Source organism: Spermophilus citellus, assembly GCF_964194105.1.
Source record: "Spermophilus citellus genome assembly, chromosome: 19".
NCBI lineage: Eukaryota > Metazoa > Chordata > Mammalia > Rodentia > Sciuridae > Spermophilus > Spermophilus citellus.
The window spans coordinates 18,571,392-18,834,332 of record NC_138201.1 but is presented as its reverse complement, the minus strand read 5'-3'; the positions used below and the strand labels follow the sequence as shown (position 1 = coordinate 18,834,332).

The 262,941-nt window shown below is 46.3% G+C and overlaps 5 protein-coding genes and 2 long non-coding RNA genes across 9 annotated transcripts; 2 read left to right on the top strand and 5 right to left on the bottom strand.

Moving 5' to 3' along the window:
- Nucleotides 1-28,296: 28,296 nt before the first annotated feature.
- On the bottom strand, nt 28,297-157,716 carry LOC308638615 (zinc finger protein 519-like; the record flags this gene model as incomplete). The annotated part of the gene is made up of 8 exons (XM_081276235.1): nt 157,596-157,716; nt 157,346-157,546; nt 155,354-155,503; nt 152,802-152,837; nt 81,935-82,061; nt 78,350-78,469; nt 77,082-77,342; nt 28,297-28,490 (listed from the first exon to the last, which is right to left on the bottom strand). Exons 2-8 carry the CDS (start codon nt 157,346-157,348, stop codon nt 28,297-28,299), a joined length of 891 nt encoding a protein of 296 aa, XP_081132361.1. The 5' UTR covers nt 157,349-157,546; nt 157,596-157,716.
- A 9,504-nt stretch (nt 157,717-167,220) lies between these two features.
- CHCHD4 (coiled-coil-helix-coiled-coil-helix domain containing 4) lies at nt 167,221-177,829 on the bottom strand. Of its 2 annotated transcripts, none has more exons than XM_081275953.1 (4): nt 177,685-177,829; nt 177,624-177,653; nt 170,892-170,990; nt 167,221-168,284 (listed from the first exon to the last, which is right to left on the bottom strand). In XM_081275953.1, the coding sequence occupies exons 2-4, from the start codon at nt 177,643-177,645 to the stop codon at nt 167,986-167,988; spliced, it is 420 nt and encodes a 139-aa protein (XP_081132079.1). In that variant the 5' UTR covers nt 177,646-177,653; nt 177,685-177,829; the 3' UTR covers nt 167,221-167,985. The 2 variants fall into 2 exon arrangements, with proteins under 2 accessions (XP_081132079.1, XP_081132080.1); XM_081275954.1 differs by having other exon boundaries at nt 177,691-177,817.
- A 200-nt stretch (nt 177,830-178,029) lies between these two features.
- On the top strand, nt 178,030-192,360 carry TMEM43 (transmembrane protein 43). The gene is made up of 13 exons (XM_081275952.1): nt 178,030-178,193; nt 180,942-181,091; nt 181,814-181,948; nt 182,811-182,905; nt 183,777-183,826; nt 184,067-184,136; nt 184,746-184,816; nt 185,712-185,833; nt 186,049-186,123; nt 187,055-187,156; nt 189,502-189,619; nt 190,656-190,866; nt 190,908-192,360. The coding sequence occupies exons 1-12, from the start codon at nt 178,182-178,184 to the stop codon at nt 190,856-190,858; spliced, it is 1,203 nt and encodes a 400-aa protein (XP_081132078.1). The 5' UTR covers nt 178,030-178,181; the 3' UTR covers nt 190,859-190,866; nt 190,908-192,360.
- LOC308638471 lies at nt 181,099-183,769 on the bottom strand. The gene is made up of 3 exons (XR_014019845.1): nt 183,076-183,769; nt 182,775-182,936; nt 181,099-181,444 (listed from the first exon to the last, which is right to left on the bottom strand). It is a non-coding gene; the product is annotated as an uncharacterized lncRNA (long non-coding RNA).
- Nucleotides 192,361-193,246: 886 nt separating the features above from the next.
- Nucleotides 193,247-218,884, bottom strand: XPC (XPC complex subunit, DNA damage recognition and repair factor). 2 transcript variants are annotated; one of them, XM_081275950.1, is made up of 16 exons: nt 218,688-218,884; nt 214,802-215,000; nt 212,479-212,594; nt 210,425-210,560; nt 208,960-209,044; nt 207,787-207,944; nt 207,127-207,247; nt 206,577-206,666; nt 204,122-204,985; nt 201,458-201,618; nt 199,306-199,387; nt 197,267-197,401; nt 197,020-197,189; nt 196,484-196,577; nt 195,501-195,590; nt 193,249-194,689 (listed from the first exon to the last, which is right to left on the bottom strand). In XM_081275950.1, the coding sequence occupies exons 1-16, from the start codon at nt 218,785-218,787 to the stop codon at nt 194,474-194,476; spliced, it is 2,817 nt and encodes a 938-aa protein (XP_081132076.1). In that variant the 5' UTR covers nt 218,788-218,884; the 3' UTR covers nt 193,249-194,473. The 2 variants fall into 2 exon arrangements, with proteins under 2 accessions (XP_081132077.1, XP_081132076.1); XM_081275951.1 differs by lacking the exons at nt 214,802-215,000; nt 218,688-218,884 and adding an exon at nt 213,781-213,917 and having other exon boundaries at nt 193,247-194,689.
- A 128-nt stretch (nt 218,885-219,012) lies between these two features.
- LSM3 (LSM3 homolog, U6 small nuclear RNA and mRNA degradation associated) lies at nt 219,013-226,686 on the top strand. Its single transcript, XM_081276326.1, has 4 exons — nt 219,013-219,089; nt 221,341-221,451; nt 223,341-223,436; nt 226,311-226,686. Exons 1-4 carry the CDS (start codon nt 219,069-219,071, stop codon nt 226,389-226,391), a joined length of 309 nt encoding a protein of 102 aa, XP_081132452.1. The 5' UTR covers nt 219,013-219,068; the 3' UTR covers nt 226,392-226,686.
- A 1,237-nt stretch (nt 226,687-227,923) lies between these two features.
- LOC308638671 lies at nt 227,924-239,341 on the bottom strand. The gene is made up of 3 exons (XR_014019899.1): nt 239,204-239,341; nt 230,198-230,240; nt 227,924-228,740 (listed from the first exon to the last, which is right to left on the bottom strand). It is a non-coding gene; the product is annotated as an uncharacterized lncRNA (long non-coding RNA).
- Nucleotides 239,342-262,941: the final 23,600 nt, after the last annotated feature.

Below are 262,941 nucleotides of genomic sequence, written 5' to 3'. Positions count from 1 at the left end.
CCTTTCACTTTTGAGGTCTGGGCATTGGGTCAGGGTTGGGGTTTGAGTCTGCAGAGTTTAGCTCCCTCAGGCCTGACTTTTTGCAAGAACTGTGGCTGTGATTTAGGTCAGCTGAGGCAGACCTCAGTTAGGAGGAGGAAAAGTTCTCTTCCCCTTATCGCGAGTCACAGTTCTGCAAGGTTTGGCCAAGAGGAAGAAGCTTCCTGCATACTGGACCTGGGAACAGTACATCCGGGGATTAGATAATGTCTACAAAGAACTTTGGGAGGGTACTTATCAAATGAACAGGAACAATCTGAATTTAGCTCTGTGTACCCGCTGAGGCATGACTTTTGGGCAATGCGGGTAAAGTGTTACTGAAGAATTGCTTGCTTTGTTAGAAGAAGAATATAAAAGGAACTTGCAAATAAACCTCAGCATGCAGTTGCAATTGCTGCCTTGGCTCTGCATCCCCTGTGTCCCGGTTATTTCGCGACCCTTACCCAGGGACCCGAACGCTCTAGACGTTCACATGTCAGGGTGAGGGTGACCAGAATTCTGAATTCTGTTGGGTTTTGATGTTAGGAAATGGAAGTCATTTCTTGACAGTTTCACCACCTGGGCCTCCTCCTATAATAAGACCACCCAGAGCGTGGTAGGGAGGCTGACTTGTCCTCCGTTCATCTGTGCAAAATTCTCCAAGCAGAACTGGCCTTTCCCCCTTGGGAACTGCCCAGTGCATCAAGGCCAGCGCTGGGGGAGGCTCACGGGGGCCTGGCAGGCGCCTTGGAGGAGGCTCCCATCCGGTTGGCAGCCTGAGAGTTGATGTTCCTCCAGCTGAGTTGAATCTGTGTCTGGAGCCCTAGTTGAGGCTGGAGGCAGAATAAGGAGATCAGCACAGAAGAGACGCAAGACAGCACAGACCTGGGTAAACTCCAGCTGCACCCAGGTCCCTCACTCTCTGGCCACTGGGAGTTGAATTCAGAAGACCTCTGAGCCCCTTCCCCAGCCCTAGTGTGAATATTGTTTAGAGACAGGGTCTCACTGAGTTGCTTAGCACCTTGATTTTGCTAAAGCTGCCTTTGAATTCGCCATCCTCCTGCCTCAGCCTCCCCAGCCACTGGAATGACAGGCATGTGCCCCTCCCTCCCTTCCTTCCTTCCTTCCGAAATACCTGCGGTGGCCACAGGATGACAGCCTTGCACAGATCAAGGCCACCCTGGGTGCTCTCCCTGGTTCCCGCCAGTCCCCCTGGATCCCAGGCAATGGGATCCTGCCTCCTCCTAAAACCAGAGACCCCCTGCCCAGGTGTGCATCCTTAGTATCAGCTGAATACTCTGCACTTGACAAGAAAAAAGAAAAAGAAAAAAGACAGACCCTACCTGCTTGTCTTGATGCAAACAAAGCCCATGTGTCTCCAAAGAGAGCTCTGGTCTTGTCCCCCCAATTCAGTGGTGCAAAAAGGCACATAATATAGAGAAGACTTCTCCTTAAGAGGGGCTCAAGGGTCTCTCTCTTTAAGGAAAAACAATTTGGGTTTGATTGGGAATCCAGGAAAGCCAATTCCAGGTTTTCCTAATTTGGTAAATAACTCCATAGACTCAATGCACCCTGCTCCTCTCTGCCTTAGTTAACCACGAGGCCTCGAGATTACCTGCCCCCTGGGAGCCCTGCACCTGCAGATGAATGCGGGGGGGGGGGCGGGGGGGAGTCCTTTCTTCTCCATGCAGCGCCCAGAACCTCCACCATCCCACAGGCTCCAACACATTTGACAGCATCCAATGGAGGAGCGGTTTAGAAAATTCTGGAATGTACCTAAAGACATTTCCTCCTCCGGCTAGGATGCTATCAATTTGGTCCCATGGTCATTTTCAGTACTTTTTTTTTTCTGTTTTATTTCCCTAATTGCTAGATACATTGCCTTTTCGTATTTATTTTTTAAAATATTTTTTCTATTGGAGTCGGACCCAATACCTTTATTCTATCCATTGATTTTTCTGTGGTGCTGAGGATGGAACCCAGGGCCTCGCACGTGCTAGGCGAGTGCTCTACGGCTGAGCCCCAGCCCCAGTCCCCATCTTCAGTATTTTTTTACTTTTGCTTCTCAGTAACAGCAGCCCAGGTATTTGGGGGACCAGTTTTGCTGCATTTGTGAAATGGGAACATTTCTCTTGAAGGAAGACTGAGAAGGTCAGGCACATGCCCAGGTTTCCAGGGATGAGCAGTACACAGTTGTCTTGCCCAGGATGAGGAGATTATGTGGCTGAGAAGAGGGAAAGAGCCAGGGACCCCCTGGGGCCAAAATCCCCATCCCCCATGAGGGAAATGAACGTGAGCACACATATTCTTACATATTTGATGGTTAGGTGCAATCATCCTATCTCCTTGAATTCTGGAATCCAGTCTGTGAAAGTGTCCCAGAACTTGTCCCTTCCAGGTTAACTTGTGTGCTCACTGGCAGAGAAGACCCATATTGCTCAAAGAAACCACAGGTTGTTGGCTGAGGGATGGAATTTAGCCCATTGATGTGGCCCAGGCAGGGCTCTAGGTAAATTCCTTTTCTAAGAAAACACATGTGGATGTCTCTGCACAGTGGGCCAGGTTCATGGAATGACTCCCTGACCTGCATGATCCCATCATCCACGTCTGCATGCTACCCATCACTATCAATATATAGTGATGGATCCACCACGAGCACTGAAGATAGACAGACAGACAGACAGACTAAGGCAGGGAGGAGCTGCATCTTTGAGAACCGATTATGTACCACCCCATAGAGTTCCCTTATAATTTTGCACTTTAAAAATACAATCATTAGCTTATAAAGGTTAGTATCCACTGTTAGGCCAGGTGTTAGATACTCATGGGAAATGGAAAAGAGTAGAGACCAATACTGTGTGACCAGAGGCTCTAGAAAACCTTATTCATGGGCCATAAATCATCTTTCAAAACTAGTGAACACTTTTACCAGTTTTCTAAAACAAACCACAAACACAAAAACAAACAAACAAAAACCCCACTGTGTGTTCTGCTCATAAAGGGGAATGGAATCTTCTGGCATGGAGGAGGAGTTTGAAGGTCAGACTTCCTGAGCTTCTAAATCTATTCTGTCCCCATTTTTTATTTTATTAACGGTGATGTCTTTTTTCTCCATCTGCCTCCCCAAGCATTCAGTGTTTCCCCATCTCAACATCTGTCCATGCCCCTGTGTCCCCAGAGGTTCTGCCTCTCCTCTTTGCCACCCACCACTCACGGCTCTGCCTGTCACCCCCTGCTTTCCCAGGTGTCATCTCTGACCCTCTACTTGCCTCTCTCTCTGGTCCAGATGTTACTGGAATTCCTACAACATATTTCTAAGCCTTTTCCAGACAACCTGCCCTGGGTGTTCTCCAGGGATTGGAAATACCTGTGGCCACATGCCTGGATTCTGCACCCAAGGTCTCAAACCCTGGTGGATGGGAAGGATCTGAACATGATTTGCTCGTGTACCAAGTAAATGCACAGCCTTTCTCCCAAGTAACGACAATGGCATAATGGCTACTTACATAGCGGTTACTTTGTACCAGTTTTTTTAAAAAATATTTTTAGTTGTAGATGGATAGAATAACTTTTTTCTATTTATTTATTTCCAGATGCTGCTGAGGATCAAACATAGTGCCTCACAAGTGGTAGGTGAGTGCTCTGCCACTGAGCCCCAGCCCCAGCCCTGTAGCAAATTGTACTAGTAACCCAGAGATCATTTAAATTATAGGAGGAGGTGAGCAGGCTGTCTGCAAACTGTATACATAAATTGATGCACTTGGCAATGCTTTGGGGATTGCTGGCCTGGAACCAGCCACCCACCTATGATTAATGAAAACTGCAAAACATCTCCACTGCTGAAATCAGTCTTCACTTTTCTCCTCCCATAAACTTTTTTTTTAAATCTGGGTTCTCACATTTTGTCACCAAGAACTTTGAAGTGGCCTTTGACTCCTTGTCCTTGGTCAGCTATCTATTCTATTACTTGCAATCATTCACATGGAAGTTTTTCTCCAAGTCTCTCTCATCCAGCACTGGCACGGACCCTTACTGGCTCTGGCTTAAACTGGTGGGGACCAAAAAACAAATCAAAAACAACTTCTCTCTGACTTCTTGACATCAACCATTATCATCGAAACAATCATTATTTTTATCATTAAGGAAAATTAACTGAGCCAGGCAGAACATTGCATGCCCATGATCCCAGCAACTTGGGAGGCGGAGGCAGGAGGATTATGAGTTCAAAGTCAGCCTCAGAACTTAATCAGGACTAAGCAACCCAGTGAGACCCTGTCTCTAAATAAAGTATATATTTTTTAAAAAGGGGGGGAGGCTGGGGATGGGGCTCAGTGGTTAAGCAGCCCTGGGTTCAATCCCTGGTGCCAAAAACAAATAAATAAATAATGAGCAGAATTGACCACTGAAATTCCTTCTAAGAAGCTTTCAAACTCTCACAGCCTGGTATTCAGTAGAGGTTGCGAAATGTTAGCCCAGGATCACGAAAAATATGTGCTTCTGCATACATTACATTGTATGAGGATGAGGCTTAAATTCTTCCATGGATGACAACTATAGCATTTTTTTAAGAGATCAAGGGCCTCCACTGGCTCCTCATTGTGCCCAGGGACTGATACCTCATCTCTCAGATCATGGCAGCATTGTGGGGGGTGGGGGTGGAGGGTTGCCTTGCGTTGTCAGATGAAATCAGGTTCAACCCTGGGAGTTAGGCATGCACCAGACTGCCTTGGTTACACATGAGCCATTGTTAAAGGACACTTTGGCATACAACCATATACTATGGAAACAAGGTTCAACTTCCTTCCTGGTGGACATTTTAGCATTACAACAAAGTAGAACTGACTTCCTAGTCACTGGCACTTTCTCTTGAGGTTATTTGTGAAAGAGGTTCGTCCTAAACTTATTAAACACATCTCAACTTCTTGGGTCAGAGTCTCATGGGAAATCATGTTTTCCATTAGGAGAGGGTCAAGGTGTGTCTTCTATTCTTAGGCTCCAAGTGCTAACATACAACATGGGCACAAACAGAATGTGGTGCTTGAGTAATTGGAGAGATGTTCTCTTCTACACACGTGGAGCACTATCATGACAGTCAGTCTCTCAACAAAGATGGCAACTGGACACTACAGGAGGTATTCCAAAAACAGTATATCAACTGGGAAACTGCTGGAGAACGCAGAGGCCCATGCCCTTGGAGGGTCGGGGTGGGTGGGGTGAGATTGCATCATGCTCCTCAGAACACTTTGCAATTTAAAACTCATGAGTTGCTCATTCTGGAATTGTCTATAGCTTACAGAAAGGAAACCATGGGTAAGAGGAGCTATGAGAGTCAAATTGCTGTAAAACAAATACCAAGAGGCAATCTCGTGAGTGGTCAGAGAGAAACAGTTGTTCAGGTACAAGACAGTATTAGTGGGTTTCCCTAGAGAATCCAAGAAGCTGGAAGGCAGTGGGAGGACATGATGGAACTTGTTTTATAACCATCAATAATTTTATACGTTGCTAAACTGTTCTTCAAAACATAAACGGAGGTTTGTGCAATTAAATGTTTGGGGTGAGTAAACAACTCTTCCAGAAATGCCAATAGAGCCATCAAGGTTAAAGGAAATGATAAAAGACAGAAACTTGAGTCCACATAAAATAATGAGAAATAATGGTAGATGTAGCTCAGTAGCTCAGTATGATAGCTAAGTACAGCCAGTGCCATGGAGTATTCAGTTTCTAACTCTTTTCTATTGGTTTTAAATATATAAGTGTAAAAAAAATGTACTCTATATGTGTAATAAGAATTGCAATGCATTCCGCTGTTGTGTATTTAAAAAAATAAAATTTAAAAAAAAATTAAAAAAAATAAATGAGTGTTAACACTTAGAACACAAAAATAACACTTAGAACCAAACAAACATTGATATTGAATGACTACAAGACTCCATTCTTTTATTGCTATCAGGAAATACCTAAGGCAGAGTAGTTTGTGATTAAAAAGTCATTTAGGTCAGAATTTTAGGGTCTGAGAGTCCAAGATAAAGGCATCCCATCCCCTTGGCTTCTGGGGAGTACCCACTTTGCTCTATTCCAGCATGGTGGCTGTCATCAGAGTGGGGACAAGTGGAAGAGGGAAAATCATATGGACCAACACAAGCCACAGAGCAGAGAGGGTCAGTCTTGAGTTTTCATAACAACTCATTTTCTCAAAAACTCATTCCAAGAGACTAGCGTCCATTCTTCCTGAGGGTGGTGTCCCCAGTGACTGAATTAACACCCAGTAGACAGCACATTTGTAAGGTTCCCCTGCCTCAGTGCTACCATAATGAGGACCAAGTGTCCAAAACCTACGCTTGTTTGGGGACAAATGATATCCAAGCCACAGAAGACACATGATGCATGAAGTTATAGTCCATGACAAAGATAAAAACCAGGACTGAGGGACAAATCTGTAAGATCAGCAAAAATTTTCTATATTGAAATTAATTTGGCATGAATAAAAACTGATTGCCATCAATTTAAGATGTTAGAGCTCCCAAAACAATCACTAAGGAAAAACTAAAACATGTGCCAAAAGAAGAAAATAAAATAAAAATGGTCCACAAGAAAAATGAATCATTAATAGGCAATAATGGAAAAATTGATGAACCAAAAACATATAGGAAGAAAACAAGTAGCAACAGAGAAGAAACATTTTGTTCATTAATATTACTTTTTCATGACTATTGCTGCATATAGATCCAATTTGTTCCAACTTTGGAAAACATATTGATCAAGTTGGGCATGCGGCATACATCTGTGACTCTAGAAACTCAGGAGGCTGAAGTAAGAGGACTCCAAGTTTAAGTCCAAACTCGGTGCCTTATGGAGAGCCAAAGTCATCATCTGGGCACAGTGGCGAAATGCTGTCACTAAGCTCCTTGTGAGACTGAGGCTAGGGGATCACAAGTTTGATGCTGGCATCAGCAACTCAGTGTAACAGTGTCTGAAAATAAAATATAATAATATTGAAAAGTGGCTGAGGATGTAGCCCAGTGTTAAGGCACCCTTGGGTAAAAGACCTAGAATCCAACAAAATTATTCTGCTGTCTACATCAGATTCACTTTAGATTCCAAAACAAAGATGGGATGAGAATAAAAGTGAATATAAAAAATATAAAAATAGCAATCACGAGCCCACCACAGCGGTTCAGTGACTCGGGAGGCTGAGGCAAGAGGATCATGAGTTCAAAACTGCAGGTTCCTCTTGGTGGAATGGTCTGGCTGCAAAATAAAAGCAAAGAAGGGTAAAGCAGGGGACAAAAAACCCACAGGATACAGAAAGAAATTTTAAAAGCAGAGTTGGGATGGGCTAGCCAATCGTAGGGATGAAGCTTCCACACTCAAAAGAGCAAAATGGAGCCCATGTTTGCTTTATTTATATCACGGAATATCAAAGGTTTTTGATGGAATGTTCTTTGCTAAATAAAGTAGAAAGTGGGCTTTGCAGTTCCCATTGGGTTATGCCCAACTTCAGAGAAACAATCTAAAAAATTGACAAAACTAAAAGTTGGTTCTTTGAAAAAATAAATAAGATTGATAGACCACTAGCAACGCTAACAAAGAGAAGAAGAGAGAGAACCCAAATTACTAACATACGGGATGAAAAAGGCAATATCACAACAGATGCTACAGAAATACAGAAGACAATTAGAAATTATTTTGAAACCCTATACTCTAATAAAATAGAAGATAGTGATGGCATCGATAAATTCCTTGAGACATATGAACTACCCAGATTGAGACAGGAAGATATAAACAACCTAAACAGTCCAATATCAAGTGAGGAAATAGAAGAAGCCATCAAAAGACTACCATCCAAGAAAATCCAAGGACCGGATGGATATACAGCAGAGTTTTACAAGAACTTTAAAGAAGAACTAATACCAATACTCCACAATCTATTTCAGGAGATAGAAAAAGAGGGAGAACTTCCAAATTCATTCTATGAGGCCAATATCACCCTGATTCCTAAACCAGATAAGGACACCTCAAAGAAAGAAAACTACAGACCAATATCTCTAATGAATTTAGATGCAAAAATCCTCAATAAAATTCTGGCAAATCGTATACAAAAACATATCAAAAAGATCGTGCACCATGGTCAAGTAGGATTCATCCCTGGGATGCAAGGCTGGTTCAATATACGGAAATCAATAAACGTTATTCACCACATCAATAGACTTAAAGATAAGAACCATATGATCATCTTGATAGACGCAGAAAAAGCGTTCGACAAAGTACAGCATCCCTTTATGTTCAAAACGTTAGAAAAACTAGGGATAACAGGAACTTACCTCAAAATTGTAAAAGCTATATATGCAAAGCCTCAGGCTAGCATCATCCTAAATGGAGAAAAACTGAAGGCATTCCCTCTAAAATCTGGAACAAGGCAGGGATGCCCTCTATCACCACTTCTATTCAATTTAGTTCTCGAAATACTGGCCAGAGCAATTAGACAGATGAAAGAAATTAAAGGCATTAAGATAGGAAAAGAAGAACTTAAATTATCACTATTTGTGGATGATATGATCCTATACCTAGAAGACACAAAAGGGTCTACAAAGAAACTACTAGAGCTAATAAATGAATTCAGCAAAGTGGCAGGATATAAAATCAACACGCATAAATCTAAGGTATTCCTGTATATCAGCGACAAATCTTCTGAACTGGAAATGAGGAAAACCACCCCATTCACAATATCCTCAAAAAAAATAAAATACTTGGGAATCAACCTAACAAAAGAGGTGAAAGATTTATACAATGAAAACTACAGAACCCTAAAGAGAGAAATAGAAGATCTTAGAAGATGGAAAAATATACCCTGTTCATGGATAGGCAGAACTAACATCATCAAAATGGCGATATTACCAAAAGTTCTCTATAGGTTCAATGCAATGCCAATCAAAATCCCAATGGCATTTCTTGTAGAAATAGATAAAGCAATCATGAAATTCATATGGAAAAATAAAAGACCCAGAATAGCAAAAGCAATGCTAAGCAGGAAGTGTGAATCAGGAGGTGTAGCGATACCAGATTTCAAACTGTACTACAAAGCAATAGTAACAAAAACAGCATGGTACTGGTACCAAAACAGGCAGGTGACCAATGGTATAGAATAGAGGACACAGAAACCAATCCAAAAAATTACAACTATCTTATATTCGATAAAGGGGCTAAAAGCATGCAATGGAGGAAGGATAGCATCTTCAACAAATGGTGCTGGGAAAACTGGAAATCCATATGCAACAAAATGAAACTGAATCCCTTTCTCTCGCCATGCACAAAAGTCAACTCAAAATGGATCAAGGACCTTGATATCAAATCAGAGACTATGTGTCTGATAGAAGAAAAGGTTGGCTCCGATCTACATATTGTGGGGTCGGGCTCCCAAATTCCTTAATAGGACACCCATAGCCCAAGAGTTAATAACAAGAATCAACAAATGGGACTTACTTAAACTAAAAAGTTTTTTCTCGGCAAGAGAAACAATAAGAGAGGTAAACAGGGAGCCTACATCATGGGAACAAATTTTTACTCTTCACACTTCAGATAGAGCCCTAATATCCAGAGTATACAAAGAACTCAAAAAATTAAACAATAAGAAAACAAATAACCCAATCAACAAATGGGCCAAGGACCTGAACAGACACTTCTCAGAGGAGGACATACAATCAATCAACAAGTACATGAAAAATGCTCACCATCTCTAGCAGTTAGAGAAATGCAAATCAAAACCACCCTAAGATACCATCTCACTCCAGTAAGATTGCAGCCACTATGAAGTCAAACAACAACAAGTGCTGGCGAGGATGTGGAGAAAAGGGTACACTTGTACATTGCTGGTGGGACTGCAAATTGGTGCGGCCAATTTGGAAAGCAGTTTGGAGATTCCTGGGAAAGCTGGGAATGGAATCACCATTTGACCCTGCTATTGCCCTTCTCGGACTATTCCCTGAAGACCTTAAAAGAGCATGCTACAGGGATACTGCCACATCGATGTTCATAGCAGCACAATTCACAATAGCTAGACTGTGGAACCAACCCCGATGCCCCTCAATAGATGAATGGATAAAAAAAACGTGGCATTCATACACAATGGAGTACTACGCAGCACTTAAGAAATGACAAAATCATGGAATTTGCAGGGAAATGGATGGCATTAGAGCAGATTATGCTAAGTGAAGCTAGCCAATCCCTAAAAAACAAATGCCAAATGTTTTCTCTGATATTATAATGAGAGCAACTAAGAACAGAGCAGGGAGGAAGAGCAGGAGGAAAAGATTAACATTAAACAGAGTCATGAGGTGGGAGGGAAAGGGAGAGAAAAGGGAAATTGCAAGGAAATGGAAGGAGACCCTCATTGCTATACAAAATTACATATAAGAGGTTGTGAGGGGAATGGGAAAAAATAAGGAGAGAAATGAATTACAGTAGATGGGGTAGAGAGAGAAGATGGGAGGGGAGGGGAGGGGGGATAGTAGAGGATAGGAAAGGTAGCAGAATACAACAGTTACTATTATGGCATTATGTAAAAATGTGGATGTGTAACTGATGTGATTCTGCAATCTTTGTAATGTTTTGAATAACCAATAAATTTAAAAAAAGAAGAAAATTTAGAAAACACAGAAAAATAAATAAATAAATAAAAGGTCTAATTTGATAAATGGGAAAAAAACATCCATATCAGAGCTGAGCATGATTGGCACATGCCTGTATCCCAGTGACTTGGGAGGCTGAGACAGGAGGATCCTGAGTTCAAAGCCAGCCTCAGCAAAAGCAAGGCACTGAGCAACTCAGCGAGACCCGGTCTCTAAACAAAATACAAAATAGGGCTGGGGATGTGGCTCTGTGGTCAAGGGACCCTGAGTTCAATATCTGGTACCAAACAACAACAACAATAATCCTATTAGAAATGTGAAGTGAAACTATCAAACTATATCTAACTCTAAAAGCAGATAGATGGCTTTATGTGAATTAAATCCTAAGGTCTCTACCAAAGAACTATTTGAAAAAAAAATTCAGCATTTATGCAGGATATAGCACCGATATATCAATACAATTTTTGTAGCAGAACAATAAATATTCAAAGCAAAATTATTTAAAAATTCCACTTATGGTAGCATCAAACATTAAATACATAGCAAAAAAATTCACAAAAAAATATGTCTTGAAAGCAGAAAATACTACAGAAAATGTTTAAAAGACTAAGTAGGCATCCACTATCTTTTATAAGATTCAATGTTGCTAAAATGGTAAAATGCAAGTTGATTTACCTACCAATGAAAACCTTACCAAAATTCCCACATGCCATTTTTGAAAAAGATGTAATAGTAAGCCTAAGGAGAATATGGAAGTTCAGTCAACCTCAAATACAAAATACAGTGGTTTTTTTTTTCAAGAAAAATATAAAGAACAAAATAGGAAGACTCACACATCCCAATTTTAAAACTCAGTATAGTTTCAGTACTCCGAGAAACTGGATCCCTATTCCTCACCCTGTTCAAAATCATTCAAAAGGAGTAAAAGACCTGACTGTGAAACTACAAAATAAACAAGGGAAAGAAATTTAAGACTCTGGTAAGGACAACAAATATTTTGGACAGAATTTCAAAATCACACACACACACAAAAATAAAAAAATAAAAATGGCATTAAACTAAAATTCTGATGTAGAGCAAAGGAAAAAAAAGTGGAATCCCTATAAAATGGGAGAAAATCTTTGCCCAGTATGCATTTGATACAAACTTTATATTTAGAATATGTAAAGAACAAAAAACTCATAACACCAAACAATCAAAAACTATGTAATGCCATTCAAGTGGGCAAACAAAGTAGACAGTTTTCAAAAGAAGAAACAAAAAGTTCCAGTAAACATAGAGAAAAATGTTCCATATAATTAGCTTCAGAAAAATGCAAATCAAAAACACAATGAGGAAGGCTGGGGAAACAGCTCAGTTAGTAGAGTGCTTGCCTTGCATGCACAAGGCCCTGGGTTCAGTCCCCAGCACCACAAGAAAAAAAAACATGAGGTAGCACCTCACCCAGTCAGAATGGATAACTTAGAAAAGTGACAAACACCGATGTGGATGTGGAGAAAAATCAACACTTAGGCACGGGTATGTGCAAGTAAATTGGGTAGCTGATATGAAAAACTGTGCATATTACTCAAAAAACTAACAATAGCTGGGATCATGGCACACAACCAATCCCATATATTTCAGAAGCTAAAGGAGGAGGATTACAAGTTTAAGGGAAGCTTGTGCAAGTTCAAGGTCAAACAGCACAAAACCCTGTCTCCAATAAAAAAGAAATATGCTGGAGGCCAGGAATGCTGATAAATGCCTGTAAAGTAGGCAACTTGGGAGACCACAGGAGGAGGATCCTGAATTTTCTGTGAGGATGGAAACTTAATGTAATGCTCTCTCAAAATAAATTTATAATAATAATAATAATAATAATAATAATAATAATAATAATAAGGCACTGTGATGTAGTCTAACGGTCAAATGTTTGCCAAGCACATGAAGCTTTGGTTAAGTCTTCAGTATCTCAACTAAATAATACTAAAATAGAATTACCTTGTTATTCAGGTATCCCACTTGGGGGTATGTAATAAAAAAGTATGAAACCCTCATCTGATACCTGGACGTCCATGATTATTGAGGCACATCCCAATTGAAAAGATATGGAATCGCCTAGGAATTCTGGGACAGATGGATAAAGAAAATATGGCATATATGTAGGCATACATCCATAAAAATCAAATCCTGCCCCCTGCAACCAATTGGGTGAAATTGGAGGGTAGCGTGGTGAAATGAAATAAAACCAGACACAGGCATACAAACACTGCATGCTATCCCTCATGTGGGGAAGCTAAACCTGAATTTAGGTTGATGATTTTTAAAGGTTAAAGAGTGGAGGTGGGAAATGAGAAAGGGATTTCATCAGTGGATATGGGGTACGTGTTAAAATACCATGCAGAGACTCTTTATTGTGTATATATAGTACACCTTCATAAAGCTATTTTGAAAATGTTACTGTAATCAGTACTGAGTCACGATTACAAAATGATTAAGTGGAATAATATTCCAGGCATGGTTGTGGATGCCTACAGTACCTGCAACTCAGGGGACTGAGGAAGGAGAATTGACAATTTGAGGTCACCCTCGGGAAAGTAGCAAGACCTTGTCTCAAAACCAAAAAGAAAAAAAAAAAAAAGAACTGGGGATAAATCTCAGTGGTAGAGTGTTCCTAGATTCAAACTCATTACTGCAAAAAGAAATAAGTAAATGGAATAGAATTTAGAAATAAATCCTTATATTTATGGTCAATTATTTTTCAAAGAGAATGCCACGATGTTATAGGAAAAAATGTTTTCAAATCATCTGGAACAACTATCCGTATAAGGCTTGGAACATGATCTCAAACACTATCTCACACTTTACACAATTAATTTTAAATGGAAGAAAGGTGTAAATATGAGAATTGGAGCTACAAAATTCTTAGCAGAAAACATGTAAATCTCATGACCCTGCATTGTACAATAGATTCTTAGAAAAGACAATTTTTATTTTTTTCATTTTGGTACCAGGGATTGAACCCAGCAGAGCTTAACCACTGAGAAACATTCCCAGCCCTTCTAACAATTATATTTAGAGAGCAATTACTAAGGCTGGCTTTGAATATGTGCTCCTCCTGCCTCAGCCTCCCAAACTGCTGGGATTATAAGCATGCGCCAAAAGATACTTCTTATAATACCATATATTTGGAAAATATCTACAGGATTTTAGATATGAGGCTTATAATGTGGCATAATAAATTTTTGAATGTTATAATAAACTTATTTACAATTTAGTCACTATGTTTTCAAGCTATAGACTTCATCTAGGCTTCCGTATATACTTTTGAAATTTCACTGTCCCCAATGGGGACTTCTATCTGGAAAACTCCAACCACATTTATCTTGTATAAGTCAAACCTGGACATCCATTTTTCTTAATCTATAGACTTAAATAAAATTGAAATTTCTCAAGAGTAAAGATTATTCCCCTGGAGCCAAATGATCCCTAGCCTTGTGTGGAGTCATATTAGCGGAAGGGCTATCATACAAATAATATTAACTAATAAACTTCTGACCCCAAACTAACATCTGTATGCTTGTGGCTTCTTCATGTAGTCATGAATGTATTGTTAAGAGTCACAAAAAAGAAAAATCTTATAATTTTGTGGGTACATATTTTAACAAATTATGAATTATCATGAAAATGGTTCTCATTTTCACCAAACCCACAGAAGTGCCAACAGAGTCAAGATTAAGCCTATTACATTCAGAAATGTCTTTGTTACTTTAATAATTATTTGTGGGTACTGAAAATTAAATTCAGGGCTGCTACATCCCTGAGCTACATCTCCAGTGCCTTTGTTCATTTTTAAATCTGATTTTTTAATAGTGAATTTCAACTACACATCACATTAGGGTTTATTTTGACATGAAATCATACCACTTCTAGAAGGCGGTTATTCTAAATGAGAAGAGTGGCATGATTCAAATAGATACAAATATTAAATAGCCATCACCACCTCCAAAGCAATGAAAACTTCCTCAACTGTTTTTTATGAGTTTTTTTCTTCCAGTTGTTAGACAAAGTCCTTTGATTTATTTTTTTTTAATTTTATTTTTGCATATGATGTGAGGCATGTATCCAAATACATTTTTCTTCCTGTGGATATCTAGTCATTGCAGGGCCATTTTTGCCTTTGCTTTTACTCTTGAGAAATATAAGGTGTGTGTGTGTGTGTGTGTGATCCCTCTGAACACCAGTTACAAATTGCCAGCCCCGACCTGCACAGTCAGCTGAACTTAAGGGCACTCCTGTGAATTTCCAGGGACACCAAATAAAACAGACACACTTTACCTTTACCCAAGCTTCAGGATGGCTTCTCCACTCTTCACCTCAGGAAGGGAGGGCAAGAGAAAGTCACGAGGCTGGGGAGAAAGTGACCACATTCAGAAGAGAGCTTTTATTTGGGGACTCTTGTTCTTAGAAAGTTCTATTCAAAAAAGGCCAGAGGGGGCAGGGTTACAAGGGACACATGAGGATAACTCAACCCTCGTGGGTAACACCTACATCTGAAGGCCTCCCTCTCTATCTGAGCTGGGACAATGCCCAAGTCATCAGAAATGTAGTGACTGGTCAGAGCCTCCTGCTTCAGGACTGGAAGGCATGGGTCATTCAGAGGGGCTTCCAACATATCCGTCCTTCTTTCTTGGAAAAACCAGGTGATGGGTCATTATTTTGAGTCCCTAAATTCTTGTTCTGGGGGCATGACATCCTACAATTACAACACAAGAGAGAATTAGTAGCAACGAGAACAATACAAGGATATACCATGCAGAGGGATTAAGAATGTTTCCAGGGTTAAAGCTGGAAAGTATTTGATCAGGTAAAGTGTGGGATCTGAAAAATCAACCTTACTTTTTTGGATATCTTGAATCTGATGATGCAGCTGCAAAAGATCCAAGCTGTTATCTTTCTTCTGCCAAATATCCAACAAATGGTTTTGAACCTTCTCCCAATACCACTAAGAAGCATTGCATTTGGCAGCAGTGACACACACATACTTATAGCTAGCATGACATTTAGGTCTTTCCTTGAATTTCAAAGTGGAAAGTTCATTATCTATATTCATGACAGCAGTCTCTAAGGCATTTAGCTTGGTCTCAATCCTTTCATCAACATTTATTTGATTGTGAAGAGCCTTGGAAGTATTCTGAGCCAAACTATTAAGACAATTTGCATGTTGAATATTTGAGATATGGCCACCAAAGCTGTCACCATGGAAGCAATAAAAGAAACCAAGGGAACAACTCCCACTATTATGAGCCCAAGAGCACACTTAGGTCTCCCTAGCTGGGCATGTATTTGTTGTAAGACTTAAAGCATCAGCCTACCATGGCTCTGAAATATTTCCTGGTAATAAGACAAAGGAGGGCTGATGAAGTATCATCGTTGTTTTTTCTCTATTATTTCTGGTGATACAATTAGTTAAATTACATTTACTACATGTTACAAGATATCTATCATCTTCCCTTTTAACTTTTACATTTCCAGTAATTAAAACATAAGGAGATTGAACACAGGCCCATAAGCCATAGCTAGAACCTTCCTTGTAGTTCTTGCTTACAAAGTCTGGTAAAGGTTTCTCAGTAAGATGTAAGACTTCTGAGGCAGCAATTAAGCGCCAAACATGTTTCTGAATGCCACCCTCGCTGAAGGTCAGGATGTCAATAAGTATGGACACTCCTTGCAAAACCAGCATGGAACCACCATTGGATTCAGCTGTCCCTCTCCTCGGACTATACCCAGAGGACTTAAGAACAGCATACTACAGGGACACAGCCACACCAAGGTTTATAGCAGCACAATTCACAACAGCTAAACCATAGAACCAACCTAGGTGTCCTTCAACAGATGAATGGATCAATAAAATGTGATTTTATATATATATATCCCCCACCAATTGAATATTACTTAGATTTAAAGATGAATGAAACTATGGCATGTGGTGGTAAATGGACGGAGTTGGAGAATATCATGCTAAGTGAAATAAGCCAACACACACACACACACACACACACACACACACACACACAGGGAAACAGAGGCCAAATGTTCTCTCTGGTAAGTGGACGCTAATTCACAAAGGGGGGGGGGAGAATAGTGACTTTAGATTAAGTAGAGAGGAGTGCAGGGAGGGGAGGGGAGGGGATATGGTGATAGGAAGGATAGTAGAATGAAACAGACATTACGTATAACATAATAAATATTATATATATATTATATTATAAATATTATATATTTAATATATATAAATATTATATGTAATGCTAAACCACTCAACAAGGGAGGGGGAGAGAATAGAAATTCAGTGGATTAGACAAAGTTGGAACAAAGGGAAGAAAAGGGAAATAGGAATACAGATGACAGTACGATGAATGAGACACACCTTTTCAGTGTTCATATATAAACACACCACCAGGGAAGGTCCACACCATGTACACCTCAAGAATGGAATGCTAACTAAAATGAGTTTTACTCCATGTATGTGTAATATGTCAAATTTTGCTCTAATGTCATGTATACCTAAAGAGAGTAAGAAATTTTAAAAATGATAAGGGCAAATTTGTATACAGAGAAGGTTTGTGAGTGAAAAACTCTTCAATAAATGCTAATGTCATTAAGGTTAAATAAAAGTACCTTGAGCCCATACAAAATAACAAACAATGGTAAATAGAGTTGCCCAAGTCAGTCTGTGCAACTATCAATTATCACAATATATTGGTTTGCAACTCTTTTCTATTTGATTTACAAAGCAGCACAATATAAATACTTACACGTTGAGGAGAGAGGAAACATTACATAGCAGTGTTATACTATGAATAGTGCTGTGTGCACTCAAAGCATTCTCAATTTCCTCCCCCATGCAATAAAAAATCATGCAGTTGAAAGACACACTAGTTACTGATTAGATAACACATACATGTGTTTGTGACATTAAGTATGTGGGCAGCTGCTCAACTTGGCAGGTCAGATCCAATAGATAAGGAAGACACTCTCTTCACACAAGACTTTTCCTTGAGTAATACTATGAAAACAAGGGAGAAAGCAAAAGTAACAGACACAGGCAACTGTATTGCCAGACTAGGAAAACCCAACCACTGAACCTATGTACTGGGGAGTCCCAAAGAGCTTTTCAGGGTCCTGACTGGGAAGTGCTGGGCAGAGCATCCCCTCCACAGGTGAGAGTCTGAAGTCTTCTTCTAACTTGTATTTAAAGTGGGGCTCAATCAATACAAGTTAGAATAAAGCTTTCTTTGTTCTAACAGCTTGCATGAACTAGTGATCCCATGAAGAACACTATGTCCTCCTTCAACAGGTCAGATCCCAGAGGAGGGAGTGATAGCCTTGAGATGAGTAATTAAATTGGGGTTCCAATGACTGAGCCACGGAGCCAGATGCATTGAGATATTGGCGTTATTTAGCTGTATCATCAAGGATATGCAGACATCATGCAGTCACATGGAAAGGGAAGATCTTTAGTATTTTCCTTAGACCTCTAGTACTGAATCTTCCCTCCGGGCCTTATAAATAGCTAAAACTCATAAGTAAAATGAGGCCACTTTTCTGTGTAAAATAACATGGAGTGGAGATAAGCATGAAACCTAGAGATTTACCCTTTGGAATAAAAAAATGCTGTGAATATTATTCTCCTAGAACTTATCATTATATTTCAATATTTATTTTCCCAAATAAAGTTAAATGAAATGTTTGTGGGTGGTGTTTTGTTGACCCTAAGGGCTCATATATGAAGAGAACATTGTGTTTTTACTTTTTGAACAGGACTTGTAGATGAGAGTCTAGGGGTTTATTATTGTGTTTCTCTCTGTGTGGTGTCATGGGCTCCTGGAGCTGTAAGATCTGAAGACGGACAGGGATAGTTTATAGTATCTTATAATTACTGGTTGCAGAGGGGTCTATGACACATGCTATCTATCGTATAATCCAATAAGTATAACAAACGTTATATTGTAAGTTATTAAGTAGAACGAAAAAGGTCTATAAAATCAAAATATATAATGAAATAAAAATGCGGGGGCATAAATGCTCCTATAGTAAGTCTTTTTCTTTTTACAGTCATCATTTTACATGTATCTGGTTACACTTTTCTACTGGGTATCCAAGACTAAAGAGGTGGTCCTATATTGGGATGTTTTTCCTACACTAGAGGTGAGTCTAGTCTCCTCAGTGATGAACGTCATGGAATTTATGAGGAACTGCATGGTTTCTTCAGTCCAAGAGTCAGGATGGGCCTGTGGACCATGTGGTTTCCCCGGACAATTGCAAGGGCGCTCCTTATAATCCTGAAAACCGCAAAAGGGATGTTCTGGGGTCCAGCCACTGCAAGCAAGAAGCGGGAGAGTGCAGTCAAGTGGAGGGAGGCCTAAGCAGTCAGTTAGCCCAGTCACCCCAGTGACAGAAACGGAGCCCCGTTACCCTGGTTACAGAAACAATGCCCCATTAGGTAGTTCCGGGTTCTTAAAGGTTTCTGTAGCAAAAGGAAAAGAACATGTTGCCCCAGTCATGACCCTTGTACTTGGCCTGGTCGTTTTACAGAATGGAGTCACTTTTGCTCTTACTATCACATGGATTTAGTAGGTTTGATGTCAAGGTAGGTTGCACATCATTAGGCCTCAGTTTCTTTCCCATCCTTCTGTGTCTAAGGGACCACACTGGGCTCACACGCCCGTAAGTCGGACCTCACCTACATTCTTGTGTATATGGTTTAGGAGGGTTTTTAAGAGGCAGGATCCTACAGGAATCCCAATCAGGAGAAGGACTAGGGCCCAACTACGGCTGAAATGATGGTAGTCAGCCAAGGGGACCATGAGAATAGGTTTTGGAACCAATTGCCTGAAGTGTTTTGTGTTTTCTTTCCTTTAACCTGTTTCTCATTAGCACCAAACTGTCCTTGATTATCCCAGAGTGGTTTGTATAGAAACAAGTTTCTCCTAGGGCCATACAAAGTCCTCCTTGTTTTAGAAAGAGACCATCTAGACCTCATCTGTTTTGTAAGACTATTTCTGTCAGAGTCTAGTGAAGTCTCTAGTTTGGAGATTGACCTTTCTAGTTTTCCTAAATCTAAATCTATCTTATGGCTGAGGGACTTAACATTCTTAGAGCCTGTGGTCAGAGCTGCCTTCCTGAAGCAGTAGATCCAGCTATTCCCAAACCAGCCAAGAGGGGAACTCCAATGGGGGCAGCCCATCTGGGTGGATAAATCAGTGGATCCTGGCCTTCTAGTAAGTCCAGGGTTCCTTTCCCTTTACTCCATCAACATAGTAGGTTACATAGTTATTGACAGTTTGGAGATTTAGGCAAGGAGTATGAAGTGGGACCCAGGAAGCACAATTTTTGGCAAACGGGGAGTTGTCTCCTTTATAAGTTGGGCTGTGGAAGCAAGTGTCTCTTCCTGGGAGGTCACCCAGGGTGGTCTGGGGAGTAGTTTCCAAGTCCATCTTCCTGAGCCAGACATATTGGTGAACATCTATACTGACCGCAATTTTTCCTCTAATGTTAGGGACCTCCTACTGGTTAGGAAAAGGGTGATAACTGTTCTTGCTTCGATCTGAGAGGGGAGCAATGTGCAGTGGGCAACAGTTTGGAGTCCCTTTTTAGAAAGTGAGTGGGTCAAGGAGTCCATGGTAAAAATCTAATTCAGGAAGACCAGGATGTAAATTCACCTGGGTGGGCACCTCCATGATGGAAACAAAGACATGAGGGCTGAAACAAGATTAACACAAAATAGCAGTTGTAGCATCTGGAACCTGTCCATGAATATCATGAAAATGACAGAAATTAATAATTGCTTACCAGGAGGCGGAAGACCTGGGAAATTGTCCTCATAGCAAGGCCTATCAAAGCCTATCACCTTAAAGACTTTTATACCTGAAAGATATGAGCACATTTAATCTGTAGAGAAGAGTAACGTGCCACACTTTTATTGATGTTTTTATATTAACCACGGTTAGCTCTTAAACAAATCTAGACTCTGTAATGTAGGACAATACTTTAAAATAACAGTTGCTGTCTAACCACAGATGTACCAACCTTAATTTTTCCAAGATTACTTGCTCTAGGGGATAAAACTTAACACACAATGTAACTTATATTTTTAAAAGTTTTTGTCATTTGAACAAATAAATATATCAGAACATTAATATTTGCCCTTAGTTAAAATTATTCAAGGTTGTTCCCTATTTGTGTTACATATATAACCAGCTTAGTTACATATAAACCTTTTAATATTTATCTCTTATTTGTAGATCTTTATATTATTAGACCCCTTGTTGTTTACTTGGACGTATTCTAATTATACTTTACCACATAGATTTTTTTTAACCTGGAAACGTTTTTTTTTTTTTTTTTTACTAAATATATTCTTATATTTAGGACTTTTTAATCATTTTAAATCCACTGATCCTTCTTCTTGTTGTACCTTGAAATAACCCTTATGTCTAAATTTAGATAAATATTTTATCTTATTAAAATGGATTAATTTTTGTTATTTACAGTACTTTAATTGAACTGCAGTTGAAACCTCTTGACTCCTTGTATGTAGAATTATACCTATTGGGACTTTTAATTTATAGTAATCTTGTTTTTATGATAACACAATAATTTTTTTTAGTTAAACAATGTTGGTGTTTTCACAAATTGTGTGTGTGTGTGTGTGTGTGTGTGTACCTTATGGAATTTAAGGAGTTAAGAGTTCTTGATATTACATTTAACAGTTAGCATTTTAACTTTGTAAACCAATTAGATGTCTCTAACAAACACATTCGTGATTAATTTCATATACATTTAAGTGTAATTTACGTATCTTTTTTTTAAAAACGAGGTATCGGACAAGTGCATTAAATAGTATTAGTAATCTTTTTTCCTGTTAAAGAAAAATCCTAGAGACCATGGATGTCAGACACTTTATAGACATTAACATTTTAACAGCTGTTTAACCATCTAGAAACAAAACTGTGCATTAGTAACCTTAAAGACATTTGTACTTTTATTTTTCCAATTTAAATTGAACTTTTAAAATCATATTAACCAAAGGCATTTGTATCCATTTTTTAAAATTTTTAATTTATGAGCTCATATGCCAATTTTTTTGTACCAAATATATACATCAGTGCACCCACACAAATCAAACAAACCAAAGCCTAGTAGTTTATTTTTTAAAACTTGTTAGATTGAGAGTTAACCCTTGTAAGTTGGCCTTAGAATAAACCAGAGTGTAATCAGAAAAAAACACATTAACCTAGGCGTATTGGATCAAAATGATGAATTTAACAAATATAGAATTTTAAGTTTTTCTGACCTTTTCTACTAGGGATTGAACCCAGGGCACTTAACACTGAGCCACACCCCCGGGTCTTCTTATTTATTATTTTATTTAGAGACAGGGCCTCACTGAGTTGCTTAGGGCCTTGCTAACTTGCTGAGGCTGGCCTCCACCTTGCGATCCTCCTCACGTAGCCTCCTGAATCGCAGGGATTCTAGGTGTGTGCCGCTGTGCCCAGCTCTTTTAGGGGTTTTTACCTGGGTTTTGTTAGAGTTCCAGGGTTGACCTCTGTGAGACACGGTGCTCTTCTCAGGTGATGTGCAGGTAACTTCTCTCATTGTCAGCTGGATCCTTTTCTCTGTTCTTGCTTTCCTGGCTGTGCAGAAGCTGTTGGTTTGATGAAGTTTCACTTGCCTGTTTAGGCTTCTGTTCCTTGTCGTCGTGTCAGAGCTAAGGGACCATTTCCTAAAGCAATGTTGTCAAACTTTTCTCTTGTGTTTTCTTTTTATATTTTACTCACCAAGTTATTCTTTTCTTTCATTTTAGACAGAAACATAATAACTTGACCTGCTAATCGGTACAGCATGGTATTTGGATCCACGTCACACTCTGTAGGGATCCAACTAGAATCAAGATGATATGCCTCACTTTAGAAGGGTGGGGAGAGATGGGGCCCCAGGATTTTCCTCTAGGAATGTTACAGATTCAAGTCTCACCATTCACATTTTTCCCTTTTGAGTTGATCTGTGGTATGGGATGGTGTGAGATAAGGCTTTGATTTCTATCTTCTGCATGTGGATATCAAGTGTCCTCGGCACCATTTGTCAAAGAGACTGTCCTTTATCTATTATGGGCTCACTGGTCAAAGCTGAGCCTGCAGCAAGCCCTTGGGGCTCACCCTGGCACTGGTCTGTACATTGCCTACTGTTTTAGCACCACAGTGTTTTAATTCCTATAGGTTTGTGATTCTTGGATTCTTTGGTTTGTTTGTGTTTTTTTGCATTTGTTATAGTGAGTTACAGTTGACAGTAAAACGCATTGACACATCATATATAAATGGAGTATAACTTCACATCCTTCTTGCTATGCAGGATGTGAAACTACACCAGTCACGTGATCATATGTGCATGTGGGGTAAGAATGTCTGACTGGTGCCACTGTCCTTTCCCCTCCCAGCCCCTCCCTCCACTCCCCTCTCTACTCCAAACAACCTCCGTCCCCCCCCCCAGTGCCTCCCTTGTGATTAGCATCTGCATATCAGAAGACATTTGCTCATATATTGGTTGATGGGTTGTGTTTCTTCCTTTGTGAAGTGTCTGTTCAGTTCCTTTGCCCATTTACTGATTGGCTGTGTGTGTGTATGTGTGTGTGTGTGTGTGTGTGTGAGAGAAAGATTTCTGAGTTCTTTATAGATTCTTGAGATCAACGCTCTCAGGTGCAGGTGGTAAACACTTCTCTCATTCTGTAGGCTCTCTCCATGTGACTGATTGCTTCATTTGCCGAGAGGAAGCTTTTTACTTTGAATTCATCTCATTTATTGATTCTTGATTTTATTTATTTTTTTTTTTGTGCTTTAGGGGTCTTGTTAAGGAAGTCCGCTCCTAAGCCGGCATGGTGGAGATTTGGGGCTCATTTCTTCTTCCATTGGGTTCAGGGTCTCTGCTCTAGTGCCAGAGTCCTTGATTCACTTTGAGTTGAGTTTGGTGCAGGGTGAGAGGGAGGGTTTCGTTTCATCTTGCTGCAGATGGATTTCCTGGTTTCCCAGCACCATGTGTTGAAGAGGCTCTTTGCTCCAATGTGTGTTTCTGGTGCCTTTGTCTAGTGTGAGAACTGTGTTACGTGGGTTCCTCTGTGTCTTCTATCCTGTTTTGTTGGTCTGTCTATCTTCATGCCACAACCATGCCATTTTTGTTACTGTCGGGCTGTGCTGTGATTCAGGGACTGGTATTGTGATGCGTCCCTTGACCCTGTTCTTGCTAAGGGTTGCTTTTGCTGTTCAGGGCCTCTTATGTTGCTGAATGAATTTCATGACATCTTTTTCTATTTCTATGCAGAACACCATTGGTGTTTTAATGGAATTGCATTCAATCTGTACAGAGCTTTTGGCAGGAGGGCCATTGTGACGAGATTAATCCTGCCCACCCAAGAACGTGGGAGATGGCTCCATCTGCAAAGGCCTTCCTCCGTTTCTCTCCTTACTGTTCTGATGTTTGACTGTGGAGGGGTCTCACCTCTTTGGTTGGATTAATTTGCCAATATTGTACTTTTCTTTCTGAGGCTATTGTGATTAGGCTAGTTTTCCCAATTTCTCTTTCAGAGGATTCATCAGAGATACATGGGAACATATTGGATTTATGGGTCTTGATTTTATGTCATGCCATTTTGCTGAATTCACTTATGAGTTCTCCAAGATTTCTGGTGGAATTCTTTTGGTATTCCAGGTATAGAATCATGTTGTCAGCAAACAGTGATTGTTTGAGTTGTTCTTTTCCTCTTTGTATCCCTTTCATTTCCTTCTTCTGTCTAACTGCTCTGGCTAGTGTCTTAAGGATGATGTGGAATTGGTGAAAGAGAACATCCCTGTCTGGCTCTAGGTTTTAGAGGGAATGCTTTCAATTTTTCTCCATTTGGAATGATGCTGGCCAGGGGTTTGGCATAGACGGCTCTAACAGAGTCGAGGTATGTTCCTACTATCCCTAGTTTTCCAAATGTTTTGAGCATGAATTTTGTTAAATGCTTTTTCTGCATCTATCAAGATAATCGTACAACTCTTATCTTCAGGTTCATTTATATGATAAATTATGTCTATTGATTTCCATGTGTTAAACCAACCTTGCATTCCTGGGAGAAACCCCACTTGATCATGGTGCACTATCTTTTAAACATGTTTCTGTATGCTATATGCCAGAATTTTTTTAAAAAAATATTTTTCTTTAGTTGTACATAGACACAATAACTTTAAATTTATTTATTCTGTGGTGCTGAGGATCAAACTCGGTGCCTCACACATGGCAGGCGAGTGAGTGCTCTGCCACTGGACCCCAGCTCCAGCCCCTATTTGCCAGAATTTTATTGAGAATTTTTGCATCTGTGTTCATCAGCGATACTGGTGGGAAATTTTCTTTCCTTGTATCTTTGTCTGGTTTTGGTATCGGGGTGATACTAGCCTCATAGAATGAGTTTGGAAGGTTTCCTCCTTTTCTGTTTCATAAAATGATTTGAGAAATTCGGTGTGTGTTCTGCTTTGAAGGTCTCGTAGACCATGGCTGACAGTCTCTCTAGACCTGGGCTTTTCTTAGTTGCAGGCTTTTGATGGCATCTTGCATTTCATTACTTTAACCTGATGGGTGTAATCCATGTATGTCCTCCGGGTTCAGTTTGGGGAGTTCACTTGTCTCTAGTAATTGGTCAGTGTCTTCGTGATTTTGCATATTACTGGAGTATAAACTTTCAAAACAGTTTCTGATTACCTTCTGCATTTCAATAGTGTCCATCATGGTATTTCCTCTTGCATCATGAATTTTAGTCATTTGAATTTTCTCCCTCATTCTCTTTGTGGGTAATGGTTTCTCAATTTCATTTATTTTTTTCAAAGAACCAAATTTTTGTCTTGTCAATTTTTTTTTGGTTTCTTTTCAAATTAACCGATTTCTTACAATTCCATAATGAGGTGTGGTGTTTGCCATATTTCCTGAGGGATAGTTGGCATCTGCCTTTTGTTGAATTGTCTTTTAATATCTTTCATTCATTTAAAATGATTTTATTCAGGTGAAACTGATAAGAATAAACGAGACATATTTAATGATCCGTTTGTTAGGTCTGCCACATACATACACCCACGGAACCATCACCACAATGAGGACCGTGAAGACTAATTCAGTCTCGAAGGTTCCTGAGCCCCTTGATAATTCCTCCCTTTCCCTCCTCCTCCGTCAGGAAATGACCCTGGACTGGAGTTTATTTTCAAAGACTGATCAGTCCATCAGAGCCCTGGTCTGCATGGTGGGTGACCCTGGGACAATCAGTTTGGTTTCCAGCCCTTGTTTGTTCTCCATAAAGTCAGGATTCCTCCTGTAGGACCCAAGACCACTGGGAAAATTAGGATCAAGGTTTAGGAAGAAGCTAGAGCCACACCTGACTCGGCAGAGTAGGTTCTCAGTTCCTGGCAGCCGGTTTTCCTAACAACTCTGAGTCTGTGGTCCACAGTACGGTTGGGGGTCTGCAGCGCCACAGTGCCTTCCTGTCGCCAGAGTTTATACCCGCCGTCATTGAGCAGAATCCCAGCATTTTCAGGTTTTTTGGGGGGTTTTCTTTTCAAATGAGATTCATTTCTCCTAATAGTGTCCATTTGAAAATCGGATCTAGTGATGTTTGAAATGGTGCGATGTTATTACAACCTTTCCTTGTTGCACAGCTTTTAATAACCACCAAAGGAAACCGGTGTCCCTCAGGAAGACGGTCACTCTCCTGCCCTCCCAGGCCCTGGTCACTAATTTCTGCTCTGTAACTCTTCAGTTTCCATATTATGCATACTTCATAAGAGTGGAGTATACAATCTGTGGTTTAAAAAAATTTATTGATTTTTGTTTAAATACATGACAGTGGAATGCATTACAATTCTCATTACACACATACAGCACAATTTTTCATATCTCTGGTTGTATGTAAAGTATGTTGACACCAATTTGTGTCTTCATACGTGGACTTTGGATGGTGATGTCCATCACATTCCACCATCCTTGCTAAGCCCCGTCCCCTCCCCTCCCACCCCTCTGCCCTATCTAGAGTCAGTCTCTTCCTCCCATGCTCCCCCTCCGTTCCCCACTATGAGTCAGCCTCGTTATATCAGAGAAAACATTCGGCATCTGTTCTTTTGCAATTCACTGACTTCACTTGGCATTATTTTCTATAAACACAATGGAATTTTACTCAGCAATCTGTGATGTTTTTGTCTGATATTTTTTTTAGCTGAATACTTTTGGGATTTATCCATATTGTTGCATGTATCATTTCTCTTTATGGCAGAGTGATATTCTATCTCTGTAAGTTATACACACACACACACACACACACACACACACACACACATATACACATACATACATATGCTTGCATGTTTGTGTCTATGGATATATAATGTGCCTGTTCATACACACATCCCCAGCTCCACTGCATTTGTCTATCCATTTTTTTCCTTTTTCCTGTAGTTGCTGTGGGTTGAACCCACGGCCTGGACCACGCTAGACAATATCTGTTCTATTCTTGATGTGCGTTTGGGGTTATGGCACTGCCTGGTTGCTAGCCATGTTGTAGTCTTCTTTTTAAAAGAGTCTATTTTCAGACACAATAGGGAACAATGTGGCTCTAATAGAACTTCTTTAAAAGTTTTCATAAAACAAGAAGAAAGAAAATAAAGGGAGACTGTAAAGGTCCGTGGATGTACCTGAAGACACCGATGCAGATATCAAGTAAAATCATACACACGTCCTTGTAGTCACATAGGTGACCTTACCAGACAGGAAATCTGGTGCCCTGGCTGAAATCATTTCAGAAAGAAGTCTGTGTGGATAGAGGGGTTTGTAAGCGAGAGTGGAGGAGCTGCATTAGATGCGTCTTGTCGCATCTGAGCTTTGTTCCTCCATTGGGCTTGCACGATGTTCAGGATCTGCGTGTCTGCCCTGAGCAGCACCAGGGGACTGAGCGCCCGTAGCCGCTGGCCACCGCGTTGTGGATGCTCCTGAGCCTGGGGTCGTTTCTCCTCATCCCGCTGATGAGCAGGGAGAGCGCAGAGTCTGCACAGTCCAGGGCGGCGAAGCAGCCAAGCAGCTGCAGGACGCTGTGAGTGGCCCTGTGCTTGGGGGAGGTCTGGGGAACAGCCCGGAGCCGTGGAGGGACAGGCAGCACGGCTGATGTCTGTGCAGGAGGGTGGTGGCCATGTACCCACTGGACACAGCCACGAGGCCCACAAAGAAGACGTCTCTGAGTGTTACCAGGAGCAGAAAAATGCCCCTGTACCTTGGCAGGAAGGAGCAGTGGCTGTTGACAAAGAGAAGACCAGGCTGCGTGGCACGGGGGGTGGCCACCGTGCAGAGCAGCTAGTCGCTGGTAATGGCCATGGTGAGGACCCACAGGAACAGACATGCCCCCAGGATGGGGTCTGCAGACTTGACTTTGAAGTTGGCCAGCGAGGAGCCACTGGGGCTGATGGTGAGGGCCTGGAGCACACTCGGGACACAGGTGACCTTGTGCAGGAAGACCAGCACTTTGCATCTGACCTCACCCGGAATGTCCTGCACTTCCCAGATGTCTGTGGATACCAAAGGGCCACAGTGAGGAGCAGGACGGTGTGTGTCAGAGCCAGGTGGGCCATGGGGAGGTCCATGAGCCTGGGCTTGTGCCACCCAGGAGGGCGGCCAGGTGCAGGCAGAGCAGACAGGTGTTGGCCGAGATCCCGGCCCCGGCCTGCATTAGAAGGCCCTTCTTGTGGCCCTGAGTCTGGAATCTCAGTCCATCTTCATGGGGATGTTGAAGCAAATCACGAGTTTCTGCAGAGAGAACCAGAATTGTTTGACAGCAGCAGAATTTTGTCACTATGTCACATTTTACAGTCACTAGAATCATCATGTACTAAAAAACATTCTTTGGAAGGATAGCCTCTTATTTCCATTATCAACTTAAATTCAAGGGATGGTGTGTGGCTCGGGGGCAGAATGCTGGTCCAGCCTGCAGGAAAGCTGGTCCCCCCCAACACAGACCAAGGAGAAATGTCAATTAAAAAATAATTAACTAATTTTCGCTTGTGCATCACTCCTTCTTCAGATCAATGATTTTGTAGAAGCCCCTCACCTCAGGGAGGTGGTGATGCCTTCCCCTCTGTCTGGCGGACCTACTGCGTTTTCCTTTAGATTATAAATTCCACCACCTTCTTTTAATCCCTTCCTTCCTGGTTCCTAAGATGTGGTCCTGTTTGTCCTGGGAACAGCGTCCCTGAAACACGGCTGCTACGGAGACATTGCCCAGGGAAAGCTGTAGGCCCCCCGTTGGGGTTGGAGACGGATCCTCTCCTCCTGCTCATCCCACTGTCCCTTTATAGAGTGCAGAATCGGGAGGAATCGTGTACTTATGTGTCCTGCCCTTCCATGGCTTCCTCTAACCCAGTCACCATCACTTACCCTCGGGGCCAGCCATGTCGCCCCATGTGAGTGATTTCAACTCCGTTTGCATCCTGAGTCAAAGAGGGGAAAGGTGGCATTTGTGCCCTGGCCCTTTTGGTGTGAGCCAGATTGGGGAGAGTCCATCCCGTGGCGGGTGAAGCCAGCATCCTTGTGTTGGCGTTGGGATGACTCCTACCCAAGGTGTGTGTGTGTTTGGTAAAGTAGGATCAGGAGATGTGGAAACAGGAGTAGTCTGTCACTCACCCCTTGCTGACATTGGCTGGAGATCCAGCCCAGGTCATTTGTAGAAAGCAACAAAGGGGACATTTTTTCAGGAAGGGAACTGGTGCTGGACCCAGGGGTGCCTTACCCCTGAGCTACATTCCCAACTCCCAGCCCTTTTTATTTATTTTTTAATATGGGGACAGTTTCTCACTGAGGATCTTGGGACCTCACTAATTTCTTGAGGCTGGCCTTGAACTTGGCATCCTCCTGCCTGAGACTCCCAAGTTCCTGGATCTCTGGTCACATGTATGCCTGGCACAAGGAGAGTTTAGCCAACAGTTTACCTGTTTGCTTGCCTCTCCTCGGATGAAAGAAGAGGTCTCGCACGCACTCTTTGTAAATGCAATAAAACTTTCAATTTCCAGGGAAATCAAGTATTTCAAAACTAAGCTCCAGGCACTGGTAACAGGGCCAATAAAATTCACCCATCACATTCTAGTTGGCCTGTCCCTCTCCAAGGAGGAAAAGGGAGTGTCTGCAATCAGCAAGGTGAAGTCCAGCTGCACGTCTTCCATTTGAATTGTTCCTGTTTGGAAGGTGCTGGAACATTCCTGAGCTCAGAAACCTCTAGATGCATATTCACTCAGACCCCAAAGGACACCTGAGTGCTGGGAGCAGGCCCCCGAGCCATTGAGTGTCCTTCAGGGAATCTGCCCTCCTTTCCCAAGCTTTTGCCATCCTGCTTCCAATGCCTGTGTCCAGACGTTTGAGAACAAGATGGGAAAGATCTCCACTATTATTGTCTAATTTCCACTCATCTTCCTTTAAAATCGCATGAATTCCTGGAGGTTATACTCAATTTACCTTGATGAATGTGAAAATGTAAATTCTGTGATCTTTCAGTGACTGGATAGAAACTTTACTTGGACTATATTTTTATGAAGATCATTTTCATTTCCAAACATCATTAATCAAGACTAGCATGAAAAGAACACCAAGAAAAAAAGCTTTAGAAAATGAAATACGTCTCATGGAAGACAAAATAAGTTTCCTATAGATCATTGTAAGCTCCTCTTCTTTGCTACAGAAACCTCAGTGAGATTACAGCAAAGGTCTGATTTATTTCCAGAGGCACCAGTAAATGTAATAGAAGCAGAATATGTTTTACTCTTTCAGAAATCACTACGTATGCAAAAATTCTTGTCTGAAATTCTCTGTGCTGACTCACGGATCGGGCATTAGTAAAGAATAAAGCTGACAGATCAGCTGCGAGAGGGCAAGGACTCTAGAAAGTTTTAGGAACCGAGGAACCATGTGTGTCAACATAGAAGGACATGAACTATAGCCAGATCAGGGGCCTGAGGTTCTCTATAATAATATTACTTTGCCTAGTTATATAATTTCTAATTTTACCACACATTCGTACTTATTCTAGTATTTTGAATGTATTTTTTTAGTTATAGATGGCATTTTTATGTGGTGCTGGGACTGAACCTAGTACCTCACATGTGCCAGGCGAGTGCCCTGCCCCTGAACTCCTATCCCTGAGCCCCAGCCCCTTCTAGAATTTTAAAATCTCCTTTCATCGCTGGTATATATTTTTTAAATTCAATGAATCTACATGAAAGAATTACTGTTTCTGGAAAACTCTGGGTTTAAATCCTGCCCTTTCTCCATGGTGTGCCTTAGTAAAGACTCTAAAGCTAAACGTCAGCTGGTGAACCTGACAACAGGTGTCAAGGGACAGCGTTTCCAACATGAGCAGGTCCTAACTGACACCAGATGAATGTCCCTGGCTCTGTGTACTAACGCCACTACAGAGAGATCAGCTGTGAAAACATTGTATATTTTATTTGGTAACAAATTAAAATTTATTCTACTACTTGTCTATCTCTGTGCACCCTTAGGGATTTCCCTTTTTAATTTTGTGAAGTATTTTAATTGGTAACAGACTGCTGAATCGCCCCTCTTTTTACTTTTTTGGGTATTATTTTTTACTGACTGTTTTTAGTTATTTATAACATTAGGATACAGTTTGGCAGAATCTCCAGAGCATGAAACACAGTTTGTTCTAATTCAGTCCCTGCACTCCCCTCTCACCTCCCTTCCCTTAACTCTACAGATCCCTCTGCAATTTATTTATAGTTTTTAAAAATATGTACTGTTTTTAGTTATAGAGGGAAATGTTCTTTTATTTTTATGTGGTGCTGAGGATGGGACCCGTGCCTCACCTGTGCTAGGCGAGTGCTCTGCCCCTGAGCTCCAGCCCCAACCCTCTTCTTTTTTTTCTTTGAGGACATTTTCAAAAGGCATTAACATTGTCTGTTTAAAATGACAACTATGTGATAGTGAAGAAGAAATAATCATTCACCTGTAGTGAAATTGGGTACATTTTAAAAAATTAAATTTCATCAATTCTTGGTAAGTTTCCATTCTGACTAGTATTAGATAGGATTTTTAGATCGTGTGTGTCTGATCTTATGAGTCGAAATGATAGGTTTCAAAACATTTTACGTCCTAGAGATGACTGTAGAGCTAGATCTGTTGATCTCAATTACAATTCCTCCTGCACACTTATAATATTACCAGTATTATTGTTCATGAGTAAATGAGTATAAGTCATACTAATGCTATGAAATGAAGCTTATGCCATAACATTTCAAGTAAATGGCAATTCTGTGAGTGCCTGGGTTGCAGTTATCATGTGGCAAGAGTCGGACTCCAAAATGCCTTCCTGCGGCACCTCCCTGCCTCCCGTGCCTCTTGACCATTCAGGCTTGGAGCTGAGCCTGCAGGAGGAGGTTATATGGGACCCAGGGCCTGAGCTCGCCCCCCAGTGGATGGGTGACCTTGGTGTTCGGGTGAAGCCTGACAGGACCTGTCCTGCAGTAGGCAGGGACGGTGTCCCCAAAGGCAAGGCCAATTCCTCTCCTGTCCTCAGACGATGGTGAACAAGAAGGGTCTGCAGGGAAACTCCTTGAGTGGATCTGTCATCGTCCAAAGTCAGAGGAGCCTGTGTTGCTTTCTCGGTTCCATTCATAAGGAGCCAACCTAGGGCCCCTCACAGTGAGGCACAGAGTTAGTGTGGCTTGGGATCAGATACCAACCTATGTGATGTGACCTGTGGATGGCAACACACGGAGGAAGTGTGTCTCGGGACTGTGACAGCAGCTCAGAGCAGTGACGCCCACTCCCAATGTGTGTGCTTCCCAACACCTGGATCTCCACGTTGGTCCCGAGAGGAAACTGTGGAGAGTAAACTGGCCCACGCCAAGAAGAGCCCGCTGACTTCCGAATGCCCCTGGGCACCAACCCATCAGTCTCTGAGCCCTTGGATCCTTCTTCCTTTTCTTGCCTCCCTCCCTCCCTTCTGTCTCTATCTATCTATCTATCTATGTATCTATCTCACGTTTTCTTTATTTATTCCTCTGTTGAAGGCTACCTAGGTTGGTTTCATACTTAGCTTTTGTGACTTGAGTTTCTATAAACATGGATGTGGCTGTGTCACTAAAGTATGGTGACTTGAAGTCCTGTAGGTGTATACCAAAGCATGGTGTAAGTGGCTCAAATGGGGCTTCTGTTCTCCTTTTTCTAAAGGATCTCCATACTGCTTTCCATACTGGCTGCACCAGTTTGCAGTCCCACCAGCAGTGTGTGAATGAATCTCTTTCTGCAATCCTCCTCAATCTTTATTGTCACTTAGATTCTTTTTTTTATTGGTTGTTCACAACATTACAAAGCTCTTGACATATCATATTTCATACATTAGATTGAAGTGGGTTATGAACTCCCAATTTTACCCCAAATGCAGATTGCAGAATCACATCGGTTACACATCCACAATTTTACATAAAGCCCTATTAGTAATTGTTGTATTCTGCTACCTTTCCTATCCCCTACTATCCCCCCTCCCCTCCCCTCCCATATTCTCTCTCTACCCCATCTACTGTAATTCATTTCTCTCCTTGTTTATTTTCCCATTCTCCTCACAACCTCTTATATGTAATTTTGTATAGCAATGAGGGTCTCCCTTCATTTCCATGCAATTTCCCTTTTCTCTCCCTTTCCCTCCCATCTCATGTCTCTGTTTAATGTTACTCTTTTCTTCCTACTCTTCCTCCCTGCTCTGTTCATAGTTGCTCTCATTATATCAAAGAAGACATTTGGTATTTGTTTTTTAGGGATTGGCTAGCTTCACTAAGCATAATCTGCTCTAGTGCCATCCATTTCCCTGCAAATTCTATGATTTTGTCATTTTTTATTGCTGCATAGTACTCCATTGTGTATAGATGCCACATTTTTTTTATCCATTCATCTATTGAAGGGCATCTGGATTGGTTCCACAGTCTAGCTATTGTAAATTGTGCTGCTATGAACATCGATGTGGCAGTATCCCTGTAGCATGCTCTTTTAAGGTCTTCAGGGAATAGTCTGAGAAGGGCAATAGCAGGGTCAAATGGTGGTTCCATTCCCATCTTTCCCAGGAATCTCCAAACTGCTTTCCAAATTGGCCGCAACAATTTGTAGTCCCACCAGCAATGTACAAGTGTACCCTTTTCTCCACATCCTCGCCAGCACTTGTTGTTGTTTGACTTCATAGTGGCTGCCAATCTTACTGGAGTGAGATGGTATCTTAGGGTGGTTTTGATTTACATTTCTCTGACTGCTAGAGATGGTGAGCATTTTTTCATGTACTTGTTGATTGATTGTATGTCCTCCTCTGAGAAGTGTCTGTTCAGGTCCTTGGCCTATTTGTTGATTGGGTTATTTGTTATCTTGTTGTCTAATTTTTTGAGTTCTTTGTATACTCTGGATATTAGGGCTCTATCTGAAGTGTGAGGAGTAAAAATTTGTTCCCAGGATATAGGCTCCCTATTTACCTCTCTTATTGTTTCTCTTGCTGAGAAAAAACTTTTTAGTTTAAGTAAGTCCCATTTGTTGATTCTTGTTATTAACTCTTGTGCTATGGGTGTCCTATTAAGGAATTTGGAGCCCGACCCCACAATATGTAGATCGTAGCCAACTTTTTCTTCTATCAGACGCAGAGTCTCTGATTTGATATCAAGCTCCTTGATCCATTTTGAGTTAACTTTTGTGCATGGCGAGAGAAAGGGATTCAGTTTCATTTTGTTGCATATGGATTTCCAGTTTTCCCAATACCATTTGTTGAAGATGCTATCCTTCCTCCATTGCATGCTTTTAGCCCCTTTATCAAATATAAGATAGTTGTAACTTTGTGGATTAGTCTCTGTGTCCTCTATTCTGTACCATTGGTCCACCCGCCTGTTTTGGTACCAGTACCATGCTGTTTTTGTTACTATTGCTCTGTAATATAGTTTGAAATCTGGTATCGCTATACCGCCTGATTCACACTTCCTGCTTAGAATTGCTTTTGCTATTCTGGGTCTTTTATTTTTCCATATGAATTTCATGATTGCTTTATCTATTTCTACAAGAAATGCCGTTGGGGTTTTGATTGGCATTGCATTAAACCTATAGAGAACTTTTGGTAATATCGCCATTTTGATGATGTTAGTTCTGCCTATTCATGAACAGGGTATATTTTTCCATCTTCTAAGATCTTCTTCTACTTCTCTCTTTAGGGTTCTATAGTTTTCATTGTATAAATCTTTCACCTCTTTTGTTAGGTTGATTCCCAAGTATTTTATTTTTTTTGAGGATATTGTGAATGGAGTGTTTTTCCTCATTTCCGTTTCAGAAGTTTTGTCGCTGATATACAGAAATGCCTTTGATTTATGCGTGTTGATTTTATATCCTGCCACTTTGCTGAATTCATTTATTAGTTCTAGTAGTTTCTTTGTAGACCCTTTTGGGTCTTCTAGGTATAGAATCATGTCATCTGCAAATAGTGATAATTTAAGTTCTTCTTTTCCAATTTTTATGCCTTTAATTTCTTTCATCTAATTGCTCTGGCCAGTGTTTCGAGAACTATATTGAATAGAAGTGGTGATAGAGGGCATCCCTGTCTTGTTCCGGATTTTAGAGGGAATGCCTTCAACTTTTGTCCATTCAGAATGATGCTAGCCTGAGGTTTAGCATAGATAGCTTTTACAATGTCAAGGTAAGTTCCTGTTATCCCTAGTTTTTCTAATGTTTTGAACATAAAGGGATGCTGTACTTTGTCGAATGCTTTTTCTGCATCTATCGAGATGATCATATGGTTCTTATCTTTAAGTCTATTGATGTGGTGAATAACATTTATTGATTTCCGTATGTTGAACCATCCTTGCATCCCAGGGATGAATCCTACTTGATCATTGTGCACAATTTTTTTGATGTGTTTTTGTATTCGATTCGCCAGAATTTTATTGAGGATTTTTGCATCTAGGTTCATTAGAGATATTGGTCTGTAGTTTTCTTTCTTTGAGGTGTCTTTGTCTGGTTTCAGAATCAGGGTGATGTTGGCCTCATAGAATGAATTTGGAAGATCTCCCTCTTTTTCTATTTCCTGAAATAACTTGAAAAGTATTGGTATTAATTCTTCTTTAAAGGTTTTGTAAAACTCCGCTGTATACCCATCCGGTCCTGGGCTTTTCTTAGTTGGTAGTCTTTTGATGGCTTCTTCAATTTCATCCATTGATATTGGTCTGTTCAAATTGTGTGTATCCTCCTGACTCAGTCTGGGCAAATCATATGACTTAAGAAATTTATCGATGTCTTCACTATCTTCTATTTTATTGGAATATAGGTTTTCAAAATAATTTCTAATTGTCTTCTGTATTTCTGTAGCATCTGTTGTGATATTGCCTTTTTCATCCCGTATGTTAGTAATTTGAGTTCTCTCTCTTCTTCTCTTTGTTAGCATGGCTAAAGGTCTGTCGATCTTATTTATTTTTTCGAAGAACCAACTTTTAGTTTTGTTAATTTTTTCAGTAGTTTCTTTTGTTTCAATTTCATTGATTTCTGCTCTGATTTTAATTATTTCTTGCCTTCTGCTACATTTGCTGTTGTTTTTGCTCTTCCTTTTCTAGGGCTTTGAGATGAAGTGTGAGCTCATTTATTTGTTGGTTTTTTTCTTTTTTTGAGGAATGACCACCAGGCGATGAATTTTCCTCTTAAAACTGCTTTCATTGTGTCCCATAGATTCCGATATGTTGTGTGTGTATTTTCATTTATCTCTAAGAATTTTTTGATTTCCTCCTTTATGTCTTCTGTAACCCATTGATCATTCAGTAACATATTGTTCATTTTTCATGTGATGTAGGATTTTTCCTTCCTTCTTTTATCATTGATTTCCAGTTTCATTCCATTATGATCAGATAAAATGCAAGGTATTATCTCCACCCCTTTATATTTACTGAGGGTTTCCCTATGGCATAATATGTGGTCTATTTTTGAGAAGGATCCATGTGCTGCTGAGAAAAAAGTATATCCATTTGATGATGGTTGATATATTTTATATATGTCAGTTAAGTCTAGGTTATTGATTGTGGTATTGAGTTCTATAGTTTCTTTATTCAACTTTTGTTTGGAGGATCTGTCCAATGGTGAGAGAGGTGTGTTGAAGTCACCCATAATTATTGTGTTGTGGTCTCTTTGATTCTTGAACTTGAGGAGAATTTGTTTTATGAATGTCGCAGCACCATTATTTGCATAAATATTGATAATTGTTATGTCTTGTTGGTGAATGGTTCCTTTTAACAGTATATAATGACCTTCTTTATCCCTTTTGATTAACTGAGTCTTGAAGTCGATTTTATTCGATATGAGGATGGCCACCCCTGCTTGCTTATGAGGACCATGTGCGTGGTATATTTTTTCCCATCCTTTCACCTTCAGCCTGTGTATGTCTTTTCCTATCAGATGTGTCTCCTGGAGGCAGCATATTGTTGGATTTGTTTTTTTTAATCCATGATACCAGCCTATGTCGCTTTATTGGAGAGTTTAAGCTGTTAACATTCAGAGTTACTATTGATATATGGTTTGTACTTCCATCCATGTTTGATTGTTTATCCTTTTTTTAAAAAATTTACTTGTTTCTCCATGATTATCTTTCCCCTCGCCCTCTGTCTTTACTGAGGCACTTCCCACTGATGGTTTTTGTTATTGTTTTTCATTTCTTCCTCGTGTAGTGTTTTGCTCAAAATGCTTTGCAATGCTGGTTTTCTGGCTGCAAATTCTTTTAACTTTTGTTTATCATGAAAGATTTTTATTTCGTTGTCATACCTGAAGCTTAATTTTGCTGGATACAGAATTCTTGGTTGGCATCCATTGTCTTTCAATGTTTGAAATACATTGTTCCATGACCTTCTTGCTTTCAGTGTCTGTGATGAAAAATCCGTTGTTAACCTTATTGGTTTACCCCTGAATGTAATCTGCCTCCTTTCTCTTGTAGCTTTTAATATTTTCTCTTTGTTCTGTATATTGGATATCTTCATAACAATGTGTCTTGGCATTGGTCTACTGTGATTTTGTGTGCTCGGTGTCCTGTATGCATCTTGAATTTGTATATCTGTTTCCTTTTTTATTTCTGGAAAGTTTTCTGTAATTATTTCATTCAGCAGGTTACTCATTCCCTTGGTTTGAATCTCTGTACCTTCTTCTATCCTGATGACTCGTAAGTTTGTTTTTTTATGTTATCCCATAACTCTTGGATGTTTTTCTCGTGATTTTTTTACCAGCCTTTCTGAGTTGGCTAGACTCTTTTCAAGGTGATATATTTTGTCTTCATTATCTGACGTTCTGGCTTCTACTTGCTCCACTCTGTTAGTGATACTCTCAATTGAGTTTTTAATTTGGTTTATCATTTCCATCATTTCTAGAATTATTGTTTGATTATTTTTTATAATCTCTATCGCCTGATAAAGATGCTTAACTTCTTCTTTTATCTGTTTATGTAATTCATTCTCAATGTGTTCTTTCGCTGCCTGAATTTGCTGTCTTTTATCCTCTTTATGGTTCCATTCCATCTGTCTAAGGTGTTCCTTGAGTTCTTTATATGACCATTTTTCTGATGACTCTAGGTCCTCCTGAATATTTAGGCTGTCCTGCATTGTTTGTACTCCTTTTCTTCCTTGCTTTTTGAAGCTGCTCATGTTACTTCTTGTTCTGTTTGACTGCTGAGTTACTGTTTACTCCTATAAATTTATTTGATGCTGTAGCCACAGGTTTCAATGAAGTTATCTCCTCCGCCGCAGTCTGATGACGTCAGTTCTCTGCCATAGTGGTGTCTCTTGCAAATGGCGACAGTTCGTTTCCCTTTGCCGGGCGACCAATGCGACGGGTGGGTCCTTACTGTCTCTCCCAAGCTCCGTTTCAAACCTGTGGCCACTAATTATAAAGGCTCGGTAGGCATTTACCTCCGTAGGATGGGAAGGGCTGACCAGTTGTTTCAGCCAGATGGATTAATGCTGAGTCCTAATCCATCACTTTCAAAGTTCTCTGGGGTTCTTTGTTGGCTCTTTGCTGTCTGAGACCAACCATGTTTCAGTATCTTGAGATGGGCACAGGACCTATACTCCCTGAGCACATTATCACCTTCCAGGCACCCATTCCTTCTAAGGAATATTCCTTTTAAGGAAGCCCAGGCAGCCTAATTTTTCCACTGCCAGTACTGGAAGACCATTTGTGTGCTTGTCTTTTCTTCAGTCTTTGCTTCTGTAAGATCTTAGGCTGAGTTCTGAAGAACTGATGATTAGTGTGCAGGTGATAGTTAAGGAAGAGCTTCTCTTCAGATGTTCCCCACATGGGCCGCCAAATGCCAATGTCTTGGCTCGTCACTTAGATTCTTGATAATTGCCACACTGAATGGAGTGACATGAAATCTCAGTGTGGTTTCAGGTTTTTTTTTTTGATGGGGGCGGGTATCGGGGATTTAACTGGGAGGCACTTGAGCACTGAGCCACATCCCCAGCCCTATTTTATGTTTTATTTATAGACAGGGTCTCACTGAGCTGCTTAGATCCTCACTGTTGCTGAGGCTGGCTTTGAACTCGCATCCTCCTGACTTGGCCTCCCGAACCACTTGGATTACAGGCATGCACACTGCACGCAGCCTCAGTGTGGTCTTATTTTGCATTTCTCTGATTGCTAGATGTTGAACCTTTTCTCATATTTTTTGACTGTTCCTTTTATTTTTCTGGGAAGTGCATGTTCAGTTCCTTTGCCCATTTATTGATTTGTGTGTGTGTGTGTGTGTGTGTGTGTGTGTGTGTGTGTGTGTGTTTTAAGTTTTTGAGTTCTTGGTATATCCTGGAAATTGATGCTCTATCTAAAGATCAGGTGCCAAGATTTTCTCCCATCTGTAGGCTCTCTCTTCATGTTCGTGATTGTTTCTTTTGCTTTGAAGCTTTTTAGTTTTATTTCATCCCATTTATAGATTCTGGATTGTATCCTTGAACTTTAGGAGTCTTGTTGAGGAAGATGGTTTCTAAGCTGAGATGATGGAGAGCTGGGCCTACATTTCCTTCTAGAAGGAGCAGGGTCTCTGGTCTGTTGCCCACATTCTTGATCCACGTTGAGTTTGGTTTCTGTGCCAGGTGAGAGTTAGGGTTTCAGTTTCATTTGCTACATATAACTTTCTATTTTTCCTAAAACCATTTCCTGAAGAGGCTATATTTTCTCCAATGTATGTTTCTGGCGTCTCTGTCTAGTATAACTGCGCTTCCATGGGTTTGTTTCTGTGCCTTCTAACCTGTTCCTTGGTCTGCATGTCTGCTTTTGTGCCAATACCATGCTCTCTTGGTTACCATAGCTCTGTAATATGATTTAAGGACCAAATCGTGACACCTCTTGTGTCCTTGCTAATGATTGCTTCTTGATGTTCTATGTTTCCAAAGGAGTTTCACGATAGCTTTTTATTTCTATTAAGAGTGGGAATTGTAAGGAAATTTCAAGGAATTGTAAGAAATCGGTAGAGTGCTTTTGGTAGGTATGACATTATTAATTCTGTCCATGGAAGAACTTGGTGTTTCTCTCCAGCTTCTGAGGTCTTCCATTTCTTTCCTTAGTATTCTCTAGTATTTATTGTAGAGATCTTTCACCTCTTTTGTCCGACTGATTCCCAAGTATTTTAGTTTTGAGGAGATTATATATATGTATATGTATATATATGGGTGTGTGTATATATATGTGTATATAAATAAAATTTGGACACAATACCTTTATTTTTTATTTATGTTTTTTTATGTGGTCTGAGGACCAAACCCAGCATCTTGTCCTTGCAAGGGAAGTGCTCTACCCTGAGCCCCAGGCCCAGCCCTTCTGAGGCTGTTGTGAATGGGGTAGTTTTCTGTCTCCTTCAGCTGATTCCTCATTGGTGCAAAGGCGCACAGTCGATTCATGGTGTTGATTTTATATCCTGCTACTTTGCTGAATTTATCAATGAGTTCTAGAAGTGAAGTTTTTGGGGTCTTCGAAAGATAGAATATGTCGACAGCAAATAGGGATATTTGTTATTTGTATTCTTTAACTTCTTTTTATCTGAATTCTCTGGCTAGGATTTTAAAAGGACTATGTGGGGTTTTTTTCCACAAAATAATATTCTTTATTCTATTTCATCTTTTTCGAAAATTCTGGTTGTAACCCACTAAATAGTTCAAGCCATAGGGAGCTCACTGTGTGTAGTTTGGAAAATGATAAGTGACAAATGTGTGACTATTTTACAGATACAGGCAAATAAGTGAACTGCTGTAGGCATGGTTCCAGTTATTAGTTTTGCTTTTGGTTGCATCATTGTTTTTAAAATTTTACAAAGTTCTTCAGCTATTCTTTTTTTTTTTCTTTTTTCTTTTTTTATTGGTTGTTCAAAACATTACAAAGCTCATGATATATCATCTTTCATACATTTGACTCAATTGGGTTATGAACTCCCATTTTTACCCCAAATACAAATTGCAGAATCACATCGGTTACACACTCACATTTTTACATAATGCCATATTAGTGACTGTTGTATTCTGCTACCTTTCCTATCCCCTACTATCCCCCCTCCCCTCCCATCTTCCCTCTCTACCTCATCTGCTATTGTTCAATTCTCTCCCTTGTTTCCCACCCCTTTCCCCTCACAACCTCTTATATGTAATTTTGTGTAACATTGAGGGACTCCTACCATTTCCATATGCTTTCCCTTCTCTCTCCCTTTCTCTCCCCCCACTCGTCTTTGTTTAATATTAGTCTTTTCCTCATGCTCTTCCTTCCTGTTCTGTTTTTAGTTGCTCTCTTTATATCAAAGAAGACATTTGGCATTTGTTTTTTAAGGATTGGCTAGCTTCGCTTAGCTTAATCTGCTCTAATGCCATCCATTTCCCTGCAAATTCTATGATTTTGACATTTTTTAGTGCTGCGTAATACTCCATTTTGTATAGATGCCACATTTTTTTTATCCATTCATCTATTGAGGGGCATCTAGGTTGGTTCCACAGTCTAGCTATTGTGAATTGTGCCGCTATAATCATTGATGCAGCCGTATCCCTACAGTATGCTCTTTTAAAATCCTCAGGGAATAGTCCGAGAAGGGCGATAGCTGGGTCAAATGGTGGATCCATTCCCAGCTTTCCCAGGAATCTCCATACTGCTTTCCAAATTGGCCTCACCAATTTGCAGCCCCACCAGCAGTGTACAAGTGTACACTTTTCCCCACATCCCCGCCAACACTTATTGTTGTTTGACTTCATAGTGGCTGCCAATCTTACTGGAGTGAGATGGTATCTTAGGGTGGTTTTGATTTGCATTTCTCTGACTGCTAAAGATGGTGAGCATTTTTTCATGTACTTGTTGATTGATTGTATGTCCTCCTCTGAGAAGTGTCTGTTCAGGTCCTTGGCCCATTTGTTGATTGGGTTATTTGTTATCTTGTCTAATTTTTTGAGTTCTTTGTATATTCTGGATATTAGGGCTCTATCTGAAGTGTGAGGGGTAAAAATTTGTTCCCAGGATGTAGGCTCTCTATTTACCTCTCTTATTGTTTCTCTTGTTGAGAAAAAAACTTTTTAGTTTAAGTAAGTCCCATTTGTTGATTCTTGTTATTAACTCTTGGGCTATGAGCGTCCTATTAAGGAATTTGGAGCCCAACCCCACAGTATGTAGGACGTAACCAACTTTTTCTTCTATCAGACGCTGTGTCTCTGATTTGATATCAAGCTCCTTGATCCATTTTGAGTTAACTTTTGTGCATGGTGAGAGAAAGGGATTCAGTTTCATTTTGTTGCATATGGATTTCCAATTTTCCCAGCACCATTTGTTGAAGATGCTATCCTTCCTCCATTGCATGTTTTTAGCCCCTTTATCAAATATAAGAAAGTTGTAATTTTGTGGATTGGTCTCTGTGTCCTCTATTCTGTACCATTGGTCCACCTGCCTGTTTTGGTACCAGTACTACACTGTTTTTGTTACTATTGCTTTGTAGTACAGTTTGACCTCTGGTATTGCTATACCTCCAGATTCACACTTCCTGCTTAGAATTGCTTTTGCTATTCTGGGTCTTTTGTTTTTCCATATGAATTTCACGATTGCTTTGTCTATTTCTACAAGAAATGCCGTTGGGATTTTGATTGGCATCGCATTAAACCTGTAGAGAACTTTGGGTAATATCGCCATTTTGATGATGTTGGCTCTGCCTATCCATGAACAGGGTACATTTTTCCATCTTCTGAGATCATCTTCTCTCTCTCTCTTTAGGGTTCTGTAGTTTTCATTATATAAATCTTTTACCTCTTTTGTTAGGTTGATTCCCAAGTATCTTATTTTCTTTGAGGATATTGTAAATGGAGTGGTTTTCCTCATTTCCATTTCATAAGTTTTGTTGCTGATATACAGGAATGCCTTTGATTTATGCGTGTTGACTTTATATCCTGCCACTTTGCTGAATTCATTAATTAACTCTAGCAGTTTCTTTGTAGACCCTTTTGGGTCTGTTAAATATATTATCGTGTCATCCGCAAATAGTGATAATTTAAGTTCTTCTTTTCCTATTTTTATGCCTTTAATTTCTTTTGTCTGTCTAATTGCTCTGGCTAGTATTTCAAAAACTAAATTGAATAGAAGTGGTGATAGAGGGCATCCCTGTCTTGTTCCAGATTTTAGAGGGAATGCCTTCAGTTTTTCTCCATTTAGGATGATGCTAGCCTGAGGTTTAGCATAGATAGCTTTTACAATGTTGAGGTATGTTCCTGTTATCCCTAGTTTTTCTAGTGTTTTGAAAATAAAGGGATGCTGTACTTTGTCGAACACTTTTTCTGCATCTATCGAGATGATCATATGGTTCTTTAAGTCTATTGATGTGGTGAATAACATTTATTGATTTCCGTATATTGAACCAGCCTTGCATCCCAGGGATGAATCCTACTTGATCATGGTGCACAATTTTTTTGATATGCTTTTGTATTCGATTCACCAGGATTTTATTGAGAATTTTTGCATCCAAGTTCATTAGAGATATTGGTCTGTAGTTTTCTTTCTTTGAAGTGTCTTTGTCTGGTTTCGGGATCAGGGTGATGTTGGCCTCATAGAATGAATTTGGAAGAGCTCCTTCTTTTTCTATTTCTTGAAATAGCTTGAAAAGTATTGGTATTAATTCTTCTTTGAAGGTTTTGTAGAACTCCGCTGTATACCCATCCGGTCCAGGTCTTTTTTTGGTTGGTAGTCTTTTGATGGCTTCTTCAATTTCATCCATTGATATTGGTCTGTTCAAATTGTGTGGGTAAAATCATATGACTTGAGAAATTTATCGATGTCTTCACTATCTTCTATTTTATTGGAATATAGGGTTTCAAAATACTTTCTAATTACCTTCTGTATTTCTGTTGTGTCTGTTGTGATATTGCCTTTTTCATCCCATATGTTAGTAATTTGAGTTCTCTCTCTTCTTCTCTTTGTTAGCATGGCTAAGGGCCTGTTGATCTTATTTATTTTTTCAAAGAACCAACTTTTAGTTTTATCAAATTTTTCAATGTTTTTTTTCTTTCAATTTCGTTGATTTCTGCTCTGATTTTAATTATTTCTTCTACTACATTTGCTGTTTTGCTCTTCCTTTTCTAGGTTTTTGAGGTGTAGTGTGAGTTCATTTATTTGTTGTTTTTTTTTCTTTTTTTGAGGAAAGAACTCAAAGAAATGAATTTCCCTCTTAAAACTGCTTTCATTGTGTCCCATAGATTCCGGTATGTTGTGTCTGTATTGTCATTTGTCTCTAAGAATTTTTTTTATCTCCTCCTTTATGTCTTCTGTAACCCATTGATCATTTAGTAGCATATCGTTCATTTTCCATGTGATGTAGGATTTTTCCTTCCTTCTTTTATCATTGATTTCCAGTTTCATTCCATTATGATCAGATAAAATGCAAGGTATTATCTCCACCCCTTTATATTTACTGAGGGTTGCCCTATGGCATAATATATGGTCTATCTTTGAGTAGGATCCATGTGCTGCTGAGAAGAACGTGTATCCACTTGATGATGGTTGATACATTCTATATATGTTGGTTAAGTCTAGGTTATTGATTGTGCTGTTGAGTTCTATAGTTTCTTTATTCAGCTTTTGTCTAGAGGATCTGTCTAATGGTGAGAGCGGTGTGTTGAAGTCACCCATAATTATTGTGTTGTGGTCTATTTGACTCTTGAACTTGAGGAGAGTTTGTTTTATGAACCTTGCAGCTCCATTGTTTGGTGCATACAAATTGATAATTGTTATGTCTTGATGGTGGATGGTTCCTTTTAACAGGATATAGTGTCCTTCTTTATCCCTTTTGATTAACCTGGGTTTGAAGTTGATTTTATTCGGTACAAGTATGGCCACTCCTGCTTGCTTCCGAGAGCCACGTGAGTGGTATGATTTTTCCCAACCTTTTACCTTCAGCCTGTGTATGTCTTTTCCTATCATATGAGTCTCCTGAAGGCAGCATATTGTTGGATTTGTTTTTTTGATCCAGGTTACTAGCCTATGTCTCTTGATTGGTGAATTTAGGCCATTAACATTTAAGGTTACGATTGAGATATGATTTGTACTTCCAGTCATGCTTCTTTATTTATTTATTTTAGTTTGGCTAGTTTTACTTTTTGGTTATTTTCCTCCCCCTTTACTGAGATACCTCCCGCTGTTAGTTTTGGGCACTATTTTTCACTTCCTCTTCTTGTAGTATTTTGCTCAAAATGCTTTGCAGTGCTGGTTTTCTGGCTGCGAATTCTTTTAGCTTTTGTTTATCATGAAAGATTTTAATTTCATTGTCAAATCTGAAGCTTAATTTGCTGGATACAGTATTCTTGGTTGGAATCCATTATTTTTCAGCATTTGAAATACATTGTTCCAGGATCTTCTCGCTTTCAAAGTCTGTGATAAAAAATAAGTCGTTAACCTAATTGGTTTACCCCTGAATGTAATCTGCCTCTTTTCTCTCGTAGCTTTTAATATTCTCTCCTTGTTCTATACGTTGGCTATCTTCATAATTATATGTCTTGGAGTTGGTCTATTATGGTTTTGAATGTTTGGGGTCCTGTAGGCTTCCAGGATTTGGCAATCCATTCCATCTTTCATCTCTGGGAAGTTTTCACAAATTATTTCATTTAATAGGTTGTCCATTCCTTTGGTTTGAATCTCTGTGCCTTCTTCTATCCCAATGACTCTCAAATTTGTTTTTTTATGACATCCCATATCTCTTGAATAGATTGCTCGTGGGATTTAAGCATCTTTTCTGTGTTGACTATATTCTTTTCAAGTTGATAAACTTTGTCTTCATTATCTGATGTTATGACTTCTACTTGATCAACTCTATTTGTAATATTCTTGTTTGAGTTTTTAATTTGGTTTATAGTTTCCTGCATTTCTAGGATTATTGTTTGATACATTTTTTTAAAGATCTCTATCTCCTGGTAAAGCTCGTTCTTTGCCATTTGAATTTGTTTGTTTAATTCATTTTCAAAATATACTTTTATTGCTTGGACTTGCTGTCTCATGTCTTCTCTGATATTCCTTTCCATCTGAGTTAGGTATGCCTTGAGTTCTTTCCCTATCCCTGTTTCTGATGCTTCTAGGTCCTCCTGTAGAGTTAAGTTGTCCTGCATTGTTTGTACTCCTTTTTTCCCTTGTTTTTTCATGATGTTCACGTTACTTTCAAGCTCTATTTGATTGCTGTGTTTCTGCTGTCTTCTGATTTGTTTTGGTTTTGTATATCTCTGTTGTCTCTCCTTTGTGTTGGTAGACTATGCTTGCTAAAGTGGATTCCGCTGGGAAGGAATTCCGACGGCCGAGCTCCAGTGACGTCACCTCTCTGCTATGGCTGGCCCCAGGCTCCTTGCCGGGGTGTCCGAATGGGGGGTGGGACTGGACTCTCTCTGTTTGGTTTCAGCTCCCGGTCGCTGGCGGGCAGGCGGTCTCCAGCCGCCCAGTCGCGCGGGCAGCAGATGGGCTTTCGCCGGTGGGCAGGCGGTCTCCAGCCACCCAGTCGTGAGGGCCTGGCCTCTAGTCCCCTGGTTTCTCCTGTTAGTCCTGGTTTCTCCTGTTAGTCCTGGTTTCTCCTGTTAGTCCTGGTTTCTCCTGCTAGACCAGATTTCCCCTGAGTTATGCCTCTCGGCAGTTCAGACTGTACTCTGGGCCTGCCGTTTGTTTGGTGTGGAGGGTAGCTATTGAGAACCCCCCGGCACTCTATTGTTTTGATTTTTCCTGCTTGCCCCTCCCCCCGCGCTGCCAATACAGGTTTCGTTTCCCCTGCTAATGGGAGGGGGAGTTGAAGGTCAGGTGTCTCTAGTTTTCCCCGTGTCTTTAGGCAGGCTCGATCTGATAATCCCTCCCCCAGAAAGCCTAGGAGAGATTTTATGCGAATTCCCCCGCTGTATGGGAGATGAGCTGGGTAACACACCTGTTTTATTGTTGCAATCCGTTGGAGACTGGCAGTGGTTACTTCAGCTCTCCAAGATGGTGGCCGCTGGTTTCCTTGGTGGAGTTTCCGTTGTGGGGGATAGAACTGTCCTGCTTCCTTCCCCGTCTGAAATCCCGAACTCGGCCCAGGGCTCAGTGGGGGCTCAGCCGGCAGGATTCCACAGAATCCGCAGCTACGTTTCTCCCTGCTTGCTGGTCGCTTCCCGGTGGTGCCCTGCCGTCTGTAGCCGCGGGGCGGGCTGCGCGGATCAGTCAGCCTGGATCTCCGGAGGGACCTAAAAGGACTATGTTGACTAGAGGTGGTGAAAGAGGGCTTCCCTGTCTTATTCCTACTGGGGAGGGACTGATTTCAGTTTTATCCATGGAGAATGATGTTGGCTTGGGGTGTAGCATATATACCTTTTCTCATGTTGAGTTTTATTCCTGCTATCCCTGATTTTTCTAGTGATTGGGGCAGGAATGGATGCTGTGTCTTGTCAAATGCTTTTTCTGCACATATTGAAATAACGATGGGTTTTGTCTTTGAGTCTGTCCATGGGATGAATCATATTCATTCATTTCCAGATGCTGAACTAACCTGCCACCCCTGGGATGAACCCCACTTGATCGTGGTCCATTATCATTGTAATGTTTTTGTATGCGACAGGCCAGTCGTTTTAACTTTGTTTTAGTTAATGGTACAGGCACTTTGACACATTGTACACAGACGGAGCACAACTTCTTCCTCTGACTGAACATGGTTCAGAGTCACACCAGTGGTGTGGTCATCCATGTATATAAGGTGACAATGTCCATCTCATTCCACTGTCCTTCCCATCCCCAGGCCCCCTCCTTCAGTCCCTTCTGTGTAATCCACAGTCCCTCCATTCTCCGCCTTCCCTTACGGATCAGCATCTGCTTATCAGAGAAGACATTTGGATGTGCCAGTATTGTATTAAAACTTTTGGAATCGACTGCCGTTTCATTTGCTCATGGATGCTGCCCTTTCTGGCCTCCTGGGGTCAGTTGCTGAGTGAGCCTACTGGGCTGAGCGCCCAGCCACAGGCCTAGTTGAGTGTCGAGCCTCAAGCTGAGTGGAGGCTGAGCAGCAGTGGGCCGAGTCAGGAGCACCCTTGCACCCACCTCTTAAATTCCTGTCTGTTGTTGCTGGGCCCTGGAGCCCCTGCAAGCCACCGGACTGCATGGTGGGACAGAGGCGGGTCTGACTTTCTCTGGGCTTGCTGGGCTCAGTGGAGTCCTCCCTAGTCTCAGATAAAATCACGTGATTCCTTACAGACCCCAGGATCTGACTCCCCAGCTGCCTTCAGGCAGGTGCGCATTAATCCCTGATGGCACCTGTCTCGGCTCCTGGCTGGTGCTTGGTAAGCTCAGGGCATCTTCCCTGGGCCCGTTTACTGAGTCCCACGGCCCCCCATTGGCCAGGCTAGGCGGCCTTCAGTCTCGGGGTCTCCTGCACTAAGCCTGTTTCTAGAGGTTCTCAGCTTTTCCTGGGCTGTGTGGTATTCCTACGCCTCCTGCAAACAACTTTCTCTGTTTTTTTCCCCCTTTCTCCTCAATTAATGCACTCAAACTATCATCTATTTTTCTTGGGCTCTTTGTCCTCTATTGAGTACTAGTTCAATCCCTTTTTCATCCACCTTGGGGAGAAGCAGGATTTTCACTGCTGGAGTCCCAGGCAGGTGAGCTCCGAGAAACCCTGCTTCACAGAACCTGCCACCTTGCATCTCGCTGTGTACATTGTTGGGACTGGGGCTGAACGTTGAGGTGCCTAACTACTGAGGCCGCTCCCCAGTGATTTTTATTTACTTTTTATTTTGAGCCAGGGCCTCTCTAATGTGCTTAGGGTCTCACTAAGTTGCTGAGGATGGCCTCAAACTCGGAATCCTCCTGCCTCAGCCTCTTGAGCTGCTGGCATTAAAGGTGCCACCCTGCAGCCCCTCAGCTGGGCCATTCTTCTAGAGCCACCCCACATCATCTTCTCCTCAAGCCTGGAACACATTCTCCTCCATAGTTAAGGAATTACTAGGTACATTACTGGAAAATTAGTAATCACTCTTGGGTGACAGAAGCGTGTGTAAAAATTTTGAGGTACCTAAGGAACTGGTGTCCTTCCTAGGGACTTTTCTTCAGGTTTCTCTTTAATTTTTATATTTTCATTCTTTTTTAATTTGTAGGACCTACTGGTATAAAAGGACCAGCAAAACCTCAAAGGCAAATTCAGTAAACATGAGGCTGGGTGCTGTGCATAATTAACTCGGGTACAAAGGCGTCTCTGTGCCCTGGGTGAGGCTCGTTCTGCAGATGGGATGCTGAGTCCACAGAAGTCCCTGAGCATATTCTGTATGTTGCACTTAATCGACTTTATTTTTTTTTAATGAGATACTGGACAGAAAAACGCAGACATACTCTAGAGTCCCCATACGCCTATCCACCTTATTACTTACATCTTGCACTTCTGTGACATTTGTCACAATTACTGGGCCAATATACTAATATTGATGTGGATAGATCATCATTAATTAAGCTCTTTGTTTTGTATTTCTATAAATAGTGACAAAAGCACAGCATTGAGTAGCCGCCATGAGTAGCTTAGGGAGTAGGTCCACCAGGCCAGGCGTCCCCCTCTATAGATGTCCCTCTCCCCCTTTCCCAGAATCCTCAGCAACCTTAATGTTTCCATGGTCGACTGTTTACCCATTTTATTGGAGTCATACAGTTGGAGCCAAAGCAATGTGACATTTTACACCAGCTGTTTCCCTTGCAGTGCGTTTATGTGCCCACGTGTTTATCAGCTCATCTCTTTTTTTTATTGATTGTTCAAAACATTACAGAGCTCATGATATATCATCTTTCATACATTTGACTCAAATTGGGTTTTGAACTCCCATTTTCACCCCAAATACAGATTGCAGAATCACATCTGTTACATATTCACATTTTTACATAATGGCATATTAGTGACTGTTGTATTCTGCTACCTTTCCTATCCCCTACTATCCCCCCTCCCCTCCCCTCCCCTCCCCTCCCATCTTCCCTCTCTACCTCCTCTGCTGTTGTTCAATTCTCTCCCTTTTTTCCCTCCCCCTTGCCCCTCATAACCTCTTATAATTTTATGTATCATTGAAGGTCTCCTACCATTTCCATATGCTTTCCCTTCTCTCTCCCTTTCTCTCCCCCCATTTGTCTTTGTTTACTGTACTCTTTTCCTCATGCTCTTCCTTCCTGTTCTGTTCTTAGTTGCTCTCTTTATATCAAAGCAGACATTTGGCATTTGTTTTTTAGGGCTTGGCTAGCTTCACTTAGCATAATCTGCTCTAATGCCATCCATTTCCCTGCAAATTCTATGATTTTGTCATTTCTTATGGCTGCATAATACTCCATTGTGTATAGATGCCACATTTTTTTATCCATTCATCTATTGAGGAGCATCTAGGTTGGTTCCACAGTCTAGCTATTGTGAATTGTGCCACTATAATCATTGATGCAGCCGTATCCCTATAGTGCGCTCTTTTAAGGTCCTCAGGGAATAGTCCGAGAAGTGCGATAGCTGGGTTGAATGGTGGATCCATTCCCAGCTTTCCCAGGAATCTCCATACTGCTTTCCAAATTGGCCTCACCAATTTGTAGCCCCACCAGCAGTGTACAAGTGTACCCTTTTCCCCACATCACCGCCAACACTTATTGTTGTTTGACTTCATAATGGCTGCCAGTCTTACTGGAGTGAGATGGTATCTTAGGGTGGTTTTGATTTGCATTTCTCTGACTGCTAGAGATGGAGAGCATTTTTTCACGTACTTGTTGATTGATTGTATGTCCTCCTCTGAGAAGTGTCTGTTCAGGTCCTTGGCCCATTTGTTGATTGGGTTATTTGTTATCTTATTGTTTAATTTTTTGAGTTCTTTGTACATTCTGGATATTAGGGCTCTATCTGAGGTGTGGGGGGTAAAAATTTGTTCCCAGGATGTAGGCTCTCTATTTACCTCTTTTATTGTTTCTCTTGCTGAGAAAAAACTTTTTAGTTTAAGTAAGTCCCATTTGTTTATTCTTGTTATTAACTCTTGGGCTATGGGTGTCCTATTAAGGAATTTGGAGCCCGACCCCACAATATGTAGATCGTAGCCAACTTTTTCTTCTATCAGACGCAGTGTCTCTGATTTGATATCTAGCTCCTTGATACATTTTGAGTTAATTTTTGTGGATGGCGAGAGAAAGGGATTCAGTTTCATTTTGTTGCATATGGATTTCCAATTTTCCCAACACCATTTGTTGAAGATGCTATCCTTCCTCCATTGCATGTTTTTAGCCCCTTTATCAAATATAAGATAGTTGTAACTTTGTGGATTAGTCTCTGTGTCCTCTATTCTGTACCATTGGTCCACCTGCCTGTTTTGGTACCAGTACTACACTGTTTTTGTTACTATTGCTTTGTAGTACAGTTTGACCTCTGGTATCGCTATACCTCCAGATTCACACTTCCTGCTTAGAATTGCTTTTGCTATTCTGGGTCTTTTGTTTTTCCATATGAATTTCACGATTGCTTTGTCTATTTCTACAAGAAATGCCGTTGGGATTTTGATTGGCATCGCATTAAACCTGTAGAGAACTTTGGGTAATATCGCCATTTTGATGATGTTGGTTCTGCCTATCCATGAACAGGGTACATTTTTCCATCTTCTGAGATCATCTTCTCTCTCTCTCTTTAGGGTTCTGTAGTTTTCATTATATAAATCTTTCACCTCTTTTGTTAGGTTGATTCCCAAGTATCTTATTTTCTTTGAGGATATTGTAAATGGAGTGGTTTTCCTCATTTCCATTTCAGAGGTTTTGTTGCTGATATACAGGAATGCCTTTGATTTATGCATGTTGATTTTATAACCTGCCACTTTGCTGAATTCATTTATTAACTCTAGCAGCTTCTTTGTAGACCCTTTTGGGTCTGTTAAGTATATTATCATGTCATCCGCAAATAGCGATAATTTAATTTCTTCTTTTCCTATTTTTATGCCTTTAATTTCTTTTGTCTAATTGCTCTGGCTAGTACTTCGAGAACTAAATTGAATAGAAGTGGTGATAGAGGGCATCCCTGTCTTGTTCCAGATTTTAGAGGGAATGCCTTCAGTTTTTCTCCATTTAGGATGATGCTAGCCTGAGGTTTAGCATATATAGCTTTTACAATGTTGAGGTAAGTTCCTGTTATCCCTAGTTTTTCTAGTGTTTTGAACATAAAGGGATGCTGTACTTTGTTGAACGCTTTTTCTGCATCTATCGAGATGATCATATGGTTCTTGTCTTTAAGTCTATTGATGTGGTGAGTAGCATTTATTGACTTCCGTATATTGAACCAGCCTTACATCCCAGGGATGAATTCTACTTGATTGTGGTGTATAATTTTTTTGATATGTTTTTGAATCCGATTCGCCAGAATTTTATTGAGAATTTTTGCATCCAAGTTCATTAGAGATATTGGTCTGTAGTTTTCTTTCTTTGAAGTGTCTTTGTCTGGTTTCGGGATCAGGGTGATGTTGGCCTCATAGAATGAATTTGGAAGAGCTCCTTCTTTTTCTATTTCTTGAAATAGCTTGAAAAGTATTGGTATTAATTCTTCTTTGAAGGTTTTGTAGAACTCCGCTGTATACCTATCCGGTCCAGGGCTTTTCTTGGTTGGTAGTCTTTTGATGGCTTCTTCTATTTCTTCCTTTGTTATTGGTCTGTTTAAATTGTGTGTGTCTTCCTGTCTCAATCTGGGCAAATCATATGCCTTAAGAAATTTATCGATATCTTCACTATCTTCTATTTTATTGGAATATAGGGTTTCAAAATACTTTCTAATTATCTTCTGTATATCTGTAGTGTCTGTTGTGATATTGCCTTTTTCATCCCGTATGTTAGTAATTTGAGTTCTCTCTCTTCTTCTTTTCGTTAGCATGGCTAAGTCTTGTCTATCTTATTTATTTTTTCAAAGAACCAACTTTTAGTTTTATCAATTTTTTCAATGGTTTCTTTTGTTTCAATTTTGTTGATTTCTGCTCTAATTTTAATTATTTCTTGTCTTCTACTACATTTCCTGTTGTTTTGCTCTTCCTTTTCTAGGTTTTTGAGGTGTTGTGTGAGTTCATTTATTTGTTGGAGTTCTTACCTCAAAAAAAGAAAAAAACCAAGAAATGAATTTCCCTCTTAAAACTGCTTTCATTGTGTCCCGTAGACTCCGGTATGTTGTGTCTGTATTGTCATTTGACTCTAAGAATTTTTTCATCTCCTCCTTTATGTCTTCTATAACCCATTGATCATTCAATAACATATTGTTCATTTTCCATGTGATGTAGGATTTTTCCTTCCTTCTTTTATCATTGACTTCCAATTTCATTCCATTATGATCAGATATGGTGCATGGTATTATCTCCACGCCTTTATATTTACTGAGGGTTGCCCTATGGCATAATATATGGTCTATCTTTGAGTAGGATCCATGTGCTGCTGAGAAGAACGTGTATCCACTTGATGATGGTTGATATATTCTATATGTCGGTTAAGTCTAGGTTATTGATTGTGCTGTTGAGTTCTATAGTTTCTTTATTCAGCTTTTGTCTAGAGGATCTGTCTAATGGTGAGAGCGGTGTGTTGAAGTCACCCATAATTATTGTGTTGTGGTCTATTTGACTCTTGAACTTGAGGAGAGTTTGTTTTATGAACGTTGCAGCTCCATTGTTTGGTGCATACAAATTGATGATTGTTATGTCTTGTTGGTGGATGGTTCCTTTTAACAGTATATAGTGCCCTTCTTTATCCTTCTCGATTAACTTAGGTTTGAAGTTGATTTTATTCGATATGAGTATGGCCACTCCTGCTTGCTTCCGAGGGCCATGTGAGTGGTATGATTTTTCCCAACCTTTCACCTTCAGCCTGTGTATGTCTTTTCCTATCATATGAGTCTCCTGAAGGCAGCATATTGTTGGATTTGTTTTTTTGATCCAGGTTAGTAGCCTATGTCTCTTGATTGGTGAGTTTAGGCCATTAACATTTAAGGTTACAATTGGGGTTCTTGCTGGTGACTTGCAACCTCAACAAGCCAGGACATGTGTCTCCTTGTAGCACAAAGTGACCCATGCCCCCCCCAAGCCAAAGAGATCAGGGAGCTTAAGACCGAGGGGGTCCCCCAGGACTCATGGGGCCTTGCAGGCCAACAAGGACCCCAAGGGGAGGGGTAGCGCCTTCCTGCGTTCCTCTGGGGCTTCCAAGGGTTGCTAGAAGCTTCCCTCAGTCTCTTCCTGTGGCGGGCACAACTCTGGTGGTCCTCTTAGTCATGTCCAGGGCTCGAGGGGGAATCCCCCATCATCCTCAGCAAGTGGAGTCACCAAGAAAGGAAGCAGACAGGGACCAGGGGTCAGTGTGGCGTAACTTAAGTTAATGAGATTTTTTTTCTATTAAATACAAATCACGTCATGGTGTGAGAGGGCAGGGAGCAAAACCCAGAGAATGACAGAGAGCAGGGGGCAGGGTCCCCGAATCCCACCAGGGTTTGCTCCCAGTGACCTGCTGGGCCCATCATTCCTTCCCTCTGTGACACTCGGGATGGAGTAGCAGGCCCTTGCATGAGCTCAGCAAGTGCTCAACCCTGAGCCATGTCCTCAGCTCCCAGGTCCCCCCCTTACTGGTCCCCCACCTCCCAGCAGCTCCATCCTCACCACACAGACATTTGGGGCTGATGGAGTTTAAATTCAGAGCTTCCTTATGGCTTTAGCCAAGGACACCAAAGAGGGAACCGAGCACCCAACCCCAGGCCATCCCCACAGGATGCCTGAGGGGCTCTGCCGCCCGTTGGGGGGTGACAGGAAATGAGCAGAGTGGTCCCCGAGGGCCTGGGGGTGCATTGGGTAGCTCCCAGGGGAACCTCTGTGGACGGGACTGTGGGAGAAGGGAGGCGCAGGCTGTTTGCAGATGTGACATACCATGAAATGTGTCATTGACGGAGCCACAGGGAAAACTGAAAGAAACTCCACAGGAACTTTCTCCAACAGGAAGACGAGGTGTCACCAACGCTCTCTTCAGCTTCCTGTGAGTTCATGGACCTACTTGGCTGTAGCACAGAGTTGGCTTCCCGGCAGCAGAGCCCCCAGCACCTGCGGCCACAGGTGGTGTCACCCCGTGGGACCAGGTGTCTGGGGGTTGACATGTGGCTCATCTTTGCTGCTCGTGTTGGTAATAACGTGCTGGAATCCACCTGGGCTAGTCCTCTCCTCCATGCCAGTGGGGCAGCCGCAGGGGTGATCACTTTGCAACTTGGGGACCGCTTGACAGTGGCTCATCGACAATGGCAGATGATTGTGACTATAATGAGGAGGTGATGCAATCGGTAGCAATGGTTTCGTGCCCCTGCATGCGACTTACCGACCTCTCCAGTACTGTTCCATTCCCACTGGGAACCAGACTAGAAACGAGTTTGCATTATATGATGGGTGGTGACGACGTTGACCGTCTGGCCTTGGTGCTCTACCCATTCTCCTCCTTTTTTAAAAAAGTTTATTTCATACATGACAACAGTGGAATGCATTACATTCATAATCATCCATTCACAGCACAATCTTTCATAATTCTCTATATAAACTATGTTCACACCAAATTATGCCATTATACATGAGCTCTTTTATTTTGCATTACAATTCTTAATACACCATAATACCCCAATTTATCATATCTTTGTTGACACCAAATTCGCATCTTCATACATGTATTTTGTATGATGATGAACATCACCTTCCACCATCCTTTCTATTCATCTTCTCCTTCCCTTTCCCTCCTACCCCTCTTCTCTATCTAGAGGTAATCTTCCTCCCATGCTCTCCCTCCCTACCCCACTTTGAGTCACCCCCCCTTATATCAGAGAAAATATTCGGCATTTGATTTTTTGGGGGATTGCCTAACTTCACTTAGCATAATCTTTAATGTCATCCATTTCCCCGCAAATGCCCTGATCTTATTCTTTTTTAGTGCTGAGTAATATTCCATTTTGTATAAATGCCAGCTTTTTAATCCATTCGTTCACTGAAGGGCATCTAGATTGTCTCTACAGTTTAGCTATTGTGAATTGTGCTTCTATAAACATTGATGTGGCTGTGTCCCTGTAGTATGCTCTTTTGAGGTTCTTTGGGTATAGTCTGAGAAGAGGAATAGCTGGGTCCAATGTTGGTTCCATTCCCAGCTTTCCAAGGAATCTCCATACTGCTTTCCAAATTGGCTGCACTAATTTACAGTCCCAGTGTATGAGTGTTCCTTTTTCCCCACATCCTTGCCAGCACTTGTTGTTTGTCTTCATAATAGCTGCCACTGGAGTGAGGTAGTGTCTTACAGTAGTTTTGACTTGCATTTCTCTGATTGCTAGAGATGATGAGCATTATTCATATATTTGTTGGTTGTATATCCTTTTCTGAGAAGTGTCTGTTTAGATCTTAGACCATTTGTTGATTCGGTTATTTGTTTTTTTTGGTGCTTGGCTTTTTGAGTCTTTATATACCCTAGAGATTAGAGCTCTATCTGAAGTGTGAGGGGTAAAAATTTGCTCCCAGAGTGTGGGCTCTCTGTTCACCTCACACATTGATTTCTTTGCTGAGAAAAAACTTTTTAGTTTGAATCCATCCCTTTTGTTGATTCTTGGTCTTAATTCTTGTGCTATAGGCATCTTATTAAGGAAGCTGGGGGCTAGCCTCACGTGATGAAGATTAGGGCCTACTTTTCCTTCTATTTGCTGCAGAGTCTCTGGTTTAATCCCTAGGTTCTTGATCCATTTTGAGTTAACTTTTTTTGCAGGATGAGAGAAAGGGATTCAATTATTTTGTTGCATATCGATTTCCAGTTCTCCCAGCACCATTTGTTGAAGATGCTATCCTTTCTCCAGTGCATGCTTTTGGCATCTTTGTTTAATATAAGGTAGTTGTAATTTTGTGGGTTAGTCTCTGTGTTCTCTATTCTCTACCTTTGGTCTACCAGCCTGTTTTGGTGCCAGTACCATGCTATTGCTCTGTGGTATAGATTAAGGTCTGGTATAGTGATGCCACCTGTTTCATTCTTCCTGCTGAGGATTGCTTTAGCAATTCTGGGTCTCTTATTTTTCCAGATGAATTTCATGACTGACTTTTCTATTTCTATGAGGAATGCCATTGGGATTTTGATCAGAATTGCATTAAATCTGTGTAGTGCTTCTGGTAGTGTGGTCATTTTTAATAATATTAGTTCTGCCTATCCATGAGCAAGGGAGACCTTCCCATCTTCTTTGATTTCTCTTGAGGGTTTTGTAGTTTTCATTGTATAGATCTTTCACTGCTTTTGTTGATTCCCAAGTATCTTATTTTTTTTTTTTGAGGATATTGTGAATGGTGTAGTTTACCTCATATCCTTCTCAGAGGCTTTGTCACTGATATACAGAAATTCCTTTGATTTATTGGTGTTGATTTTATATCCTGCTACTTTGCTGAATTCACTTACTAGTTCTAGAAATTTTCGGGTGTAGTTTCTTGGGTCTCCTAGGTATAGAATCATATCATCAGCAAATAGTGCTAGTTTAAGTTCTTCTTTTCCTATGGTTATTCCTTTAATTTCTTTCATCTAATTTCCCTGGCCAGTGTTTCAAGAACTATGTTGAATAGAAGTGTGAGAGAGGGCATGCCTCTCTTGTTCAGATTTCAGAGGGAATGCCTTCAGTTTTTCTCCATTTAGAATGATGTTGGCCTGGGGCTTAGCGTAGATAGCCTTTATGATGTTGATATGTCCTGTTATCCCGAGTTTTTCTAGTGTTTTGAACATGAAGGGTGCTGTATTTTGTCAAATGCTTTTCCTGCATCTGTTGAGATGATCATGTGATTCTTATCTTTAAGTGTATTGATGTGATGAATTACACTTATTGATTTCTGTATGTTCAACCAACCTTGCATCCTGGGGATGAATCCCACTTGATCATGGTGCACAATGGTTTTGATACGTTTTTGTATTTGATTTGCCAGAATTTTATTGAGGATTTTTGCATCTACGTTCATTAGGGATATTGGTCTGTAGTTTCCTTCTTTGAGGTGTCTTTGTCTGGTTTTGGATTCAGGGTGATATGGACTCATAGAATGAGTTTGGAAGTACTCCCTCTTTTTCTGTTTCCTGAATTAAATTGAAGAGCATTAGTATTAGTTCCTCTTTATAGGTCTTGTAAAATTCAGGTGTATATCCCTCTGGTCCTGGGCTTTTCTTGGTTAGTAATCTGATGGCTTCTTCTATTTCCTCACTTGCTATTGGTCTGTTGAAGTTGTGTGTGTCTTCCTGACTCAATCTGGGCAGGCCATATGACTTTAGGAATTTATTGATGCCTTCACTGTCCTCTATTTTATTAGAGTACAAGGTTTCAAGATGATTTCTAATTATCCTCTGTATTTCTCTAGTGTCTGTGTGATATTGCCTTTTTCATTATGATGCTGGTAATTTGAGTTCTCTCCTTTTCTTCGTTTGCATGGGAAAGGGTCTGTCAATTTTATTTATTTTTTCAAACAAACCAACTTCTAGTTTTGTCAATTTTTCAATTGTTTCTTTTGTTTGTTTCATTTTCATTGATCTCGACTCTGATTTTAATAATTTCTTGCCTTCTACTGCTTTTTCTGCTGATTTGCTCTTTGTTTTCTAGGGTTTTGAGATGTAGTGTGAGGTAATTTATTTGTTGGGTTTTTCTTAAGGAATGAACTCCATGCAATAAATTTTCCTCTTAGTACTGCTCTCATAGTGTCCCCGGGATTTTGATATGTTGTGTCTGTGTTCTCACGTCTAAGGATTTTTAAATCTTCTCCTTGATGTCTTCTACAATCCATTGTTCATTCAGTAGAATATTATTTAGTCTCCATCTTTTGGAATAACTTCTATTCTTATCATTGATTTCTATTTTCATTCCATTATGATCTGATAGAATGCAGGGTAGTATCTCTACTCCTTTTTATTTGCTAAGAGTTGCCCTATGGCATAGTATATGGTCTATTTTAGAGAAGGATCCATGTGCTGCTGAGAAGAATGTGCATTCGCTTGTTGAAGGATGAAATATTCTATGTATGTTAAATCTAAGATATTAATTGTCTTATTGAGTTCTATAGTTTCTCTGTAAGTTTTAGTTTGGAAGATCTATGCAGGGGTAAAAGAGATGTTTAAAGTCACCTAGAATTATTGTATTGTGATCTATTTGACTATTGAAATTGTGAAGAGTTTGTATGATGAACATAGATGCTCCATTGTTTAGGGGATGATATTTATAATTGTTATCTCTTGTTGGTGTATGGTTCCCTTGAGGAGTATGAAATATTATTGTTTGTCCCTTCTGATTAATTTTCACTTGAAGTCTACATTACTTGATAAGGATGGAAACCTCTGCTTGCTTCCACAGTCTGAGTAATATGTTTTTTAATATTTATTTTTTAGTTGTAGATGGACACAATACATTTATTTATTTTTATGTGGTGCTGAGGATCAAACCCAGGGCCTGACATGTGCTAGGTGAGCACTCTACCCCTCAGCCCCAGACCAATTAATGTTTTTTTTTTACTGTTTATTTTTTAGTTGGACACAATACCTTTATTTTATTATTTTTATGTGGTGCTGAGAATCGAACCCAGGGCCTTGCACATGCTCGGCTAGTGTACTCCCACTGAGCCACAACCCCAGCTCCCAAGTGATATGTTTTTTTCCCAACCTGTCACCTTCACTCTGTGGATGTCTTTTCCTATGACACGAATCTCTGGAAGGCAGCATATTGTTGGGTCTTTTTTTTAATCCAGTCTGCCAGTCTGTCTTTTGATTGCTGAGTTTTGGAAATTAACATTCAGGGTTACTATTGAGACATGATTGGTATTCCCAGTTATTTTTGTCTATTTTTTGCATTTATCTTGACTTGGTTTCTCTTTGTAGGTTTTTCCTTTAGTGTAATACCTCCCTCTTCTGACTTTCATTGTTGTTTTTCATTTTCTCCTCATGGAATATTTTGCCAAGGATGTTCTGTAGTGCAGGCTTTCTAGTTGTAATTTTTTTATATATATCATGTAAGGTTTTTATTTTGTCTTAAAGATAACATATCAAAATCAAAATATAATTTGTAATCAAAATTTAATTTTGCTGGATGATTCTTGGATGCCATCCATTTCTTTCAGAGCTTGGTATATCTTGTTGCAGGATCTTGTAGGTTTCAAGGTCTCCATTGAGAAACCAGAGATCCTAATTGGTTTCCCCCTATATGTAATCTGGTTCCTTTCTCTTGTAGCTTTTAAAATTCTCTTATTCTCTATGTTGGGCATTTTCATTATGACGTGCCTTGGTGTGGATCTGTTGCGATTTTGTACATTCGGCATCCTGTAGGCTTCTCTTATTTGATTTTCCAATTCATTCTTCATGTTGGGAATTTTTCTGATATTATTTCAGTGAATAGATTGTTCATTCCTTTGGTTTGGACCTCTATGCCTTCCTCTATCCCAATAATTTTTAAATTTGGACTTTTCATATTATCCCATAATTCATGAATCCTCTGCTCATGGTTTCTTACCATCTTCACTATGGTCAACTTTTTTTTTTCAAGGTTATATATTTTGCCTTCAATGTCTGAGGTCCTGTCTTCCAAAGTGATCTATTCAGTTGGAGATGCTTCCTATTGAGTTTTTAAATTGTTTTTATTTATTTTTCATTTTTCGGTTGACACAACATCTTTATTTTTATGTTGTGCTGAGGATCGAACCCAGTGCTTTGCGCATGCCAGGCAAGCGCGTTACCACTTGAGCCACATCCCCAGCCCTCCTATTGAGTTTTTAAATTGGTTTACTGTTTCCTTCATTTCAAGGATTTGTGTTTGTTCTTTTTAGAATCTCTATCTCCTTATTAAAGGAATCTTTTGCTTTCTGTATTTGCTTATCTCTTTATCAAAATTATCTTTGCTGCCTATATTTGCTCTCTTATATCATCCTTTAATTCACAGAAAATTATGTACCTCCTCACAGAAAATTATGACACTCCTTCTGTCATTTCTCCTGCTGTTCTGACCATGGGTTATGACACTCCTTCTGTCATTTCTCCTGCTGTTCTGACCATGGGTTCTAATAATGTAGCATCTTTGTTTGGGGCACATTCTTGCTTGGTTTTTCATGTTGTTCATGCATCTTCCCTTCCAGCTCTGTGTTTTCAAGGTGTTACAGTTTTTACCCTGTAGGCTTATAGTGTCCCCAAGGAGTTCCAATACCTTTCTTTTTTGTAAATTTATTTATTTTTTTAATACGTGGCAACAGTGGAATGCATTACAATCCTTATTATACATATAGAGCACAATTTCTCATATCTCTGTATATAAATTATGTTCACGCTAATTAATGCCATTAAACAAGTACTCTTTTTTGCATTACAATTCTTAATACACATATACCAATTTTTCATATCTCTATGAAAGGTATGTTGTCACCAAATTCAAATCTTCATACATGTATTTTGTATAATGATGTCTAGCATATTCCACCATCCTTGCTAATCGCCTTCCCCCTCCCTTTCCCTCCCCACCCCTCTTCCCTATCTAGAATTAATCTAATCCTCCCATGCTCTCCCTTTCTACCCCAATGTGAGTCACCCCCTTATATCAGAGAAAATATTCAGCATTTGTTTTTTTGGGATTGGCTAATGTCACTTAGCATTATCTTTTCCAAGGCCATCCATTTACCTGCAAATGCCATGATTTTATTCTTTTTTATTCTGAGTAATATTCTATTATATATAAATGCCAGTTTTTTTTATCTATCCACTGAAGGATAGCAAGGTTGGCCCAGTTTAACTATTGTGAATTGTGCTGCTATAAACATTGATGTGGCTGTGTCCCTGTAATATGCTGTTTTTAAGTCCTTTGGGTATAGTCCAAGAAAAGAAATAGGTGGGTCAAGTGGTGGTTCCATTCCCAGCTTTCCAGAGAATCTCCACACTGCTTTCCAAATTAGCTGCACCAATTTGCAGTCCCACCAGCAGTGTATGAGTGTTCCGTTTTCCCCACATTCTTGCCAACACTTGTTGTTGTGTGTCTCCATAATATCTGCCATTCTGACTGGAGTGAGATGAATCTTAGAGTAGTTTTGATTTGCATTTCTCTAATTGCTAGAATGATGGGAATTTTTTCATATTTGTTGATTGATTGCATGTTCTCTTCTGAGAAGTGTCTGTTCATGTCCTTGGCCCATTTGTTGACTGGGTTATTATTTTTTTTCTCTGGTGCTTAGCTTGGTGAGTTCTTTTTATACCCTCAAGATTAGTGTTTGATCTGAAGTGTGAGGGGTAAAGATTCACTCCTAGGATGTAGGCTTTCTGTTCACCTCACAAATTATTATTATTATTATTATTATTATTATTATTATTATTATGCTGAGAAAAAAACTTTAGTTTGAATCCATCCCATTTGTTGATTCTTGTGCTATAGGTTTCTTATTAAGGAAGTTGGGGCCTAACCCCACATGATGAAGACTAGAGCCTACTTTTTATTCTGTTAGCTGCAGAGTCTCTGCTTTAATTCCTAGGTCCTTGATCCACTTTGAGTTTTGTGCATCTGAGTTTTATCTTATATTGTCTAATATAAGATAATTGTAGTTTTGTGGGTCAGTCTGTTTCCTCTATTCTGTACCATTGATCTACCCTCCTTTTTTGGTTCCAGTACCATGCCTTTTTTTTTTTTTTACTATTGCTCTGTGGTATAGTTTAAGGTCTGGTATAGTGATGCCACTTGTTCTGCTCTTCCTGCTTAGAATTACTTTAGCTATTCTGGGTCTCTTATTTTTCCAGATGAATTTCATGATGGCTTTTTCTATTTCTATGAGCAATGTCATTGGGGGTTTTATGGGAATTACACTGAACCTGTATACTTATTTTGTTAGTATGGTAATTTTGATAATTTTAATTCTGCTTATCCAGGAGCAAGGTACATCTTTTCATCTTCTAGGGTCTTCTTTGATTTCTGGCTTTAGGGTTCTGTAGTTCTCATTGTATAGGTCTTTCACCTCTTTTGGTTAGTTGATTCCCAAGAACTTTATTTTTTTGAGGATATTGTGAATGGGTAGTTTTCCTCATTTCCTTCTCAGAGGACTTGTCAGTGATATACAGAAATGCCTTTGATTTATGTGTGCTTATTTTATATCCTGCCACTTTGCTGAATTCATTTACTAGTTCTAGAAGTTTTCTGGTGGAGTTTTTTGGGTGTTCTAGGGATAGAATCCAATTGTCAACAAATAGTGCTAGTTTAAGTTCTTCTTTTCCTATACTTTTCCTTTAATTTCTTTCATCTAATTGCTTTGGCCAGTGTCTCAAGAACTATATTGAATAGAAGTGGTGAGAGAGGGCATCCCTGTCTTGTTCAATTTTTAGAGGGAATGCCTTCAGTTTTTCTCGATTGAGAATGATGTTGGCCTGAGGCTTAGTGTAGTGTAGACAGCCTTTAGAATGTTGAGATATGTCCTGTTATCCCTATTTTTTCTAGTGTTTTGAACATGAAGGGGTGCTGTATTTTGTCAAATGCTTTTCTGCATCTATTGGGATGATCATATGGTTCTTTAAGTCTATTGGTGTGATGAATTACATTTATTGATTTCTGTATTTTGAACCAACCTTGCATCCTGGGGATGAATCCCACTTGATCATGGTGCACGATATTTTTGATATGTTTTTGTATTCAATTTGCCAGAATTTTATTGAGGATTTTTGCATTTATATTCATTAGAGATATTGGTCTGAAGTTTTCTTTCTTTGAAGTGTCTTTGCCTGGTTTTGGGATCAGGGTGATATTGGTTCCTAGAATGAATTTGGAAGTACTCCATCTTTTTCTATTGCCAGAAATAGGTTGAAGAGTATTGGTATTACTTCTTTAAAGGTCTAGTAAAACTTGGCTGCATATCCATCCGGTACTTGGCTTTTCTTGGTTGGGAAACTTCTGATGGCTTCTTCTATTTCCTCACTTGATATTGGTCTGTTTAAGTTGTGTTATATCTTCCCGACTCAATCTGGGCAGATCACATAACTTAAGGAATTGATGCCTTCACTGTCTTCTATTCTATTAGAGTATAAGCTATTAGAGTATACGGTTTCAAAATAATTTCTAATTACCCTTTGTATTTCTGTAGTGTCTGCTGCGATATTGCCTCTTTTATGACTTCTGGTAATCTGATTTCTCTCTCTCTGTTAGCATGGCTAAGGGTCTGTCAATTTTATTTTTTTTCAAAGAACCACCTTTTAGTTTTGTTAATTTTTTCAATTGTTTCTTTTGTTTCAATTTCATTGGTTTCAGCTGATTTTTTTTCTTGTTTTCTACTGTTTTACTGCTGATTTTTTTCCCCCCTAGGGCTTTGAGATGTAATGTGAGGTCATTTATTTGTTGGCTCTTTCTATTAAGTTCTTTCTATTAAGGAATGAACTCCATGCAATGGATTTTCCTCTTAGTGCTGCTGTCATAGTGTCTCAGAGATTTCGATATGTTGTGTCTGTATTTGCATTTATAAGAATTTTTTAATCTCCTCCTTGATGTCTTCTGTAACCCATTGTTCATTCCGTAGCATTTTTCATCCTTATTGATTTCCAATTTCATTCCATTATATGATAAAATGCATGGTAGTATCTCTACTTCTTTGTATTTGCTAAGAGTTTCCCTGTGACATAATATATGATCTATTTTTGAGAAGAATCCATGTGCTGCTGAGAAGAAAGTGTATCCACTTGATGTTGGTTGATAGACCTTAATTGACATATATAGACTCTAAGTTATTGATTGTGTTATTGAGTTCTATAGTTTCTTTATTCAACTTTTGTTTGGAAGATCTGTCCAGTGGTGAGAGGTGTGTGAAAGTCACCCAAGATCATGTTGTGGTCAATTTGACTCTTGAACTTGAGAAGAGTTTGTTTGAACATAGGTGCACCATTGTTTGGGGCATATATATTTGATATGTCTTGTTGGTGATGGTTCCCTTGAGCAGTATGTAATGTTCTTCTTTATCTCTTTTGATTAACTTTGACTTGAGTCTACTTTATTTGATATTAGTATGGAGACCTGCTTGCTTTCAAGATTCATGTAAGTGGAATGTTTTTCCCAACCTTTCACCTTTAGTCTGTCTTTTCCTATCAAATGAGTCTCCTGGAGGCAGCATATTGTTGGATTTTTTTTAATCCAGGCTACTAGCCTATGTCTTTTGATTGGTGTGTTTAAGCCACTAACATTTAGGGTTGCTATTGAGACAGTTTGTATTTACAGCCATCTTTGTTTATTTTTGCTAGTTGAAGTGTTCATTATTTAATTTTTAATTTGTATCTACATATAGGATCCAGCATTTTAATTGAACATGTGTAGTGATCAAATCAGTGCAATTTCTACTTTTTAAAATATCATTTGGATGTTTGAAACCTGCAAAATCTTGTTAGAATGTCCACAGTCTAATAATTACTTATACAATTCAAACTATGGGCTATAAAACCCTCTTAACTGCTTTTCGGCACTCCTTGCCAACTGTCTCTTTTAACAGATATAAAAAGCTTTTCTCTTTTGTGGTTCTTTGTGATCAACTTTTTCAGCTTCAACATATGAGTGCAAACATACAGGATTTGTAAAATATGAAAAATCACTAGAAAAAGACAATCTCCCATGGTAAGTCCAGAAAAAAACAATATAAATTTAAAAATTGTAAAATAGCCTCCCAAGGCACTGGGATTATAAGACAGGAGGATGGTGAGTTCAAATCCAGCAACAGCAAGGCCCTGAGCAACTTGGTGAGATGCTGTCTCTAAATAAAATATAAAATAGGAGTGGGGATGTGGCTCACTGGTTGAGTACACCTGAGTTTAATCCTTGGTACCCCCAAAATATTTTAGGGTTCACATTTAATCACTAGGCCCTAGGTCTTTTTTGGTGAGATCTATATATAAATGGCATATGCCAATTCTTATTTTACATAAGTCAAATATTATATAAATATAGCTCTATTTAAGCTTATACTATAAAAAATATCAGCATGTAAAAATAACTTAAAATTGTTTTAGGTAAGGCTGAATGCCTGCAATCCCATTGGCTCAGGCGTCAGAGGATTGCAATGCCAAAGCTCAGTAACTTAGCAAGATTTTCCTCCAATATAAAAAGTGGCCGGTGAGATAGTTTAATGACTAAGTGCCCTGGGTTCAATCTGTGGTATACAAAGGAAAGAAACAGGGTTTTAAAATTGCCTTGTCTCAACACCCACAAAATGAAAAACTGTATTTAAAATGAAAAACTGCATTCTATCACTTTTCTGTGACACACAGAATCTGCTTTCATTTGTTTTAAACATTTGAATCTTACACAATCCAAGTTTTATAACACTCATTAAATGACATGTTTTAATCACGTGCATCTCAAGGCCATTGGATGAATTTAAGGTGTGACTGAGGAATCTGCAGTCATACATACAGGAGTGTGCAGTAATAGTCAAGAACTCATGGATGGATTGTTCATTGCCTTGAAACTGTTGGAAAATTGTTTTCTGATGGTAAATTTCGATAACTGTATCAGGAAAAATTTAGACCCTTTCCTGATAGTATGCTTCAAAGAAAGGGACACAATTTCATGCAATCATAAGGAGAACTAATCTTCATACAGGTAGTTCCAGGAGAAAGCAGTCTGCAGGATGACCCATCTCCAGTTTTGAACCACAATCATATCACTAAATGATGTGCATCAAGTATATATGATTAAAATTGTGTACATATATCATGGTAATAATGAGGAGAACTAATCTTCATACAGGTAGTGCCAGGAGAAAGCCCAGTCTGGTCATTCTGCTAGCTCCACTTTTGAACCACGATCATCACTAAATGATGTGCATCAAGTATGATTAAAATTGTGTAAATGTACCATGGTAGTGTTGTGAAGAGATATCTATAGTAATGTCCCTGCTGAGGTTCCATTGTTGTTAAGAAGCAACCTGGGGAATGGGAATGATTCATAGATGACTGAAATCCTGAGCTATGTACCTTCCCAGCTGTGCACATTATGCCTGGCACAACATGGTCCAGGAGATCATGAGACATACCACAAGCTCTCTGACATCAAGGAGGCAATCTGAGAAACACCCCTCAAACAAGGGTCTACGGAGTGATACTTCCAGGTTGGTCCACGGGTGCCCTATCGTACTGGGCACTCATGTCCTTTATGCACTGGAGAAATCAAGCTGCCCCCTAGAGTGGGCATTCTGTGTGGAAGGATATGTAAATCACAGGGAAACTAACACAGATTTCTGAAATAGGTTACATTTGAAGAATTCACACATGGTAAGAGGAAGAAAAGGCCAAGTGAGGAGATGAGAAAAAACAGATCACACATGAAAAAGAAATTTTCAAAAAAAAAAAAAATCAGAAGTTTTGTTTGTTAAAGCTGATAGTAAAGACTCCCTCTAGTATCTGGATCCAGGAAGGAGTCATGTTAGATATGGTGCTGTCACTAAAGTCAGGGGAGGCTGTGTGATACATGCACCATCATCTGTGTTGCAACCATCTAGGAGGACTGCTCAGGCAGTGGACACGAGCTGGTGGTCAGGACAGAAGTAGAGAGAATTACAGGAGAAGGACACCCCGCTGCACGTCAGGGTTATTTGGACCCTCTGGGTGGGCACATTCCAGGGTGAAAGTGAGAGGAAGAAACATCTCTTCTCCAATATGCAGTGTGAGCACCATCCTGCTCATAAGGGGTGACAGATCCTATTTCCTCACCCCTTATCAACTCATGTGCAGACTTACAGCTTGGGGTTGTCCTCATCACAGAGCTCAGCTTCACCACTACTGCCAACCCTCCCCATGTCCCCTTGGTATTCGGTAAAGTAAAAACAGACAAAAGGGAGATGGAGAATTGAGACTGGTCTTGCTTCAAGCAAGTGGGCTTGGGACTGATGTCAGCCTCGGCAGAAACCTCTGACCTGTGGCTCTTTGTGTGCTGGGAATCTATGAAGAGCACTAGGAAGAAATGACTGCCACCTCAGAGAGGGCGACACCATCACCCAGCACCTCTGCTACAAAACACACCCTCCAGTAACACAACGAGCAAACCCTGGGCAAGACTTGACTGAATGAATGGCAGCTCGTTGTGAGAAGTAGAGGTGAGAATCCTGGCTTGCTTTTGTGAATTGTCAGGGTTCACACTTACATCTATGGTATTTATATGACTATTATTTTAAATGTCTCCGGAGAAAGGCCACTAGAAGAGAAATCGTTCTTTAAAGCCAAGAAAAAAGAAGCCGCAGAGGTGCTTCTCTGTGGGGACAAGCGCATGGAGTACTGCATACAGGGCACAGGTCAAGGGCGTCTGAGTGGCAAACTGCTTACCCCATCGGCACAGCTCTGGGCACGAGGCCATGTGTTGCAGTCCCACTCCTTGATTGTCCACTGCAAGGACAGTGAGCAGACATTGCATGGGTGGCTGTCTACATTTTGCTTAGGCACTGCCTGAGTACATACACATGGTAACTGCACAATAAAACCAGGCCAGCTTCCTGCTTGGTCTCTGGAGGTCTTGATTAGAGACTCCACACCCACACTCTCCTCTACCCTGTTCTGTGGAGCTCCTCAGGGTCCGAGACAGCCCATGCACTTCTCTACAGACCCCAAGCTCTCATGACTGGGAAACCCACATGGTCCTACAGGAGGGTCTGTTTTCCTGACTGATACTGCGATGGAAGATGTTCCAGTTGTAGAAATCAGAAGATAGTTCTTAATCACCACCATTATCAACATGTGAAGGGTTAGGACAAGCATGATAATGAATCAAACATTTGTTCTTTCTAGAGGTAACTGGAAATTTGGACTAAATGGAAATATATAAAATGAAAACTCATATCCACAGACAGAAATTCCACATGGATGGGCTGAAGGAGGTTGTAAAAGTGAAGACAAAAGTCACAATAATTGCCAAAGCATGAGAACTCCAAAACCACATGAGAGGGAAACATAAAATAGGAAGAGTGCAAGTCGTTGAACAAGTATTTCAGTATACAGAGTTAGGCAAGACACATCAAGGGTGGAGGAAAAGTATCCCCTCAGGCAGCCCCTATCCTGGACCAGCCACATGAAAGTTTTGAGCCTCTGACATGGGCTCTGCCTTTAATCCATGGCATGGCCCAATGATCATCAAGGTGCCACCTGAAATACTGTCCCTCATATACACTCACCTCCTAGGAGGCTTCTGGAATGAGCATGGCAGAGGGTTGGCAAATACTCCTAACTTTCTGGAGCCAAGAAGAGCTCTTTGGAGAGGTGGAGAATTGCAGACCACACCTTTATTGTAATGTGGACTTGCTGTGTAACTAGGCGCTGTTGAATCCAATCTCTTTGTGTAAGTTGCCCTGATTTTTAATAAAGAGGAAAATAATTTCATCTCTAATTGTGAGGATTAGGCCACAATACACTGAACAAGTGGGTTCCAACCAGTTACAGAAGGCTCTCTGGGGAGCTGGGCATGGTGGCACATGCCTGTAATCTCAGCAGCTTGGAAGGCTGAGGAAGGAGGATCATGAGTTCAGAGCCAGCCTCAGTGAAAGAGATTTACTAAGCAGCTCAGTGAGATCCTGTCTCTACATAAAATAGGGCGAGGGATGTGGCTCAGTGGTTGAGTGTCCCTGAGTTCAAACTTCATTGTCCCCCCTAAAAAAAAAAAAAAAAAAAAAAAAAATGTCTGGGGAGTGTGTCTCAGGCTTTGGATTTATAACGGCTTTCACGGAGGTTCTAAAATGTAGAACTAATATAGAATAAGTGTTATGGGCCAAGCTCTGGAGTGGATGTGCATGCATTTGAAATCAGGCTTTTATATATTTTTATATATATAATAGATTTGATGTTGATCTACTGATGGAATATTTCCTACACAAGGCATGTATGTGCTTTAATTAAAGAGTCTGAAATAGTAGTTATATATTTCAAATAATCTGAAGCTACATATTGAAAAATAACAGTCATCAGAAAATCATGCATGTGAAGCTAGATCATTTCATGACCCTTTAGAACATGTAGATCTATAAGGCAAGATAGTAAGAGAAACAATAAAAGTGAAACATTCAAGAAATTGGGATGCCATTTAAAAATCTGAGGTAAATATTAATCCATAATCTGACATCCATAACAAGACCCCTACAGCACAAGAATCAAAAATAAAGAATCAATAAATGGGATAGATTCAACCTAAAAAGCTCAGCAAAAGAAACAATAATGTGAAGAGAGAACCTACAGATTTGTATAAAGTCTTTACCACACGTACCTCAGATAAAGCATTAATCTCTAGGGTATATAAAGAACTCAAAACTTAATTGGTTTTTTTGTTGTTGTTTGAATTAACAAATGGGCTAAGTAACTGAACAGACACTTCACAGGAAGAAATATAATCCATTAACAAGTATACGAAAAAACGTTCAACAATCTAGCAATTAGGAAAATGTAAATCAAAATTACTTTAATTTTTTATCTCACTTTAGTCAGAATGGCAAAGATTAATAATACAGGCAACAATAAATGTTGATGAGGTTGTGGGGGAAAAGGAACACTCACACATTGCTCATGGGACTGACTGCAAATTTGTGCAACCACCATGGAAAGCAGTATGGAGACTCCTTGCAAAACCAGAATGGAACCACCATTTGTCCCAGCTATCCCTGTCCTCGGACTATACCCAAAGGACTTAAAAATAGCATACTACAGGGGGACAGCCACACCAAGGTTTATAGCAACACAATTCACAACAGCTAAACCCTAGAACCAACCTAGGTTTCCTTCAACAGATGAATGGATAACAAAATGTGATTATATGTATTCCCCCCACCGAGGGAATATTATTTAACCTTAAAGATGAATGAAACTATGGCATTTGGTGGTAAATGGATGGAGATGGAGAATATCATGCTAAGTGAAATAAGCCAACACACACACCAAATGTTATCTCTCATAAGTGGACGCTAACTCACAATGGGGGGTGGGGAAGAATAGTGACTTTAGAATAAGTAGAGAGGAGTGCAGGGAGGGGAGGGGATATGGGGATAGGAATAATAGTAGAGTGAAACAGACATTACATATAACATCCATGTGTGTGTGTGTGTGTATATATATAATTTATGTTAAACCACTCAACAACGGTGGGGGAGAGAATAGAAATTCAGTGGATTAGACAAAGTTGGAACGAAGGGAAGAAAAGGGAAATAGGAATACAGATGACAGTACGATGAATGAGACAAACCTTTTCAGTGTTCGTATATAAACACACCACCAGGGAAGGTTCACACCATGTAAACCTCAAGAATGGAATGCTAACTAAAATGAGTTTTACTACATGTATGTGTAATATGTCAAATTTTGCTCTACTGTCATGTATACCTAAAAAGAATAAGAAATTTTAAAAATGATGGGGGAAAATTTGTATACAGAGAAGGTTTGTGAGTTAAAAACTCTTCAATAAATGCTAACTAATGTCATTAAGGTTAAATAAAAGTACCTTGAGCCCATACAAAATAACAAACAATGGTAAATAGTTGCACAGACTGACTTGGGCAACTCTATCTATTATCACAAAATTTTTAGTTTGCAACTCTTTTCTATTTGATTTACAAAGCAGCACAAGAGAAATAATTACAAGTTGATTAGAGAGAAAACATTACATAGCAGAGTTATGAATACTATGAATAGTGCTGTGTGCACTCTAAGCATTCTCAGTTTCCTCCCCCATGCAATAAAAAATCATGCAGTTGAAAGACACACTAGTTACTGATTAGATAACACACACATGTGTTTGTGACATTCAGTATGTGGGCAGCTGCTCAACTTGGCAGGTCAGATCCAATAGATAAGGAAGACACTCTCTTCACACCAGACAGTGTTTCCTTGAGTAATAGTATGAAAGCAAGAGAGAAAGCAAAAGTAACAGACACAGGCAACTGTATTGCCAGACTAGGAAAACCCAACCACTGAACCTATGTACTGGGGAGTCCCAAAGAGCTTTTCAGGGTCCTGACTGGGAAGTGCTGGGCAGAGCATCCTCTCCACAGGTGAGAGTCTGAAGTCTTCTTCTAACTTGTATTTAAAATGGGGCTGAATCAATACAAGTTAGAATCAGCTGGCATGACCTAGTGATCCCCTGAAGAACACTGTCAAGAACAGGTCAGATCCCAAGGAGGGAGTGAGAGCCTTGAGATGACCAAATAAATTGGGGTTCCAATGACTGAGCCACGGAGCCAGATGCATTGAGAAATCGGCGTTCTTTAGCTGTTTCATCAAGGATATGCAGACGCATACAGGCACATGCAAAGGGAAGATCTTTAGTATTTTCCTTAGACCTCTAGTACTGAATCTTCCCTCTGGGCCTAATAATAGTTAAAACTCACATGTAAAATGAAGCCAGTTCTGTGTAAAATAACATGGCGTGGAGATAAGCATGAAACCTAGAGATTTACCTCTTGGAATAAAGAATGGTGTGAATATTATTCTCCTAGAATTTATCATTTCAATATTTATTTTTCCAAATAAAGTTAAATGAAATGTTTTTGGATGGTGTTTTCTTGACCCAAAGACATATGCAGAGAATACTGTGTTTTTACTTTTTGAACAGGACTGGTAGATGAGAGTCTAGATGTTTATTTCAATCAAAATTGTGTTTCTCTCTCTGTGGTGTCATGGGCTCCTGGAGCTGTAAGATCTGAAGAGGGACAGGGTTAGTTTATAGTATCTTATAATTACTGGGTTGTACAGGAGTCTGGGAGACCATGACACATGCTATGTATCGTGTAACAAACATTACATTGTAAGTAAGTAGAACGAAAACGGTCTACAAAATCAAAATACATAATGAAATGAAAAATGTGGGGGCATAAATGCTCCTATAGTATGTCTTTTTATTTTTACAGTCACCATTTTACATGTATCTGGTTACACTTTTCTACTGGGTATCCAAGACTAAAGAGGTGGTCCTATATTGTGATGTTTTTCCAACATTTGAGGTCAGTACAGTCTCCTCAGTGATGACTCTCATAGAATTCATGAGCAACTGCATGGTTTCTTCAGTCCAAAAACCAGGATGGGCCTTTGGACCAGGGTTTTCCCCAGGAAACAATGAGACTATTTCCCCCTTCTGTAACCCTCCTTTTTCTACCTGAATATGCACGTTGGCTTCTACTCCCTTGGGTCTTTCTCATCTCCCTGATTGGGAGCTTGTATAACTCTCCAGATTTGTAGAGCCCTTAGGGAGTACTGCTACTCTACAAGATGAAATGTTAAAGTTGTACAAACTAGGGATATCTGGGCATTGTTTTAGTATTCCTAGGTCCTTCCTGTACCTTAATTTTTGCATAATTACAAACAACAGTATATAATTTACATAAATATTCCCCAAATAAAACTTGATTAAACATATGAAACAATCCATGGAGACGATATAGCATTATTTACCCAATAGAATGTTTTGCTATATTTGATCCATTAGCAAAGTGAATATTGGGAGGTATGTGACCTAATAATATCATTAAATGCATGACAAGGTTAACATTAAGAAATTCACTTTATTTAGTAACAAATTGCATCCGTAAGGCAAATATAAGTAAAAATCCTCTGTAAAACGGGCATGGTGGTCCATGCCTGTGACCCTAGGGACATGAGAAGCTTTGAAAGTTAAAAACCATACCTTGGTGAGGCCCTAATCAACTTAGCAAACCCTATCTCTAAATAAAAATGAAAAAAAAATCTGGGGATGCAGTTTACTGATTAAGTGTCCCTAAGTTTAAGTACAAAAATAAAAACTAAAAATTTAAAATTTCATATAAACATTAAGAGACTTCTGTAATAATCAACAATGAGAATTATGTTTTCTCCAGTTGTGAAAAATGAGAATATGTAGTAATTTTTGATTTATAGTAAAATTATATCCTTTTAGGGATGCACTATTCTATATTTGTATTTCCTTATTTCTACAATATCAGCTAAAGATGTTAAGAAAATTTTCAGCAAATGTCAAAAGCAATTACCCATTTTCTACGTTTAAATGATTTTTTCCCTCCTAGGTCCCAAATACTTCAAGGGATGGGCTATAGATAAGAAACTTACTACAAATTTTTATACTTGTCAAGGTGTTTTTGTAAATATTTTGCTGTTATCTAAGGTACACACTTTGGACAAATGGTATTCCACATTTTCTACAGGTATGAGGTAAGAAACTGAAAAGTGTCTGAAATTTGAATACAGTCTTGGACACATTCTTTGGGTTTCTATATGGTATAAATCCTCCAGTGTTTCAAAAATGTTTGATCAATGTCCAAAAGCTTTGCAAAAAATTTTCCACATGTCCTCTTACTTGTATGAATTCTGAGGTTTTGAGTAGGGTGTGAACAACTGTTGGAGACTCCGACACCTATTTTACACTTGTATAATTTCTGTGCTATCATCTCTCTGGTGTGAAATAGTGTTGAACTACTGTGAAATAAGGGTTGATTCATCGTTAAAGACACTGATGCGATGTTTCCCTTGTAAAACTTCTCTCCCGTATAAATTCTATAATGTTACTAAGATGTGAACTTCAATTTTAAAAGGTTTGCCATTCTTCACATTTATAGGACTTCTCTCTAGGATGGGTTTTCTGGTGTCGAGTAAGTGATGATTGTTGATTAAAATCCATGCCACATTCTTCACATTTGTACGGCTTCTTACCAGTATGAATCCTCTTGTGGCAACTAAGACGTGAGATGTTTTTAAAAGCTTTCCCACACTCTTCACATTTGTAGGGCTTCTCTCCAGTGTGGATTCGCTGGTGCCGAGTAAGTGATGTTTTATCACTAAAAGTTTTGCCACACTCTTCACATTTGTAGGGCTTCTCTCCAGTATGAATCCTCTTGTGGCGACTAAGATGTGAAAATGTATTAAAAGCTTTGCCACATTCTTTACAGTTGTAGGGCTTCTCTCCAGTGTGGATTCGCTGGTGCTGAGTAAGTGATGTTTTATCACTAAAAGTTTTGCCACACTCTTCACATTTGTAGGGCTTCTCTCCAGTGTGGATTCGCTGGTGCTGAGTAAGTGATGTTTTTATACTAAAAGTTTTGCCACACTCTTCACATTTGTAGGGCTTCTCTCCAGTGTGGATTCGCTGGTGCTGAGTAAGTGATGTTTTTATACTAAAAGTTTTGCCACACTCTTCACATTTGTAGGGCTTCTCTCCAGTGTGGATTCGCTGGTGCTGAGTAAGTGATGTTTTTATACTAAAAGTTTTGCCACACTCTTCACATTTGTAGGGCTTCTCTCCAGTATGAATCATCTTGTGGCGACTAAGATGTGAAAATGTATTAAAAGCTTTGCCACATTCTGTACATTTGTAAGGCTTCTCTCCAGTATGAATCATTTTGTGAGAATTACGGTATGAGACGGTATTAAAAGCTTTCCCACACTCTTCACATTTGTAGGGCTTCTCTCCAGTGTGGATTCGCTGGTGCTGAGTAAGTGATGTTTTATCACTAAAAGTTTTGCCACACTCTTCACATTTGTAGGGCTTCTCTCCAGTATGAATCCTCTTGTGGCGACTAAGATGTGAAAATGTATTAAAAGCTTTGCCACATTCTTTACAGTTGTAGGGCTTCTCTCCAGTGTGGATTCGCTGGTGCTGAGTAAGTGATGTTTTATCACTAAAAGTTTTGCCACACTCTTCACATTTGTAGGGCTTCTCTCCAGTGTGGATTCGCTGGTGCTGAGTAAGTGATGGTTTTTGACTAAAAGTTTTGCCACACTCTTCACATTTGTAGGGCTTCTCTCCAGTGTGGATTCGCTGGTGCTGAGTAAGTGATGTTTTTATACTAAAAGTTTTGCCACACTCTTCACATTTGTAGGGCTTCTCTCCAGTGTGGATTCGCTGGTGCTGAGTAAGTGATGTTTTATCACTAAAAGTTTTGCCACACTCTTCACATTTGTAGGGCTTCTCTCCAGTATGAATCATCTTGTGGCGACTAAGATGTGAAAATGTATTAAAAGCTTTGCCACATTCTGTACATTTGTAAGGCTTCTCTCCAGTATGAATCATTTTGTGAGAATTACGGTATGAGACGGTATTAAAAGCTTTCCCACACTCTTCACATTTGTAGGGCTTCTCTCCAGTGTGGATTCGCTGGTGCTGAGTAAGTGATGTTTTATCACTAAAAGTTTTGCCACACTCTTCACATTTGTAGGGCTTCTCTCCAGTATGAATCCTCTTGTGGCGACTAAGATGTGAAAATGTATTAAAAGCTTTGCCACATTCTTTACAGTTGTAGGGCTTCTCTCCAGTGTGGATTCGCTGGTGCTGAGTAAGTGATGTTTTATCACTAAAAGCTTTGCCACATTCTTTACAGTTGTAGGGCTTCTCTCCAGTGTGGATTCGCTGGTGCTGAGTAAGTGATGTTTTTATACTAAAAGTTTTGCCACACTCTTCACATTTGTAGGGCTTCTCTCCAGTGTGGATTCGCTGGTGCTGAGTAAGTGATGGTTTTTGACTAAAAGTTTTGCCACACTCTTCACATTTGTAGGGCTTCTCTCCAGTGTGGATTCGCTGGTGCTGAGTAAGTGATGTTTTATCACTAAAAGTTTTGCCACACTCTTCACATTTGTAGGGCTTCTCTCCAGTATGAATCATCTTGTGGCGACTAAGATGTGAAAATGTATTAAAAGCTTTGCCACATTCTGTACATTTGTAAGGCTTCTCTCCAGTATGAATCCTTTTATGACAGTTAAGTTGTGAGATGCTATTAAAAGCTTTGCCACATTCTTTACTGTTGTAGGGCTTCTCTCCAGTGTGGATTCGCTGGTGCTGAGTAAGTGTTGGTTTTTGACTAAAAGTCTTGTCACACAACTTACATTTGTAGAGCTTCTCTCCAGTATGAATCCTGTTGTGGCGATCAAGATTTGAGTTTCTATTAAAACTCTTGCCACACACTTTACATTTGTAGGGCTTCTCTCCAATATGAATTCTCTGGTGATTTTTAAGGCTTGGTTTTTGACCGAAAGCTTCGCAAAATTGTTTACATATGTGGGGCATCTCTCCAGTGTATGTCCACTGGTGACAAATAAGATTGGAGCTTTTATTTGAAGTTTTTTCACATTCTTTGCATGGCATATCTCCTGTATGAACACTGTGATGTTGAATGAAGTTCTTCAGTGTGTTGCATTCTTCACATTGGTAGGTCTTTGCTGCAGAATAAATTTTTTGGTGTTGAGTAAGAGTTGAACAATCTTTTACAGCTTTGCTAGACTTTTTACATTTACATGTCTTCAGTATAAATCTCCTGAACTTTAACAAGTTGTAACCTTTCACTAAAGGTTATTCTGCTTTCTTTTAAATTTGTAGGGTTTATCACTGTCAAAGTATCTGCTGTGTTTAAAGAATATATGAAAGTATCGGCTTGCTCAACATCTTCTAAACTTATAGTGCTCTCCTTCTCTATAAATTCTCTTGTATTGAGCAAGCTCTGCACTGTCATTAAGAGCCCTTTCACATGCCTTACACTTGCACGTTTTGTCCTGACTATGAATATTTGGATGAGTAATAGCTTCTGAGCACTGAAGCAAGACTTTCCCACATTTTTCATTTTGGTAAATTTCCTTTAGAAAATGACTAGGAGTTTCTCTATATTCATAATTTTTATCAGCAATGTAAATATCCTGGTAATTACTCAGGGTAGAGACATGGCTAATGGTGTTACTTTATAGCATTATCTATATAGTGCACTTTCCAGAAATCTGTATCAGAATTGTCATTGAGCAATAGTGGGGAAGTAGGAACCTTTCTTAATATTGTCTACTTGGGCACAAGGAGAAATAACTGTTTTGTTGCAGAAAAATGGACATTTTGTAAAGAAACTCTCCAAAGTATCACTTTAAGAAATTTGTCTTAAATATCTTCTCTGTGCGAATGTTTGACTGGAAGTTTAACTTATAATTGGCCAAGATAAAAACTGATCCATGGACCATATTTCTTTTCAAATTGTCCACATTTACTTTCAGAGGAAATATAGTCTTTAAAATGGCTGTGGTATATTCTTAAAGACATATAAAGCGCCTCAAAAGTAAGTGGAATAAATTGAATTTTTTTTCAGATATTAATTGTTCCTGGTGTGTTTTGACAATATAATTTAATTTTTATCATAAATAGGGACTAATTGGTTTTGTCTCTTATGATTTTTGAACTTTACTCTCACCTATATTTTCCCATTGTTTTCTTAGTTGTAAATAGTCAAGGTCACTCTTTCCATATCTTCCCCCTCTCTCTTTTATTCCTTGCTGTGGTAAAATTTCTTGAGGATGATGAGAAGTCATGGCTGAAAAAAATAAAAATAACCATCTTGTTTACTTACTGTACGGGGCTGAGCATATTTTGCAAACATAGGAAATTACAGCAATAAAGGAATAGTAGCAGCGGAGTGGATTATTAAATCCAAGTCCATCGTTACTGCAGAAATATATAAATCAAATAAAAATGTACGCAGGAAATTACTTTGAGAACTTTCCAAACCATCTTAATGTTCACAGTATCCAAGATGAGTACATTCCTATGTAGAGTAATATAGTAGTGGAAGATATATTGTGAAGGAGGAAAGGCTGTGAAACACAATTTATTTTAAAAATCTACCAACTTTCTTCTGTTTCATTAAAAAAAGAAAAATATGAAACATGCAAATATTTAGGGACTGTTCAAAAAGGGATTCCTGCTTACCAACAGAAAAAAAAACATGGCTAAATCAACTTTAAGAAAAGTTATGAATTACTCAAAGGGAATAGTAAATTATCATTTAAAAGAAGTTTACTGAACTAAACCAACACACACAAAAATAAAGTTTAGTCATGAATTGTTAATAGTAATAAGCAGACAATGTGTGTTTAAAGTTTTTCTTTAGAAAATGTCTGAAAGAGTCAGGGGTGGTTGTACACAGCAACATAGGAGGTTGAGCCAGAGGATCCAAATTTCAAGGCCATTCAAAGTAAAAAATGCAAAGTGCTAAATCACCCTGAAGTTCTCTTTCTGGTACTAGTAAACACATTGCAGAAAACAAGAAAAATAAAACATCCAAGTAGCTCAATTATCTCCAAGTTGCAGGTTTTAATCCAATTTTTAAAACTCAGACTATTGAGAGCATCCAAGAGCAAAAGATGGGTCACCTAGAAACATGTAACTACATAATTGTGAAATCCTTAGTCAAAACTTCACAACACACAAAGGAATTCAGGGCTATTTTCTAGGGATGAAAGAATAAAATTTTCAACCAAGACATAATATTCACAGCTACTATCTTTCAAAAGAGAAGGAAAATGAAGACTTTAAATACATAAAAATGCACACACTACTCATCAACACTAGATCTGTTCTCCACAAAGTACAAAAGGTAATCCTTCATACTAAAATGTAAGTGTGTACAGCAACATAAGTCATATGAAATTCTAAACATTTCTTGGCACAAACAATTCTATTTTATTGTAATGATGGGTCTCAAAACATGTAATTTTGCAATAGAATTTGAAAGACAAAAGCATAAAAAGAAAACTGTTGATAGGCATATATACCTGTAACAATAATAATTTTTGAAAGGACACATAAATATATTCATTTTTTAAATAAAGTGAAGTCAAGTTGGTACTCAAAGTATGAGTAGGAGATTCTTCATTTTTAGGGGTTTTTTTTTTTTGTTGTTGGCAAATGCAAGATTACAAAATTCTGATCAAAACAAACCTTGGCTATCGTAATTCTAAAAATTACAACTGTAGGTGTATTCCACAGGATAGTCTAAGTACACACACATGCTGAAAGCAAAGGGATATAAGAATGACACATACAAAAGTGACTGAAGAAAACCTGGGCTGTCTAAACTATAGTACACAAAACATAGTTTAAGACAGTTACAGGACATAGAAGATGTTTTACAATTTAAAAATCCTTTAAGAAGCAAAATAGAGAAAAGGAACCTTTCCCTAGGTTCTGAATTAAGAGTAAATACGTTCACAATGAACGTCCTACTTCCCCCACACACAAAGAAAACATTGAGATAATTGAATGAAAACCAAGAATCACCGTCATCCTAGGAGACATCAATCCCCACTTATTGAAAAGGGAAATAAAGTGAAGCAAAATGGTAATTGCAAAGCATAAGACTTTGAAAATATTTTCAAACTATTGTAGACTAATAGAATCCCTGTTCTTAATCACAAATGGGATATTATGCTGGATAGACAAATTTTATGTATTAAAGGTTAATTAATATTTAAGTGATAGTTACTTTGTAACCAACATGGAATAAAAATTTGAAGTCAATAGGAATGTTCAAAAATCCCTAAATATGTGTCAGTTGATTGAACACTCTTGGGCATGCTGTTGTTAAAGAATTGAAAGATAACTTTTAGCATAAACATCTTTTAATTTTATCTAGAGGCTCCAGGTAATATTCATCAAACTCCTGTTAAATTTTCTTTTACAGAGAGAAAAATTAAATTGTATGAATATCCCCCAAAATGCAAATAAAATTAGAAGAATATTTTTCTGCTAAAAAAAAAAATACTAAAAGTTACAGCATTCAATTGTAAATGCAGACATGGAGTCAGGTAGACAGAGTTCTGAGTGAGTGTGGTAATAAGCCCTGACATCAATAGCAAATTAAAAACATTGAACACCAGTGTTGTACAATGTTATTCAACAGAGCCATCATGGGGGATGCAAACCAAATATCCCTTGAAATAAACAGATGAGCCAATTTAGAATATTAAACTATAGAACTTTGAAGTGAAAGAATTTATTCTAACTATACATCTTACAAAATGTATGTACACTTGGTTAACTGAAATATGTCACAGAAAGAATACTGCAGAATTATATGAATATAACATCTCTAAACTAAAAATGAAGCTTCCTGAAAAAAAGAATGTTTTTGTGATGGGGAGACAGAAATGAGCCCTTGCTTCCTAAGAATTGATTTTTTTGAGATGTAAACTTTTTAGAGATACATTGCATAACAATTTGAATTAATGTTACTGAATATTTAAAATTTTGGAGACAGTAAGTTTTATTGTGTGGTTCTGACTACAATGAAAGTTAAGATAAAGAGAACTGCAACATTTCTCAAAGCTACATTTAAAATAATGTGGTCTTTATGCTATAAATAAGAACAAACTCATCCACATACAAATGATGGGCATGCATGTAATCTCAGCTACTAGGAAGTCTGAGGCAGGAGAATTGCAAATTCAAGACATCCTTAATAACTTAGTGAGAAACTCTCTCCAACAATGAGTGAAAAGGAGCTTGGGGTGTAGTTCAGCATTGGAGTATCACTGCCATTAATCCCCATTACATTTATGTATAGAAAACTTCAATTTGCATGTACATGGGCAGAATGAAAAGCCAATCAAGATAAAATACAAAAGTCATCGACAAAAGAGGCTTAATATTTATCCAAGCAAAAGCACATATAACATTATTGGCAATACAAACAAGAGTCATGCATAACTTAATTTGTGAAGCAATTAACTGATATGAGGAATCCAAGTCTATAACATGGATCCTACTGTACACAATGAAAAAATAAAGAAAAAAAACCAACCAACCAAACTGTAAATATCCATTGATGTATTATTTTACAAATCTTCTTATTCAACTACAACTTACACCAACTCTCAAAAGAGCAGTCTTTTTCCATCTTGACTTTCATTCCATGGCAGATAACTTCACAGAAAATCCATTACACATATTCAAAAAGAACTCTGAGGAAGTTTTAGTGAAAAAAAAAATTTATGCTCACCCACAAAGAGCAGGTTATTGTAGGTCTCCAACATCACTTCTCTATATAAATTCTGCTGAGCAGGATCCAGGCATTCCCATTCCTCCTCAGAGAAATCAATAGCCACATCCCCGAATGTCAATGGCTCCTGAAATACAAATTGGTAGATCAATAGCACACGGACAAAACTGTTATTCAGTTTTTAGTTTGAATTAAGAGTTAGTAGAACTGACTGTCATGTAGGAGAGTGACCTTAATTATGTAATAAGATACTTTCCATTATCTAATTCAGAGGAAAATACAGAAGTCCAAAAACATTGTATTTCATATCAGAATGAAGTGAAGGATATACCATAATCCAAGAACTGATTAAAAGCCCAACTCCTAACTCTTCTGCCATCAGTGAATGAAATTTGGGGGACATTCCAGATGCAAATCAGACTTGTCAAAGATATTCTCATGAGGGGATTGTGCACAAGGGAGACAAAAAGTGGTAAAAAAGCTTTTGAAAACAGTCTGGTAGTTATTCTCTCTGCTTTGTATCCATGAGATAGATTGAGCTCCTGAATAGAATTAGTATCAAGTATGATCCATGACACATTCCCAATGTGTAAAATATTCATAAAATATTAACATTTGGAGACATGTAAAGTGACTCTTCCACTTCGTGAATAGACAAACTTGAAATATTTCAAGTTCTACAAGCAGTTCAACGAGTGAATAAAGTTGGTTCAATAGAGGCCCAGACAGCAGCATGTATGTGTTCAAAAGACTGAGGCAAAGTAATGGTTAATAAAAGAAAAAAGACCTTTTAATATAATTGTAATGGGAAAGTAATGATAACAATAAGTTACTTAAAATTCATACAACTAAGGAAATATAACCAAGGAAAATTATGGCTTTGAGAAATACATAATAAAATTATTACTCGTAAAACAGGCACAGGACTGTCATCATTTCTGTGTGCAAAAGGAAGATGAGATCAGTAAGACACCAGAAGTGTCCACACGGGTTTTCCATGTGGGAACTCCACGTGTGGATGGATCCTAGTTACTTAAACATAGCTACTTTATTGGAAGAATTACCTTAACATCAGAGCATAATCACCCCATCTACACAAATAACCAATTAAAAATCTTCAATAGCAAAGTATTTAAGTACTTGAGCCAATTGGAATTGCATGGTATCAAGATTTCATGAAAGGAACGAGACAAATCGGGTTAGTAGATGATTAGAGTCACTGTTCACAAAATGCAAAATAAATAAATAAATAAATAAATAAATAAATAAAAATCCTGACATGTTAGAATAAATATATTTTCCACACTGTGGAGCACCCTCACTGTAATACTGTGGCCTTCTGTGACTCATTCCTAAGCAGTGAGTGAGGCAATTCTGGGCAGCTAAAAGTAAAGTCCACATACCTCAGATCCCTTTTGCAAAGAAAGGAAATACTTAGTCTTCCAGAGTCACAATTCTCACCAGTTAAAAGACACACAGCTGCAGTCAGTTTAAGGTCCTCACCTACAATGTCCTTTAAAATTTATTTTTCTAGAAGAAAATGTGTGAATTTGCAGAAAATCAAATTGGAGCTGTGGCTCAGTGGCAGAGCACTTGCCTAGCATGTGTGAGGCACCAGGTCTGATCCTCAGCACCACATATAAATAAAGAATAAAAGTACATCAACAACTAAAATATTTTTAAAAAAGAACATTGTTTGCACTGGTTGGCACAAATGTCACTAGTTCATGTCTCAAACTTGCAGTCTTTCACCTAATTCTGATGCCACTTATAAGTCCCAGAATGTCATTTATACTGCTGATCAACTTCCTGTAAATTGGGGGACCCTACAACTACCAAACATAGAAAGGAGCATTCAATATTAATATATTAGTTATCTACAACTCTAATAAATGAATTCAACACAACCATGATAAAATCCTAACAACCTGTTGCACAAATATTAAAAAATTGCTTCCAAAGGCTATATGGAGAAGGCAGGCAAACAGAGTGGTCAACAATTCTGTAGAATAAGGTTACAGGACTGAAATATCTGATGCTGAGATTTACTATGAACTTACAGTAACTCAAAAGGTGAGATGTGGCAAGGTGAGATTAGTGGAATGAAAACCTAGAAATAAACTCAAAAAACACACAAGAAAAGTCAGAACTTCACTGGAGATGATATGATATTTTTTTTATTGGTTGTTCACAACATGAACACCTTGGCATCTGTATGCAAAGAAATGAATTAGACACAGAACTTACAACTAAGATATCATCTCACTCCAGTCAGAAGGGCAGCTGTTATGAAGACAAACAACAATACTGTTGGCGAGGATGTGGGGAAAAGGTACACTCATACATTGCTGGTGGGACTGCAAATTGGTGCAGCCAATATGGAAAGCAGTAAGATTCCTTGGGAAGTTAGGAATGGAACAACCATTTGACCCAGCTGTCCCTCTTCTAGGATTATACCCAAAAGACCTAAAAATATCATACTACAGAGACACAGCCACATCAATGTTTACAGCAGTACAATTCACAATAAACTGCAAAGCCAACCTAGATGCCCTTCAGTGGATGCATCTATAAAGAAAATGTGTTACATATACACAATGGAATATTACACAGCAATAAAAGAATAAAATCATGACACTTGCAGGTAAATGGATGGAGTTAGAGAAGATAATGCTAAGTGAAGTTAGCCAATCCCAATAAGACAAATACTGAAACGTTTTTCTGATATAAAAAGGCTAATTCATAGTGGGGATGGAAGGGAGCATGGGAGAAACAGACGAACTTTAGATAGGGCAGAGGAGATAAGGAAGTAGGAAAGACTGTGGAATGAGACGGATATCATTATCTTTCATACATTTATTAAAACAGATGATGTGACTCTACTTTGTGTACAACCAGAGACATGAAAAAAATGTGCTCTATTAGTATAATATTAGCTGAATTGCATTCTGCCTGATATATCAAATTAGAATAAATAAAATTTAAAAAACGTATTTTTTAATCCCTATTAAAAAATTGAAGATTAAAACCGGGTACTTGCACAAGCAAGGCAACTTCTGTACCACTGAGCCACATCCCTAGCACAAATGTACCTCACTAATATTGCTTATTTCTTTTTTTAAAAGACTTTCTTATGTCCCTCCTTCATATCCATTGTTTGTCACTCCTCATATCCATTGTTTTATACCATTTATTATTATTAAAATGATATTTTCTCCTATCTTAAGTAACACTATACTATTATTATTAGTTTCTTGACACAAGCTAAGAACACCAAGTGGTCGACCACAACCTTATCCTGTTTTACACCTACTTTTTGTAGATTTGCCTGTGTGTCAAACCCAAACCTCATTTCTCTGCTGATCAGTGTCCTCAATCTCGGAAGGCATTCAGTCCCAGGGGCTTTCTAGTCTCCTTACTCTTGCATTAGCCCAGAGTGGATCTCCCTCATCCCCGCATTTGTACCTACCACACCTAGATACAAGATCGGGCCGGGAAGACAAAACAGAAACAACCCAAGGACAGTAAGCTGTGTGAGACAAGAGTAAGGTTGCCCATCTATAGGAGCAAACCAAATCCTGGCACATAAGTGGCACACAGAGAAACCTGACGTGCTATTTTCAGATTGCCTTTAAGAATAACGCACATTTGTGCTTATGAAAAATTCCAATTTACACAATCATTGTAATTTTTTGGACCAGGAATTGAACCCAGCACTTCTCCACTTAGGCACAACCCCAGCTTTTTAAAACATATTTTACTTGGACACAGGATCTTGTCAAGTTGTTTAGGACACCACTTGACTGCTGAGGCTGGCTTTGAACTCGCAATCCTCCTGCCTCCCTGGAATCACAGGTGTGAGTCATCAAACCCAGTTATCATCTTTCAGTTTGATCATTGTATTACCAGCTCCACCCTCTCAAAATCCAGTGCCAACAGATTTGCCACCATTTTTTAATCTAAATTCCTGAAATCATGTGAAACTGATTATACGTGCCCACATTTACCTTTCTGTTACAAAATCAGCCCTCATTTTAGAAGAAAAAAACTGACCTGTAGTTAAAGCACAGTTTACAAAAAAATGGACATAACAAATATCTGAGATACTTTAACAATAGCTAATTACATTTTATTGCCACCTGTTGATGAAACTGTCTCCAAAATAGGAAGTCATTTATGACCTTAGATATGATCTAACAAATATGAACATGGAGACTTCACGCCTTGTATGTTATCAGGCCATTATAGCCTGAAATAAGAAAGCAACAGCAAGAAAAATGCAAAATACTACAAAAAAACCTCATCCTTATTAAAAACACAAAGGTAAACTATTCCATAAATTAGTACAAAGGAAGAATAAAAATCAGAAATAAAATTAAGAAAATGGAGAATGAAAGAATAATACAAATGACTGGTGAAGAAACAGTTGGTTCTTTGAAATGAAATAAAAAAAAAACCTTTAGACAAAGCAAATCAAAAAGAAGATTGAATTCTTAAAATCAGGAAAGTGGAGCTCTTCCTAAAGAAACCAATGTAATTCAGAGGATTATCAGGGACTACTGGAATATTGAAGTACATTGGAAAATCTAGAAGAAACGATTAAATGCATAAGTGTATATAATCTACCAAAATTGAAGCAGGTAGATTGACAAACCCAAAATAAAAATAAAACGCAGGATTGGGGTTATGGCTCAGTGGTAGAGCACTTGCCTAGCATATATGAGGCCTTGGGTTTAATCCTCAGCACCACATTAAAAAATGAATTTAAAAAATAATAAAGGTCTTTCACCTATAGCACAAGAATTAAAAACCAAGAATCCACAAATGGGATAGATTCATACTAAAGTTTTTTTCTCAGCAAAAGAAATAATCTGAGGTGAACAGGGAACCTACATCCTGGGAACAGTATTTTTTTTTTCTCTCACACATCAGAGCTCTAATCTCTAGTATATATAAAGAGCTCAACAAGATAAGTACCAAACAACCAAATAATCCAATCAATAATTGGGCCAAGGACCTGAACAGACATTTCTAAGAGGATATACAATCAATCAATATAGGTAAAAATGCTCACCATCTCTAGCAGTCAGAGAAATGCAAATCAAAACTACTCTAAGATACCATCTCACTCCAGTCAGAATGGCAGCTATTATGAAGACAAACAATAAGTGTTGGTGAGGAAAAGGTACACTCATACATTACTGGTGGGACTGCAAACTAGTGTGACAAATTTGGAAAGCAGTATGGAGATTCCTTGGAAAGCTGGGAATGGAACCACCATTTGATCCAGCTATCCGTCTTCTTGAACTATACCCAATGGACCTAAAAACAGCATACTACAGGGACACAGCACAATTCACAACAGCTAAACTATAGAACCTACCTAGATGTCCTTCAGTGGATGAATGGATTAAAAAATGTGGCATTTATACACAATGGAATATTACTTAGCACTAAAAAAGAACAAAATCATGGCATTTGCAGGTAAATGGATGCTGTTGGAGAAGATAATGGTAAGTGAAGTTAGCCAATCCCAAACAAATGCCACATGTTTTCTCTGATATAAGGGGGTAACTCAAAGTTGGGTGGGGAGGAAGATTACCTCTAGGTAGGGAATAGGGGTGGGAGGGAAAGGGAGGGAGAAGGGGAATAGCAAGGATGGTGGAAGGATATGCTCATCATTATACAAAATTCACATATGAAGATTTGAATTTGGTGTCGGCATACCTTATATAAAAACAGATGATAAATTGTATTATAAAGGTGTATTAAAAATTGTAATGCAAAAAAAATCGAGAGCTCATGTATAATGGCATAATTTGCTATGAACGTACTTTATATACAGAGTTATGAAGAACTGTAGTGTGAATGGATAATTATGAATATAATGCATTTCACTATTGTCATGTATAAAAGAAATAATAAAGGTCCTCAAAAAAATTTTTTTTAAAAGAATGCAATTGCAGCAGTAATATGAAACCTTCAAAAAAATAAACCAGTTCTATACAACAGGAATTTAATACTAAATACTGGATCATTAAGAAGGAATTAACATAATGCTTCTCAAATTATTCTATAGAGAAGCAGATATAAAATGTTACAAATTGTAAAGAAAGGGGTTGGGGCTGTAGCTCAGTGGTAAAGGGCTTGCCTTGCATGAGTGAGGCACTGGGTTCAATCCTCAGCACCACATAAAAATAAAGTTCATCTGCAACTAAATAATTTAAAAAGACAAATTATCTCTGTTTGCAAATTATGATTTAAACTTTAGAAAATTGTACAGTTTTCACCAGAAGAATTTTAGAGCTGATGAACAAATTCAGAAAAGTTGCAGAATAAATAAATAATCAAAACCTTTGGCCAAAATAATAAATCTATTGAGAAATACATCAGAAAATTCATTCTATTTCAAATAACTTAAAATGATTCATTACAAGTCTTAGCAAAGATAAGAAATAGCACTACAAGCAAATTTACAAAAATAATAAAACCCCAGAAAAGGAAGCAGTAGTTCTGGAACCCTGTAAATTCTGTAGATCGTCAACCCAGAGCCCTCACTATTCCTGACTTCAAATTCTATGACCGCACCATAGGGAGAGAAACAGTCCTTCTGGGAAGAGACACAGAGACCAGGGAGACCTACAGAGGTCTACAGAGACCTACAGAATTTACTTCAGTTGATTATTGACAAAGGTTCCAAAGTATGGAGAGAAGAAATCCTCGTTAACAAGTTATGCTGGGAAAATGGAATAGTCACAGGTCAATGTCAACTGGAATGAAGACCAGAGAATACACCCGAGAACTTTAAAATTGATAAAATAAAACCTCAGGGAAGCACTGGAGTAGGCAGGTGTGGGGAGCTACCCTGAGCCCAGGGGATTCTGGTTTGGGTTTGCAAGCGATTTCGTGGCTCCTCCCACTTAATGGATTATGCAGAGCAGGGACCTCAGTCTTTGCTGGGCCAGGGAGGCTGCTCTGGTGGCCCTGGAGTTGGGCATCACCCATTGGGCCTGGACAGCCCACCTCCTACCTTAAGTGGCCAAAGAACATTCTATGGCTAAACCTTTGCTGTTCCCCCATGTGAATAAACCAAACCTGGGCTCTCATGCACCCCTTCCAGTGTGGAAGCTCCACCCCTAAGAGCCATCCCATCTCCACTTTCTACAGTCACTTCCTGTGTCATGTGGCACTGATGCCTTCCTTTGCTTAGCTTTATTTTACAGCCACCTCACTCCACGCAGGGGAACCCAGCTGCCATTGCCTGTGAGGGCCTTGGTGAGAGGCAGTGACTCTAAAACATACTCAGAGCACAGCAAATAATATCAAGGACCAATACTGGTTATGGCTATGCACAGGCAAGGGGAGAATAACAGCATAAAGAGACAACATACTGAAAGAAAATTTTGCCATTTACTACTCTAACAAATGATTAATATCTGAAATATATAAATAAATATATATATGAAGTATATAGTATATTTCAGAGAGATAGCTACATTTCAGAGAGCTCTCTCTGAAATCTCTGTCTGAAATCTGTCTGAAATGTCTCTGTCTCTCTGAAATCTCATTGAGATCTCTGAAATGTCTGTCTCTGTAATGTCTGTCACTCTCTGTCTCACTCTGAAATGTCTCCCTTTGTCTCCATCTGTCTCAAATCTCTCTGAAATGTCTCTTTCAGTATCTGTCTCTGTGTCTGTCTCTGAAATGTCTGTCACTCTGTCTGTCTCTGAAATTTCTCCCTCTGTCTCCATCTCTGTCTCTCTCTGAAATGTGTCTGTCTCTCTAATCTCCCTCTCTGAAATATCTCTTGGTCTGTCTCTGAAATATGTCTTGCATGTCTCTCTCTGAAGTGTCTCCCTCTCTGAAATATCTCTCTCAGTCTCTCTGAAATGTCTCTCACTCTGTCTCTCTGAAATGTACTAGGTATCCTGAGGCTGTAGGACAATTAATACTCAAAGGAATAAAAGCAGCAAAGGGAGTGTTTGGAATTTCTCCCAATAAAATTATTACTCCATATACTATGGATCAAATTGATGAGTTAGCTAATGAGTTAAATACTTGGGCAATAATCATGTGCAAATCTAATGTTTCATTTGATAACCACTTACCATCGAATCCTTTGTTGTCTTTTTGGTCATTGCATCCTGTAATTTTTCCAAAATTGACAAGAAAAACACCTATTATGAATGCTCCAAATATATTCACTGATGGGTCAAACAATGGTACAGCAGCAGTAGTTACTCCTGATAAAACTTTTACATTTTTAGTACCCAAACAATCAGCTCAAAAGGTAGAGCTTAATGCAGTATTACAAGCTTTTGTGATTCTTTAATTTATTTTCCAATAGTCAGTATATAGTTAATGCTATTATATCCCTTGAAGATGCAGGTAGGATTTCCCCTTCCTCTACTGTTTTCTCTTTGCTTTCCACTATACAAAGTCTAATCTGGGACAGAAAAGATCCATTCTTTATAGGACATATCAGAGCACATACAGGATTGCCTGGAGCCCTTAGTTTGGGCAATGATTTAGCAGATAAAACTACACATGACGTACATAGTTTTCCTACATTAGAAGAAGCTACAAATTTTCATTAAAAGTTCCATGTCAATGCTACTACTTTACAAAAGCATTTTAAAATAACTAAGGAACAAGCTAGACAAATAATAAAACAATGTCAAAATTGTGTGACCTTTTTACCACAAGTTAATCTTGGAGTCAATCCTAGAGGACTGATACCTAACCATATTTGGCAGATGGATGTCACAGAATTTGGAAAATTAAAAAATTTGCATGTTACAGTTGATACTTCTGGATTTTTGATGGGCTCCCTTCATGCTGGAGAAAAAACTAAAGATGTTACAGCTCATTGTTTACAAAATTTTGCCACTGTGGGCGTTCCAAAACAGTTAAAAACAGATAATGCCCCTGGTTATACTTCTACCTCTTTTAAACAATTTTGCTCATCATTTGGCATGACTCATATAACAGGAATCCCATACAATCCACAGGGACAAGGCATAGTTGAAAGAGCTCATCAAACTGTTAAAATGTACTTATTAAAGCAAAAAGAAGGAATTGGGAAGGGATATATATTCCCCAAAGATAAACTTAAAATAACCCTTTTTACTCTAAACTTTTTAAATTTGGATTCATCAGGGCTTAGTGCTGCAGAAAGGCATGTGTGTCCAAAAAATGTACATAAGCCCAAGGTACTTTGGAAGGATATTCTAACAGGACAATGGAAAGGTCCTGACCCAGTAATTGTCTGGAGTCGGGGGTCTGTTTGTGTGTTTCCACAGGAAGAACAGCAGCCGATTTGGATTCCGGAGAGATTAACTAAAGTCCTGACCCAGTGATTGTCTGGAGTTGAGGGTCTGTTTGTGTATTTCCACAGGGAGAACAGCAGCCGATTTGGATTCCAGAAAGATTAACTAAAGTGATTTCTACAGACCAAAATGATGATGATTTGGCTCAAATCCATAACAGCTGATATCCAGAACTCCAGTTTGACTACCCTTACATCTGCGACAGAACCAGGATGCTTTTTTCAATATCTATTTTATTATTGCCCTTTCCCACATCATGAAGTTCTATTTTGTTTTTTTGAGCTCATATAGACCTAGGTTAATGTTTTGCTGATCAGTTCTATTTTTTGACTACAGAGTTTTTAAACATTGCAATGGAGATTTCACCTGTAAAAAGTTATAAGGCCTTTACTATTATGTTATGTGTTGTATGTATTATATTATGTGTGCACACTTGTGTTTTGTGTTATATGTTTGAATGTACATATGTCCATATATCATATATGATGAGCGCTCATGAAAAAATGGATCCAAAATTTTTTTTCACGTGATTTAAATGGTTTAATTTAAATTGGGTAAATAGCTGTTGAGGATTGTTTTAATATGTGAACAAAAAAGGAGGTTAACAGATCTGTTTGTTTACTTTCACCTTTCCTTTTCATTATCTTGAAGAGAATTATTAAATATAATGTAAATTGTTAAGAAAATTGTTTTCTTTTAGTGCCTTCTGGAATGTTACATAATTTTTTCTTTAGCCATTATTGCCGGAATTCCTATCTTCATCCCAGTGCCGGTGAAGACAAAGATAAAACCAATCTACAGCTTCTGCAATAGCCATCACTGAACTGCTTGCAGAACTTGCCTGGACTATGTATCACTTGTATGCATTGTGAACTATCTGTTGGTGCAGTGAATCGTGGTAGCGTTGGGGTATTTTTGCTGATGATGTCATCGATGGTACAATTTTTCCAAAAGGAGCCATCAATTGGCTTGGTGTATCTTCTTCCCTTCTGCTTGTCATGATCGTTCAGCTAAAATTTGGGGGCCAACAGAGGTGAGGCAAAGAACCTCACCCTCCCACTGGTACAAAGACCTCTCCACAGGTGTGGCTGTATACTGGACCGGTAGTCAGTGACGGGTAAGATCCAATTGCAATGGTACCAACCTAAGACAGGAGGCTGACGCCTTGAGGTCAGCTCATCCGAAGACGGGTAAGGACCATATGTAGTATTGGACAACCTAAGGCAGGCACGGTCCCCAAGCCACATGCTTGTTGTTTAAACAGAGGGGGGGAGATGTTGAGAGCCACAGCCGAAGGGGCCCCAGCAAACTTCCAGCTGCCAGCAAACTTCCAGCTGCCGGCTGATGATTGGCTCACAGCGGCCCCAGCAACTTCTAGCTGATTGGCTCCTCTGCAGTGATGTTCATTGGGCTGTTTCCCTGCCCTTTCAGACCACTGAGCTGCTCATTGGGGGACTTCTTTGGCTCTGCCCACATGACCCAGCCAATCGGCCTCAAGAGCAGGAGGATTGTGGGAAGCCGGTGGTGGCAGTTGGGCTCTGAAGGTTTTCCTGAGGAGCTGTTTTGTTTGGCGTGTGTGGTTCTAAAAATAAAGTTCGTTTCTTTTGACAAGTGGCTCCTGAATTGTGCCCAGCCAGACTGCGGCATTCTCTATCTCTGAAATGTCTGTCTCTGTCTGTCTCAAATCTCTGACACACACTCACACACTCTGAAATGTCTATATATATTTAAGAAATCAACATGAAAATAAAATACAAACTAACCCATTCAACTTTTACCAAAAAAAAAAAAAACAACAACAACAACAAAAAAAAAACCAGAAGCTTCCAAAGACGTTAAAATGGCCAACAATTTTGTGGGAACATTTCAACATCTTTAGGCATCTCAGAAATGCAAATCAACTGTCTCCTGAGATTTTGCCTCACTGTAGTCAGAAGAGCCATCATCTAGAGTCAAAACCACCACCAGTGCTGGCAAGAATGTAGGGAAAAGGAAACCCTTATCTAATGTGGGTGGGAGTGAACTGGTACAGCCAGGACGGAAATCATTATGTGATTTCCTTAGAAAACTAGAAACTGGAGTTAGATGATACAGCTAATCTATGAGATCACTCCTCAGTATATATTTCAAAGAATTAAAGACACCACACACTAACCATTCCCATGTTCACCCCCACACGATTTACAATGGCTAAGTTATGAGATCTGGCCAGGTGTGCATTAACTGATGAAGGGATAAAGAAAATGTGGTGTCCATACACAATGGGGATTTATTCAACCACAAAGAGCAAAGTCAACTGTTGGCAAGAAAATGGATGCAATTTGGGAGCAGTATGTTAACTCCAATAAGCCAGACTTACAACAATTAGTGTTGTATGTTTAATCTCATAGGTGGAATGAATGGAAAAGAAAAAAGGCATCCTTTGAAAATAGAAGATAAAACATTAAGACAAAGGAAGGGAATCAGTGAGGGCCAGGAGATACTGAAGAGTGAAACTGATCTCATGTAATGTTCTTCTAAGAACATGCTGCAATGGAAAGAACCACATTGCATAATTAACAGGAAATGGACCAATGTTTATGCATTCCACTGACTACTGTGGCTTTTGCCTCATTTGTGATTTCTATTTCCAGGTGGTAATGCAAAATTGAAAGGCACAAAAACTTGACAGATGGACTAAAGAACCAAGGTACTAGACTTTCCTGATGCTAGAAAATATCAATTTTATTTATTTTTCCTGTCCAGTTCCATAAAGTGCAATTAAACAAGATGGTATTATGGGTAAGACATGAGGTTTCCCCCAAAGGTTCATGTATGAAATTGTGCAAGACTGCTCAGAGGTGAAATGGTTAGATTATGATGAGCACAACAAACAAATCCACTGAGACGCATCAACTGGGAGTTATAATTAGGAAGATGGGTTATGTCTGGAGGAAGTAGTTTCCTGGGGTCTGCCTTTGGAGTTTATGTAACGTCCCTGTTTAACGGCATCCTCTCTTGGCTCTGTGGCAATCATGTTCTGAACTGATTTCCTTTGTCACACCCTTCCATCCCGATACTCTGCCTCAGCTATGACCCAAAGCTATGGTGTTAGTGACTGGAATGAACCTCTAAAACCATGATGAGCCAAAATAAAATTTTCCTCCCTCCAAGTTGTTGTTCTCAGTTTCTTTGGTCACAGTGATTCAAAGCTACCTCAAAGCAGGAGTTTTGAGTAAGTAACTATTTATTTAATTAGTGAAATACATTTAAAGGGTGAATCTGGTTTCCTGAGGGATGTAGTAAATCATATTAACAAAGAAACAAATCATGTTTCAAAATGGAGAAAAAATAGGATACAAACTGGAAAATCCTTAGTAGAAACTAGGGAGAATGACACTAATGAGGACCTAAAATATAATTTCCACAGTATAGTGGAGGAAAATGTACACATAAAAATAGTGGTCAGATTCTGAGTTTTGTAGTGGTAGAGAATTTCCAAAAAAAATTCGCCTACACATGAAACTTAAAAATGATTAAAAAATGTAAATAAATGAAAAATATTTTTTCTTAGCCCATCAGAGGACAACCTGGCATTTTGAAGATAAAGGATTTTTTGAAAAATAGGCTACATCTCTTTGATTTCTCCCTGAAAACTATATAATCTAGTAAATTATATCAATATTTTTGAGCCAGTCCAGAAATATATACATGTCTGGGTGAGTAAAACTGAAGTCCTTGAGCCCACACGACCATCCATGCTCTTCCTCAGGATTCACAGAACATGTGTCAAGAAAAACGGCGTGATACTTTAAGAATGTCTCCAACATGGTGCTGATGTTAAGACCACTACTGACTGCTAGATCTCTGGAGTAATCTCTCACATATTTCCGACAGCATAAAAAAAAAAAATCCTTACCTGCAAAGAAATGGCACCAAACGTAGGCCAAATGACACTTGGAGAAAACTCCCTATAGGCGAGGATGTGAGAATAAGGCCACTGCCTGGATCCCTGCAAACTTCCAATTCCCACCAAAAACCCTAAAACTTTAATGCACAAAACACTGTTTAAAATACACTTCCGCTCGTGGGTCTGGGGTGTTGTTACTCTATAGGTTTGTAGTGCTCTTGTAGGGTTCCAAGATCCCTCCAATATTAACTGATCCCAATATCAACAATATAATGCCTATGAAAAAATTGTTGTTATTAAGACATTTACAGTTTAGTCTCAATGTACAAAAATGTTGGATTCAATTATTATCTAAATATACTAGTAGTTAAAATACAGGATGTTAAATAGTCAAATTTGAGGGGGGAAGAAAAAGAAGAAAAAACAAAAGGGCTATACAATACCTCTATATTATTATACAATGACTCAGGCCTCCTATTTCATGCAAAGTTCCTGGATTCACATATGTTGGGGATGTGAGGTGGGAGAATAGAGGGGCAGAACAGAAAACAAAAAGAAGAAACCAGGGTTGTTGCTAGCTTTAGAGATCCATTTCTTTTCTGTTTGTCTTCTCATCCAATAGATGAGGTCGTCTGTTTGAAGCTGGTGTCTCTGGATTGTGTACGTAATCAGGGTGGGAAGTCTGTTCCTGGTGTAGGGTGTCTGGAAGCGAGTAGTGCTACCCGCCAGTCCCTGCAGAGAGATTGCACCTCACGGGTCTCTTTTTGGGACCACTCGTCTGACTTGAGCACCCAGTATTGTCTCCCTCTTTTGCCTGGAGAATTCCCAGCGCCTGATCTCTCTGTAGGGCTCCAAACTTTATTCCCATCCCCTCTCACTTAGCAGTTCCCCACTGTGGGACCTCTCACAGCCAGGCTCACACCAGGTGGGTGTGCCCTGGCCACACTGAACAGCTGCCCAACTGGCAGGGAGATAGAGGTTCTAGAATCAAACCAAACAGAGATCCTTGAAATGAAACAAACAACAAATTAAAAGCTCAAATTAAAGCATTACCAACAGAGTAGACCACTTGGAAGACACAACATCAGACAATGAAGATAAAATAAATAACCTTGAAGAGAACATGGACCACACAGTGATCATGGCAAGAAACCACAAGCAGAACACTCAACAAATATGGGATAGCATAAAAAGAACAAATTTAAGAGTTATCAGGATAGAGGAAGGCATAGAGTCCAAACCAAAGGAATGAACAATCTATTCAAAGAAAAGATACCAGAAATCTTTCCAAACATGAAGAATTGGAAATCCAAATTCAAGGAGCTTACAGGACACCAAAGGAACGAAATCACAACAGACCCACACCAAGGCACATTAAAATAAAAATGCCCAACATGCAGAATAAGGAGAGAATTTTAAAAGCTCCAAGAGAAAGGAATATTACATATAGGGGAAAACCAATTAGGATAACAGATTTTTCAACACAGACCCTGAAAGATAAAAAATCCTGAAACAATGTATATCAAGCTCTGAAAGATAATTGGTGCCAACCAAGAATCTTTTATCCAGCAAAGCTAACCTTCAGATTTGAAGATGAAATAAAAACCTTCCACGATAAACAAAAGTTAAAAGAACTTATAGCTAGAAAATTGGCACTAAAAAAACATCCTTCACAAAATATTCCATGAAGAGGAAATGAAAATCAACAATGAAAATCAGCTGAGGGACGTAGTACCCTAAAGGAAAAACTAATCAAAGAAGAAAAATCAAGTCGAGTTAAACAAAAATACAGAAATATGTCTGGAAATACAAACCATGTCTCAGTAATAACCCTGAATGCTAATGGCTTAAACTCACCAAACAAAAGACATAGGCAAGCAGACTGGATTAAAAAAAAGAGACCCAACAATATGCTGCCTACAGGAGACTCATCTGACAGGAAAAGATATACACAGACTGAAGGTGAAAGGTTGGGAAAAATCATGCCACTCACATGGACTGCGGAAGCAAGCAGGGGTGTCCATACTCAGACTTCAAGCCAAAATTAATCAAAAGGGATAAAGAAGGACACTACATACTGCTCAAGGGAACCATACACCAACAAGACATAACAATCATAAATATAAGTGCCCCAAATGGTGCAGCTATGTTCAAACAAACTCTTCAAGTTCAAGAGTCAAATCGACCACAACACAACAATCTTGGGTTACTTTAACCCACCATTGGACAGATCTTCCAAACAAAAGTTGAATAAATAAAGTATAGAGCTCAATAACACAATCAATAACAGACTTAACTGACATATATAGAATATTTCAACCTATATCAAGCACATACACATTCTTCTCAGCAGCACATGGATCCTTTTCAAAAACAGACCATACACTATTCCCACAAAGCTCACCAGAAAACTTCTAGAACTAATAAATGAATTCAGCAAAGTAGCAGGTTATAAAATCAACACCCATAAATCAAAGTCATTTCTGTATATCAGTGACAAATCCTCTGACAAGGAAGTGAGGAAAACTACCCCGTTTACAATAATCCCCCCAAAAATGCCACAGGGCAACTCTTTGCAAATACAAAGTCGGGATTCTGCCGTGCATTTTATCAGACCATAATGGGTTGAAATTGGAAATGGCAAAATTAAAAATAAAAATTTTGCCAACACTTAGAGACTAAGAAAAAAAAACAATATGCTACTGAATGAACAATGGGTTACAGAAGACACAAGGAGGAGATTACAAAATCCTTAGAGGTAAACAAGAACACAGACACAACATAGCAAAATCTTTCGGACACTATGAAAGCTGTATTAAGAGGAAAATTCATTGCATGGAGTTCATTCCTTAAAAGAAGAAAAAGTCAACAAATAAATGATCTCATACTTCATCTCAAAGTGCTAGAAAAAGAACAAACCAACAGCAAAAGCAGTAAAAGGCAAGAAATAATTAAAATCAGCACTGAAATCAATGAAATCAAAACAAAACAATTGAAAATTGACAATAATAAGTTGATTCTTTGAAAAAATAAATAAAATTGACAGGCTCTTAGCCTTGATAATAAGGAGAAGGAGAGAGAGAGCCCAAATTACTAGCATACATGATGAAAAAGGCAATATCACAACAGACACTACAGAAACACAGAGGATAATTACAAATTATTTTGAAAACGTATACTCCAATAAAAAAAAGATATTGAAGGCATTGACAAATTTCTTAATTCATATGATTTCCCAGACTGAATCAGGAAGATATACACAATTTAAACAGACCAATATCAAATGACGAAACAGAAGAAGCCATCAGAAACTTACAAACCAAGAAAATCCCAGGGCCAGATGGATACACAGTTCTACAAGTTCTTTAAAGAAGAACTAATACCAATACGCTTCAGTTTATTTCAGAAAATAGAAAATGAGGGAGCCTTCTAAACTCATTCTATGAAGCCAATATCACCCTGATCCCAAAACCACACAAGGACACAAAGAAAACTTTAGACCAATATCTCTAATGAATGTATATGCAAAAATTCTCAACAAAATTCTGGCAAATAGAATAAAAAAAAACTTATCAAAAAGATTGTGCATGATGATCAAGTGGGATTCATCTCAGGGATGCAAGGTTGGTTCAAAATACAGAAATCAATAAATGTAATTCATCACATCAATAGACTTAAAAAATAAGAATCATATGATCATCTCAATAAATGCAGGAAAAGCATTTGACAAAATACAGCACCCTTTTATGTTCAAAACACTAGAAAACCTAGGGATAACAGGAACCTATCTCAACATCATAAAGGCTATCTATGCTAAGCTCAGGCCAACATAATTCTAAATGGAGAAAAATTAAAGGCATTCCCTCTAAAAACTGGACAAGACAGGGCTGCCCTCTTTCACCACTTCTTTCAAAATAGTTATTGAAACACTGGCCAGAGCAATTAGACAGATGAAAGAAATTAAAGGGATACAATATAGAAAAGAAGAACTTAAACTAGCACTATTTGCCAACCACATGATTCTATACCTAGAAGACCCAGAAAGCTCCATCAGAAAACTTCTAGAACTAATAAATGAATTCGGCAAAGTAGCAGGTTATAAAATCAACACCCATAAATCAAAGTCATTTCTGTATATCAGTGACAAATCCTCTGACAAGGAAGTGAGGAAAACTACCCCGTTTACAATAATCTCAAAAAAATAGTTGGGAATCAACTTAAGAGATGAAAGATCAATGGAAACTACAGAAACCTAAAGAGAGAAATCAAAGAAGAACTTAGAAGATGGAAAGATCTACCTTGTTCTTGGATAGGCAGAATTACTATTAGTAAAATGACCATACTACCAAAAGCACTATACAGGTTCAATGCAATTCTGATCAAAATACCAATGGCATTCCTTATAGAAATAGAAAAAGCAATCATGAAGTTCATCTGAAAAAAAAAAATAAGAGGCCTAGAATAGCTAAAGCAATTCGAAGCAGGTGGCATCAGTATACCAGAACTTAAACGATACTACAGAGCAATAGTAACAAAAACAGCATGGTATTGGTACCAAAACAGACTGGTATACCAATGGTATAGAACAGAGTACACAGAGACAAACCCACAAAATTACAATTATCTTATATTAGACAAAGGTGCCAAAAACATGCACTGGAGAAAGAATAGCATCTTCAACAATTGGTGCTGGGAAAACTGGAAATCCATATGCAAAAAAAAAAAAAAAATGAAATTAAACTCCTAACTCTCACCACGCACAAAACTCAAAGTGGATCAAGGACCTAGGAATTAAACCACAGACTCTGCATCTAATACAAGAAAAAGTAGGCCCAAATCTCCATCATGTGAGATTAGGCCCCAGCTTTCTTAATAAGACTCCTATAGCACAAGAATTAAAACCAAGAATTGACAAATGGGATGGAATCCTACTAAAAAGTTTCTTCTCAGCAAAAGAAACAATCGGAGAGGTGAACAAAGAGCCTACATCCTGGGAGCCAATTTTTATCCCTCACACATCAGAGCACTAATCTATAAAGAACTAAAAAAGCCAAGCACCAAAAAACAAAACCGAAACCAAAAAACAAACAAAATAACCCAATTAAAAAAATGAGCCAAGGACCAGAACAGACACGTCTCAGAAGGGGATATACAATCAATCAACAAATATATGGAAAAATGTTTATCATCTCTAGCAACTAGAGAAATGCAAATCAAAACTACTCTTAAGATATCATCTCACTCCAGTAGGAATGGCAGCTATTATTAAGACAAACAACAATAAGTGTTGGTGAGGATGTGGGGAAAAGGTACACTCGTACATTGCTGATGGGACGGCAAATTTGTGCAGCCAATATGGAAAGCAGTATGGAGATTCCTTGGAAAACCAGGAATGGAACCACCACTTGACCCAGCTATCCCACTCTTCAGTTTATACCCCAAAGTCTTAAAAACAGCACACTACAGGGACACAGCCACATCAATGTTTACAGCAGCACAATTCACAATAGCTAAACTGTGGAGCCAACCTACGTGCCATTCAGTGGATGAATGCATTAAAAATTAATATATTTTATATGTATCTCAGAATTTTACTCACTGATAAAAGAGAATAAAATCATGGCATTTGCAGTTAAATGGATGGCATTGGAGAAGATAATGATAAATGAAGTTAGCCAACCCCCCCCCCAAAAAAAAACAAATACCAAATATTTTCTAACATGAGGAGGCTGATTCAAAGTGGGGTAGGGAGGGGGAACACGGGAGGAATAGATGAATTCTAGATAGGGAACAGGGGTGGGAGGGAAAAAGAGGGGGCAGGGGGTTATCAAGGATGGTGGAATATGATGGACATCATCATCATCATCCAAAGTACATGTATGAAGACATGAATTGGTGACAACATACTTTTTATACAACCATAGATAAGAAAAATTGTGCTGTATACAGTAATAAGAATTGTAATGCATTCTGCTGTGATTTCTTTTTAAAAATCGATAAAAATAAAATACATACACTTCAGCCTGCGTGAGGATCAAGGAAGAATCTTTTCAACCACTCACCAAGACATTAAATTGCATTTTTGTTCTAGAGGTCAGCTGCAGGAATATATGTGGATTTCAATAATGATACCTACTGGGATATACTTGGGTGAAATACGAGACAGAACATTGATGGTAGGAAAGGTGCAAAAATCTGGGAGGAAGAAAGTTATCATGAAAGAAATCAAAATTCCCTCAAGCTCAGCAGGTAGTAGCTGTGATGACAAATGTCAACCCCAGCCCAGTTCTTCCTAGGTTGACACAGACCCTCACTTCATGCATGGGGAATACTGCTCATCAGCAGTTTAAGAAATGAAAGAATGATCAAAGCTCATCATTGGAGAAAATGTCCATTTATCGAGGAACAGCTCTGCATATTTATAGAGCTGGGGGTGGTTTGACAGTTATGACAGTTTAATGGTTGAGCGGCTTGACAGTTGGCATGGGGTGCTTTCTGATTGGTGGGTAAGGATCATGTGAGCCAGCAGGGCTAGTCTGATTGGTGGGTAAGGATCATGTGAGCCCAGCAGGGCTCACCATTGGACGGCTCTTCTAGGAGGATGGGGAAGTTAGTCTTTGGAGCCAGGGAGACTCCCAACAAGAAATATTTACCCAAATTTAATATCCTACACAATGTATTTTGCTTACAATGTACATTTTTTATTTAAAAGACCACATTTTTTTACTTTAATATTGAGTTATTTTTTTGCAGTTTTATGATTTTTTTAGAGTAAGCTGGGTAATTTTTACAAAATGAATTTTGGATTTTGGCTTAATTTTATTGAATCTGCAGACCCACTGTGAAATATTGTGGTTTTAACAAAATCAAACTTTTGATCATTGGATATTAGCTGTTTTCCAATTTTGTTTCCTTTTTTTTTTTTTTTTTGTACTTTACTTTCACCTTTACGTTGCAGTGAACAGTTCTTAATACTTTCGTTTTAAAGTATTTTTCCTATATTTGTGAGTGGACTTATGCCTCGATTTTCACACTGCCCATTGCTAGTGTATATAATTTACATGAGTTAATGTTGACCATTGAACCAATTTAAGTCTTATGTTTCTTTAGTGCATGGAAATTGCTTAGAAACATAGAAATGATAGAATCATCTGCATATGCTGACTGTTGATGTATAAAATCCTATTCAATGTTCTCAGAACAATATTTAGAAGTCAGAAAACCATACTTTTTTTCTAAAACTAAATTGTGAAACACTTAGGTTCTCACTATTAAATATGAAAACAGTTCATAGCTGTCCTTTAGTGGATGGAAAAGGAATTTTTCTCTGGTCTTAATTGGCCATAGGTTTTACAGTAATTTGGTAAGTGATCTGCCAAAAACTTTTCTCTATCAAAATGATTTTTGGAAACTTACATATTGTCCCTCTTGGTCATGAAGTCCCATCTTTATTGTTGTTGTTATTCTCAGTTTGCTAGGGGTTTGAATATCTGGGTCAACATCTATAGGAGGATGGTCTGCCATTTCCATTCTTATGCTGTGTTATCTGGTAATTCTGGCCTCACAGAAAGAATCAGTCCATTTTCTTCTATTTTTAGATGTCATCATGAATTACTGTTACTGATTCCTTATTACATGTTTGGTAGAAATGAACTGTGAAGGCGTCTTTTTAAAATATGATTGCTGCTTGGTTTTTTGGTGGGTTGATTTTGGGAGCTGGGTTTTTGCCAGGTTGGCCTCACATTCCTTAGCCCAAATCCTCCTCCTGCTGTAGCCTCACAGGTAGCTGGGACTAGTGGCATGGCTCCCATATCAGCTTTTCAACTTCTCAAAAATATTTGCAATTAAGTTAAATGTTGATTTGTAGGTTTATTTTATATTTCTTCACATCTGGGTCTACTAATGTATTCTCTTGATTCCTGAGGTAATTTTCAAAGTTCGTGATTATCCAGCAATTTATCTATATTTGGTTGTTTTCCAGGCTTGAGACTTTCTTGGCAATTAAGATGGAGTGATGAGCAAGCACAATGTGGGGAAATGAGAACCTGGCATTTTGTGAATTGACCAAGGTCTCAGGATGCCCTGTGCATGTTGGAGAGTGTGCAGCCATAATACTGTGAGACAAAAGAAAAAGAAAAGCTAAATTATCATTTTATTTAGCCTAGTAAGTGACCTTGAGTTGCTTTTATATGTCTTTACACACTTGTTTAATTTTTAGGGCAGAATCTAAGTATTTTACCATATTTAAATTAGGTTATTAAAGGTTTTTTATTTTTTGGTGAGGTGGGTTGTTTTTGTTTGTTGTTAATTACACATCAAAAACAGTCCTTGTATCTTCCTTTGATATTCTTTTTCTCTTTTCTCTCTCCCTCTTCTTCCAACCTCACACCCCCAACATTTTTAAAACCAAGAAATTCTCATGGATTAGGCTAATGAGGTGTCAATAGTATACCACAGTTGTGTTGTATATTCTTTTATCTCCTATTTCTACATTTTTAAAATTTTTATGCTTGTTTTTTGTTCTCTCTACTGTCTTTCCACCTACATGTCTCCTCAAATCACTTTCTCTCTTCTACTACTATCCAACTTCATTTGATTTCTGTTTCACCCTTCCTCAGATCTAATAACTCTATATCCTTAACTCTTACTCCCTCAACATCTCATCCTACACCCTATTCGTGGTTCTCCCTTTGTCCACACTAGAAACTGCAGACCCTTTTGCAAACCTACTGTTTATATTGTGGATAATGATTGAGCTCGCCTTTTCTGTATATTGTGACAAAGCCATAAACACCTTAATAGGAGCAATTTGTTTTAAGTCTTCATATTGTGTGTATTGGATTCTGTGTGTATTGATCTCCCCCTTAAAGGAGAGGTATTGGAATCCTGCAGGGAAACTATAAGCCTCCAGGGTAAAAACTGTAACCCCTTCTAGCTCTGTTTTCAAGGTAAGATGCATGAACAACATGAAAAACCAAGGGAAGAATGTGCCTCAAACAAAGATACTACATTATTAGAATCCACGGTCAGAACAGAAGAAGTTACAGAGAAGGAGTGGAGGAGGTACATCACAACAGATCCACACCAAGGCACATTATACTGAAAATGACTAGCATACAGAATAATAGAGAATTTTTAAAGCCACAAAAGAAAGGAATCCGATTACTTATGGGGAAAACCAATTAGGATGTGTGCCGACTTCTCAACTGAGACCCTGAAAGCTACGAGATTCTGCAACAAGATATACAAAGATCTATAAGAAAATGGATGCCAACCAAGAATCATATCCAGCTAAATTAAACTTAAGAATAACATCTAAATTAAAATCTAATGACAAAATTTTAAAAAAAAAACTTCCACGATACACAGAAGTTAAAAGAATTTACAGCTAGAAAACCTGCACTACAGAACATCCTTGGCAAACTATTCCATGAAGAGGAAAAGAAAAACGATGAAAGTCAGAAAACGGAGGTATCACTCTAAAGGAAAAACCTATCAATGAGAAACCAAAAATGACTGGGAATGCTAATTTCTAAAACTCAGCAATCAAAAGACAGACTGGCAGATTGAATGAAAAAAAGAAGACCCAACAATATGCTGCCTTCCAGAGACTCATCTCACAGGAAAAGACATCCACAGACTGAAGGTGAAAGGTTGGGAAAAATCTTACCACTCACATGGACTGCAGAAGCAAGCAGGGGTTTCCATCCTTATGTCAAATAATGTGGACTTCAAGTGAAAGTTAATCAGAAGGGATAAACAACAACATTTCATGCTGGTTAAGGGAACCACACACCAACAAGGCATAACAATGAGAAATATACATGCCCCAAACAATGGAGCATCTATGTTCAAACAAACTCTTCTCAAGTTCAAGGGCCAAGTAGACCACAAGACAATAATTCTGGGTGACTTTAACACCCCTCTTTCACCCCCGGATAAATCTTCCAAAGAAAAGCCAAACAGAAACTACAAAACTCAATAATACAATCAATAACTTAGATTTAACTGACATACATAGACTATTTCATCCATCAACAGGTGAAGACACCTCAGCAGCAAATGGATTCTTCTCTAAAATAGACCATATATTACGCCACAAAGCAACTCTTATCAAATACAAAAGAGTACAGATACTCCCGATACTCCCCTGCATTCTATCAGATCATAATGGAATGAAATTACAAATCAATGATAAAAATAGAAACTACTCCAACACCTGGAAACTAAATAGTATGCTAGTGAATGAACAATGGGTTGCAGAAGACATCAAAGAGGAGATTAAAAAATTCTTAGAGGTGAATGAGAACACAGATCCAACATATCAAATCTCTGGGACACTGTGAAGGCATTACTAAGAGGAAAGTTCATTCCTTAAGAAAAAGAAAAAGTCAACAAACAAATGCCCTAAAATTACATCTCAAAGCCCTAGGAGGAAAATGAATCAACACCAAAAGGAGTAAAGGACACAAAATAATTAAAATCAGAGCTGAAACCAATGGAACTAAAACAAAAGAACCAATTTAAAATTGACAAAATGACTGGTAATGGAACCACCATTTGACCCAACCATCCTACTCCTCAGACTATACCCAAAGGACATAAAAAAAAAAACAAACCAGCACACTACAGGGACACAGCCACATCAATGTTTTATCAGCATTATTCACAATAGCTAAACTGTGGAGCCAACCTAGATGCCTTTGAATAGATGAATGGATAAAAAAAATGTGGCATTTGTACACAATGGAATATTACTCCGCAATAAAAGAGAATAAAATCTTGGCATTTGCAGGTAAATGGATGGCATTGGAGAAGATAATGCTAAGTGAAGTCAGTCAATCCCCCAAAAAACAAATGCTGAATGTCTTCTCTGATATAAGGAAGCTGACTCATAGTGGGGTAGCGAGGGGGCATGGGAGGAATAGAGGAATTCTAGAGTGGAGTAGAGGGGTGGGAGGGGAGGGAGGGGGCAGGGAATTATCAAGGATGGTGGAATGTAATAGGCATCGTAATCCAAAGTACATGTATGAAGACATGAATTGGTGTCAACCTACTTTATATACAGAGATGAAAAATTGTGTAATACATTCTGCTGCCACTTATTTTTTAAATCATCAATTTTTTTTCAAAAAACTTGCAAAATAAAAAGTTGGCTCTTTGAAAAAATACATTTGATAAACCTTTATCCATGCTAATGTAGAGAAGGAGAGAAAAACTCAAATGACTAAAATCCACAATGAAAAAGAAATATCACCATGAATACTACAGAAATACAGAATAGAACTTATTTTGAAAATTTGTACTCCAATAAAACAGAAAATATTGAAGACATCAACAAATGTTTAGGATCATATACAATTACCCAAACTGAGTCAGGATGACACACACAAGTTACACAGATCATTTTCAAGCAATGAATTAGAAGATACCATCAAAAGCCTACCAAGCAAAAAAATCCCAGGACTGGATGGATACAAGACCTTCAAAGAAGAACTCACACCAACACTCCTTAAATTATTTCATGAAATAGAAAAAGAGGGAGCACTTCCAAACTCATTCTATGAGGCCAAAATCACCCTGATTCTAAAATCAGACAAAGACACATCAAAGAAAGAAACCTTCAGAGCAATCTCTCTAATGAACATAGACACAAAAATTCTGAAGAAAATTCTGGCAAATTGAATACCAAAACATTAAAAAGATTGTCACCATGATTAAGTGGGGTTCGTCCCAGGGATGCAAGGCTCCCCATATGGAAATCAATAAAGGTGATTCATCACATCAATAGACTTAAAGAATCATATGAGCATCTCAATAGATGCAGAAAAAGCATTCAACAAAATACAGCACCCTTCATGTTCAAAACACTAGAAAAACTAGGAATAACAATAACATATCTCAACATCATAAAGGGTATCTATGCTAAGTCCCAGGCCAACATCATTCTAAATGGAGAAAAATTAAAGGCATTCCCTCCAAAAACTGGAACAACACAGGGAGGCCCTCTCTCACCACTTCTATGCAGCATAATTATTTAAACCTTTAAATGCTGTCCAGAGCAATTAGATAAAATAAATTAAAAGGATATGGATAGGAAAAGAAGAACTCAAACTATCACTCTTTGCTGATGACATGATGCTATACCTAGAAGATCAAAAAAATCCCACCAGAAAACGAACTAGTAAATGAATTCAGCAAAATAGCAGGATATAAAATCAACACCCATCAATCAAAGGGAATCTGTACATCAGTGACAAGTCCTCTGAAAGGGAAACTAGAAAACCTACCCCATTTACAATAGCCTCAAAAAAAAAAATGGGAATCAACATAATGAAAGAGGTGAAAGCCCTCTACAGTGAAAACTACAAAACATTAAAAAAGAAATTAAAGGAGACTTAGAAGATGAAAACAGCTCTCTTGTTCTTGGATAGGCAGAATTAATATTATCAAAATGACCATACTTCAAAAGCACTATACAGATTCAATGCAATTCCAATCAAAATACCAATGGCATTCCTCATGGAAATAGAAAAAGGGATCATGAAATTAATCCTGGAAAAAATAAAGAGACCCAGAATAGCCAAAGCAATCCTTAGGAAGGAGAGGGAGGCAGGGGACATCACTATACCAGACCTTAAAGTATACTTCAGAGCTATAGTAACAAAACAGCATAGTACTGGCACCAAAACAGACATGTAGACCAGTGTACAGAATAGAGGACACTGAGACAAACCCACATAAATACAGTTATCTCATACTAGACAAAGGTACCAAAACATACATTGGAGAAAAGATAGCCTCTTCAACAATGGAGCTGGGAAAACTGGAAATCCATATGCAGCAAAATAAAATTAAGTCCCCATCTCTCACCATGCACTCAACTCAAAGTGGATCAAAGACCTAGGAATTAAACCAGAGACCCTGCACCTAAGAGAAGAAAAAGTAGGTCCAAATCTTCATCATGTTGGATTAGGCCCCAACATCCTTCTACTGCAAAAGTATTAAAACCAAGAATCAGTAAGTGGATGGATTCAAACTGAACAGCTTCTCAGCAAAAGAAACAATGAGGTGAAGAGACAGCCTACATCCTGGGAGCAAATTCTTACCACACACACGTCAGATACAGCCCTCATCTCTCGGGTATATGAAGAGCTCAATCTTAACACACACACACTAAATAAATAAATAAACAAACCCAATCAATAAGTGGGCCAAGGAAGTGAACAAGCACTTCTCAGAATATGATATACAATTGAGCAACAAATATATATGAAAAAGTTCAACATAGCAATTACAGAAACGCAAATCAAAACTAAGATCTCATCTCACTGCAGCCAGAATGGCAGCTATTATGCATATAAACAACAGTGCTGGCGAGGATGTGGGGGAAAAGACACACTCGTACACTGCTGGTGGGACTGCAAATTGGTGCAGCCAATATGGAAAGCAGTATCAAGATTCCTTGGAAATCTGGGAATAGAACCACCATTTGACCAAGGTATTCCTCACCTCAGTTTATACCCAAAGGACTTAAGAACAGCACACTACAGTGACACAGCCAGGTCAACGTTTATAGCAGCACAATTCAAAATAGCCAAATTGTGGAGCCAACCTAGATGCCCTTCAATGGATGAATGGATAAAATATGTGGCATATATACACAATGGAATATTACTCAGCAATAAAAGAGAATAAAAACATGGCATTTGCCAGTAAATGGATGGAGTCAGAGAATATTATGTTAAGTGAAGTTAGCCAATCCCCCCCAAAAAAATGCCAAATATTTTCTCTGATATATGGGCGGGGGGTGACTCACAGTGGGGTAGGGAAGGAGAGCACGGGAGGATTAGATTAATTCTAGATAGGGAAGAGGGGTCGGAGGAAAATGGAGGGAGAAGGGGATTAGCAAGCATGGTGGTATATGATCAACACCATTATTCAAGAACATATGTATGAAGATTTGAATTTGGTACCAACATACCTTATATGCAAACAGATATGAAAAATTGTGTTATATGTGTATTAAGAGTTGTAATGTAGAAAGAAATGAGTACATGTATAATGGCATACAATAGCATGAACGTACTTTATATACAGAGATATGCAAAATTGTGCTGTATGCGTGTAATAAGGATTGTAATGCATTCCACTGTTGTATATTTAAAAAATAAATAATTTTTTTTTTAAAAGAAAGGAATTGGAACCCTTTGTGGACACTATAGGCCTACAGGGTAAAAATTGTTACACCTTGAAAACACAGATGGAAGGGAAGATGCATGAGCAACACGAAAAACCAAGAAGAATGGGCCCAAACAATGATGCTACATTATTAGAATCCAGGGACAGAACAGCAGAAGAAACGACAGAGAAGGAGTGGAGGAGATACACAATTTTCTGTGAATTAAAGGATGATGTAAGAGAGCAAATACAGGCAGCAAAGGAACATTTTGATAAAGATCTACATAAGCAAATACAGAAAGCAAAAGAGATAAGGAGATACAGACTCTGAAAAAACAAACAGGTTTTTGAAACGAAGGAAACAGTAAACCAAATTAAGAACTCAATAGGAAGCATCTCCAACAGAATAGATCACATGGAAGACAGAACCTCCAACATTGAAGGAAAAATATATAATCTTGAAAAATAAAGTTGACCCCAGTGAAGATGGTAAGAAAGATTGAGCAGAAGATTCAATAATTATGGGATAACATGAAAAGACCAAATTTAACAACTATTGTGGCAGAGGAAGGCATAGAGGTCCAAACTACTGAAATGGACAATCTATTCAATGAAATAATATCAGAAAAATTTCCAAACATGAAGACTGAATTGGAAAAGTTCACAGGATGTCAAATGAACAAAATCACAACAGATCCACACCAAGGCACATCATAATGAAAACACGTAGCATGCAGGAGAAGCAGAGCATTTTAAAAGACGCAAGAGAAAGGAATCAGATTATATATGGGGGAAACCAATCAGGATCTCTGATTTCTCAACTGAGTCCCTGAAACCTACAAGATCCTGCAACAACATACACCAAGCCCCGAAAGAAACAGATGCCAACCAAGAATCATACCCAGTAAAATGAAATTCTGATTAGCAATTAGATTTCGATTTAGATGTTATTTTTATGAGAAAATAAAAAACTTCATGATACACAAAAGTTAAAACAATTTACAACTAGAAACCTGCACTACAGCACATCCTTGAGGAGGAAATGAACAATTAAAAAATCACTCTAAAGGAAGAACCTATCAAAGAGGAACCAAGTCAAGTTAAATATCAAAAACCAACAAAAATAACTGGGAATATAGATCACGTCTCGATAGTAACCCCGAATGTTAATTTCCAAAACTCACAATCAAAGACAGACTGCCAGATTGGATAAAAAAAAAAAAAAAGACCCAACAATACGCTGCCTTCCAGAGACTCATTTCATAAGAAAAGACATCACAGAGTGAAGGTGACAAGTTGGAAAAATAATATATCACTCGGGCTGGGGCTCAGGGGTAGAGCACTCACCTAGAACGTGTGAGGCCCTGGGTTCAATCCTCAGCACCACATAAAAATAGATAGTATTGTGTCCATCTACAAAAAATAAATATTAAAAAACATACCACTCACATGGACTGTGGAAGCAAGCAGGGGTTTCCATCCTTATATAAAATAATGCGGACTTCAAGTGAAAGTTAATCAGAAGGGATAAAGGAGGACCTTTCATACTGCTTAAGGGAACCATACACCAACAAGACAGAACAATTAAAAATATTTATGCCCCAAACAATGGAGCATCTATGTTCAAACAGTCTCTTCTCAAGTTCAAGGGCCAAACAGACCACAAGACAAAAATTCTGGGTGACTTTCACACACCTCTTTTACCACTGGATAGATCTGCCAAACAAAAGCCAAACAAAAACTACAGAACTCAATAATACAATCAATAACTTAGATCTAACTGACATACATAGACTATTTCATCCTTCAACAGGCGAAGACACTTTCTTCTCAGCAGCAAATGGATCCTTCTCTAAAATAGACCCTATATTATGCCAAAAAGCAACTCTAAGCAAAAACGGAAAAATAAAGATACTACCCTACATTCTATCAGATCATAATGGAATGAAATCATATATCAATGATAAAAATAGAAGCTACTCCTATACCTGGAGAATGAACAAAGGTTTGCAGAAAACATCAAAGAGGAGATTTAAAAATTCTTAGAGATGAATGAGAACACAGATACAACATGTCAAAATCTCTGGGACACTATGAAGGCATTACTAAGAAGAATGTTCATTGCATGGAGTTCATCACTTAAAAAAAGAAAAAGTCAAAAAAATGACCTAAAATGACATCTCAAAGCCCAGGGAAAAAAATGAATCAACACCAAAAGCAGTAAAGGACAGAAAACAATTAAAATCAGAGCTGAGATCAATGGAATTGAAACAAAAAAAGCAATTAAAAATTGACAAAGTGACTTCGAATGGAACCACCATTTGACCCAGCTATCCCACTACCTAGTCTATACCCAAAGGACTTAAAAACAGCACACTACAGCGACACAGCCACAGTGTTTTTAGCAGCACAATTCACAATAGCCAAACTGTGGAGCCAACTTAGATGCTCTTCAGTGGATGAGTGGATAAAGAAAATGTGGCATATATACACAATGGAATATTACTCAGCATTAAAAAAGAACAAAATCATGGCATTTGCGGGTAAATGGATGGCGTTGGGGAAGATAATGCTAAGTGAAGTTAGCCAATCCCCCCGAAAAAAACAAATGCCGAATGTTTTCTGATATAAGGAGGCTGACTATAGTAGGGTAGGGAGGGGGAGCATGAGAGGAATAGAGGAACTCTAGATAGGGAAGAGGGGAGGGAGGGAAAGGGAGGGGCAGGGCATTAGCAAGGATGGTGGAATGTGATGGACATCATCAACCAAAGTACATGTATGAAGACTTGAATTGGGTGTCAACATACATTATATACAGCGATACAAAAATTGATATATATGTGTATTAAGAATTGAAATGCAAAACAGTACCTGTATAATGGCATACATTGATGTGAACATAATGAAAGGTTAATAAAATAGGTACTTGTCACTCCCTGATTTTCTGTATGCTTAACAAAACACTGTTGAAATCTTGAGAACTGTTTGCTAATCTTGTTCCCAGAATGTGCTGTCCCCAGCTGCCAAACTGCAGAATGTACTCCCTCACCCGGTTGCACGCAAACCGCCCACTCGCCCTGACCCGTCAATGAACTTCCCTCCCTGCCCTCTCCAAGGAAAGTACATAAGCTCTGCTTCAGCTGTTCCCGGGGCTCTCTCTGCTCTATTCAAGTGAGCTCTGAGCCCCAGCATGCTGGATCCCCAAGAAACCCTTTGCTGTTGCATGAGACAGTCTCTGGGTGGTCTCTTCCTCTGACGCCCGCCCGACCTTTACAATACTTTATATACAGAGATATGAAAAATTGTGCTCTGTGTGTAATAAGGATTATCATGCATTCCTCTGTTGTCATGTATTTAAAAAAATAATAAAAACAATATATAAAAAACTTAAAAAAAATCATTACCTTAAAAAATATCGAGAGACAGAGACAGAGGGAGAGAGACAGAGGGGAGGAGGGAGGGAGGGAGGGAGGGAGAGGGAGAGAGAGAGAGAGAGAGAGAGAAAAGAGAAAGAGAGACAGAGACACAGACATAGACACAGAAAGAGAGAAAGACAGAGAGAAAGATAAAGAGAAAGAAAGAAAGAAAGAAAGAAAGAAAGAAAGAAAGAGAAATTGTGAGACAGGATGCGTGTGGTGCTACACACCTGACATACCCAGTGGTCTGGAGGCTGAGGCAGGGGGACCACAATTGTTAAGCTGACCCCAGCAACGGGGTGAAACCTGCCTAAATTAAAAAAAAAAAAATTAGGTAGCAGTAATTTTAAAAAAATCAAGACAAAATTTAAAAATTCAAATCTTTTAAATAAAAATTTTAAAAGGGCTGAGGGTATCGTGCAGTAATAGGACACCCTGGTTCCAATCCCCTGTTTCACAAAAGCAAAACAAGAAGAGAAAAATAGTCATTTTTTCCCCCAAAGTTACAGGGGAAAAATAGTTTTGAATTTATAAATTGTATTGAAAACAAAGATTCTATTCGTCAAATGACTCCATTAAAGAGAACAAGGAGAAGTGACAGATGAAAGAAGACAATTGCCTCACCTTGAACCCAACTCAGAAGACAGTAGAACAGAGACTGCAAGAGAAACGCAGGCAAGAGCCGTGAACAGCCCCTTCAAACAGCAGGTATCTAAACGTCCCTTCATCACAAAGCAATCAAGGTCCTTAGAAAGGAGGGACTGTACCATAAAGTCACATTGTACACAAATTGAGACAGTGCTGAAGAACATGTGGGGTTATCATGAAGGCCCCCAGAAACAGGTGTGGACCCTACAGCACCTGTTCATATGGGGACACAGCACGCTCCTCCAGAGCCGAGACCCAGGGCCTGGTGACAGAGGATGTCCATTTTGGGAATAGATAAATAAGAATATGGAAAATAACCATTTCTGACAATCAGCCACATTTTCTTTGCCATATTACATACAGTTTGACAAATACTATGAAACACTGTCAGTTTTATATCGATGTCATATAAATGTCACATTTCACATATAAGCACACTTAAATAGTACATCTGCAGAATTTGAAGAAATGCAGATACAGATCAGCACACAAGAGACTGAATGATAAAATTCCTCCTTATAAAGACGGCCGCGTCCCTCAGGTTCATCTAGGATAACACCCCATCAAAATGTCACCATGATTTCCTTTTCAGTGAAGAAGGGACCAATGCAAACAGTTTGAAAATTCTCCTGGAAGGTTGAATCGATATGAAATTATCCAGGAATTCTGAACTCTAAGAGCAAAAGCAGGAGCTATCATTACCAGGCACTAATGCATGTTATAAAATTATCATATTGCAGTAAATTCAGGACCAAGAAAATCACAATGCAGAAATTTCATAGATGACTCCGCATGTATGTAAATGTCATTATTATTATGAAGTGCAATGAAAAGGCCTAGATAAATGCAGCCATCTCCAGCAGAGGATTTGATGTGGATGAACAAGACAACCCAACGTGAAGGGAGGTGTGGGAACTGGAGGCGCAGAGCACTGGTAGGGCTTGGGGGCAGGACGTGCGTGGTACTGGATTACACTCCAGCACCCTGAAGAAGCAAATAGAGGAGGATGATGTTTCAAAACTACACCAGAATAGGAGGCTCCTGGATTCTCTCCACACATGGATACACCCAATAAGCACCTACTTCTGTTTTAATAAAGTTATAATGGACTGAGAGACCTATGCATTGGACCACTGAGAAAATATCTACTGTCCGAAGGGCAGGCAAAGTTGGGGGACACTTGGGCATTAGTCCTGCCTTGAGCGATGTGCTACATAATTGGGACAGAATACCCCCATCCAGTGTCACCCAGAGTAGAGGAAGACTGATTGGGGCCACAAATGGAGCACATGGGACACTAAATGACTTGTCGCTGGAAACGCAATTTGTGTTCTGCTCATTGAAGAGTGAGCTGGATAAACACAAGTATCAGGACAAGAGAAAAGGGGTGGTTTTCTATGGCTGTGGAGGGCCATGAGCTTTATCCATGGGACCAGGGCAGAAGGGGAGTGAGATCAAGGGTCCCAGTTCATCCCTAGAAGGGATTTGCAGCATGATCTGCAAACTGTGGTTGCCAACAGTCGAGCTCCTCTCTAGCCAGTCCCTGAGGGTAGACAGGACAAATGCAGTCCACGCAGCAGCCCTGCCTGAGCCCTCTCCCCCCTACCTCAGTAATAACTCCAGGCCTGACCAGTTCTTTCTGGAAGGAGGATGTCCAGGCACTCAGAGTCCCAACATTTTTCCCATCTCATGGACTCCATCCTAACCCACCAAGCTCTGGGAGCAACGGCAACTGCGCATGTGCAAATCCCCCTGGATCAGCAAGGAGGGGCTTCACATTGGTGTGTGAGTACTTCCCTGGAACTACAATCCCCCCCCAGGAGTGAAGCAAAAGGGGTCAAAACCCCAGCTCCCTGTTTCTTTCTAGAATAGGCTCACACCACCTTCCTGCAGTGAGCACAGGCAGCCTGGGTCCTAACCAACTGCATCAGGAATTCAGTCCCCAGCCAAGTAGGAGAGCTACAGCAGCCTGAGCCCAGCTGTGGGGAAGGCTCCTACCAAACAGGTGAAGGAACCAGTCCTCCAATGACATGGACATGGAGAAAGACCCGCTCACACGGGGCTAGAATATAAGCTTAGTTCAGACACTTTTAAACATAGCATGGAGTTCTTTAAAAGCTAACAGAGTAACAACCACTCTGGACGCATTTCCAAAGGAACTTGAACCAGTGTGTTCATAAATGGCTGCATGCCCATCGCTGTTCCAGGATCCACAGGAGCCAGGACGAGGGACATCTGAAGTGGCTTCTGGATAAGGAGACTCCTCCCAGCCACAGGGCCATCACCTACTCCCCTGAGAAACTACTTTCCCTAAATGCACCTGCTCATAGGTCAACAGGTGGCTGAGATTTACCAGATGCTCAAGAGACCTCAGATGAGCCAGGTGTGGGATCCTCGTGTCAGGCAGAACCAAACCAGGACCAGGAAAATATCACAGAGGGCATGAGACCCCTGGGACATGCAGTCCAGAGGGGGGACACTCAGCCCAAAGACATTCTGACAAGGTGTCTGGCCTGGGAGAGAAAGGGAGAGTACACACACACAAACACACACACAAACTCACACAAATATTTTTCCTGGAAATGGGGACAGGGGACTTGAATTTGAGGAATTCATGGATACAGGTGTACAGCTTTCGTCTGGGAGACGGGGTTCTGGATCTGACACTTTGCTTCCCTGACATTTAGAACATTCAGGGGGACCCAGGCAGGAGGGCCTCATCTGTAATCCCAGCCACTCGGGAGGCTGGGGCCCAAGTTCAAGGCCAGACTCAGTCTCTCAGCTCTGTCTCCAGATAAAAGATAAAAAGCAGGAAGGATGTAGCTCAGTGGGAAAGGACCTCTGCATTCAATCCACTATGTCCCCCATGCGCCCCCCAAAAGAAAGTAAAGCTCAGGGGGAAGAAAAACCTGAGACCCCTGCAGATCCCAGCCCCCTCGGGTCGGAAAAGGGCCCACAGACTGGTGATACTCACGGTCATGACACTCTGAAATCCACCACAGAAGAAATTCAGGGAGGAGACTTGAGCTGCCAATTTGCACAGGAGATACCCGTGTGTTCAATAATAATAAGAATAAAAAGAATCCAACAACTTTAGAAACCTGAGAAATGTAAACTAAAACCCTATCAGAGAGAAGATGAAATACATCAATGAAGATAGGAAACAAAAGAATTCTAATAAACTCAAGGAGTTTAACTGCTTCTTAACTATTTGTGGGAACTGTTTTGCTATTAAAGACACAGGAGAGTCCCCCACCGCAGGGACTTGCTGCAAACAGTTCATAGGACCAGGATGATACATTACTAGTCATGGTACAACAGCTTAAAAATAGTATGAAATACCATGGGTCAGTTTCACAGGGTGCCATATGCAGGTGGTATTATGTGTAACTCTGATGCACTAATAAACAATCCAGCATGCTTTACTCTTAATGGAAGCACCCAGTCCTAAAATTCATCCACAAAGTTAAATATATGTAAACTTAACCAAGAAACTTTTGAATTATAAGAGAAAAAAAAGAAGTTATTATGTAATATGTGGATTGGGAAGCTGTACTGTTACAATTGTCATCAAGGAATCAAGTCGTGCGTGAACAGAGTCCACCCACGAGCCCACGTGGATGTAAAAATCACACACTTAATTGCAACGGAAAAGTCATTATCAATCCAACCCTAACCAGGCCACCCTCAGCAACTTGGCTAGACCCGCGCTCAGAAATAAAAACTAAAAACTACCAGGGACATGGCCGAGTGGTAAAGCACCTTCCGTCAACTACAAAACAAAACACAAAACAATAAATTCCAAAACTAGCTCAGGAATCAGCGAGGTCCCTGTTCTCCTCAGCTCCCCTCCTGCAGGAAAACGGGGTTTGGAGATTGCATTTTTTTTTGGGGGGGGGGGGTACCTGGCATTGAACGCAGGGGCCCTGGACCCCTGAGCCCCACCCCCAGCCCTATTTTGCATTTCATTTCCAGGCAGGGTCTCCCTGAGTCTCCAAGTGGCTCGCCAACTTGCTGAGGCCGCCAGCGCCCCCGCCCCAGCCTCGGGGACGCCAGCTGAGCGCCACCGCGCGGCTGGGAGATTGGATCTTTCCAGCGCTGCCACCTGTCAATCACCACAGCCCGGAAGACGCCGGGCACCGCGCTGCCGGCCGCGGACGACCCGAGCCGGGGCTGAGGCTGCGCCCGGGGAAGGGGAGGCCGAGGGTCTCGGCCACTGTCACGCTCCCCGCCCGGCTGGCCAGGGGGACTGCGGGGCGCTGTGCCCGAGGGGCGCAGGCCTGGGCCGCAGAGAGCGCCGGACAGTCAGTCCCGCCGGACGCGGCCCCTCCCTCCGAGCCTCCCGGTCCAGGCGCCAGGGGCCACCGCACACTCACCGTCTCCTGGTGCCCGGCGGCCAAGCCTGCCCTGGGGAGCTTCGGCCCCGGCATGGCAGGGCCACCCGGGTCCGGGCAGGAGCGAAGCCTGGAGTCCAGCTGCAGGAAGCTGAGTGGAACCGGGGAGCCGAGAAATAAATCCCCACTTCCGCGCGGAAGCCCGCCCCCTGCTCGCTGGCTGCTCTCAGGATTGGTCAGCGCTCAGCACGGGGGCTTCTGATTGGACAGGGCGTCCGTCAGTCTCGCTCTCCCCAGCCTGAGCCCAGAGAGCCTTCTTTCTAAGTGACAGGGGTGATATCCGCTCCAGGCAAGAAGGAGGCCAGAATGGCAGGGTTGGGCTGCAGGTTTCTTCTTTTCCTTTTGTCCGGCGAAACGTCGGAGAAAGAGACCACGAGACTAGCTTCATGCAATGGCAAGGGGGATTTATTGGATCCGGTCCAGCGCGCTGGGACTCTGTGCTCACTCAAGAAGGGAGAGCAGCCCAGAGCCCAGAGCCCAGAGCCCAGAGCAGAGGTCAAGCAGAGCTTAAGTACACTTTTTGGAGAGGGGGGGGGGGGCTTTGCATACATCAGAACAAATCACCATGAGGCGCGGAAAAATTGAACACAACTCTGAGACATGATTAGTCCATTCATTGGCGGGAACAGGCTGGGCAGGGGTGATTGGTCACTTCTAAACTGGGTACACATTCAAACCGATTGGTTCGGGCCCTGTGACAAACTGCACAGGGCCCTAGGCTGAATGGCCAGTAGGGCGTTGTCTTAACTATCTCAGGAATCTGGGTGTAACAGAGGAACTTAATAGTATCTAATCTTTTACATTTCAATTCAAGGTTTCCAGCTTAGAAACTTTACCCTTTCACTTTTGAGGTCTGGGCATTGGGTCAGGGTTGGGGTTTGAGTCTGCAGAGTTTAGCTCCCTCAGGCCTGACTTTTTGCAAGAACTGTGGCTGTGATTTAGGTCAGCTGAGGCAGACCTCAGTTAGGAGGAGGAAAAGTTCTCTTCCCCTTATCGCGAGTCACAGTTCTGCAAGGTTTGGCCAAGAGGAAGAAGCTTCCTGCATACTGGACCTGGGAACAGTACATCCGGGGATTAGATAATGTCTACAAAGAACTTTGGGAGGGTACTTATCAAATGAACAGGAACAATCTGAATTTAGCTCTGTGTACCCGCTGAGGCATGACTTTTGGGCAATGCGGGTAAAGTGTTACTGAAGAATTGCTTGCTTTGTTAGAAGAAGAATATAAAAGGAACTTGCAAATAAACCTCAGCATGCAGTTGCAATTGCTGCCTTGGCTCTGCATCCCCTGTGTCCCGGTTATTTCGCGACCCTTACCCAGGGACCCGAACGCTCTAGACGTTCACATGTCAGGGTGAGGGTGACCAGAATTCTGAATTCTGTTGGGTTTTGATGTTAGGAAATGGAAGTCATTTCTTGACAGTTTCACCACCTGGGCCTCCTCCTATAATAAGACCACCCAGAGCGTGGTAGGGAGGCTGACTTGTCCTCCGTTCATCTGTGCAAAATTCTCCAAGCAGAACTGGCCTTTCCCCCTTGGGAACTGCCCAGTGCATCAAGGCCAGCGCGGGGGGAGGCTCACGGGGGCCTGGCAGGCGCCTTGGAGGAGGCTCCCATCCGGTTGGCAGCCTGAGAGTTGATGTTCCTCCAGCTGAGTTGAATCTGTGTCTGGAGCCCTAGTTGAGGCTGGAGGCAGAATAAGGAGATCAGCACAGAAGAGACGCAAGACAGCACAGACCTGGGTAAACTCCAGCTGCACCCAGGTCCCTCACTCTCTGGCCACTGGGAGTTGAATTCAGAAGACCTCTGAGCCCCTTCCCCAGCCCTAGTGTGAATATTGTTTAGAGACAGGGTCTCACTGAGTTGCTTAGCACCTTGATTTTGCTAAAGCTGCCTTTGAATTCGCCATCCTCCTGCCTCAGCCTCCCCAGCCACTGGAATGACAGGCATGTGCCCCTCCCTCCCTTCCTTCCTTCCTTCCGAAATACCTGCGGTGGCCACAGGATGACAGCCTTGCACAGATCAAGGCCACCCTGGGTGCTCTCCCTGGTTCCCGCCAGTCCCCCTGGATCCCAGGCAATGGGATCCTGCCTCCTCCTAAAACCAGAGACCCCCTGCCCAGGTGTGCATCCTTAGTATCAGCTGAATACTCTGCACTTGACAAGAAAAAAGAAAAAGAAAAAAGACAGACCCTACCTGCTTGTCTTGATGCAAACAAAGCCCATGTGTCTCCAAAGAGAGCTCTGGTCTTGTCCCCCCAATTCAGTGGTGCAAAAAGGCACATAATATAGAGAAGACTTCTCCTTAAGAGGGGCTCAAGGGTCTCTCTCTTTAAGGAAAAACAATTTGGGTTTGATTGGGAATCCAGGAAAGCCAATTCCAGGTTTTCCTAATTTGGTAAATAACTCCATAGACTCAATGCACCCTGCTCCTCTCTGCCTTAGTTAACCACGAGGCCTCGAGATTACCTGCCCCCTGGGAGCCCTGCACCTGCAGATGAATGGGGGGGGGGGGGGGGGTGGGGGGCGGGGGGGAGTCCTTTCTTCTCCATGCAGCGCCCAGAACCTCCACCATCCCACAGGCTCCAACACATTTGACAGCATCCAATGGAGGAGCGGTTTAGAAAATTCTGGAATGTACCTAAAGACATTTCCTCCTCCGGCTAGGATGCTATTGTAAGGGTCCGGCGAAGCGTCGGAGAAGGAGAGACCACACGAGACTAGCTCCATGCAATGGCAAGGGGGATTTATTAGGGATCCATACCAGCGCGCTGGGGTTCTGTGCTCACTCAAGAGGGGAGAGCAGCCCAGAGCCCAGAGCAGAGGTCAAGCAGAGCTTAAGTACACTTTTTGGAGAGGGTGGGGGGCTTTGCATACATCAGAACAAATCATCATGAGGCGCGGGAAAATTGAACAACAACTCTGATACATGATTAGTCCATTCATTGGCGGGAACAGGCTGGGCAGGGGTGATTGGTCACTTCTAAACTGGGTACACATTCAAACTGATTGGTTCGGGCCCTGTGACAAACTGCAAGGGCCCTAGGCTGAATGGCCAGTAGGGCGTTGTCTTAACTATCTCAGGAATCTGGGTGTAACAGAGGAACCTAATCTTTTACATTTTAATTCAAGGTTTCCAGCTTAGAAACTTTACCCTTTCATTCCCCACTCCTTTTTCTGACTACTTTTAATCTTAAAAGTAATGAATCATAATTATTGGGGAGTCTCATTTTTCATCTCTGTCGGTGGAGCATATTGCCTTCTGATTACCATGGGTTGTCCTGTGTTTCCTGGAATCATTTTTAGCATGGCCTCCATTTTAGATTTCACTCGGTATTAGACCCCGATTTATCTAACTACACTGACTACCTAACTTTAAATCTGGCTTCATTCCCCCCTCTAATTTGGGAACTCCTTACTGCTGTGAGGAAGGGGGACGAAGAGGATCTCTCTGGCTTCTTCAGGCTGAAAATGGACGGTGTGGGGCAAGCAGTTTGGAGTCCCCCCTTAAAAACATCGGGTCTATCGAGTGGTCCATGATAAAAGTCCAATTGAGAAGTAATAGGCTGGAGGGCCATTCGAGTGATAGGTGGTCTATAAGAGAAACAAGAACTCATTAGTACTGGAACCATATTGATGCAGTAATAAATGCCACAGCACAGGAATATGCCAATGAGTATAATGACCAAGACAAAGATTAACAATGTTTTCCATCAGGCAGTACCAGGAACTAAGAGCTAAGATACTGTTTTCACAACAAAGTTGCTGAGGACATGGCTTCCATCTGAGCATGTAAATCTTTAAGGATATTTGTCACATTGTCAGAAATGCCAGGGATGTAAACACAACAACTAACATTTAGGGTTACAGATGTCCTTTTTATTAAGATATAGTCTAATAATCTAATGCCATCTGATCCTGCAAAATCCTTTGCTAGTATGACCTCTGTGTCTAATAGAGAAATCTTTAATTCTGCTATACTCAGGGCTGGATAACCATACTAGCAAATGTCAAGCCTACCTGCGTTGGTTAGAAATAAAGGCCTTAGACTAAAACTACTCTAGCAGTCCCTTTGACAGTTATCAGCCATTTCTGTCTAAGAATCTCTTTTGTAGCCTCTAGTCTACTTATTCATGGAAGTTACATTTAACTATTATTATCATCTAAGATGTCCAGGAACAGCTGTGCTCTGGCTTTGACTGTCTTTGCTAAGTGTTTAAGATGAAGCAAGTCAAACTGACTTCTGTTCTACCTATTGTTAACAGTCAGCTGAGTTACGCTGGGAGTCCTCGGGAACTTCACAGCAGCTTCTTAGTTCTGCTAGTGCCATTTGCGCTAGGATGGGTCCAGGCCTTGCTTGACCATGTGGCTTCCCTCTGAAGCATCAGGGATGTCTCCCTTTTCTGATGACCCTCCTCTTCACAGCAAATGCACTGACTGGCTTCCTGTCCTCCACTGGTCTCATTAATCTCCCTGATCGGGAGATTATGTGGCCTAGAGTTGCAGAGCCCTTTGAAGAAGTCCCCTATCCCCTGATTCAGACTGACTCAGAGGGCAAGAGCCAAATTTTTAATTTTAAGACTTAATCTTAAACATCCAGCAAAATAAGTTAACAGTCTTATATTAAGAGCACTGAGCTTTAATGTCTATCTCTCTATCCTGTAGGTGGCAACTCCCTATAACTCATTATCTTAAATTAACCCAGGTTGTGAGTTCTTAAAGCAGTACCTCTTTAAAACATTAACAGGCAATCTTTAAACCATCTATAGGCAAACTACAAAACAAAACTAACTAGGGTAAAAACATATTTAGTCTATGTAATAGCTATCTAGAATTTTTGGCAGAGTACATCCCCTGTTTGATATCCTGGCAATCGTGACAAAAACCAACTTTTGGGCACAACTTTAAATGCACTGAAATCTGGCCTACTTCTTTCATAGTCACTTTCACATGCAGTGAGATGTGACATAGAGCCTTATCTCAAGTAAGGTGGGGCTCTTTATAAGTCTTAAATACTATAGTTCTGAAGCTGATCTTTGCTTTTTAGACATTATTTTACAAAGTTTACATAAATTGTTGCTCAAGTTCACATGAATATTAGCTAACACAACATAATATCACATCTAAAACATGAATTAAAGGAAGGCTGGAAGCTTCTAACCTCTTGTTGGAAAGTAGCAAAATATTTCTGTGTCTCACAATAAAATCTTCACCCGGATTAGGCTCTCATTGACTTACAAATACATTTAAATTGTATCTCAGTGTAGAAAGCAACATAGAACTCTACATATCTTACTGATAACAAGTCCAGTTATAGAACACAGATGATAAATAAATTTCCAACATGTTTTTTTTCTTTGAACCTAAAATTACCATACAACTTTAGAACACCAGCTTGTAAAGCTTCTACCTTACAGACTTGTATACCTGGAAGATATGAACACATTAGTAACATCACAATTACATTGATGATTTTATGCTAACCAAGTTTGGCTTTTAAAGAAATAACATAGCACAATTCTCTAAAACAACAGCACTTGTTTAACCAGCTGTTTAATTTCTTTAAGATTACTTGCTCAAAAACTTACTTATAACCAACTTGCACAGACCTTTTTTATCACTTACTTAAACCCTCTTAATTACTTAATCACATAGACTCTCTTATCCAGAAACACATTTTCCCTCTATTAAATCCATACCTAGAACCTTCTAGTTTCTCTTTTCTGTTAACCTCCTTCTGTTCACATTTTGAAACATTACTCGTAAACTTTTGAATTTAAGCAGATTATTTCATAGACATCAACATTTTATTAGGGCCTTTTTTTGAACACCTAGAAAAACCTATAAGCTTAATTTAAGACCTCCTTACTTTCATCTGTTTACCTAATTTAAATTGAGCCATTTGAATCACGTGAATCAAAGATATTTGGATCCATTTTTAATTTTTTTATGAGCGCTCCACATCTGTTAATTGTCATATCACTGCAGGATATATGGACATACACACATACAGACATACCGACATACAACACATAACAAGAGTAACACATAACACAAAAGGCATTGCAGTTTTCTCAGGTGAAATCTCATTGCAATGTTAAAAAAACTCCAGTTGATCAAAAATAGAACTTATCAGAAAAACATTAACTTGTCTGTAGGATAAAAATCATGAGCTCCAAAAAAAACATAGAATCTAAGAAAAGGCAAAAGTCCTAAAAAAAAAGATGACTGGCCAGTAGTTAGTAAATACCATACAATTTACTCCTTGGTTTAATCTAGTTTGAGTTCAGGTAAAAGACACCTTTACCCTTTTTTTTTCTTTGGGCCTGAGCTCCAAGCTGCTTCTGTTTGCATATCAGCTTAAGCCCTGACTAAGGTCTGGAAGGAGCAGGGAAAAACTGCTATTTTGAGCAGACACTTTAGGCCTGAGGCATTTTAGCCATAGATCATATTCCCAGGTTTGGATGTTGAAAATTATGATCATATAAAACTGGAAATAGGATCTCTATCATCAGAAGAAATTTCTTTAGGACCTCTAAGCCACTTTCCTTGTTCTGAAGTTCCTAAAGTAGCATTAAGTTACATTAAATCACCTGGAAAAATCCACACACTACCATGTATATCTAAAATTAAGCTTTGAAAATTCCCAAGACTGTTGTTAATCAATGTCATTTCAATAAGCCAGACCAACATTTTAATTCAACACTTTTTCCTAAATCTTACACACTGAGAGAAACAGATACCAAATCATAATTTACTATCCTTGCCCAAATCAATGCACTGTATACCTAGTGAAATCTCCTTAGACTACCCAGTTCAAAATTGAAACTCTTTAGAACTATCTGAAATCAAACTAAACAATTGCTTAAACCCAGCTTTTAACTGCAAGATAGTGCAACGCTTTAGAAACCCATTCAGATACCAGATTGTTACAATAAAAATTATTTTTTAGACACACATTTAACCTAGTTTATCTTTAAGAAACAATCAGACAACCAGATAAGAATATATCCCTCCAAGTTTTGAACTTTCATTTAATTATGACTCCCATCAGTGGCACCATAGACTTTCCCCACGAGTGGACCAAATGTTTTCACGTAGGGGCATAAAATCAAGGGTCTCAGTGTGACTGTCTTTCCTGCATTCAGTGTCCCTTCTTTTTTAAGTGAACAAAGGTGGAGTAATCCTTAAAATGTAGATGAGATAAGGGAGTTCCCCAGAGCAAAATGGCTCTGGCAGCTGCTGGGAGTCCCTTAGTCTTATCTTCCACTCACAGGATTAGCTCCTCCAGTTTGGTTTGACCTTAGGCACTAGGCATTTTTTTTTCTTAACTTTTTAGTAGCCAGCTCCCAAAAAACTCATCCTCTGCTTACAGTTGTTTGAGTGCTAGGCTTCCCCAAGAAAGCTGAGTGGAGACTCAAATTTGTGACTGAAAATTTGGTTCCCATCTCTAAAACCAATTAACATCAGTTTAATAATGAGGACAGGGCTTTGAGAAAAGTCAAAGCGAGAGGTCAAAGTTGTTAAATCTCCAGCAGGCATCTCTATTTTTAAGCAGCCCGACTCGAGGAAGACCCGTTCGATTCTTTTGCCCCGGGATTTGGTGATCATTGCGGCCGGGGAGGGCTGTAACACTCGGGGGGTTTGGGGACCCGGTCCCTTCTACTCCCACAAGGGAGGGAGAGGGCCAGGTGCCCCTGAGCCGCTTTTTTTCTGCTCGCCAGCTGGACGGAGGGGGAGGGGGAACGCAGTCCCCTGCGGACTCTTACTCCAACCCCACCCGCCCCGCTGTGGTGGAAATACGCCCGGTAGCAGCCGGTTGCCGGCAGAGGAGGGGGAGGAGGGGCGGTCCCCCGCCGACCTCACCCCCATTCCGTTTGCCCGTCCACCGTGCCCGCTGGAGCACCCCTCTCCCCTCCCGGGACGGGAGACAGCCAGGGGGCAGAGAGGACAGGTGGGTGGAGGGGCCAGGTGGAATCCTCCCAGCGGACTGTGCGGACCCCACCCATGCAGGAAGAGATTCCCAGAGGTCCTGAAAGGTTAGAAGCCACAATCTAGGTGGGCCATTCTGAAGCTCCGAGAGACAATACAAGCGTGACGCAAACACGGACACACAGTAAACGTTTAACATAAGTTCAGAGGCAAAAATTACAGACAGACAGTAAATTTAGCAGAAAGAGTTGCCGGCAAAACCAGACGGGTTGGCAGCAAAAATACACCGACGAGGGTTCTTCCGCCCCTCTACCTGACGGGGAGCACTTTTGTTTCCCCCCAACCCTCCAAAGCGTCCTGAGGAGGGAAGTGGCTTGTGACTGAGGTACGTCTACCAGTCACGGCCAGGGGGAGCTTACGCTCTCCACTGACAGCCACACACACACTGCCAACCCCACCCGAGGCTCTGAGAGCTTACGCCCACCTTTGAGCCGCCAGAGACCAAACAAACCTGAGCGATCGCATCTGAGAGAAGAAGGAGGAGAGAGAGAGAGAGAAAGAGAGGGAGAAAGGCGCCTTCTTACTTACCCCCAGAGCAGTTCATAGGTCTCCCTGTCCGGCGATGCGCTGTTCCCGGCCAACGCACCAAATGTAAGGGTCCGGCGAAGCGTCGGAGAAGGAGAGACCACACGAGACTAGCTCCATGCAATGGCAAGGGGGATTTATTAGGGATCCATACCAGCGCGCTGGGGTTCTGTGCTCACTCAAGAGGGGAGAGCAGCCCAGAGCCCAGAGCAGAGGTCAAGCAGAGCTTAAGTACACTTTTTGGAGAGGGTGGGGGGCTTTGCATACATCAGAACAAATCATCATGAGGCGCGGGAAAATTGAACAACAACTCTGATACATGATTAGTCCATTCATTGGCGGGAACAGGCTGGGCAGGGGTGATTGGTCACTTCTAAACTGGGTACACATTCAAACTGATTGGTTCGGGCCCTGTGACAAACTGCAAGGGCCCTAGGCTGAATGGCCAGTAGGGCGTTGTCTTAACTATCTCAGGAATCTGGGTGTAACAGAGGAACCTAATCTTTTACATTTTAATTCAAGGTTTCCAGCTTAGAAACTTTACCCTTTCACTATCAATTTGGTCCCATGGTCATTTTCAGTACTTTTTTTTTCTGTTTTATTTCCCTAATTGCTAGATACATTGCCTTTTCGTATTTATTTTTTAAAATATTTTTTCTATTGGAGTCGGACCCAATACCTTTATTCTATCCATTGATTTTTCTGTGGTGCTGAGGATGGAACCCAGGGCCTCGCACGTGCTAGGCGAGTGCTCTACGGCTGAGCCCCAGCCCCAGTCCCCATCTTCAGTATTTTTTTACTTTTGCTTCTCAGTAACAGCAGCCCAGGTATTTGGGGGACCAGTTTTGCTGCATTTGTGAAATGGGAACATTTCTCTTGAAGGAAGACTGAGAAGGTCAGGCACATGCCCAGGTTTCCAGGGATGAGCAGTACACGGTTGTCTTGCCCAGGATGAGGAGATTATGTGGCTGAGAAGAGGGAAAGAGCCAGGGACCCCCTGGGGCCAAAATCCCCATCCCCCATGAGGGAAATGAACGTGAGCACACATATTCTTACATATTTGATGGTTAGGTGCAATCATCCTGTCTCCTTGAATTCTGGAATCCAGTCTGTGAAAGTGTCCCAGAACTTGTCCCTTCCAGGTTAACTTGTGTGCTCACTGGCAGAGAAGACCCATATTGCTCAAAGAAACCACAGGTTGTTGGCTGAGGGATGGAATTTAGCCCATTGATGTGGCCCAGGCAGGGCTCTAGGTAAATTCCTTTTCTAAGAAAACACATGTGGAGGTCTCTGCACAGTGGGCCAGGTTCATGGAATGACTCCCTGACCTGCATGATCCCATCATCCACGTCTGCATGCTACCCATCACTATCAATATATAGTGATGGATCCACCACGAGCACTGAAGATAGACAGACAGACAGACAGACAGACAGACTAAGGCAGGGAGGAGCTGCATCTTTGAGAACCGATTATGTATCACCCCATAGACTTCCCTTATAATTTTGCACTTTAAAAATACAATCATTAGCTTATAAAGGTTAGTATCCACTGTTAGGCCAGGTGTTAGATACTCATGGGAAATGGAAAAGAGTAGAGACCAATACTGTGTGACCAGAGGCTCTAGAAAACCTTATTCATGGGCCATAAATCATCTTTCAAAACTAGTGAACACTTTTACCAGTTTTCTAAAACAAACCACAAACACAAAAACAAACAAACAAAAACCCCACTGTGTGTTCTGCTCATAAAGGGGAATGGAATCTTCTGGAATGGAGGAGGAGTTTGAAGGTCAGACTTCCTGAGCTTCTAAATCTATTCTGTCCCCATTTTTTATTTTATTAACGGTGATGTCTTCTCTCTCCATCTGCTTCCCCGAGCATTCAGTGTTTCCCCGTCTCAACATCTGTCCATGCCCCTGTGTCCCCAGAGGTTCTGCCTGTCCTCTTTGCCACCCACCACTCACGGCTCTGCCTGTCACCCCCTGCTTTCCCAGGTGTCATCTCTGACCCTCTACTTGCCTCTCTCTCTGGTCCAGATGTTACTGGAATTCCTACAACATATTTCTAAGGCTTTTCCAGACAACCTGCCCTGTGTGTTCTCCAGGGATTGGAAATACCTGTGGCCACATGCCTGGATTCTGCACCCAAGGTCTCAAACCCTGGTGGATGGGAAGGATCTTAACATGACTTGCTCGTGTCCCAAGTAAATGTACAGATTTTCTCCCAAGTAACGACAATGGCATAATGGCTACTTACATAGTGGTTACTTTGTACCAGTTTTTTTTAAAATATTTTTAGTTGTAGATGGATAGAATAACTTTTTTCTATTTATTTATTTCCAGATGTTGCTGAGGATCAAACCCAGTGCCTCACAAGTGGTAGGTGAGCACTCTGCCACTGAGCCCCAGCCCCAGCCCTGTAGCAAATTGTACTAGTAACCCAGAGATCATTTAAATTATAGGAGGAGGTGAGCAGGCTGACTGCAAACTGTATACATAAATTGATGCACTTGGCAATGCTTTGGAGATTGCTGGCCTGGAACCAGCCACCCACCTATGATTAATGAAAACTGCAAAACATCTCCACTGCTGAAATCAGTCTTCACTTTTCTCCTCCCATAAACTTTTTTTTTAAATCTGGGTTCTCACATTTTGTCACCAAGAACTTTGAAGTGGCCTTTGACTCCTTGTCCTTGGTCAGCTATCTATTCTATTACTTGCAATCATTCACATGGAAGTTTTTCTCCAAGTCTCTCTCATCCAGCACTGGCACGGACCCTTACTGGCTCTGGCTTAAACTGGTGGGGACCAAAAAACAAATCAAAAACAACTTCTCTCTGACTTCTTGACATCAACCATTATCATCGAAACAATCATTATTTTTATCATTAAAGAAAATTAACTGAGCCAGGCAGAACATTGCATGCCCATGATCCCAGCAACTTGGGAGGCGGAGGCAGGAGGATTATGAGTTCAAAGTCAGCCTCAGAACTTAATCAGGACTAAGCAACCCAGTGAGACCCTGTCTCTAAATAAAGTATATATTTTTTAAAAAGGGGGGGAGGCTGGGGATGGGGCTCAGTGGTTAAGCAGCCCTGGGTTCAATCCCTGGTGCCAAAAACAAATAAATAAATAATGAGCAGAATTGACCACTGAAATTCCTTCTAAGAAGCTTTCAAACTCTCACAGCCTGGTATTCAGTAGAGGTTGCGAAATGTTAGCCCAGGATCACGAAAAATATGTGCTTCTGCATACATTACATTGTATGAGGATGAGGCTTAAATTCTTCCATGGATGACAACTATAGCATTTTTTTAAGAGATCAAGGGCCTCCACTGGCTCCTCATTGTGCCCAGGGACTGATACCTCATCTCTCAGATCATGGCGGCATTGTGGGGGGTGGGGGTGGAGGGTTGCCTTGCGTTGTCAGATGAAATCAGGTTCAACCCTGGGAGTTAGGCATGCACCAGACTGCCTTGGTTACACATGAGCCATTGTTAAAGGACACTTTGGCATACAACCATATACTATGGAAACAAGGTTCAACTTCCTTCCTGGTGGACATTTTAGCATTACAACAAAGTAGAACTGACTTCCTAGTCACTGGCACTTTCTCTTGAGGTTATTTGTGAAAGAGGTTCGTCCTAAACTTATTAAACACATCTCAACTTCTTGGGTCAGAGTCTCATGGGAAATCATGTTTTCCATTAGGAGAGGGTCAAGGTGTGTCTTCTATTCTTAGGCTCCAAGTGCTAACATACAACATGGGCACAAACAGAATGTGGTGCTTGAGTAATTGGAGAGATGTTCTCTTCTACACACGTGGAGCACTATCATGACAGTCAGTCTCTCAACAAAGATGGCAACTGGACACTACAGGAGGTATTCCAAAAACAGTATATCAACTGGGAAACTGCTGGAGAACGCAGAGGCCCATGCCCTTGGAGGGTCGGGGTGGGTGGGGTGAGATTGCATCATGCTCCTCAGAACACTTTGCAATTTAAAACTCATGAGTTGCTCATTCTGGAATTGTCTATAGCTTACAGAAAGGAAACCATGGGTAAGAGGAGCTATGAGAGTCAAATTGCTGTAAAACAAATACCAAGAGGCAATCTCGTGAGTGGTCAGAGAGAAACAGTTGTTCAGGTACAAGACAGTATTAGTGGGTTTCCCTAGAGAATCCAAGAAGCTGGAAGGCAGTGGGAGGACATGATGGAACTTGTTTTATAACCATCAATAATTTTATACGTTGCTAAACTGTTCTTCAAAACATAAACGGAGGTTTGTGCAATTAAATGTTTGGGGTGAGTAAACAACTCTTCCAGAAATGCCAATAGAGCCATCAAGGTTAAAGGAAATGATAAAAGACAGAAACTTGAGTCCACATAAAATAATGAGAAATAATGGTAGATGTAGCTCAGTAGCTCAGTATGATAGCTAAGTACAGCCAGTGCCATGGAGTATTCAGTTTCTAACTCTTTTCTATTGGTTTTAAATATATAAGTGTAAAAAAAATGTACTCTATATGTGTAATAAGAATTGCAATGCATTCCGCTGTTGTGTATTTAAAAAAATAAAATTTAAAAAAAAAATTAAAAAAAATAAATGAGTGTTAACACTTAGAACACAAAAATAACACTTAGAACCAAACAAACATTGATATTGAATGACTACAAGACTCCATTCTTTTATTGCTATCAGGAAATACCTAAGGCAGAGTAGTTTGTGATTAAAAAGTCATTTAGGTCAGAATTTTAGGGTCTGAGAGTCCAAGATAAAGGCATCCCATCCCCTTGGCTTCTGGGGAGTACCCACTTTGCTCTATTCCAGCATGGTGGCTGTCATCAGAGTGGGGACAAGTGGAAGAGGGAAAATCATATGGACCAACACAAGCCACAGAGCAGAGAGGGTCAGTCTTGAGTTTTCATAACAACTCATTTTCTCAAAAACTCATTCCAAGAGACTAGCGTCCATTCTTCCTGAGGGTGGTGTCCCCAGTGACTGAATTAACACCCAGTAGACAGCACATTTGTAAGGTTCCCCTGCCTCAGTGCTACCATAATGAGGACCAAGTGTCCAAAACCTACGCTTGTTTGGGGACAAATGATATCCAAGCCACAGAAGACACATGATGCATGAAGTTATAGTCCATGACAAAGATAAAAACCAGGACTGAGGGACAAATCTGTAAGATCAGCAAAAATTTTCTATATTGAAATTAATTTGGCATGAATAAAAACTGATTGCCATCAATTTAAGATGTTAGAGCTCCCAAAACAATCACTAAGGAAAAACTAAAACATGTGCCAAAAGAAGAAAATAAAATAAAAATGGTCCACAAGAAAAATGAATCATTAATAGGCAATAATGGAAAAATTGATGAACCAAAAACATATAGGAAGAAAACAAGTAGCAACAGAGAAGAAACATTTTGTTCATTAATATTACTTTTTCATGACTATTGCTGCATATAGATCCAATTTGTTCCAACTTTGGAAAACATATTGATCAAGTTGGGCATGCGGCATACATCTGTGACTCTAGAAACTCAGGAGGCTGAAGTAAGAGGACTCCAAGTTTAAGTCCAAACTCGGTGCCTTATGGAGAGCCAAAGTCATCATCTGGGCACAGTGGCGAAATGCTGTCACTAAGCTCCTTGTGAGACTGAGGCTAGGGGATCACAAGTTTGATGCTGGCATCAGCAACTCAGTGTAACAGTGTCTGAAAATAAAATATAATAATATTGAAAAGTGGCTGAGGATGTAGCCCAGTGTTAAGGCACCCTTGGGTAAAAGACCTAGAATCCAACAAAATTATTCTGCTGTCTACATCAGATTCACTTTAGATTCCAAAACAAAGATGGGATGAGAATAAAAGTGAATATAAAAAATATAAAAATAGCAATCACGAGCCCACCACAGCGGTTCAGTGACTCGGGAGGCTGAGGCAAGAGGATCATGAGTTCAAAACTGCAGGTTCCTCTTGGTGGAATGGTCTGGCTGCAAAATAAAAGCAAAGAAGGGTAAAGCAGGGGACAAAAAACCCACAGGATACAGAAAGTAATTTTAAAAGCAGAGTTGGGATGGGCTAGCCAATCGTAGGGATGAAGCTTCCACACTCAAAAGAGCAAAATGGAGCCCATGTTTGCTTTATTTATATCACGGAATATCAAAGGTTTTTGATGGAATGTTCTTTGCTAAATAAAGTAGAAAGTGGGCTTTGCAGTTCCCATTGGGTTATGCCCAACTTCAGAGAAACAATCTAAAAAATTGACAAAACTAAAAGTTGGTTCTTTGAAAAAATAAATAAGATTGATAGACCACTAGCCACGCTAACAAAGAGAAGAAGAGAGAGAACCCAAATTACTAACATACGGGATGAAAAAGGCAATATCACAACAGATGCTACAGAAATACAGAAGACAATTAGAAATTATTTTGAAACCCTATACTCTAATAAAATAGAAGATAGTGATGGCATCGATAAATTCCTTGAGACATATGAACTACCCAGATTGAGACAGGAAGATATAAACAACCTAAACAGTCCAATATCAAGTGAGGAAATAGAAGAAGCCATCAAAAGACTACCATCCAAGAAAATCCAAGGACCGGATGGATATACAGCAGAGTTTTACAAGAACTTTAAAGAAGAACTAATACCAATACTCCACAATCTATTTCAGGAGATAGAAAAAGAGGGAGAACTTCCAAATTCATTCTATGAGGCCAATATCACCCTGATTCCTAAACCAGATAAGGACACCTCAAAGAAAGAAAACTACAGACCAATATCTCTAATGAATTTAGATGCAAAAATCCTCAATAAAATTCTGGCAAATCGTATACAAAAACATATCAAAAAGATCGTGCACCATGGTCAAGTAGGATTCATCCCTGGGATGCAAGGCTGGTTCAATATACGGAAATCAATAAACGTTATTCACCACATCAATAGACTTAAAGATAAGAACCATATGATCATCTTGATAGACGCAGAAAAAGCGTTCGACAAAGTACAGCATCCCTTTATGTTCAAAACGTTAGAAAAACTAGGGATAACAGGAACTTACCTCAAAATTGTAAAAGCTATATATGCAAAGCCTCAGGCTAGCATCATCCTAAATGGAGAAAAACTGAAGGCATTCCCTCTAAAATCTGGAACAAGGCAGGGATGCCCTCTATCACCACTTCTATTCAATTTAGTTCTCGAAATACTGGCCAGAGCAATTAGACAGATGAAAGAAATTAAAGGCATTAAGATAGGAAAAGAAGAACTTAAATTATCACTATTTGTGGATGATATGATCCTATACCTAGAAGACACAAAAGGGTCTACAAAGAAACTACTAGAGCTAATAAATGAATTCAGCAAAGTGGCAGGATATAAAATCAACACGCATAAATCTAAGGTATTCCTGTATATCAGCGACAAATCTTCTGAACTGGAAATGAGGAAAACCACCCCATTCACAATATCCTCAAAAAAAATAAAATACTTGGGAATCAACCTAACAAAAGAGGTGAAAGATTTATACAATGAAAACTACAGAACCCTAAAGAGAGAAATAGAAGATCTTAGAAGATGGAAAAATATACCCTGTTCATGGATAGGCAGAACTAACATCATCAAAATGGCGATATTACCAAAAGTTCTCTATAGGTTCAATGCAATGCCAATCAAAATCCCAATGGCATTTCTTGTAGAAATAGATAAAGCAATCATGAAATTCATATGGAAAAATAAAAGACCCAGAATAGCAAAAGCAATGCTAAGCAGGAAGTGTGAATCAGGAGGTGTAGCGATACCAGATTTCAAACTGTACTACAAAGCAATAGTAACAAAAACAGCATGGTACTGGTACCAAAACAGGCAGGTGACCAATGGTATAGAATAGAGGACACAGAAACCAATCCAAAAAATTACAACTATCTTATATTCGATAAAGGGGCTAAAAGCATGCAATGGAGGAAGGATAGCATCTTCAACAAATGGTGCTGGGAAAACTGGAAATCCATATGCAACAAAATGAAACTGAATCCCTTTCTCTCGCCATGCACAAAAGTCAACTCAAAATGGATCAAGGACCTTGATATCAAATCAGAGACTATGTGTCTGATAGAAGAAAAGGTTGGCTCCGATCTACATATTGTGGGGTCGGGCTCCCAAATTCCTTAATAGGACACCCATAGCCCAAGAGTTAATAACAAGAATCAACAAATGGGACTTACTTAAACTAAAAAGTTTTTTCTCGGCAAGAGAAACAATAAGAGAGGTAAACAGGGAGCCTACATCATGGGAACAAATTTTTACTCTTCACACTTCAGATAGAGCCCTAATATCCAGAGTATACAAAGAACTCAAAAAATTAAACAATAAGAAAACAAATAACCCAATCAACAAATGGGCCAAGGACCTGAACAGACACTTCTCAGAGGAGGACATACAATCAATCAACAAGTACATGAAAAATGCTCACCATCTCTAGCAGTTAGAGAAATGCAAATCAAAACCACCCTAAGATACCATCTCACTCCAGTAAGATTGCAGCCACTATGAAGTCAAACAACAACAAGTGCTGGCGAGGATGTGGAGAAAAGGGTACACTTGTACATTGCTGGTGGGACTGCAAATTGGTGCGGCCAATTTGGAAAGCAGTTTGGAGATTCCTGGGAAAGCTGGGAATGGAATCACCATTTGACCCTGCTATTGCCCTTCTCGGACTATTCCCTGAAGACCTTAAAAGAGCATGCTACAGGGATACTGCCACATCGATGTTCATAGCAGCACAATTCACAATAGCTAGACTGTGGAACCAACCCCGATGCCCCTCAATAGATGAATGGATAAAAAAAACGTGGCATTCATACACAATGGAGTACTACGCAGCACTTAAGAAATGACAAAATCATGGAATTTGCAGGGAAATGGATGGCATTAGAGCAGATTATGCTAAGTGAAGCTAGCCAATCCCTAAAAAACAAATGCCAAATGTTTTCTCTGATATTATAATGAGAGCAACTAAGAACAGAGCAGGGAGGAAGAGCAGGAGGAAAAGATTAACATTAAACAGAGTCATGAGGTGGGAGGGAAAGGGAGAGAAAAGGGAAATTGCAAGGAAATGGAAGGAGACCCTCATTGCTATACAAAATTACATATAAGAGGTTGTGAGGGGAATGGGAAAAAATAAGGAGAGAAATGAATTACAGTAGATGGGGTAGAGAGAGAAGATGGGAGGGGAGGGGAGGGGGGATAGTAGAGGATAGGAAAGGTAGCAGAATACAACAGTTACTATTATGGCATTATGTAAAAATGTGGATGTGTAACTGATGTGATTCTGCAATCTTTGTAATGTTTTGAATAACCAATAAATTTAAAAAAAGAAGAAAATTTAGAAAACACAGAAAAATAAATAAATAAATAAAAGGTCTAATTTGATAAATGGGAAAAAAACATCCATATCAGAGCTGAGCATGATTGGCACATGCCTGTATCCCAGTGACTTGGGAGGCTGAGACAGGAGGATCCTGAGTTCAAAGCCAGCCTCAGCAAAAGCAAGGCACTGAGCAACTCAGCGAGACCCGGTCTCTAAACAAAATACAAAATAGGGCTGGGGATGTGGCTCTGTGGTCAAGGGACCCTGAGTTCAATATCTGGTACCAAACAACAACAACAATAATCCTATTAGAAATGTGAAGTGAAACTATCAAACTATATCTAACTCTAAAAGCAGATAGATGGCTTTATGTGAATTAAATCCTAAGGTCTCTACCAAAGAACTATTTGAAAAAAAAATTCAGCATTTATGCAGGATATAGCACCGATATATCAATACAATTTTTGTAGCAGAACAATAAATATTCAAAGCAAAATTATTTAAAAATTCCACTTATGGTAGCATCAAACATTAAATACATAGCAAAAAAATTCACAAAAAAATATGTCTTGAAAGCAGAAAATACTACAGAAAATGTTTAAAAGACTAAGTAGGCATCCACTATCTTTTATAAGATTCAATGTTGCTAAAATGGTAAAATGCAAGTTGATTTACCTACCAATGAAAACCTTACCAAAATTCCCACATGCCATTTTTGAAAAAGATGTAATAGTAAGCCTAAGGAGAATATGGAAGTTCAGTCAACCTCAAATACAAAATACAGTGGTTTTTTTTTTCAAGAAAAATATAAAGAACAAAATAGGAAGACTCACACATCCCAATTTTAAAGCTCAGTATAGTTTCAGTACTCCGAGAAACTGGATCCCTATTCCTCACCCTGTTCAAAATCATTCAAAAGGAGTAAAAGACCTGACTGTGAAACTACAAAATAAACAAGGGAAAGAAATTTAAGACTCTGGTAAGGACAACAAATATTTTGGACAGAATTTCAAAATCACACACACACACAAAAATAAAAAAATAAAAATGGCATTAAACTAAAATTCTGATGTAGAGCAAAGGAAAAAAAAGTGGAATCCCTATAAAATGGGAGAAAATCTTTGCCCAGTATGCATTTGATACAAACTTTATATTTAGAATATGTAAAGAACAAAAAACTCATAACACCAAACAATCAAAAACTATGTAATGCCATTCAAGTGGGCAAACAAAGTAGACAGTTTTCAAAAGAAGAAACAAAAAGTTCCAGTAAACATAGAGAAAAATGTTCCATATAATTAGCTTCAGAAAAATGCAAATCAAAAACACAATGAGGAAGGCTGGGGAAACAGCTCAGTTAGTAGAGTGCTTGCCTTGCATGCACAAGGCCCTGGGTTCAGTCCCCAGCACCACAAGAAAAAAAAACATGAGGTAGCACCTCACCCAGTCAGAATGGATAACTTAGAAAAGTGACAAACACCGATGTGGATGTGGAGAAAAATCAACACTTAGGCACGGGTATGTGCAAGTAAATTGGGTAGCTGATATGAAAAACTGTGCATATTACTCAAAAAACTAACAATAGCTGGGATCATGGCACACAACCAATCCCATATATTTCAGAAGCTAAAGGAGGAGGATTACAAGTTTAAGGGAAGCTTGTGCAAGTTCAAGGTCAAACAGCACAAAACCCTGTCTCCAATAAAAAAGAAATATGCTGGAGGCCAGGAATGCTGATAAATGCCTGTAAAGTAGGCAACTTGGGAGACCACAGGAGGAGGATCCTGAATTTTCTGTGAGGATGGAAACTTAACGTAATGCTCTCTCAAAATAAATTTATAATAATAATAATAATAATAATAATAATAGTAATAATAATAAGGCACTGTGATGTAGTCTAACGGTCAAATGTTTGCCAAGCACATGAAGCTTTGGTTAAGTCTTCAGTATCTCAACTAAATAATACTAAAATAGAATTACCTTGTTATTCAGGTATCCCACTTGGGGGTATGTAATAAAAAAGTATGAAACCCTCATCTGATACCTGGACGTCCATGATTATTGAGGCACATCCCAATTGAAAAGATATGGAATCGCCTAGGAATTCTGGGACAGATGGATAAAGAAAATATGGCATATATGTAGGCATACATCCATAAAAATCAAATCCTGCCCCCTGCAACCAATTGGGTGAAATTGGAGGGTAGCGTGGTGAAATGAAATAAAACCAGACACAGGCATACAAACACTGCATGCTATCCCTCATGTGGGGAAGCTAAACCTGAATTTAGGTTGATGATTTTTAAAGGTTAAAGAGTGGAGGTGGGAAATGAGAAAGGGATTTCATCAGTGGATATGGGGTACGTGTTAAAATACCATGCAGAGACTCTTTATTGTGTATATATAGTACACCTTCATAAAGCTATTTTGAAAATGTTACTGTAATCAGTACTGAGTCACGATTACAAAATGATTAAGTGGAATAATATTCCAGGCATGGTTGTGGATGCCTACAGTACCTGCAACTCAGGGGACTGAGGAAGGAGAATTGACAATTTGAGGTCACCCTCGGGAAAGTAGCAAGACCTTGTCTCAAAACCAAAAAGAAAAAAAAAAAAAAGAACTGGGGATAAATCTCAGTGGTAGAGTGTTCCTAGATTCAAACTCATTACTGCAAAAAGAAATAAGTAAATGGAATAGAATTTAGAAATAAATCCTTATATTTATGGTCAATTATTTTTCAAAGAGAATGCCACGATGTTATAGGAAAAAATGTTTTCAAATCATCTGGAACAACTATCCGTATAAGGCTTGGAACATGATCTCAAACACTATCTCACACTTTACACAATTAATTTTAAATGGAAGAAAGGTGTAAATATGAGAATTGGAGCTACAAAATTCTTAGCAGAAAACATGTAAATCTCATGACCCTGCATTGTACAATAGATTCTTAGAAAAGACAATTTTTATTTTTTTCATTTTGGTACCAGGGATTGAACCCAGCAGAGCTTAACCACTGAGAAACATTCCCAGCCCTTCTAACAATTATATTTAGAGAGCAATTACTAAGGCTGGCTTTGAATATGTGCTCCTCCTGCCTCAGCCTCCCAAACTGCTGGGATTATAAGCATGCGCCAAAAGATACTTCTTATAATACCATATATTTGGAAAATATCTACAGGATTTTAGATATGAGGCTTATAATGTGGCATAATAAATTTTTGAATGTTATAATAAACTTATTTACAATTTAGTCACTATGTTTTCAAGCTATAGACTTCATCTAGGCTTCCGTATATACTTTTGAAATTTCACTGTCCCCAATGGGGACTTCTATCTGGAAAACTCCAACCACATTTACCTTGTATAAGTCAAACCTGGACATCCATTTTTCTTAATCTATAGACTTAAATAAAATTGAAATTTCTCAAGAGTAAAGATTATTCCCCTGGAGCCAAATGATCCCTAGCCTTGTGTGGAGTCATATTAGCGGAAGGGCTATCATACAAATAATATTAACTAATAAACTTCTGACCCCAAACTAACATCTGTATGCTTGTGGCTTCTTCATGTAGTCATGAATGTATTGTTAAGAGTCACAAAAAAGAAAAATCTTATAATTTTGTGGGTACATATTTTAACAAATTATGAATTATCATGAAAATGGTTCTCATTTTCACCAAACCCACAGAAGTGCCAACAGAGTCAAGATTAAGCCTATTACATTCAGAAATGTCTTTGTTACTTTAATAATTATTTGTGGGTACTGAAAATTAAATTCAGGGCTGCTACATCCCTGAGCTACATCTCCAGTGCCTTTGTTCATTTTTAAATCTGATTTTTTAATAGTGAATTTCAACTACACATCACATTAGGGTTTATTTTGACATGAAATCATACCACTTCTAGAAGGCGGTTATTCTAAATGAGAAGAGTGGCATGATTCAAATAGATACAAATATTAAATAGCCATCACCACCTCCAAAGCAATGAAAACTTCCTCAACTGTTTTTTATGAGTTTTTTTCTTCCAGTTGTTAGACAAAGTCCTTTGATTTATTTTTTTTTAATTTTATTTTTGCATATGATGTGAGGCATGTATCCAAATACATTTTTCTTCCTGTGGATATCTAGTCATTGCAGGGCCATTTTTGCCTTTGCTTTTACTCTTGAGAAATATAAGGTGTGTGTGTGTGTGTGTGATCCCTCTGAACACCAGTTACAAATTGCCAGCCCCGACCTGCACAGTCAGCTGAACTTAAGGGCACTCCTGTGAATTTCCAGGGACACCAAATAAAACAGACACACTTTACCTTTACCCAAGCTTCAGGATGGCTTCTCCACTCTTCACCTCAGGAAGGGAGGGCAAGAGAAAGTCACGAGGCTGGGGAGAAAGTGACCACATTCAGAAGAGAGCTTTTATTTGGGGACTCTTGTTCTTAGAAAGTTCTATTCAAAAAAGGCCAGAGGGGGCAGGGTTACAAGGGACACATGAGGATAACTCAACCCTCGTGGGTAACACCTACATCTGAAGGCCCCCCTCTCTATCTGAGCTGGGACAATGCCCAAGTCATCAGAAATGTAGTGACTGGTCAGAGCCTCCTGCTTCAGGACTGGAAGGCATGGGTCATTCAGAGGGGCTTCCAACATATCCGTCCTTCTTTCTTGGAAAAACCAGGTGATGGGTCATTATTTTGAGTCCCTAAATTCTTGTTCTGGGGGCATGACATCCTACAATTACAACACAAGAGAGAATTAGTAGCAACGAGAACAATACAAGGATATACCATGCAGAGGGATTAAGAATGTTTCCAGGGTTAAAGCTGGAAAGTATTTGATCAGGTAAAGTGTGGGATCTGAAAAATCAACCTTACTTTTTTGGATATCTTGAATCTGATGATGCAGCTGCAAAAGATCCAAGCTGTTATCTTTCTTCTGCCAAATATCCAACAAATGGTTTTGAACCTTCTCCCAATACCACTAAGAAGCATTGCATTTGGCAGCAGTGACACACACATAATTATAGCTAGCATGACATTTAGGTCTTTCCTTGAATTTCAAAGTGGAAAGTTCATTATCTATATTCACGACAGCAGTCTCTAAGGCATTTAGCTTGGTCTCAATCCTTTCATCAACATTTATTTGATTGTGAAGAGCCTTGGAAGTATTCTGAGCCAAACTATTAAGAAAATTTGCATGTTGAATATTTGAGATATGGCCACCAAAGCTGTCACCATGGAAGCAATAAAAGAAACCAAGGGAACAACTCCCACTATTATGAGCCCAAGAGCACACTTAGGTCTCCCTAGCTGGGCATGTATTTGTTGTAAGACTTGAAGCATCAGCCTACCATGGCTCTGAAATATTTCCTGGTAATAAGACAAAGGAGGGCTGATGAAGTATCATCGTTGTTTTTTCTCTATTATTTCTGGTGTTACAATTAGTTAAATTACATTTACTACATGTTACAAGATATCTATCATCTTCCCTTTTAACTTTTACATTTCCAGTAATTAAAGCATAAGGAGATTGAACACAGGCCCATAAGCCATAGCTAGAACCTTCCTTGTAGTTCTTGCTTACAAAGTCTGGTAAAGGTTTCTCAGTAAGATGTAAAACTTCGGAGGCAGCAATTAAGCGCCAAACATGTTTCTGAATGCCACCCTCGCTGAAGGTCAGGATGTCAATAAGTATGGACACTCCTTGCAAAACCAGCATGGAACCACCATTGTATTCAGCTGTCCCTCTCCTCGGACTATACCCAGAGGACTTAAAAACAGCACACTACAGGGACACAGCCACACCAAGGTTTATAGCAGCACAATTCACAACAGCTAAACCATAGAACCAACCTAGGTGTCCTTCAACAGATGAATGGATCAATAAAATGTGATTTTATATATATATATATATCCCCCACCAATTGAATATTACTTAGATTTAAAGATGAATGAAACTATGGCATTTGGTGGTAAATGGACGGAGTTGGAGAATATCATGCTAAGTGAAATAAGCCAACACACACACACACACACACACACACACAGAGGGAAACAGGCCAACTGTTCTCTCTGGTAAGTGGATGCTAATTCACAAAGGGGTGGGGAAGAATAGTGACTTTAGATTAAGTAGAGAGGAGTGCAGGGAGGGGAGGGGATATGGGGATAGGAAGGATAGTAGAAAGAAACAGACATTACATATAATATAATAAATATTATATACATATTATATTATGAATATTATATATTTAATATATATGAATATTATATGTAATGCTAAACCACTCAACAAGGGAGGGGGAGAGAATAGAAATTCAGTGGATTAGACAAAGTTGGAACGAAGGGAAGAAAAGGGAAATAGGAATACAGATGACAGTACGATGAATGAGACGCACCTTTTCAGTGTTCATATACAAACACACCACCAGGGAAGGTCCACACCATGTACACCTCAAGAATGGAATGCTAACTAAAATGAGTTTTACTCCATGTATGTGTAATATGTCAAATTTTGCTCTACTGTCATGTATACCTAAAGAGAGTAAGTAATTTTAAAAATGATAAGGGCAAATTTGTATACAGAGAAGGTTTGTGAGTGAAAAACTCTTCAATAAATGCTAATGTCATTAAGGGTAAATACAATTATAAAAGAGTACCTTGAGCCCATACAAAATAATAAACAATGGTAAATAGAGTTGCCCAAGTCAGTCTGTGCAACTATCTATTATCACAAAATATTGGTTTGCAACTCTTTTCTATTTGATTTACAAAGCAGCACAATATAAATACTTACAAGTTGAGCAGAGAGGAAACATTACATAGCAGTGTTATGAATACTATGAATAGTGCTGTGTGCACTCAAAGCATTCTCAGTTTCCTCCCCAATGCAATAAAAAATCATGCAGTTGAAAGACACACTAGTTGCTGATTAGATAACACATACATGTGTTTGTGACATTCAGTATGTGGGCAGCTGCTCAACTTCGCAGGTCAGATCCAATAGATAAGGAAGACACTCTCTTCACACAAGACAGTGTTTCCTTGAGTAATACTATGAAAGCAAGAGAGAAAGCAAAAGTGAAAGACACAGGCAACTGTATTGCCAGACTAGGAAAACCCAACCACTGAACCTATGTACTGGGGAGTCCCAAAGAGCTTTTCAGGGTCCTGACTGGGAAGTGCTGGGCAGAGCATCCTCTCCACAGGTGAGAGTCTGAAGTCTTGTTCTAACTTGTATTTAAAGTGGGGCTGAATCAATACAAGTTAGAATAAAGCTTTCTTTGTTCTAACAGCTTGCATGAACTAGTGATCCCATGAAGAACACTACGTCCTCCTTCAACTGGTCAGATCCCAGAGGAGGGAGTGATAGCCTTGAGATGAGTAATTAAATTGGGGTTCCAATGACTGAGCCACGGAGCCAGATGCATTGAGATATTGGCGTTCTTTAGCTGTATCATAAAGGATATGCAGACATCGTGCAGTCACATGGAAAGGGAAGATCTTTAGTATTTTCCTTAGACCTCTAGTACTGAATCTTCCCTCCGGGCCTTATAAATAGCTAAAACTCATAAGTAAAATGAGGCCACTTTTCTGTGTAAAATAACATGGAGTGGAGATAAGCATGAAACCTAGAGATTTACCCTTTGGAATAAAAAAATGCTGTGAATATTATTCTCCTAGAACTTATCATTATATTTCAATATTTATTTTCCCAAATAAAGTTAAATGAAATGTTTGTGGGTGGTGTTTTGTTGCCCCTAAGGGCTCATATATGAAGAGAACATTGTGTTTTTACTTTTTGAACAGGACTTATAGATGAGAGTCTAGGGGTTTATTTCAATCAAAATTGTGTTTCTCTCTCTGTGGTGTCATGGGCTCCTGGAGCTATAAGATCTGAAGAGGGACAGGGTTAGTTTATAGTATCTTATAATTACTGGGTTGCAGAGGGATCTATGACACATGCTATCTATCGTATAATCCAATAAGTATAACAAACATTACACTGTAAGTAAGTAGAACGAAAAAGGTCTATAAAATCAAAATATATAATGAAATAAAAATGCTCCTATAGTAAGTCTTTTTCTTTTTACAGTCATCATTTTACATGTATCTGGTTACACTTTTCTACTGAGTATCCAAGACTAAAGAGGTGGTCCTATATTGGGATGTTTTTCCTACACTTGAGGTCAGTACAGTCTCCTCAGTGATGAACGTCATGGAATTTATGAGGAACTGCATGGTTTCTTCAGTCCAAGAGTCAGGATGGGCCTGTGGACCACGTGATTTCTCCAGGAAACACTGAGACTATTTCCTCTTCAGCAATCCTCCTTTTTTATCTGAATACGCACCTTGGCTCCTAGTCTCTTGGGTCTTTCTCCTCTCCCTGATTGGGAGCTTGTATAACTCTCCGGAGTTGTAAATCCCTTAGGGAGTACTGCTACTATAAAAGGTGAAATGTTAAAGTCGTAATTCAAACTAGGAATATCTGGGCATCATTTTAGTATTCCTAGATCCTTCCTGTAACTTAATTTTTGCATAATTACAAACAAAAGAGTATATAATTCACATAAATAATATTCCCCAAGTAAAACTTGATTTAATATATGAAATAATTAATGGAGACGTTACAGCATTATTTACCCAATAGAGTGTTTTGCTATATTTGATCCATTAGCAAAGTGAATAGTGGGAGATGTGTGACCTAATAACATCATTAAATGCCTGACAAGGTTAACATTAAGAAATTCACACTTTATTTAGTAACAAATTGCATCCGAAATGCAAATATAATTAAAAATGCCCTGTAAAACGGGCATGGTGATCCATGCCTGTGACCCTAGGGACGTGAGAAGCTTTGCGAGTTAAAAGCCAGGCTCCATAACTTGGTGAGGCCCTAAACAACTTAGAAGACTGTATCTCTAAGCAAAAATGAAAAAAAAAATCTGAGGATGCAGTTTACTGATTAAGTGTCCCTAAGTTTAAGTACAAACAAAAACCAAAAATTTAAAATTTCATATAAACATTAAGAGACTTCTGTAATAATCAACTATGAGAATTCTGTTTTCTCCAGTTGTGAAAAATGAGAATATGTAGTAATTGTTGATTTATAGTAAAATTATATCCTTTTAGGGATGCACTATTCTATATTTGTATTTCCTTATTTCTACAATATCAGCTAAAGATCTTAAGAAAATTTTCAGCAAATGTCATAAGCAATTACCCATTTTCTACATTTAAATGATTTTTTTCCTCCTAGGTCCCACATACTTCAAGGGATGGGCTATAGATAAGAAACTTACAAATTTGTATACTCGTCAAGTTGTTTTTTTAATATTTTGTTGTTATCTAAGGTACATACTTTGGACAAATGCTACTCCACATTTGCTACAGGTATGAGGTCAGAAATTGAAAAATGTGTGAAATTTGAATACAGTCTTGGACACATTCTTTGGGTTTCTATATGCTGCAAATCCTCCAGTGTTTCAAAAATGTTTGATCAATGGCCAAAAGCTTTGCAAAAATTTTTCCACATGTCCTCTCACTCGCATGAATTCTGAGGTGCTGAGTAGGGTGTGAACAACTGTTGGAGACTCCGACACCTATTTTACACTTGTATAATTTCTGTGCTATCATATCTCTGGTGTGAAATAGTGCTGAACTACTGTGAAATAGGGTTGATTCATCCTTAAAGACACTGATGCGATGTTTTCATTGTAAAGCTTCTCTCCAGTATAAAATCTATAATGTTTAGTACGATATGATCTTCAATTTGAAAAGGTTTGCCATTCTTCACATTTATAGGACTTGTCTCTAGTATGGGTTCTCTGGTGTTGAGTAAGTATTGATTTTTGATTAAAAGCTTTGCCACATTCTCTACATTGGTAGGGCTTCTCTCCAGTATGAATCCTCTTGTGGCGACTATGCTGAGAAACAGTATTAAAAGCTTTGCCACATTCTTTGCATTTGTAGGGCTTTTCTCCAGTGTGGATTCTCTGGTGTTGAGTAAGTGACGATCTTTGCCTAAAAGCTTTGCCACATTCTTTGCAGGTGTAGGGCTTCTCTCCAGTGTGGATTCTCTGGTGGTCAGTAAGTGATGCTTTGTGACGAAAACTCTTGCCACATTCTTTACAGTTGTAGGGCTTCTCTCCAGTGTGGACTCCCTGGTGCTGAGTAAGTGTTGATTTTTTAATGAAACTCTTGCCACATACTTTACATTTGTAGGGCTTCTCTCCAGTATGAATCTTCTTGTGGCAACTGAGATGTGAGATGCGATTAAAAGCTTTGCCACATTCTCTACATTTGTAGGGCTTCTCTCCAGTATGAATTCTTTTATGACAGTTAAGTTGTGAGATGCTATTAAAAGCTTTTCCACATTCTTTACAGTTGTAGGGCTTCTCTCCAGTGTGGATTCGCTGGTGCTGATTAAGTGATGGTTTTTGACTAAAACTCTTGTCACACACTTTACATTTGTAGGGCTTCTCTCCAGTATGAATCCTGTTGTGATAATTATGCTGTGATATGCTATTAAAAGCTTTGCCACATTCTTTACAGTTGTAGGGCTTCTCTCCAGTGTGGATTCGCTGGTGCTGAGTAAGTGAATATTTTTTATTAAAACTCTTGCCACACACTTTACAGTTGTAGGGCTTCTCTCCAGTGTGGATTCGCTGGTGCTGAGTAAGTGATGGTTTTTGATTAAAACTCTTGTCACACACTTTACATTTGTAGGACTTCTCTCCAGTATGAATCCTTTTGTGATAATTACGCTGTGAGATGCTATTAAAAGCTTTGCCACATTCTCTACATTTGTAGGGCTTCTCTCCAGTATGAATCCTTTTGTGATAATTACGCTGTGAGATGCTATTAAAAGCTTTGCCACATTCTCTACATTTGTAGGGCTTCTCTCCAGTATGAATCCTTTCGTGATAATTACACTGTGAAATGCGAGTAAAAGCTTTGCCACACTCTTTACATTTGTAGGGCTTCTCTCCAGTGTGTATTCGCTGGTGGTGAGTAAGTGATGATTTTTGACTAAAACTCTTGCCACACACATTACATTTGTAGGGCTTCTCTCCAGTATGAATCCTATTGTGGCAATAGAGATGTGAGTCTGTATTAAAACTCTTGCCACATACTTTACATTTGTAGGGCTTCTCTCCAGTATGAATCCTGTTGTGGCGATCAAGATGTGACTTTCTATGAAAACTTTTGCCACACACTTTACATTTGTAGGGCTTCTCTCCAGTATAAATTCTCTGGTGATTTTTTAGGCTTGGTTTTTGATTAAAAGCTTCACAAACTTGTTTACATATGTGGGGCATCTCTTCAATGTGTGTCCACTGGTGACAAATAAGATTGGAGTTTTTATTTGAAGTTTTTTCACATTCTTTACATGGCATATCTCCTGTATGAACACTGTGATGTTGAATGAAGTTCTTCAGTGTGTTGCATTCTTCACCTTGGTAGGTCTTCGCTGCAGAAAAAATTTTTTGGTGTTGAGTAAGAGTTGAACAATCTTTTAAGGCTTTGCTAGACTTTTTACATTTATAGGCCTTTTCTTCAGTATAAATCCCCTGATTCTTAACAAGTTGTACCTTTCACTAAATGTTTTTCTGCTTTCTTTTAAATTTGTAGGGTTTATCATTGTCATAGTATCTGCTGTGTTTAAAGAATATATTGGCTTGCTCAACATCTTCTAAACTTATAGTGCTCTCCTTCTCTATAAATTCTCTTGTATTAAGCAAGCTCTGTACTGTGATTAAGAGCCCTTTCACACGCCTTACACTTGCACGTTTTGTCTTGACTATGAATATTTGGATGAGAAATGGCTTCTGAGCATTGAAGCAAGACTTTCCCACATTTTTTATTTTGGTAAACCCCATTACATTTACATATAGAAAATTTCAATTTCTACATACATGGGCAGAATAAAAGGCCAATCAAGATAAAATACAAAAGTCATAGACAAAAGAGGCTTAATATTTATCCAAGAAAAAGCACATATAACATTATTAGCAATACAAATAAGAGTCATGCATATCTCAATTTGTGAAGGAATTAACTGATATGAGGAAACCCAGTAATAACATGGAACCGACTGTACACAATAAAAAAATAAAGAAAAAAATCAACCAACCAAATTGTAAATATCCACAGATGTATTATTTTACAAATCCTCTTATTCAACTACAACTTACACCATCTCTCAAAACAGCAGTCTTTGTCCAAGTTGACATTCATTCCATGGCAAATAATTTCACAGAAAATCCATTACACATATCAGAAAGAACACTGATAAGGAAATTTTAGTGAAAAAAATGTACAAATAAGATTAGAGAAACTGACTTATGATAGTAATATATTACAATGGGTGGACCTAGAGGTCTCCAGAAATGTGCAGAAATTTCCTGTAAGTAATGAAGAGGGGCTGGAATTGTAGACTAGTGGTAGAGTGCTTGTCTAGCATGTGTGAGGCCCTGGGTTCGACCCTCAGCACCACATATGGATAAATGGGAAATTCATTAACAACTAAAAATATTTTAAAAAATGATAGAAGAGCCGTCAGATAATATTGACACTCACAAGGCAAAGGGAAAGTTTTGTTGTTAATTTGAGTGTATGGAGACATTACTGGAGGAAAAGCAGGAGACTAGATAATTTTAAAGCACAAAACAGAGAACAGGTTCTTCTATGATGACAAGAGAAAGAAATCAAAGCCTCTCAAAAATCCTTTCTGCTGGATAATGTCTCAATCAACCTTTTTGAATTTAGGCTTCCTCCTCTACCTCAACTATGTCCTCTGCTAAATGTGGGCCACAGGATTTGACATGACTGCATTTCTCTAAGTCAACCATATGTCAAGTGAAGGATGTATATCATGCCAACGAAGGAAAACATTAAGGATGAAAAGAAAGATCATTAACATTTTCTTGTCAGCACCAAGAACTACCCCGTCATTTTTATTGAATGCAAAAATCTGAAACTCATTCTTATGGTGAAGTTCCCAAAAGATCTACTTCAAGGGAAGAAAATTAAATAACGATAAATAGGAATTTTGAGGGAAAGTTATGCTCACCCACAAAGAGCAGGTTGCTGTAGGTCTCCAACATCACTTCTCTATATAAATTCTGCTGAGCAGGATCTAGGCATTCCCATTCCTCCTGAGAGAAATCTATGGCCACGTCCCCGAATGTCAATGGCTCCTGAAATACAAATTGGTAGATCAATAGCACACGGACAAAACCATCATTTAGTTTTTAGTTTGAATTAAGAGTTAGTAGAACTGACTGTCAGGTAGGAGAGTGACCTTAATTATGTAATAAGATACTTTCCATTACCTAATTCAGAGGAAAATACATAAGTCCAAAAACAGTATACATACTCCATATCAGAGTGAAGTGAAGGATATATACCATAATCCAAGCACTGAATAAAAGCCCAACGCCTAACTTTTCTGCCATCAGTGAATGTGAAATTTGGCGGACATTCCAGATGCAAATCAGACTTGTCAGAGATATTCTCATAAGGTGAATTGTGCCCAAGGGAGACAAAAAGAGTGGTAAAAAAAGGTTTTGAAAACAGTCTGGTTGCTATTCTCTCTGCTTTGTGTCCATGAGATAGATTGAGCTCCCCAATACAATTAGTTTCAAGTATCATCCATGACACATTCCCAATGTGTAAAATATTCATATAATATTAACATTTGGAGACATGTAAAGTGACACTTCCACCTCACGAAAAGACAGACTTGAAATGTTTCAAGTTTTATAAGCAGTTCAACGAGTGAATCAATTTGGTACAATAGAATGAACAATGGGTCACAGAAGACTTCAAGGAGGAGATTAAAAAATTCTTAGAGGAAAACAAGAACATAGACACAACATATCAAAATCTCTTGGACACTATGAAAGCAGTACTAGGAGGAAACTTCATTGCATGGAGTTCATTCCTTAAAAGAAGAGAAAGTCAATCATTGATCTCATACTTCATCTCAAAGCCCTAGAAGAACAAATCAACAGCAAAAGCAGTGGAAGGCAAGAAATAATTAAAATTGGAACTGAAATTGAATTAAAAGAAACAATTAAACCTTGACAAAAAGTTGGTTCTCTGACAGACCCCTAGCTATGCTAATGAAGAGAAGGAGAGAGAAAATTCAAACTACCAGCATACATGATGAAAAAGGCAATATCCCAACAGACACCTCAGAAATAGAGAGGATAATTAGAAATTATCTTAAAAATGTATACCCCAATAAAATAGAAGACATTGAAGGCATCAACAAATTTCTTAATTCCTATGATATTCCCAGATTGAATCAGGAAATATACACAATTTAAAGACACCAATATTAAATGATGAAATAGAAGATGCCATCAGAAGCTCACCAACCAAGGAAAGTCCAGGACCAGATGGATACACAGCCGAGCTCTACAAGACCTTTAAAGAAGAACTACAAAAATACCAATACTCTTCAATTTATTTCAGAAAGAAACAGCACTTCCAAACTCATTCTATGAGGCCAATATCACCCTGATCCCCAAACCAGGCAGGGACAAATGAAAAAAAGAAAACTTCAGGCCAATATCTCTAATGAACATAGATGCAAAATTTCTGAATAAAATTCTGGCAAATTGAATTCAAAAACATGTTAAAAAGGTCGTGCACCAAGATCAAGTGGGGTTTGTCCCGGGAATACAGGGTTGGTTCAACATATTTAAATCAATAAAGGTCATTCATCACATCAATATATTTAAAAATAAGAATCATATGATCATCTCAAGAGACACAGAAAAACCATTTGACAAAATACAGCACCCTTTCATGTTCAAAACATTAGAAAAAACTAGAGATAACAGGAACATATCTCAACATCATGAAGGCTATCTACACTAAGCCTCAGGCCAACATCATTCTGAATGAGAAAAACTGAAGGCATTCCCTCTAAAAACTGAAACAAGACAGGGATGCCCTCTCTCACCACTTCTATTCAACAGTTCTTGAAACACTGGCCAGAGCAATTAGACAGATGAAAGAAATTAAAGGAGTAACTACAGGAAAAGAACTTAAATTAGCACTATTTGCCAACAATACGATTCTACACCTAGAAGACCCCCAAAGCACCACCAGAAAACTTCTAGAACTAAAAAATGAATTCAGCAAAGCAGCAGGATATAAAATCAACATCCATTAAATAAAGGCATTTCTGTATATCAGTGACAAAGCCTTGAGAAGGAAATGAGAAAAACTACCCCATTTACAGTAACTTCAAAAAAAGAAAACATAAGATACTTGGGAATCAACTTAACAAAAGAGGTGAAAGATCTATACAAGGAAACCTACAGAACCCTAAAGAAAGAAATCAAAGAAGACCTTAGAAGATGGAAAGATCTACCTTACTCTTGCATAGGCAGAATTAATATTATCAAAATGACCACACAACCAACAGCACTACACAGATTTAATGCAATTCTGATCAAAACCCCAATGACATTTCTCATAGAAATAGAAAAAGCAATCATAAAATTCATCTGGAAAAATACGAGATCCAGAATAGCTAAAGCAATTCTAAGCAGGAAGAGTGAAGCAGGTGGTATCACTATATCAGACCGTAAACTATCCTACAGAGTAATAGTAATAAAAACAGCATGGTATTGGCACCAAAACAGGCTGGTAGATTGACCAATGATACAGAAGAGAGGACCCAGAGACTAACCCACAAAATCACAATTATCTTATATGAGACAAAGGTGCCAAGAACATGCATTGGAGAAAAGATAGCCTCTTCAACAAATGATGCTGGGAAAACTGGAAATTCATTTGCAAAAAAAATGAAATTAAACCCCTCTCTGTCACCATGCACAAAACTCAACTCAAAGTGGATCAAGGACCTAGGATTTAAACCAGAGACTCTGCATCTAATAGAAGAAAAAGTAGGCCCTAATCTTCATCACGTGGCTAGGTCCCAACTTCGTTAATAAGATGCCCATAGCACAAGAATTAAAACCAAGAATCAACAAATGGGATGGATTAAAACTAAACATTTTCTTCTCAGAAAAGAAAAAAAAAACAATCTGAGGTGAACAGAAAGCCTACATCCTGGGAGTAAGTTTTTACCCCTCACACATCAGATAGAGAACTAATGTCTAGGGTATATAAAGAACTCAAAATGCTAAGCACCAAAAAAGGAAATAATTCAATCAAGAAATGGGCCAAGGACCTGAACAGACACTTCTCAGAAAAGGATGTAGAATCAATCAACAAATAGATGAAAAAGATGTTCATCATCTCTAGCAATTAGAGAAATGCAAATCAAAACCACTCTAAGATATCATCTCACTCCAGTCAGAATGGCAGCTGTTTTGAAGACAAACAACAAGTGTTGCTGAGGATGTGGGTGGTAAGGCACACTCACACACTGCTGGTGGGATTGCAAGTTGGTGCAGCCAATATGGAAAGCAGTATGGAGATTCCTTGGAAATCTGGGAACGGAACCACCATTTGACCCAGCTATTCCTCTTCTCAGACTATTCTCAAAGGACTTGAAAACAGCGTACTACAGGGACACAGCCACGTCAATGTTTATAGCAGAACAATTCACAATAGCAAACTGTGGAGCCAACCCAGATGCCCTTCAGTGGATGAATGGGTAAAAAATATGGGGCACATATACACCATGGAATTTTATTCAGCAATAATAAAACCATGGCAATTGCAGGTAAATGGATGGTATTGGAGAAGTGAAGTTAGTCAATCCCCAAAAAACAAATGCTGAATGGTTTCTCTTACATGAGGAGGCTGAATATAGTGGGGTAGGGAGGGGGAGCATGGGAGGAATAGATGAATTCTCCATCTATTAGAGGGGTGAGAGGGGAGGGGAGGAGGCAGGGGATTAGCAAGTATGGTGGAATGTGATGACATCATTATCCAAAGTACATGTATGAAGACACCAATTGGTGTCAACATCCCTTATGTACAACCAGACATATGAAAAATTGGGCTGTATACATGTAATAAGAATTGTAATGCATTCCACTGTCATAGTTTTAAATCAAAAAATAAAAATAACAAACACACTTCAGCCTGTGTGAGGATCAAGGATGAATCCTTTCAACCACTCACCAAGACATTGAATTGCATTGTTGTTCCAGGGTTCAGCTGCAGGAAGAGCGGGAATATATGTGAATTTCAATACCTGATACCCACTGGGATATATTTGGGTGAAATACAAGAGACAGAACATCGATGGTAGGAAAGGTACAGAGGATCTGGGAGGCAGAAAAAAGTTGTCATGAAAACAATCGACATTCTCAAGCTCAGCAGGTAGTACCTGTGATGACAAATGTCAACCCCAGCCTAATTCTTGCCTACATTAACACAGACCCTCACTTCATGCACGGGGAATACTGGTCATCAGCAATTTAAGAGGTATTTAACCAAATTTAATATCCTACACAACGTATGTTTGCAATGCACATTTTCAATAAAAGTCACACAATTTTTACTTCAATATTGACTTATTTAATTTCTTTTGCATTTATGATGATTTTAGAGTCAGCTGGGTAATTTTTACACAATGACTTTTGGATTTTGGCCTCATTATATTGAACCTGCAGACCCACTGTGGAATATTGTGGTTTTAAGAAAATCAAACTTTTGATCATTTAATATTAGCTGTTTTCCCACTTTGTTTCCACTTCTTTTTGCATTTTACTTTCCCTTTTATTTTTACTTTGCAGTGAACAGTTCTTTTGTTATAACTTTATTTTAAATTATTTTTCCTATATTTGTGAATGGATTTATGCCTCAATTTTAACACTGCCCATTGCTAGTGTGTATAAATTATATGACTTAATGTTGACCATTTAACCCATGACATTATTGAACTAATTTAGGTCTTATGTTTCATTAGTGCATGGAAATTGCTTAGATATATTATAGAAATAAGAATATCATCTGCATGTGCTATTTTACTTTTGATGTACAAAATGCTGTTCAATATTCTCAGAACAATATTTAGAAGTCAGGAAACCATACTTTGTCCTTTTTCTAAAACTAAATTGTGAAACACTTAGATTCTCACCATTAAATATGAAAATAGTTCATAGCTGCCCTTTAGTGGATTGAAAAAGAATTGTCCTCTGGTCTTAATTGGCCATAGGTTGTACAATAAATGACATAAGTATGTAATCTGCCAAAAGCTTTTCTCTATCAAAATGATTTTTGGAAACTTACATATTGTCCCTCTTGGTCATGAAGTCCCATCTTTCTTTTTGTTGTTATTCTCAGTTTTCTAGGGGTTTGAATATCTGGGTCAACATCTATAGGAGGATGGTCTGCCATTTCCATTCTTATGCTGTGTTATCTGGTAATTCTGGCCTCACAGAAAGAATTAGTCCATTTTCTTCTATTTTTAGATGTCATCATGAATTACTGTTACTGATTCCTTATTACATGTTTGGTAGAAATGAACTGTGAAGGCGTCTTTGTAAAATATGGTTGCTGTTTGGTTTTTTGGTGGGTTGATTTTGGGAGCTGGGTTTTTGCCAGGTTGGCCTCACATTCCTTAGCCCAAATCCTCCTCCAGCTGTAGCCTCACAGGTAGCTGGGACTAGTGGCATGGCTCCCATATCAGCTTTTCAACTTCTCAAAAATATTTGCAATTAAGTTAAATGTTGATTTGTAGGTTTATTTTATATTTCTTCACATCTGGGTCTACTCATGTATTCTATTGATTCCTGAAGTAATTTTCAAAGTTGATGATTATCTTGCAATTTATCTATATTTGGTTGTTTTCCAGGGTTCAGACTTTCTTGGCAATTAAGGTGGAGTGATGAGCAAGCACAATGTGGGGAAATGAGAACCTGGCATTTTGTGAATTGAGCAATGTCTCAGGATGCCCTGTGCAGGACGGAGAGTGTGCACACATAATTTTGTGAGATAAATGAAGAAAAAAAGCTAAAGCAAATTATAATTTTAGTTAGCCTAATTAACAATCTTGAGTAGCTTTTATAAGTCTTCACACACTTGTTTACTTTTTAGGGCAGAATCTAAGTATTTTACCATATTTAAATTAGGTTATTAAAGGTTTTTTTTATATTTTTTGGTGAGTTGTGTAAGTTTCATATATTTTGGATGTTGAGCTTTTACCAGATATGTGGCTAGCAACGATTTTCTTTTACCCACAGTCTAGTTTTACATTTCATTGACTGATTCCTTTGCTGCATAGAAGCATTTTTAGCTTCATATAGTCTCACCGATCTCTTTGTTTTTCCTTGCACATTCTCAACATGTTCTATTTAAAACCATTGCCGACATGAATGATAAAGAATTCTTCTCGTTTTCTTCTGGAATTTTTATGATTTCAGGTTATATCACAATGTGCTATGACCACATGCTTGTGGGCTATTCTCAAAATGTTGGTAGGTAGCATTGACTGCAGAGGATATGCAGGAAAGGAAACACATGGACATCCTTGCCAGAAATATAAATTTGAATAGATATTTCAAAAAAACTATAAGGGTTATTTTTCAAAAAATTAAAACTAGAGATGCCATATGACCCAGACATTTTGTTAAGAATATGCCTGTATTTTTCAGGGTTCTTCAGAAAATGAGAATAAAATACATAAAAATGGATGTATATATAGAAGGGAGCTTATTGTATTTACTCACATAATCATGGGAGGAATAGTCGCCAAATGTTTGCCTGCAGGATGGCAACACTGGGAAACTGGTAACCACTTGGTCCAAGATGCTAGAAGCTTCATAATGTGAGGAATCAAATGAAGCAGCTGTGGTCCAGGACAGAGTACTTAAAAGACCCTGGTAGATGAAAAAACAAATAACCCGATCAACCGACGGGCCAAGGACCTGAACAGACACTTCTGAGAAGATATACAATCAGTAAATATATGGAAAGATGCTTATCATCTCTAGCAATCAGAGAAATGCAAAAAAAACTAACATATCATCTCACTGCAGTCAGAATGGCAGCTATTATGAAGATAAACAACAATAAGTGTTGGTGAGGATGTGGGGAAAAAGGTACACTCATACACTGCTGGTGGGACTGCAAATTGGTACAGCCAATATGGAAAGTAGTATGGACATTCCTTGGAAATCTGGGAATGGAACCACCATGTGACCCAGCTATTCCTCTTCCTGGAATTTACCCAAAGGACCTAAAAACAGCACACTACAGGGACACAGCCACAGCAATGTTTATAGCAGCACAACTCACAATAGCTAAACTGTGGAGCCAACCTAGATGCCCTTCAGTGGATGAATGCATAAAAACAAATTTGGCATTTATACACAATGGAATATTAGTCAGCACTAAAAGAGAATAAAAACATGGCATTTGCCAGTAAATGGATGGAGCTGGAGAATATTATGTTAAGTGAAGGTGGCCAATCCCAAAAAAACAAATGCCAAATATTTTCTCTGATATATGGGGGTGACTCACAGTGGGGTAGGGAGGAAGAGCATGGGAGGATTCGATTAATTCTAGATAGGGAAGAGGGGTGGGAGGAAAATGGAGGGGGAAGGGGATTAGCAAGCATGGTGGAATGTGACGGTAATCATTATACAATGATATGATCGCCATCGTTATTCAAAATACACGTATGAAGACTTGAATTGGGTGTCAACATACCTTCCATACAAAGAGAGGTGAAAAATTGTGGTATTCATGTGTATTAAGAATTGTAATGCAGAAAGAAATGAGTACATGTATAATGGCATACGTTGACGTGAATATTCTTTATATACAGAGATATGAAAAATTGTGCTCTATGTGTAATAAGGGTCATAATGCATTCCACTGTTATCATGTATTTAAAAAAATAATAAAAACAATATATAAAATTAAATCATGACCTAAAAAACATGGTTAAAAAAAAAAGAAAGAAACTGTGAGATAGGATGCAGGGAGATCACAATTGTGAAGCTGATCCCAGCAACGGAGTGAAACCCTGCCTAAATAAAAAAAAAAAAAATAGGCAGTAGTAATTCTAAAAAATTAAGAAATCAATTAGAAATTTAAATTTTTAAGTAAAAATTTAAAAAGGGCTGAGGATAGAGTTCAGTAATAGGACACCCTGGAAATTCCATCCAGATATAACCATTTCTGCCAATCAGCCACATCTTGTTTGCCCTATTGCACGCAGTTTGACCAATACCATGAAACACTGTGTCAGTGTCAGGTGGGTGGCACATCAATGTCACATTTCACATATAAGCATATTTTTTAAAGGACACCTGCTGAATTCGAAAAAAAAATGCAAACACAGATCAGCACCTAAGAGGCTGAATGATAAAATCCCTCCTTCTACAGACGGCCTCCCCCAGGTTCACCTCGGGTCACCCCCATCAAAACGTCACCCTGATCCCTTTCCACCTCAGCCCGGGAAGAGGCGGGCACCGCGCTCCCCGGCCACAGAGGCCCTAAGGGGAGGCCGAGGGGTCTCGGCCACTGTCACGCTCCCCGCCCGGCTGGCCAGGGGGACTGAGGGGCGCTGTCCCCGAGGGGCTCAGGCCCGCGGCCGCAGAGAGCGCCCGGAGTCGGGTGGGCGGCTCGGGCTCCCCCCACAGCCGTCCCCCGGGACGGTCCCGGCCACCTCCCGAGCCTCCCTGTCCAGGGACCAGGGGCCAAGGCACACTCACCATTTCCTGGTGCCCAGCAGCCAAGCCTGCCCTGGGGAGCTTCAGCCTCTGAATGGCAGGGCCACCGGGGTCCTGGGCAGAGTGAAGCCTGGACTCCAACTGCAGGAATCTGAGGGGAACCGCGACCCGCGGAGAAATAAATCTCTTCCGCAGCCCGGAAGCCCGCCCCCTGCTCGCTGGCTGCGCTCAGGATTGGACAGGCTCAGGATTGGACAGCGCTCAGGATTGGACAGGCTCAGGATTGGACAACGCTCAGGATTGGACAGCGCTCAGGATTGCACAGCGCTCAGGATTGGACAGCGCTCAGCACGGGGGCTTCTGATTGGACAGGGCCTCCGTCAGTCTCCGCCCTCCCCAGCCTGAGCTCCTAGAGCCTTCTTTCTGAGTGACAGGGGGGTGATATCCGCTCCAGGGTTAAAATGTCTATGTTTTTAAGATAAGTTACAAATGGGCCCATGGTAACAGCTGGCAGGGGGAGGAAAGAAAGGGGAGATGAATCGCTCCCCTTCTCAGGTGTTGTCCTTGAAGAGTGAATTTGCCCAGAACAGTGAAAGGAAAAGCTGCTTTGATGTGAACTTTTGCAGACTGTGAACTTCTGAGCCCCTCCCCTTACACGCTGGGTATAAAACTCTGAAACTCCCTGAACTCGGGGTTCAGGGGATTGATGGATGACAGCAAAGGCTGTACCCTCTGAACCTGGCTGCAGCCCAATAACAGTGTTTCCTGCTGTCTTCGGTGCCTGGCCTTGTTTGTCCCTACAACACTTTGGAGGGGCACATACAAATGTAGCAGCCGCAGCGCTAGTTTGTCGGTGAGGAAATGCACAGGCTCAAGCAACAAGTGATCAGTGCAGCCTTTGTGGGACAGGCTCAGAGAGCCCTTTGCCAAAATTTACAATCCTAGAGGGCTTGACTCAGAAGTGTCCCCGTGAGCTGATGAAGGTGGCCACCACACTTTTCATCAATCAAGATCCAGAGACTCAAAGACAGGCAGCCCAAAAAGATGAAGTGGAGGATGGATCTTCTTACAGCAGCCCTCATCACAAACCCAGAGGTCACTCCAAGGCGGGGGCGGGGTCTCACTAGAACAAAGCCAATGGTCCAAATGTTTATAAGGAAAAAAAGTGTGGCCAGACTAAAGGGGAAGCCTCCAGTGTCCCTGGCGAGCAATAACCCCCTGCCATGTTCAAATGCGAAGCCTTGAACAGAGAAGGAGTGAATGTGGTGGCCCCAGCCCCTCCTTTCAGTTTCTTCCCACTTGTTCAGAAGTCGATGATTGACGAATATGGCAGGGTCCCAGGGACACAGAACTGCATCGGATGCACGGGAGCCAGCGCCTCAGGAGGGCTCAGCTGCTGCAAGCCCCAAATGAACCAGGAATATGTTCATGTTAACAGCCAGGAGTGGGCCATAGGGTGTTCACTCCAAAAGGACATGCCACCCTGGCTCCAAGCCACACGCTGTGAGCCACCAGCAGGAAGGGCCACAGAGCCCCATGCACCCAGGCACACTGAACAAGAACACAAGCAGGGCAGCTGCTATGGACAGTTAGAGCAGGCTCCCACCTGACAAGAGGAGAAAGCCATGCAGTCAACGAGCAACACCTGGGTGGGCACAATGTGGCTGCCACACTGGGACCTGCACGGAACCGCACTGCTGCCCTCCAATCTTGGCAGACGGCCCACTGTGAGACTGACATAGGTGCCTTTTATACAAATGATTGCTGAGAGCCATAGCTAAGTAAGAATGACACATGGCAATTTCCTTGTCAGCCTACCCCATGTTGCTTGGAGGGAGGACTCTCCATTGTGGAAATGGGCTGGCCTTAGACCCAGGTCATTTGCAGTGACATTGCATGAATGTTTGAGTCAGGTGACCCTGCTCAAGGACCAGGGTGGATCCGGGTTTAGGGAAGATCCTGCTGGATGAGGGTGGGTCCAGGTTTAGGGTGTATCCTGCTGGGATTAGGGAGTATCCCGCTCCTTGGGTTTAAGGTGGACCCTGCTGGGAATAGGGCATATCCTGCTGCCTCAGGCATGCCCGATCCTTGAGTTCCCATTGAGTTCTCGCGGGATTCAGAGAGTATTTGGGGATGCAGAGCCCAGTGGAGGTGTGGATTCTCCCAGACCGTGCGTGTGACAGTTCGGGAATAAAGAGTTGCTGTTTGAATCTACAAGGCTGTGAGTGGCTCGTGATTTTGTGCCCAGCCAGACTGCGGCAAATGATGTCCCAGGTCATCAGCCTCTGCTAAGATTTACATTCGATTTAAGTGTTGGAGAATCCCAGCAGCCGAGATCCTGCACCAGGAGATAACAAAAAAATTCCTGCATCTTAAAGCACCAGAGGCTCTATGTATGCCTCCCTTCCCTAAATGACAGTTCCTCCCAGGGGCTTGAGTACACCACCCTTGGGACAGCACTGGACACTGACTTAAAAGCCCATATCTACCAAGAAAAAGGTCAAATATTTTGGTTACCATCTGACTCAGCAACAGGACAGACAATAGCAACTGGGCCTCAAAAGACACAGGAGATCTGTTCAGTTCCAGTCCCTCCAACCTGCCATCAGACTAGAGAATTCTTGGGGGCTACTGGGTTCAGCCATATATGGATCCCTAACTTTTCAGTCATGGCAAACCCCTCTATGAAGCCACAAGGGGGGAGAATGAGATCCTCTGATGTAGAGGTCATCTAAGCAAAAGGCCTTGGAGGACGTTAAACAAGCAGTCACCAGTGCACCTGACCTCACAAAGCCTTTCTTTCTGTATGTCCATGATTGGTCTCGAGTACCTCTAGGAGTTTTGACTCAGATGCTGGGGACATGGCACCGTCCAGTGGCCTATTTGTCCAAACAGCTGGATTCTGTAGCCCAGGGCTGGCCACCTTGTTTATGGGCCCTTGCAGCCGCAGCTCTTCTGGTGTTGGAAGCTGATAAACTGGCCATGGGACAAGAACTGGTTGTCAGAGTTCCTCATTCAATTTGGACATCGTTAGAATATAAAGGACACTCTTGGTTGACTAATGAAGGAATGGTCAAAGATCAGGGCATGTTATGTGAAAACCCACGTATCCACGTTGAGGTCCTCAAAACTCTAAACCCAGCAACTTTGCTGCCCATTGCACCTGGACAACCTGATCACTAATGTGTTGAGGTCCTGGGTGCAGTGTTCTCCAGGAGACCAGACCTGGCAGACCAGTCCTCGGGGACGCTGATGCAGAGGACTTCACAGATGGAAGCAGTTTTATAGAAGATGAGGTATGTTTAGCTGGATATGCAATGGTCACGCTGGACTCTACTATCGAGGCAGAACATCTGCCTCAGGGAACTTCAGCACAAAAAGTAAAACTTATTGCTTTGATTCAAGCACCTGAGTTGACAGCAGGAGTCTGTGTGGATATTTACAGACTCAAAATATGCATTCGCTACCCTTCATGTCCATAGGGCCTTCTGTAGGCTAATTAACTCAGGAGAGAAAAAGGTGGGGACATGATGTATGGGCAAGGAATTCTTGAACTTTTAAATGCACTGTGGGCTCCCAGGAAGGTTGTGATTATATATTGCCGAGGTCATCGAAAGGGAAACACTGTGGTTTCTCAGGGCAACCGGAGAGCTGACAGAGAGGCCAGGTTGGCTGTCTGCAAGAAACGGGAAGAAAATCCAGTCCCAGGTCTAAATGCTGCCCTTCTGCCTGGCCGACTAGCTAACAGAATGGCAGCCAACACACTCCCAACATGAAAGTAAGTGATTGAAGACTGAAAAAGGAAATTTTCTCCCGGGTAGATGATGGAGATTTTCTGATGGCCGGAATAGCCATCGCAGAGATTCTGACCCAGCCTTTATCAGACAGTTTTGCAGGAAAACATGTTGGACATACAGCACTTGAGACAGTTCTGAGTGGACATTTCTATGACTCCCAGCTCACAAGCATCCCCTGGATGATCTGCAAACAATGTGAGGTTTGTGCTCACAACAATCCTTGTCAGGGGCCAAAGCTTTCACCAGGAATCCAAACTATAGGAGGAGTACCCTTTGAAGACTTGGAAGTAAACTTCACTGAACTGCCATGCTCACGGGGCTATAAGTAACTTTTGTGAGTTTTTTTTTTTTGTGAGTTCATACTCTGACTGGGTGGAAGTCTTTCCCACCCTCACTAAAAAGGCTAAGGTATCCCAATAACTATTGGCTCAGACAATGGGGCAGCTTTGGGGCAGAAGTGATACGATTACTAACCAAGAGTTTAAATATCAGATGGAAGTTACATACTGCCTATAGGCTGCAGAGTTCTGGTAAAGTTCAAAGGATGAACAGGACTTTAAGGCTCGATTGGGCAAGCTGTGTCAGGAGACTCACGTTGTGATGAACTTCTCCCTATCACACTGTTGAGGATTAGATCCACTCCCACTAGGAGGACTGGATACTTTTCTTTTGAGATCATATATGGGAGGCCCCCCCCCCTTATTAGGAGACTACAGGGAAACTTCAGAGAGATAGGAAAATTAACCCTGAGTCGACAGCTTCAGGTCTTAGAGAATAACTTGACAGGTTCTCAACCAATGGGTTAGAGAAAGAGAGCCAGTAAGTTTGACCCAGGGGCACACTCCTCCAAGCCTAGAGATTGAGTCTGGGTCAAAGAATGGAATATTCAGCCCCTGAACTTCTTTGGAGGGGCCCTTTTACTGTTATTTTATCCACCCCAGCTGAACAGTCAAGTTTGCAGAGATAGGTCCCTGGATTCACTACACCAGACTCACGCCTGCAGCTTCGGCCTGGGAGTGCCCTCCAGATGCTGCTACGCCCTTGGAGCTGACCATCCCCAAGAAAAAGGAGCACGGGAGAAGCTTGAGGATCAGAAGGAGGACAACAGCCCTACCCCAGTCACTCCGGAAGCTGACTGGTCTACGCACGGCCGAAGCTTGAGGAGACGATGGCCCTGTTTCAGCCACACAGGAGGGACTGGCTGATCAATGAAAGATCAACTTCCCCCCAGGACTAGCGGACTCTTTCAACCTCTGAGATTATTCCTATACTGTGATACATTGCTACCCCTGGCTTCTGGATATGTGCACAGTTGTCTGGTTTTTGCTACTGGTTTGATAACAGTAACTCCTACTGACTGGACTCTGGGTAACAAAATCTCACTTATAGTTTTTGTTTGTTTGTTTTGCTTTTGATCTTGCTTATATACGCTTTCTAGGGTTTATTTGGTCTTATTAGTTTGGCTCTGTTAATTCATGCTGTTTAACCTATGCTAACCCAAATGTGAGTCTATTACCTAGTTTGGATTCCTTTGATAATCTTAAGAGGTCCTGCCCTACTCCTGTTCCAACCGTGGAGATGATGTGAACCATGTGTCAAGACGATCCACTCCAACCAAGAGGTGGTAAAACATATATTTAGGCCCTGTGTCACCAGGGGATTGCTAGAGATGGATGACTGTTTGGAGAAAAACAAAAAAAGAGGTTCATTGGAAAGAAACTTGATTTAGGAGGTCACCAATCTTGGGGTGAAGGTTCCTGGCCACCCCAGAGGATGATTGCCACTTATGCTCCGGCTACCTGGGCACACAATGGCAGTTGGAATTACAGAACTCCTATTTACGTGTTCAACAGAATCATTCACTTACAAGCTGTTCTAGAAATTCTTATTAATCAGGCTGCCACAGCCTTTGACCTCCTGGCCACACAACAGACCAGATGCGAGTGGCCAACTATCAAAACTGCTTGGCATGAGATGACCTACTGGCTGAGGAAACAATATATGTGGAGAGTTCAACAGCTCAGATTGTTGCATCCAAATGGATGACAACAGACAACAGTTAAGAATACAGCCAACAACACAAGAGAACTAGCACTTGTTCCTACTAGAAGGGCATCCAAGTTTGGCTCCATGGTGCATTAAAACTATGGGGTCCACTGAAGAAGCTGCTGTGGAAAAGATGGCATCAAGTAAGGTTTTAGCGTTCTATAAGGCTTTAAGCCAAGATGATGGTAATGATGCTCTTAAATTTAAAGGATTAAATTATGGGGAGCATCATTAAAGGGGGGAATTGAAGTGGCACCCCCTTTCTCCACAGAAAAGCCCTCTTCACCATGGCTGATTTTAGGACTGTCAGCAAAAGAGTCCACTGTCGATAAACTTCCTATTTGCATGTCACCCTGCTGACTTGGCCACAGGCCGAGAAGATACCAGCACTCCAGGTGCTGGACACCCCCTTAATAATTTTCACAAACGTATCCAGTAGAGTACTTTGTAGAAATGTGCAAACCAGGCTTCTGGCCTTGAGCTGGGCTTCACACAGATGTCTACATTTTGAAGATAAGTTACAAATGGGCCCATGGTAACAGCTGGCAGGGGGAGGAAAGAGAGGGGAGATGAAGCGCTCCCCTTCTCGGGTGTTGTCCTTGAAGGGGATACATATATGACATTCATATACGTACCTGATAATATCAGATAATGTCAGACACATACTCATTACCTAGCTCATGTCGGACTTCTCTGATCCCAACTACTTGACTGAGGCGGCAGGATCACAAGTTCCAGTCCAGCCTGGGACATTTCAAAATCAATGAAAAAATAAATACTGTAAGGCCTGGGGACATCACTCCATGATCGAGCACTTGCCCAGCATGTGTGAAGCCCTGGGCTCAGGCCCTAGTACTGAAAACACACACACACACACACACACACACACACACACACACGCCCTACTTCAATTTCTAATCTTGGTTCCTATTTAATAGGAAAACTTTTAATAAAGTCAAGCTCACCGGACCCCTGATCCCTGTCTGCTTCCTTTCTGGGTGACCTCACTTGCGGAGGATCATGTAAAATTCCCCCTCAAGCCCTTGAGATTTGTGGATCACAACATAACCCAGAGGAACCGTCAGAGTTCTGGCAGCCACAGGAAGAGATGTCTGTTCAGAGCCAACAGGAAGTCAGTGGCCACTGGTGGCCCAAACCAAACCAAACCATAAATAACACTAGCTGGGTGGCTGAGGGGACCTCTAGGTGGCCACAGGGGTCTCACAGGGAGGTGCACCATGGGAGTGCTGGGCAGCCCCGAGCTGTGGCATTTCCCTGTGGGCTTCTGCCTGGGTCCTAGGGGGAGAGGGGCAGGGTTGACAGGTGGGGACCAAGTGCTCCAAGCCACACCTGCCTGGGACATTCACAAGCCTGAGTCCCCAGAGCTGCAAATGCTTCTGAGAGGTCTCTGCAGGCTCTGATCCAACCCTGTAAGGGATCCCTAAGATGTCTGTCACCCTGCCTAAAGGACCCCAGAATACCTCTGGGAAGAACTTGGGCCCCTTCTCTGTGGCTCTGAGACGTCAAGCTTCCTACCTGGTCTTCTTTGGCCTGGAAAAGACCCACCTGCTCCATTTCCAGCAGCACCCTTTGGACCCCACTATCCTTCTAAACTAGTGGGTTCTGCGGCTGAACATCTCCTGGAAACTGTAAGATGGGTTCCTGTGTCTGCACGGACCCCAGGGTTCAGGCATGTGGGGTTCTGTCTACAGTCCCATGTCTCCGTGTGTCTGTGTGGTCTTGGTGGCACCAGCTGACTTGGACATCAGTGAACCCTCATGATTGAAATGACCAACCCAAAGGCTCTGTCAGCTCCAGGTGACCTGGGGGAATCTTTAACAGGTGACACCTACATCGCTGGGTCACTGTAAGTGGTTGATGATAAAATACCTGACTATTTAACTTCAGGGTCATGTTTGGTGGTTATAGCTAATGAGCAATTGTAGTGATAATGGAAAACCGAGGCTGGGGTTGGGGCTCAGAGGTAGAGTGCTTGCCCGGCACGTGGGAGGCGCTGGGTTCCATCCTCAGCACCACATACAAATGAATAAAATGAAGGTCCATTGACAACTAAAAATTATACGTATTAATAAAAAAGACTTCCAAAACCTTTTCAAGTAATGATACCCGCAAGAGTTTTCTAAGTTAAATTAGATGATTATTCATGGACTACCCAGGTCATTTCTAAATGCAGCGACACTATCAGCACTCAACACAGGTTTAAGCTTATTTACTTTTGGTTTCTTAAATTTCATGTAGAAATAAAACATATTTGGATCCTCAATAAGTATGCCCTGTGTATCACTGAAAAGACTCTCCTATGAGTAGACACACATTTTTAGGAATTACACAGTGTGTATTTATAAACTGGACTGGTTCAAACTGCTTACCTCCTAGGTTTTAACTAGAACTTATAGCTACTAAATTTAGAAATCCTACTTAATAGAATTAAAATTGCTAGCAATAAAAGAATTCTATATGCAAAGTGTACAAAGAAAGCAGGAAGTGTTTTTGATGAAAAACCATTAAAAACCAAATGTATTTTTGTTGAAAGAGAATCATAAGAGTGAATAAAAAATTAGGTAAGATTGATGGGTCTTTATAAAATTATGAAAATCTCTTGAGTGGTCAGAGCCAACACTGATGGATTCATTTATAAGGTTTTATTAAAATTAACTTTTGTGCCGGGCACGGTGGTGCACGCCCGTAATCCCAGTAGCTCAGGAGGCTGAGGCGGGAGGATTACAAGTTCAAGGCCAGTCTCAGCAACTTATCAAGGTCTTAAGCAACTTAGCAGATCCCTGTTTCAAAATAAAAAAAAAAAAAAGGGCTGGGGATGTGGCTCAGTGGTTAAGTGTCTCTGTTCAATTCCCAATACCAAAAAAATTCACTTTTTTATCAACTATACACTGCTATCTGTGATCCTATTTCAATAAAGCATTTAAATTTTTTTAACCACAAACTAACGTTTGAACACTTCAGAAGGCTTATTTGATATGCTAAAATTATATGGGAAACATCATGGAATAAGAAATGATATTCAAATTTGAGTTCCATTTGTAAGGTTAGTAATGTACATTATAAAACTGTATGTTATCCGTTGATCGTAAGGTCAAATTGTTGTTTGCCACAGAAATAACCAAAATTTCCAGTCATCATTATTATTCAAACTTTCATCAGACCTTTACATCATGGTTATTTGAGGGTTTTTCTGTTATTTTTTCTCTTTTCAAGAGTCTATGTTGCCAAGCTGGCCTCCAGCGGTCGGTCCTCTGCCTCAGCCTCCCAAGCAGCGAGGACCACTGTGCCCAGTTCTGAAGTCTTCTTGCTTTCACTAAAATGCTCTTTGCAAACAACATGACCCTAGAGTGTCATGTCTCTAAGAAGTTTCATGGAAAAGTCGCACAACTCTCATCAAACAGGCTTCTGATAACGTGAGACCCTCTGAATGGCATGGACTGAAATTTCCAGAACCTTAATGGAAAAGCTGGACTCAAAATCGCAAGATTGACATCAAGCAAAACAGGAATTAATGACACAGGACCCGGCTGATGACAGGTGATGGTTTGGGACTTCTTGTTCGAAGCAGTGGTGAAGGCAAGGCCCATAGGGCAAAGAACTGAGGTCTCTGGCCAACAGCCAGTGGGAGACACAGACCCTCGATCCAACGACCTACAAAGACAACCCACCGAATCCCACCCCCAGAATCCCTTGGGTGATTCTGAATGGCCTGGCGAGCCGGAGTCGCCCACAAGGATGACCACTTCATCTGACCTGGCCAGGAGGCCAGGGAGGTCAGGGAGGCCAGGCAGGCCAGGGAGGCCAGGGAGGCCAGAGGCTTCGGTTTCCTCTTCCCACATGGGAGGGAGCATCACCCCGTCAGGAGCTACTGCAATGTCTGCAGGAAGACCAGGAGCTGGCTTTGAACTCACGGTAGAAAATTTTTAACAGACTCAGCCTGGTTTGTCGGGATCTTTAAAAGAGGAATTTCAACTGCAATTTTCCAAAATTCCTATTTCCTTATATCCAAAGTATACCCAACTTGTGAAAATAAGAGACACGCTCAGACGCAGGTAGGAATCACACTTCCTTTTAATTGAGCACTTCATTCACACCATGTCCTCTCTTGGCCACAGTTAGGTCCCGACCTGTCAAGAAGACTGCAGCGGACCAGAGTGAGAGCCAGTATGAGCAGGCCAGACCAGGGCTCCGGACAGCACAACCAGCAAAAGGTTGGGAACCCACATCCAGGTCTGCACCTTCTAACTGTGGGAAACCTCAACGCCAACATGGAAACCAAAATTCACCAGGAATGAAGTCCCTCTGCACACACCCAAAGGCAGACGGTTTGAGAAATCCAGCCCTGACCATCTGGCCTCTTCTACTAGGGATGGCTCCACGCCAGCATTTTTATAGAAAGAGTTTTTTTTTTTGGTTTTTATTTCATTTCCCAAAGAGGAGTAAGGTCTACTAACAGGGACAGAATGGATCAGATCAAATCAGCTCACTCACAGGAACATTCCGGGGTGGTGACCTGGGGTTGCTGACAAGGTTCAGCACAGTGTGTGACAGTGGTAAAGCTCAGGGCAACCTGACAGAGAAGTCAGAGGGGGCGGCCACCCTCGGGGATGGCCGTGTGTAGGACGCACCTACCTGGGCCCCCATGGTGTCAGGGGGCCAGGTCACCCGGATCATCGACAAGAGTCATTTTGTACATTACAGTGCACACAGCAGGACAGGAAAGACACTTTCTGAGGGTGGGTGACTCAAAGGCTCTCTGCAGAAGGTCCACGTCACCCTGCAGACGAAAAGCTGGAACCCAGGGCCTCAGGGCCTGCATTAGCTGGAGTCCACCCCGTCTTTGGTCACAGTGGCCTCGGGGGGAGCTGCTGGCTCTCCGTGTTCCGCTGCCTTCTCCTCCTCCTCCTCCTCGTCCTCCTGGGGATAGAGATCCGGGTACTTCTGCATGCATTCCTGCATGGCCCGGAACTGGTCCACACAGTCTGACCCCTTGATGTCCTCTGTGCTATAGTGGAAGCAGGAAAAGGCCGATTTGAACTGTTCCCCACAGGGGCCGCTGGCCATGCCCCCCAGGCACGGGCAGTTCCAGTTAATGTCTCCGTTTGGCAGTATCAAGCCTGCAACAGGAAGACGGCAGGAAGACGTGAGAGGTCCTCTAGGGTCTCAGAAAGTGCCAAGTCAGCCACCCCCCAGGCCTGGCAGGCACTCCCCTGGGCACCCACCTTTGGATCTGGATCAAGTTCAAATGCTTAGCACGAGTCCAGAGTTCCCTGGCTCAACTGGACAGAGTGACCATGGATCCCTCTCCAGGGGCAACGCTCATCTCTATTCTAAAACCTCCCAGCACAGGAGGCCACGCTCCAACAATTAAATATTGCAAACCGTTTCATCCAAAGAAGTGAGCACTCAGGTGGTGAATGAGGTCACTAGAAGGGTGCAATGGTGCACACCTGTCATCCCAGCAACTGGGGAGGCTGAGGCAGGAGGATCACAAGGTCGAGGCCAGCCTCAGCAACTTAGTGGGGCCCTAAGCAATTTAGCAAGACCCTGTCTCAAAGTAACAGGAGCTGGGGATGTGGCTCCACGGCAGAGCACCCCTGGTGCTCTGATACTAAGGACTGAACCCAGAGGCACTCAACAACGAAGCTACCTCCCCAGCCCTTTTGAAATTTTATTTAGAGACCCTAAGTGGTCGCTTCAACCTTGGGACCTTCCTGCCTCAGGCTCCAGGCCAGCATCGCTGTCCCCTAACTTTGCTAACTTGTGGCATCATTTCTTGTCTCTGAACCTTGCTGACATCTGAACAGTGCTTCCTGGTTTTTAAAAACACTTTCAAAATGATGGCTTCATTTCCGGCGCTGTGCTGGACAGAGGATCGCCATGCACACAGAAGCTGCTCCCCCGAGTCTCCTACGGAGAGCACTCTTCAAGAGAGTCTCTAAAGTGCCACCGAGATTCCAAGGGACCCTTCACTCCAGGACATGTCCCAGCACAGCACTGTGCCCTGGTGTCCGGGGTCCGCGGCTGAACCCCCCTCTTAATCCTCACCTGGGAAACTTCACGGATGAGGGAACCTGTTACTGTTCCTCGTTCATAAAGTGGGGTGACAATGGGCGCACTCCAAACCCACAAAAGCAAAGCCAGCCCTTGTGCACTGAGCCACGCCTGGTGACCACAGGGTCCTCTGAGGGTCTCCTCAGCCGCCCTGCCTACGCCAGCTGACACCATTTCTGAGTTTCATGGGATCCAAGTCAGGACTGCGGCCAGAGCCCCAGTGTGACCCCCATCTCCCCACTTCTCCCCACTTCTCCGGGACCTGGGGACTGAACAGGTACAAATGCTGCCCCCTGGAGGCTCAGTCTGGTAAGACACCTGCGCCCAGTCCCTGAGAGCGAGCTTGGTGACATTAAGGATCACAGCCAGGCCTGCAGACGCTCTTGTAGTTAGAGGGGGGAAGCGGGACAGGGCAGGGGCTCACAGCCGGGGGGACATGTTTTAAACCCCCCAGGAGAGCCCAACACAGCCTGGCCCGTGGCCTCCGGAGTCTTCATGGATCAACAAAATCTGCTCAACTCGTTTGGAACTAAAGGCAGACACAGCACTGGAGGTGACAGAGCTCCGACTCAAGTTATCCCTGTGGCTGTCCTCCCTCCTCAGGACACGGACACTTTGCGTGAGAGCTGTCCCCGCCACTGTCCCCGACAGGGTGCCACATCGACATCCTGAGGTTTAACTGGGAAACGGAGTTTCCCGCCCAGCACTATCTACACTTGCGACAGCAACTGAACCCCTCCCACCAGGACGCCCCACTCCAGGGTCAGGTGCCAGCTCTTGGGTCCTTTGTCACCAATTCACACCACAAGTCGTGTTAGTGCTCAGCATGAATGTCAGAAAGGGTTTGGGCTTTTGATTGTTGTTATTTTCAGAAGTGGGTTTTGGTGGGCAAACTGGGCACTACTGACTGGTGAACTTGCTAAGTTTCCTCTAAGTCCAACACCCAAAGCCTTGGAGTGGACCCAGCTGGCCCACACCTGTCACCCCAGCAGCTGGGGAGGCTGAGGCAGGAGGATCGCAAGTTGGAGGCCGGACTCAGCAAAAGTGAGGCCCTAAGCCACTCAGGGAGACCCTGTCTCTAAATAAAATGCAAAATAGGGCTGGGGAGGGGGCTCAGGGGTCAAGCACCCCTGAGTTCAATCCCTGGTACCAAAAAAAAAAAAAAAAAAAAAAAAAAGAGTGAGATCCTAGGGCCAGTCATCCCTGTCAATGGCTCTGGCGGGTGAGCTGAATCCTGCTGCTGGAAGCTGCCCGACTGTAAGTGATCCTTCCCCGCCAGGGGCTTGCTGGAGCACTTCACAGAGGGACAGTGGGGACCGCAGCAGCCTCACAGGACGATTCCCACAACGGCTTGCTGATAAGGTTGGCAGAGGTGGCAGAACGCAATCTGGCCACTTGACAGAGCACACAGATCCCTGTCACCCCTCCCTACCTGCAACTGCTGGAATCCGATGTCCACCCCCGAGATGTCACCCCCGTGGAGCATCGGCCACCTAGGCCACAGCCAAAACCCAGGAGGGCAGAGGCAGGACGCGCTGCCTGCAAGGCCGACCCGGGCCCAGATGGCACCTCCACCCCAGCCTCAGCTTGGACCAGGTGGGAAAAAAAGTGTCCACACGGAGCTTCACCCAGGAGGCGCCTGTGGGTGGCCGAAGGTCCCCGTCACTCACCGTGTTCCTCGTACGGATCATTGGGGTCATCGGCCACCAACTCTGCATTGCTGGGAGTTTCATGGTCTTCTTTGGTCACAAATATGATGCGATCTTTCCCTGGTGTTTGGACAAGAGGAGGACAATGTTTCACTCAAGAGCAGCGACTGCACTGGGTGCCCCAAAGAGCCACTCAGACCCCCGCCCGGGGACCTCCAACCTGGGGCACATCACTCACTCTGGGCATGACCCAGCAGCCACTCGAACCAAGACCAGGAGTGCAGTACCATCCCACTGCGATCGGGGTGCAGGGAGACACACCCCACCTCGCAAAGCCAGGGGACACAGGCCCCAAACCCAGGCAGATGTGACGGTGACCGAAGGCTGACACACAGTGGCCTGAGCACACCAGGGTCAAGACACTTGTGGCTGACTTCCCAGCAAGCGCAGTGTTGGGGACAGGAGGGACCCAGAGTGCTGGTGTGTTTGACGTCTGCGGCCAGCACGGGAGCCAGGCTTCAACCCTCATTCAGGGTCGGAGTCCCAGGCCGGCTCTGAGGCCGGGGTCCCCAGGCCTCCAGCCAAGCCACGGCCACTTCACACTGCGACCTTCTCCTCGTGGAGGGCTGTGAGCACAGACAGGGGCAGGGACCCACCAGACAGGGACAGAGACAGCCAGCCTTCAGTGACCCTGGTACAGCAGTGTCACCAGCACCCGACCCACTGAGGACAGGGGAAATCCCAGGCCCAGAGGGAGGCGACAGCTCGAGATGACCAGGGGACACCCAGCCCCCTGCTGCTCTCCGCGACTCCTGGCTGCGCCAACAGCACCCCACCCTCCCCAAATCTCTAGCCACTGTGACCCGAGACGGCAGCCATTTCCCCTGTGCGTGGGAGTGCCTTGTCCTCAGTGCTGCCTGGTGGGTCCTCCATGGTCCCGCGGTCCCCAAGGGCAGGCCGGCTTGTCCATTTCTGGTCCTGGGCGTCAGCTGGTCTCTCCACCCACCCCACCCTGAGAGGGGGACAGCAGCACCTTGTCCTGGTGGTGCACTGCCTGGCCTTGCTGCGTTTCTGTCCCGCCCTGGTCTGGTCTTGGAGGACAGGAGACTCTTCAGGTGGGCTGGCTGGACCTGGCCAGGCAGAGATGGCTGCCAGCGAGGCCAGACGACCTCCAACTTTATTCTAATACACGAACACCCCCCTGTTAACCTGGCCCCCTCATTCCTTTAGCCCTCTATCTGCAACCTCCTCCCACAGGGTGCTAACACATGGGAGGGTTGACTTCCCTCTTCTCCTACTTCACCAACAATAAAAGTCTCCTTTGGCTGGAGCAGTGCACACACCTGGCATCCCAGCAGCTTGGGAGGCTGAGGCAGGAGGATCGCAAGTTCAAGACCAGCCTCAGCAACAGCGAGGCCCTCAGCAACTCAGGGAGACCCTGTCTCTAAATAAAGCCCAACATCGGGCTGGGGAGGGGGCTTGGTGGTCAAGGGCCCCTGAGTTCAATCCCTGGTACCAAAAAAATAAAAAGTCCCCTTTGCCCCGCAACTGGAGCTCAGCCTTCTTGCTGGTTCCCCAGTTCTGAAAGAGAAAAGGAGCCCTTTCAGGCTTACAGACTGGTACAACTTTATGGGGCTGACCTGAGGCTCTGGGTAGACACCAGCTCAGGCTCCCAGGGCTGAGGGCTCCAAAGTCCATCAGATCCTGTCCAGACACCACGGTCCCCTCCCCCAGCAGGCCGAGTCCTGAGGGTGGACCGTGGCCTGGCAACACCAGGCACTGCCTGCCAGGGCTCTGAAGCCCAACCCCTGAGAATGCAGTGAAAAGCTTGCTGAGTGAACAAGGAGGATCCTTCCAGAAACTTCTAGAAAAAGTACCAGGCCAAATTTTGCAGCCCTACTGACTACCCAGCAGATCGCAGGACAGCTGGGCTGAGGGGACCCTCAGCTGGGGCCGCAGGAGGTACGTACTGCTTTAAAACCCTTCTCCAGGCTGGCGTAGTGGTGCTGTCAACCCAGCTGCTCGGGAGGCAGAGGCGAGGTGGAGGCCAGGCGGAGGCCAGCCTGAGCCACTCAGCAGGACCCCGTCTATAGGGCCAGGGTGGCGTAGCTCAGCGGGACAGCACCCAGGGTCAATCCCAGTGCAGGGCGGGGAATGCGTCTCCAGGCCACCTCCAACTGTGCCCCTGGGCTGGGCCTGAGCCGGTGAGCCTCTGTGGGGACACAGGCGTGCCCAGCCTGCAGACAGGGGCTCTCGGGAGGGTGAAAGCCAGAGTCTGGGTGACACGTGTATGAGGACAGTTCAGGGGACACAAGGACAGTCCCCACTCACACCTGCGCAGGGTCTCCAGGACCAGGTGGACAGTACCCATGAGCCTCCCCGTGACATGGACTGGGACCTGCACCCGCCTGGATTTTGTCCGCCTGGGCCTCAACACCTCGCCTGTCCTTCTGCCCTGGGGCCCGGGAGGATGTGAACCTGGCCAGGTCCTGTCAGCACACCCGGTCACCCTGGCAACGGCACCGCAGCACCGGTGCACATGTCTCAGCTGGGCTCTGGCCATTTTGTTGACAGAGATCTGATGCGGAGGCCCCAAACGTCCAAACCCGGTCACGTTCTGGAAGCATCTGTGGAGTCTGCAGTGCATACACAGGCCACAGAAGCCAGGCCTGGCTGAGTCAAGCTGCCTGGCATGTCCATGCTTCTCAGGGGACAGGGACACACAGCGGGTGAGGGCTCACCAGCCCAGCACAATCCACGGAGGACCCCTGTCCCTCTCCAGGGGCGAGGCTTCCTGCGCACCCCTGACACCCCCTCGCTCAGAGGGGGCAGAGCAGGGACAGCTAATCCCTGCAGGCCTGCACCCTATGCAAAGTGCTCCTCATTCAGGACGTCCCCTGCCCTGCCACCAGCAGGGACAGATCATCTTCGCCCAGAGAAGCTCAGCTAGCACGTGCCCAGGCCCAGGGACAGCGCTCGCCCAGCAGTGCCAGGCCCGAGTGGCAGCCTCAGCACCATCAAGAAGAGCGAAACCAAAACGTGCTGCAAAGTCAGCGCCGCCGACTCTTCAACACACCTGCCTGAGGACGGAGCCAGAGTCACAGATGGCCACCAGTCAGGTAACCAGCCAGGCCAGGGCTCCACGAGCTCTCCCCGCACCTCCCTGGAGAAATACAATATTCCAAGGCTTGAGTTCCTGTCCAAGGTGAGAGGACCACGCCGAACCAAAGAGGAATCCATGACTCCAGGACGTGGCTAAGCACGGGACGCCCTGCAGCGCACAGTGACATCGGGACCCCGAGCACCCGAGGGCTGCAGCACCCATTGGCTCCAGCCCTGCCGCCTCCTTGTCGCAGGAACATTCTGGGTCTCAGAGAACAGGTGCCACCAGCAGTCCTGCCTCCTGTCGCCCTCCGTCCCCAGCTCAGCAAGAATCCAGAAACAGGTTAGAGAGACGGAGGGAAGGGCCCCTGTCCTCTCCAGAAATGCCACTCAGGGGACGATGGCATCAACTGGCAAGGACACAGGAGACCGGGAGAGTCCTGGGCAAACCAGAGGCCTCAGGAAAGGTCTCGAAGTGGGAGCCGTCCTCCCTCCACCCTGCGCTAAGCCCTGAACCCGAAATGCGCTGCCATTCAAGGAGGAGGCCCAGGGGTGGGATCCCACCAGGGCAAGGCCCTGAGCAAGATCTTAGGGGAGGATGCAGGGACAAGACCTTCCGGAAAGAAAGGTCCCCGCTGTGGGGAAGCCGGAAGGCACCAGGCTGCTGGAAGAGGCCGCAGCCCTCATCTGCACACGGTCAGGACTCAAAGTGTTGACCAAACCCCTGCGCAGCCTCTCACAGCACTGTCTCCACGTCCCTACCAGGGTTTGTGACTGCCATCACCTGGTGATGTGGTCACGCCAAGCTTTTCCTCCATGCCACCCAGGGAGGCACAGAGAGTTACTTTGCTCACTACCTGTGCCCAGTGGCTGGCACACCACAGGTGCTCAACAAATGTTAGGAAACTGAAGAGGACAAGGCAGGTTCTGCGTTAGCAGGAGTGGGCAGCCCCAGGCCAGGGAGCCCACGCTAGGTGGCCTTCAATGCCAAGCCGTGGCCTTCAACCTGAAGGCTGGGGCGCCTCCCAATAACTGCACAAGCAACGACTCACTGAGGACAGTGGGCAGGCACAGACGTGGTCATCTCATCAAGATCTGAGCGCGGTGGCACACAGGAGGTGGCACACACCTGTCATCCCCAGGGCTTGGAGGCTGACTGTGAGGATGACCTGAGGCCTGAGCCTCAACTCCACTGTAAAACTCCAGTTGGAAACCTGCAGTCCCCAGGCACCCACAGAGCCCCCAGTGTGGCCTCAGACAGTCACCTCCCCTCCCCTGATAAACAGGGTGAAGCCCTGGCGGGCTGCTGTGCCCTGGTAGGAGGGAAAGGCCAGAAGACCATGGCGGAGACCACCAGGCCAGGTGATCTGACCCAGGGGGAAAGATCTAATAGAGAAACCCGGTGGTAGCTGGTAAGGACTGAAACGGGGGTCAAAAGCCCCCAAATTTAGTATAAATGATAGAGCCAAGAGCAGCCAGAACAAGGATGACTCAGCTGGAGGGCCCTGAGCACCTGACGTCCCATCACTTGTCATCAGTGATCCGCTGCATGGTCCTCGCCACTCTCAAACTCTACAGCCTCCTCTGGGCCCTGGTGAGAGCTGCAAGTCGTCCCCTGGACCGTCTTCTCAACAGGTCGTCCACTCCATGCCAAGAACAGCCTGCCTTGGCCCAGACCTGGCCTCTGAGGCCTGAGTGGGTGTGCATCTGCTGGACTTAAAGCCTAAGGCTGAGACTTTTGAACTCAGCATGCACAGGGAAGGTCTGTCACCAGCCTGTCATGACGAAGTGGGCTTTGCAGTGCTAGAATCAACCGAGAATTGCTTGCTGTGAATGCATTATGTCTATGGCCGAGCCTAGCATTAAGGATGGTTGTGTTCCTGATTAAGAACCTACAGAGTGCAACCGTATGGAGTACTTTGAGTGAATAAAGCATCGAAAGGGGCAGAAGCGCGTGGCCACTCTTTATTTCTCCCCTCAACTGCACACGTTGCCATTTGGCCCCCGAGCCACTGAAGCAGGAGGATCTCGAGTTCCAAGCCAGCCTCAGCAACAGCTAGATCCTAGGCAGCTCAGGGAGACCCTGTCTCTAAATAAAATACAAAATGGGGCTGAGGACGGGGCTCAGTGCATGAGTGCCCCAGAGTTCAATTCCTGGTGTCCCCCACCCCTCCCCGCCCCCCCAAAAAGATCTGAGCACCTATTATAAGGTGCTAGCTCTCAGGTTGGTGGGAGAAAACACTCAAAGAGGTCAGAGGACAAAAAATAAGCTAATTTTTGAAAATTTAGGATGGGGAAGTCACAAAGGGTCAAGGAAGACCCCTCTTTTAATCCTTACCAGCTACCACCGGATTTCTCCATCACTTACCCTGGGGGCAGGTCATCTGGTTGGGTGGTCTCCACCCCATCTTCTGGTGTCCCCCATGGGAGCTGATCTTACAGGACAAGGAGCCAGTAACAGGGGAGGACAGAAGGGCACAGTTGGCTAAGGCAATAAACCCAGAGGGGAGAGCGGCCAGGCAGGGGGCAGAAGAGGCTGGAGGGACGCGCAGCAGGTGGGAAAGGAAGGGGTTTGAGATCATTTTCCTAAACCCCAGAATCAACGGATTTTTTCAAGGATCAAGAAACGTTAATCCCTAGTTGAGTTTTGATTCTCTCCATGGGTGTCTCAGGCACCCCCCAACCCCCTTCTCTGCCGCCGAGAATGTGCCTGGTGACCTCTGCGGAATGAATGGAGCCCAGCCTCTCCACATCCCAGGCTGGACTCAGGACTGGAAGAGGGGTTAGGTGGCAGCTCCGGTGACCACAGGCCTTACCTTACCATAGAGGGGGATGCTTCTGAGCCACCGGGTACAGGTGGAAACAGAGAGGTCCAAACCGGCACCGGGTTGAACAATGCGGTTCTGGAACCAGATTGCCAGGTCTGGGACTCCAGCTCTGTGGTTCTACTCAAGCCACCTATTTTAGTTTTACTGCTCCATAAAATCTGGGCGGTATAACAGCCTGAATTCTCAAGGTCGCTGAGAGGTCAATGAGATAGGACGTAGAAAGTGTAAATGGCGCCTGATATGCAGCTGGAGCTCAATAAATGCTCCCACTGGTGCCACTACCCCAGCACTGCACGGTCTGGCCCACGAGGCAACTTTCCAGGACAGTTAAAAAAAAAAAAAAAAAAGCGCGTGCAGCCCTGGCGCGGTGGCAAGGCGGCTGGGGAGGCTGAGGCAGGAGGACCGCGAAGTGGAGGCCAGCCTCAGCAATTTGTAGTGAGCCACTAAGCAGCTCAGGGAGACCCTGTCTCTAAATAAAACAGAAACGGGGCTGGGGTCGGGCTCCGGGGTGAGCACCCCCGGGATCAGTCCCTGAACCGTACAAACGGGACCACGTGGCTGCTCCCAGGGGACCTCCCACGTGCAGGCCCCTCTGGGGTCCGGGTTCGCGCTTCACCGTGACCTTGGGCCACCCCAAGTCCCCCTCGGGGCTCGATTTGGTCGACTTCACTCCGGGGTTGGACGACCCCGCGCCCCCGAGGGTCCCACGGAGGACACAAGCGCGTCGCCTCGGTGGCCCGCGCCGGGGCCCGCGGGGACGGCCTGGCCCGCGCGTCGCCCCCGGGCCTCCCGGGCGGTCTCCACGGCAGCGCGCCCTGCCTACCTTCCTGCCGGCAGTAGGCCATGGCGGCGGGCCTGGCGCCTCGGCCCCTCGCGAGCGGCGGCGGCGGCTCCTACCCCTTCACGCCGTGACCTCGCTCTCCTCGGGCAGGGCGGGCGGCTCTGAGGCCCGCGCGGACCCGCCCCCTCCAGGCCTGCCCGCCGCGCGCCTGCCTCCGCGCCTTCCCCGCCGCCGCCCGGCCGCCTCAGCCGGAAACTACACTTCCCAGCACGCCGCGCTCCCCCTCGGCAGCAGGAACTACATTTCCCAGAAATCTTGCAACGCGCAGGCGCACCGGTGAGGCACGGCGCGGGTCGAAACTTTTGTGGCCAAAGCGCCTGACCCTGGACTCCAGTTTCCAGAAGGCCTTGCGGCGCGCAAGCGCAGGAAAGTTGGGTCCCCGCGGGGCGGTAACTCCGTAGCAAGTTCATCCAGATCCTGGACTCCGCGCGGGTGTCTTTTTTTGCAGCTCTGGGACAGGCGGGAGGCCACCAGATTCCGCGCTCCGGTGGTCATTCCAGCTGAGCAGAGCGAGGCGGCGGCGGAGAGCCGGCTCCCACCATGGCCGCGAACGTGAGTGTCTCCGGGTCGCCCGGCCACACCCAGGCTGCCCCATCCCCCGGGCCGCCGCAGGTCCCCTCCGCGATCGGACGCCCGCTGTCCCTCGGCACGTCCGCAGTCCTCACCGACCCCATCCCCACTCGGGCCCCTCGGGAGGCCTCGCCCCCGCATGCCCAGCTCCTGGACCTCGGGTCCGGAAGGTCGTGGGATCTGGGAGCCAGACGCGCCCTGGGGGGCTGAGCCCGTCCATCGGGAGCGCGGGGAGGCCGGTCTCGCCGGTGGAGCTGTCCAGCGTGGGGACGGGGCCGAGCCCGCCGGCTGCAGGGGAGCTCGGCCGCTGCCCCCTGGGCCCGTCCTCCTGGCGCGCGATCGGGTAGGGACCGGGATGACCGTGCCTCCGGGCCCCCTCCTCTCCCCGCGCCCCGTCCTCCTGGGGAACGTGCTCTCCATGGCGCGCGGGCAGCACCGCCCACGGGGTGCGGGCTGAGGAGCCGTGACTCACGGGCTTCTCTGAGAAAGTGCTTTGGAGCCAGGTGGGAAGCCCGCCAGCCCCAGACACGCCCTCCCCGGCCTGTGAGGCTCCCTTTCCAGGTCCCTCCTCTGTCCCCAAGGCTCTTAGCTGCCTCCCTCCCCTCCTGACAGGCCAGGGTTTGTGTCACCCTCTGCCCTGGCACGCTCTGCCTGGTGTCCCGGGGGAAGAGGGGTGTTGACAGTCCCCAGAGGTGGTCCACGAGGAGTAGGGTAGGGTGGCCTGCAAGCCACCTCATGGTCACAGATGGGGAGTTTCCCTGGCAGAAGGCACCTGCCCAGGGTCTCTCCGTCAGCTTGGCAGCTGCAGCATGGGAAGGTGTCAAAAGGGACAGAGGGGATCAAGAGACCTGGGTGGGGACGAATCCAGACCCTTCCACTGCGCCTACTGTCCCTGGGTTTGTCTCCTCCTGGGATCCCTAACTGTGACATTGAGGGAGGGCTGTTAGCTTCTGGCACCGATGGCCCTGGTAGGCAGAGAGCATCTTGGGTACGTTGGGATCTGACCCCTCAGTGAACAGCATTGACCATCTGAGCACCCTCTGCTGCCCAGCCCTGTCGGCTCATCCAGTACTGGGGACACGTTTATGGGGCCACCAGGCCTCACCAGGTGAGGGAGAGACCTGAAGACAGCAAGGTGGAGCAGGCAGGCAACTGAATTCCACCTGACAACTGTCCTGTGATGAGTACATTTTTTCCATCAAGTGAGCAAACAGGATCAGAGAGGCAGAGCATCTTCCCTGGGGTTGTTCAGCAATTGACTGGCAAAGCTGGAATTCTTTTTTTTCTCCTGATATATTTTTAATATATTAAATATATATTTTAATGTTTTATATGTTTTATGTTATTTATATTTTGTTTTATATTTTATATATTTTTAATATATCTTATATATTTTTTAGTTGGAGGTGGCACAATGTCTTTATTTTATTTATTTTTATGTGGTGCTGAGGATCGAACCCAGGGCCTCACACACACTAGGTGAGTGCTCTATCACTGAGCCACAAGCCCAGCCCTGAAGCTGGGATTCTAACCGAGTACCTAGGAATGGAATCGCTGGATCAAAGGGAAAATATGTGTGTGACTTCCAAGCTATTTGACAAAGAGATTGTTAGAAATGTTTTTTTTGTTTGTTTGTTTTTTGTTTTTTTTGGTACCAGGGACTGAACCCAGAGGTGCTTAACCACTAAGCCACACCCCCAGCCCTTTTGATTTTTTTTTTTTTTTTTTGAGACAGGGTCTTGCTAAGTCACTGAGGCTGGCCTCAACTTTGTGATCCTCCTGCCTCGGCCTCCTGAGTCGCTGGGATGACAGGCGTGCGCCACCATGTGGGGCTAGAAATGCATTTTTAATTAAATTCAGTAACGAGGAGCTGGGCTTTTGGAGGGGCATGCTGGTTCCTCTGGGGTCTGAAGAGGGGTAGATAGCCCTGTTGGTGGCAGTCAGGTCATGGCCACCAACAATACTAGGAGGTCAAGTGAGAGAGGGTGGTGCAGGGCTGGAGTCCACCTTGCCCTGGGGCACCCAGGCGGGCTCCCTGGAGGAGGGGGATCTTGGAGGCAGACCCTGGGGGAGGGCATCCCCAACAGGGGATCTGGGGGGCAGCATCAGGGATGTGGAGGCTGGGAGTGGTTCTGGGGAGCAGCTGCCGTCTTCTGGGGCTGGGCTGTGGGGAGAGGAGGGGCCGGGCATGTCTGGGCAGGATCCAGGCTCCCACCCACTCCAGGGCCAGTGGATCAGGCCTGGCCCAGCCAATCACAGCACAGGGTCTGGGTGAGTTCCCACTCCGTCACCCAGGGCCAGGGTCCTTGGCCAAATGATCTAAACCCTCCGTGCCCCCGTCTTCACGGGTTAAATGGGGGTAAGAGTCCGCTGTGCAGGACGGGGGTGAGAGCCCCAGGGTACAGTGTCAGGTGGCTCGGTGCCTTGGCGCGAGGTAAAGCCATCTGGGCGTTAGCTGGCAGGAGTGTTATCAGATGTCCCCATAAATCACACAGGGCCACCTCCCAAGCTACAGGTGAGCCAACGGACTGGCTCCGGGACCCCTCAGACCCCAGGATCTCTCGTCCACACCCACTGATTGTCACTGAAGAGCTCTGCGGCTTTACTATATATAATCAAACTCACTCGCCATTAAATTTATGCTTAATAAACACATTTTAAGTAGCAAGATCCAGTGTAGTTTTAAAGGCTAATTTGCATTCTGCTTTCTTTTCTGGTTTTTTCCTTCAGTACTCCAACACAGGCAGCAGGAGAGAACATGTCAAGGTCACCTCGGACCCCCAGCCAGGCTTCCTGGAGCGGCTGAGCGAGACTTCGGGGGGAATGTTCGTGGGGCTCATGACCTTCCTCCTCTCCTTCTACTTAATTTTCACCAATGAGGTAAAATGTCTCATGTCCCCGTGGACACAGTGTATCAGGGAACAGGGACTATAAATCCAGAGGCTGCATTTGGCAATAAAGGACCTTGATTTTTATAAAAGAGAAAGAATAATACTGAACAAATCAAAATTCATTTTGTGGTGACCTACCTCACCCTGGTGTAGGCACGACTCCTGAAAAGGCTGCTTCAGGCATGGTTGGATCCAGGTGTTCGTGCGGGGTCACCCGACTCTCCGTTCCTTCAGCCCTTCCCTGTGTTTCTCGGCTGTGGCATCTCTCTTGGGCAGGGCCCTCCTTTGGCAGGCAGAGGTGGCTCAGCAGTTCCAGTTCCACGTCCAAGTAGCTCAGAGATCCTAGAGAAAGAAAAAAAAAAAGGAACCAAGTGTTTCTACAGCAATTTTGCAGAAGTTGCAGAAGAATCTCTCAGAGTCTGGGTTTGGGTCTCAGGCCTTTGAGCCACTGCTTGAGGCCAGGGTCAGAAAGGCCTGTGGGGACCACGGGACCAGGAGAGGAGAGGACAGGAGGGGGGCGGAGAAAGGGGAGGGGGAGTCCAGGCAGACAGGGAGGCCGCTGTGCCCACATGAGGCCGAGAGCAGCGGGTGGCGGGAGAGGGGAGCCTGGGCGCGCAGGGCCTGGCCCAGTCCTGCGACCTCAGTCCCAGCAGGGGAGTGGGGAGACGGGTGTGAAGGCCCTGAGGTGACGTCCCCCGCCCTCCCCTGCAGGGCCGGGCGCTGAAGACGGCCACCTCGCTGGCGGAGGGGCTCTCCCTGGTGGTGTCCCCCGAGAGCATCCACGTGGTGGCCCCTGAGAACGAGGGGAGGCTGGTGCACATCGTGGGGTCCCTGCGCACATCCAAGGTAGGACCTGCCGCCGGCTCAGGGGCGAGCCCTGGAGGGTGACAGACACTGGGGTGACCCCCACCGCCACCTCTCGGCCGCCGAGTGCACTCGTGGCCTGGGACTGGGCTGACCTCTTGGCACAGTGCCTGGCGCGTGGTAGGAAGGTCACACACAGGTGCTCTCGCGGTGACAGCATGGAACTAAGGGTTGTCAGAGCTCTGCTGACATATGTATAATTTTTTTTCGTACTGGGGATTGAACCCAGGTCACAAATCACTAAGCCCCCCCCCCCCAGCCCTTTCTATTTGGAGACAGGGCCTCCCTAAGTTGCTGAGGCTGGCCTCGACCTCGCCATCCTCCTGCCTCAGCCTCCAGAGTCACTGGGGTTACAGACGTGCACCGCCCACAGCAGCTGTGCTGTTATTTGAGTGTTGGCATGACACAGTGGGGCCTGCAGCCTGACCTTGTACTCTGAGTCAGCATCGTGGGCATTAAGGGTTAAGAACTGGGGACACCCAGGCACGGCGGTGCATGCCTGCACTTTGGGAGGCTGAGGGAGGAGGATCGTGAACTCAAAGCCAGCAAATTCAGCAACTTAGCAAGGCTCTCAGCCACTCACTGAGACCCTGTCTCTAAATAAAAAAAAAAAAAACACAAAATAGGCTGGGGAGGGGGCTCAGTGGCTGAGTGTCCCCAAGTTCAACCCCTGGTATCCCCCCCAAAAATATCCAAGAGTTAAGAACTGGACAGGCAGCTCCACTTGATGCCCCCACCTGTCCCTGTTTTCCACCTCCTTCCCGCCCAGCCTCCCCGAGCCAGGGTTTCAGGGGGATGTGAGGGTCACCTGTATTTTTCTGGTCCCTTTGACTCTCTTCTGAAGCTCTTGTCTGATCCAAACTACGGAGTCCACCTTCCGGCCGTGAAACTGCGCAGACACGTGGAGATGTACCAGTGGGTGGAGACGGAGGAGTCCAGGTGAGGAGCCTGGTAAAGGAGGTGCAGGCACCTAGAGAAAACGCAGCGGCTTTTGTTTTTTAGGGGTACGAGGGATTCAACCCAGGGCCCTCGACCCGTGAGCCCCCTCCCCAGCCCTATTTTGCATTTTATTTAGAGACAGGGTCTCACTGAGTTGCTTAGGGCCTCACTTTTGCTGAGGCTGGCCTCTAACTGGCGATCCTCCTGCCTCGGCCTCCAGAGCGGCTGGGATGACAGGCGTGGGCCACTGCGCCCAGCAGGCCTCTCATTTTGAGGCCTCTGAAATTCAAAGGATAGACTCTTCTACCAGAAAAATATCAGATTATCCCAAAGTTAATAGCCGCTGATCTTTCGTTTGGGGATGGCCAACACCCTCCGCAGAGTGGCTCCAAAATGAAAGGGGGACTCAGCAGCTCCCTCCCAGGGACATCCTGGGGAGCACACATTGGGGACGTTCCTGGATCCAGGTCTCCAACGATGCTGGCACCGTGTGCCCCCGTTCCAGCCTCTGTGCCCACCTTGCCCTTCCTGGGGCTCCACCTGGCCCCCATGGTAGGCAGAGGTCACCTTCCCGCTGACAGCCTGTCGGGAGTCCAGGGCGCGATGGCACCGGCCAGGTGGGCTCAGTCCCCCTGAGCTACTGCGCAGCTGGGAGTGAGGGGAGGGTGGCCTGAAAGGCCCTGCCCAGGGCTGTCCTGACCAGAGACTGCGGCCATCCATGGAGGGAGCTGGCCCTGTGCCCCGAGCAGGCCCAGCTCTGGCTGGGACCCAGCAGCCCTCTCCTTCCCTTGGGGACTGTGGCCCTAGGGGTGCCCAGATCCTGGGGGGCCCCGGGTGACCGGGCTGAGGAGGCCCCTGTGCTTGTCTGCAGGGAGTACACGGAGGACGGACAGACAAAGACGGAGACGAGGTACTCCTACAGTGAGTACCGCCTGGCCACCAAGGGCCCTGCTGGCCGCATCCTCCGACCACTGTCCCCAGCCCGTGGCAGGACGGGACCCGTGGGTGGAGCTGGGGACAGGCACAGCACTGAGCCCAGGAGTCCTCCCATCTGGGGGTGCCAGGACTGTCCCCTGGCCTCTGGTGTCATGGGCTCAGGGTCTGCGGGCCTCGGCCGTCAGGGCCATGGGTACAGCTGAGCTGTCCCCTGTCCCTGAGCAGACACTGAGTGGCGGTCAGAAGTCGTCAGCAGCAGAAACTTCGACCGAGAGATCGGCCACAAGAACCCCAGGTGAGCGCGGCCGGGGCCTGGCCAGCCTCAGTTTCCCCATCTGAGCAATGGGAGCGGGCTTTCTGCCCCGGGGGTCGAAGAGGACATGGGACAAGTTAGGGACCAGGACACCCACGAGTCACCCTCTAGAGGCCTGACCAAAGGGCAGGAAGGGACGGGCGTGGACAGACCAGGGGAGGACCCTGTTGCTGGTCACCTCTGGAGGACCGTCAGGAAGGGCCTCCAGGGCAGAGGCTGGTGACCTGGTGTCCGCAGAGGGGGGTCAGCTCAGCCGCACAGAGTGGTGAGCCCGCGTGCCCCTCGAGTGCCACTAGGGCCTGGGCCGTGGGCCACCGTGGTCAGGGCTATGCCAGGAAGATGGCGGGAAGGGGTCAGTGAGGGGTGCGAGTCCAGGGAAGCCCCCGCCACGGCTCAGAGGGCCACCAGAGGTCTGGGGACAGGGACAGAGTGAGGGGGCAGGAGCCCTGGGGACAGCAGAGGAAGACGTCTGTCCTGCCTGGTCTCTGGACTCTCAGGAGCCCCCTGGGTGGGACCTGCCAAGCCCAGACCACCTAGGGTCCCATGCAGCGGCCCTCCTGGTCCCTGTCACCAACGGCCCTGTCTCCACAGTGCGATGGCAGTGGAGTCGTTCACGGCGACGGCCCCTTTTGTCCAGATTGGCAGGTTCTTCCTCTCGGCGGGTAAGTCCCAGCCCTGGTGACCGGCTGGTGCCAGCCCAGGCTCTGTCCTGCCCTCGTGGCCACCCCAGGGGCAGCAGTCCCTGGCACCCGGCCCTCGGGGGTAGAGGCCGGAGCAGCCTGTGTCCTACTCGAGGCTGGGGCCGGAGGACAGGCGGGTCCCCAGGAGGTGGGGACTCCACACAGCACCGCCCCCACCCAGCCAGGTCCCAGGACACCAGGTTGGTCCAGGGAACAGCCCAAGCTCCCTGTCCCTTCCTGTGCCACGCCCATTTGTGGTGACCAGACGTGGTGAGGGAGCCGTCCCTCCAGCAGCCAGGAAACACAAGGCCACTCCCTGTCCCCGCGGCTCCCTGTGGCTCCACCTGTAGGCCCCACCCGGGTGCAGCCCTGTGCCAGGAAGAGGGTGGCCTGTCACATGCTCCCTCGGGGACTCCAGAGAGGAGCTGCGCCAAAGGATGAGGCTGCGCCACGGGCCACAGTCACCCCAAGACACCCCCATGGGCCTCACCCAGGAGGGGACGAAAGGGCGGGGTCCGGGGTCCCAGGGAGGAGGAGGCCCAGTGACCAGGCTTGGCCTCCCGCCCCATCCACCATGTGGCTCAGCTGCTGCGCAGTGGGAAAGGGCCGGGCCACCCTCAGAGCAGGGGACACTGGCCCGGCCTGGAGAGGGGACGGAGCAGCCCTTCTGGGGAGGGGGTGACACAGGCCACCGGGAAGCTCTGGAAGAGCCCCAGTCGGGAAGGGGCCTCCTGGGGGAGAGGCCAGGTGTGAGGTCGCCGAGGTGAGGCTGGGTGGTGGCACACGGAGGGCTTGGGCACCCTGGGAGGGACGACAGGGTGGCAGGTGGCAGGTCCCCAGCGGTGCCCAGTTGCTGAGCGCGGGGCCCCTCTGTCAGGCCTCATCGACAAGATCGACAACTTCAAGCCCCTGAGCCTGGCCAAGCTGGAGGACCCCCACGTGGACATCGTCCGTCGGGGCGACTTTTTCTACCACAGTGAAAACCCCAAGTACCCGGAGGTACGGGGCAGCCTGGGGGTGGGGACAGCGGGGACCTGCCGCAGAGGGCTCACTCTGCTGACCCACAGCTGCGCGTGGCCAGATAGAGTCAGAGGGGACGGGGCCTCGAGGGGCCAGCCCAGCCTGGGCAGAGGCGGAGGGAGGGACCCGCCAGCCAGTGAAGGAGCCGAGGCCCAGCCCCATGACCACTTGCGGACGCCCTCCTGTCTCCCCAGGTTGGAGACCTCCGCGTCTTCTTTTCCTACGCGGGACTGAGCAGCGACGACCCTGACCTGGGCCCGGCTCACGTGGTAACCTGGCCTCCCCGGGGGCGAACTCCGAGTCAGGGCGGCAGGGCCTCCCCAGGCGCAGACCCCGGGAGAATGTGGTGGCCGCGTGGTCCCCTCCTTCTGGGGACGCACACACTCGCCCACACGCAGTCCCAGGCTTGGCTTTTGAGCAGCTACTGAGTTCCGTGCCTCCCTGCCACCATCCCCAGACCCCAGGCCAAGAAATGCAGGTCTAGGCCGGGCGGTGGCCCACGCCTGTCATCACAGCCCTCAGGAGGCTGAGGCAGGAGGATGGCAAGTTTAAGGCCAGCCTCAGCAACAGGGAGGCCCTAAGCAAGTCATTGAGACCCTGTCTCTAAATAAAACACTGGGCTGGGGACAGGGCTCAGGGGTCGAGGGCCCCTAAGGTCAACCCCGGCACTAAAAAAAGACAAAGAAACGTCGCCTTAGATGGTGGCCTCATCGTGTCTAAGGAGAACCGCTCAGTCACAGGTGGCTTCCCCGTCTGTGGCCTTGGTTCCTGGCCCTGGCTGTGCACTCAGGAGCTCCATCCTGGCTGGCCCAGGAAGGTGGCAGAAAGGACCTCTGGGGCCCAGGTAGCCAAGGAGAAGGGGAAGCCACGTGACCTCGACGTGGCCTGGCTGCAGTGTGGCTCAGCTGGCTCCCCCGTGACAGCCAGTCCTCCCCTGAGCTCTCAGTCCGGGACATGCCCAGTTTGGCTCCGCCTGCCACCTGCCTCTAGCCCAAGGTCCTCATTGGAGCTCTGAATGAAGCAGCTCAGCCAGAGCCCCGGGGGCGGGACAGCCCAGGGGGAGTCCAGGAGGGACAGACACGCCCAGGTCCCCCCACTCACTCCCTGGTCGCCATGGAGTCCCAGGGAGAGGAAGTGTGATGGGCAGTGGGGGTCCTCACCTTGTGCCCAGGGGCCTCTGACGCTGACTTCTTGGACTAGGTCACTGTGATTGCCAGGCAGCGAGGTGACCAGCTCGTCCCGTACTCCACCAAGTCCGGGGACACCTTGCTGCTGCTGCATCATGGAGACTTCTCGGCAGAGGTGAGTGGCCGCTGCCCCGCCTGCGTGGAGGGGGAACAGGTGTGTCGGCCCTCTGCCCTCCCAGGGGCTGTTCCAGAAACTTCCCCTGCTAGCGATCGTAGCCACTGCAATGCAGCAAGAAAAAGAAATAAAAGAATAAACACCCCAGACGGACGGATAAAAGACCACGCGGTGTTACAGGGGTCGAGAGCTGCTGACACCTGGGCTCCTACGCGGAGACCAGTCTGCAGCCACCGAGGGCTCTCAAGGAGTGACATTTGTGCAGAGGCCACATAAAGAGAGGGTATCAGCCCTGGAGGAATGGGGCTGTTCAGGGACTGGGATAGAAAAGGGCCCCTCAGTGGGCGCACTAGGAATGGGGGGCAGAGGCCACGCTGAGGTGCCCCTTGGAGGCCATCAGGAGGGCAATAGAGGGGTTTGAGCTGGAGTATCTGGGCCGGGTGAGTGGGGGCAAGTGCCCTGGGACAGTCCCCACGGCCATCGGCATCCCTCTCCCCATCTGCACCAGGGAGGTCATGCAGGAGGAAGGTGCAGGGGTACTCAGCCCGAGAAGTCACCCCTCTCTAGACAGGAAGTCACCGTGTGTCAGCTCCGCTGAGGTGGTGGACACTGGGACTCTGGCTGGGACGCACGCTTGCCTTAAATCAGGGACCAGAGAGGGCGAGGGCAGGAGCAGGCCATGGGGACCAGCTGTGACCCTCTGTTCCTGGGCCCTTGGCTCCGTCTGTCCCTCATCCCTGTCACCCTCCTGCATGGTGGTGCCTGGCCAGGACCTGGGGAGTCAGCCTCTCCTGCAGGAGCCCCTCCCAGCCCGGCACCCTGTGAGTCACCCTGGGGACTTGCTATAATTAGGAGGCCTGGTCCAGGCCCTGTTCTCCCCCGCTGGCCGCAGGCCCAGTCCCAGGCTTCCTTGGGCAGGGTTCCAGGTCCCAGTGCTGCCCGCAGGGAGGAGGGTGGGGCGTGTGAGTGACTTAGGCCCACAGGGAAGGCCCTGGCCCCGCAGGGTGCGCGGCCTCCACGCCCTGGGCCTCCTGCCTCTACCCCCACGTGGGGTCTCTGCCGCATGGGAGAAAAGGCCCTGAGCCAAGGACACCCCAGGGCACTGAGAACAGGCCCAAAAGGCAGGAGGCCGGGACAGGAAGGGCAGGGGACCAGCCGTGTGGGCCCCAGGGAGCCACTCACCTGCCCCGGGCTCAGTGCACTGCCTGTGGGGCCGAGGCTTGTGAATGGCTCATCCTCCACCGTCTGCCTCCCCTGTGAGAGGGGACAAGTGTCCCTGCCTCCCTGGGTCACCTTGAGGACCAAGCAGTGCTCTCATGACTCATGGGAGACAGGGACCACCACGTGGGGTGGGAACAGGGGGTTAACAGACAGGACCTCCCTGAGTGGCCGAGGGCCTCGCTGTTGCTGAGGTCGGCTCTGAACTCGCCGTCCTCCTGCCTCAGCCTCCAGAGCCCTGGGATGACAGCGTGTGCCACCGCACCTGGCGTGACCGATGTCATTATGCAGTAAATGTCACCTACTAGATTGTGACAGGGGCCTGGTAGAGATCTGGGGCTCGGGGAAGGCTCTGAGGAAGTGGCATTTAAGCCAGGACGAGAAGGATGTGGATGGCCGGGCAGAGCCACCCGCATGGGCCAAGGCCAGGAGGTGGGACCTCGGCAGGTCAGGGTCATGGTGGGTGAGGGAGCAGGAGCCCCGGAGGTGAAGCAGGTGGAGGGAGCAGGCTGCAGGTGCCCACCAGGGCCCAGCTCCGGGGTGGGTGGGTGGGTGGGCGGTGTCCCCGTGGCTGAGGTGCAGATGACAGAGTCGGGGTGCAGGCTGCAGGGCCTGACCCCTGTGTCAGCAGGCCAGGGGCAGAGGTGCTGGGCAGCCAGCAGAGGGGCCGAGGCTGCGGCCTTGCATGGGGGGCCACACGGGGGCCAAGAGGCCAAGGGAGGCCCTGGGCAGAGTGTGGCCCATGGAGGCCGCCCAGGGGACCAGGAGAGGGTCAAGGCGGCCATGAGACCCTGAAGGTGCATCCTGAGATACAGGGAGAAGGGGATGATGGCAGCGTCCCAGGGCTGGTGGACGCCGCAGGCTGAGCAGTGCCCAGTGCCTGGCTCACGCTGTCTGTCACCACACACACGAGGGTGGCAAGGGGCACCGGAAAGGTCCCTCTGTGTCATTCCAGAGATGGCCCACTGAGGCTCTGTGCCGAGATGGGCTTATACCTTCCAGAAAGTTCTCTCCCACTGTGCCAGGTTGACGGGGGGGCTCCTGAGCTCCCGAGCCTCAGGTCCAGCCCCGTGGCCCCTGCCCTGCCCGCTGGCCAGCTGGTGACATCCCCCTGTCCTGTCCCCCAGGAGGCCTTCCGTAGGGAGCAGAAGAGCAACTCGATGAGGACGTGGGGGCTGCGGGTGGCCGGCTGGATGGCCATGTTCACGGGCCTCAGCCTCATGACGCGGATCCTCTACACCCTGGGTAGGTGCGGCCCCTCGGGCCACCCCCTGCCTGTGCCTCCCTGGAGCAGAGTCCAGGCCTGGGCCATGTCTGTCCCCCACGCTGTCCTGGAATGGACAAGAAGTCAGGAGTGAGCAGCGTGGTGCTTCCCGAGGGCAGGGACCATGGGGCCACCTCCCAGGGGCTGGTCTGGCTTCTGAGATTGCAGGTCTGGCCCCACCGTGTCCCTCTGTCCTTCGCTCCCCCCTAGGACAGCCCTGTAAGGAGGCCGGCCTCCCGAGTGAGCTGACCCAGCCTCTCTGGGGGTCAGAGCTGGGAGCACGTTCTGGGCTTGGGCCGTTGGTTTGGGAGACAAAGGTTCTCGGGGACCTTACCCCAGTGTGTCCCTGCCCAGGCTCCTCTGGCCCCCACAGGAGCCCTTCCCGCTGGCTCTGGCTGGGGGACCTCCTCCCTGGTTCCAGACAGCAAAACTGAGGCCCGAGAGGGGAGGCCGAGTCCTCGAGGCGCTGTGGACAGCTGACCTGGGTTCAGGAGACCCGGTTCTTTCCTGGGCACGACAGGGAGAGCTCAGGGCCCAAGCAAAGTCGCCATGGGGGCCAGGAGTCAGGATGCACCCGTCCCCCGGGCCTGCCTGCTGCCCCTCTCCGGATCTAGCTGCCCATGGTCCTGGTGACCCACAGGTGGGAGGCTGCCACACAGGACTGTCACAGAGAGCAGGGACCCGTGGGAGCAGAAGGCCCACACCCCTCCTGTCCTCAGTGACTCACCGCCTACTGGGCAGCACAGCTGGGGTCCAGTCCTGTCCAGGGTCAGCGCAGTGGTGACTTGGGCCCGGGCAGGGGAAGTAGACTTCCTGGTCCTGAGTCTGCAGGGAGCAGGGGGATGTCTGCCCGTTGGCCTCGGGTGGTCGCAGCATAGAGTCCAGGTTACAGAGTTGACCGCCTCGAGTGCCCTGGTGCTGGGCAGAGCGGGCGTCTCACAGGGGAGCCCTGCCACCCAGCTCAGGGCCCCAGGGCCAGGCTGCTGCGCTCCCCACACTGACTGTCCCTCCGCACAGTGGACTGGTTTCCTGTCCTCCGGGACCTGGTCAACATCGGCCTCAAAGCTTTCGCCTTCTGCATGGCCACCTCGCTGACCCTGCTGACCGTGGCTGCCGGCTGGCTCTTCTACCGGCCCCTCTGGGCCCTCCTCATCAGCTGCCTGGCCCTGGTGCCCATCCTCATCGCCCGCACCCGGGTGCCAGCCAAGAAACTGGAGTGAGGAGGCCCTGGTCCCAGCGACACCCGCGTGGGCTCGGGGCCCGGGCCCCCTCACTCTGCCCGGCACCACCCACGCTGTGGGCTCCGCTCCCCTGTCCTCTGCCTCAGGGCCCAGGGGCCGCGTGAGTGTTGCACTTGGGGTCCTTCTGTGCACACGTCCCCACCCCTTGTCTTGCCAGTCTGTCGCTTTGGTGGGCAGAAGCAGCTCAGGGACAGTGACCCCGCGGGCCCTGTCCGGCTTCCTTTCCCCTCCCCTTCCCTTGGGCCTGAGTGGCCGTCCCACTCTCGAGTTTGGTTTCACTCACCTGATCTGTCCCCTCGCGACGATGCGGAGCAGCTCCACAGAGACCTGGTGACAGAGCTCGGCCTGGTCATTGTCCTTTCTCATCCCTGAGAACCAATGCCACGGCCCCGTCACACCCCTGACCCCAAAGGCACCCTTTACTGCTAGGCTGCACTGGTGACCCAGACGACGAGGCCCGGGGAAGTGGGTGTGTCCCAAACCAGGTCTGCAGACAGGACTCCACTTGGAACTTCAACGAAAACCACCAAAGATGTCCAGGGGAAAATGGCCGCTGTTGGGACTTCCGTGTATTCTGTGGCTTGGGAGAATCCTCTTAGTGCCCAGACCTGCCACCGTCCAGCTTAGGTCTTCCTCTGTTACTTCCCTCCTTCCTGTGTCCCCTCCTGTCCCCACAAGGAGGTGTCTAAGATTTAAAAAAAAAACAACCTTTCGGACTGTTACAAAGAACATCCTGGACTCTGTCAGAGGAGGTTAATTCAGAGCAAGAAAGGTGTTAAATTGGGGGAGGGTACCGCGGGACATTGGGGAGCTTTTAGATGCTTCTGAAATTAGTGTTCAAAACTGCGCTGCCTGGTGCAGGGGGACGCGCCTGACATCCCAGTGGCTCTGGAGGCTGAGGCAGGAGGATCGAGACTTGGAGGCCAGCCTCAGCAACAGCGAGGCCCTAAGCCACTCAGGGAGACCCTGTCTCTCAATAAAATGCAAAATAGGGCTGGGGACGGGGCTCAGTGGTCAAGGGCCCCTGAGTTCAATCCCTGGTACCAAAAAAGAAAAGAAATCAGTGTTTTTAGCAAAAGAGTTTGTTCTCCCTCTGCAAAGACCTAGGAAGCTCAGCAGGTGGAAGACAGCATTTCTTTTCTGAAAATCCTCTCGCATCACAAACCACCTGTTCACCTGAAGCTGGTCTTGACATTTGAAGCCACTCTTGAAAAGGTGGGCTCCTCCACGGCGACCCCAGAGGACACCGCCTTGGCCTCTACTGCTGTCCCTGGCCTGCAGCAGCGGCTTCTGGGCACCCTGTGCCTGCTGGGCTTGGCTCTGCTGGTCCGACACCCCACTGGATCCACGTGACCTCAGAGTGTCCCTTTACGCTGTGTGTCGCAACCTTCGCATCTTAACAGAGCCTTCGTCCATCTTCATCTTGGTTACAGTGACAGCTGCTTGGTCCTTGCTGGGGGGGGGTTGTCTGCAACAGAATGTCCAGACTCTCCTTGTTCTGAGCTACCCGGGCTGTCGATTGGGGATCCAGGGTAAAGCCAGAGATGGCACCAGAGGTGACGTGAGTGTATTTAGAATCGAGACAGCGTCACTTCCAGTTAGTCCATGGGCCGACTCCCTCTGTGGACCCTGGAGGGTGCTCTCAAGGCCAGACGCCTGTAGTTGGCTGAGAGCTAAACAGGGAATCCTTGGGGTCTGGCTTGTGCCATTTCTTTCTTTTGAGTTTTCACGGTTGGCTTTAGGATGGTTCCTAAATAGCAAAACAATGTTAAAATAATTGGGAAGCTTTGGAAAAACACCGCGGAATTTGTATTATCTTTGTTTTTTTTTTTTTTTGATAAAATTTGTGAAATAAATGGCTGAATCTTTTGCTCTTACCCTATTTTGGGTTTTGAAGTTGGTGGCTCCTTTTCAATGGTTACTTTGCATTTGTTCAAACAATCCAACCGTAAGTTTTACTGAGCAGTGTGGCAGTGTGAGTTTCTAGAAATCAGTTCCAAGTGGCTCTGAGTGGCTGAACTGGTCTCAGGTCTTTTAAAAAGAGTGACTCAAGATGCCCAGCACTGTCACCGACCTGCTCTGTCTTAACCGTGTTGAAAGTGAATGACTCCTGCTTCACCGTCTTCAGAATGTGCTAGAAGAGTGGACAGTCCAGATGGCGCTGGCTTTGGGTCCCGCACACACAGACCTGAGTTTGGGTTCCCAAGTCTGCCACTGAGTGGCCCTGAGGTTGGGCAACTCAAGTCTCTGGGTCTCAGTTTTATCATCTGCTAGGACAAAGACTTGACTTTTTTTGGGGGGGAGGGTATACTGAGGATTGAACCCAGGGGTACTTGACCTTGAGCCCCATCCCCAGCCCTTTCTTATATTTTATTTAGAGACAGGGTCTTGCCAAGTTGCTTAGAGCATTGCTAAGTAGCTGAGGCTGGCCTCCACCTTGCGATCCTCCTGCCTCAGCCTCCAGAGCCACTGGCATGACAGGTGTGTAGCACCCTGTTTCCCTCCATTGCCACGCCTCCGAGTAGCTGCCTGAATGGGTTATTTCTCCAAAGAAATGCAACACCCTTGTCATAAAACCTCAGAAAACAAGTGGCATACCTCCAGGCGGCTCAGCAGACTGGTGCAGGGTGAGAACGCGGTTTCCATGGCAACCTGGTCTGTGGCCAAGCCAGGCTCCCTGTCTGTGAGTCAGGCCCCCAGCGTGTGGCCTGTTTTCTTGGATCAGAGTGAGTCAACACTTGGAGGGCTCCTCGGAGCTCACGTGTCCTCTCGTGGGCACAACCAAGAGAAAGACAAATCCCACGTGGGACCAGACCCTGGCTGAGCACAGAGGCTGGCCTCCGGGGAGTCCGACGTGCCCAGAGACCACTGTGTCTGGGTGCCCTTAGCTGGTGGGAAATTGGAAACAAAACGTGGAGCCAAGTGTTTTTAGATAAATGCTTTATTTCTTTCTCAAATGCTTATAAAAATGATTTCTCCTGAACATCCGCAGCACAAGCAGCTTCGCCCATTTATCCAGCCGTGGGGGAGAGCTGAGCGCCAGCCTGCGTGACGCGTGGTCCCTTGGCCCCTCCATTGGCGTTTCTGTTTCTTTCCTGACCTGAGCTCCGTGTTCAAGTCTTCTGTCATCAGAAAATGGGACTTCAGAACCATAGACCCCAAATGCCATCATGGTTGGTGGCCTGCAGTCCCTTGTCTTCTGCTCTCCACTGAGCCAGCCCGACCAGGGGAGAGAGCGGGGCCCATAGGGAGCAGCCCTTCCGTAGGGGACAGAGGGACAGCACAGAGTCCCCCAGAGGACACCTGGGGGAAAGGGCGGCTGCGTTCCTAAGGGCACATCCGCCCAGGGACCCCCAGTGTTTCTGCATTTAAAAAAAGGCCACATTTCCCAAGGTGGGGGCTCAGGGGGTGTCTCCTGGGAAGGTCCCACAGCACAGAGTGGGGTTGGCACCAAAGAGCTGTGACAGTCACCCTGGGGGTGTGACGGGGGTTCAGGCCACGACCTCCACGAGGCCCACCCCTGTGAGGATCGCCACTTCTGTCGGCCTCCTCCGCAGAGGGGACCCGGCCCTGGGACCCAGAGCCGGGCCTCGGTCACATCTTCTCAAACGGGAACAAGTGGGCGGCGGCCGCCTTCCTCCCCCTCCTGGTCTGGGGGCGCCTGGGTTTCTGCTCCTCGTCCTCAGCCCCCCGGTTCTGGGGCCAGGAGGCAGCCAGGATCCTGGCGGCTTCGGCTTGAGAGCTGGTCCCCTCCTCCTCGTCAGACGACAGGCCACCTCCTGCATCTGCGGGGGAAGCCACTGCCTCCTTCTGCAGGGGACAGTCCAGGGGCGCCACAGGCCACCGTCAGCACCCAGCCATGAGGAGGTGCCCGTGGGGACAACAATGCTCTCAGCCCCTGCCCCAGCTCCAGCCTGGCTGAGCCCTGGGCTGGCGGAAGACGGACCACAGGGGAGGGACCAGCAGGGCACAGGGCCCGGTCACTTCTAGCCTGGCCCAGGGACTGGTGCAGGCAGGGCCCTGAAATGCGCCGTGAGACTCGCTCTGGGGACACCAGATGGGCTCCACAGCACGGCCATGTCCAGGGTCACTGCCGGCCGCTCTGTCACCCCACTTGGACAAACGTGCCCTGTGTCTCTGAGCTGCACAGATGTGGGGGACCCTCCTCAGTGCTCACTGGCCACAGGGGACGCCCCAGGAAGGCTGGGGGGCCTGGTGGAGGGGGACTGCGCAGGGGCAGCCTGGTCCCCGTCAGGACAAAGCCAGACGCAGGCCCCTGACAGGGGAGGGTGCAGCCCGGGACAGAAATATTCTCTAAGAGCAAACATGGGGTGGGGACGGGGTGGGGACTGCAGGGTCCCAGAGCGCCCTCCCCTGGGCCTCCCACAGGACCCATCCCACCCACCACAGATCCCCAGGGCCTGACGCGGACCTCAGGCTGTCACACCCCCACTGCACCCAGGGCCTGTCTGGCACGTGGCAGGCGCCGAGACAGCTGTTCTGAGGTGTGCAGGTGGCCGCAGGTGCAGGGAGGGACGCGTCCCCAGGAAACCCGCAGCTGGGCGCAGGCACCTTCTGGAAGACCCACCCGGCCGCTCCCTGGGCGCAGGCGCACACTGACCTGGGCCCCGTATCTGAGCTTCAGCCTCTCGCGGATGAGCAGGCCCTTGGTCAGTAGCTTCCAGTGCCCCAGCGCCCGCTTCTCCCTCTTCTGCAGGGGGGACCACGGAGGGAGGGACAGTCAGCGCCACCTTGGACAGGTCTGGGAGCAGACCCGGGGGACGCGCCCGGGACACTGCAGACCAGAAGGCCCTCCCCCGTGCCCAGCCTCATTCCCCAAAAAATGGTCTGACCCAGGGGCAGAGGCTGGGCTCAGCGGTGCGCACTCCCTGGCACGTGGGGACACTGGGCTCGATTCTCAGCACCGTGAATAAACACGTAAATAAAATAAAGGTCCAGCCACAAGTAAAAAAAAGTTAAAAATAAAAAAACCTGGTCTGACCCAAGAAAGTGACATTCTGCAAAGCCACCAAGAACAAGGACCTCTTCTGAACTGTTCCTGTCTCTGCGGATAAGGTCGTCCAGGACCTGGACCTGGGCCACTCCTTTCAGGTCAGGGACGGCTGGTGTCAGCAGCAGGGCTGGCTGTCCCTGGGGCCTGGGCAGGCTGGTAGGGACAGTGGCGGTGGCTGTGGGTGGGTGGCAGGAGGCTGTTTCCCCCAGAGCTCACTTCATGGGGCACTTTTCCCGAAGTCAAAGAGAAACAGAGGGAACCTCAGCTAGTGGCCCACGCCTGTCATCCCAGGGGCTCGGGAGGCTGAGGCAGGAGGATCGCAAGTTGGAGGCCAGCCTCAGCCAAAGCGAGGCCCTGAGCAACTCAGTGAGACCCTGACTCTAAATAAAATGCAGAATAGGGCTGGGGACTGGGCTCAGGGGTCGAGGGTCCCTGGGTTCAACCCCTAGTCCCCCCAAAAACCTATTGTCAGAAAGAATTTCAGAGCACAGCTTCTCCTCCCTCTCCCTGGAGCCTGGGGCCAGAACGGGGCCGGCTCACCAAGGTGTCCTGCCGCCCTCTCCCAGTGGCCGGTCCTGCCCCGGGCTCACCTCCTTCTCCCTCTTCTCGATGAGGGCCTGCTCGTTCTCCCAGGCCGTCAGGAGCACGTCTTTGAATTCCTCGCAGACGATGTAGCCCTCGGTTCTGTGCGGACACAGTGTGGGTGACCTTCCTGAGTCTGCCGCCTGCCTTCCCCTCCTGTTTCCCTCTGCAGGGGACATGGTCCCTCTGCGCACTCAGGGTCCTGGGCAAGCCAGTGACAGACAGCAGAAAAGCTCTGGAAACCAACAGGACCACTTTGTCCCTAGACCCTGCCTGAGAGGCCGCTGGCTGCTGGCCAAACCCGCAGGGGACATGGCTCAGTGACCAGCAAGGACATTGGCCAGCTTTGGGCACTAGCTTGTGATGACCCCTGGGGACCTAGCATCATGAGGATGCTCATGTCCCTGGTTCTGCCCCTGGACAGCTGGCAGGGTGGGGCAGGACCGAGGCCTGACCTCCAATCCAGAGCCAAGTCCTGCCCAGGAGAGGCCGGGCCTCCCCGCGCCAGCGGCCACGCTGCCCCTCATCAGGGCCCTCCACGCACACAGGGTGGGAGTAGCCTCCGTGGAAATCAAAGCCCGTGACAGCCTGGACACAGTCGATGTCCAGCTTGCGGGCCACGCGGTGCAGATTGGGCAGGTTGAGCTGGACGCAGCCGATGGGCATCATGCTGGGCAGGAAGAGGTACACGTTCCCGAACTCATTCCGTGGCACCTGCAGAGAGGGCACAGCAGGATGTGGCTGGCGGTAGGACACAGCCGCCTGGTCCCCAGCCCCGAGGCTGCCTGTACCTTCCCGTCCACGGCCACCGGGGGCTGATACTCCTCCGTCTGCCAGCGGCCGAACAGGGGCAGGTCATTGTGGTCCTGCAGCTGGGGCTCGGCCAGGCGGGCCTTGCGGGCGCGGTTGGAGAAGCCCTTCACCATCTGCCCAGAGACATGGCCACGTCATGGCGCGGGCTCCCAGATGGAGCCTTGTGACAAACGTGACCTCGGGTGCCACCAGCGAGAAGTGGCCCTGGGCACCTGGCGCTCTTCCTGGGCCTTCACGCTGGTCAGAAGCCCACGAGGGGGGCCCACTGCTGTCCCCACTTCACGGATGAGCAGCCCGGGAGGACATGAAGCCTGATGTCACGCAGCGTGTCACGGCCAGGCCTGTGCTTTCAGCCACCCCCACTCCATCCAGCACTCGACCACCACAGGAAGATCTGGACTCAGAGGTAAGGTCACCTGCTTAAGGTGACCATGACCATGACGAGCCAGAACTCACACCCAGGTACTGTCCTCTCTATTGTCAGCCACCACATGACCTCAGGTCACCTCTGGAGGCCCGAGAGGTACAGGGTTGCTCAGCAGAACAGGGTGGGGAGAAGGGCACCTGGCACCCGAGGGGCACAGACATGTGAGAGCACCTCTGCCTGGAATCCTGGACACAGTCCAGTAGGGAGGAAGCAGGGACCACAGGAGCCCTCGTGCACCACGAGGAAGGCATGGGCCTCTATATCAAAGGCAAGGGGAGGCTGGGTGGGCTGAGGGCGGGCTGCACTGGGTGGTGTGGAGCACAGTGCTGTGTTTCAGAAAGATCCGCACAACTGTGACACAGCCACCCGGTTCAGGCTGGGAAGGGGGTAAGGCTGTCACCTGAGAGGGAGATGGGGAGGCAAGAAGTGGACGGCGGGGTCAGAACAGAGCGTGGATGTGAGAGACCCGGGGCCATCCTAGGGCTGCACTTGCACAACATCATGAAACACCCATGACTGTCCAAACCCAGGGACTGTCACGTAAACCCAGGATTAAGATACTGGATGTAGCCAGGCACGGGCGGAGCACCTGCCATCCCCACAGCTCGGGAGGCTGAGGCAGGAGGATGGCGAGTTCTAGGCCAGCCTCGGCCAAAGGGAGGCCCTAAGCAACTCAGGGAGACCCTGTCTCTAGATAAGATACAAAATAGGGCTGGGGACGGGGCTCAGGGGTCGAGGGTCCCTGAGTTACTTCCAGGTACCAAAAAAAAAAAAAGGTCCGTCCCAGTGGCTCCTGTCTTGTGGGTCCGGCCACCTCTGGAAGGTACTGAAGACCATGAACTGAGGGCTTGTGTTCTGTCCCTGTTCCAGAAAGAAGAAACCGAGCAGGCGTGGTCCAGGGAAGACGTGGCCCCTCACGACGGGCAGACGGCACCGTGCGCCCAAGCCTGCTGTTGGCAGCCCCCTGCCACCAACGCCTGAGCCCCCCCAAACCCAAGCCCTCCCTCTCCACCCAGCGCCCAGCCCCCAGGGCCACGGCCGGGAGCTGGCAGAGGTCCCCGCTTCTCTATGGCCGTCGCCACCCTCTGCCAGCCTAACTGTGCTGTGTCCTCAGAAGAGTCTGTGTGTGGTGACACCTGGCTGCGCCTCGTCCCTCACGGGGAACTGCCCCACACACAGCTCCGTGGGAGAGGAAGAGGCCGATGAGAGGCTGGGCAGGGGCTCTTGCTGGGCTCTGCCCTGTTCCTAAGCTAAGGCCTGGGCGGGCCACCTGCCCCTGGAGGTCCCCTGTCTGCGCATCTGTGAGATGGCACCGGGGTGCCAAGGCCCTGGCTGAGCCCCCAGAGGGGCACACGCAGAGGCCTGTCAGGCTGGACCCAGGGCCGAAGGGAGTCAGGCGCACACCTGTGGGGGCTCAAGGGCCCAGGAACAGGCACCTGCAGTCCCAGAGCTGCCCAGGCCTCAGCTGCTCTTGGCCAGACTCTTCCCATTCCTCCCTGGTGGGTGGCAGTGACCCTCGGTCCTGCCACGGTCCTGCCCTCCGCCCCAGCTCCGACCCCCGCCCCCTTTCCCTGGGACACCCCGTGTCACCTTGTAAGGCACTTCTCCCAGCCGCACCACCCGGGCCTGCTTCAGCCACGTGTCCCTGGAGTGCAGCGTGTGCACACAATCCCTAGAGGGCGACAGAGGGGAGCAGACGTCAGGCCAGGGCCATAGGCCACCAGGCCAGCCCAGGACCCAGCGCCTCCTGGCCCCCGGCAGGTGGGAGAGCCCCGTCCCCAGCCCTTTTTATATTTTATTAGAGACAGGTTCTTGCTGAGTGGCTGAGGCTGGCCTCCAACTTGGAATCCTCCTGCCTCGGCCTCCTGGGGAGCTGGGATGAAAGGCATGCGACCCTGTGTCCAGCTTCTTTCTTTATTTAAAAAAATATTGTTTCCAGTTGTTGGTGGACCCTGGTTTCATTGATTTATTTCAAGGTGGTGCTGAGGATGGGACCCAGAACCCAGAACCCCTGGACTCTGCTCCTAAGGGACCCGCGGAACTGCGGGAGCCAACAGCCCCAGCCTGTCCCTGGGACCTGGTTCCGACGTCCCTCGGGCTGCCTGGGAAGTGGGCCTGTCTGTCTGGGGCTCTGCGCTGGCCTCGGTGGCCCGTCCTGAGCCGGGGATGAGAGCTCCTTTTGCAGCCTGCAGGGTACAGGAAGGGACACTGCATGCAGGTGTGACCACTCCCCACTGGGTGGCACCCGCTGAGGGTCTCGTCTGCAGCTCACACCACTGGGTCAGGTGCCTGGCGTCCAGCAACGCAGGCGGTGAACCCGAAAGACGGCTGGGAAACCACAGTCAGCAAAGGGGCCATCGGGGATGGGGGCGCAGGCCCAGGCCGTGGCCCGCTCTTCCCTCCTCCCTGAGCTAAGAGCACATCACAGCCTCACACTCCCCAGAAGGCCCACTCCTGCCCCTGCCGAGCCTCCCTGGAGGGGACAGTGTCAAGCTCCTCTTGATGTGCACCCGACTCTGCTGGGCAAAGAGATCCAGTAGGCACGGACACCCAGGGTCCGCCTGGCTCAGACCTCGGGCCGTCTGGGCTGAAGCCTCTCTGTGCCACCTCCTGGCGGGGACTGGACGGGTCCCTGGAGCTGCCTGGGCCTCCGTGTCCTCAGGATCGACGTGGGGTGAGGAACCCTGTCCTGGTTGACCTCCGTGGTCGCTAAGAGGAGATGGAGCTGGGGTGGAGGCTCAGGGGTAGACGCCCACCTCGCACGTGAGGCACTGGGTCCCATCCTCAGCTCCACATAGAAGTAAATCAATAAAACCAGGGTCCATCAACAACTGGAAACAATTCTTTTTTTTTTTAAAAAGAAAGAAGCTGCATGCAGGGGTGCACACCTGTCATCCCAGGGGCTCAGGAGGCTGAGGCAGGAGGATCGCAAGTTGGAGGCCAGCCTCAGCAACTCAGCCAGGCCCTGAGCAACTCAGCGAGACCCTGTCTCTAAATAAAATAGAAAAAGGGCTGGGGACAGGGCTCAGGGGTTAAGCACCCCGGGGTTCAATCCCTGGAACCAAAAATAAGTACATTAAGAAAATAAATAAGTAAAGGCAACCCTATTTTCTTGGTCTTACATTAAAGCATTTTTTAAAAAAATAATCACTTTTTTCATTTGCTTTCTATTTCTCAAAAATCTTGCTTCTATTTTTTCATCATGTCCAAGTTTTATCAATATTCCTTCAGTTTTAATTTTATATATGTCATCCTTCATTTTTTTTTTACTTCTTTCTTTGTACTGAAGTAAACCATGTGATGTAAAATATACCGTTTTAACTGTTTGTCTTATTTTGTAGTCTTGTTCATGGCCGTTCTGGGGCCTGAATTCAAGGGTGCTCTACCACTAAGCTACCTCCCAGCCCTTTTGACATTTTGAGACAGGGTCTTCGTAGGTTACGGAGGCTGGCCTCCACCTTGTGATCCTCCTGCCTCAGCCTCCCAAGTCCTGGGATGACAGACATGCCCACCACAGTAGCTCTAGCTGTTTTTCATTTTCCAACTCTTTCATCCCTGGTCTGTTAACCCTCCGGGGTTCCTCCCAAGCTCTCTTCTTCACGGCACAGGTACAACCGCAGCTCACCCCTCAGTGCCGTTCACTCAGCGAGATGAGCCGACGTGAACGGCCCCTGGTCCAGGGAGAGGGTGGCGGGTTCTAGACCACCAGGAACCCCAGGAGGCCACCAGGCCACCCACGCACCTGGAGTAGACAGCTTCCCCACGACAGTAGCCCAGGATGGCCGCCGTCTCGGGGTAGATGGCCTCGTACTTCAGGAGGTGCCGCTTCAGGGCGTACAGAGGATGGTTCTTGTAGGTGCCGATGGCAGTGGGCAGAGGCTGGCCCAGGTGCTTGGCCTGAAACTGCAGAGGCCAGACAGACAGTGGTGAGGCCGAGGGGGCAGGGGTGGCTGAGGGGGGCAGGGAGGCTGAGGGGGGCAGGGGAGGCCGAGGGAGGCAGGGGAGGCCGAGGGGGCAGGGAGGCCGCAGCAGAGACCCCTCACACTAGTGTTCTGCCAACACGTGGCGGGTTCCAGGGACACTAGCAACAGCAGGAAAGACGGCAGAATCAAGGGGACGTCACCCTCCGTGTGCACCCAGGGACACTCGACCAGCAAGACCCTAACCACGTGCCACCACAGGAGGGGATCCCAGCTAGAGCAGGCCGGACCCCACGTGCGCGTGACAGGTCAGCATGCACTGCGCTGTCCGTGTGTCTGACAGGAAGGAGCAGAGGGACACGGGTGACTTCCTCTGGACGTGGGGAGGCTGCAGAGTGATGGAAAGCTCTGAGGAATTCAATTCCCTGTGGTTTGCGGTGACTCCAGGGAGTCCCCCGACCTGTCTCCAACCCTCAGACCCCTTATCCAGCCCTCAAGGAAGAAAGTCATCTCCTCAGTAAGAAGGCCTTATCCCAAGGTGACGTCACTGTCCTAGAATGCGGGCTCAGTCGCTCCTGCTCTCACAGGAAATGGAAATGATTTTTCTTTTTTTCTGGTACTGGGAATTGAACCCAAGGGTGCTTAACCACTGGGCCACATCCCCAGCCCCTTTCGGTTTTTACTTTGAGACATGGTCTCGAGGCTGGCCTCCAACTTTCAATCCTCCTGCTTCGGCCTCCCGAGTTGCTGGAATGACACGTGGGCACCGCTGTTCCTGGCTCCTGCAGCTTCTCTCTTCCCACCATAATTAAGGGTTCTGGGTTCTCGGGGGCAGACTCACTGCTGTGACCCGTACCCTGTTCACAAAGTTCTCAAGCTTTCCCTGACACCCCTTCACGGATCAGTCAGCCTGACGTGAGCTGAACAGGGCGAACCCAGAGCAGACGCTCCACGTGGAGGGACGCACCCCAGAGACCAGCTGCTGAACTCCCGCCCCACCGAGCCCCAGCCACAGGAGCAAAGCTCTGCCCTGGTGAGCAGCTCGGCTCCCCTTCCTGGTGTCAGAGCTGGTTCTACAACCAAGGGACACGCTGCGTTACCTCTGGGAAGTCCCTGCTTCCAAGAGGCCTCCTCCAGACACGGAGGGGACGCGGCCTCATCCCAAGCCCCGCCTTTTCCAGGAGATGCGTGTGTTGCTACGCGTGGGCCGTCTGTATACGCGTGGGCCATCTGTATACGTGTTTGTGCGCACGAGATGGAAAGGAGCGACCCCCAGGCGCAGCAGCTCAGACCTGTACTCCCAGCTACATAGGAGGCTGAGGCAGGAGGATCGCAAGTTCAAGGCCAGCCTCGGCAACTTAGGGAGACCTGGTCTCAGAATGAGAAAACGAGGGAGGGGGCACTGGGGCTGTAGCTCAATGGTAAAGTGTCCCTAAGGCCAATACCCAGGACCACAAAAAAACAGAAAGAGAAAGAGCTAGTGGTAGTGGTACCGTGTGGATGAGTTATTCCCTCTGTCCCTGGGCCCTGTTTCCAAATTACTTTAAAGCTCACATGTACAATGGGACAATAACTTAAAAGTAAGCAGGTTCCATAAAGACAATGTGGTATGTATTCACAATGGAATATTACACAGCCATAAAGAAGAATGAAATGATGGCCTTTGTGGGTCAATGGGCAGAGCTGTGGACGATGGTGCTGAGTGAAATCAGCCAGTCCCCAAAAACCAAAGGCCAGGTGCTCTCTGTGATGTGCGGATGCTGACTCACATTGAGGGAGGAAGGATGGACAGAGTTCATTGGATCAGACACAGGGGAAGGAAGGGAAGGGAGGGGTGGGAATGGGAAAGACAGCGGGACGAACAGACGTCACTGTCCCACGTTCACAGAACAACATGCGACCAGCAACACCCCACGTCACGTCCAACCACAAAACAGGAGTCACACTCCGTGTGTGGTCGACGTCAGGACACTCTGCTATCATGCATATCTACAAAGAATAAGGAAATGATAAAAAGTAAAAGTGTCCAGGCTCCAAGGCGACACGGACCTGGGTTCAAACACCTCATAACAAAACAATAAAATGATCATAAAATACAATATAAAAAAAAAAAGCCCTAGTCAGTCAGCCACTCAGCTCTGAAACATTCTACCAGCAAAATCAAGGCTATAGGACCCCAGCTTAACAGGATCTGATAGGATGAGCGACGACCCTAAGGGTACCCCACACAGCACTGGGTACGTAATTATTTTAAATAGACTTAGCTGGGCACAGTGGCTGACACCTTTGGGAGGCTGAGGCAGGAGGACTGTAAGTTGGAGGCCAGCCTCAGCAACTTGGTGAGGCCCTAAGCAACTTAGCGAGACCTTGTCCTCAAATAAAAAATAGGACAGGTTGGGGATGGGGCTCAGTGATGGGTTCAATTCCCTGCACCAAAAAAAGAAGAAGGAAGTGAGTGACCGCAGGCTGCGGGGGGCGGGCCTTACCTCTGAGTCCTCCTTCTTGTCCCTGTCCAGCTGCGGGCTCTGGTAGGGCCTCAGGGTCTCGGCCCACCACTCGGGGTCCACGCGGCACTTGCGGGTGGCCGTCATCCAGGCGGGGTCATACCTCTGCGTGACGTCGCGGACCCAGCCGTCGCTGTCGAGGCCCACGACGTAGGCCAGGGGCCTGGTGGCGAACCTGTAGCAGGCCAGGGGCTGGCCCACCACGCCGTGCACGCAGTCCACGCACACCCACCGGGACTCACGCTCGCAGAACACCTCCAGCCACTGGTCCACCCCGGGCGGGCCCCTGACCGCGGCCTCTGCGGCCTCCTCGGCCTCGCCAGCGGCCTTCTTGCCTCTCTTGTGGCTTGAGGAGACCGACGACGCTGCTGGGAGCTTACAGTGGTCACTCTTGGGCCCAGACTTTGTCCTCCGAGGGGCGGGGGCCTTCCTCCGCTTCGGAGGGCCGGGTTCAGAGTCCTCCCCAGAGGAGCCATGGGCCTCCCCGCTGGAGAGCTCGAAGTCAGAGCTGCTGCTGGACCGGCCACTCCCGCTGTCCTCTTTGTAAGAGACCCTGGAGGTCACCCGTCGCTGCCGGCCCCGAGGCCGCCCCTGGGCTTTCCCAGGCCGCTGCCCTTGGCTGCCCTCGGCCTCCTCGCTGGAGGAGTCGCCCCGCTTCCTGCCCGGCCGGGTCACCTTGGTCTTCCTGGCCTTGGCCGCCCGCTGGCTGGGGCCCTTTGAAGACGCTCCCTCTGGTCTGGCTCTGGGGCTGCTCTTGGGTGTCCTTGGGTCTCCTGGGACTCGGCTGCCGGCTTCTGAGGAGTCTCCAGCAGCTTCTGCGGATCTCTCCTTGGACAGTCTCCTTCCCTGAGTGCGACAGGAGTTCTGGTTTCTTTTGGCTCTTTCACTATTGATCTCAGAAAGATCCTGACCTGAAACAGGGCCAAGGCGCGGCCCGAGAATCAGTGCAGCAAGAGACCCCGGATGAGACACGGTCTCCCCTTAGGGCTGGACAGAAGCATCAGCTCAGAACTGTACCCCTGAGATGCAGACCCAGCGATCCCTTTGTCACTCTGACTGTGGACAGAAAAAGGGCCGGGGCTCAGGAACAGAGGCACCCAGGTTTCAACTGCGGGTCACGTGACTCGGGAACGTACTCCATTTCCCATCTCAGTTTGCTCTGCAAGAATCATACCCACCTTGCACACAGGTGCCTGCAAGAACACACTGGGGACAATGGTTTTAGAAATTCAGAGACTACTGTCGGGCGCAGTGGCGCACGCCTGCCATCCCAGTAGCTCGGGAGGCTGAGGCAGGAGGATCGAAAGGTGGAGGCCAGGCTCAACAAAAAGTGTGTCCCTAAGCAACTCAGGGAGACCCTGTCTCTAAATAAAATGCAAAACAGGGCTGCAGACAGGGCTCAGGGGTCGAGGGCCCCTGGGTTCAATCCCTGGTACCCCCCAAAAAAAGAAAAGAAAAATTCAGGGGTTATTAAAATCCACCTGTAGCCTGTCAGCCCGGGGAAACGGCCCTCAATCTCCTTCCTGCAGCACAGCAAGCCGCAGGGTCCTTGGGCTGGGGCGCAGCTTGAGGCCCTGGGCTGGATCCCAACCACCACCCCCCCCCAAACAGAGGGGAAAGCGTGGCATCATCACACGCTGCTCAGAATGCACGTCGCGCCACCTGGTTCACGGAACAGAAACCACAGCACCAGAGACCAGGCCTCCCACAGGGCACTCTGTGCACCACGCACCAGGTGCCAGATGCCCACTCATGTGCCCTCTCTCCCTCCAAACTCAGGTTATACTAAGGCAGCCTCCAAAGGACTCAGCCTCCAGAACAGCAGCTCTTAAAAAAAAACTTTTTGGGGGACAGGGGATAACAGAGATTGAATCCAGGGGTGCTTAACCCCTGGGCCCCCTCCCCAGCCCTGTTTTGTGTTTTATTTAGAGACAGGGTCTCACTGAGATGCTTAGGGCCTCACTTTTGCTGAGGCTGGCTTTGAACTCGCCATCCTCCTGCCTCAGCCTCCTGAGCCTCTGGGATGACAGGTGTGCGCCACTGCGCCCGGCTCTTAAAAATATAATATTGATGCTGGATGTGGTGGCACATGCCTGTAATCCCAGAGGTTCAGGAGGCTGAGGCAGGAGGATCACGAGTTGGAGGCCAGCCTCAGCAACTTAGTGAGGCCCTAAGCCTGTCTCAAAAAAAATAAGTAAAAAATGAAAAATAAAAAGACTGGGATGTGACTCAGTGGTAAGTGCCAGTAAGTTCAATACCTGGTACCCAAAACCAATAATAAATAAATAAGTACATAAATGTTACATGTAAATACACACACAGCCACATACACACACACACACATATATATATATACTGACTGATCTATTTTTTAATTTAACAATTTCTCTCTCCTCCGTGATTGCCTGTCCCTTTCTCTGATGCCCCAGAACCTCACCTTTGCCACAGATAACTTCAGAGGAATTGGCTGGAGAGAGAGCACCAGGCGGGTCAGGAGCCGGAGAGCCCGGAGAATCAACAGAAATATCTACGAGGAAAAGAGGGAACACTATATCCTCACACGATAATTCAGGATTTAGTTGATTCCCTGTTGCTAGTGGCTCGTTTACAACAGTGAGAAGCTGTTCCTGTCAGGTATTTTAGTCACAGTGACAGAAAAGCCGACACACTGAGGCTCCTAAATTTCAGTACATGGGTTAATAGGCACCTTTCAGGGATAAGATCAATTTTTTTTTTTGGTACCAGAGATTGAACCCAGGGGCGCTTAACCACTGAGCCCCCTCCCCAGCCCTTTTTTGTATTTTATTTAGAGACAAAGTCTTGCTGAGTTGCTTAGGGCCTCGCTATTGTTGAGGCTGGCCTCCAACTTGTGATCCTCCTGCCTCAGCCTCCCAAACTGCTGGGATGGCAGGCGTGAGCCACCGCGCCCCCCTGCATATTCATTATTGTGGTAGTACTGACACAGCAGTGCCACCGGGGTGACTCACATGGACCAGCTCCTCATCATCTCGCGCGGAGTAGATGGCAAACCTCCTCTCGAGCGTCGTCTGCAGGCCATCTTGCTCGTGGGTGGAGAGGTCCGGATTGATCGTGAAGGTCCCAATGAACCTGGAGGGCAGGCAGCGTCCCCAGGGGGAAGGGGACATTCCATTGTTTTACAGACAGGAAAATCAAAAGGAGGGGGAACCATGAGCCTCACCGGGCCCGGTTCTGCTCTTCCCAGCCTGGCTGGCCAACCCACGTGGCTGAAGGGCCAACTCTGACGTCACTTCCTGGGGTGGCCTTCCCGCACCGCCCACCTGAGGTAAGCGCCTGCTCCAGGTGCCACCGTCCCCACACACCATGACCTGGCGTGCTCCTGTCCCCCAGCCTGGGAGCCCTTCCAGGACGGGGATCACGCCTGTGTCCCCCATCTTCCCCACCAGGTCCCCTGCCTGGCGCGGCCCACCTCAGGGAAGGTTCGCAGGACCTGACCCTCACCCAGGAGAACCTCAATCCCTTTTTTCTATTTTATTTAGAGTCAGGGTCTTGCTGAGTTGCTGAGGCCCTTGCTCAGTTGCTGAGGCTGGCCTCCAACTTTCGATCCTCCTGCCTCGGCCTCCCAAACCCCGACCACCCTGCTGCAGAGCACAGGTGCGTGGCCTCACCACTTCACCAGGTTGGAGAGGAAGCTGACATCCACGTCGTGAGGCGGCACTTTGGTAAAGCGAGTGGGGATGATGGAGAGGCCAATGGCGAGCAGGTCTGGCTGGCTGCAGACACTATTTCGATAGAAGCCATTGGCCAGCAGGCACAGCAGGTGAACCTGCAGACAGGGAGGCAGGAGAAGGGAGGCCTTGGGGGGAAGGCCGAGAAACCTCTAGCAGAGATTTCTGCTCTCTCTCGAGTTCACGCTTTTTTTTTTTTGTGGTACCAGGGCTTGAACCCAGGGGTGCTTCACCCCTGAGCCCCCTCCCCAGCCCTTTTTAGATTTTATTTAGAGACAGGGTCTCACTGAGGTGCTTAGGGCCTTGCTTTTGCTGAAGTTGCCTTTGAATTCGCCATCCTCCTGCCTCGGCCTCCAGAGTCGCTGGAATGACAGGCGAGGACCACCACGCCCAGCTGAAATCCTGAGCGTTTTGAGTACTGACACGACGTTCACTAAAAATGTTTCTAATTTTGAAGCGTTTAAGACATTAAATTTTGGGGTTAGGAATGTCTTAACCTATAGAAGTCTCTGTCCAAAGTGCCATATGATGACCAAGTCTGTGTACATACCAGCAAAAGTCAAAAGCCACTGCACTATAACTAAGACCAGAATCAAGGTTAAGAAATGGCTGAAGCCAGGCGCGGTGGCACACGCCTGTCATCTCAACAGCTGGGGAGGCTGAGGCAGGAGGATCACAAGGTGGAGGCCAGCCTCAGCAATTTAGCAAGGCCCTAAGCAACTCAGGGAGACCCTGTCTGTAAATAAATACGAAATAGGGCTGGGGACGGGGCTCAGGGGTAAAGTGGCCCTGGGTTCAATCCCTGGAACCAAAAAAAAAAGAGAAAGAAATGGTTGAAATTAGAGAAGAGATGGAAAGCAATAACCTGGTGCTCAGCCCCTGCTACCTGCCGGGCAACTGTGCTGCAGCAATCTGACAGGTGATATCTGCCTAAGGCTCATAACCACCCTCCAGTCAGCCACTGCCCACCCCGACCCCCACGCGCTCTTCACAGACAGGAAACCAAAGCTCAGCGGGCTAAGAATCGCGCCAGGGTGGCCCCGTGTGGAGCCTGACTGGCGGAGACACAGGGCCAGGCCTCCCGGGGAGTGGAGCCTCCTTCGCGGCCTCTACCTTGTGCGTGTTCTCGTGGACTTCTTTATTGAAGCGCTTCATCATCCTCCGCAGGTGCGTCTCAAACTCCATCTTCATCTTTTCCCTGCCACACAGAGCGGAAGGGCTGAGACGGACACTGTCACCAGACCCCACTCCTCTGTCCACACCACCGCCCCTCACCAGGACATGTCCACCATGACCCTTGCCGGCCCCACGGGTGCGTACGCAAGCAGGCTGCAGGCCAGGTATTCTCTGCGTGTTTTCCCACTCTTCCCTCCCTGCACACCTGAGCTAGGACAGTCCCTCCGGAAGTCTTCCCTGACCTTACAACTACTCACTCCTTCTTAGCAACTACTACCTTTTTTTTTGGTACTGGAATTGAACTCAGAGGTGCTCAATCCCCGAGCCTCGTCCCCAGCCCTATTTATATTTTATTTAGGTGCTTAGCGCCTAAGTTGTGGAGGCTGGCCTCAACTTGTGATCCTCCTGCCTCAGCCTCCCAAGCCGCTGAAATGATAGGCGTAGGCCACCATGCCCAGAGCAAGCACTACCTTTATGTTACGTCAGTGCACGGTCATTGGGGGGTGGGGGGGCAGTTCCACTTCCCAAGTCATCCCCTCAAGGTGGGGATGTTGCTCTCTGGGAACCCTGGGTGAAGTACCCCATTCGAGACCACTCAGTATGTGGTGGCACCCTGCCCTTAGCTCCCTCAGCCCTAGGTCCCCAGGAGGTGGGCAAATCCCGCTCAGCCCCCACCTGGCTGCCCTCGCCACCTGCCTCCTATTGTCCTAGGGAAGGTCTTCATTCGGAGCCCCCTGGGGTTCCTCCCCCTAAAAGCCCCGGCCCTGGGCTGCAGTTAGCGATCAGACCCAGGCCCCGCCGCATACACTTATTTCCGTGTCTTCAGTCCTTCAACTTCTCAGACCTTCAAGGTTCCTAATCTGACTCGTCGCCCTAGTGCAGGGACACTGAGTCCAGGTCACATCCCATCGTGTGACCGTCACTTGTGTGACGCTGTTCTAGTGCAAAACCCTCAGGAGTCTTCGTGAATCTGGGATCCTCGACACAGGGGACAGTTGACCACTCCACAGTTCCACTTCCCAAGTCATCAGAGGCACCAGGGACCCGGGGGGGGGGGGGCAGTGGACGGGACACAGATATGACTCCCAGGCGCCTCTGCTCACTGCTGAGTGACTCTAGGAATGTGACTTGACCTCTCTGGGCCTCTGGCCCATCTGCAGTCCCACTCTGTGGATGAGGGCCCAATGACGTAAGATCCACCTGCTGGGCCTCAGGAGCTCCCTCTGGCCATCACCTGTCCCCGGGACTACCCAGGGTCCTCATTCAAGTCCTCCAGGGAACCCGGGCCTCGCTCACCTGACCACATCCATCCCCAGCCCTGGTCCCCCAGGTCCCTGTCACCAGGTTTCCCTCGTGGACCTGCGGCCCTGCTGGGGGACAGACCCAGGGCGCCTGCCCTTACCTCCTCTCCCTGCTCTTGGCCTGCTCCGGGGTCTCAATCTCGATCTCCACGGGCTCCACAGGCACCGCAGACGCAGACGCAGACGCAGACAAGGCTGAGCCGCCTCCCACGTCACTCGGCCCCGGCTCGCTGAGCTCTGTCGACAATGATGTTTCACATCAATGACACGAATCACGCTGCACTCAACCAAGGCAGGGCGCTGGGAGGCAGAGGGGGGCAGAGTGGAGGAGGAGCCCCCAGAACACACGTCACCGTGCTCAGTCTCTGACGTCTGTGTATCTCATGTAACCCACACGGCAGCACGTGTCTCACCTTCAGATGAGCAAACTAAACCACAGAGAGAGCAAGGTGAACCCAGGACACCCCCCAGGGTCAGTGTCACATGCCTGGAATCCCAGTAGCTTGAGAGGCTGAGGCAGGAGGATCTCGAGGTGGAGGCCAGCCTCAGCAACTTAGTGAGGCCCTAAGCAACTCAGCGAGACCCTGTCTCTAAATAAAATATTTAAAAAGGGCTGGGGACAGGGCTCAGGGGTTAAGCACCCCTGGGTTCAATTCCTGGTACAAAAAAAAAAAAACAAAACAAAACAAAAAACTCTGCTATCAAGCGCTCACCACGTATGGGGGCTGGAGCTGGGGCTCAGTGGTGGAGCGTTTGCTTTACATGTGTCAGGCCCTGGGTTCCATCCTCAGCTCCACATAAAAATACAGTTATTTAAAAGTATGGTGAGGACTGCGGATGTGGCTCAAGCGGTAGCGCGCTCGCCTGGCATGCGTGCGGCCCGGGTTCGATCCTCAGCACCACATACCAACAAAGATGTTGTGTCCGCCGAGAACTAAAAAATAAATATTAAAAATTCTCTCTCTCTCTCTCTCTCTCTCTCTCTCCCTCTTTCTCACTCTCCCTCACTCTTTCTTTTAAAAAAATTAAATAGATAAAACATAAATAAATAAATAAAAGTATGGTGAATTGGGGGTGGAGTACAGTTTAGATTAAGAGAGACTTAAACATGACAGCAACAGCCAGGCACAGCGGGGCATGTAATCCTGGTGACGTGGGAGGCTGAGGCAGGAGGATCCCAAGTTGGAGGCCAGCCTCAGCAACTTAATGAGACCCTGTCTCAAAGTGAAAATAAAAAGGGCTGAGTAAAGAGCCCCCAGGGTTCAATTCCCAGTACTGGAAAAAATAAAGAGCTCTGACAGCCAACTGGAACCTGAGTTAGAATAAAGACAAAGACGCAGCTACAAGGAGAGGTGTGTGACAACTCAGGTGGGACACTCTTGCTCTGTCACTGTAAGGGACGTGATGTCGATGCTGATGTGTTACAAGTGTCAAGACATGTGCAAGTGATTTTCCAAAGGTTCCAATGTAAACTTCCACAGGAAAGAAACCTTCCAGGTGGCAAGATGTGGAAGAGAGGGGCCTGGGTCAAGGGTACGTACTGCTCTTTCACTGTTTTGCAAGTTTGTGCGATCCGGCCCCAGGACACCTAGGGTCCTGTTTTTCCACAACATTCCAGAGCCTAGACTGCCAGGCTGGTAAGCAGCCAGTGTTTTTGAGAGGGCTACCAACAAAAAGTTCTTACCTGATTGCAGACCTGCCCTGAACCCAGCTCTAACGTCATCCAAAGCCCAAGCTGTTTCTACAACGCACTGCTGGTCACCAGAGGAAGACAATATAGATGACCTTCTTGGATAATCTGCTCATGGATTTTTCATTATATCAAAAGCAAGTCCCTGGCCAGGCACCGTGGCGCACACCTGTCATCCCAGAAGCTCAGGAGGCTGAGGCAGGAGGATGGCAAGTTGGAGGCCAGCCTCAGCCACTGAGCAGGCCCTGAGCAACTCAGCCAGCCCCTGTCTCTAAATAAGACATTTTCAAAAAGGGCTGAGGATGTGGCTCAGTGGTAGGGGAAAAAAAAAAAAAAGAAATCAGGAAGTCCTCAACCGCAACCTTATCTTTGGTTTTATCAGATTCGAAAGAAAATGTCAGAATTAGAGCAAGTGCCCGGAGTCCAGGAGTCCCCCAGCCCAGGGGACAAGGAGAGGAGCTTTACCTTCCACCTCCTCCCAGTCCTCCTCACTTTCCTCGTCATCTTCTCCTTCGCTGCTGGTTCTGTCCCCGGGGGCCTCCTTCTTTACACGTGTCTTCTTGAAGTCCCTTGAAAAGCCCCTGTGTGGGGACACGGGGAGGAAACAGAAGGCTCACACGTCGCAGTGTCACGTTCAGGCTCAATGGGATGAAAAGGCGGCTCCCCCTGTGAATCAGGAGGCTGTGGCAGTCCCCTATGTGAAGGTGGCTACACCGGGGGCCCGGTCCCATTCCCTCCCCAGCGTGGATCCCCACATCTCCTCAAGCTGCACCTGCAAGGTCTGATGAACCTACATATCTGTGTGCACACATGCAGGCCGAGGCCAGAGAGGGGGAAGGGATTTCCCGCTTGTTGATCCTCCTGGAAACCAAGTCAGAAGGGGTCTCCCTCCACCTTTAAGAAATAAGACATAAGACACTGGGCGCGGTGGCGCAGGCCTGTCATCCCAGTGGCTCTGGAGGCTGAGGCAGGAGGATTGCTAGTTGGAGGCCAGCCTCAGCAACTCATGGAGGCCCCTAAGCAACTCAGGAATAAGATACAAAATAGGACAGAGGTGTGGCTAAATGGTTAAGCACCCCTGGGTTCATCCCCAATACCAAAAAAACCCTAATGATAATTTAAAAAAAATAAAGAAGAAAGAAAAGATGTAAATAAACCGAAGTTGGAAGGACTCTAATTTCCAGATAGGCAAGAACATGACGATACACAGGTACATCATAAAAAAATGTAGGCAAGCTAACCACACAGGTAAGCAGCCAGGTAAACAATCGCTCAAGACCGAATGCTTGCTAACATGGGATAAATTCATGCGAATTCATATAGAAGTGTGCTCAGAGTACTGAGTTACTTTTAGCTCGTGTAAACTATGATATGACATTGGAAAACACTCCTGCACAGACATTTAAAAACCACCAATTCTCAGTCTTCAGTTGTAAGAAGACACACACTGAATCTTGCCTATCGTCTTTTCCAACACCACACCAACAGAAACTTCCTAACAATACGCACAGGAGAAGTGACCGTGTGCTATGGCTTTGAACATGGTCAGCGCCCAGGGGAGACCACAGCAGCCTCCTGGCCTGTCTCTGTGTAGGGGTTAACGGGACTCCACCAAGCAAAGGAGCCAGGGAGGAAGCAGTAGTTCAAAGGCCTTTTTTCCAGTACCAGGAATTGAATCCAGGGGCACTTGACCCCTGAGCCTCGTCCCCAGCCCTATTTTATGTTTTATTTAGAGACAGGGTCTCGCTGAGTTGCTCAGGGCCTCACTTTTGCTGAGGCTGGCCTCCAACTTGCGATCCTCCTGCCTCGGCCTCCTGAGCCTCTGGGATTAGAGACATGAGCCACCGCACCTGGCTCAGAGGCAGTCTTCACAGAGTCTAAGGGAACAGAAGAGATGGACGACGGTGGCCAATCTGCCAGCTTCCCCCACGCCCCTGAAACTGCTGCCCTCTGCTGGACTTCTCTCCCATGCCTGGATCAGAGGTTCTAGAAAAGTCGAGACCACAACTGAAGGTCCGTTTTGAAGCAAAGACCAAACCAGCACACCTCCGTTCCTCCTCTAAGCACCCACCAACTTCCTTAGGGGCAGACAGTCCACCAGGCTCATGTCTGCCGTTGCCACATGGGAACCCGAGTGCTCATCACTGCGGAAACACTCGCTGTCTGTCCGCCAGACCAGGGCCCAGTGCGAGATCCCAGAGCCCGCGAAAACGCATCCCAGATGGCCCCAGCCCTCTCCGGGCTCACAGGGTAGTCAGCCCTGGCCCGTGGCAGGGTCACAAGCAGCTGGGACACCAGGCAGAGACACGCTATGCTCTTTAAAAACATGACAGGAAATCCAAGGAGGCAAGGGGGAGGAATCAGTGGAAACTTCTAGAACACATGGCTATGGGCATGATCTCCAAGGAGGAGGCAGGCTCTCCTCATGGAAGGAGAAAACATGAGCAGCGAGTGCCCAGGCCCGAGGTACAGGGACGTGTGGAACCAGGGCGGAGAGGTCCAGCTGGGCCTGGGCCACGTATCCCCAAAAAAGGCGGCACAAGAGGAAGCCAGAGTGGCGGGTACCCCATATCTACAGGCCACAGTCAGTAGCCCTGGGGCCTCTCTGGCTAGTGTCCCCCTGCACAAATCAGTGTCCCCGCTGTCCCCTGCTCCTACTGTGTAGAAGACTCTAGAGACTCCTCCTTGTCCCTGGATCCTGGTGACAAGTGAGAAGACGGGGTCTCACTCTCCACGCTGCTCCGATGGGAAGGGTGGACACGGAGTCTGACGCCTGCCGGGCCCTCACCTGACCTCTTCCCCTTCACCGAGGGCTTCCTCCTTCACCGGGAGGCTCTCAGACGTGACAGTCGCCCTGGCCACCTTCTTTCTTGCTGGGCGATCTGCGGAGTCCCCAGGGTGACTGCGACCTCTCTTCTTCTTTCCTGGGGAAACTTTTGGGACGAGGCTCTTCTTGGGGGCTTCTGGTTTCTGGTCTTCACAGACACCTGGGTGGCCACACAGAACAAGAGTTGGGGACAACAGGAACGTGGACACAGAGTGGCTTAGGGACAGGGTCTGCAACCTCTCTCCAAAGCGCATCTCCACTGCGGCTCACCATCCCGCCTTGGCCCAGCTCGGGCCTCGCCCCCCTGCAGCCGTGGGAAGATCCATTTTCCTGTTGGGGTCGCAGCACCAGATGTGGAACCCAGGGCTGCTCTGACCCTTGGCTGCCTCCTGCTGATTTCTCGAGACAGGGCCTCCAAGGCTGGCCTCCAGCCCACAAGCTTCCCTCCGGCATCGCTGGGGTGACAGGTGAACCCCTGCTCCTGGCCAACCCAGGCCCCTGACCCAGCCTTTATTCTATTTCTCCTGAGACTCTGGAAACCACCAAGGGACTCAAATAAAATCAAAATTCTGTATCTTAAACCTTCAGCTCCCCCCAGAAAGCAAACTAGCTGAGCCCACTCCTGGAGACCTGGCTTCCTGATGCCCTGATCTGTCGGGAGGGTAGACCACAGGAGTGACAGGTTTCAAGTTCAGCTACAAGTCCAAGTTTTCCCACGACCTTGGTTTTATGAATCTGTCTGTGCCATAACTAGACGGGTGCCTGGTCAAAACCCATCCTGCTGCAAGATCTCTCCAACCTCACCCCAACTGTCCCACCAAACTCAGAGGTGGACTAAGACAGGACACACACAGGTTGAGTCTCCTTTCCAATCGGAAGTGCTCACATACCCCTTTTTTTTTTTTTCAGATTCTGAAATACGACCCATTCCTAACCCAAAAGTCCAAAATCCAACCATTTTTGCCACATTTCAGACATCAAAATTTTGGGGATGTCAGATTTTCAGAACACGGATCTCAGCCCACAGTATTTCAAAAACACCACTATCTTCTTAAAATGGGTATTCTTGATTTCTGTTCAAGAGAACTATTAAAAATTCACAAGCTGTTGATTTTAGTTGGACAGTGTGTCTAAACATATTCTGTTTCTGTATGATTATATCATTACTTTAACAGTTTATAAATAAAATGGCCAGAAAAAAATATTATCCCGCTTTGCAATGACATTCACACAAATAAATTTTCCTTCGATTTTGTATGACTCTGCTTCAATTAATTTTGGAAAATAAAAATATTACCGCTTTTATGTAGGTCCTAAAAGGGAATGCAGCGATAACCTCAAATATAAAATCAATTCATCGCTTTCGCTCGTAGATAATACATGCTCAATAAATAGCTGTCAGAGGAATTGATGAGTTATAGCAGCAGAGGCCTTAAAACACAGCACCATGAAGAAACCACAGAGTCTTCACCGCAGCAAGGAAGCAACGGGGGAGGCTACTTTGTTCCTAACTGTCCAGGGCAACACACGTCACCTTCATTTGCATGCACAGAAGTGCTGTTACAGTCTACACTGGGGGCTGGGGCTGGGGCTCAGGGGTAGAGCGCTCACCTAGCAAGTGTGAGGCCCTGGGTTCGATCCTCAGCACCACAGAAAAATAAATAAATAAAATAAAGGTATTGTGTCCATCTACAGCTAAGAAATATTTTTTTTTTTAAATCAACGCTGGTATAATGTTAGAAATGCTGCTGAACATGAAGTTAACTTCAGGTTATTGTCACCTGCATCTAAACCACAACCAGCAGGTCTGTGCTCCTCAACCCAACCACAACAAAGGTTCTAAGCCTTCAGACCCTGCAGGTTGCCTTGGAAACGTACTGCTCACGCCTCTGGTTGGCAAGAGCTCACCAGCCTAAGTGCTATGAGCTACTCCTACAATGTCCCAACACGGACATGCCCAGGGCTTCCTGCATACCTCGCTGGAAACTCACCGCCAAGTGCACACAACTACTAAGTGTTGGAGCTACATGAAACTCAGGCCCAGGTAACTACTGATCCGGGCCCAAGCATTTTCATCCGATTAAAACCTTGACTTTTTGAATTGCTACCTACCAAGAACACAAGCTGAGTGGATCACCCACTTCGTATCATGGTCCCTTTGCTGAAATAATAGTCATCTTTAAAGGGGCACATCGAACGACTCCTTCACAGAGTATTTTCCAATCTCTGGAGTCAAACTTGATTATTCCTTTGGAAGGGAAAAAGGCTCACACATTCTCTCTCGATATTTAACATGCTCTTCCTTGGATATTTTACAGCATGAGTTATGTCTACATAATATTCTAAGTTCCTGCGAGACATCTCTACCTTCTATGTCATCCAACGGATGGACAGCACATGCCAGGTATTCAAAAGCAAAAACAAAAAAAAAGTTATCTGAATAAATTGTAGGAACAATATGAAACTCATAACATTAAGTGTGGAATAAATCACCTCCTAAACTTAGGATTTATGACCCCATTTGATTCACTTAATGGATCACTATTCATCCAAATGAATTTGTAATGTGTTCAAAATTACATAATCTCACGTCCTGGAGGCAAACAAGTGTTACCTAATCTAATCTTCTACCCAGCTGTCTCAGAAGGTCCACACATCGCTTCTACAAAATGCATTTTGCACAAATTGATGCTATTGATTCATTATATGGTGTGTGGGGGGGACTAGTTGGGGAGAACATTAGAACATAGTTGTTGTTTTTTTTTAAACAAAGGCATGCTTTCATGAAGCTTAAATTCCAGAAAGACAGTCAAAAATTAACAAGATCATTACAGATTGAGAAAGGGGGTGGGAGGGAGCCACTAGGGTCGGATGGGACAAAGTATGTGAAATAACAAGAGATGAGCTCCACCAAGAGCCCCTGGGGGGAACATTCTAGGCAGAAGGAACGTCAACAACAAAGGCATCCAACATCAAAGGGCAGACAACTTGGCATCCGCATTTGGGGAAGGGAAAGAGGGCCAACCAGGAAGCTGCCTGGCACGCAAGAGTGGTAGGAGCCCCATCCGGGTCGTGCAGGAGAACGCAGGCCCCGATAAGGGCGGCAGATTTTCCATTTTCCATGAAATGGGAAACCCAGAAGGTCTTGAGGCAGAAGCAAGGCACATTTTTTGCTGTGAACATCTTGGGGGGCTGCCTGGTGGGCACCTAGTGCAGAGGGCGGAGGGGAGGCAGGAAAGGAGGCAGGTGATGGTGGCTGGGACCGGGGTGATGGACATGCAAATCAGGTGGACAGACAGGAGGGAGGCACAGTTGGGAGGCTGAGCTGGTTGGAGTCTGCAGACCGACTGGGAGCCAGGGAGGAAGCGGGGACGGGGCTGGAACAAGTGGGTGCAGCGATCACTTAGTCAGATGGAAGGAAATGGGACCAGGACATGTTTAAGGAGGGAAACTCGGTTGCTGTGCTTTGGGGACAGTGAGGAGGCCCGGCCGACACCCAGGCGGGGGGCAGCGCAGGGGCTCAGACTCGGGATGAAACTTGGTGGCACCGACTATCCTGGGAGTCGCCACTAACCCCGTCCTGGACCCTCTGACTTCTGGGGACCCACTTGTTCCCGCGCCGTCCTGAGCATTGCCCCGAGGCTAAGCGGCACCCTCGGGGCGACGGGGACAGGGAGGAGGCTCCGGGAGCTCGTGGCAGGTGGCTGCCGGCGCGGTCAACAAAGGCACGGGACGTCGCAGGGTCCCCTCCCGGCTCGGCCACCCCGCTCCGTCCCCGGCGCAGCCCGACTTCCGCCCGCCCGCCCGCAGCAGCGCCCCGCGGAGCCCGGCTCGGCCCCGCTCTCACCCGCCGCCTCCTCACGCGGCGCCGCATTCTTGCCCCTGGCGCTCCGGCCGCTCGGCTCGCGTCCCCGCGACTCCCCTCGTGCCCCGCGCCTGCGAGCCATGCTGCCCGGGCAAATCTCCCCGGGCGCGTGACGCACCAGGACTCCCCAAAACAGCCGCGCGCGCGGGGCCCGCCCCCAGGCGGGGCGAGGCCTGGCCGCACCCCTTCGTGGTGGGCCAAGCTCCTCCCCCAGAAGGAAGCTCCGCCCAGCTCCCAAGGGCCAATACGAACCGACTATCATCACTACTTCCGGAGCATGGCGTCATGGCGCTTCCGGTGCTCCGGTCCCGGAGACGCTCGCGAGTTCTCGCGAGAGGCGGGAAAGGGCGCAGGGTTTGAAACATGGCGGACGACGTGGACCAGGTGAGTGGGTTCTCAGGTCCCGACTCCAAAACAACGTCCCCGTCCCTTGCGGCCCTGGCCCTGCTCGGCCTCGCGTACCAGGGCTGTCTCCTTCCAAGCCCGGGGGAAGGCGGCCCGCCGCGGTGGCTCGTCCCGGGTCGCCGCCGCCTCATCCGTGCCTCCAGCCGTCGCGCCCCCTCCGGACTCGGCCGGGACCCCGAGGTCCTTGTCAGCCCGCCCGAGAGGGGCCCGTCTCGCTCGCCACCTCTGGGCCCGAGTGGAAGGAGCCGGCCCTGCCTGCCTCCCGGGGCGGTCGGGGTTCCCGCAGGAGGCGGGACCGGGCGGTCAGGGTCCCTGGGGCCCGTCCTGGCGCCGGCCGAGGGGACGCGCCACTCGGGAGGGACACGGCTGTGGCCCCGGGGACGCTGCCAGGCACACAGCGATGCCTGCCTGCCTGCCTGCCTGCCCTGGAGCCCGTGCTCTGCAGGAGGACAGACAGGTGCAGGGCTGTGACAGGAGCTGTGACGGGAGCTGTGACGGGAGCTGTGACGGGAACAACGGGCCCCGGGCAGGGAGGGCGTGACCCGCCCCTGCACCTGCTCTTCTGCTTGCCCCGGTCCCGCTGTGCGTGGGGCCACGACTTCTGCAGCTTCCTACTGCGGGAGTCTCCGCTGCACGAAAGAGGACTTCCCGGCCACTTATGTAAAGTGGCACTTGGTTTCTTTTTTTGCAGCATGTTCTATGTTGAACGTGGGCTGCTTCGTTTAATGTGCATCTCCCACCAGGAGAGCGCAGGGCCATAAGACTGACTTGGAAGCGCTCAGCGAATACGGATTGAGTGAATGAACCAAGTGATCGCGGACTCGGGGTGCACCGTGGGCATCCCGGGCCGGGGTAGCAGGAGGATGGCCGTGTTTTTATAGAACTATCATTACGTATTAATGTGCATTTCTCCACAATAATATGAGTTCCCTGGGCTGGGATTGTGGCTCAGAGGTAGAGCGCTCGCCTAGCACGGGCAGGACCTGGGTTCGATCCTCAGCACCACATAAAAATAAAAGCATTGTCTTGTGTCCATCTACACCTAAAAATAAATATTTAAAAGTAATAATGATATTCTGAGCTCCCTGATGGTGGTGACTGTGGTCAGCCAGTCCTTAAACAGCTGTTCAATTTTGGTGAGGAACGTACCAACTGATGTCAGGGGTTTTTTGGTTTTTTTTTTTTACCGTCTCATTTGTCCTTTTGAACCTTCTGTCACCTTCTTCCACCAGTTTCATGTACTCTCTGAAGCAGTTCTTGAATAATCTTACCAACTCCTCCTGGCTGCAGCCATCCCGTCCATGACGATGATCCTAAGTCACCCAGCCCTGACCTCTGAGGCCTGTGTGTTGAATAGTTCTCTAACAGTGATAATGGAAACCATTTTTCTTGTTCCCCAGGTATTAGGTCATTCACTCCTCGTAAGAACCCTAAAGGAAGGTTATGGCTTCCTCGTGTTACAATTGAGGAGTCTGAGGGTTGTGACGGCAGGATTTGTAATCCGAGTTCAGGAGAGTCCAGTCAGGGTCAGGAGATGGATGCCGACTGCCTGACTCCAAAGCTGGTGCTTTCAGTCGGTATTCTATATGCCTGCCAGGTTCCTGCATCTTCCTGACCAGTTCCCACCGTAAACTCCACCTGCCCTGTGCTTGATTCATGATCTTCCCTTAAATCTGCACCTCTGGTAGCATTCTGAATTCACAGAGACGTTAGGTGAATGTTTTTTGTTTTGTTTTGAGAGAGAGAGAGAATTTTTTTTTTTAATATTTTTTTTTTAGTTCTCGGCGGACACAACATCTTTATTGGTATGTGGTGCTGAGGATCGAACCCAGGCCGCACGCATGCCAGGCGAGCGCGCTACCGCTTGAGCCACATCCCCAGCCCTAGATGAATGTATTTTAAGTGACTGAGTAAGATCTGAGACAAGACTAAGGTCCCTGGATATCAAGGAAACAAAGTCATGCTTATTTTGCTGAATGATTCATATATGTATATCTGTCTTAGCCCTCATTTACGTCGCAGGTGTTATACAAGAGGCACTGTTCTAAGCCTTCATATGTATCATTTAAGCCTCCCATCAATAGAATTAAGTAGACACGATTGGTTTTCCTGTTTTGCAGCCTGAGGCACAGAGGGGTTAAGTAACTTGCCCCCAGTGACACAGCAGGGCAGAGATCCAAACTCTGCGCCCCCTCTAGTATCCCATCCTAAGCCTGTTTTCCTTTACCAGCAACAAACCACCAACACCGTAGAAGAGCCGCTGGACCTCATCAGGCTCAGCCTGGATGAGCGCATTTACGTGAAGATGAGAAATGACCGGGAGCTGCGAGGCAGGTTACATGTGAGTACATCAGATGACCTTGAAATCAGACTGTTTCCTGCCACTCCTTCCTGCCCTCGCTCCTTGTGGTGCAGGACTGTGCAGGGGGAGGGTGTGTTTTAAAATCCAGGAGAAGGGTGGGGTGGGTAGAAAGTCGCTCCAGTTTGTATGAACCCAACACAACTGTGCTTCACTTGTTTTTAGCCATTTTTTCTTCAACAGTTTCAGCAAGGATGTTTGTTAGAGTTCCTTCTCCTCCCCTTCATTTCTCACTTTTATTTGTACATGAATTTGTCCTCCATTCTTACTTACATATATGCATATATACTCACTCAGATCTTTTCTGTATATTTTCTCAAACGTGTAAGCATGTGTGCATACGTGTAGACACATATATACACGCACACACGTCTGTGTGTAGATGCTTATATTTGCACCACCTCTAAAAAGAGTGGAATCCTGTTATACATATTTTTCAGCACCTTTTTCATTTATCTGTCCTGGAAATCAAATTGTGAATATGTCCAAGTCTCCTTTGCTTCCACTAGGGAAGACTTAGATAATGAGGGTGGACACTATATGAATGAGCGCTATTTTGTATTGTAGACAGTCCTTATGTATAATGGTGACTTTACCTGTATGACGGTGGCATTTAGACTATCTTCCATTTCTTGCTCCTATAAATGAGGCACATATTTCTTTGTGCACATGTGCAATTCTTTCTGTAGAATTGGCCCCTTGAAGTGATCCTATTTGTTCATAGAATACCTGGAAGATGTGGCCTCTCCTTGGTCACCTCCTAACTGTGCTGTTTTCGTCACTGTTTCTGTCCCCTGAACTGTTAAAGACAGCTGACGTTTACTGAGCACCAGCTGCACGTCAGGTCCTGTTGTTCTGAGGTGTTTGCCTCTCGCCGTGGCCCCAGTGGGGTTTGATTTCCACTCCTAAACTGTATACTTGGCCCTGATTTGAGCTCCCTGCCCAGCACCTCCCCACGTGGCCTCTGGGCCACTTATTTTGAGGGGGGCACGTAAATCATCCATCACAGTTGGAGTCAGTGTGAGGAGACGCTGAACGGGGACCTGGGGCCCACGTGTTGGCAGAGTGCGTGAACTCCCAAGGCCGCATTGAGTATCCTGGTTACGTTTATTCCCTCGGCCCACAGGTGCCAGGCACGTCCATGTCCTAAACAGTTGCTCCACCTACCTGACCTTTGTGGTGTCTAGTCCACCCCAGGACAGGGTGGGTCTGATGACAGGGTCCTGTGTCTTTAGAAACCTGCAGTGCCATCATCTTAACAGTTGAGGAGGGCTGGGGATGTGGCTCAAGCGGTAGCGCGCTCGCCTGGCATGCGTGCGGCCCGGGTTCGATCCTCAGCACCACATACCAACAAAGATGTTGTGTCCGCCGAGAACTAAAAAATAAATATTAAAAATTCTCTCTCTCTCTCTCTCTCTCTCTCTCTCTCTCTCTCTCCTCTCTCACTCTCTCTTTAAAAAAAAAAAAAAAAACAGTTGAGGAATTTCTTCTCTCAGTTCCTGTTTCTTTCCTTTCACACTGTGGCTGGCTCCATGGAAGCAAGTCTGCTGATTAGTGATAAATGTGACATGACCACTGTGGGTAAGAAGTAGGGTGGACACTCAAGAAATTATTCCAAGTCACTTTTAGTAAATGCATTCGGGGCCGTGATAGACAGTGTTGTTTTTATTGGGTCAGTTCAGCTGTCGCTGCGATCATGTGTGAAGAGGTAGGGTAGCAGCAGATTGTTGTCACTGGTAGGTGAAGCGTGTGGTGTGAGCATCAGGTGCATTACCTGTGCATGGTCCAGGTGACATGTTGTGGGCCCTGCTCGTGGTGGTTTCTCCGTCGTATGGGTGCGTGTTTTCTGATCCCTCACCCTCCCACTCCAGGCTTACGATCAACACTTAAATATGATCTTGGGCGACGTGGAGGAAACCGTGACCACGATAGAGATCGACGAAGAGACGTATGAAGAGATCTATAAGGTAAGTCATCCCATTATCTCAGCTCATCACTTTGAACTTGTCACTTGTTCTCGGCATGCCACGGCTCGGGAAGGCCTGTCAGGTTGGGACACCTACTTATGGAGTTGATCGAGTGTGGCAATTAAAAGGACAGCCCGGAGGTCAGGCGGATCTGGTTTCCGCTACTGACTTGGCCACTACCTATCCGGGCTCCCTTGGGCAAGAGAATCCACTGAGTCGGCTTGTCGCGGGTGAGCAGGAAGGCTACACCCGACCTCCTGGGGTGGCCAGGGTCATCTTGACAGTGCGAGGTGCTGCCTGTGAGCCACAGACAACAGGAATACGGGACAATGGTCTTCCACGTCATGTGGACTTGGCCTGGTGATCCTAATGTGTCAGGAACTAAAACAGACACAGTTCACAGAAGTATTCACTCATTCAGACACACAGGCATATCCATCGTGAATACAAGTAACACTGTTATGGGGCTGGGGTTGTGGCTCAGAGGTAGAGCGCTCACCTAGCACGTGTGAGGCCCTGGGTTCGATCCTCAGCACCACATAAAAATAAACAAACAAAATAAAGGTATTGTGTCCAACTGAAAAAAAAAATATTAAAAAAAAAATAACACTGTCACAAACAACCACAATTTTCTAGAACAGTATTTAGTGAATTGCGTTTGCTGTGCGGTTTGCCAATGTGTCTGCAAACCTCCTTACTGCCTGGCGCAGCTGAGGGCAGGTTTGCGTGCCCTTTACCTGCATTTCCTCCATCGTGACCTATTGTTGGAGTTAAAGAGAATCTGACCCCACAGACGGGGAGCTGGAAAGGGAAGGGTGCATTTTTACAGATACCTGCTGCAGTCAAGGTCGATCACCCTGTGGCATCGGAAACCCTGTCACTAAGCTGTTTTTTATTCTTATTCCATGAACATGGACTGGTCTGTCTGCCTTGCACTTTAATGGACCTTGGTAAGAAGCATGATGTGGTGACCTCAGACACTGCTCATTGGAATTCCCCAGTTCACCAAGTCATGCAGACACATTTCACTGGTTCATATTTTCACACTCACATTTGTTAATATCTCCTTAAAAAAAGTCTTTGAATATCACAAAGCCAGTCTCTGGCCTGTTGGACTCTAGTGGTGAAAAATAACGGGCTCAGATCTCAGAACTCCCCGAGTTCAGACCTGGATCCCACTCACCACTGATATAATGGAGCCAAAGCACCGACCCCAACTGTGACTGCATCCTTGTCTATCAGACAGGGCCGATGGGGGTGCCTGCTTCTGGGGCTCTGGGGGGTCCCCTGACGGACCACACGGAAGCCTTCAGGGGTCTGGGGTGGGGCAAGTGGTGGGGCGCTCGCCTGGCATGCGGGAGGCACTGGGTTCGATCCTCAGCCACCTGAAAATAAATAAAGATACTGTGTGTCCACTACAGCTAAAAAACACTTTTTAAAAATATTTTTTTAAAAAAAGCCTTCAGATTAGGGACAGGCGACTAGTGGGTGTCCCAACAGTAGCCTTTGAGGGTCTTGGTGGTTCTGCCACCCTGGCTCCTGCCCTCTGCTCGCTCCTCTTTGCCAGGGTCCCTTCCTCTCCTCCTGCATCTACGCATTTCCTACCAAGGGACCCGTTGGTAGTGAGCAGAGCACACGGGCCTCGCTGGCTTCCAGGCGCAGCTGCAGAGGAGTGTCACGCTCTGCTTAGCCACAGACGCCCCTGACTGGGGGACTTCCTGGGGGACTGTCAAAATGCCGTCCCTGGATGATCCTGTTCAACACAGGAAACTGGGCTAAATGCCCCTCCACCCCCGGACCCAGTGTGTGCCTCTCCCTGTGCGTCTACTGACATAACGGGGGGCCGTCTGTCCGCAGCGCCAGGACACACAGACCAGAGGTGTCTTGTGGGTCTTCCTGTGACCTACGTGACCACCTCCTGGACAACTCAAGCCGACTGCTGACCACTAACGGGAAGGCAGAGCGGCCAGCCTTGCTCTTTGGAGTGTCGCTTCGCAGCTGAGAGCCGCTGTGCAGGCTGCTGACAGTGGCGTGTGCTCCGGGTTCCCAGCCGTCCATCCTGTACCGCCGCATGGTTGCTCCCAGGACACGAGATCCTCTGCCTAGGACTCCCTCCCCTACCTTAGGGACCAGAGGCCTGGAGGCCACATAGGGGATGTCTGTGCCCCTCCCTCCAGCCATTGCTGACCACTGGCCTGGCTCATCCCAGCTTCATACCTATACATCTGCTGTTCGGCTTCAGCATGTCTGACGCTGTGGGTTCTGTTCCTTCTCATCTCTGCGTGAAAACCAGCCAGATTCTGCCCGAGTTCACCTCCTTCCTGCGTCTGTCTGCTGGATGCAGCGTCCCCCAGAGTGAAACCCACTCCCATTTGGCCCTTTCCCCTCTAACCCTCTAAGGCCTGCAGGTTTGGGAGCCTGAGGGCTACTGTCCAGGTTCTACCTGACATCTCCCCGAGGCTCAGACAGGTCTCGCACAGTCCTCGCTCCTGAGGTCCAGGCCCGAGCAGTCAGCGGAAGCCTCAAGGTGTCCATTCTGTGCGTGCCCCATGCCCCCTGCAGCCCCCACAAGCAATGCCCAGTGGGGAGCAGAGAAGCAGCTCACCTCCTGCCCCTGCGACTGTCCCCAGGAGGCCGCCACACCAGCATGCTCTCAGGTGGTCAATCAGGGACCCCAGCTGCTTCTAGTGGTTCTGGTACCCCCTGGGTTTTCGGGTCACCTGAGTCCACCCAGTGGTGAGGGGACAACCCCAGACAGGCCCTCGGGGGAGGTTCGTGGGTGGCTCAAGTATATTCTAAACGATGCGTCTCTGTGACTATGTGAACGTTATTCAGTGTCATTCAGCGCTGCCCGGTTGGTTTTGTGTCTTGCAGTCGACCAAGCGGAACATTCCGATGCTCTTTGTCCGGGGAGACGGGGTGGTGCTCGTCGCCCCTCCGTTGAGAGTCGGCTGACACCGAGGGTGGATCCCGAGGAGAAGACGGAGACCGTGTTCAGCTGCCCCTTTGAATGTCCAAGACGTTGACAAGACATTGCTGCTGCGTGTCACTAAGAAATGGCCGCGACTCCTCCACCCCCAAGTGAGTTGGTTTGCAAACAACTTGCTGCCTCTTGAGCTCCGTGCACTGTCCCCTCCGATCCCCCTGAGGTGCCCGTGTCTTCTTCAAGGGTCAGTTTCCCCCGTTGTCCCTGCTCACACGTCCTGATGGTTTGTTTGGTTTTTTTATTAAATTTGGAGTTTGTTTTGGGTTTCTTTTTTAACCGGCCTCCTGTCTTGTGAACTCGTCTCAGCGTGTGTCTGTGTCGCACAGCGCCCAGGAACAGGGCCCCTGTGGTGCTAGAGGCACAGCTGGCAAAGCAGGACCTAGGATTTTGTCCCTGTGCCCTGCCTGTCCTCTGCGGTTGTCCAAACCAACAACTGCAGGACAGCAGGGTACACAGGTGACACAATAATATACCTACAGGGTGCCGCAGGAGCTCAGGTGTCATTTTAAATGTTGACGTTCCCGTGGGCCACAAGTTGTGATTTCTGGTACCAGAGCTACACTTAGAGAAAACACTTTCCAGCCTGGCACACACCTGTCACCCCAGGGCTCAGGAGGCTGAGGCAGGAGGATCGCAAGTTGGAGGCCAGCCTCAGCCACTTGGTGACATCCTAAGCAAGTCAGCGAGACCCAGTCTCTAAATGCAAAACGGGGCTAGGGAGGGACTCAGTGGCTGAGTGACCCTGGGTTCAATCCCCAGTACCAAAAAAGAGAGGCCACTTTCCACTCTTGGGTCATTGGAGGCCAAGTCTAAAACGCTCCTTAGCAACACCTGAAGGCAGGGGGTGGCTAAAAGCCAAGCCGTTCTGATTCCCAGCACTTTGTGCCCTAAACACAGAAGAGCAAGTCCCTGCCCGCCCCGCGCCCGCCCTGCACCCGCCCTGCCCTCAACTGTTCATCCAGACGGCTGAGCCCCGGGCTCTGCGCCACTGTGGACTCTGAAAAGCAGAAAGTCTGGTTTGGGGCGACCCACCTGGAGACGGGGTGCTGTTGGCACATCCACCATCGGGCCCTGCCGTGTGGTCACGAGGGACGTGCACTGAGCCACAGGCAAGGGATGCTTTTAGTGGGTGTCCACAGGTTCCATTTTCATTATTTACTGCCCTGTCCCCGCAAGTTAACAGGGAAGGACGGAGTGCTGAGCCCAGGGCGCGAGGGACCCCAGCCTCCCTTCAGCCACCCCTGGGCTTGGTCCTCGGGGTCCGTGGTCCCTGGAGGCAAAGTCTGTTCGCTGTGGGAAACAAGGACCTGCAGCTCTGGTGGGTGGCAAGCCAGCCGCCATCCTGGGAGCCCTTCCTGAGCAGAACTCTGGCCTGAATGACGAGGACAGGGGGACAGGAGAGTCGCCACCCTTTATGGAACAACATGCACAGGCCAAAGGCACTTTGTGTTCTCAAAAACCCCTGCAGGGTGTCAAAGAGAGCTCAGGAGCAGCAGGACCCTGCGGAGCGAGGGGACAGGGCGCTGAGAGGCCCCTGCAGCCTGGGGGTCACCCTGCCGTCCCCCTGCGCTCCCCCCGTCTGCCTGCCCTCCCCAGCACCTCATGCCTCAGTCTCTGGACACCTCTGCTCCACCCTCGGTCCCCCTCCTCCTGGAACCGACAGCCCCGCGGGATTGTTCACCCCTGACTTCAAAACACAGGAACCTGCCACGTGACCTGGGGACATTCGCACAGGACAACCGCAGCCCACACACGCCCCCTCATCTAACAGCCGCACACAGGGACAGGGACCAGGACAGGTGAAGTGCAGAGTGAACGCAGCTGACGAGAAGACGGGAGGCACTGTGGGTTGGGGGGTCTTGGGGAGCTGGGGTTCAAGTCCCTATAGCTCAACCAGGGCCTTGCCATGGTCCCCAAGTCGAGGTCGCCTACCCAAGGCTGCAGGAGGGCTGTCCCCGGGGCCATGCTCTTCGGGGGTCCTGGGGGCTGTGTCTGGGGCCTCCGCAGTACACAGCACTCAGCCCCAGCCACCAGCTGGTGGCCACGTCGCGGGAGCTGGGGACTGGTGGTTCCTGCCACGTGCTGTCACATACCTGGAGGGGAGCCTTCTGGTGATGTCACCCTCCTCTGGAGTCCTTGTCAGCAGGTGCCACACCTAGATCCCTGTCTTGGAGGTTTCATGAGGACACTTACAGGAAGGTAGTGGGCACAGGGACCCCTGGAGGCCCTGTGGATGGCTCCCATGGTGCTGGGGAAGTTCAAAGTGAGTCCCAGGACTGTCCTCATGGAAGGACCAAGTTTCCAGAAAACATTGAAACCTGCAGAGAAGTCAGTCCACACAGAGTCACGTTAGAACAGCATGGCGCACCCCGGTCATCCCAGCGGCTCGGGAGGCTGAGGCAGGAGGATCTCCAGTTCAAAGCCAGCCTCAGCCAAACGGAGGCCCTAAGCAACTCAGTGAGCCCCTGTCTCTAAATAAAATACAAAATACGACTGGGGACGGGGCTCAGTGGTCGAGTGTCCCCAAGTTCAATCCGTGGCACAAAAAAAACCTGCCAAATACTGTGGATGACTCTATGAGGCCAGGCGAGCTGACACACGAGTCACCTCTGAACACACGGTCCACTTCCCAGTCCAGGTCGCACTGCAGACTCATGGTTTGGCAACGAAACTCCAAAGCTGTTGTCACACTCCACAGGTCTGTGGAGAGGGAGTGGGTCAGACGTGCCCAGCCCTGACCACTGACCACGAGAGCTGCTCTGTAGAGACAGGACCTCGTGGGCAGCCTGGCCAGGGTGAGAGCCTCAGTAGAGGACGTCCACCTCAACTGGACGGCGTCAGTGCTGGGGGGGCCAGAACCTTCTCTCACTCATGAGACGGCCGGGCCACATCTGGAGTCCCTTAGTCACCTGCTCAGTGACTGAGCCCACGGTGACCCTCCACTGCAGACCCCGGGCACCCTGGCTCCTCCCCCTAGTGGACACCCCTCTTGTTCTCAGGAGAAAAGGGGACGTCGTCACTAACCGGGTGTCACGGGATATGAGAAAATATGGGATGGGACTCGGTCAGACTCAGAGCAACTCAGATTCCCTGACACGGCCATAACGAAAGGAGGAAATCGTGGCATTATTTACATATTCAGAAATGGTCAGAGGAACTTCTTATTTATTTTTTATTGGTGCATCACGGCTGTACACAATGGTGGGGTGTGTGCTTGCACATTCTTACGCACACGCTATGACGACATCATTGGGCCAATGTCACTCCCTGGCACTTTGTCCCCACTTTCCCACACGCTGACTCCCTTTCCTTTAGGGTCCCCCTTTGATTTTCATGAGGGTCCCACCCGCCACACACACTTTTCTTTTCCTGTGAAAAGAACTTTCTAAGGAGTTAGGGACTCATCTCCTGCTTTTGATCATTCATCAGTTGAAATAATGACTGTACAGTAAATGGGAACAGAGCCAGTCCAGAAGCAGAGAAATCGATGTCACCTGTGTGTACAGGACTTTCATCTATTATGCAGAATACAGCCAGGTAGGGTGGCTCATGCCTGTCATACCTGCAGCTCAGGAGGCTGAGGCAGGAGGATCGCAAGTTGGAGGCCAGCCTCAGCAACTTAGCGAGGCCCTAAGCAACTTAGTGAGACTCTGTCTCTAAATAAAATATAAAAAGGGGCTGGGGACGGGGCTCAGTGGCTAAGTGCGTGCCCCTGGGTTCAATCCCCAGGACCAAGAACAACAAAAAAATGGTCAGCCAGATGAGTGATACTTACAGTCATTCAGGACTCTCTGCCGCAGGTTCTCCTGGGACCCAAACTGTAAATAGCAATAAAATAAAGACATCCGTGTGTTAAAATCAGGACATTGTGCACCTCTGTTCCCGTATCACATTACATTTCACCTGACCAACGCCGAGAAATCCTTTAGCACATGGATTTTGAAGGCCATCTGGATTTTAACCTGCACTTGGTGTGATAAACACCGTGATTTATCTGCCTTCAGGTAAAGAAAGACGGTTTTAAATAAAGTGGACATCAGCACTTTGTGTCCGTCACCGTGCCAGGGTCAAGGTTTTCCTAAGCACCTACTTAGTCTTACTGTCGTAGTTAACCATAGACTTTATAGAAGCTCAATTTGAAAATCTGTCACCATTTTAAAGATCCTGGGGCTGGGGTCTGGCTGGTGGTAGAGCACTTGCCTGGCCCAGGTGAGGCCCTGGGCTCCACATTAAAAATGGAAAAAATGAAGCTCACAAAAACTTGCCCGTTGACCCAGTTGTGGAGGGACACTCATGAATGACCACTGCCTGCCACATCTTTGAGATGAGGGGGCCCTGAAGTCCACCCCAGTAACTTCTGAGTGTCCCAAGTGGAGCTAAAGTCATGAGCCACAGAGGGACAAAGTCTCAGCACTGTCCACAGGGACCAGAGCTCTGATTTGGGCACATCTTCAAACGTCACCCGGAGGCGGGCCGTTCCCTTTGACTCACTCTTACAAATGACACCGAGGTGCTGCTTTAGCCACTGTCGGGAGGGGACTGTCCCCTGGGTGACGGCTGCCATCTGAGTGGCTCTCCGCGTGTTGATCACAGAAAACATCTGCAAGGCGAGGGGTCGGGCCAAGAAGCTCAGCGGCCACTTCTGGTCCCCTGCTTCCCCTCGGCCCGTCCTGCCTGCTGTCCTGGGCCAGATGCCCTGCGTCACCTGGGGCTCAGAGCAAGGGACCGGCCATCTGTGGACTGAGACCTGAAATCATGAGCCCCAATAACCCCTCCTCCTCTTAGGGAAGACAAAGGGCGTCCCTGTCCCTCACTCTGCGGCGCCTGGACCTCATTCTTGGACAAGATCTTCCTGCAGCAGATCCAGACCGGCCACCGGCCACCAGCCTGCCTGACCAGGGCAGGGGTCCCGTCTCCTTGGGCTCTTCCTGGGCCCGAGGGACCAGGGGAGGGCTCCCAGTGACCAGGCCTGGGTCGTCCCCAGTGGGGACAGGTGGTTCCCTCAAAGGAAACCCAACAGGAGGAGACAGGGAGGGCGACAGACACAGCCGATGCTGTGGGTGACCTGACTCGTGGTCACCACTTCCCAGAAGAGCCCTCAGTGGGACTTTCAGCCCCTGCTCGGGACCCAGTGGGAGGCCCTGGACTCGGGGGGTGGAACTCGGGCTTGGTCTAGGGCCGGGCCCAGGGGTGGTCTCGCTGGGGACCTGCCACCAGGAGGGGTGTTAGGCTGAGGGTAAGTGTCGGGTCCCCAGAGCTCCTGGGAAGGGAGCTACTTGGAGAGTCCACGGGACAGGCTGCTGCTCCCTGCAGAGACAGTGTCCCCAGCTGGGGCCTGGTCAGGCCTGGCCCTGTGGATACCCAGCGAGTCCACAGGCCGGTGACCAAACTGGGGACCTCGGGACTTTACAATCAGCGTTTGTGGGCTGTCCCCAGACACTGGTGTCCCCCCCACGGCTGGACGACACGTCCCACTCCCCCGCTGCGCCCTCTTCCCTGTGACCACCACCTGCCAGAGGTGACAGATGTGCCAGCTGCGAGGCCCAGCCCGGCGTCCCTGACCCCAGGAAGAAAAGGCCACGCGTGTTCTGAATTCCCTTCCGGCCCGTCGCTCCCTGCGAACACACCAGAGCTCGTAGATTCCTATTTTCTTGGCAACTTCTAGAAGTTTCCAGGGTGTGGAAGCCACCTGGCCCCTGGGGGTTTTCCAACGATGACTCTAGAGGAATTTCTTCCTGGGCTCCTCCCTGCCAGCCCCACCTGCCTGCCGTGGTGGCTTCAGACTCACCTGGCTCCCGACCCAGTGGGACCAGTGAGGTGCCCCAAGGCCACCTAAGGACGGCAAGGCCTCTCCAGGAGCAGTCTGGGATGGTGCTGGGACGTCCCTGCCCCGTCACCAGCAGCAGGTCAAAAGGCACAGAGGGAACAGGGCGTCGGGAGGCCCGTGCAGTCCGCCAAGCCCCCATCTGACTTATTCCAAATGCCCACTCGTTTCTCTCCCCTGATAGCTTTCAAGAGACTCGTGGCTTCGAAATAATTTGATTCATTCAACACATGCCACCACCAGGTGTCCAGTACGCGCCAGGTGTGGAGGGACACTCCGTGATCCCTGTGACTCGGGAGGCCGAGGCAGGAACACCTCAAGTTTGAGGCCAGCCTCCCCCACTCTGCAAGACTCCGTCTCAACATAAAGAGGCAGGTGGCGGGAGGCTAGGAGCGAGGCTCGGAGGCGGGGCCCTCGACTAGTGGGGACGGGGCCCTGGGTCCCAGAACTGAGAAAAAGAAAGAAAAAGGGGAAAAAGAGACTTTTTGGTGGATCACAGATAGGCAAGGGGACAACAGCTCCCAAAAGAGTAAGCCCAGGAGGCCGGGGGACGGTGAGGTGGGAGATGGACAGGGTCAAGGGGACCTCAGAGGTCCACGTGTCATTGCAGACAGGGGGACAGAGATCTGCCTGAGGCCACAGGAGAGGCCTCCCTCACATGGGAGACCCTGGGTTCCACCCTCGGCACCACGTAAAAATAAACAAATCAAACAAAGGTAGAATGTCCATTTATGACTAAAAGTATTTTTGAAATATAATAATAATCTATTCCAGCAGCTCGGGAGGCTGAGGCAGGAGGATGGCAAGTTGGAGGCCAGCCTCAGCAACTTAGCAAGGCCCTAATCAACTCAATGAGACCCTGTCTCTAAATAAAATGCAAAATAGGGCTGGGGACGGGGCTCAGTGGCTGAGTGCCCCCAAGTTCAATCCCCAGTATCCCCCCAATAAAGTAATGTATAGTAACAATAATCTAAGAAGCCCAGAGAATGCACCTAAAGTTCCCGTCTTATTTTTTTTCCAATTAAGTGTGGATTTTTGTTTTGTTTTATTTTTGTTTTGCTTGTTTTTTGGGTACAGAGGATTGAACCAGGGTCACTCAGCCACTAAACCCCATCTCCATTCTTTTATTTTATTTTGTATTTTGAGACAGGGTCTCACCAACTTGCTTAGGGCCTCACTAATTTGCTGAGGCTGGCCTCCAACTTGTGATCCTCCTGCCTCGGCCTCCCAAGTCCCTGGGCTAACAGGCGTGCACCACCAAGCCCCCCCATCAATCACACATTTTTTAAACTGGTGCATAAAAACATAAAAATGGTTTTTTTTATCCTCAAATACTTATCATGGGCAGAAGTTTTCTAGATCTTTTCTGGTAGACTTCTGAAGTGGACAGCCCATGACAGCACATGCCGTATTGTCCCTGGTGTCCTCGTGCAAGAGCGCACCAGCACTTCTTGCCCCTCTGAGATGGGTGAAGGGCCCCTTACTGCTCAGCCCCACTTCCTAATCTCAACTGTGACAGCAGGTGGCGCTCTTCTGCCTTCGCAGCGCCCTTGGTCTGTGTGCAACATGACCGACGTTGGCCTGCGAGCTCTGGCTCCTTACCCCCTTCAGTCTCGGTGGTTGGTGAGACTCCATTCTACGCTCTGCTGCTGCTGCCAAAAGCAAAGAACAGAAAACATTCTTTGTTCCACATGGAAGTTGTAAGGAAAGACAGGCTTCTAGTGCTGCCCACGTCCTGTGGGGCTGAGGATGAGACTCCCAGCCAGAGCCTTCTGTCAGCACGCAGGGGCCTGTCCCTGTCCCCAGCTGCCGGCTGGACAGAACGTCTGTCAGGGCTCAAGTTCAGGTCTGTCCCTCCTGTGAGCGGATCCCTGTTCCGTGTCACAGCCTCAGTGCCCTCCTGCGTCCAGTGTCCTCTCAGCTCAACCCAGGTATGTCCTGAGAAAGGCCTGGAATCACTGAACTGGACTCACAGAGGCGAAGTTTGGAGTTAAAATAAATAAAACACTTGGCCTTGCTTGGACGGCTCACATTTCTTTGTTAAGATGTGGATTTGAGCCCTGATCCGGAGCCCAGCACCGTGGCTCGAAAGATGCGAACCAGACTCAGCTTCCCCCACCCTCAGTTTCCTCCTCCAGGAAAGGGGGACAGTGAGCCTGGCCCACGTCTGTCCTCCCAGCAGCTGGGGAGGCTGAGGCAGGAGGATAGCAAGGTGGAGGCCAGCCTCAGCAAATTAGTGAGGCCCTGAGCAAGTCAGCGAGACCCTGTCTCTAAATAAAATTCAAAATAGGGCTGGGGACGGGGCTCAGGGGTTGAGAGCCCCTGAGTTCAACCCCCTGCACCCACAAAAAAAGAAAAAAGAGTAACAATAGCAGGGCCCAGATTTTCAGGCCAAAAGAATTGCCCAAATTAGGAGGACCAGGCTGCCTGGTGAGGACCCAGGACTCGTCGAGGGGCCAAGCGATGACCCCTTTGCAGCCTCCTGCCCCCCAACCTCGGTTCTCAGCCATGTTGTCCCCTGGGCAGCTTTAAGGGTGCAGGAGAAATAAGTGGGACCGGCTCAGTCAGCAAGGTCACCCAGCAGCATCATGAGACGGTGACATCACTGTCAGCTTCTGCCCAGGAAACCCCAGGGCCCGGATTGCCAAGGGAAAGGGCAGGTCACCATCAGGGCAGGTGGACAGGCACCAGGGCAGGTCTCTGTCCTGGGTGAGGGGCCGCCATTGCCCCCAAGGGACCCCGGGGCCACACCTCTCCTTGCTCAGTTTGCCCTGAACAGGGACACGCTGGGGACGGCGGAATCCTACCAACAGGTCCCCCTCCTTTCCTAGAAGAAATGTCAACAACTGCCAGAATCAAAATAGACGGTGACTCGCGTCCCAGGAATCCTGTCCGGGCCAAGCCCAGGCCTGCTGCGCTGTGCCCTTGGGGACAGATAAGCAGAATCTCCAAGTCACCAGCACTGGGGTGGAGGTGACGGCCCAGGAGGACAGCAGCCAGCCCCTGGCTCCCCGGGGGCTGTGTCCACTGAGCTGCGTCTTGGTGCCCTGGAGGGACCCTCTCCTGAAGGTGACTCGGATTCAGGCCCATCGGGGAGAGTCCCCTTGTCATCGCCACTCGGGGTCTTCAGCCTGACCCCACTGCAGCTCCGCAGCCTCAGGTGGTGCCATGGAACCCACCCCACACAGGCTCCAGGTCTCAATGGTGGGAGGCCGTCTTCCGTGGCGGAGAGGGAACCTGGGGTGCCTTTCCCACAGCACAAAGAAAAATGGAAAAAAAAATGGGGAGGCCAAAGCTTGGCTGCTGGTCTTCACCTGTGAATGACAATTATCTTCTTCTCTAAAGCTTTGATTCTACCTTGGTGAACTGGACTGTCTCTTGCTGCCCTTTGACATCTTGAGAACCGTCCAAAATGTGAGAAATGGGCACAATTTGGTCGACCTCCATCAAATTTCTTTATACTATCAGCTTTTCTTTATTTTTTAAATTTTTCTTTTATTTTTGGTACAAGGGGTTGAACTCAGGGGCCCTCAACCCCTGAGCCCCGTCCCCAGCCCTATTTTGAATTTTATTTAGAGGCAGGGTCTCCCTGAGTTGCTCAGGGCCTTGCTAAGTTTCTGAGGCTGGCCTCCAACTTGCGATCCTCCTGCCTCAGCCTCCCCAGCTGTGGGGATGACAGGCCTGCCCCTCTGCACCCAGCTTACTTTTTATTGTAGTCAAAGAATTGCAAGAATGTACCCTCTTCCCCATGTTTAAGGGTATAGTTCGCAAATGTGAAGGTGATCACACGGATGTGCAGTATGTGGGGACTTTTCTTAAAGCAGCGCCCTCCCTCCTGGGTGTCTCTGAAGTATTGAAGATGTCCCATGTCCACCAAGTCCTTGTCCTAGTCGCAGGGCTTGATTGCTCTGCCTAAACCTGATTCCAAAGGTCTCAAAGCCTTGAAAACTCTGCACAAACCCATGGGCAACATGAGGGTGGCTCTCGGCAGACTGTGAAGCCATCCTTTCCCAATCAGAAGCCAAAGTCCTTCGGGCAGACAGTGCCCGGCCTGGCAGAGGGTCAGCTGGCCTCGCGACGGTGGGTGGGGACCTGGTTAGGTGTTCAGATCACTCTGCTCCTGCCCAGAGCCTTCCATGGCCTCCATCTCGCAGAACAGCCCCGGCCACTGACCTCACCTCCTTCTGCCCAGACGCAGTGGCCTCCTTGTTGGTTTGTGTGGACTGGGACCTGGACAGGGGCCCTCTGCCCGCCGAGCTGCCTCCCCTCCGTGTTGTTTTGTATTTTGAGACAGGGTCTGCCAAGTGGTCCAGGCTGATCTGAGGACCAGTGTCCTTCCCTGGTGATTCTCCAGGTGTGGCCCCAGGTCAGCCACCACAGCATCACCAGGGGGCCGTGTGCCCACCTGTCATCCCCATGACTCTGGAGGCTGAGGCAGGAGGATCGCAAGTTGGAGGCCAGCCTCAGCCACTTAGCGAGACCTGTCTCAAAATCACAAAATAAAAAGGGGCTGGGGATATAGCTCAGTGGTGATGTCCCTTGGTTCAGTCCCCAGGACCAAAGAAAAACAGGAAGGCCGAGTTTCAGTCCCCCTCCCAAAGTTGCTGGAGATAGGAACTTCAGCGTAGGGCCCAGGACTCTGCGTGGCTGTCCCGTTGATTCCGATGCCCCCAGGTTTGGAGAACCGCTGTATTCCATGTGCCCTGGGGACTGACAGCCCCGGCACACCCAGGAAGTGGGTCAGATGTGCGGACCTCTGACGCAATCCCAGCTGGCACTGAGTCAGAACCTGCACTGGAGCAAGAGCCTCGGTGACTCACGCGCATTCTATATCCAGAGCTTCCTGGGGCCCGGGCCGGGGCTCGGTGACAGAGCGCTCGCCCAGCACGTGTGAGGCCCTGGGTCCGCCCTCGGCACCACATAGAAACAAATAAATGAAATATTGTGCCCGTCTACAACTGGGGAGGAATGCAGCAGCACTTCCTGACCCGTCCCCCGAGGGGCCTGGAAGCCATGACATATTGGGAGCAGGAGCCCCCCGCCACCAGATCATGGATCCTAAACATCTTTGAGCCCCAAAAGGATCCAGGCTCATCGGGGAGATGGCTGCTTCCAAGGCTGAGGCAGGGAATGTCCCCCAAGGCCCATGTGTTCAAAGCCTGGTCTCTGACCTGTGGCACGGCTGAGAGGGGGTGGGACCTTTAAGAGGAGGAGCCTAAAGGAAGCAAGTGAGGTCATTGGAGGCGGGCGCTTTCCCAAGAAAGGGCTATTAGAACCCTGGCCCCTTCCTCTCTACTCACTTCCCAGCTGCCACGAGGTGACAGGTTTCCTGAGCCACATGCTTCTGCCACGATGTTCTGCTCTCACCACGGACCCAGCCAGCGGCCATGGAGCCCAGCAAACATGGGTCGAAACCTTTCCTCTGTGTAAGCTTCTTACCTCGGGTGTTTTGTCACAGCAACGGAAACACCGACTACTAAGTAGGAGCAAAGACGGAGAAAGAAAGAAGATCGCCTGTGGATCCTCCAGGTATTGACACTGTGAAAGTCCCTCCCCGCAAACGAGTCAGGAATTAAAGGGAAAAGTAGCGACTTCAGAGTGGAGAGACCTCGGGCTGGGGAGACCCCCACAAGCACACAGCCCAGGCCACCATCCTCAACACTGGAGCTGACCAACCTGCATGCCCACTGATGACCTGCCCTTACCAACGGGGACACTGCAAGTTCCTGACAGAGAAAAGGGCATGTGCTGAGCCACTGAGCCCCGTCCCCAGCCCTTTTTGTATTTTATTTAGAGACAGGTCTCACTGAGTTGCTCAGGGCCTCACTAGGTGGCTGAGGCTGGCCTCCAACTTGCGATCCTCCTGCCTCAGCCTCCAGAGCTACTGAGATGACAGGAGTGGGCCACTGTGCCCACCTGGAGGAGACAGGAAATGAGACAAATGTATGAACAAGACTGGTTCAACCTACACAGCACAGTGACGATGGGAAAACAGAACAGATCCAATGCTCAGAGACGTCAGCCAAACCCGAATAGAGGAATGTTCCAGAGAATAATCAGAGTGCACTCTGCCGGGGTCAAGGAACACAACCTGACCAGGGAACGGCTCCAGGACAAAGCTGGCAAGAGAGACGGGACGGGAGTATAATAGGCGATGTTGGACCTGAGAGACCCGCGGGGTGCCAGAAGGTTATTCTTGGAGCCACTGACCAAATCTAAACCTGGGCCGATTAGCTGTGGACACGGTGATGTCAGGGAAGGGCCATCTCCTTAGGAGGACGTGGGGCCACCCTGGAAATAGGGGTGCCTTGTGCAGTCACAGGTGGCTCTGGGGACAATGCGTGTGTGGCTGTGTCTGTGACGGTGTGTGACCGCGTGTGGCTGTGGGGGGCACATGGTGTCTGTTCACAGAGAGGGACCATGACACACTGTGGGTGGATCTGCACAGTGAGACCTGGTTGGACTTTTCTTGCAGATTTTCTGCAGGTTTAAGATCCCAGCAGAGCCCTTCCCTCCGCTCGCCAAAAAGCACCATGAGAATCCACACCCAAGGGAGCCAGGTGACACGGGGCCTCTGGGGGCTCAGGGGCGGGAGGCCCTGGCTTCCCTCCCAGCACCCCAAAAAGTCAAGAAGGAAAGGTGGGGGCTGCTTTGGTTCCCAAGTTCAGCTGCTCCTTGATCCTCACCAGGACCCTTCAGTTCCACCCACAGTGTCCCTACTGAGTCCATTCACAGGTCCCCAGGGCCTGCTCTCTGCCCTACCCACAAGGAGTCCGCCAGCCACGTTAGCAAGAGCTGCCCGAGAAACCAAGGCTCAGAGAGGTTGCCCAGCTAGCTGAAGTCACACAGCAAGTGCCCAGCTGAGCTGGGAAGCTCCCCTGCTCCCTCCACCCCAGTGACAAGGTTACACAGACCAGTGACACTGGGGGGTGGCTCCCTCAGAACCATCACACCTACCTGAGTCTCGTGACCCCAGCACTAACCCTTGCTGTTCCCTTTTCTTGGCAGAAGAAACCCAGAACGTGCTGTATCTCGGCCATTTCTGCTGGTGGTTTTGATTATCCACGTTCCTTCTCGGTCCAAGTTCAAGATAAGCGGGAGCCGTTCTGCTTTCCTGGGCAGCAGGATCTGAGCCGGAGATGGGATCGGATAACCTTGGCAGCAGTGAGATCTGGGGGGAGGAAGGAACAGAATAAAAACCCACATCAAAAATGTCTCCTGAAGACACGGAGCATGAACAGTCCAAGCCCCGTCAGGGAGCAGGGCAGCTCTCAATCACGGGTCTCAATTCTCGTCCCCTCATGGATCCTGTCCCTGCTGGTCAGTCCCTCAGCTCATGAGCAGGCCCCGTTTCCTGGTCTCTGGTCTGGTGTGTCCAGAGGTCCCCTCCCAGGGCCACCGCGAACCTCCCTGGAGACCGGGACAAGTGCAGGTCTAAGGAGGTCAGTTCCCGGGACTAGTGCGGGGCCACCTTCTCTGCCTGGACGTCTGAAATGTCCCAACCAAAACCCTGTGACCCACACGTCCCGTCCTGAGGTGGTTCGCCCTCGTCTTGGGCCCAGGAGAGGACAGATCTGTGCCCGTCGATGCTCCTCCTCCTCCCCCTCCTGGAAGCAGCTGACTATGTCGAGAATTGCAAAGGCACTATCTGTGGGCATCTGAGGTAGAGCCCTGGCAGGAACGCATAGTGGGTGGGTGGACAAAGGGGGACACGTGAACAGAGCTTCGTCATTCTAGAGGGAGAGATGCACCGTCTCCGTTCACTAAGGCCACAGGGTTCAGAGGTGGCGAGGCGGTGGGCCAGCAAACAGCTTTGTTCTTTGGAACTATTATTCACAGACAGCTCCCTCAGAGGAGAGGCCTTTCTTGTTGCTGATGAATGTCACACAGCTAAACTGGCAAGCGAATGATGAGGAGATTCCAATCACCCCAAGAAGGGACAGCTTTGGTTGACACCCAACATGAGCTACGACACATGATCCAGAAGGAGCATCGCAGGAGAATTCAGTCAGTAGGTGTTTCAGTCTGTTTTCTGTTGCTATTACACAATACCAGAGGCTGGGGGATTTATGAAGTAAAAAGGTTATCTAACTTGTGGTTCTGGAGGGTGAGAAGCCCAACAGCACGGCAGAGGCTTCTGGGAAAGGCCTTCCTGTCTCATCATAACAGGGCGGAAGGGCAAGTGAGCGTGTGTGAGACAGAGTGTGCAAGACGGCCAGATTTATAACAAACCCACTCTTGTGATCATTAACCCACACTCGCACACTACGGCTTTTCTTCAGCTCGTACAAATCTTTTGCTTTTTACCAGTCCCTGTCCCCAGTGATAGTAGCAGCTTGGGGGCATCACCTGACCTCCTGACACTGTCATAATGGCAACTAAGTTTTGACACGGGCTTTGGAGGGGATACTCAGACCACAGCGGTAAGGGCGTTGTGCGTATTTGAGAAACGTCCTTAAGGAGGACGGGCGACATGGGCCGTGCACTGTGCAGCTTGACAGGAACTGGGGCAGTGCCTGGGATTGCCCTGGGTACAGCTTTGAGCCACAGGAAGCTCCATTACTGCTGAGAGGCAAGAGGAACCCCCATGCCCAGAGAAGGTGAGCGTCGTGGTGGAAGTTGGGGTGCTGTCGGCTCACCAGGCCCTCATTTTAAATCCTGGCCCCAATCACAGCAGCTCCTCATCATCGACGTCCTCCTCTGTGCAGGTGTGGCCCGTGGCCTGACCCAGTAGCAGCAACAGTCCTTCGAGGTGGGTGCTAGAGACTCGTTTGCAGATGAAGAGACTGAGGGTCCCAGAGACAGGATGTGACTAGCCAAATGGCAGAGCCAGAATTTGAAGCCAAGTCCACCCAACTCAAGATCCATGTTCTGTATTTATTTATCATTAGTATTATTTGGTACCAGGGGTTGAACCCAGGGGTGCTTCACCCCTGAGCCCCGTCCCCAGCCCTTTTTCTATCTTATTTAGAGACAGGGTCTCGCTGAGTTGCTCAGGGCCTCACTGAATTGCTGAGGCTGGTCTCCAACTTGCGATCCTCCTGCCTCAGCCTCCTAAGCCGCTGGGATTCCAGGCATGCGCCATCACGCCCAGCTAAAATCCTTGTTCCTTCCGGGTGTCCACCGTCCCCACTCAAAAGTAGGGGTCATTAACCCCATTTTTCATAGAGAGCCAAACTGAGCCAACTGTGTGCTCACTGACCCCAAATCTCTGCCAATGGTTCCTCTGTAAGAATCACTGGACTTTGTACAATGCCAGAGCTGGGGGCCGACCCGAGGACACCCCAATCCATAGCTGCAAATCCATGTCTGACTCCAGAGTCATGCCCTGTGCCCCCCACCATCTCGCGGCTTCCTGAGAACTCCCAGGATGGGAAAAATTCAATTTTTAAAGTGCAAATCCACTTAGGGGCCCCCCATCCAGGCTGGATTGATGAATTCCTTTCCTGTGGGTACTTTCATGGTCACCAGAACACGACAATAAGGGGAGCTTTCTGGACGGGGTGTCAGTCCGACTGTGCACATTTTTCTGATTAGCAATTAAGCCTGTGGTGGGATTCATGTCTTCCCGGGGCCAGTTCCTCCGAGGGCTGCCTGTGGGCTGGGCTGGCTCTCTGCCTCTCCTGCGGGGACCAAGCGCACCAGGGGACATTTCTTTTCCTGAGCCTGATTCTTTCTCCAAACGTTCAAAGCCTTTTTGATTTTGCAACTGAGAGTCTCTGAGACGCTCGCCTCGGGCTGGGAGTTTCTGAGACTTTAGACCTTCCCCAGACTTTGGTGGGACAGGGGGACAATGGAGGTGGCTCCCAATTTCTAAGAGTGGAGAGTCACGCCAAGGTCAGCTGACAGGGGAGCGCCCTGTGTTACGAATCACAGTCAAGTTCACGGGAGGTTCTGGGGGATCATTACCCTCCAATCCATCTGCATCCATTTTTCTCTTTTTTTTTGGTACCAGGGATTGAACTCAGGGTCACTCGACCCCTGAGCCCCCTCCCCAGCCCTTTTTTATATTTTATTTAGAGACAGGGTCTCGCTGAGCTGCTGAGGGCCTTGCTTTGGCTGAGGCTGGCTTTGATCCTCCTGCCTCAGCCTCCCAAGCAGCTGGGATGACAGGCGTGCACCACTGCACCCGCCTTGCACTCATTTTTAGCAACTGGAATTCTAAAAATTCCCCCTGAAACCCCATCTAAACATCACTGCTGCCTGTGATTGTGGTGGTATTTATGAATCAGGATGTGGGTTAGCATCTCCGCAGACCCAAGTCAAAACGCTGCATTTTGAATTCCAGTCTCTCCGGATTGAAAGGGATCCTACAGACCCCCCCCCCCAAATCCAACTTTCCCTCAAGTTTGTTTCACAAAACGCCTCCCCAAGATACTGTGCCCAGGAAAAGGTCCTCCGTCGGGTGAGTCTGGGAGTTCTGGTAATCTCTGCCTCCCTATTCCAGAATCATGGTGCCCAGGAGCAGGCTCAAGTTTCCCGGTCTGGGCTGGGGAGGCCGCTCAGTGGGAGAGCCGGTGTCCAGCATGTGTGAGGCCCTGGGCTCCATCCCCAGAACCGTGCAAAATGTTTCCAGGTCCTGTAGTTCATATGTTTTGTTCAACTCTGTCCTAACAAGGATTGCCAAAATTTCTGAACCCGGGAATTCGTAGGTGGTGGCAGACGTGGGAGCCTGTCCCCAGCCCCTCCCTCCCCCTGTCTTTCTATCTCCTAAAAAGGCCTACTGGAAATACTTTGGGAAATATCATGCTGATCACACCAGCCCTTTCTTGTATTTTATTTAGAGACAGGGTCTCACTGAGTTGCCTACAGCCTCACTAAGTGGCTGAGGCTGGCCTCCAACTTGCGATCCTCCTGCCTCAGCCTCCCAAGCCACTGGGATGACAGGTGTGCGCCACGGCACCCAACCTGGTGACTTTTTGTTCCCTGTTTTCCCTGGATGTAAGCGTTGTTGGCTACGAGGAAGTCTGACTTTTCCAACTCGCAGTAAAGTCGGTCTGATCGGTGCTGCCAGTTTATTCACTTTTTTGGCAGGGGGTGGGCAGGACAAGCTTCTACAGTTCCCCACTCTGACATTTTTACTCTGAGATGCTATAAGATGCGACACAGTCCCACAGTGCTGGGGCCCAGCCGATGACCTCATGGGGCACAAGGATGGAAGCTGGGGTGGCCTGTCACCACCACCCACTCAGGAGGCCCTTCTGCCTGGGCTCTGCTGGACTGGCACTCTGGGCCTCCTGACATGGTCAGGGCTAAGCGAAGGGACCTATTCCTCCCAAGGACACCTGAAGTGACCACTCGCCCGACCCTGTAGGCTCCCGGTGCCCAGGGAGCAGTAGGCAAAACTCAAACATGAGCTCCTGAGCTTGTAGGGACGTTAAATCCCCATCAGCAGAGGAAACTGGGACGCAGCTAGATGACGGAGTCAGGAAAGAACACGCAGGTCTCAGGGGTCTGCTCCTCCTCTTGGTGTTCCTCTGTCCAGGGACAATAATTATGGGCAACTACAGTCTGCCCCCAGCATAGTGACTGGGGAGTCAACCCCCAAGACAGAGATCCCCTGAGTCACAAGACCCACAACCCCATTAGCAGGAGTGCTGGTCACAGTGAGGGCTTTGGGCCAGGTGTGGTGGCCCAGGCCTGTCATCCCAGCGGCTCTGGAGGCTGAGGCAGGAGGATCCCAAGTTGGAGGCCAGCCTCAGCAAAAGTGAGGCCCTGAGCACCTCAGCGAGACCCTGTCTCTAAATAATATGCAACATAGAGCTGGGGACGGGGCTCAGGGGTGGAGCGCCCCCGAGTTCAACCCCAGTACCTCCTCCAAAACACAGAGGGCTTCACAGACTGAGGAGTGACAGGAGGGGCAGAGAGCACCGGTCGTGACCTGTAGCTAGTCCCACAAACGCCCCGTTCATCTTCTTGGTAGAAACTGTGACTCCTCACTGTCTCTTGTCCAATCAGTGGCCTCCAGGAAGGGCCAGCAGCGGAAGGGACTGTCCTTCAGCAGGTCTCCTGATCCTGCCCCCTTAGGCCTGGCCACTGTGGTCCAAGAGGCTGCCCTCCCTCAGCCAGCCCTGGACCTCTGGGCCATCGGACTCCAGCCTGTCACCCCACAGCAGCTTCTAGGTTCCCCCTTGCTGGGCTCTGGGCCCCCTCAGAGCCTCTGCCACGCCTTCCTGTCACTGTCACCTGGTGACCTGGTCCTCAGACCTGAGGTGTCACTTGATAGTGACATTCTCTGAGAGCCCTCCTCCAGGCCCCTGCATGCAGACGACTCTGCCCTGTTTTCTATCAGACACTCACTCGCTCCTTCCTGCTGGGGCCTGTCGGGTCCTGTCTTGGTGGATTAATCCACTTCTGCCAACTTGTCCACTGTGCGCAGGCCCTGAATATCCCCTGGGCAGGTGGAAGGGGACGGGAGGCTGTGGGTCAAAGGACAAGGCCCAGCCTTCCAGCCTTGACCTTCAGTCCTGGGAGGGAGGGAAGGGGCTCCCCAGCCCTCACCCTCGCCCTCGCCTCTGGCTCCTCCTCACAGCAAGTCGCCTGTGTCTCCAAACGCTCTCCTCCTCGGCGTCCAACCCCTGCGTCTCCAGAGCACCCCCAGGACCCTGCAGCCTCTGGTGCCCTGAGTGGGGTGGTGGAACCTTTAAGAGGTGTGGCCTATCGGGAGAAAGTTAGGTCATTGGGGGCGTGCCTTTGAAGGGTGACCTCCAAGTTGCTAAGTCACATGGTCAGTGGTCACTCCTCACTGTCTCTTGACCAATCAGCAGCAGTGGACGTAGCTGCTGACCCCCTTTCCCGAAGCACTCGCTGCCCCTTCCAGAAGACCATTCCTCTGGGTTCTCCTCCTCTGTCTCCTTGGCTGCCTTGACCTAGGGCTGCTGGGCCCAGGCCTGACTCCTCTTCTTCTCCCACTGCACTCGTTCTCTTGATGAGCGATGTCATCCTGTCCTGTTAGGTTTTAAGCACCTTGTTGAGGTTAACAACGCTCAAACCAATATCACTACTACCTTGGGCCTCTTCCCAGGGCCTAAGGTAGTGATACTGGTTTGAGAGTCCAGATCAACTCACTGATAAAGTGTCCCTGGACTTCACTCTATATTCAGGTGCCCCTTGCAACCTCCTCCTGGATGATTATAGGTATGTCACACTCATCTTGTGTTAGTCAGCTCTGTGTTACTGTGACAAAATACCCGAGATAATCAGCTTAAAGGAAAGAAAGGTTTGGATACAGTTTCAGGGGATTCAGTCCCATTACAGGAATGAACTAGGTGGGCTCCGTGACAATCGGCAGATCCAATCAATGCAGTTATTTAAAATTTCTCTTTTCACGTGTATCTCAGGGATATTACCAAGACGTCAACTCAAATAGCTATGAACTGGGATCTAAAGAACTCGCTCACTGTGGGCTGCTGATGGATTTTTTTTTTTTTTTGTATGTTTTTGGAACAAATACTTCAAGCATTACGACCCTCAAGACTCATTCATCTATACCCTCTCTGATCCAGCTCGCCAAGGGCACCAGGGCCCTTCTCTTGCTCTCAGGAGCCCTGCGTCTCGGCCATGATCCCCCCAGATGACCCTGGTCAGCTCTGCTCCTCACACTGGGCTTCGTTTTCCCACTGTGAGGCCTGCAGGGTCCTCGAGCCCTGGCACCCCGCAGTGTCTTTCTCCTGGGACGGTCCTGACATTGACTTTGGCCCTTCCTGGGAAAGCGAGCCACGTCAGCAGGTCCTGCTATCTCAGGAGCCTCCTCCACAAGAGAGCCCTCCCCCGAGTTCATTGATAAAGTGTCCCCAAACTTCTCAATGAGCCACACTCTGCAGAGCCATGATAAGGGGCTATATCTGGCCAGACCTGCTATCTGTCACCTGTTCTCTGTGAATGGCCAGAGGCAGAAGGAGCCCAGGAGCCACCCTGGTGAAGAGTGGAAGTGACGATGGATGTCACCGGCACCCCGCAGGTCCCAGCCAGGGACAGCAGGATGCAGGCTGACAGCTGCCCGGGCTCCACACCACCCTCAGTGCCGCAGGAAGCAGTGACTTCAGGCTCTCGGGCCTGTCAGCAGCTCGGGCTCTCGGATAAGGTTGTCAGAGAAGGAAGAGGACAGTCCCAGGAAGGGGTGAGCTTCCTGTCCTTGGAGGCACTGTGTCCAGGAGGGCAAGATGGACGGCGCTGCAGCAGGGGCTTCTCCTGACCTAGGAAGTGGCCACATCGGCCCTGTTCCCACGATGGCACTGGGACCAAGCCTGGCCATGGTCAGAGACACAGGGCCAGCGCCAATCTGCTTGGGCATCGCCAGGGACACAGGACACAGGGGGAAGGGGATGTGGACTGAGCAAGCTGGGCTAAAGTTCTAGAAGGACAACCAGGACCCGGTGTCATCGAACCAGAGACAACGGAGGATGGAGGATTCAGGACCAGGGCAGGAAGTCACAGAGGGGACATGAGATCAGGAGGAGATGAGCCAAGGTCAGCCAGGGTCAGAGGTCAAGGGGACCAAGGAAGAGCTTTCCTCAGCAGGACACAGGGCGACGCCCCGGGCACGGGCCCGACTTTAAAAATGACCAGAAGTGGGGTGCGCGTCCCGTCTGTGGAGGTCACCGCCCGGCAGAGCCCAGGGCCACCGTCATAAAAGGGCCAATCTGGCAAAGTAGAAAGGCTCACGGGCCACAAGCACCAGACCTTGGGTCCCTTGTCAGCTCGGAGGGAAGACGGGGTGTGCTTGGAACTTGTCACCCACTTTCTGTGACGTCACTGGGGAGCTCCTGCTTTGGGGCCACTGGGCTGTTCCCTCTGGAACTTCTACTGAAAAAACCAAAAGGTAAAAGCCGACTCACGTCTCAGCTCAGGGTCACCCAGCAGCGACAGTGTCCCTCCGACAGAGTCATTGAGCGCAATGGCAGCTGCGGGGGAAGCAGCAGAGACTCTGGGCACGCGAGGCGCCCATGATCGCGAGACCCCAGTCTGGTGACAGCCCTCTCTCTCCCCTTGTCCCCTGTCACGTGTGGTCACTTCGACCCAGTCCACAGAGAGCACTGAAGGTCCTCACTCCCCCACCCCGGCCTCCCACGGCTTGGGCCCCGATGCTCCTCGGCATTGGTCTGCAAAGGCCATGTCCTCTGTTCCTGCCCATCCCAGCAGAGAGCCTGACCCGGGTGGGGTGACACGAGGACACGGGACGGCGTCCCAGCCTCTCACCAGTCGGGTGTCCGTGGCCTCCTTCTTTGGTCCAAAGAGAATTCCTGGAACATCACCCGTTTTCTGATATCGGTGCAAAGACACCTCCAGCGCCAAGTGGTGTCCTCTGGGGTCACCTCGGTGGACCCTACGGGCACCTCTTCTTCAGGATGAGAGAGATGGGCTGCCAGCAGCAGATGGGGGTCCATCTTTGCAGGGTCTCTGTGTCATCAGAGCAGCTGGGAGCTATAGAGGGTTTGGTGCAGAGGGAGGCCATGGCCTCAGGTTCATTTTAAACATCCGTCTCTGTCACCAAGTGGCCCGTAGGACAGAGCGACTCAGGACAAAGGAGGCAGGTGAGGCATCCGTCCCTCCACAACGTCGTTCACTTTCCAAATATCCGCTGTACTCCAACCCTACGGGGACAAGAAACCAGAAATGAGTGCCCGAGCCCCCCTGGAGTTTATGGGGGGACACACAGTAAGCAAATAAACAAAGAGATCATTTCCAACCAGGTCTGTGCTGGGCAGAGGACAACTCAGGGTGCCCTGATGACAAGTGGCCAGGGAGGGAGGCCATGGTCCCTTCAGAGGTTACAGGCTTGGCCTTTAGGGGGAAATGACGTTTGTGCTGAGACCCCCACAATGGGAATGGGGGCGTCACATGCAAACGTGGGGTCAGATGAGGGTCAGGCTGTGGGCAGAGGGACAGCCAAGACCTTGAGGGACACATGAGCTTGGCATGTGGCTGCGGAGTGCCCAGGGACGCTGGTGGCCCACTCCAGGGTGGAGAGGCCAGAAGGGGCCACCCCAGGCAGCTCCTTGGGCCCAGGTCAGTTCTTCTGTGCATCAGATCCTGGGGGATATGTCCCCACCACCACCACAGGGTGCAGGCCCCTCCCTCTGGGTCCTGGGGACAGAAGTGGCCTGGAGCCTGGTGAACTTGGCCAGAGGACTCCACCACTCCCCGCGGAGCCCTGCCCAAACCCTAACCGCCTGTCCTTCGTCTGAGGTACCTTGTCACCCCCTGGGGGCCTCGGAGGCCGCTGAGCCAAGCAGCTGTTCCCCATTACCTGACATCCGGTTTCTGCGCCCACGGGGCAAGGGACCCTGTGAGAACCGGGTCTCGTTTCCAAATTGCAGGGCAGACTGGTGTGGTTGGGTTTCCGAAGGAAAACATGAAATAAGTAGAATAGTTGAGCTCCGCGTTAGAGAAACTAACCCCAGACATCTGGGGTTTGTGCCTGGGGACTTATTTTCATTCTTTTGGTCCTAACTGATAAATAGTCACACAATAATTGAGTTAGAATTTTTTTTAAGGATGAAAACCATCCCTGTTATGCAAAAACGTGGTGAGGACGAGGGCAAGGACAAGAACGGAAGGTCTGGGGTGACCCACCCGCTGTCCCCAAGTAGCCCACTCTAGTTGTGAGGACAGATTTACTTTCCAATTGATCTGGGCAAGCATTGATTGGGCGCCTACTCTATACCCAACACTGCTGAGTGCTGGCGAATTAAACAAAGTTCCCACTGCCTGGGGACTTGCAGATCTGTTGACAACCAAGGTAACAGCGACACTAGGACACTCAGGTAGCAGAAGCAAAGCACTCTCAGGTCTCTCAGTTCTCAGGACACCCTCTAATAGGTATTATCCTTTCCTGTTTGGGCCCCAGGGATGGAACCCGGGGCGCTTAGCCACTGAGCCACAGCCTACCCCTTCTTATAGCCTGAGGCAGGGTCTTGCTGGGTTGCTGAGCCCCTCTCCTCGCTGAGGCTGCCTCTGACCTCTCCATCCTCCTGCCTCAGCCTCCCCAGCCGCTGGGATTACAGGCATGCGCCACCACTGTACCCAGTTGTCCTTTCAATTTCAAAAAGCAGCTCTCTCCCCACGACTTGGCTCCACCCTCTCCTGGTGTGACTTCACCATCAAGCAGGACCTCCCCGTGGGGACACTGGGCTGTCCCCAGGCCATCCAGGCTCCCACTCTGTGCATTTAGAAAAAGGCCCTCCTTTCCCTAGAGTTTCAGAACCAGCCCCGCGGTCAGCTCTGATTGGTCCGGCTGGAATCACACGCCCATCTCTCAGCCAATCCCTGCAGACATGCAAATATGGGCCTCTGGCTGAGAAAACTCACCAGACCACGTGGACTGAGGGCAGTCCCCACCCTCTACCCCCCAAGGGTTCCTACATGGGAAGCTTGGACCCCAGTGTGGTGATGTCAGAGACGGGACCTAGTGGGAGGGGTTTATGTCACTGCACTCAGAAGGGACTAAGGTGGTTCTCATGGGAGCCTCGAGAGTCCTTGTAAGAGGGTTGCTATCAAAGAGTGAGCCTGGCCCCTCCCCTGTCTCCTCACGTGATCTCCCCCTCCCACAAGCCACTGTCATGTTGAAATACAGAAAAGGGGACCCTCACCAGTGGCCTGAAAGGGTTGCCTGATTTTAGATTCTAAGTGTTCAAAACTTAATAATAAACTTCTCTTCTTTTTAAAGTATCCGGCCTCTGGTATTTTGTTACAGCAACACAAAACAGTCTAGTTCAGCCCTCCCTCTTCCAAGTTTCCCTAAGGCCACTCCTCTCAAGGACACACAGAAGCTGGGCTCTTTGGACGGGAGACCATGGCATCCAGTATGATGGAAGACGGGTGGACGTGGAGCTCAACAGGCCTGGCTAGTTTCCTGTGTGACTTTGAAGAAGGATCCTCCTCTGGGCCTCATGTATCAACTAAGAGATCACAGAACCTTCCTTGCTGGCTTCAGGGATGATCAAATAGATGCCCATCATCGTGGCTGGCCCAGGAAATGATGCCCAACCTTCCCCGGAAGGGATTTATTATGTAGGAGAGGCTGAGCGTGCCAGGGCCACCTGGGGGAGGGGACTCAGGGTGGGCATAGGGCTGTGGGTGGCCAGTGATTCAGCCAGGTTGACAGGCATCAGGGAGGCCGAGTCTCCATACTGAGCTCCTGGGACGAGGCCACTTGGATGAGCTGCTGTTTGCGAAGTCCTGGCCAAGCCTGTCAACTCTCCAACTTCTCCACGTTCCCAGAAGCCACTGGCCCAGAGCCTCTGCGCAGCGCTTCCAGAACAGAGCAACCAAGATCTGCCCTTGGCTTCTCAGGGGTCTGCATGAGACTCAGGGGAGTGGGAGGAGATGGAAACCGGGCGGGGAATCGCGGGGTCCCTGGAGGTGAGCATGAGACCCTGCAGGCAAGCCATGGAGGAGGTTTGCATCCTGGCACCGGCTGTCACCACCCAGAGGAACTGTCCCCTCCTGTGGGATGGGGTGACGACTGGGAACTGTATCTGTTGTGTGCAACGTGGAAATACAGATGTGCACAACGTGGCCACTGTGTAAAGGAAGGAAGAGGCCCTCTGGGGCACCAGGGGTGTGTTAGGGCGTCTCTTGATTCTACCTGTCCTCCAGGGAAGAACCACGACCAGCTACGAAAATGAACATCACAGGGGACCCGTATGTCAACAAAACCTCTGACAGGCGCCCCCATGCTCCTAGGGCCCCACGAACACAGCAGGACATGACATCAGGCCATGGGGAGAGATGGATGCCCAGGAGGCTGAGGCAGGAGGATCCCAAGTTTGAGGCTAGCCTCGGCAACTCAGTTTGGCCCTAAGCAACTTGGTGAGACCCTGACTCAAAATAAAATATAACAAAAGGCTGAGGAGGTGGCTTATTTGGAGCTTCCTGTACCTTCTATTTCCTTCCCGAGGATTTCCATTTCTTTTCTTTTTCTGCAGTTGGCTCCTGACGGCTCTTGGGTGCCGTCTTAATGGCTGCTTTAAGGTCAGGTCATGTCCGCCAGCCTCCTGATGGCCTCTGGTGACTCTTTTACTCACTCCATCTGCTATTGTCCTGGTTCTTGGTGTGACAAGTGTCCTGGGCTCTGTTGCTGTTGCTGGACACTTCTGTGGTAAAGGCTCGAGTCCTGCTGGACCTCCCTGAGCCCATGCCCACAGGGGCCACGGGTGGCACCTGGTCCTGACTCACAGTGAAGGTCCAAGTCCAGGGTCCCTGTCTGGCCTCCGTAGCACCCAGGTGGGGGCTTTCGTGACTGTCACTGGGGGTGAGAGTTCCGGCTCCCTGGTCCTTTGATGAGGGGACCTCACTATGGGGACCATGCCCCCGGTCCCACCTCCCACTGGACCTGTGACACTGCTCCCAGGGGGAGAGGTGCCCGTCATAGCCCCAGAGTCCCACAGAGGGCGACTCCAGGGTGGGGGAGCAGGGAAAGGGGGACGCGCTGTCCAGCCCTTGAGTGGCCCCTGGGACCCCATCCCAGCAGGACCTGGAGGTGCCTCCGTCCAGCCTCACGTGGATGGAAGGGAAGTCCCTGGGTGTCTGGACAAGGTGTGAGCGTGTCCCCCAGGGCTCACGATGCTGGGTCGGGGTCCCCCGAGGGCCATGCTGTGGAGGGAGACACTCCAGGAGACGGGGCCTAGAGGTCACCGGGGGCCTGAGCCTTGGAAGTGACTGATATTGGGCTCTGGGGACACCAGTTAGTCCCCACACGTGCCCCTGTATAAAGAGCAAGCCTGGCCCCTGGATCTCTCTGGCGTCCCACCTCAGCCTACGACCCCTCCACTCACAACCCTCTCGCACCCAAGATGCCATCTACACGTCCTGAGGTAGCGCCCCGACCCAGAGTCACGCTGATGCCATGCCCCTGGGCCTCCAAGACTGTGAGCTAAACAGACCCCTTTTCTTTGTAACGTTCCCAGCGTCTGGTGTTCTGTCACAGCCACAGGCCACGGACCGAGACAAGCCCCTCACCACTTGCTGCTTGGTTTCTCTGTGCACACGGAGGAGCCTCCTGTTCACGACTGCCCCACCTTGTCAGGGTGCCCTTCTTCCCACCAGGGCTGCAGAGAGCGGGGTTACTGGACTTGGCTGATGTCCTCCTGGGCCCCGATTCTCCTCCCAGGACCTCCTGGATCCTTGGTGAATGGCCAGGTCTGTGCCCACGTCACTTGGGGACACGGCGTCACCAGAGGGTGGACTTCCTGGGTGCTGTCTGCCCCAGGACGTACCCTGAATGTAGACAGGGAGGACCGTGCTCTGCCCCTGGTCTTGGGGTCCCCGGGGGAAGCCTGGTCACTGGCGTCCACCTCAAGGCCAACACCCACTGTCCCTCTGCACATCCAACCTGGAGGCTGACTTCCCCAGACAGGGCGAACTCGGTGAGAGCCCCAGGAAATGCCTGGAAACTGGGAATGGAGGAGATGGAGAGTCTAGGCCAGCTGCCGTGGGACGGTTGACAGAGTTAACAATGACTCCACCAGGGTGTGCCGAGCCGCGGGCACCCCTGAGAGCGCTGCTCCTGCCAGGTTTCTGTACCCAAGTTACGCTGGTTTCATAAAAGGAATTTGGAAGGCGTCCCTCTTTCTCTGCGCCCAGAAATATTTTAAATAGCAGCAGAGTTCTCATTTCCCCCAAGGCTCGGTTGGCTTCCCTCCTGGGCCTGGTGATTTCCCCTGCTTTCCTGGGTGGGGGGGAGGCACTGTGGAAGGAACCCAGGGGCACTTCACCCCCGGGCCACATACCCAGCTCCTTTTATTCTGTTTTCAGACCGGGTCTTGCTAAGTGGCTGAGGCTGGCCTCCGACTTCAGATCCTCCTGCCTCAGCCTCCTGAGTCGTGGGGATGACAGGACTGGGCCACCACACCCAGCTCAGTCCGTCATTTCCAGCTTGGGGCTTGTATAAATACAGCTACTGTAACATTCAAGTCCAAGTCCTGGGTCGACGTGTTTTTTCTCCTCCTGGATGAACACTGAGAAGTGGGGAGACCAGGCCACATGGTAGGTGTGGCCTGTTTTCTCACATGGCTGCTCCACTTCACGCTCCAGCCCCATGATGTTTGGGTGGCTGCAATTAGGTAACTTAGACCCAGCAGCAGAGCCCAGGTGCCCGTACCTCACTGCCGGGTCAGGGATGGGGTGGCACATGGCGGGAGACCAGAAGAGACGCAGGGGCGGAGAGAAAGCGAGAGCTGGGAAGTGCACACTGCAGCTGGCGGTGAGCTGAGGACCCACTGGAGACACCCGGCACCGCCAGAAGAGGCGCCCGGCGGAGCCCAGCTCGCTGCCAAGCCCTGGGCTAAATATGAAGTCCTTGGGTTTAGGCTTCCAGGTTGCCGAGCGACAGCTGACCAGCACAGCAGGTCACAGGCTTAGCCTGGTCATCACAAGCCGATCAACAGGCCCGATGATGGCCACCGTCATGAGTGTGGACCACGCCCTGCTCAGACTTCCTGCTGGACACATAAGAGAGGCTGTTTCCTGGCCTCTTCCCTAAAGAAGAGCGTGATGTCAAGACAAGGCGACAACTGGGATCCTCCAGTGAACCCTCAGGCCCGTGTTTATTCTTCAAAGTTGAGACCAGTTACGAAGACCTCAAGACTGGGGTCCTCCTGCCTCGGCCTCCCAAGTCACTAGAGTGTGGGTCCACACTGAAGCCACTGCCTGAGGAGAGGGGATAAGAGGGATTTTGGAAAGACCGCAGTGGGCAGGAAGGACCCGAGGAAGAGAGCTGGGAGGGGTCTGGCCTGGTGCTCCAGGGAAGCAGCCATGCTGGCCTCCTGCTCACACCTTCCATAGCTGCTCATGGCTCTAGAAGAAACTCCAGGGTCCTCCAACTCCACTTGCCCTTCCCCCTCTTGATCTGCTCTCCCCCAATCTTACTCTGCTCCAGCCACACCTGCCTCCTTGGTTCCTCAAGCAGGCCCTGAGCCATCCTTCCCCAGGGCCTTTGCACATGCTGTCTTGTTGCTTTCCCTCCCCTTCCATGTCACTGCACTCACCCTTCACATTTCTGGGGTTCTAATATCACTAAATCATTAATCTACACCAGGTTACCTGGCATCCCTACTTAGAACCCCATGCGTTTCTCTAGGTCCTGCTCAGCAACACTTACTATGGACTATGTATTTGTGCTGCCCTACAACTGACACATTGCGTCTTTCTCCCCACCCCATTTTTTTGGTTCTGGGGATTGGACCCAGGACCAGGGGTGCTTTACAGCTGAGCCACATCCTCAGCCCTTTTTATTTTTTGAGCCAGGGTCCTGCTAAATTGCTGCGGCTGGCCTTGAACTTGACTCCTCCCAAGTCCCAGGGATCACAGGTGTGCGCCACTGCACTTGGCACCTGGGTCACACTCAGACAGTGCCTGACTGACCATGTGACGGACAGCTGTCCCCCACCTGTCTGTGGCTCCACCCGGGGGTAGATCTGGGTCTGTCTTGCTCTTCGCTCTGCCCCAGAGCCTGTCCAGGGCCAGACATGAAGGAAACACTAAACTGGACGTAGGCCCAGGAGGAAGGGCCTCGCGGACACACTATCCCGAGCTCATCCAGAATCTCTGCTCCTGAGGTGGGGGGGAGGCCACGGTCCTGAGAGCCCTCCCCTCAGGGGACAGCTCTGTCTCACCCTGGAAACGTGGCCGAGGACTCTGGCCCCAGCTTCACCGACAGAAGACACCCGGAGTCTGGTCAATAAGTAATCCATGCCCCTCGCCTGGTGGCTGGGCCGAGGTGCTGGGGGAGAGCACGGATGTGGAACGCGCAGTCCCCACCCCAGGACAGGGACAGGGAGTTCTCCTCGGGGCTTTGGTGTCTATTTGAACAAGGAACGCTCTCCTGAAGTCGTCCATAAACAAGTCTGAGAGCAGAAGCAAACAAACAACCCCGTAGGTCCCTCCCGTGTTTGGGAGATCTTATCTGCGCAGGCAGGAGGACGCCAGGGATCAGCAGGAGTCAGCCAAGTCACTTCCGCCCCAAAGAGGACACAGCCCCCTTCAGCTCTGCCCGCAGAATCCCTCCTGTCCCTCGGGGCTCCAGGGCTGTATATGGTCACTCGTGAGCTTATCTGTCCCTGTCATGTGTCCCACAAGAGTGCAAGTCGCGTGAGGGCAAGGACAGATCCACTCCCACTCACAGCTGGTGCTTGGCACAGAGTCACCTCCATAAATGCTTTGATCCAATAAGCACAGGACACAGGCCGAGCCCCAGGTGGGAGGGGAGAAGCCCACCAGGCTGAGAGTGGGCTCCTGCGTACAGCACAGGAGAGCATCGGAGTGGACGGTCGATGAGACTCAGAGGTCCTGGATCAAGCCATTCCTGAAGTCCTCGCCTCCACTGGAGTTTCCAGTCACGTGTGCCAGGGTAAGCCCTGGACACGGGGCGCAGGGTGAGGCTGAGCATGGGGCAAGGCTGCAGGGGGACCCCTGGGGACCGCTGCGGGCACAGGTTGGCGCGTCTGTTGCACAATTTTCCAGTGGTCAGTGGCACAATGGGCTTAGTGACCAGATCACGATGCTCCTCCCCCTCCTCCTCCCAGCAGCAGGGAGGCTCAGGGTCTCCGGGGACGGATTAAGCACCAGCCACCACAGAGGCTGCCAATTAGACACTTAAGGGATGACACCAAGTCTGGGTTCCGCTAGGGCCTCTCTCATCCACCGCCAAGTCCATTTCCTTTGAGGACAGCCCTGACCACATGCTAGCCAGGCCTCAGCGAGGTGTCCGGCGGGCCTTTCCTTGTGTCTTCGCAGCGCTCAACCACACAGACCAGCCCAGGCCCCTCTGGGGACTCACACTGTCCTGAACGTCCCCCTCAGAGATCTGGGCCTGCTCCTTCCTTCTGCCCCCAGATGACCGGGTCTCAAGCCCTGAACTCTGGCGCTCTGCCTGCCTGTGTCCTGGGGACAGCACTACCGAGGCCTGCCTTCCGCTTCTCCCTGCTGGGGCGCTCTTCTAAGAGTGGGGTGTCCTGAGCATGTTCCGGTTGGATTTTGGCAGCTCCCCTGCAAGACAGGGCCCAGGCCGGGGTCTCAGCCAGCAGGGAGGCTGGTCTTTCAAGAACTGGAGGGAACCGGGCTTGGTCTTCGCTTCTGTCCCCTCCTCACCTCCATTCCACGTGGCTCAGCAGGGGCCTGAGGTGCGGGGATCCAGTCTCATCCTTGCACGGGTTGTGCTCCTGCTAAGTCGCTGTGTGACCCAGGGCCTCCCGCTTGCCGTCTCTGGGCCTCAGACTTCCCACCCCTCTGTCCTTCCCACTTGGTGACTCCTGGCTTCTCTGAGCTGCCAATCTTCCAGTCCTTTGGGAGAAATCAGAAGTCTTCCGGCTTTTCAAAACACAAAGGACGAGAGCTGAGGACAATCCTTCATGGCCCCCTCCTCCCCAACGGTGGCACCTTGGTCTCTGTGACTTGGTGGCTCGTCCCTCGAAGGCTGCAGGGGGACACACGCACAGCCGGCTGCAAAGAAAATCTGCAAACAAAGCCACCCGTGCCAATACTCATGGCAGCGCTGGCCTGAGCCGGCACCAGGTCTGGGCACTGGATGGGGTCACAGGTTTGCCAGCTCCCCGCATGCCACCAGGGGGCCCTGTTCCCAGGGTCCTCCGTCCACAGAGGCCAGCTGTAATGGCCGCTCTGCTAAAGGTTGCGTGTGCGACCACGGCTCTGGGAGGCAGGGACAGGGCCACCCAAACCTCAGCACAAGGGTTAGGAACAGGGATCCCGAGCTCTGTGTGAGGTCACAGTCAGCTACACCCCGGCCTTTTTTTTTTTTTTGAGACAAGGTCCAGCTAAATTGCTGAGGCTGGCCTTCAACTCGTGATCCTCCTGCCTCAGCCTCCCAAGCTGCTGGGGTGACAGGCGTGGGCCCCTGTGCCCGGTGCCTTGGTACCGTCTCTGAGTGCGGCTGCTGAGGCAGAAGCTCAGGTGACCTTCCGTGTGGGTGGTGTCCCGGGATCCTGATTTATTGATTTATTTTTCTGGCACACGGGGAGTAAGACTTGGAACCCGGGTCACCGAGGCCCGTGCTCTCTGCCGAGCCCCATTGGGGCCTACCATCAACTCTGCACCTGCAGACAGTTGTGGTCTTCCCCACCACAGCACCATGACCTGAAGTGACAGTGACGACGATGACAGCAAGCCTCCTTCCGTATCTGGCTTCTTGAGCCCATCCGACCGCAGAGTCGTGCTGAGCAGAAACGACAGCAAGGGACAGGCCTCCTGTCCCCATCGTGTCCTCAGGAGGAAGGTGTCGGTGCGTCACCGAGTGACGGTGTCCTTGTGTGTGAGCACCCGTGTGTGGTCAGCAGACATGCTCTATCACGTTAAGAAACTTCTAGAAGCCTTGATCCTGAAAGGTGTGAATTTCACCGACCTCTTTCCCTGTCGGCTGGTTTTGGCCCACAGTGGCACCTGCAGGTCACCCAAGCGAGGAGAGGTGGGTGGCTGGTCTCAGGCCAGATCTTCCCAGAAGGGCACCCTGCAGGCAGCCCAGATGGACAGGGGCAGGGAGGACATGCCCTGGGCCCCAGCCAAGCCCCGTCGTGGCCTGTTTCCTTCCAGAACCCAGCGAGCCAAGAGCAGGGGCTGCCGGGGACACTCTTGTCCCTGGGTCCCCTTCCAGAGGGTCTGGACGGATGAGGAGGCTGTGGCTTGGGGGCCGACACAGGAGAGCCAGCGGGTTCCAGATTCTGGGTCCAAGTCCCACAGATGCCTCAGGCCACTGGGCCAAAGCTCTGCCTCCAGAAAAGAGCCACGGTACTTGGGTTTCTGCTGCGTCTGTTCAGCCCCACATCCCAGGGCAAGTCCCTGTTCCCACCAGACCAGGGGACGTTGGGAACCTGAGTTACCAGTGACAGATGCCACAGGAAAACCACTTCAGCCTCCCAGGAGGGGATTTCTTGGTTCACAGATATAAAGAGTCTTGGGTGGGGAAATGCCTTCAGGTGTGGCTAGATCAAGGTGCTCAGACACCATCCCCAAGATTGTGACTTTCTCCAAATTTGGCTCTGGTTTCTCCTCTAGGGGGAAGGCAAACTCTTCCTTTGGCGGGGCCAAGAAGTCTGGGATCACACCTTCCGCCTGAAGCGGGTGAGTCCAGGAGAAAGGCAGCAGCCCTTCCAACTGATGAGGCGAAACCATAGGACCCTGGCTCTCAGGGGCCTGCTCAATCCACACACCCAAATGGACCCACCACTGGGAATATATGGTCCAAGACACTGGGACTGGGGCTTAGTGACAGAGCACTGGCCTGGCACGTGTGAGGCGCTGGGCTGGATCCTCAGCACCACAGAAACATAAATAAGTAAATAAAGGTGTTGTGTCCACCTATTAAAAAAATGTGGGAAAAGTAGATCCTGAGAAGGAAAATGGGCAGTTCCCAGTGTCATCTTAAAAGGCAAATGATCTGATAACTTCCTCGCATCTTATCAAAGTGACACCAAACAAGCCAGAAGTCACAGCGATACGTTCCACATCACAAGATGCTCCAGGGGGCGCAGGCACGGGGCGATCAGGGTGACAGAGAGCTCTCGTTCCTGCCCCACCCACTTAGGACCTGGGTAGCTGCCAGACTGGGCCTTGGTCATTTGTCCCTTCATCTCCATTCCCACTTTTTGGTAACTGCACGGTTGGGGCTGCTTCTGTCGGTGCCTGCGCTGGCCACCAGATGGCGCTGTTGCAGTGTCCAGTGGGGGGGGGCATGGGGGTCTAGTCCCAGACCTCCACCCAGAGAGACTGGGCGGCCCTCCTCAGAGCCCCACGGGCGGGTGGACTGGACATCCTCACTGCCCAGAGCCTGTCCTGGGGTGACTCGCTGCCCACCTGACAGTGGACACCTCACTCTCACCTACAGAGTGGGGGGGAGGGGCCGGCACCGTGGGTCGTGGCTCCTGAACCCCAGTACCCAGGTGGCTGGTGGGGCCCAGGAGGCCTGAGGGGTGCCAGGACTCTGTTACCAAAGCGGATTTGGCAGGTGGTTAGAAAATAGTGTTTGTCCTCCAAATCCATGACCTCTGATGATTTGATCATTTAGAAGGAATTAAAAAAAAAAACATTTAAATTTGAATCTTAAATGCAAAGGAAAACGCAATATGGGTGGTCTGCAGATCTCTGGCTTCCAGCTGTGGATACAGATGTGAAGGTCTGATGGTCGGTCAGATCTAGGAACGAGTGCATTGTGTCCATCTATTATTAATATCTTCACTGTACCTGTTTTGAGCTGAGGATGGAGCCCAGGGCTGTGCACATGCTAGGTGACACTCTACACTGACCCCGCCCAGCCCAGGAGTGACAGGATTTGAAAACTTGAGTATTCACAATGTCCCTCTGGAAACAGATCCTGGAGCACAGCATCGGGATCCTGTTTCAGAACCAGCACGCGACTCTGCGGCTCCCTGAGAGCAGGAGGGTGGCATCTTGGGAGGCGACACTCTTGGGACCCTTGTCCCCAAGGCTGTGGCATGCAGAGGCCCTGCTCCCACCGCCCCCAGGGCTCTAGCAGAACCTGCGCGGTGGCCCTCAAGGCCCCTCCCTGTGACCTCGCCCAGAGGGTCCTCTGGTCCTCCCCGACTCACCATCCGCCTCCTTCCCGGCAGCCCCCTCTCTACAGGAGCTGCCCTGGGGTCCAGCCACCATCCTGTGCCACCGTGGGCGGCCGAGGGGCCTGAGGACACACGACCTCCCTCGCCTGTCACTTGGGTGGCCTTCGGGTTGCTGTGCGGTGCTGATGGGCAAGTGGAGGCCCTGGGGCCCGCCGTCCAGGACGGGACCCTGAGCGTCTGGCCTCCTGGAGCCTCCTTCACACCACTGCCCACCCTGAGCCTCCGTTTGGCCCCTGGGATGGGGGTTCAGAGTGGACGGGGTAGGCTCCCGCCTCATCTCCGTGTCCACATGTCGGTGGGCAGAGGACAGAGCCAGCTTCGGAGGCGGGCACAGGAGCAGAGCTTTCCCAACTCAGCCCAGGCAACACCTCCTCCGGGAAGTCCTCCAGGACCACTCCTCCCACAGAGCTGCGCATGCTCCAGGTGGCCCCACGTGCTTTCCAGCTGGACGCCCAAACTTACTGGTCACCATCACCCTGGGCTGACTGTCGCCTCCCCCTCTCCTTTAGGGCCAAATAAAGCACTTCAGATTTGAACCCTGTGCCAACACTCTGGGAACCCCTGCTCGGGCCCTGGCTGGTTGGGTGACCTGGTTCTTGCCGTCACAGGAGAGGAGGGAGGACTCTGGCAGACAGGACGGCTCTCTTGCTGCTCGTCACCTGCCACCTGCCAGAGCGTCTAGAATCCTACCCTCCTGAAGGCCTGAGGCAGAAGTCAATGTGTCACTTTCAAACACGTCACTTCAATTCTTTGACACATGTTCCATCAAAAGGCAAAAGGTATAGGGTTGAGGTTGAGGCTCAGAGGTAGAGGGCTGGCCTCGCATGTGTGAGGCACTGGGATTGATCCTCAGCACCACATGAAAAAATGAAGAAAGATTAAAAAAATAAAATAAAGAATAAAAAGGCCAGGCATTAGCTGGGTGCAGAGGCCCAGGCCTGTGATCCCAGCAGCTCAGGAGGCTGAGGCAGGAGGATCCCAAGGTGGAGGCCAGCCTCAGCAACTAAGCAAGGCCTAAGCAACTCACTGAGGCCCTGTCTCTAAATAAAAAGGGGCTGGGGACGGGGCTCGGTGCCTCTAGCTTCAGTCCCTGGTGCCAGGATAAAGGGAAGATACTGTGGGTCATGTAGCCCTCCCTCCCCTGGAATCTGGATCCTGTGGTCACCTGACTCCTGAGGAGGGCCAAAGTACCTCCATGCCAGCTCCTGGGTCGCTGGCTCTTGGCACCCCTGCACCCTGCCCTGAGGAAACACCCCAGTGTTAGGGTGACCGTGGAAGGACGGTGTGGCACGGCAGTCAGGCCCCGCGCAGGTCAGCCCCTGGGACCGTGCGGCGTTCCCAGAAGCTCCTGCCAGCCGGCTGGGGGACAGCTCAAGGCTGACGGACAGGGTTTACTCACAGACCTTCACGAGACTGGATCACAGTCCTGCGTGGCCACCAGGAGGGACGGCAGGCGAGGCCAAAGCAGGACAGGCTCCAGCCCTGTCTCTGCAGTCCCTGCCCCTCAGGCCCAGGCAGGTTCCCCACTGTCCCCAGCCCAGACTCAATGCGCTTTGGCCAGCTGAGAGGTCCAGGAGCCAGGCCCAGGGAGGACGGGAGGCAGGGAGGGGGACACCAGGTCCCACGGGGACCAGGACCCGCGCAGGGCGCTCAGGAGGCAGGGGCCGAGGGGCTGGCACACTGGGCCAGGGTACTGCGCCCGTCCCAGCATGGGCCTTCACAGATCAGCTCCCCGGAAACACAACCACGAAGGCCCACCCCGTGCCTGCTCCCCGGGGGACCCCTGGACAGGAGCCAGCTCCATCTGGACGGCACTCCCACCAGGCGGGGCCTGTTACCCCAGTTTACAGAGGAGCAAAAGCTGAGGCCCAGAGAGGTCAGGTAACTGCCCCAAGCCACACAGCCATAAGCGGCAGGGCAGGATTCCACCCCAGAATCCTGGCCCCAGGTCCCCAGGCCCCAGGCGGGGCCCAACACCCAAGGAAGAGGCTGAGGGTGAAGAGCGTGGCCCCGCTCCTCCTCAGGCTGGGATCTGCACCCAGGGCCAGGCCACTGCGAGGGCTGGGGGGGACTGGAGCAGGAGAGTGCTGTCCCATCCCGGCAGCAGGAGCCCAGCCCTCTCCTGGGGCGCCCCAGGCCCCCCCGACACCCCCACCACCTCCCCATCCACAGAGTAGAGGGGCCCGACCTGGGAGCTGCTCTGATCCGATGGACCAGGCAGCACTGCCCAGGACTGAACGTGGCACTGGTGACAGTCCCCAGAAGTGACCAGGAGGCTGCCTGGGGCGTGTTGGGAGGTGGGGCACCCGGGACCTTATCTACAAGGAATTCCAGAGGGAGTGGCAGTCTTCAGCTCAGCCCTGCCCTGAGAGGCCCCAGGCGCTCTGGCCATCAGGTCTAGGGCCTGCTGGGGTCCACTTCCTGCAGGACTGGGCCTGAGGCTCTCCCCACCAGGGGGCTTCAGAAGCCCACAGCCCACCCACCCAGGGCTCCCAGGGAGTCACTTCCACACCCACGCCATCACCTGCCGCCATCTGATCCCAGAACGCCCCGGCAGGAAGGACCAAAGGACCGCAGGTTCCAGCCACCTACAAAGTGCGGAAATCGCGGCTCGGCCAGGCGCGACCTTGGGTCACCTTCTCATCCAGTTAACGAGTTGTCACAAGCGAGCGCACCAGCGTGACCCGTGGCCCCCAGAGTCCTACGCCCACTCCCCATAAATGAAGCTCCACGTCAGTGGGACCACACAGCCTGCCCCCTTCCCCTCCCAGCCACTAGCTCCTCCTGCTCGGCACTCAGGGAAGTTCTTCTTCGCATCTGGCTGCGGTTGCTCTTGTTCGCTGCTCCATATAATATTCCAGGGAGGGATCTGCCCGGTCACCTCGCACCTGCTGATGGATGCTGGGCAGCTGCCAGGCGTTGAAGCTGCCTGTAGATGGCGCCCGTTGGAGATTAGCAGGGGGCCCCGGGCAGGCAGGTACCCCCGTGGTCCCCATTTTTGAGAAGGAAGCAGCAAAGACTGTCACCTGTCTGGCATGGTGGCACATGGCGCACGCCTGTCATCCCAGCGGCTCCAGAGGCTGAGGCAGGAGGATCGTAAGTTCAAAGCCA

Excerpts from the sequence above, each read along its gene's own strand:
- CHCHD4 (XM_081275953.1), bottom strand. The coding sequence starts at position 177,645 with ATGGCCTACTGCCGGCAGGAAG. Across the intron at positions 170,991-177,623 it reads GGCCTACTGCCGGCAGGAAG|GGAAAGATCGCATCATATTT; the intron begins GTAGGCAGGGCG and ends TCCAAACACCAG. Across the intron at positions 168,285-170,891 it reads TGATCCGTACGAGGAACACG|GCTTGATACTGCCAAACGGA; the intron begins GTGAGTGACGGG and ends TTCCTGTTGCAG.
- LSM3 (XM_081276326.1), top strand. The coding sequence starts at position 219,069 with ATGGCGGACGACGTGGACCAG. Across the intron at positions 219,090-221,340 it reads TGGCGGACGACGTGGACCAG|CAACAAACCACCAACACCGT; the intron begins GTGAGTGGGTTC and ends TTCCTTTACCAG. Across the intron at positions 223,437-226,310 it reads CGTATGAAGAGATCTATAAG|TCGACCAAGCGGAACATTCC; the intron begins GTAAGTCATCCC and ends TGTGTCTTGCAG.
- XPC (XM_081275950.1), bottom strand. The coding sequence starts at position 218,787 with ATGGCTCGCAGGCGCGGGGCACGAGGGGAGTCGCGGGGACGCGAGCCG. Across the intron at positions 207,248-207,786 it reads CTCTCCAACCTGGTGAAGTG|GTTCATTGGGACCTTCACGA; the intron begins GTGAGGCCACGC and ends CCTGCCCTCCAG. Across the intron at positions 201,619-204,121 it reads ACAAGAAGGAGGACTCAGAG|TTTCAGGCCAAGCACCTGGG; the intron begins GTAAGGCCCGCC and ends TGGCCTCTGCAG.
- TMEM43 (XM_081275952.1), top strand. Across the intron at positions 184,137-184,745 it reads ATCGGCCACAAGAACCCCAG|TGCGATGGCAGTGGAGTCGT; the intron begins GTGAGCGCGGCC and ends CTGTCTCCACAG. Across the intron at positions 184,817-185,711 it reads CAGGTTCTTCCTCTCGGCGG|GCCTCATCGACAAGATCGAC; the intron begins GTAAGTCCCAGC and ends CCCCTCTGTCAG.